This window comes from Aythya fuligula, chromosome 2 (assembly GCF_009819795.1).
Source record: "Aythya fuligula isolate bAytFul2 chromosome 2, bAytFul2.pri, whole genome shotgun sequence".
NCBI classification, from domain to species: domain Eukaryota; kingdom Metazoa; phylum Chordata; class Aves; order Anseriformes; family Anatidae; genus Aythya; species Aythya fuligula.
The window spans coordinates 79,777,668-80,038,800 of record NC_045560.1 but is presented as its reverse complement, the minus strand read 5'-3'; the positions used below and the strand labels follow the sequence as shown (position 1 = coordinate 80,038,800).

General features: G+C 43.0%; 3 protein-coding genes across 3 annotated transcripts; 1 reads left to right on the top strand and 2 right to left on the bottom strand.

Annotated features, from left to right (window-relative positions):
- The first annotated feature begins 21,951 nt into the window (after positions 1-21,951).
- On the top strand, positions 21,952-39,249 carry LOC116485600 (MARVEL domain-containing protein 3-like). Its single transcript, XM_032181092.1, is given in 5 exon segments — positions 21,952-21,966; positions 22,394-22,536; positions 23,506-23,661; positions 26,924-27,093; positions 38,375-39,249. Coding segments are annotated over 5 exon segments (1,191 nt in total). The 3' UTR covers positions 39,082-39,249.
- A 10,451-nt stretch (positions 39,250-49,700) lies between these two features.
- On the bottom strand, positions 49,701-178,378 carry PHLPP1 (PH domain and leucine rich repeat protein phosphatase 1; the record flags this gene model as incomplete). Its single annotated transcript, XM_032182045.1, has 17 exons — positions 49,701-51,772; positions 53,731-53,959; positions 56,201-56,395; positions 57,367-57,471; positions 60,902-61,032; positions 65,307-65,469; positions 66,464-66,664; positions 75,460-75,615; positions 79,227-79,322; positions 80,387-80,447; positions 81,723-81,925; positions 84,098-84,328; positions 84,887-85,033; positions 92,585-92,751; positions 106,255-106,380; positions 108,703-108,899; positions 177,307-178,378. Coding segments are annotated over 17 exons (4,608 nt in total), but the record flags the coding sequence as incomplete, so codon positions are not given.
- A 35,086-nt stretch (positions 178,379-213,464) lies between these two features.
- Positions 213,465-254,521, bottom strand: ZCCHC2 (zinc finger CCHC-type containing 2). Its single transcript, XM_032181820.1, has 14 exons — positions 253,517-254,521; positions 243,491-243,602; positions 239,508-239,584; positions 237,153-237,224; positions 234,074-234,186; positions 232,115-232,209; positions 228,459-228,542; positions 226,666-226,723; positions 223,874-224,009; positions 222,228-222,292; positions 221,247-221,341; positions 218,717-218,845; positions 216,471-217,979; positions 213,465-215,486 (listed from the first exon to the last, which is right to left on the bottom strand). The coding sequence occupies exons 1-14, from the start codon at positions 254,519-254,521 to the stop codon at positions 215,419-215,421; spliced, it is 3,618 nt and encodes a 1,205-aa protein (XP_032037711.1). The 3' UTR covers positions 213,465-215,418.
- Positions 254,522-261,133: the final 6,612 nt, after the last annotated feature.

Genomic DNA, 261,133 nt, shown 5'->3' with positions numbered 1-261,133 from the left:
GTGTGTCAACTGAAATAATTTTTAATAGAAGTGTGAAGTTAAATCTTTGGGGCTTGCAGGAAATCACTGTTCCAATGATTTTCTCAGCAGTAAAACATTTTCACGGCTATTGACACAGAAACATCAGGAGACCTTAAGTGCCTGCTTCGACAGAGCAGAGCTGGAGTCTGAAAACCTGACCTGTGTCCCACTTCAGTGGGCTCGTATCTGCAACTAATCCTGTTTACTTACGGAGCTCCTCCAGGGGTTTGAAACCAATTAAATGTGGTTCTCTAAGTCCCTGAAAGTTGAAAAAGGTTTTAATTTTATTCGGCAAGAAACAGACCTCAGCTGAGTTACAAATTAGCTCTGACTATCCTTGTTTATTAAACTGGACACCAAAATCAAGCTCATTTTCGTAACAAAAAGAAAAAAAAAAAAAAAAAAAAAAAAGAAAGTGAGCTTTATCCTCCTGCCCCTCACCCCCAAAATTATTTCATGGAAACAAATTCCTAAGACTGTCTACAGAAGAAAAGATGACGAAGAAACTCCAACTCCTCTATCTGGACAGAGACTCTCTGACACCTCGGGTCGCACAGGTGCCTACTGTCATTTCAAGTGAAAACAGGGTGGAGGAAGAGGGGAGGGTGAAGTCATCTGCCCCTATTTTAAAAGCAACTCAAGTACAATGAATGCAGACTACTTGATATACAGTTTTATAAACAGACCTGTGTTCTGAGAACAGATGCGTCGATGTGTGTCAGAGCAGGGCTTTTCCATGTGCTCGGAGGGGTCCAGAGCTGCTGAGGAAGCAGAAGAATCTGAGCGTGTCACACGGACTGCTCTGGGTAGTGGAAATCTCCGTCTTCAATCAAGCGCTCCTATTTTTTCTATGAAACTTTTGAAGTCTGGGATTTGTGGGTAAATGGACATCCAGAGAGAGAAAGAAAAGGTTGCAAAGCTCTGAGTAAAACGTACCGTACAATACAGAAGTGCTATAAGGCTGAAAAAAATGCAGTGAATAAACTGTAGATTCAACCTCAAGATTTCAGTTGGATAACTTTGTGGCATTATATGCAAAATAGCTCCATTAACTTGGGAATGTAATATGTTCAATGTTAAGGCTGTAGTTGATGTTGTGTCTTCAAAGCTGCTTTTTTGTTTGTTTGTTTGTTTTTAAGAGTTGTACATCTCAGCATTTTTACTGCTACTTAGTCATGGCACCTACACTTTGTATGAGCAAAGACAGAATGAGCTTACCTTTCAAATTTGAAATTACTTTTAATTTTATAGAAGCATGTAAAGGAAATGTTTCTAAGAACACAAAAATGTGATCTAAACTAGGCTTGATTTAAAAAAGAAAAAGAAAAAGAAAAAAAAAAAAAAACAAAAACAGCATCAAAACAGAAACACCTGCAATGTTTTTAGAGTGCTTCTGTCAGCTGTGAGCGTATACATGCAGGGTTCATATGAAAAACATTCTAAATGGGAGCAACCAAGTATTGCGGATTGAGTGTGGGCTTTGTATTTTTTCGGCTACAAAGCTGAATTTGTTTGAAGCCAATTTCAAAACTGGAATTGGCTGGTATCGAGCTAATGTTTCATTTCACAATCTAGTCTTCGTTTCAATTTGTGCCCATACGCCCATTAAAGTTCATGAACTATTAGACCTCGAATTGTTTCAATATTGTTTATTTTATTAAAGGTTTACATTGTCAAAAGTAATAAAAGAGTAACTATCAATTCCAGTGCTGCTATACTACAAGGATAATTTGAATGGGTTTTATTTTTAATACCTTCCAATGGCAGAAGTTTTTTAAAGCTGCTTTAGAAATAATATGAAGAAGACACATGATACACATTTAGATGAATATTGAGGATTTTGTGTTCTGTTGTGTCTACTCACTGGACTTCCCAGTGTACTAGTTAATACCAGGCAAAAAGAGGAGTCGTGATGACTGTTGATGATTTTATTTTATTAAAGAGCTAACGGAATTTTCCCATCCTGACTGCAGACTAGTACAGTATTGTGGCTGCATTAGCTATAACAGTAGTTGGTAATACATTTATTAAGAAACATAGTAGAAACATTGAATGTATATAAAAGCTTGAACTTCTTTAATAAAATCCTCTCCTCTCACTTACGCATTTCTTTTGCAATAATTCCTGTCTTTCCTATTCTTCATTACACTTTCACATAGATTTTTTTTTTTTTCCACAAAATGCCTTACAGACTTTCATGCTCCAAGACTACACTTCAGTGAAAATCCATCCTCCGTCACTACGCAGACACACATAGCTGGTCACTCCCCGTGTACCTGAGTTGTCAAAGCAAAAGTTAAAAAAGAAGGAGGGACACTTCTGAAGTTGGTTAGGTGTGGAAGATCAGAGGACAACATAGGAAGAGGTCAAGAAATAGAGGGAATCAGAGAGCGCACTGAAATATCTCCCTGGTTAAAGATGACTGTTAAATGGAATTTGTTCATCTTTCATTCTTTCCCTTGACAAAGGATGATACAAAGGCAGAGTAACCGATTACACAGACCCCATGATTATTCTTCACAATAAAGCTTAATTAATTCTGAAGGCAGTCTTTTGCAAAACAGAAAATCCTTAGGAATTTGAGAGAAATACTTGATTTGGCTGTATTTAATTTATTTGTCATTAATTCCTTCTCACTCCATTTATTAAGAAAATAATGAAAGCAAATATTTTGCTTCTGAAAAAATATAACTCTACAATCACCTAAGATCTGTTACAGATCAGTAACTTCGGAACAAATGGAAAAACAAGAAAAAAAATCTGCAAGCATTCTGAAATCAGAGCTGACACAAAGGAAATTTCTCAATAGATCAAGCACTGGATCCAACAAAGGAGGAGTGAGGCTGTGGAGGTAACAGAGAATATACAGATAAGGAAGGGGGCTGGAAGATATGGAGAATGACACTGGTATGTAAGAAAATCTCAAGTTTCAGATGATGCAGGAGTGCACCCAAGGTGGTCTGAAAATAGCTTTTAACTAAACCTGGATACAAATTCATGCACTACAACATGACTATAATTAAGAAAATTTTTCAATCATCTTAAAAAAAAAATTAAAGTATTATAAAATTATCCAAGCATTACAAAACTTCATTGGTTTGCTGTTGTGATTTGAGATTACGCAGTCTGAGTAGGGTTGCACTAATAAAGAGCAATTTTGAAAAAAAAAAAGTTTCTTTGAAAGCAGATGTGCCAAGGAAACATTGATGTGGTACAGTTCAAAGAATATAGACCCAGGACACCTCAGCCTTGCATGCACGTAGTCTCCCTAGCTCAGTCAGTGGGAGTCAGAAATATGTAAGGTCTGCATGCTTTGACCCTGAAGCATGACACTGTGCTTACCTGTGCACCTGCATTCAACTTCACAAACCTAGAAGTCCTATTAATTAAACATGTAGTGAAGTAGCATGTTTAAAGCCTGTCTTTTTTTCCTCTCTCTGTCTTTAAACAAGCTAGCAAAATGATTCATTTGTATTATGAGTTAATGGCTCAGTACTAAACGAAAAATTAAACATCTTTTGATTTATAAGCATAAAAATTCTTTCTCATTGCAAAAGCCCAGCTTTGTTTTTCATTCCTCTCTCTCTTTCAAACCAGGCTACACAAAAAGAAGACAAAAGAGCCAATTTAATCTGTATTTTTTTTAAATCACACTCCTATACTAAGTTAATGCAGCTTCATCACATGATGAAATCTTTCTCACCAAGTTATACAGCATTAAAAAATTCCACACAGAACTATATATTTTTATAATTTAAGTAGCGTATTTTTTTCTTTTTCTTCTGAATATTTGAATTTTAATTATCACCAGCATAAATGTACATAAGCAGATATCGTTTACCCAGTACCTTTGGATGATGTATGTATGGTAATGTAGTTTGTCAGTTTATCATCATTTAATATGATTATGTTGTTCTTTGTCTTTAAAATGTTATAAGAACATGCTGCCATTAAACTTTCCATGTCTGTCTAGTTAATATTGTGAAAAAATAATAAAGCACACTGTGAGTTACTTGTTTTGCATTCGAATTGTTTAGGATTGGTTGATAAGACACTACCCCAACAATTATGAGTGCAATCCTATAAATGAAACATAATGTTTCCTTCTTGATTGTTCTGGTGACATGTTCTGCTTGATATCAATATCTTCAGGCTATGGTGAGACTGTAGAAGCACTATTCACCCATGCTTTTTCTCCAGATCCAAAGTATTTAATGATTTTTGTAAAGCCACAGATCTTAGAACTATGGAAATGCAACCGTCTTTGAGCTTTCTTAAAAAAATAAAAGAAAAAAAAAGAAACTTTCTACACTACATGGTAGCAGACATGCTTTAGGAACACACATACACACAAAACTTACATCTTTGAAGTTTACACAACAGAGAAGCATAAACAATTTTTTTTAAAAAATTATTTATTTATTAATGCTGTGCTGTTTTTCAAGCTAATATTAAAATGTTCAAAAGTTGTGTGTGGTAGCTTGTACGCATAGCAGGTTTGTATTTAACCCAGTGTGCACTGTGCAAGAATGCATTTATAAAATTCATCTTTGAAGGTCTGATGAACTTGCGTCCACAGGCTGCCCATAAGGTCAGGGAAAGAGGTGATATTCCGAATAGCTAAGGCAGGTTCTTGGTCTGCCTGGGCCATCATGATAGAAGATGGGAGAGCTTTCTCCTTGCTTTGACTGTTAGGAGACTGGTTAATCAGGTGCTTAATGTTCCACAGCATAACAACCTCTCACAGCATCCCGTCACACTCACTACAGCATTCAGAGCCGTAGGGTCTGCAAGTCAACACCTCAAGTGAGATTATTTGAAGACTCTTCCTTAGTCTAAGCTTTTCTTTTATCATAGCTCACACTGGCAGGAATCACAGATTTAGCAAGTCTGTCAACTCACATGTCACTTCTCCCAGGTGGGTTCAGTGAGGACAGCAAGCTCCAAATGAGACCTTGGGACAAAATCACTTCTAAATGAGACTTACTTGGAAGAGCATCAGTAGGTATATTCCTTAAACACTATGTAAATTAAGCACTAAAGCCATATATAAGTATCTGTGCTGCTGGCAACTGCAAAGGGTGGCATTTATCTTACATTCAGCAGTTTAATTCTGTTACTGCATTTCTTTCTTCTCTGGATCCCAAAAAAGAGCAGCCAATATCGCATCCATGGGCACAACCCCGAGGAGCTGCATTCTACACTATCTAAAACAAAAACCTCCCCAGAAAGCTGTAAAGAGACATTCCTCAGCATTCCTCAAAGGCCTTTGGGCATCAAAATACACTAATATAGGTCTGATAAACTGCTGCTGTGTGAAATACAATAGACAGGTGTATCAGATACTTCAAGACAGAAAGACTGTCTTTTGACTACCACCCGCTCTACTGTCTCATACATCCAACGTCTTGTAGAAAGTGCAGTGAGAGTCTTCCATTTTTTCACTAGAAATGTTTTTCAACCTAGTAGAAAGAAGCTGGGAAAGCATATCAGCAAGTTTCAGTGGGCTGAGGAAAAAAAAAAAAAAAGTAAAAAGTAAAAAAGTAAAGCATTTTTATTACTGCCAAAGGTTTGTTACTCTTATGATTGGTTTCCAGTAGGTGTTTAGCTATTCTGCTTCTTAAGGGTTCATATTACCTGGCCCTCAACATTGCAGTTGTTACCACACACCTTCTGTCGCTGCACTGCATGTAGAACATAGCTAGATTAGCTTAGGTAATGAGTATTTAACGGCCCCATGAATACACCCAACGTCTGGAGTGAGTTTTGCAACCTAGCATGTGCAGTGTACTGTCATGAATGCACCTGCAGTGAGTGCCTCAAGCTAGCTAGAAGTTTAATGCCTTTCCAGGAAAATTGAGACACACGTGCAAAAACGTCTACCCCTACATCTGCATCCCCAAAGGCAGAGAAGGTGGAGGAAGGGAGCCTGAAGCTTTCTGAAAAAAAAGAAGCCACAGCAGAAAAACACAACTAATAGATTGTGTCCTCTTAGGCCCAGGACTGAACTGCCCAGCAGATGAGGTTGCAAATTCCTTTGTGACTGTCAGGAGGTAAGCAAATCTGCAGTTCTGCAGGTACTGCCATTTTTTCCCTGATTATTCCATGAGACTGAAAGAAGACTGAAAGGACTTGAAGGAAAGTATCCTCTGCACTATTGTATTTCTAGCTAAGGAAGGAAGAAGTGATTAAATTTCTCTAGGAAGGCAAGCCAAGGCAGCAAAAACGGGTAAATTACTTTGGTGACTCCCCTCTTTCTGCCTGGACAGTTGACTCAAATTTTTGTAAAAAGCAGAAAGATTAGCACCCATGATTAAATGCCTACCTTCTTACTGGCACAAAGCACGGTGAGCAGATCAGAAAAGAAGAGGTTGGGATAAAGACAAAATGAATGTTACACCTGATAACTGAGGTGGGTTTTGGCACCCTGGAAATTATACTGGTAGGAGCACCTTTAAAACAAGCTTTGCTGGGCCAGAGAAAGCTCCCTTTTCAAAATACACACAAATGGTTTCAAGCACTGCAAACCTTCACTGACATTTTCAGTGTGCTGCAGTCCCTCTGAAATAGCAGGCTCTCAGCCTGGCAACGCCTGTAGTTCCTGCTATTGTCCCTCTAGCTTATTAAATATTTAATGAGAGATTGCAAATGATACAAAGTGGAATTTATTCCTGTGTGAATGGCCAGATAACAACTGCTTGCCATTTATGTTTCACATCACATCTGACCCTAACAGGCGCTAGCCTTCTGCTCCTAAGTAACATTTTGGTATCAAGAACTGCCTCTGAGGCGGCCATACTGGTACTGGTACTGGTGCAAATTCTTATAAAGCCACAGGTGGCAGAAAACAAAAGCCAGCCAATCTATTTATTGGTTTGTATTTGCACACGTTTCTGAAGAGACGTGTGATCCCATTTCTGTCAAAGCAGCCATAGCTTGTGCAAGATCACTGCATACAGTCAGTCCATTAGTGACCATTGACTGGGGCCACTGGCAAGGTTAACTCATTCACACTGGGGTGGAAACAGCTCTGACAGATCCTTAATCCTTGTCTTTGTTGGGACAATTACATCTGAAATTGTGAAGGAAGAAAATGCTGCCTTCTATTTGCACAAAAAAGTATTGCACAAAAAACTGTGCTATACATTATTGTTGTGGTAGAAATAGCCATCCACTATTAGCAGTTTACACACAAAAATGAGAAATAGCTCACTTGTCAAAAAGCCTCTTGGTTTCTTCTAGGGTTGAGCCCTCCAAGACACTTATGTGACAGCACATGCTTCAAGTAGTCTGAAGCATGCTTAGCAACATTCAAACTGAGCAGCATTTTCTGCACTTTCATCTCTTAAATCTTACATATCTGAAACGCTAATACCATCTTAGAACTACCAGGTAGAGAGGAGGGAGAAAACCATTGACCCTCTGACTCCTGGATAGTTTGGGAAGAAAACAGTGTGAGATCAGAAAGTGAACTGAAGTGCCACATGAGATGCCCCAGTGTTCGACAAGGCAGTTTGGAAATAAATTTTTAGTGTGTTTCTACACACCTCCTTCAAGGCAGTACCACTCCAAAAGGCCGAGATGCATCACAACGCTGTGATCCCACGTGATGTGATCCCACAGCACTGTCAAAGGCAAATCAAAATGACTTTCAAGCCTCTCTTCCCGACCTGCTCCACATCCACTGAGCCACCTTTCCACTGAACAAGGAAGCACCTACCAGCAGGATCCAGCAATGCAAAACATGTCAAAAAACCTGAAACAATAGTTTGGGCAAGCCAGCTTTTGTAGCATAAAGATGCCAGCGTCCTGTAAAATGCCTGGCAGGCAGAGGAGAAGCCACAGTACTGCATTATAATTAACGTACTTGGAAGCTTTTCACCAGGGACCAGGGGCACAGACGTTTTCTGTAATTCTTTCAGCGGAGTCCCATTAAGAGCCTGTGCCGTCTGCTTCGCCGCACAGACGGTGTGGCCTGAAAGGGACTGCTGACTGCTCTGCTCTGTCCTCTTACAAGCCTGCTTGAAGCCAAAGCTGGCAGAAAACCAAGGTGTTCTCTCATGAGACTGTAAATTAATGTTGCTGAAGGAAACTGGCTAGTAGTTCATGTGGTTCTGAGTTTGCTTTCCATCTGGCGTCTAACTCCAAATTCCCTCTGCACCTAGGAATAAAACAGGTGAGGTGTCTGGTCCACTCATCACCCCCTACGCATTACTGATTTTCTTTCATCCAGGTCTTTAAAAAATCCTTGTTCTTGCTACAGTTTTGAAATGTTATAGGGTTGGGTTTTTTTTTGCACTTAAAAAAAACAGCTGTTATTTCTCTATAGGCTTTGCAAACATTCTTCCCATTATGTAATTCATTTACTGCTAGCAGAACGCACAGCTTCCTCCAACACATAGCTCTAAAAGAAGCTGGTAGATTTGACACTTAAAAAATGTGACCATGAGAAAGAAACAGATGTATTTTAAACAAAGGTGCTGACTGATAGCCCCTCCTTGTTCCTCCTCCTCACAGACAGGGTATGTAATAAACCCTTAACTCTAGTTGCTGGCCACCTAAATCAGCGCTGCTTTACATTCTCCCAGTATTTTCGTTAGGGACAGAAAAGCAGTGTTTAACCAAGGACAGATAGGCAGCATTGTTTCCAGTCACATCCAAGTCACAGCTTCCAGATCTGGAATTAGATTTCAGTCCTGGTACGTTGCGGATGCTTCCTTGCTTTCTGCCAAGCTGGAGGGGGAAAGTAAGGCCAGTCCAGAGGTCATGAAAGATATTCAAGAAGCATAAACAGAAAGAAATGACACAGATACCTCCAGCAAGAGGTGAGACAGCATCAGGGGTTCAGATAGGCCCGCACTGCTCTTCTCATCACACAGCTTTCAAAGTGCAATACTAACCCAAGAGCTATTCCCACCGCCAACTCCTGCAAAACTCCCATTGATATCAGCTGGAGCCAGGGAAAGACCTTTTACTGTGTGCACTGGAAGTGGAGCCATTGCTAGCTGCAGAAAGGTTTTAAGCTACAAGAGGTTATTCAACTACCTGAGAAAGACAAAGGCCTTTTTTCAAATATATTTGCTTGTCTTAAGCTCAAATTGACTTAGAGCGGTGGAGAGCTCCATGGCTGGAAAAAAAAATCAGGGAGCAAATCCCTTCCTCTGACAATAAAACAGCTGTCCCCATACAATACACGTAAGCCCCTTTGAAAGGAACACCATGATACAGTCACAAAGGTATTAGGAAAATCGAACGTGACACACAGCTGCAGTGTGTACTGCAAGTGAGCACCACGTGTGCAAACACAAATATGCCCCGGTCTAAGCATTATTAGTTTCTTTGCTTATTTTGCACACTCGACAAGTGACATTTTACCTCAAGTTTTCCCGAGTCTTTTTGGAACACATTTCTTCACACATCTTCAGAATGCCATCAACAAGGGCACAATGAAAAAAGCTCCCTGTTTGCCCTAAAACGTTCAAATTCTATCCTACAAGAGAAATTTTAAAAATAAATTTTAAAAAGGGATCTTTCGAGGTCTCTTCCAGCCCCTACAGTTCTGTGATTCTATGTGATTCTGTGATATATTTTTTTTTGATTTAGTAGCTACACTGGGGAAAATAGGTAGTGAAAAAAAAAAGTCACTTTTGGAAACAGAAGTATACACACCCACACACAAAAAAACCCTTGTCCTTCATTTTCAACTGTATGTCCACTGCTGAACCATCCTTTTCTCTAATTACAGCCGACAATTGCACAGATGTCTCTAGCACAATTTGCTTATAAAGACATATTCATTGCAATGAGATTCATGACAGACTTCACACTTAACAGTTGTCAACATAACTTCATTAATGTGTCTTGAGCATCCATTTGCCCACCCCCTCCCACTTCAAAAACAAAATTAAAACCCGCTTCTCTTCTGTCATCACATCCTCCAACAACTATCACCACTCACTCAAGGGTTGGGAAAATAACTCATTGCTTTTGCCTTAATCTCCATCAACCGATGCTACTTCCAACAAAAGCGGTGTACAAACAAGCTCAGAATCACAAACTCAAGAAGCCGTTTTCATTTCCTGAAGACCATGTATCTTTATCTCGTTGACCCTTCCAGTTAAGTGGTATGATTCACCAATGACTAGCAGCACAAACATTCATTCATGTCTTAAATTCTGTCAAAACATTACAGAATCAGACAGCATGGAGCAGCTACCGTTGTCATTTTAATGATGTGCCCATGACGACTGTAGCTGGAAAAACAAATGTTCTGGTGTTGCATTAGCCCCTCCAATACATAAAGTATTTCCCATAAAAATAAGCCTGCATTTTTTGAAGACAACAGGATGGTAGATGTCAATTACAAAAATTCTCTCTCCTGGTTAGAAGAGAACTTAATGTCCTTGCTTATAAATATCAGGCAATCTTACCTTATGCATACGTGGGGCAGTGGCCCCATATGAAAACTGCAAAAGCAATGGGACGCTAAACAAGAAGAAAATTTGTATTTTTATTTGTCTAAACAGGGTCTGAGCACATAATAGCCTACAGACGGAACCACCTATACAAAAAAAAAAAAAAAAAAAAAAAAGAGTTGTTAACAGATTTCATTTTTCTAGTAAAGTCAAGCATCAGTCAAAACTAATTGTGACTCATTGTTTTATATTAAAATGATCAATTAGACCACCAGTTTGTGTCATCAATGAGAATGACAATCAACCTGCACACACAAACTTTGTCATGAAGATCCATCGACAGCAGTGACCATGGACTTGGTTACAACACTGTTCATTTTTCATACTCTGACAGGAATCGAAACAAAACATTCAACTCCGGTACCTCTTTATGAACCGAGGGAGGGCTACAGCATAGGGCAAGTTCAAGTAGGACTCAGGTCAGGCTGGTGCTGGGTGTCCTCCTTCATTCTCTTCTCCCTATTCATTCATTTAGGGCTTTGGATTTTGCAAGACGTTTGCATCTTTACATCTTAGACAAAGCTAACCATGTTGTGGACTTGTAAAGGTCAAGCCTTCATTGACCTTCAGAGCCAGGAGAGCACTACAACCTCAAGGGAATACAGATGCTAGGAGGTGGGGTACCAGCAGATGGAAATTTCCCTTAGTGCTGGAATTTGGCTTAGGAGGGAGTCCTTTTGAATCCTCCCCCGGTGTCTCACTGTGATTCTTTTCCATCTCTCTCATGGAACATGGCAGGGGAAGGAAATTATGAAGCGGGAAGTTTCCCAAGAAACCTTGGAATAGCTCTCTGGTGGAAGAACAAAAGTATCCACAAAAATTATAAAACCGCTTCTAAAACCGATATATCTGTATCGCAGAAAGTAGATGGTGAATCTTTTTTCATAAATGTAACCTGAATATATGTAGGCAATAAAGTAGGAAAAATTCAAGTTCTGGGAAATGAGGATTTTCTATTATTATACATATTCTACTAAGTAGAAATTCAAGATTTAAAGTTACGCACAAGAGCTTGAGAAAAATGTAGTTATACTGACAAAAGTGATTAGTTTTTAAAGAAGTATTTATTTTGAAAAACAAACAAACAAACAAACAAAAAAACAACACACATCTAAATGCAAAAGGTTAATATAATGTTAACTGCCATACTGATTTCTACCCATATAATCAGCTCAAGGCTGCTGAAGACTTAAATAATGGTGTAGCAATTATTTGATTGCAATTTAATGACAGCTTTAAAATGAAAGGGGAAAAAATTGCTTCTGTATGCCTCATGGAAGCAAAAAATTGTCTTAAAATGTATTTTCCTGAAAGCAAGCTGTAAACTCTCCAGTTTCAAAACAGACAGATGAATCCAATGTAATTTGTCCGGTTTCTAATTATTGCAATAATTCATAATAAAAAGCTGGAGGGGGGAGAATTAGGTGCTAGGGAAAGATGTTTGGGCACATATCAACCCCCAGAATGGATTGAAATCAGATGAAAAAGGGAAAACAGAACTGGTATTAAACTTCTGCCTAGGCTTCACTGGGGCTGTTGTTATAAACTTGGAGTACAGCTGCACTTAATGAGCTTGTGTAAAAGCAGACATCATACAAATGGGAGAAAGTAGGAACCTCATCCAATTAGATAAGAGAATTGGCCAGCAGCCTCCAACGAGCTGAAAAGCTCTTCCAACTTCAGGGATGAGAGCTAATTATAACTCTATTTTTGTGTGTGTGCGATGCTACTAAATTATTAAGAAATATTGTCCTGTCAAAAAACTATGTCATATGCACTGACTTGATTATTGCAGATGGAGCATTTGCCAGAGACAGGGCTGGAAAGTGATTAGCCTTGATAACAACAGGAGGCATTCTGCTGTCAAACTTCAGGGTGCAAATCGCTTCCCAGCTTGAGTTTCTCTCCAAACCATTTCTTTAGTTTATTCGTTCGGGCAGCTGTGTGGGACGGCAAGAATTTCTATTTTTCTTCTTGGTAGTGAGGATGCAAAGAAGACATAATGTACGTAGCTCCAGTAAGTGTGCCTGTTGGAGCAAGGTAGCCTGAGACATATGCTATTGAAACTAGCACACAGACTGGGAGATTTTTTCCAATTCTTTTTTGTTAGCGTACACAATGTGATGGAGAATTGGAAGCGGGATGGGTAGAAAAGTTCTCACTACTGCTTCATAACAACCAGCATCTCGTCTGGAGAGTGGACTCGAGGAAATGGTGATCCTTCCCCTGATACCCCACCACTCCCACTCCTCCTTAACACACCATGCCACAACTATTTAGGGTGTGCAGCTCCTTCAACAACAGCTTTCTTGGCTCCATGGCCAAGCAGGTCCCACAGACACCTCCTGGCAACACCAAGCATCGTGTCAGGCGATTTTCAAGAAAGAAATGATGTTTCATGTAAGCAGAAAGAAACGTGACAGCTGAGCATTAGAGAACAGGCTCAAACTCTGGAACCTGTTGTTTAACTTCACTCATTCATCTGTTGGAATAAGGGTTTGTGAGCACCGCCAACTAATGCCACGTCTGACAGCATAACTCCCTGTTTCTGTGCTTGCTGGCAACCTGTGTAGCCGGTCATCATGGTATAAAGAGCAAGCTGGTTTTCTTCTCAGGACAAGGTGGAGGCACTGGGACTCCCTGAAAGAAGCCAGAAAAACAAAACACACAAAAAAACAGAGCAGACAGAGCACACCAGAAGGCTGAGACTGCTAATAGGACAGCTGTAAACAAGGATGAAAGACTTAAATATGGGATTAAAAAGGGGAGTGGGAATAGTCCAGAAGAGCTGTGTTTGTGTCTAGTCCAGCCATACTTCCTAAACAATACATTTAATTCAATTACCCAACAAGCAAACAAACCAATTAACTTAGATTTATATCATCAGTAAGAAAACAGAGCAAGCGGCATCTCAATAGACTTACAGAAATCTTTTGAACTTTGGATGAAGGCTACCAGTATGGTTCCTAAACCCGATACAGGCAGGAGAGAGGTTTAAGGCTTCTAAACACAGATTCAGCATGTGAATTTAGAAAGACTAAATAAAAGCAGAAGTGCTTTATTAAATAAAAGGCAAATCACCAAGAAATCAGCTTTCAGGGATCAGCTGAACTGCTGCATTGTACTTGCACGGAAAAATTACCCAGCAGCTTTTTCTGAACCAAGAAACACAAATCAGTTTTGCTCAGTGAATGCATGAGCCAAACTCTTCTATTGTGATGGTTTCAATAGAAGCTCAAATAACTTTGACAGCCTGGAGGGGGAAGGGTGTCTCTGACCCAGTTTCTACACTACAGTGTAGTTTGGGTGATGGTGGTACAAGTGTTTACAGCAGAACCTCTTTTCTTTAATTTCCCTCTCCTGCTTGCCCACCATTGCTTTGTTTAAATAATCCACAGCTGTTATCATGTGCTCAAGAATAAGATTAATTGAGCTTAATGATTGCTGGCGACTTCTTATATGCATTCAGCTGGTGATGTCTTCAGCACAGAGGCCCTTTACACAGTGTGAGAGGAAAATCTGTCTTTTTCTTTGGCTTTCTCATTTCATATCCATTCTGAAAGTGGAATTCTCATTTCTTCCAGACATCTTTGCCCAAAACCTCTTAAAACGCTGGGAGAGATTCTGAAGGCCAGAACCTCTTCACCCAATGGAAGCTAAATGATTTTTTTTTTAGGCTCCTGGCCAAGAAGTTTATTGCTACTTCTCACGCCACTGACCCAGGAGATGCAGCCGCTCCTTTTCTGTAGAATGACAAAAGTCTGCAAAGGCAAAAAATGGGACTCCTGAACAATGGGATAAAATGGCTGGAAGGAAGGCTTCATGAACACAGGTGGCCTGAAAACCTGGATTCCCCATGTGCAGACATGTAAGAGCAGTGTTTCCTCCAGGCACCAGGGCAAGGAATGAGACAGATGAACTGGGATGAAAACACTGAAAATCTGAGTAAGAGACACAAAATCCAAATGATACACACTAAAATGATGGGTTCTTTCTACAGTGATGGTTGAAGTACACTTACAATGATTATTTTCTCTTTAAAAAGCCCTCACTGCTAACCACATTCAATGCTGTTTTCAACAGATCTTGAATTATTATGAACCCGTGCTTGTCTGCTTTGATATGTCACAAGCCATCACTAACCTGACAACTCACTGGCAGACTTTCAAGCATTTTCAGAAAATAATTAAAAAAATAAAAAATCAGCCTACCTTCTAGTGCTTCCCCCCACTTCCAGCTCTTAAACCAAACTCTAATTCAGGGGATTGAAAACTGCAGAATCAAAACTAAACCTGAAAGGAACTAAAAAGTTACACCAATAAAAAGAATGGAACAAAAGGGAACAGAGAAGCAGGAACAGTTTTATCTCTGCCCGTAGGCTGCACAGAGGGCAGCTGACATTATACCTCCTGAGGGGCACCCAATCACTCTGCTGTGTAGGCTGGGATCACACCAGGTGACTCGCAGCATGGGTGCACTAATTTGGGGGCTAAAGCATAATCCAGACCCACGAGGCAGAAGGAAGTGAGCCAGCAAAATCTGCTGAGGAGATCCCCATCCAATCCTGTCAGACAGTAGAGCAGCCAAACACGTAAGGAGCTGTTGTCATCGGCCACATGAACTCTCCCCAACTCTCTCTAACTTTACTTGGCTAAGGACTGCTGTTCAGTTTTGGTACACGCTTTTTTAGGGTTAGGGAAACCAGTCACTCTTGCACTAGTCACTTATATTCAGAAGAAAAAAGAAAAGACTAAGACTGGGGAGGAGAAAGCCTGAAGAAAAAAAGCAGCGTACTTTTTATTTTCCATTAAATACATTTGTATTCTCATTCCATTTGAGAAACCAGGTCCCTGTTTACCTTTTCTCATCACTTTTCTTCCTTTATTTTATTTTATTTTATTTTATTCCACTTGGGAAAAAGAGAGAGATTGGAGTATTTCAATCACAAACCCAACCCATTTTGTCTTAAGTCACAAAAGGTTTTTGTTTTTGTTTTCTCAAAAGACGTTTTTTCTAAACATTAAGTAGCATTTGAAAACGCAATTTTGTTAAGAAAATACTAATGGTTAAAACTTTTGACATTTCCATCAATTCCTTCTTCACGAGAATTGCATCACTTTCCTGAAACATGTTAGTATGCTAACTTCAAGGCTGTTTTGTTCACTTGGAAAGAGGCACAAATGTGCTGCCACAGTCTTCCTAGTTGACTTAAGGCTATTTACTTGGCCTCTGTGCTCCTTGAATCTAGCTAAAAAAAATGAGTATTACAGTGACTTGTAACTTATTGAAGCACCCTGGGCATAAAAAACACTCGTTACCAAGAAGCTCTCGCATGCTGTGGAGGAAGAAGGTATAAAGTATAAAATAACCCACAGGAATTAGGCTTTAGAAGGAGGCTGCAGAGGATGATGATTGCTTGATTTAGATTGACTGAACTATGATATGCAAGTGAGCAAAGCAGTGTTATTTCCAGAACAACCAAAGCCTTCACACACTCCTACTGCTGCAAACAGCCCCACAAAACCTCTAATGGATTACAGATAGGCAGGACTTCTGTTTTATATCTCAGCCAGAAGACAAGAATCGTTCTGCTGCTCAAAGGACCGAAAACATGCAGTGGGTCAAACAGACCAAGAGGGAACACAGCCAGTACTATAGAGTCAAGACCTATGGAATAAACACCATCATTTCCAAAGCACTTTAATTTTATCTGCGGTGGAAAAAGCAGGCTCAGCCTTGCTTCGCTAATGGAATATGAAGAGTTTGCTGCCTGGTGCGGTGCGCCTGTGATGTTTAAACACCATTTGTAGCTCCCCTCGTGCAACTCACAACGTTTTCGGAGCGCGGCCTTAGCAAAAACGCTTCCCTGGCAAGAGCTGGTTTAATTTACTTGTTGGTCTTCGAAATCCTGCACGTGGATTCGGGGTGGTTTGCGAGGCAGGCGGTATCCCCAGCGCTCCCAGGACAGGCCCTCGGTGCCGACAGGAGCCCAGCGCCTTCCCTGCAGCAGCTCATCAGCAGTACCAGGTACCAGAGCCGGTGGGAAAAGGGGAAAGCAGAGAAAAAAAAAAAAACAGAAAAGCGAAACAGCCGATTAAGGAGCAAAGAATGGCAGAGGAAACTAAAAATAGTCCCCTCGGCAGTTGTAAAGGAAATTCGTTTGACAGGAGGCTGCTTCTTTTGTCAAGAGTGGTTTGTTATGCAACAGATGATACCAACACCGGCTCCTCTTATCTTCGTTGTCAGTTTAACTGACAAAAAGGAGCTTGGTTTAACATCGCTGGAGCCACAGCGAGCCGAGTCGGAGCATTTGTTTGTTTTCATGCGTGCGCGTGTTTTAAGAGACAGCCCAGGGATTAATACTGGCAAGAAACCGTGGTGCAAGCTCAGTTAAGCAACCCTGCAAAAATCTGAAGAGCACTCGGTCATTATTAAAGGCAATAATTAAGCCCCTGCCCGCTGCTGTTTCTGCTCCCCTGCCTCCCACTCCAACATCCCCAAGAATGGGATCGTGGCGACTTTAGGGCACTATGGAAAACTTAATGCTCACAGGTTCTCCCATGCACGGGCAGCCGTGGACATCCTCGCCTGTACTCTGTTTTTCCCTTCTTGCACAAGACACGCAGAGCTGGAGCACTCTGGGCACAGAAAAAGCAAAATTAAAATGATGAAAGCTGCTTCATTTACTGATAAGATCAGTTTTTCCCCCCATTTTTTCCTGATGCTGAGCATTCAGTAGCATTTACACCTCTCAATATGAAGGGAAGAAGTAGAAAGGAAGAGGCTTTACAAGATCTTAATATCTCCTCTTTTCGAGAAGGGAAATCAAAGAAGAAGAGGGAAAAATGAGGCTTTCAGCAGCTTCCCTGACATCTCCACACAGGAGTGCAGGTGAGCCTGCCTGTTCCCAATTAATGTGCCTCCTGGCATGCCTGCAGGCTTTCAGAAAGCCTGTTGGTCACAGCTGCCAATATCTGCTGGTGAGGAGGCAAGCAAATTGCAGTCGGCTGTCCAAGTTAAACAAGTAAAAGCTAGGACTTTGAAAAACTCAAGGGACGCACGTATGCACACGCACAGGAGGTGGGAGTGAGCCCTTGGATATGATGTAGATGCAAGGAAAAAGAACTCTTAGTAGTCTTATTAGTCTTAACTTCAGGTTGAAAACCTGCAGCGCACGTGCGTGAAATACTATGCGCTTTTTTTGGTAAACTTGCTCGAAATAATTTGTTCCATTCCCCACGCCGTGAAGGAAGAGCTCGGTGACAGGCACACCTGTCATGAGCCGCTCAGGCCACAGGATGCCACTGTTGCATTTCTTTTTTCTGGAGGTCAAAATAAACCGTGACAAACTGTTTGCGTGAACCGGACACCTAAATTTAATGCCTCTCTTCCCCTTTCAATGCACGCATATGTCAGCCGTACAGCCCCAGACAGCCCAGATGTAAACAGCTCCGTTCCACCGCGTTATGTGTTTTGATCACGAACAAAACGTTTGGATACCTTTTAAGGCCAGATTACTGAACCCAGCATCTCTGCGTGTTCATAAATTTTCTATGCACAAGAAGTCTTTCCAATGCCTGCCAGGACTGTTGACTCCAGATAGTTTTGACCGCAAAACAAATATCCAGTGTTGTTGGATTTTATCTGTGTCCAGATGAGAAAAGAAAAACACTAGATGGGAGAGGAGATTAAATGAGAGGGAAGGCAGGCTGCTCGTAATTTCTACCTCTTGTAAAAGAGGCAAGAGCTCCTACCATGTTAATAAAACTTCATAAATATTTTACTAATAGAAACGATCTCACGTAAAAGCCTGGAATGTAATGTGTTCGTGCCAGGAGACAGTGAAGTGAGCTCCCAGATAGCTCCTCTTACCGCAGCTTTGCGTGCTTTACAAGCTGGCACCCTTAATCACAGGCCTGCAGACCTCCGGACAGGTAAAGACAAAGGCACTTCACCAAGGTCCCCAGTGTGACCGCCAGGGCAAGGCAGGTGAAAGAGGTCTGCTCAGGTCCTAAATGTCTTTGGAAAGCAAATTTCAGTCCTGAAATACCTTTACATTGAAGTGGTAAATTATTAAAGAGAACCAAGTACGGGATTGCAGATAGCCTCCGAGATCTGCTCAAACACGAGTTCTCCTAAACTCAGCCCAACACAGATGTAATTCTTGACAAAGGAGGGAGAAATTTCCATGCTAACAGTTTCTCAGATTTCAAAAGCCATTTTGGTTTTGCTTGGCGTTTCCCAAAGGGAAGAATGGCTTCAGCCTCCTACAACGCGGCTTAAGGACAGGGAGAAAGAAAATGAATGATAAGGTTTCAGATACAGCTTGGGTGGCCAGGAACAGCAGAACTCGAGGAAGGGCAGCGTGACAATGACAGCCGTGGGGACGCAGAGCCTTACAGAGGCTGGCGTTGCAGCTCCACACTTCAGGCTGATATAAATGTGAAGGGGCCTGCAGATAACAGCTTTCAGGGATTCAAGGCTTCAACAGAAACATCCTCGCTGCCTTCAGACTGTTTTGGATGCATCCCAGAAGGAGTTTATTCCCCAGCCAGACTCTAGATTCAGTGTGACAAAATCCCACTTTTATGACAATTGTACTGTAAGATCTTGACATCAGCGCTAGGTAATTGCTCGGCAGACTCTGGGAAGGACTCAGCCTACGAAATGAAACAACCAAACCAACAAGTCACCCAACACAGCAATCAAAGAAGCCGAACGATGGTTTCCATTGCTTAAAAAATAAGCACGTAACAGCACAATGCACACTAAGAATGCAATATTTATATAAAACCATGCATATTGTTTGAATTTCTTTTGCTGAAGCAGTGTTTGGTGTTGTGCTGTTTCTTTTTCCCACTAGAACAGAAAAAATTGACCAACACATAACTGCTTTGTTCCAAAACTCAATTTACCTCCCATCCAAAAGACCATGGATTTCAAAATCCCTTTAAGGAAAAAATAAATAAATAAATAAATAAAAAATAAAAAAAAAAAGTGAGAAAGAAAGAAAGAAAGAAAGAAAAGAAAGCCTTCAACCCAAATTCTTTTTTTTTTTTTTTCCTTGTTTGTAACAATAAACAACAGATTTCATGTAAAAACAACACCAAGAGGGTAGAAAAAAAAAGTCCGAAGCTAATTTTAGTCCTGCTGATCTCAGGAGCTTAGTGTTCCCGTCAAATTGAACAGACTCCAGCGGTGCCCTGCCTGTCTGGCTGGAGAAATCTGTCCCTGGAGGTCCAGTTGCGGCACTTTGTACCCTACACCTAGATTGGTTTTTAGAGTATTTTTTTATTATTATTATCCTAGAAGCAAGTATCCAGGACAGCATTGATCCAAGACACAGATGTGACCTATTCAAGTAAATTACCAGGAAAAAATCAAAATGTTTCACACTTCATTTTCTGTAAATTACTCCCTCTGGAGCTCAGCAGCTAGCCAAAATTCAGTCACAAGAGTTATTTCTATTAAAAGGAGAAAATGATGGCACAATCAGGTGTATCTTTGATACAAAACTGTTTCCTTACATACAACAAGGGGGGTATTTTTCCTGAAACAAGTTAAGCTACAAGACCTTTTTCTTTCTTTGATTGTTCTCATCTAAATTCAGTCAGTACCATATCTGATCCTTCCTATCTGATCCTTCCATGAGCTCTTTCTACCTTTTTTTCACCTTAGAGACATATTCGTACTGCTAGCTCTTCTTATTTTTCCCTAACCAGAAGCATTTAACGTGGGTTGTTTCATTGGTTTTTATGTATAAGCAGCTCGACCAAACACTACCTCAATACCTTGTGTTTGCTTTGTGATTTCTCAGGGGAAATCACTTCTGTCACACAGTGGAGATGACTTTAGACACTTTTTAAGTTCTTATCTAGTCTGTCAGCCTAACTGAATTTTATCCATCCTACAATCACATCCCTTCAGCTGCATGCAGTCTTCCATCAGACACAAATGGCAACAGACTAACCCCTTTCAGCCCAGAAAAATAAATGCTTTAACAAAAAAACTGCTTAAACTGTAGAGAGTGGCTGCCAGGATACATCCATGCATCAACCCCCATCCCACACCAAAAAGAAGAAAAAAAAAGTCTGGTTTTAGTCAAGTTTCCCTGCAATTTTTCTTCCTTCCGTCTAGCTTTTTTTCTGCCACCAAAGGAGGATGTTCAGCAGGCCCCCTAAGAAGCATCCACAGTTTGCATGAAATGTGCCTACCTAAAGGGAGTCGTTATTCCTCGTGTCAAGAATGGACATCCTCTGCTGGATGTAAATGAAGAACAGATTTCACAAAGGTTGATCATGTAGATGGAAGAGAACTGAGAATTCATACAGGCACCCTAACCTTCTCCAGCATAAAACCTGGCAAGCTAGCCTGCACTACCTTTAATTAGAAACTTATATTGAGGAGCAGTAAAACACTCCTGCTGTTATATTGTCTTTGCTACCAGAATGACAGCCTCAAACTGAGAGAGTGTATCAACTAACCCATAGGTAGATAGTAGCGTCTTAAACTGCAGCTCCAGGTTAAGGCTTCAGTTACATTAACCACTCACTGCTGCCAAGAGAGGTAGCCCTCTCCCCATATCCCTCCCCCAGTTTTTTCCCTCTGAGACATGCTTTTGCCAAGCTCTTGCTCCAGCACACATTTGATTGAAGCACAAAGCCAATTCAACTCACTAAAACAGCGGAAAGTAAATTGGTTTTGGCTGGAAAGCAAGCTGCATTGGCTTACTATGTGAGCAAGTGAGCACCAGAGTTGGTGCAAGACAAAGAGAAGACAAGCTGTACGGCTGAAACCATGAACAGTAAAAGAGGTCTAGGAGAGGTGGGAATGGTAAATAGCAGAATAAGCTGTTAACACAGCTCAACTGGAGCAGGAAATCAGTCTTACTGTGCTCCAGCAATTTACAAAATGCATGTCTAAGTACTCAGTTCCCATAGATATCCCCTCATTTCAGAGGCAGCAGTTCCTCTGATACCCACAGATTACTCAAAGGGGATGTCACGTTCAGCCCTACACTGTAACAGCTGCACATCTTAAGCCTAAATCCAAGAAGACCTAGCACCCTAAATGTGTTGCTGTATAAATCCTTGGAAATCAAGGGATATTCTGGTCCCAGCTCTGCTTTTAGAGGAGGGGTTCTGCCTTTGCAGGATGGCACCACAAGTCTCGGGAAGCTTTCCAAAGCTCCAGATCAGCCGGGCACTGTGCCACGTTACCAGCACCATCCCACTGTTGAGGCACTTGGAGTTTTTCTGCATGGGACTGCACAATGAGTGACCAGTTCACGGCAGTGCCTGTTCATGGGTCTGCCCAGGCTCTCTGTACGAAATAGCTTCTGAAAAGGTGGTGTGTTTTTTTGAAGCCTTTGGACAAGAAGCATCCCGAAGGGAGCAGCGTACTGTTCCTGTGAGGGAAACATCACAGTGAGGAGACAAAACCCCAGCAGATCCACATGTTGTTCATCAAAGTAAGGCCTTTCAGCAGGGCACCAGGAAAACAGACTGTACGTGTTCAAGTGCTCAATTACCGAAATCCTGCCTTTACACCGGAGGAGAGTCAAGGGGCTACCTCCCTTTTCAAGCTGCCATCTATCGTACTTGCTTTAAAACAGCCTGTTCCTACCCATTTACACCTGGGGACAAATTTCCTCAAAATTTTATTTTGCCTCTGCGCCTCTCGCTGCATGTCTTCAAGCCCTGCACGTAGCTGGAAGCTGACAGAGGGCTGGGATTTTTACTTTATCACTCGTCCGCTTGCACTCCCTCTCAGGGCCCCACTTAGGAGTAGGAGAACGAGGACTTCTTTTTATTAAATTAAAGAGAAGCAGGGCTGTCACACGCCCCGGGACACAGCATTTCTCTCCCCCAAACCCGGGGGGCCCCCACGGGCCGCAGCCCGAGCAGGGCGGGCATGGCGCAGGGCGGGCATGGCGCAGGGCAGCACCTGCGCCAGGGGCCGGGCCGCCGCCGGCCGCCTCCGCCTCCCCGCCGCCGGGGGACGGCCCTGGCCGGGAGCCGGAGCTCGGCGCTGCCCTCAGGTGAGGGGCCGGGGGCAGCGGGGAGAGGTGGCCGGGCTCGGGGCCGGGCTGCCCCCGGGGAAGGATCCCCGCTGCCCCCGGGGGTAGGAGCGGGTGGCGGCCGCCATGCGGAGCGCCCTCTGCCTCAGGAGGGGGAGCGCGGCTTGCAGCGGGGGGGCAGCGGCTCTTCGGCTGTGCGCCGTGAAAATATAATAAATAAAGAGGCTGCCGGCTATAATGGCACCCTGAGGAGGAGGAAGGGAAGGCGGTCAGCGAGGCCTGAGGGCGATCAGTCGAAACCCAATCGACTGGGGTGCTTTTAGGGCAAGGCTGAAGGGCTGCGGTGATGGCAGAGGGTCGCTGAGGGGCTGAGGCTGCACGCTGAGATCTCCTACAGCCAAAGGGTAGAGACACTTCCAGGAGGAAACACCCCTGTAAACAACTAGTATAAAATTACGAAGGATATATCTTTGTGCAAAGTTAGTTTCAGCTTTGCCTGTAGCATGTTTTCCCAAAGGGACACAATGTTTGGTAACACGTCTGTTGACACCGAGGGGTGCCTTCCTCTTGGAAAACTCCAGAATAAAGGTTGGCAGGTTGGGTGGTAGCTATTTGATGTGTTTAATGCTGTATTGGCTTTAAAAACAAACAAAATACGGTAACAAAGTCAAGATCCACACTCTTTGTGGACACCGTGCCTTGTCCTTGCAGCAGAGACATAAGGGTATGAGCAAACCTAATCACCTCAGTGCAAAAACTGTTGAGTATAGAAAAAACACGACTACTTGATCAATAGGGAAATGCAGAGAAAAACATCCTTCTTTACTGAACTTAATTGACGTGCAGTTTAAAGGATTTTACTTCCTTCACTTCTTAAGGAAGTCTCTACCAAGCCTTGAACCAGCATGAAATGGACGTGTTCTGTAAGTGCTGGTCAATGAATAACTGAGTAGAGCTATAAAATGAAACAGTTTCATTTTTCTGGTGCAGGAAGTTATTTCAGAAAGAAAAAAAATACATGTAAGACGAGATGCCTCATGATGGGAGACGATACCAAGAAAAGCAGCGCAGGCACCATGAGGATCATGGATCCGACAGGTATGAGGAAGAGAGAAGAACAAGAAAGCAATACCCATACAATGGAAGGTAGGTTTGACCACCTTAAAGGAACATATCACAGCAGGTCTACGGTGCCTGCCCTCTTTTTTGCTTTTAAAAACATTCATATTAGGGTAGTAAAGAAAGCATTCACTCAGCCTTGAAATCACGAAGCATGAGCATGCTGCTTTAAGAATCAGGAAACTATTTTACTCTGAAATTTTAAGCAATTTTTAATTTTTTATTGAGCTCCAGGGTAACAGCATCCTAAGAGGAGGTAGAAAGGAGGCTTTGTGACACAGGCAGAGCTGTGATTTTCATAGGGTTATCTGGATAAAGCTGGGTCACAAGCAGTTGAAGTGTGGCCACGGGTCTTTGTACAGGTGGTTAAGAAGTTGGTCAGCAGGCAAGAGCAAGTGAAGGCTTGCTAAATACACAGTGTTTAATACAGAACATCACTTGACTGAGACCAGCACAAGCACTTAACCAAATTCTTAGGCTGGTCTAGCTCGGCTATGAACAAGTTCATACTAATCCAAAACAAAATTGATGTAAGTAGTTGCAGTCAATAAATGAGTACTTATTTAAGTGCCCCAGGCGGTTCATAGCACTTGATAGCGGGTCAGCCAACTATCAGTACGATAAACAAACTAATAGAAGGGTTGGAGTGGCAAATAAACTCTCAGGATATTATACTCTTCCTTTCAGCCTGGCTAGCCTACAGCATATTAGAACTTAGCTTAGACGGTTTTTCTTTGAGGGCATGCCAGTGGTTGCTTTGTTGGAGAGAGGTCTGCAGCTGTAAACACCAGCAGCAAATCAGCCAGGGCAGTAAGGTGTTCCTCACATCCGCTTAGCCTCTGGGGGCCTATTTGTAAGGTAAGGCAATTTAAGAAAAAAGGCAAGGAGCAGGGAGGAGATAAATGTAATAAAGATTCTTGAAAAGCTCTAATGCTGAAGTCCTCCCCAACAATACACATTAGCAAGAAAAACAGGATGAGAATAAAAGCAGTAGTGAAATGCACTGTGTGGACTAGAAAGAGTACTTTCAGCTAAATATAAAAAAAAATTGGATGATAATCCTGTTGTATGACGAAAACTAGCTAACGTGCTATGAAAATTTTGAGAGAAATGGGAACAAAAATCAGCCTAAGTGTCATCCTCAGAGGCTGTATGATTGTCCTTAGTAAAAGCAAAGATCAGGAGGGAATATAGTTAAATTATCTTCAACATGTTAGAAGGAGAGCAGCATTTGCCGGGAATATATTAATTAACCCCACTGTGGGGAAAAAAGAAAGGTGTTAGGGGTGTCACATACGGCATCACTGAAGCAACATCTCTGGACTTTTGTTTTTGCCATTACAAATAAATTACTGGATGCAGACTGAAAATTGGTGGAAGGATCGTAAAGGCCAACAGACCTTCACTGTATACAGCATGGAGTAGAGAAAGGGAAGCTGCAGATACAGATCTATAACAGCCACAGAGATCATTCTTAGAGTCAAGCCAAGACTCTGGCGGCCACCAGTCTTCACTGCAACTAATCAAAAAACTTGTGCATTAATCGTTTTGATGGAGTTTGGTATACTGTAACATTTCTCCTGTATACCTCTCAAGAACAACTGATTTTGAAAGAAAATTACAGTACATTGGTGAAGTCTTAGGGTCATTGACCAAAAGACCTCCAGATACCATAACTGAAGAGATGGGAAGAGTTTTGTAGGAGCTGTAATTTGGGTGCCTAATGCACTCCCTTACGAGCCAAGACTTTCTAGCGACAGTATTTCTCTTTCACAGTGCATTTCTGTCTGAAACTCCTGTAGCACGCTTCCTCTCGTTGCCGAGAAGAAAGAGTTGCATTACCCTGAACTGGAAAGTCCTGGAGGGAATCAGGAGCAAAGGTGGCCAGAAGAGGCCCATTATGAGGAAGAAAAAAAACATCTAGAAGAATTTTTTTTTCCAATTGTACTCAGTTACTGAACATTAGGGGAGCTGTTTTTTTATTTTTATTTTTTGTTTTGTTTTTTTGGCATGTAGCAAGATACAATAGAGAGAAGCAGCTGCATCAGAAGTACCAAAGGGATTGCTTTCAAGTTAACTGGAAGTCTTATAAATCACACAGCTTATTTAATTTATGTGACACAGCTGCGCAGGATGCTTTGGTGGTTGCACAAGACACAGGACAAAGGTCAGAAAAATCAGGATTGTTTCAGCCAAATAGAGCTGTTGGCAGCTGCACACGGAGATGTTAGCATTGGTCTTGTTACTGAAGGTCTTAATTAAAATGTAAGATTACAAAGAGCATGATTTAATGTGGATGAATGTGATAATATTTTTGTAAGTTGAATCTGGAATTGGATGAAGATAAACCCAAGTGCTGTGATACTAGGAAACAAAACTACAGTTGAAAATACTGATATGTGGATAAGAAGTTCAAGATAATAATTGAATAGGAAGACATAAAAACAATAATGTGGAATGAAACTTAAAATACCCTGTAATAACAACATCATCCAGCTGTACCTTGAAAAAGGCAAGTTCCAATTCTCCTTCAAATGAGGGGGAACACTGAGATTAGACCAAGCATTTACAAAGTGATTTACAGCCACTGTTTGTTTTAACCTGAGTGTTAACTCAGTTTTAAAAGAGCAAATTGCACTTTTCATACAGAATAATCTAAATCCCACCAACCTTAAACAGCATCAGTCTTGATTTGCAGAGCTGTATGTCATTGCAGCAAGCCAGACAATTCCAATTTGAAGTATACAAATAGAGATGCTAAGCAGAGATCCATGAAATTCATTTATTTTGGCTGATTTTAGATTCTTCTTCACCTGTCATTAGGGAGTTCAGAAAAGAGGGAAAGACATAAACAGGCTAATGTTTTTCCCCAGTTTGAACACCTTCATCTGCTTTTTTAAATTTGAAAATAATTTTAATTTTTATTCTTTGGACTAGCTAAAAATGTTTTTCATGGAAAAATATCTGTTAACTTCATTTTTAAGGGGACAGGAACTCTCCCCTCACACCCTTCTTGCTGCCTTTTGTGAGTAACCCAACCAAGTCAGCCAGTGAGTACAGATCTTTCCAAAATAACAACGCATGATCAAGTGCAAATATCCTTGTGAACATGGATTTATGCAAGTATTTGGGGTATTTGCTTTCAAAAGACACAAGCAAAAAAGATCAGAGCCTTATGAAACAAGTCAGCTGGTTCCACTAACAGGAGCTTCTTCCAGTTTTTAACGTTTTCACATTCACAAGAAAGCGTGATCTAATTACTGTACGTTACCTGTTTACTCCACCGTAGGTCAACAAGAGATGTCCGAGGTGGCCAGCATTCAAGGGCTTCCACTGTTTGCTCAGACTCATACTCTAAAGCTTCAGGAGCATCACAGGAATATTTTGGCCCACCGCCTCAGTATTACCCTCCCAAGGAGACCTTCTCAATGAAGTGTTCAAAGGTATGCACAACAAGAGGTACGTGAGGTTCTTACTACCTGCCGTCTACTCCTCTCCTTCCAAGGGCTGGTCTTGGTTTTGATTTCTGTGTTCAGAAGCACAACAGTGTAAAGCTGAGGGGAATACATAAAATTCTAGGTTAAAATTAATGAATGACATAACTGCAGGTTAGTAACTAGTTTTAGGTATTGAAAAGCAAGATTTACAGAGGTACTTCGCATCCAGAGCACCAGCGTGGGTCATGTGCCTAATTGCCAGTTTGTGCAACAAGAGTTAAGCTTTGGGATTTAGGAATAAAATAGATACTTGCATCCTTAGGCAATTTAAGTATGACTAATGCAGCATCAAAGCTGCAGCATTCTGACACATTCTTCTCAGACTTTTTATCAGCTCTGTATGTAATCCAGTCATCACTGATGCATCTTTATAAAGTCACATAGCATGACACAGAACCATTCTACGGACATGAATCCAACAAAACAGCTCTTTAGAAATACAAGTGTGTTTTTTTTTTTCATACGTAGAAAGTGGCTACAACAAACAGAGAAGCAATCATGAATGTGGGAGGAAATCAGCCTAACTCTTAAGTTAAACTCATTCCCGTAAACTGGAAAAAAAAATTAGCTAAAATACCCACTGCTCCTTTAAAGTTTTCCCTCTTCAGGACAGAAAGCGTTCTCACTTTGTTTTTAAGAAAGACCCACTGCAGTCTAAGTTGAAACATGCAGTTAGTGAAGAAGACTGAAAGGGTTTTTAGATACTAAAGAGACAAATGAAGAGTTTAGTTGTTGCAAGGAAATGAAAACACATAACACAAGATTATTTCTTTGCTCCATGAAGGGAAGTTAAATAACACACTTGATTTACTCTTGATATTTCTCTCTGTGTGAACAATTTTAAGAGTGAGTTGAGCTATTTTCTCTTAAAAATATGTTGTAATTGTTTATTTGTATGCAGTTTGTTTTTTTCAAGGAGTTTTAACTCCAACAGTTAGCAGAGCGTATTTACTGACACAGACCCATAATTATTTTACTCCTGATAAGATTGTGTTGGCAGTTCTACCTGCAGCAATGCTGGATTGTTTTAACTTGTCTGAAAAACCTTAGAAGACTCCATGTGCTATTTTTTCACAGGTTTAGAAAAATGAAATGTCCCATTTAGTTTCCAGTTTCACTGGTTGTTTAGACTTATGGATAGCTTAGTAGGACTTGGGCTTTCCCCCCCTGTTAGCTTCTCATTATTTCAGTGCATTAAACATCATTAACATTTTCAAAATGTCCTAGATTTGCATGCATCAGTTGAAGACGATGATTTCAATCCCACCATCCCCCAGCTATTGCTCAGTATTTTCCAAAAAATTTAGTGTCTGAGCTTGCAGTGGAAGAGGGAAAAGAGATCATCTAGAAAATAAATCCTTTCGTTAATGGTTTTATTTCAATAAATGAAATTTGAGGTTGATAAGATCATGAGAATTTTACCACCCCGTTTAATTTTTGAAAGTACCAAGATTTAGCGGAATTTCCTAGAGTGGTTTTGCAGAATTTTGTATTTCCTTCAGTCAGATAGCAAACATTACAAATGAAAAACGACATGAACTGCAGAATACAAAGTCAGTACATGTGAGGTACAACTTCTTACAGCATTGAAAGTTCTTGGAAATGCTTCTTAACTATCTCTCTTGTGCCAATGTTTTATCAGCACTCTGATGAAATCCCCCTTCCCGATTGCCTTAATTCCAAAATAAATGAGTAGTATCAAGTGAGGCTGAGAAATCAGGTGATCTAGCACAGTCTTTTCCAGCGAAATGTGAATTCTCCGAGCACGCATCTCTCTGCTTTCACTAAATCTATCTTTTCCTTTTTCCCAGAAACTCTACTTAAGTTTTCAGTGCATGTTGATGAGTTTGTCATACCAGCGAGGAATTCTAAACAGCCAGAGCTCTGTGAAGTATTTGCTTCACCTAAGTACTGCCCTCTTTATCCATGCTTTTCACCAGCAATATCCCAAAAATCTAAAGTCAAGTTTCATAAATAGGCTGATTTTTTTCATAGGGATCCTTCTAACACTTGAACTGCAAGCAGCAGCAGAAAAAAATACATTGTTCTCCTATCTTTTATTATTCTCTCCTTCTGTCAATAACCCCCACACTTTTTTTTTTTTTGTTATCCCTTTAACTGCTGTGTGAAAATAAACCCAACATGAATATAATGGAAGGAACAACTGCCAACTGATACTAAACTCATGCGCCATTAGGAACATTTGATACTATCTAAGAAACTTCATACCATTCTGCTCCTTTTTTAATCCTTTCATCCTGAAAACAGAAGGAAAAGATCTGCTAAAAAATTCCGTGAGCAAGACCTCTTCAAAGCTGTTCAGGTCGATACCACATGGGTAGCAGTACTGGGTCGTATAAAGAAGGCATCTACTTACACGTCCTCTCAAACAATATACTAGAGTGCAAATTTAGGAGAAATGTAAGGATTTGGACCAGGAGAGAGCGAGTTGTTCTCTGGAATAGGAACCATTTTGTGAACTGGGTAACTTCTCGCTTCAGTTGTGTGGCAGCACAGAACAAAGATTTCTCCCTTAATTCCATCTGCTTCAAAGCCAGTCATTTCCTCTTTATTTTCTTTTAACAGCTACTAATCCGTGAGAGGATCTTCCCTTTTATCTCACAGGAGCTGGTGTCCTTTAAGAGCTGTTAACTAGAAGCTTCATCATAAACATCTTTTGAAAAATAAGATGTAGTACCACTTGGTTTGCCGTTCTTCATATATCTGGTGATTCTTTCAAACACCTGCCCCTCTACAGAACTTTTGACTCTTCTTTGCTATGCTAGCTTTATTTCTAGCTACCATGTGCTTTATTTCATAGGGTAAGTCACACTTTTGGATCTGCAGATTGTAGGTTCAAAAGACAATAGACACAGAAGTTTGCCACCTTCTGTTTCTGTAGTACACAACAGCTTATAGAATGGTGTCAAGCTGTCTAGGTATTCTTTATAATTACACAGGAATTGGAAATAAACTTCTGATAAAGACAAACCTATCATCAGCTAAGGAACTAACGCTTGGAATAACCATTTTCAACAGCTACGACAACACATGTTGAAAATTACAGAGTTTTTGGCCTGGGGGTACTTAGAGCTGAAGTTATTTTAGGCGATCACATTGAACTTGCTTTCTCAGTAAGCCCAGATAAGATTTCTATAGTTCTATGAAAATTAAGTTAGCAATCATATTTGCTTTGCTTAGAAGGAACAAGAGAAGTTGTTCAAGGCTGGCTGCCACGCTTGTTCCTTCACCTTAGAGAGAGCAAAATCTGAGCCAAAACCAAGAACGAATTGCTGATCTGAAATTGGTCACAGATACTTGGTCACTTGACCTCAAAAATTTTTTGTTATGATTTCATTATGTATATTGGTGTGAAAGAGGTGGAGCAATGCAATTGCAGGATAATGTTTTCTTTAGTTTTGCTTAAATGGTGAAGGTAAACAAGGTTTCTACCATCATCTTTGGTCAGTATCTGACTGAGAAAACGCCTGCATTTTAGCCTTGAATCAAGTTGTACCATGTTAGTCATAACTTGAGTGCTAACTTTTTTTTTTTAGTACTTCAACCCATGTGGCATTTAAGGGAGACAGCATTTAAAATGGATAGAAAAAAGTTTGTGATGGAACAAATATAATCAAATCCCTGTTCTTTCCTGCCATGATTACAGCTTAAAGAGGCGCCACGAACAGTATCAGATTTCTTAAGCATGTTGTAGGCGCTTCCAAACAATCATGTCTTTAGCTTACATTCTAACATCCACAATCATTAAAGCCAATTTCCTCTCAGAAGAAGACAGCATTATGATTTGTAACAACAGAAAAAAGTCTATGACTTCAAACTTAGCCGGGAGGAAATATCAAACTAAATTTATTTGAAGGAGGAAATCGAATTAGGGAATAACAATGACTTTCTCCAAGTTATACTCATGCATTAACAAGCCAGCATTAATTCAAATGTAAACATCTATAAGCTGTTGTTTTCACAAAGCACAGTCTAAGTTCTTCCTGTAGCTACACATGCTGGCAAATACTCGTAGAGTGGAAAAAATAACAAGGTGAAAAGTCACCCTAAGCAGAAGGATCATGCTAGTAGACACTCAGTTAATTTCAACATGTTTCTGTTACAAGAACAGAGCACCAAGTTCCCCTATAGTCTCACTTGTAATTAGGTAGCATGCCCCTTCTTACAAAGTATAGTTAAATACAGTGTGAACAACAGCTGAAATTTGCCATCAAGTTTTTAATCCTGGAATTGTAAAGACAGAGGGCATTAATAGTGTGAATTGGATGGAGCTAAGCAAATGAAGATAGTCCAGATGATTGGAAATGCTTAATTAATATTGCACATGAGCAAGATACGGTGCACAGCAGAGCTGCAGGTAACCTTCCTGTTCTGAAGAGTATTTAATTTTGAGGTAAGCTTGGTTTTGCCACAAAATACAAATAACCACGAGCAATTAGCTCTGTAAATCCGTGAAGGGGAGCTACAGTGGCTGCAGATAACATCTTCTACCTTTAACGAACTGTTGCCCTGTCATGATATGCGACTTCCCTCTGCCCACGTTTTTACATCAATTGTTTTCACCCACCTTTTGGGATTGTGCTAACGGGTGCATTATTGTTTTTAGAGAGGGGAGAACTGCAACTGAGAAGATGGAACTAAGGTAGCAGGGAAAGAAAGCAGGCAAAGCTGGCATTAGCTGTTCAGAATACGTTAGACTCTGCTCCATGGTTCCCTACTGGGAAATCTTAGTTAAGTCTGCACTCTCCCAGTGTAAAATAAGAGTGGTACCATCTTTCTTGCAAGGTCACTGGGTTTGTCTGCCTCTCATCTGACCCAAATTCTAGCAACCAAGAAAAACTGTTGTCTTCAGAAAGCGTCTCTCCAAGCTGATCGATACAGCAGAGCAACTATATTGAACAGTAGCTGTATTTCGTGAGCAAGGGATCACAGCTCACTTCAAGGAGAGAAATACACCCAGGCAGGAATGCTGCTCGCCAGGTATGACAACCCACAAGTTGTGAAGGGAATGAGAAGCTCCGGTTCACAGGCTCCTCCAACCTGCCCTACCTTCAGCCAGATTATGGTTGCTTAAGGAGCGATAACACCCCAATCTTTATTTTATACCTTCTGAAGGCGGCTCAGTTTCAGCTTAAATGAAAGGAGTGGCTACAGAAAGTTGGCATAAGAAACGAGCATTTCATTGTTTTCTGGGCTTTAAAAAAAAAAAGGCATAAAAACCCTGCAAGTTAGTTTCGATACCAAGATTTTGTTTACTACTTGACCGAACAATGGGTACGTTAGGAAGAAAAAAAATGCCATTTTCTGAAATGCAGAACATGAGCTGATTGTGCAGAGACCTACCAGGGACACAAAACATCTAAGGCTTTTTACAGCTATTGTATTTAAATCAGTATTAGTAAGTGCTGGAGTTTAATGCAAGACCTTCTGCTTCCCACCTTTTCCAAAACTGTAGAAGGTGACTCGTGCTGGGTTAACAGGAGAGAAGTTAAAACCATGCTTAGAACTGATGCTTTGAGGAACTGCTGGGACAAAAGCTGTTGTTCCCAGGCAGGGAAAAAAACACTGAAACTGTGCCTCAGTTGCAAGTAAATCAGTGTCATATGGTGGTGGGAAACTCTGTGGGGACAGAGGCTGCTGAAGTAGTTCTGCAAATCAAGTCTGTGAAAATTGGATAGAGCAGGTGGGACAATAGTTCTTCAAGTGAAGACAATACACATTAAAAACAGGGCAATCGTTTGAATTTGAGCATTAATTATTAATATAAGGCTTGTGTGAATCATTAAAAACAAGGCTGATCATCCTTTGGGATTTCCTAGCAGAGTGATTGTCTTTAGTAAAGAGGGACAACTCATTAAAAGGCAGTGGTAGTGCTTCTTTCTAGAGCACATGAATAATTTAATTTTCCCTGTTTGTAACTATTGTGTTCTGAGTTTTGTTTCAGTTTGTTTTTTAATCCACCGAATGTTACCCTAGTAGGGAGATTTTAACATAACTCAGTGAAAGTTAAATCTCACCACTGACTAAAGAACACGGAGAGCTACAGAAATAGTGGTGGTGTGGGGGCTTGGGGAAGGTTTGCTTATTTCTGGCAAAGCTGTGCATTGCCCTGAACTTGCATTAATGAAGTTGGTCTACTTCTCGTTACTCATTTCAGTAAGTCTACATGAGGGAAAGAATACCGTTAGCAAGATACTGTAATACTTTGCATCCAGAATTAACATTTTTGATCTGTCGCGACTGTTTTCTCCTTTTCATTTCCCTTCTTTAGGTCTCCTCCATTGTTTTGCTTCCTCCTCTCTTCTGTCACGTTTTTGTGCCCTTCCAAAAGGGGAACAAAATTCCTTTTCCTTTGACATTTTCTCTCCTTCCCACCCATTGTATTTCTCCTGCCACCGACTCAGTTTAGCCCAGAGGTGACCAAAGCTGCACACTGAGCTGTGTCCTTGCTCTCTGTGGAAAGCAAAACCTGCACTGCCGAGAGAAGTTCAGCATATGAGATCCTTTTCAGGACTGTCTCCAGCTTTTGTAAGTTGCTATATATGGTCAAAATACTTGCCTGCTCCTTTGGAGGGGGGAAAAAGAAATAAAAAAACATTAGCTCTGAAAAGCAGAACGCTCCCCAAACTGGAAGACGAGACAAGTTTTAGTGAGAAAGGCTGGGAGAATTATTGTTACTGCATGTGTTGTAGCCACTAACTGTCTTCCCTTCTCCTCGAGCGACCCCTAATGGGACGTGACACAGGCACCACTTACCTGTGCGGGTTTGCATGTGTTTTTTCCTTGTGCTGCCTGCTCTGGCACATGCACCATGGCACTAGGGGCGAGGTGTCTCAGAGGGACAGACAGACAGCCCTGGGACCACCGATCCCAATGGCACATGGCCTGCGAGGGGAGCAGAGGGAGAGAGCGAGCCAGCAGCCATGCAGAGAGAGAGAGGAACATAAAGCATCTTCGGGATGTTAAATCAACAGGAAGGCATGATACCAGAAGAGTCAGGAGGAAGAGCCCACGTGCGGTCAACAGAGGGAAAAAAAGTGACTGCTGTGCCAAGGCGCAGTGGAGGGAGACGCTGTGAAGGCCTCGTCTATTAGTCAGGCCCTCACGGGGTCAGAGGGAGTTCAAGAGGAACAGCCAGATCTGTCTGTCCTACAGATGGGATTTTGTCAGCTGTGGAAACAGAGGAACAAACAGGAATTGACCGTGTTACTTTGTGGACGCGTGTACGTACCCATGCTGATCGTGGTGCCTGCATGTTGCCACGGTGCCTGGTGAAAAAGACTTGGCAGCTTCCAATACATGAGACTTGAACACGCCGTGGGTTTGCTGGGTACCACACAGTCACACAGTGTCTTTTTGTGGGACAACACATGCAGATTTAACAGCTCGCCTCACCTGAAAAGGAGAGCTGCTGATCCTCCCCTGGTCCTGGCTGTGTTACTTCCCCTGCTAAACTCGTGCCAAGCACAGTTGCTCATCAGATGCTCCGTGAGTCACTTCAAGTTGCTAAAGTTGCAGGAAAAAACAGCAGCACACAAGAAAAGAGTTGAATCGTTTCCTGCTCTTTTAATGTCTTAAAACAGCCCTTGGAAGGGCCTGATACTAGGCCAGAGTTGTTACAGGGCCAGGGAAGAACACGATGACTGGGTAGGACCTGTTAGAGCAAGGTCAGCTGCCTGTGGCTCTGCACCCTTCCAGGCTGCCTGCTTGCTTTGCTGCATGTTTGAGCCCACCCTTTGATATAAAACAAAGCTATTGATCACTACATTGATGCCACGGCAATGGCCAAGCATGCACTTCTCATGGAAGGGGGAGAAAAACAGATAGATAAATGGTATAAACTGAAAGATTGCATTTTGTGGAAGTCACTGTGTTTGTCTCAGCAGGTAGCTTACACAGCAAAGTTACAAAGCAAGTGCAGTAAATTGAAGGTATCATCCATTGCAGATTTGGGTTTTATAGAATGAGTGAAGCAATCCTCTGGAAAGCTCCTGGCAGCATCCACAGCCTTCTGGATTGCATCAGCTCTTCCCACCTTTAGTGTTGAAAAGCAGCGCAGAAAAGTATGGGAAGGGAAATGGAAATCGAGGAACCCAGACTTCAGTCTCATTACTCAATACGGAGAGAGCTCATTCCCAAAGCCAGCTATTTGCTTTGCTAATTCTGATATAAATCAGTAACATTTTAGGTTGATCCCAAGATTTTGAGCTTGAGAAAGGAAGAGGAAAAAAAAAAAAAAAAGAAAAAATAGATCAGCAGCTGCCACTTTGGAAAAGTTTTTGGCAATGTGGTTTCTGCAGCTATAACTAAGATGACTTTGCTAACCAGCCTGTGAAAGTAGGAATGGCAACGTAGACTCCGAAGTGTGGATGTGAACTCGGTCCTTTTTGCCTGCAGAAAAATGCTTTGCATAGATCACTGCTACGATGTGTTAATTGGCATGCCTTGACAGACTTAATACTCAAAATTGAACTGTCCGACTCCTTATTTCTCGAGTCTGTCTGTCCTGTTTATACTAGTACAATAGATTGGGTATCAGCTTTTAACTGTAACAGATTACAGGTGAAGGTTGTATGAAGTTTTTAGGGTGCCTGGACATATGCCTTGAACATAGCAGGGCTTAATATTTCCTTCAAAATCCCGAAGATTGTACAATTGGAGGACCCATTGATTGCCTACTGCTTTCACAAACCCTGCTGGCTGTCATCGGAGACCTTACATTCACAGCTTTGTTCTACACAGTGTTCATCATTTTATGATTTTCTTTAATATCAGAGTTTGTTTGTTTTAAAGTCAACCCAGACATTGCAAATAACTGATGGAGTAGCTGCTAATGAACCTCTCTCCATCGCTTAGTCACTCCAATCAATTCTACAGCAGGCATGTGTGAAAACACCACAGGTACATAGAAAACCTGTCCAACCTGAATGCTGTGCCAAAATAAATTTTCCAGGCGTGCCATTAAAGCATCTACTGCTGCACTTTAAAAATGCAGTAGCCCACGCTGATTGTATTTCTCCTCCCATCACATCACGCCAGTCCTACCATAGTACCAGCAGTTGGCTCAGTAAAGTCAAGGCTTTGTGTGAGTACACAGGAAATTTTCGAGCAATGCCACTGAGGATTGGGGTCAGTTGTTTTTATGCTGTTACAAACGTGGAGCAGCAGGTGAAACAGGAAGAGTCCTATACTAAAATTACTCTTTAAAAATATTTTGAGCAGTCCTAGATAAAGCAGTGACTCTGTACCCATTAAAAACTTCAAGTCTCTTTGCCTTCATTGTTTGAATTTGGTACAAGGAGGCCCAAATCCTGTGTCATTGACCGAGATTTAAATTTCTCTTTACATACAGCTTCACAAATGCTTCCTTAGATGACGAAGCCTCATGAACACATTTAGTTAACAGCATGATTATTGCCGTGCTTCACAGAAATGGTTGTGTGGAGGAAGAGTCAAGGAAAAGTCAAGGAAAAGGCAGGTTTTCATGCAGAAATGGGCATCATCTCTGAAGAAAACATGCGTAGAAGTGCTTGCTTATTTCTTCCTCAGCAATAACACTGTCTTCTCTGCCTGCTCTTCCTATTCATGTTCGGGTATGAAATGTGTGTACACATGCACACATCCACAACCTGAAACATGCTGAGCCTCAGATACTCTGTTCCCAGGTATTACCACTGCTGTCATTGCTCCCCTGTGTGCTAATCAGATGGTTCACAGGGCTGTGATGTGAATGGGCTTCAGCACCTACCAACAGCTGTGTTAGAAGTGAGGGGACCAGTCTGGGGACAGGGGCACTCCTGAAGTAGCCAAAGGCCCTTGTCAAACCTTGTCAGAAGCGCCTTCCAGTGAAAGCAAGCAGCAGCAGCAGCAGCAGCAGGGTATTTGTTGTCTCAGCCCTCTGCAGAGGGACTAAGAAGGGGCTGAACAGGAACATCCAGTGATCCTTCATAGTGGCTGTTGCTGACTTTCTTCGGTTAGAGGCATCTGGCAACACAAGAGAGGATTTTTTTTCAAGCCCACGCAGCCTTGACAGCAATTGAGCCGTTGCTCAAGAGGAGAATGCCATGCTGGTCAGTGTTAGGAGCATAAAATTAACATCTGTATACAAGCCAAGGATCCCACCCCGCTCTAAAGACAAATATAGGACCGCTGCGTGAAGTATCTTACATTCTTGGTTGTCAGACTACGGTGGGCTAAGCCGACTCACTATTCAGTGATTAATTTCAGGAGCAGAGGATGAACACACGTGGTACACTGGGCGTTTTCATTTCCCAAATAGGCAACTCTAGCTATGCTATGCTTCTACATCAGTCACGTTTACTAATCTTAGCCTGACCCCTAGTGAGCTGTCACAGAATAATCAGATTTATCTAAGCCACGCTGCTCTTTCCTGACAGGCAGCTACTACAAAAAGAAGCCATTTATACACTTCTTTTATTTTTGCTTTAAAAAAAAAAAATCTTGATTACCTTTATCAGTAGTATAACCTGAGAAGTCAGCTCAGAAATCATAAGGCTTTCTTCTGAAACCAGGCATGCATAAGAGAACACAAAGTGATATCAAATTTCCACTACTAACCCCAATATATAAGGCATTTTTGTCCCCGTCTCCCACTTTTCTAAACTATCAGGAACTGCTTCTTAATATTTATGAAGAGATTCTGTGAAAGAGAGTGGAAGTTGTGTCTGATTAGACAGTACATTAAAATTAACAAACTTAGGCACAAAATACGTAAGTTAAAGCAGTAAACACATTTTTTAAGGACCTAAATAACTGTACAGATTTTAAGCCATTAGAAGATTCTAGGTTTCTGTCAGCTTTCACCTCAGCATTTTGTTCATGCTGGATATTTCTTGTTCAATGTTTATGCCAAGTACTTACAGGCCAAAATACTATCACCATTCACTTTCCTTGGCAGTAACACAAGCACAGTAAAATTTTTATGGATTTTTCCCCTCCATCCCCATGGAGATCCATTTATCAAGCACACTGACAAATTTAAAAAAATAATAATAATTTGCCCAACTTCTGAAATGTACCCGTGAGAGCTCGCACTACTTTTTTTTTCTCATTATTACTTTTAAAGAAATACCCTTCTGCTGTTGTAGCCAAGAGGACTGTGTCTGTAATAGTGCTGTTTATGGTTTTGGTGTATTTTTATCGCCCCCAGTTTGCTCAGGACGTGATTTTGACATCTGTTCCCCTCTTTCTGCTCCTCACAGGCATCCTGAAGTTCGTGGAAATCACGGTCAACCTCCTGGTGCTGATCTGCGTGGGCGCTGCCCAGGCCTCTGTCGCAGGCTTCACTTCCCTCGGCGGCTTGGGTCTCGGGTCCTTTAACCTGAACTCAGCCTACAGCCCCTTCGAGGGGACGGAGCTGCAGGAGGTGAGAGAGCTGGACATGCAGATCACCCAGATGCGAGCCCCCTGCGTCTACGGCGGGGTGGCCTTCAGCTTAGCAGCGGCAGCGCTTACGCTCGTCTTCCTTGTGGTGGGGGTGAAGCCCATCCACCGCCTCAAACCGGGGCTGCTCGTCGGTGAGTGCGCCTTCAACCTCCTGGCTGCTGCGAGCTACGTGGCCGCCGTCGGCCTCTACTTGCATTTTGTCAGCCAGGTGAACTCCACGGAGAGCTGCAAGAGGCGCGAGCGGCTGTACGCGCGCCGCGGCTATACCTCCATGAGCTGCGTGGTGCAGGGAGGCGACGCGGCCGTCGGCCTCTTCGGCGTTGCCGCTGCCTGCTTGTACCTGGCTAGCTTTGTGGTCTGCATCCTTGCTGTTCGAACTGTCCGGGCCTTCCGGAGCCACGCGGCCAAGGCTCAGTACAGCCCCAGCAGCAGCGATAGAGACAGAAGGAGGAGAAGCGACCACGCAGGCCACAGGGCCCCTGAGAGCTCCCGCAACATCCAGGCTCTTGCCACGTTAGTCTGAAGTCAGCTCTGGAACTGTGCCAAAGAACAGGAGCTTCTGCAAGGGACGGGCGCTGGACTTTGCACGCCTAACAGGCAATGAGTCCAAAGTGCACTGTCCAACAAGGTACTGATGTACGTATCAAATCACCCAATGTAAAAATACTGCTGTAACGTGATGTAATAAAATGGATGCTGAGAGGAAATTCCAACAGGGCTGGACCACATGGTGATCGTACACTCCCTCAGAAACATTGCTGAGATAGCTGCAACTTCAAAACCAGCACCTGGGTCCTGCTCCAGGTCTCTGCTGTTTTGATCTGAGCAGAGATCAGAACCTGAGAGGCAGCACATGTGTCAGCTATCAGTTTAATGAAGGTACCACTTGCTTCTGCAACCATCTCAGGAAGGTTTGGCTGGCTGACCATGAGCAGAACTCAAGTCAGGAGCATGCTGGCTGCCACTGATTTTTCATGGGAATGCTGTAACAACAAAAAATACATGCATCCTTCCAGTATCTAAACATGAAAAGCATGGGTGAGCAGCAGTAATTGTATGGCCCCAGGGTTGAGAAAATAAATTTAAGAGGAGATCTTGTAAGAGTCCTTTGTTTGAGGCAGATGAAATAGGTCACTGGACTTCATAGAGGAGAGAATGAGGAGAAAAAGGCTATTAATGACATAGCTCAGGTTTGTCATCTTGTGGGGAGGGAAGAGGCAATTTTGATTCTAGCTGTGGCCTTTCAGTTTTGTCAGCTCAGAATCGTTGCCCAGAGGAGGGAGGCTCTTTTGAACCACAACAGAGCTTGTTTGTTGCACACTTTATGTACGTATATATATACACACACACACAAACATAACTCAAAGGAGTACGTTTGAGGTAGTATGAGCCTAACAAGAAAATGCGATTACAGTAAGTATTTGGCATTGATGTGATACCATAAACATATCTTTAATAATTTGAACGTAAACAAGCTTCAGAGCAGTACTGTGCTTGTCAGGAGACACGAGTGAAAGCATTTTCAAAACTTGCTGTGACCCACATTAGCAATAGAGGCTTCAGTTTCTAGGTCTTTGCCCAGATCCAGGCCATCGCTGGTAAGCTGTAAGGGGCTGGGCAGAGTGTTACAGGGATGTCTGGCACGCAGCTAGAGCCGCAGCCAACCTCTAGTGGCTCAGGATAATGTTAGGCATTGCCTCAAGCATCCTGTTGGTCCCAGTTGCGTTTGCTCAGCCCCTCACCCAGCTCATTCCCCGCACTCCCCATGCTTCAAATCTCAGGACTCAGTGCTGCAAGTAGTCCAGCCCCGATGCCTCCTTTCAGACAGCAAGAGGTGGGAAGCGAGAAAGCTCCCTGCGACTCTTTCTGACTTCCAGGCCTCCTGCTTGACCAGGCTCAGAGTGCCCCAAGTTCCCAGCTGCATCCATCCTCACCTGAACCCTAATCCCAGCTGTGCTGTCACCTTAGCTGTACTTCTGCCTTTTCTCCCAGTCCTCCCTCCTGTATGTGCACAAACACAGAACGGTAGATTTCTTCATAAAGCAAAGCTGCTACTGTTTGATTTATTATTTTTTTTAACCTGACAAACATTATCCATCCAGCTTTCTGGCCAGAAGTAACAAACCCTTAGTAAAACTCATTTATCCAGGCCTACGGAAAACAAAAGTCCAAATGATTGGGCTTGCTGAACTCTTAAACAAAAGGAAACTGACTTTTAATAGTTAACCTGATTAACAATGACTGTCAGCTCTGGCTGTGCTCCCACTTTCTACAGTAAATTCATTAATGCCACCACGTGATTGCCTCTTTAGCCCAGGGAATCCCCAGTGTCCCAGTTCCCTCCGTTTTTCATGACATTTGCAGGGACTGGTGGCTCCCTTGGATGCAGAACTTGCCTGGGGATGCCTCTCGAGTCTCAGCCCAAATTTCTAGACCCAGTTTGTCCCAGGACACGCAGTCTGTTTTGAGTAGACTTCCTCCACAAAACCCAAAACCTCTATCGTCCCTTGTAGGAAGGGGGTCGCAGCCAGCGCCACTGCAGCAAGCAGCACCTGGTAAGTCACGAACGAGGACGGGGCACTCGGGGCCTCCCAGGTCCCCATGGCAGGAAAGTGCCCCCGACAGAGGGCTGGAGACCTTGGCACCATGAGGAGAGACCACGATGAAATAATGCCACAGAGGGAACAAACACCAGCTCCATTTCCTCCACTCACCTTCACGAAGAGATGTAAGGCAGAGGAAAGTGGAAAATGCCAGAAGCGCTCCTCAGAGGCCGTGTCCTCTGGGGCAGATGAGTGTCCCACCTCCTGCTGCCTCGGCACAGCGACTGCCAGCTGGGATGGGACAAGAAGCCGCATGAGAACGGGTAAATAAAGCAGGGCACGGCGCTCCTGCCAGCCCCATCACTTCTTGTAGCCTTTCCCTTGCATGTATGCAAGGCCTGTGTGAAGCTTCCAGGGTCAGCACTGGGGATAAAATCAGCCCTTCGCTGCTTTGGAGCTGTCCCTGCAGACAAATTTTCCCCGAAGTAGCCGGGCCTTTAGCAATGCAAGGACTGCTCGTGGCCATTGCCCCCGGTCCCTCTGGTTTGAGGGATGTTCAGGGCACGTCCAGCCTGTGGGTTGTGACCACCACCAGCTTCTCACCTCCTACGCTGACAGAAAAAGTCAAACCCACACCTCTCAGAGGCTGCTGTGGGTAAGCAGCATGGCCTCTGCCAACCTAAAAGCCTCGAGAACAGCACCCCTGATACAGTAGGGGGCCTTCTGGCAAGCTGAGCCTATTCAGAAGCATCAGAAAAGAGGATTAAAAGAACTGCTATCCCCACCTCTGGAGGTGCAGCTGGAGAAAAGCCCCCCCGCAGATGGCCACCAGTGCAAGGCGCTGGGCTGAGTTCAGCAGCTCGTTTATCTCAGTTACCTGCCGGCCCCTCTTGGGTTTAAACCATCAATTTGCACCTGTCGCTGGCGTGGGGCAAACAAGCTGCAGTCAGTCCAAGAGCAAAAACTCCAGCTGAGCTCACCAGGCATTCCTCATCCACGGGGGAACCCCCTCCTCGCAGCCTTGGAGAGAAACTCAATCAAAGCACAGAAACATGAAGCCTTTTTTTTGACAAAATGCCTCTCCACGCCCTAGTTCTGAGGGGGAAATGGAGAGCATAAAATATTTGGGATTATTATGTTAAAATAAATAATAATAAAAAAAAAAAACACCACGCCACTGATTCTGCATCCTGCTGCTGCATAAACTGCTGTGAAATTTCCATCGTGGTAGGCTTTTGTCTCTTTGAACACCCATTTTCCTGAATGTCTTCTTTTATGAACTTTTATTTGAATAAAGTTTTTCAATCTGGGGAAAAACTTTTCCAAAACGGAGCAAATTAGCATCCCAAGATGCAGGCTTCTTCTATTTCAGTGCAAAGGTAAAACTGCAGGAGATAGGGCCGGTGGAGGAAGAGCATATTTACTCCTCCAAATACACGTAACCTTTACATTTACCAATTAGTTCAGTCATCTGGAAGCATAAAGCCACCACTGCTCGTGTTAGGGCATTACCTCCTGCTGCTGACCAGCTACACAGAGGAGCAACTTTTGTATCCACCCACAGAAAGGAAATTTTCAGGTATAAACAATGAGTTTTCTTATTTTCTTAATAAGTTTAAGAAAATGTTCCCAGAATATATTAACTTTTATCACGATTCAGCCTTTTTTCCTCTTTCCACCTTTCAGAGTATTTTAAAAAGATCTGATGTGGAGAGAAAACCTAGGAACACAAACAGGTTGCGCGACAGCAGAAACCAAAGGCAAAGCTTAGTTTTAAGAAAACCTGGGATCTCAGTTTATGTGAGAAACTGCTTCAAAGTGATGAGAATACATACGGGGATTAGAGATCCAAAGAGCAGTTTGAATGGAAATTGTTCTTTTGCAATCCATGTGCTTTACTCCCAGTGCAGATTTGTCCTCGTTAAGATTTGCCTTCCTGTAGTTTTCCACCTCAATTCAGATTCACCATAAGTTGAGCTCTAAATACAAAGCAGACCTCCTGTAACTCTGATCTCTCGGTTGCATTTGCAGAACTTGTGCGTCTTCTTTTCTAAGGCCCCAATAAGTTATTAAATGGGACTACAGCCGCATCGTTTATGACAGCCCTGACACCCATCATTACTCACCTCTTTCACAGCATCCACCTCCCAGAAAAGGTGGCATTCGGTACATTACAGCAGCTTAATGCCAGCACAGCATAAAAGTGTCACAGATGCTCGCCATCACCCATCATAAATAAAACATCAGGCTCCGTGCAAGGTCTGCGGATCATCAGTGTGTTTGATGTGATTGGTTTTGGCGTGTGACAGCGCAGAACTGGCAAGTCGCAGGATGCCCTTCGTTGCTACAAATGGGCTATTGATTTCCAGCCACACCATTTGCACCCAGGCCTGCACCTGCTACTGGACTTTGTGAAACTCGCAGGACATGTGGAAAAGCTTAAGTGAGAGAAATGCCATATTACAGGTAATTAGTCTTTGAACAGAATGTAAAAAGGCTCAGGAGACAGGTACACCCAGGAAAGGACCATATGCTTTAAACAGGCTTTGAAAAACCCTGTTATTGTTTGGGTATATTATTTTCAATATTGCAAGAGAAACTGTATAGCAGAGTTGTTCAGACAATTATGCATATATGAAAACCTTGAATTTTTGGCTATCCCATACTATCTTAGAAGTTAAATATGGACAGCTGAAGTGCAGGAGGAAACAATTTAAGAGCTTCCATTGCCTAGCTGTTTATTGAAAATCGGAATTTCATTAGCTGTGAAGACACCGTGTGCGTTGCATATACATTATTCATAGGCTTCCCACTGTACCCAGATTTATAGTACAAAGCTGTGCCTAAATCTATCATCTACCCACCCACACCACTCCTCGCCCACACCGCAGCAGCCCTTATCTGCAAATGCAAAGGACCCATCACAACGACTTCCCAACCCTAAATATTTTGGGGCAGGATCCTCAGCACAGAGCAATGGAAGCCACGTGACAGTAGAAGAGCTGGTGATGGAGAATTAGCTGCCATGTGCAGTCACCATAGGGGTGCACAGCTGAAAGGGTGTTTTTCCTTCCTTCAGAGCACAGAAATAGCTCACCCACGAGACGGCCCCGTGTCCTTGGTAACTTGAATTAGATTCAGCTTCTTACACTGTTGCGGATCAGCCCTGGTGGTCAAGATCAGGCAATTTATTAACCCAAAGACAACAAAGACAATGCTTTCAATTTTTTTTTATTATTATTTTTTTCCTGGATGGTGTGTGCAAGATCACGAATTTCACTTGGGTTGGTGAAAGAGGAGGCTGTGGCCATCATTTTCCTGTTTTCCTGGCCTGTGGTAACGCAAGGGGGAGCCCGTGCAGTTTTCAAGTAATAAAGGCAACAGCAGTACAGGTTTTTCTACCCCAAACGCAAAGGTTTGTTCTCCAATCAAAAAAAAAAAAAAAAAAGAGGCCTGACAGCCATTTCTTACCCTCTTCACAAGGAGACCACTTCTGGTTCATAAAGGGACAGGCCACAGATCTCCAGGAGAGGGAAAGAATAGGGCTAAACTTCTGTCTCATTATTCCCTGTTCTTACCTCATTTGTAGTGCCTTGAAAGAACAAGAGTCTCATGAAAAGATGTTGTTGATACCCGAGTTAACTCTGAGTGGCCTCATGGTCAAACTTTGGCCACCATGAGGGCATCGGATGATCCCTTTACCCTTCATTAAATGACTCTACTAGAGGAGACGTGTCAGCAGGGCTCTGAACCCTGTATTTCAGAGACCTTTGCTTGCATTCAGGAGGAGAGTTTCGGCCCCTGGGGCATGAGCATCCATTTGTTTTCATCTCTGAAAAGAGACATTTTTTGCTCTCCCTCACCATCCAATTTTCAATGCAGAGCACCCCATTATATTTCTGTGTTCAAGTTTTCCAGGATCAAGATAAGCACTGACTGAAACTTTTTTCCCTTTTTCATTGTAATCCTTACAAACGAGAGAAAACATCTCACAAGTCACCGACTTGCACACTTCTGCTTCCTCCGTGGTTCCGTGTCCTAATTTTGAAGCACTCCACAGCATATATTTAATTAGCGCAGCAGCTCCATCTGCTCTGTGAGTCAATGCTGACAGCTTCGCTGTTACAACGCGCGGATGTCTCCCCGTGCAGCTGTGCTCAGTCTGACAGGAGAGGAGAAGGGCCCGCTGTGCTCAGGGCTCGGGACAAACTCCACAGCACGGGGACCGAGACACCACAGGGGAAGGGGGCAGCAATGGTGGGCGCTAGGCCCCAGCCTAGGCCCCAACACTGCTAACTTCAACCACACCCCATAGCCTGAGGTGCAGGCAGCCATGCTCTCCAGTTCCCCTACAGCAGAAAGCCTCAGGGGCTCATAGGATCACAGGATGGTTTGGGTTGGAAGGGAGCTTAAAGATCACCCAGTTCCAACCCCCCTGCCATGGGCAGGGACACCTCCCACCAGCCCAGGCTGCCCACAGCCCCATCCAGCCTGGCCTTGAGCACCTCCAGGGATGGGGCACCCACAGTTTCTCTGGGCATCTGCCTCACCACCCCCATCTTCTCTCGGGTCTCCCTTCTGGGGAGCCCTGCCTGGCACCCACCAGGTCTCTGTCTCATCCCATTTACCACACAACAGCTTCCTCACCACTGCGGTGCCATCAGTGTCCTGACCAGCTCTTGTAATCATCTCCCTCAAGCTCACAGTGTTAAGGTAATATGGAAGAAGAAAGAATGGTGTCCTCCCCATTCAGGTCCTGCCTCAGTCATAACCTAGGGGCCTGGCTTAGCTGACCACGAGAGAAATGCAGAAGAGGCAGGAGGAGGTATCCGAGTCAACAGAAGGTGAATCTCAGCGTTTCAGATTGAGAAAGGAAGGTGCAAAGGATGAACTGTTGAACTCAACAGGAGGGGAAGCACAAACAAAAGACTGGAGAAAGGGAGGGATCAATTATCTAAACCTGTTTTCCCCGCTGAAGTCCTAGATAAGCAGTATACCAATTCTGACCTGGGGCTGCTGTTAATTGAAATAATATTTAGGCTATTTTCCCCCCACACCTTTTGATTGAAATGGCTAGGACAGTTTTACTTGCCCTCAGGCAGCAGATGAACTTTAACTTTTACCTTTCCATAGAAGCATCAGTCTTGTTAGGAAGGGCATTTGGACATTTGCACCATCAGCATGGGACGCAGCTCAACCTCCACCAGAGCGTGGGCAAACCAGAGGAAGGCGGGTTCAGGCAGCACCCCACAGGATCCTCACTGCAAGCATGCGCCAGCATGCAGGTAGCAACTAAATCAGTGAGAAACAAATCAGTTAATCCGGCAATACTGCAATAAATTGGCCCTGAAGCAAGTCAATTCAATTAATGAGGCAGGAGAGTAATGCAGGTTAACCAAGGAAAGCATGAACGCAGACATTTAACAGACACTTTGAAGTCCTGGTTGCAGCTGCCAGCAAAAGATTTTATTTAATTTTTTTTGGCCAACTTCTGGCCATGCAGCTCTCCCTCTAGCCAAAGCTCTGAGAGACATAACTGCAGAGCAGAGCTCAGACCTGCTCAGCTTAAGACTTGAGGGCCTGCTCCTCTTAGAAAAGCTCATCTCTTCATCGACTGCAGGCAAATCAGGCTGACTAGGCTGAAGTTACTGTTTTGTTTACTCCTTTAAATCCCTTTGCTCTGCTAGAAATAATTCATGCCCTGATCTGTAAGCTGGTCACTAAGTTACTCCAACCAACCTACACAAGTGAGCATTTTCAAGCTGGACTTGCAAGGCTGAACCCAAAAGCCACCATCCACGAGCAGTGCTGAGATGCAGGCAGAGAAGCACAGGGTGACCAAGGGACACTGTGTGTGTGTGCTTCTCTGTAACTGCACCTGGAAAGACACCCTCTTACAGGGATGGGTGGATGTTGCTGTTCTCCAGTGTTATTAATGTCAGAATCCAGATTTTGCTTCGTCTTGGCTTATCCACCATTGCCTTGGTGGGGCTAAGTTAAGTGACTCAGGGAATGTGCCTCTCAACACAAGAGAGGCTAACTACTTAAATATAACCAAGGGACAGCTGATTGCCAGGGAGCTTCTTAGAAATAACTTCCAAAGGTGGGTGTGATGCTCCAATAACACTTACCCCTCACCTGGACAGGCTTCCGAAGTGAAAGTTATACCTCAGAAAATGCATACATACAGTTTGCTAGAAAAATGTGTATGAGCTGAAAGCATGACAGCTAGCGATCAGGCTGAGATCATTAGGAAGGAAATGCTTTAAAGGTAGCTTATGGGGCATTGCAGCAGCACCGTGACAGCATCCTGGTAATGAGGGAGATGAGCTACACGGATATTTGGCTCATTCTAAAAGCAATAAGCCACAGGAAGGCAGCAACACTACGGCACTGGTTACCAATGAGGAGGTTGTGCCATGCTCTGAATGCACAAGCAGAATGCCAATGGGTTGCTCATGCACAGCAAAATGCATTATGTAAGAGCACTATGGCAGAAAGCAAGGTAAAAAAAAGCTTTTATGCCACCAAAAAGGCTTGCGTTCAAGCAGCTGAGTTACTCCTCAATCCCATCGTAGCTTCCTATTTGAAGTTATCTTCCAGGAAACAATGTAAATGCGTTCATTTTCTGCCACCAGCTATCTACCTCCTCCTGTTCATGCATTTCTGCTAGTCGCAGATATGGCTATCAGCAAGTTTCAAAGGACATGAAAGGTTGGATTATAAAGGTAGGGTGGCTCTTTTTTTTTTTTTTTCTTCAGTTGAAAGCTTTTCTTTCCTTTTAGTCCCCAACCTTTGCCCCTGCTACAGCTGCCAAATTCTGCGAACAAATCCACGTCTTTTTGAGTCAGATAGTTCCTGGTTGGGCAAAATTGTGTAAAATATACCATGCACTTAATCATAAACTCATGTTTGATAGTAATGCACCAAAATGAAGTCAATGACTTTAGCTTCAGTCCTCCCGAAATAAGAGCATGCTAACGCCCTTTGTGAAAGGACAGAGATGTCCAGAGAAGTCACGAGTTGCAAAAACCATACCTTGCTTTCCAAGTCCCAGTTTAAAGCCAGAACAAAATAACCTTTACCCTTGGTTTAAAAATAAATGCTAACCTTTCTAAAGACGCTCCCAGCCAGTCAACCTACTGATCCAGTTCAGCACGCTATGGGGAGCCCAGGAGGGGAAACAAAAGTCTTTATGAAGCCCATCCATGTTCATATATTCCTCTTCAAACAAGGAAGGGGTACAGCAGGTAGTGAGAAATCTCAGTAACTTCTCTGCAAGGGGACAAACTTTAGCTCACATGACATGATGCCCCAGAAGCACCACAAATTCAGTGTACCAGAGGCATGTTAGTATGAATTAAGACACAGCTGCAGCAAGATTACTCCTCTACTAGCAAGGTGCTACACAGAAAAATTTCCAGCTTGCTCAGGAAACCCTAAACTTGTAATCACTTGCCTAGGCCATGGTGGTGTCCATGCTAATTATCACCTTCAGTCTAAAAAACAACTGAAAAGACCAAAAAAAGCACTTTCCATGGACACCAAGGAAACAGGAATCATTCAATAAAATTAGAAATATAGAAACTGTTACTAAGGAACACCTGAGTTACTTGCAAATAAAACATTTTTTTCCTCTATGTTATTAAATAAGTTTTTAAGAAGGTATTTTGAAGCTCAAACTACAATACAATCTTCTATAGCTCTATAGTAGGCAGTACTATAAGCATTTATCAAACCATGTATTTTTGTGTTTGTTCCTCTGCTGTTATTGTTTCAGAAGAATCTCAGCACCTCCTATCAATGACAATCCTGCTCTGACTTGGCTGTTGCATCCTGGAACAGAGTAAGGACAACTGCCTGTTACCATAGCCTGCTCCCAAAATACAGACCAAATGTTATGAAGGAACAAGACACTGTGGTAATCAGGCATTAATTCAGCTTTTTAGAGACTGACAAGGAAAATGAAGCAATTGGTTGGAAGCAATACTGAGAAAGGGTGTGGGTCCCTTCCCAGAGGAAGGAGCAAAACACACCCTTTTGCTACCAAAGTCAAGCTGCCATCAAGCTCGTGTTCGTTTAACATGTTCAACCACGTCTTAGTTTATGTAGGTAGCTTTGAGTTCACTTTTCCACCTTCTCTTTACCTTTTTCCTCTTCTGTCCAAACCCAATGTTTTTCTCCTCCCTTTTGTTAGCCCACATCACCCCCTCATCATTTCTACCCTCAGCCACTCGGTCCCAGTGGCGGAGTCAGAGCACCGCTCCTCTTCAATCTTCTGGCATTGTCAATACCATGGTGAAGGGCAAATCAATAGTGCTGAATTCATACCAAGAAAGAAAAGAAGTATGTTAATTCCTCGGTGTTTAGCATCTTTCAAAGAGCATTTGACATTTGGAGCAACTATTGGGTGAACTGCTTACTAAAAATTCTAGGAGTACACGTGAGCTTCTGCAGTTACTGTAAAAATGCACACCAGGTTGAAAAAGTTTTTAACACTTTGCAGTTTAAGCAGACTGCAGCACGCTGATGAACCACAGCGAGCTGTTTGAAAGCTGCTGCTCAGCTAGTCAGACAAAAGCAGACACTGTTTGTAAATTTCATATTTATTATAACAAAAATTATGACATGTTCATTTGTGCATTCGGCTTTAATATAACTCTTGGTATGTAAATGTTCTACAGCAAATGAGCTCTATACAATCATGCTGGTTGTGGCAGCAATAAGGAACACAAATAAAACATGTCTGCAAAAGGAAGGAAAGAAAGAGACCAGAGGAAAAAGTGGGTTTCTTTCAATGGCCTATACCACCTAAACTCTAGCTAACTTGTACGCAGTCACTCAGTCCGTTATGTTTAATGACCATGGCCCAAAGAGTTGCTTAAGAAAAAGGTCAGTTTTTCAGGTTGTGTCCTTAATGCCAAGGCTACAAAACATGTAAGCATCACTATACAACACTGAGCTATTTACAGTAGTTTCCCAATCAACTGTTCTCTCAGAGAAAATTAGTGAGTCTCAGTGACTTAAGTCACCTGAAAGAGTAAAGCAACTCCTAGGAGTTAGTCTCCATATTCTACAAATGTCTATCATTTTCAAGACCAAAAAAAGCCTTTTCTCTCAAAGAAATACAGTATTACAATATTACTTAAATCATTTAGCACTGGCTACTGCCCTGCTTTTCAAACAAAACAAACAAGCCATTTTAAAAAATATTACATCATCATCTGTTTCTCAGCAATATATTAAACCTTTTTATTATTTTTATTATTTTTTGTTTTTGTTTTTGTTTTTTGTTTTTACACTTGATATGTTAAGGGAATATTAACTATTTTAAACTTTACTGGTAAAGCGTCTCTAGAAGAAAAGTCCATGAATATTAAACCTAAGAAAACTGAAAAGCCGCAGTTATCTGTAGTGGCAGGATACGGAAGAGGAAGTGTATAAAGGAAAAGGAGAAGGAAAACCCCTGCTGTAGCGTGAGCCCACTGGGTCCCGCACTCAAGTCTCCTTGTTTGTTAGTTGAACTGCGAGCAGTAGAGTGGGTCATAGTGGTGTATCGTAATAGTCTGCCAGGTGGTCCATCTGATACTGCCGCTGCTGCTGCTGCTGCTGTTGCTGCTGCTGCTGCTCCTGGTGCTGTTTCATGATCTCCTTGACCTCTTCTTCGAGCTCTGGGGGGATGATGAACTGGTCGTCCGGATCGGGCTGTGCCGGAGCAGCAAAGTACCCCCCTGTTTTTCTGAGAGGCGCATCCGTTGCGACTTCGATCAAGTTATGGCTCCTCTCCTGTGGCGCCACAGAGCCGTTGCCCCGCCGGCGCCCTATCGTGCCCGTGGCAGAATACTCAGCTTTCCTGGGAAGGCCGGGCTCATCCTCGTTGGCACTGATGACGATACCTTCGTCGCTGGCTTCCGCAGGCACTTGGAGGAGCTGCTTCTCCTTCGCTCGGCTGCAGTGGATGTCCACCTCCACCTCCACGCGGCTGCCGTTGGTGAACACCCCCTCGATGGGCTCCTCGTCGTCGCTGTCAAGGCCGTTGTCGGAGAAGGCGCTGGAGAAAGTGGCGCTGGAGAGCTGGCGCTGGAAGGAGTTGGAGAGGCAGACGGGGTGCAGCATGCAGCGCTGCTCCCCGGGGTAGGCCGGGCTGTTCTCGTTCATGGCTACCTGCGGAGGCTCGTCGGAGGCCGTGGACCCCACCTCGCTGCTCATCTCGGAGGTGGAGATCTCGCTGCTGATCTCGGAGGCCATGCCGCTGCTCGAGGACGGCATCCCGAGAGCATCCGCCGGCCTGTCCTTGATGACCACGTTGACGGACTGGGGGAAGATGCCGGGGCTGGGGGGCGGCACGCCGTTAAGCTCGCAGCAGCAGAAGCTGTCCTCCGTCACGTTGAGCTGCACCACAACGGCGCTGATGCTGTCGTTGCAGCCGTAACTCTGGGCCAAAGTGCAAAGCTTCTTCGCAGCTGCCAGCGCATCAGGCACGTTTCTGACCGCTTCCACTGCCTCGTCCATCGAGAGGCTGTCCCACAGCCCCTTGCTCCCCAGGATGAAGAACTCATCTTGCGGAGTTAAGGTGATGGACTGGACGTGGGGACGCGGCACGACGCTCGGGTGGAGGAAGGTGTACCCCAGGATTCTTGTTGAATCCGTCACACCATTCACTTTGCCATCCTGAAACGAGAGAGGAAGCAAAACTGAAAACAACGCAGACGAAGACACGTGGCACTCACATCTCCTCCGTGTGTTTTACCAGCGTCTGTTCTGCAGTACCCCCAAACACAGCCATTTACAGGTAAGAAAATGGAAAAGAGGTGGCTTGCAAGAAGGTGACAGAGCTGGGATTAGAACACGGCAATGGCTGGTTTCCAGTCTTGCCCTGAGCCTCCTACACCCTACTGATTTGTCATCAGCGTCACCTATCCAGACCAACAAAGCAGAAGCCTGCAACAAAGAAGCATCTATTCTGCTTCTGCAGCTGTGGGAGCCAACTGGACTAATGTTTTACCCATGAGTCAGACTTATCCCTCCTCCACCCACGATATCTGGCTTGATACAGGGCAAAGTCACACGCAGCCCCATTTGATATAGGGGCAGGTCATGCAGTTATGACTCTTCTCTTGCAGCTGCAACAATTGTAGGTTTCATCTTGGCTCATCACTCTGGAAACAAAAGTTCATTTAAAAAAAAAAAAAAGGCTTTAAATGAAGCATGCAAGTCAAATGCAGCAGAGAGCAAGTCTGCATTTCTCAGTCAGCTGCACTGTAGTGAAATGCTTTACATGCCCCAATTACTTACTATGCTTCCACTTAGATATGACATTTCCAAGGGGAGGAGGAGTAATATCTGAAGGGAAAACACCAGTAAAAATGGGCATATTTGAGAAGTAAATCCCCTGCACATCCAAATCCCAGGCTCCTGTCCTGGTTAGATTCTGAGCTGCCAGAATAAGCAGAGCAAGCATCTGAAACAGCAGGTCTGGTTATCTGTCAGCCTGCTGGGGATAGCTGCAGCCTACTAATTGTGTGCTGGAGACCAACAACAAAGGTGAGGATTTATGCTCATTTGGTCCAGCTGATGACAGCAGTGGTTATTATACAGAAAAAAAAAAAAAAAACAACAAAAAAAACACAAAACCACAGAAAAGCAAACCAAGAGTAAAAAAAGCTTCCCCTTTAAAACCACTCAAAAGAAAAAAACCTTGTCGGCTTGTTAACTTCCCCATTAGGAGCCTGACAGAAGTGATAAGCCATCAACATGCATGAAATCAGTGAGTCATCTTAAGAGTCTGTGCAGAAATTTCCCTCTTCCTTTGCAGAACATAACGAGCGTGCCTCAGTGATGCACACCATGTTGGAGTGACTCCCTTCTAGCTTGTCACATTTGAGATTCCAATCACCACCTTCTCCTGGCAAGATTAATAGGCACACGATTTATTACACGCAGACAAACCTCCTCACGGGTGTAGAGCAGTGAGCATTCTGCCCTTTCCTCCCCCATTAAGGGGATACAATATTTATCTGCTCCTATGCATGTGTCACACAAGGCAAAGCACAGCTGACAGCAGTGGCTTTAAGCTTGTAGGAAGGGAGCAAATAGCTTCCTCCTCTCTCGTGGCCCTTCAGCTGAGCAGAGGATGGGTTTTCCTTCGGGGCAGCTGCTCTCTTCACGAGCGGTCTGCCAGAGGACAGCTCTGAGAACACAGGAGCTCAGACAGCAAAGTCATCCTGCCAGGATTAAGAAGTCTCCCAGGAGAAGGACGGCACCGTGAGTGCTCAGCCCTCATCTTCCTGGATTGGAGGGGCTCTTCATGACAGCGCCAACACAGCAGTTACTCCCCACAACAGGAGGAGGGCCTCAGCTTTCCTGTTTCATCACAGCACACTCACAGCTGCTCAGGCTCTGAAGCTAACTAAAATCTAGCTTGGTAATGGGACGGAAAAACAACTTGATTGCACGATATGAATCACCTTGAAAGGAAAAGTGCTACTCTGGAACCCATGCTGGTAACAGCACCTCTCAGAGGTTTCTAATACAGATGTGTCATTTCATATACCACCATGCAAACGTCCTCAAAGGAAGCTGCAGCTTGCAGCAGTCCTCCTTTCACATCAACGTCTGAGTTCTCTAACCTCTGTGATAATGGCCTTATGCTGCTTAATCCTCTTCAGCTCTTCCTCACAACTCATCGCGTAACACCTGGACAAAGACAGAGGTTTCCCATTCCGGCAGAGAACAGTTTGGCACTTCCCCACATTTGCTGAGGTTAACGTGAAGCATCCGCCAGGGTCCATGGGATCGTGTTTTATATGGCAAAGAACAGCAGAGCCTCCAAGTTTTTGTCCAGCTGTTCCAAGTTTCCTGGAATTTAAACAAAACAAGGATTGTTCTTTAATTGAAAAACAAGTGTTAGGGGTACTAAGGAGAAACAACTGCTGTTCTGCAACTGCAAGCACTCAGGGCATTGACTCTGACGGATCACTGGGACAGAAACACACGTCTTCACTGAAGGCTGCAACACGACAGCAACGCTGCAGAGTAATCATGTACAACTCTCAGGCAGTGCGCTATTTACAGCAAGATGCAGATACTCAAATCTACTCAATTTTAGAAAGAAAAATCTCTGCACTTGTACGAGTCACACAGTCAGCGCTCTTTCTCTACATCTTCAAGGAGTCTGATTTAAAGGTCAGCTGGAGGGAAGCAAAGAGGGTTAGAGAAGTATTGAAGGCTATTAAGTGAGTACAGGTAGGGCTTAAAAAGGGGGTCATATTATCCAGACAGAGCTTTGGCTCCTGCAGCTAAATATTTTTTACTATTCCAAATAGTAATTTTAACTCTAGAAATTCCAGTTTTGAGCAAAAATAGGCATTAGAGGTTCATTGTTTTGTGATGCCTTCAGAATAATGCTTTTAAAGTATCAATGACCAAAAAAACCCACAGTAGCTGTTAATTCCACTAAAAGAAGGCAGAGTTTTCATTTATCATGTAAAACGGGTTCTATGAAATATTTAAGTTTGGTGTTTTAGCAGGGGTCACAGCAAAAACAAAAGCAAAAAAATGCATGAAACTGAAGTTCTCAGAATCTTGTCATTAGAAAGTACACTTATTTTGATACTATTCATTTTATTTGTTTAACTTGAAGTGGGACTGTGAAGAAAATTCTGTCATTCCCAGTTTCTTGTTTATCAGGGCCTCTCCCTACAGTAATTAAGGACTAGAGCAACCAGAAAGCTGATTACAGGGGCTACTAAAATTTACATTAAGGCCAGGTATAGCTTGCAAGAAGTTTTCATTCAAAACGGTGTGGAAATAATGCACAACTCAACTTGTACCAAGGCTTCAATATGCTTTTCTGTTTTTTAAAGGCACTTCAAGAATGTCGCACAGTATCTGTAGTAATTCCTCAAGGAATGGTTACATGCAACTAGAATGAGTATTATTTCTGTTTCTCCAAGGGAGTGATTAGCTTATTTTGACTTGAATCTCCCCTCCTACTCCCCTTCAAATGCAGTGTGTTTTTTTCCCAGGAATACCACATCCCTGTGAAAGTCCACAAGTAGTAAAAACCAGCCAACACAGTCAGTACTTTAGATATGTAAATTTATATCATTTTTGATGATTTTAAGTATGTGGCAACCTTCTTCTCAGCTACTAGTCTAACCAAGGCACTAAGTAATTATGGGAAATAGGCTTTTTTTTTTTTTTCCTCTTGTGTGTGTAAGGTTCAATACCATCCTAATGCTTCTCTTTCCCAGTAACAGAGTTGGAATATTTTCCTTTCCAAAGCTGCAGCCATTGAACGACTCGTGATCCTACTTTCAACTTTATCTATTTCCTTCATCTCTGAGCTGCTTATTTGCTTTCTCCTTCGTTTCCCTGACCTCTGTTCGCTTTCGTTCAGTTCCCTTCATACTCCTTCCTCACTCAGTGTCTCCCCAGGCACAATTTCTTGTTCTGTCAAGAACAGCACGCATAGACACAGATCTCCAAACCACCACACATAGCTGCTATTACACTTACAGCTATTGTATCACAATCTCTTTGGATGAGTCTTGCACAAATAGTATTCTAAGGTCAAAGGAATGACATGAAACAGACATTTTTCAGGAAGCCAGAATATGTATTTTTAAACATTTGCGTGGCCTTAAATAACCTGAATTGGCACAGAAAAAAAAAACAAAAAACAGCAAGGATCAGCCCAGGCTTTGCAGGGAATAGTAATAAGGGAAGTTTAGAAGATGATCAAGAAATTTACACTGCTGTCTTGGCTACTGCAAATTCTGAGTCATAAGACTTAAAGAAGATACCAGATAAGAGTGAAACCACTCAGACAAAAACATTCAGTGATTTTGAGTACATTTTTGTTTGTTTGTTTAGATAGGTGGGAAAGGATTGGGATTTTTCTTCTCACAGCTGAAAGCAACAGAGGGCAATTTTCACAGAGCAAACAATAAAAGAATAGGCAATTGCCAGATACCAAGGCTTGCCCCCTCCACTCCCATTTTTGAAGCAAGAAAAGAGCAAGTGCCCAACCTGAAAGCAGACTGCCCAGGAAGCATACACGAGGTTAAAAAAAAACACTTCAGATCCAAGACTCACCTCTGCATAACGATGAACGTGTTGATCATGTATTCCTCTTCATTTTTTGTCTTCTGTAGCTCTTCTGCCAAGATGTCACTCATGGTGCACTGCAGCAGATAGGGCACCTCCACATTGCGGTCACCGTCGAACACGCCATAAAGCGCCTCCCTGTTGTCGCAGAAGTTATTGGCCGAGAGTGCTGCCACGCACAGCCTGGTAAGGGCAAGCAGGAGAACATCAAGATTGTTATCCAGTAGTGACTTCTCATATTATTGAGGGAAAAAAAAACAACAGGTGCAGCCTGGTCTGAGAGCCAGTTTTAACCAACTCTGTTCAAAGGTCTTCAAAAATGCTTTCTGAGCTGTGGAGAAGAGTCAGGCCCACCCAGCAGTGTAAAACGTGGAGAGAATCGTGCTGGAAATTCAAGCCAAGCCCTAAGGAATCTTCCTCCTTTTTCAGTGTGTGAACAAATCTATTTGTAGAGAAAGGGGAACAAGCTTAGGGGTGAAAAGTACGCCCATAACAACAGCAGCTGAGGGGCACTTGCCCCTCCAAGAGCCATCTTTACGATTGAACGTGCTGATGACCAAAGCTGAGTTAAATTACTTAACAGTAAGCAAAAGTTTGCTGGCACTTGCTAGGGAAACCTAGGTAGCCGAGGATTTCTGAAGAGGTATTTAGGGAACAAAGAAAGATTCATCACATTGCCAGCAGCACAGAGACTAGCAGACTCTTGGTACATTATTTGTCAAGTGCTGCCTTAGTCACAGAAGCTCCCCATACTATGAATATTCAGAGTTTTGGCCATTCTGCCTCTTCCTTTAGTATCTCCGCTTTGCTTGGTAAACATCCTTTAGCTGAAGATAAAGAAGCTTTGCAAAGAGGAAAATGCTTTTAAACACTCGGATCTTTTGCAAGCACTGGAGGCTCGCACAGACAAAATGTGTCGGTTACACTTGTATCTTAGCAACATTCCTAACAAAGAAAAAAGTTGAGAGCCAGGCAGGGGCCCAGTATACAAATATAGAGTCATGGCATGGCCTCTGCCTTTGTGAGGCCCAAAACCTCCCCAAACTTTCACTGGAAAAAAAAAAAAAAAAAAAAAAAAGGATTTCTTTGTATCAGCATAGAGGCGCACTCTGCTGCTAGGATGCTTGTATAATGAAACCAACGCCAGGTCTTACTTGTTCTTAACTCCTGATGCTTCTGTGTAACCATGACTCCACACTGCTGGAGCTCCTGAAGCATCACCAGCCGAGGGCTGGTCGATCTTGAAACAACGGATATTGCTGTAAGGAGAAACCAAAAGGGAAAGGTGCACGGGATTAACGTATGGACATGATCCAGCATAAAACGTAGAGATAGAAAAGAGAGAAGCTTTTTTCTTCCTTCCAGTTCTTTAGCAACACATTCAAAAGCAGGACACCCAAAGTGGTTTACTTTTATGTGCCTGTACACAAAGAACAAAAAAGCAATAAATAACAGCCTCTATGAGGGTGTCAGCTGCACTCTTTTGCTTACCCAGCTTTTCTTCTCCCTTCCCTCACCCCTGAGCTATTTATTTCCACCCTGGCCCAGGGGGAATACAAGGCAAATTTGTCACCGACTTGATGGAAGCCGGTATGGGGAGTGATTTTCTAACATCTCCCTCCCACCCATGTTAGGAATAAGTCTCTGGGCTCTTTTCTTTATACTCAAATGAAACCTACTGCATGAGCCACACCAAATTAAAAAAAAAAAGTCTTCAGAAACAGCAACATGTAGTAACAGACTTCCAAGAAAATGCCCACGAGTCAGACACCAGCCCTGTCCTGGGGCTGCTCGGACTTGCAAGAGCAGGCCTGCAGTCCAGGCAGCGAGCGCAGCCCTTCTGCAATTTTGCAGTCCAGTTTTTGCCGAGGCCCTTGATCCTCTACCCTCCAATTTACTACCAACGTAGCCTTTAGCCTGAATTTCAAATATCTCACACGGCACAGCAAAGACTTAAAAAGGGACCAACCCTATCTGTTTATGTGCTTCTCTTCTCTCCCCGCCAGAGCAGGGCTATGATGACCTCCCCTGCGCTCCCCTCCGCTCTCTTCCAAAGGCAGTGAAAGCAAGCTCCCCACACGCTGCAGGAACTTCAAAGGCACCCAAACCTTTCATGAACCGAATGAATCATAAAAGGACACGGGCAGAAAGGTCTAACTGCTCACTCCAAGGATTCATTTTTCCTCCGTGCAACCCCCCACCTGACCTGAACACACCATCAAGTCTTTTCCGCATTTCACAGCTTTCCTCAGACAACCTGAAGAACTGTCACATCCAGACTGATTTCTTTTCATGCTAATAGTCAGGATGTACCTCAGCGAGGGCACATTACAAACAAACAAATTACATAAATCATGCTGGAAACGTTGGTGTTTCAAGCCCTTGGATTTGCAGCCCTCTGTGAGACAAATATAAAGACGACACCTCACCAAGAGCATTACAAAAGAAGTCTGAATCAAACTGGAAACCTGGATCTGTTCTCAAGCAGCAGAGGTTTTAAATTTGTCATGCAAAATCCTGCAAACACAAGCAAAGACACTTTCTTCACAGGCTTCTTGTACAAGGCGTTTATCCTCCAGGGCAAAGGAATTTGGATCAAAAGGGTTTTTTCTGTTTCTTTTTTAACTGGGTTGACTGACCCCTTGTTCCTGGGCAGGTCAAGGACCCGGAGATGTCTCAACACTTCCCAGCAGTGGTGAATAAAGCTACCTCAACACATCGCCTTCAGCTTCCTCAGTGGTACAGTTACACTACTAGACCAAGCACCCAGAAACATGATATCCAGCAGCACATCCTATAAAAGGAAGATGGGCTAGGGCTTCCGTACTGCATGGGTTACTTTCCTCCTCATTTATGATGTTATAATGGAACCAGATGCTCTTTCCTAAAAAAAATCACAGTAGCTAGCAACCCCAGATTTTCCTTTTCTCATTATAATTGCTACTGAAATTCTTACACCCTATAAATCACTTGGCAACATCCTCGTCAGCATGCAAGCCTCCCGTAAGACCTCCACAGATATGAAAAAAGCAAGCATGCATGACAGGACTCTTCTCAGCAGAACAGAGGCTACATATTAACCTACTACCTGCTTAAATCCTGCCAGGGCACAGATGGAGAGCTGCCTTTCACACGCAGGAGGAAGATATAAAAAGCACCAAGTGCACAAGTATTTTTGTGCCTGCCACAAAGGGAAATGTAAGGAGCATCTCCTTCCTCACAGTCAGTTGTGGCAGCACACTGTGGAAGTCACCGTAGTGTATCAGTAGAGACAACCACTAAGAAGTCCTGAAGGACACCTGATACGTCTGAACGTAAAGTTTTCCCTTGTAAAGAGAATTTACAAGGATGAGAATAGACCTGAAATTGTACAAGTACAATGGTGTGAGGTTTTTTTTTTTTTAAAATAAGAAGAAAGTTTTCTGTGAAATGTTAGTGCAAATACAGTGTGCCACTGGGCCACACTATTCTTCTACTACTTATCACTTAAATTTGTACAATACTCCTATGAGACATGAAGCCTGAATATTGAATGGGCAAGAGATTAGTTTGCCTGCCTTGTCTGCTGGTCATACACAGGAAAAGCGGATCTTTTTTCACTTTAAGCTCAGGTGCCACTCAGTTAGTTTTGATTTTATATATATAAGACACACGCTACAAATCAGAGCAGCATTACACACTGCTTCTTCAGGAAGGAGACACACAATCAGCAGCTCTTAAAAAAAGACAAACACCCCTCTTGATTTTTTTTCCTCCTCGTATGCTGTGAAACAGACTCTTGCTTTTTATCTGTAAAAACTCATTATTCCCATTTCCATTTAAATTTTATAATATCCATTGATTCAAGCTAAAAGCAAACTCATGCCAAGATTCCCTTGCTGTCACAACAGATGAGATTTAATACTTCAGTGCTGGATCTTAACCATTTAGAGGCAAACCACATGAAGCAACTGCTCAGCCCTTCGAAGGATGTCAGCCCTTCTTGGAATCATTCAGTATTTAAGCATCAAAGGGACTCAGAATGAAACTCAGAGCTGGTGCAGTTCTCTCCAGGAAACAAGAAAGGCTTAAGGCAGCACCTCTATCCACAGATTATCTGTTTTACAGCAGCAATATCACAAGACACTACAGGAGGCAGCAGAAGACGCTTGGTGCATTTCAGTTACGGATGGCACTTGAGCCATGGAGCACGAAAACAAACAGGACAAAACCTTCAGGACAGGTTTTAATAAGGCAAAAAAAAAAAAAAAAAAAGGACAAAAGCAGAGAGAGGTTTGATGGATAACAAAAAATGTTATGTGAAGAGGTAAGTAACAAGGATCATAGTGAATGAAATTCACAGATGAACGTAAGAAAAATTTCACGGATGAACGTAAGAAAAAAAATTAATAAGCAGCTATTGGCATCTCAACAGTGGAACATTTTGGTTGAATCTAATGTCAGCGGTAAAAAGAAGATCCAACTGGCCCAACAGACCCCTTCAGGAGTCACAGCTGAAAGCAACCGCACTGAAGTAGGTTAGTCATGCTCTTAATGAGGCTGAGTATTAATTTCTGAACTACAGTCTTATTGTTTGATCCACTGTCAACAAGGAGTCACGTGTCTTAAGGAAAACTACACTTGTGTATATTGTCACATATTAATGACAGGAGTCGTTCTGCACCCCCTCTACTCTGTAAGTTAACTTACTTCAGCAGCTCCAGGGTTTTGTGATCCAAGGCTAATCTGGGATTTCCAGTCAGGTCCAGCTCTTGCAGTTTTGGAGGCAGGTTTTCAGGCAATGTGATTTCACTCAGCTCGTTGCAGCTTAGATCCACGCACTGCAAAAAGAAAGCAACTAAATAAGCAAGAGAATTCAGATGTCATTAAGATCAAACTGTGATTAAATGCAGCAATGCACGTTTCATGAATAAGGGAGCCTGCAGCCAAGACCTAAAATTACTCATTTAAGTAAGTGGTTCTTCACTGGCATTAAGCCTTCTTCACAGATGTCTGGGACACCTAGAAATATGTTCATCCCATTTCCATTTCTAGCCAGGTGTAATCATGCTGTAAAACCAGAAAGGTTTGTCTGCTCTTTGCAGACAGAAAGATGGTCACTATTTTCATTAACAAATAAAGTATTAAAGGAAAAAAGTTACTAATGAAAACAGTTGCCAGCTTTTTAACAGATAAAGGAAACAGAAAAATGAGGCTAGGGATTCTAAGACACTATCAGAGCAGTCCCTCCTCTGAAGTCCATATCAACACCGTAAGTACGAACACACTCAGGAATTTGATGCTTACTGAGGGGTATCAAAAATAAGCACTTATGAATGCATAGGGCAGGGAGGAGTAGAAGGAGGAAAAGGAAAGAAATATCAGAGCAGTCTTCAACATGGTTTTAATCTGTATCATCTTAGAAGGATTCATATTTAAATCTGAATTAAAATAAGTAAAAAAAAAAAAAACTAAAGCCGAAGTATTTCAGAAAAAAATGCGATATTAAACCAGCAGAAAAACATGCTGGCTACCCTCCAGCTAAGCACAAATTAGCTAGAGTGCCCTAGAATGCCCTAGAGTGACAAAATCCCAAGCCAAACATAGTTAAAGCTGCATATCCGGACGAAAGTCAGTACACAAAACCATGGCATTTTAGAACAGAACCAACTCTTCAAACCCTAGTAGAGGACCACAGGTGTATCACATACCAAAAACAGTAAAAAAAAGAACATGCGCCGCTTGATATTTAACTGAGGACAGAAGAAACATCCACACCCTTCAGAAAGGAGTTCCTTATTTTCAGCCTTAGGGTAGGTTGAGGAAGGGAGAACAACTTCCCTAGCTGCATGTTTTGACCAATACGTGATTTCCATTGATACAAGCAAGAGACTTTCATTTTTCTATGTGTATTCCAAGATAACGGGTCCTGAGCTGGAGGAAGACATACGATAACCTGGTAAAATTTGGAAAAGAAAAATCTAACGCTTGATTAGATATATGCAATGCAGATAACGACCGCATCTTGAACCCCGAAGTTGTCTGCTACGGAGGCCTCATTATCTAGGAAGAACAAACTGCTGACATTACCTAAGCCTGATAAAGAAATCAGAATTTAAATCCATCATACAAACTAAACAGTAGACAGCTTAACAGAAGACTTCTGCCAGCGAGTTTTTTTTCTCCTGCACTACTGCTTGCTGCTTCCACAGCGGCGGTAATTACTTCTCAGATTAACGAAGCCAGCAGCAGGTCTTGCTGGGTTCAACACCCCAGTGCCACTGCAAATTTGTTGGAAGAGAACGCTGGAATAAGGAGCACCAAAATCAGTGAAATCGTCTCATTGCTCTCAGGAGATGCCCGATATGCTGAAGGCAGCAACAGTCTAGAGCAGATCCCTTGGTACCAGGGAATAGTTTATTCATCAGATCAGGGTTTCTCAGATTTCATTTGTGCTGCTTGAAGAATAGGTTAGCAGGGACTTTCTGCATATCTATGTTAAATTTAGTCCTTATTCTACTCCCCAGGCAAGCAGGAAAACCTATTTCCTAACCGGTCCTGATTTCCTTGTGCGTCATTTTAATGTAAGCTGGCTAGCCCCACCCGGGCAGCACCAGAAGAACAAATGCAACTGCACACAGGACACAGCCCAGGTGCTGGCCATAATTTAATATTCAGCACTTGCTCACACTGCATTTATGGCGTTGCAACTGTCCTGGCCGTAGCTGACAGAGGCTTGAGCTATCTTCAGCTGAGACTGGAGGTGGGCATAACAAAACTCACCTAACTAGCAGAGAAACTATCAAACACTGAGAGCTTCCTCCTTGAGATGCTACTGCTGCCAGATCTTCCTGGTTCACTTCGTACCCTCAACCATCTTTTAACAGACAAGAAGGTACACAAACTGGTAGCCTCTTCAAAATTCAATTTTAGGGAAAAAAATAAAAATGTTTTATCAAGTTATCTCAGGGATATTTGCTGGGCTTTTTAATGCACGGAACACCACAGAACTTCTGTAGCCTTAGCAGTAGTGTGTAAAATCAGCTTAGAGAACTGTTTCACTGAAATGACCTTGTGTTTGGAAACCCTGAAGTTACTCTAAGTACAAAAGCATCATCTCTTATATTAGCTTTCCCCCTGAAATTATTTCAGACAACATCATAACTGTTCCAGTACTGCTGACTCAAAAAATGTAATGTGTCAGCCTCTCAGGCTAATTAAATACAAAGCAGAGCAGCTATTACCTCAGGTAACAGTTTACTAAGAAGTTTAGAGTATGTGAATGCCACCTCAATTAAGATTAATGATTAAGTATGACAATCATTAACATGAGACTATGCAACTCTGCGCTTTGCTACAAGCAAGCTTCTTCACCAAACTACCAAACCCCTAACTCAAGCTCCAGTTTCTTACCTTGCTTTGGCACATTTTGAATGTTTTTAAACATCCAAAGAGGATCTCCAGTCATGCTTAGTAATGCATACAGCCGGGCTGCACAAGCTCCAAGCCCTGACCCAGAGAAATCTCCAAGAGGCCAGAAGCAGCCCTGTGCCCACCAAGGCTACGGCACAGGGATCTGGCAGCGGTACGAACTCCTAAGTTTCACCTAAGTCCAAACCAGACGTGGGTACTGACGAGGCATTTTCTATCCACAAAGGTGGAGTCCTAGAGCACTACACTCTCTGGTGAAGGCATGCACACTATTTCTCTAGTTGCAAAACAGTTGATGACATCCACGCCTCTTTATTTCGCTAGAAAGAACTAAATAACTGTAGGAACTAAATAACTTAGGAAGAGTAAAACAGCAGGTCTTCCATGAACATTTTTCTGCTAAGCTTTGTAGCAGAGAGACACTCTGAATACTGCTACTTCTTAAAAACATTCAACTATCCCCAAGATGTGAGAACAAAAAGGAGAAAGATGGTTATTCCTTATCACATGTTTACATTATCCTCCTTTTTTTGGTTAAAAATGCCCTCATATTTTAAAGAAATGTTTACTGTGCAGAGCCTCACTCCCCCACCCCAATTCTTCCTCTAAGAAGAAAAGCTTTACTTCTAATCGATTCTAAATGGCCCTCAGTTTCCTCTGGCCATTGTTCTGAAGAGGGAGGAGTATTCAAAAAGCCACAAGTTTGTTTGAGATTTCCTGGCCTGAACCACAAAGCTCATCTTTACGTGTACTCACTGTCCAAAAAAAGTATTCCTCCTGCTGCTCTGCATGACCCCAGACACTGCAGCACAGAGACCAGTCTGGGAACTTAGCCTTTTGACTCTGCAGAGTGTGCAAAGGACACACAAGCTGCTTTGATCCCGTGAATAGGTAATCAGTTCTCAAACTCAGGGAATGAAAGATAGATTTTTTTCGATTCCACCACAAGATTCGTACGCTATGAGTTAACCAGCTCCCAGCTCCAAGCAGTGGAAATGGCATGCAACCAGAAATATTCTGCGTTGTGGCCAGGAGGGACACAAACTTGACGTACAGAAGGTAAGCAGTATTGCTCTCGGCATGGTCAAGCAAAGAACGTGTCTCACAAAAAAGAACTGTCAGGAACAGCCCAGAATTATTTCTGGTAACACACCCGAAATGGATTAAGCGTTCCTCCAGTTGTGCAAAATATGACTGCAATTAGGAAAACTGAAGTAGCTTGCCTAACTGCTCAAATCCTGCGCTCCTGGAATTTATCTCTGTCCCCAAGGCCTATCCTATTTTGCAGCTTCAGCAGTTTTTAAACACGTGCTAAAAACAAAGTCCATTCCTACGGAATTAACCAACTGCCGAGGCAGCAAGAGTTAATTGTATATAGCTCTTGGCAAATGTTTAAGTCGTATCATAAGAGACTGCCACAGGAAGACAATTAACACTTATTTGGCAAAGAAAATGGGATGTGGTGAAGGTGAGTGTAAAATCAGATTTTGAGGACCTTCCTCCCTTCCACTATGAGGCAGCACAGGGGCGAGTGCTTTACCCACGACCTCAGGCAAAAAAGCAGCTGTCAGTGCCCACGATTTTTGAGAATATACCATCCTGCAGCAATGACTGACCCGAGGGGAGAACAGAATTGGAAAAGCACGCACTACTTTGCGTCTTTCACAGCACATTCATGTCTTACCTTTATTTCAGAAAGCTGCATGACTTCTGGGAAGACTTCGATGCAGTTGGAATGAGCAATGACAGTGTGCATGCGCCTACAGTTCATGATGGTTGTTGGAATGGCTTTCAGTTTGTTCCCACTAATATCAATTTCCTCCAACTCTTCCAGCTTGGCCATTTTACTACAAGAGTTTGAGAATTTTGCTGTTAATATGCATACATGTTTCATTTTGAAATGGTGTTAAGAGCAGTCACTTTCATGATTTTAAGAAAATACAGTGGCAGACTTTGGCCCTTGTTCACAGCAGTGCCTGCCACCTCTCCTCCCATCAGATGCTGACAGCTGTGGAACCCAGATCTGTGCTGCTTCTGCCAATTTTTGTTAATTCTACTTTCAAAGTGACTTATTTTGCTTACATTCTTTCTGCTTACCAGCTCGCTTTCACTCTTTCCTCCTTTCTTCCAACCCTACCTTTCCACTTCATCCCAGATTTTCCCCTCCACCTTCTGGCACCCTGCTCAGCCCCACTGCCTTATTCACCTCCCTCCCCCTCTCCATCTCTCCTTGCCACCGAAGCCCAGTTGCTCGGAACATCCCACAAGGACAGAGATGTCTCTTCCTTTATTTATTGGCATCTCCTTTCCAAGGTTGTACCCCATCAGCTTTACAGCACATCTTACACTTGAAAGATTTCTGATTAAACCAGAGTGAATTGAAAGTACAGTAGTTCATCTAAATTGCTGCCAAGGGAGAATCTCCTTCGGGAGCGAGAGGATTTTTTTCCTGGTGTTGCTTTGTCCACTGCCAAAGGACATTTTCAGATTGTTATGCTTACAAATCTCCTGCAAGGAGAAGCCCATCAGGTGCAAGCAAGGTGACCAAACTGGGAAAAACAGATCTCTTTGACTGACTTCAGAAGCATACTGCAGCCATGCTGAATTCATCAACTTGAAACAAATTCCCAGTGCAATCAGAAGGCACCAACAAACACTGTGCAACGCAGGGGGGGGGTTAGCAACGTGCAACAGGGCAGAGCAGATGCATCCACCCACTGCAGTATCACTACATTCAAAATACAACCTGCGCCGCCAGATTTCTGGGCAACTTAGCTCTCAGTGTGAAGATATCTCACGTTGCCCACTGGTGGGCCAGTGGCAGTAACACCAGTTACTTACCTTGCAGGGAAGCTCTGTAGGCGATTGTAGGCCATGTGCAGGATTTTGAGGTGTGGATGGCCCGTTAGCAAGGGTACACATTTATCTGTGAGGTTGTTATTGGTCAGATACAACTCCTGTAAGATGCTATGGGTCTCTTCAGAAAGCGTGGCTGGAGGAAGCATTTCCAGTTTGTTGGCAGAGGCATTAAGAAACCTCAGGCTGCAAAGAAACGTTGCATAAGGGAGTTCAGTGAAACATCCTGCAGGTTGTCTCAAAGTATAAATAAAATTTCTATTTATAAGATAGTTAAAATAAAGATCAAAAGCAGCAAGTGCACAATGATGGACAGAAAGAGCAGAAGTCTAGTATTATACAAGCAACATTTCTGGTCCCATTTTTAAGTTAACCCATTTCTATGAACATAACAGCAGCAAAATAAGTATGTCAAAATGCCTCTGTCCTTTTATAAAAACCTCATACTGCTGATGTTACTACACAAGTACGTACAGCTAACAGCAATAGCAAACCACATCATTTCCATATTTGTTCCACGTAAAAATGAATTCTGAACTCATTATCAGTGAAGCATGAGAGCATAACTGCCCTTCGAATGACTAAAAAAAGTCACTGGTAAAAAAAAAAAAAAAAAAGCCATTTTTTCAGTATTTTAAATACTGGCTAGGATACAGAGAGTTTTTGTTTGTTTGTTTTAACCTGAAGGCCTGAAAACATCTACAAAATACGAAGAAGTTCTCTGTGAATATTTGGACAACTGAAGACATACCATTCACGCACAAAAAAACACAGCCGGGGACCCAAGCAGTAATTTACCTCTTATGTTTGAAAGAGAAACAGAGCCAATGTTCAATTAAATTAAAGAAGTTAGATGCTTGCTGATCTATGCAGCAAGCAAGCCAGCTCTCTCTATAGATCCGGAGTGTCCTTCCCCTAGCAGAAGCCCTTGTCAATATTTTCTGCAACTCCACTACAAGCAGCAAGGACCGAAGACGCATAGAAATGAAGTTACTCTTTCTCCCTCAGAGGCTCCTTGCCAGGGTGGGAGCAGGACCTGCTGAAGAAGAGGCACTGCCCACTCTGGCCAGTGACATTCTGCACACAGACAATTCCCGACTCATGTTCCTTTAGGGAGTTTTGTGACTGCAGAACTTGTGGGAAGGTGCATACTGTTAGCATCTCCACAGCTAGAATTCACACAGGCAATCCCAAAGAAACGGAAGAATAAGGCCATTTAGCCTTTAGTAACCAACTCTGGCATGACCAGGTCTTTTCAAGAGAATTAAGACCTCTCTTCCTCCCTCCCCGTTGCAGAGAAGGCTGCCTTAGAGAACTTGTGATACAGAAGTAAATGTGTGGCTGCCAGCCTGCAGTGAGCACGTTGAAATCAGGCTGCACTGCTCCTACCAGCTAACAGCAAAACAGTCACAGCTGCCTTTGAGACACAGGACTCAGAAATGAGCTGGCTGGAACCCGTAAGGCCAGCGACCAGGACACAAAAGGTATGTGCGTCCTTGTCATCGATCTGAAGAGAAAGTGATAAAATATTGATGGCTCTTCCCCCGCCTCGCCTCAGTGCACGGGAATTCACGCTGACCTTTCAGGTCTGCTAATGAATGAGATGGATTTGCATGAGTTGCAGCTGGTTGCAACTTGCTCGGCAGCAAATAAGGGTCAGGCATGCCACAGGGAAGTCACGTGGGACGTCAAAGGATTTAAAAATATTTCCATTAGAAGCAAAAACCTCTCAGCGCTGCACAGAACTGAAACTAGGTTAGCTGCTCTACGCAGACCGAGGAGTCCACTACGGAGACACAGTTTAATCCTGAGGCTCATTCATTATTCACAGGGGTGGTGGAACTCCAGAGGAGGAGGGGAGGAGAGGGAGGATTAACAGAGAAGGGAATAAGCATTTGAAAGGGTTTTTAACATTATTTACTTATTCTAAAAGGAGGCTGCTCAGTTTTGCCCTCTAGGTATAAACTAAAAATATATTAAGCTCTTTCAAAGTTGGATTATTAAACCGAAGCATACCACATCAACAGTTCCTGTGCTTAATTACACACCAGCAAGCACACCTATTGCTAAAATATAGACAATTATTACTTGGGCAACTTCATTCTAATATCCACGACAATCCCTCTCTCTCCACAAAAAGGCACTTTCATTAACATTAAAGCCACGACGGTGCCTTTTGTACTGCTCGCAGTAGAAAATGGTCATCTTCAGCTCAGTCTGGAAAGGTTAAAGTAATAAAAAGGCTTAAGGCTGCAGGGAAGAGTGCCCTTTCCCAGGAATATGACAGGGACGAGGAGGTAACAGCAAAACACCAAAACACACAACCAGAAAAACCTCAAGCAAAGGCATCTTCCACTTGAAAAGGAATCTGTATTTTCCTTATGCTCCTGTAGGATGCAGCAGAATAAATTGCAGTGGTTCACAGGTACCTTCCTTTAATTACCAGACGGAGCCTAACGGATAACCTATAGAGCATCCTATGGCTATGAGGTTCCTAATGCACAGAAGAATTTAGGTTTGCTCAAATACAGCTATCCCAAAACACAGCTGAAATCTTCAAGGAAGCGCACGTTGTTCTGATGATGCTGGAATTGATATGATCTACTATAGAGAAGTCACCCTAAATTCAAAAGAAAAATTAATCAAGAAGCGTTCCGTTTCTAATAGGTTTTCAACATTGGTAGAATACAACGAGAAATCTCAAGCTGTTCCTTCACTGGCACTGAAAGTGGTTGAAATTTGCGTATTCCTGCCAAAAACAGGTTTTGAACGCACGTTTTCCAATGGGGAAAGCAGAGAGGAGAGTTGTTGCCCTGTATCCTTCCACCTCCCCACCTTTTGCCAGGTCTTCCAGAGAGTGATATGACAACACTGGAAATAAATCCCCAGCCTCCTGACCTACTGTTTAGTGCCTTGGTGTTCGCAGTGCTTACGTGGCTAGCAACATCTTGCCAGCAGCCTAGAATGAGCACCCTGTGGTAGCGGGGTCTTTCACCCTCACCACACCTAGCAAACACCTCCACGTGCACACTCACAGCCACGCAGCACTCAGATTCAGGGTAGTCACGTAGCAATCTCCATCTGTAGCTTAATTCTCAAAAGATAGCTGATACCATGAGAAAAAGAGTATGCTGCTTATTTACATGTTCCTTCTGACCAGCTGTTACATTAAAATGGTAAAAACACATTCTCCAAAGATCCTTTTTTCAAAATATTCTCTGGATTAAAGGAGAGACACCGCTCTTTGGGCACAGGACAGAACGAACTAGCAGATTGCTGCTGCATAAAGCTTTGTTGATTCTGTGCTAGATTCTTCTGTCCAAAAAATGTATACTTGTCCATCAGTTTTTCCCTCTGATTTAACACAGAAGTCCTCCACCGGGTTATTTCCACTCCCCTGTTCCTTCATCCTCACGCACTGTGCCAGCCACCAGCTCAGAAGGCACATCTTCCAAATGCCCTCTGGAGGAGAGGAAATTTACTTGGGCACAATTGTTGCCATCTCTCTTGTGCATGGACCTGAACTGATTCATGTTCCTTGAAGATATCCCACTCGTACTGCTTATCAGATGGAAGCAGAACGTCAAGTATTAAAGCTCAGTCCCAAATTAATTGTTTCCCCTTCCAATTCCACCCACACACTACACCACAAGCTCATGAACAAAGTACAGCATCACTACAAAATCCTGAATTCAGCAGCCCGCGCACATAGCAGAGTATAATGCAGCGAGGGGAGCGTGAATTAACAAGTACTAGAAGAGTGTCAGGGATTAAGAAAGAAAGAAAAGCATTGGCAGGAGGATGCCAGAATTCGTCAGCATTGACAAGGTGCAAATTCTCCTCTGGAGTAATAATATAAACATTGAACTCTGGCTGGAGTAAGTCACCTTCAGTTTTATGGGGTATTAAAGTAAAATCCCTTGCTAGACTCAACTTCTGCAAGAGAAAATAAAGACTGTCCCAAAGAATACACCAGAATCAAGGGCATGGATCTAATTCAACAGAACAGACCTAATATGCATGCAGCATTCACATGCCTTCCCTATTTAAATCCAGAGGGCTCTGAACTGAGTTTGAACTTCCAAAAGCAGGGGAAGAAAATCTATGGGAAGCTGCAAAAGGTTCAAAATCTTTTTTTTTTTTTTTTTTCTTCCCTTCAACATAGAAGTCTACCTCCAGCACACACACAGGCTAAACTGTTAGGTGTCACTAAAATTGCATCTCCCAATTCCTCAGCATCTTCTGAGGTAGCTTGGCAAACTTGGCTTGCCATAAAGACACAGCCACCACAGGAATAATTTAAGTACTCCAAAATGCTTACGAATGTTCAACATTAGTAAGAGCAGCACAGAAAACTATCCAGCGACAAAGCAGCAGCAAGTCAAAACCACTGAGCTTAGCTTGGAAGTATTGATAAATGTTGGAAAGAATGCTGCAGCTGTAAAATAAAATACGCGGAGAAATCAAGATCTCCAGTTTGGCCTGTGCCCTAAGATCTCCATCAGCACCGAGCAATCAAAACAGAAAATTTCTTCTTCAGTCCCTTCTGCAGAGACATGCCCTCAATTTCTCATCACCTAATCCTGAAATAATTTACGACTGCAGTAGCAAGTGTGTGAGAGGAAGAAACCTTTCACATTGGTGTGCCTGGGGGAAAAAATGACCAAGGAAGTTTTTTGCAAACTGATGCAAAGAACTTCTGCTCCCTTAAAAAAAAAAAAAAAAAAGGACATAAAAACTCCAGTGAATCCCCTTCCTGTTGATGAACTGCCAAAAACGCAAGCCAACTATGTTTGAGTGCTTTTGCCACCTCAGCTCTTACTTTCTAACCTATCTTCAGCTGTTTCATTAACCGAGACATCCCCAGTTTCTAAGGTATCTGTTTGCAAACCCTGACCTACCAACCACGAAACAACTGCAGGTAAGCACTTCTGCAACCAAAGTACGTGCGTCAAACACTCCCTGCATTCATTTGAATTTGTTTCCTCTCTCACTCCTGTTGTATCCACGATATGTATGAGTCCTTGCATAAGAAGGCAGCAGCCACAGTGGGTGGAAATGGCAAATATCAAACAAGTTTAACTGGGTCACCTTCCAGAACTCCAGCAAAAAAATAAAAATAAATCAGATCAAAACCACCACCACCAACAAAATCAAAACAGGTAAGAACAGCTGAACAAAGCTGAAAACAAGAATGGTGCAGAAAAGAGCCTAGAGGACGGGCTCTGAACAGCTGACACTGGCTTAGCCTCCACTCTAGCCACTGCCGGACACCACAAACCAACAGAAAGCTCAAGATTTAATCGAGGCAGATCACAGTTAGACCTTCACCATATAACAGCTTTAAATAATCCAGGGGCTCTTTTAAAGGTCTGCCTACAGCTACAACATCCACAGACACTGGAAAGGAAGTTTAGGCAACAGGCAAACCCTTGACCTTCATCACTGTCTCTCCACTTTTAGACCCACCTGACCCACTGCCACTGTTTTTCTACTAAACTCAGCGAATTTAAACTCTTAAATGCCTGCCCATCTGATCCAAAGGACATTTCGTAGAACTGCTTTCATGGCCTTACACTGTTAGTTTTGCTGCAAGCTGGTCGAGGAAAGCAGCAAAAAGGCTGTACGAGAACTGGACAGAGCGGGAAAGGCATCTGCCAACACAACAAATGAAGCAGCGAGTAGAAACAAAAGGCTGTGGGGTTGCAGGTGTGCAAAAAAAAATAAATAAAAATAAAAGAGAAAGATTAAGGACTCTGCTTGGGAGTTTTTCCCATCAGCTATAACACTCGCATGAGTTCTCTATTTTCGCAGCATCTGGTAATGAAAAATGAACAGATTATCTGGCTGTCTCGGTGGCGCTCGTCTTGCCAAGAAAATCCCCACCCAACAAGAGAAATCCTTGCTAACATGATCAAGATGTGCATACTTTCAGCAGAATAAACAGAACCAAGTTCAGTCTTGGTCAGAGCAATGTTTCACAGAAAGTCCTCCGTTTCTTCTCAAATAACAGTTTAAAGCAGAAGAAAAATAAAAAAAAGAGACAAAATAACCATAAATTATACTCTTCATCAGAAAATCCATCTTTTTAATTGGTTTTGAAGGGTTAAAGAGAGCAAAACTGATGTCCATACATTTTATGAAGAGAACGGAGAGGTTTTTCAGTTTTTGTTGTTGTTTTGGTGAAAGTGATACTCCCTCCATGCGCACCAATGCCCTGGTTTCCCTGCCTTTCTCGGGTCTTCTGGATGTCAAAGCTCACCAGTGTTTGTGCTGGCATTTGCCCAACGCGCTTCAGAGACACATAGTCAAATATTCAGGACTGAGAAGGAGAAAGCGCTTATAATTCACAACGTGAGACTTCATATTGAGACAAGATATCATCTGCTAACTGCATAGACTTGAGTACCTTCCCCCCAGAATAAACCCATCTTTTCATGTCGCAGAAGATAAGTCACTTTGTGGAGAGATAAGGGCTCTGTAAAGTGATTTGTCCAACGTTACACACAGGGAACCCAATTCCCTTGACACGTCTGGCAGCACAGATTGTGCTTCCCAGGGGATGCTTTGAGAAGAGAAACATCTCACCTTTTCTGAAAAACGAACAGAACCCCTAAACACCTTTCCCTGGTCCAGACCTTTAGCTGCTGACAGAAGCAAACATCTAAAAGCAAAGTGAAGAGAAAGATGTTTGCTACAGGAAATTTCAAGCGTAAAACCCTTCCATCGGGGGCTGCTATTTTCCTTCACAGGTATCACTTCTGCAGCAGGAATAGGAGCAGCAGCATGGACAAACCATTTTTAAGTCAAGTCTTCTAAAGCAGTAACGGGGTAGGCAACATGGGAAAGCCCCGCAAGCTCACTGCTTCTGTCATCATCACAAACGAGGGAGGCTGCAGTGGTGATGAAATCCCAGAATGGGTAAGCTGTGCTCACCTCCTGCTCTGTTAATACCTGTAGAGAAGTTTAAACACATTCCCTGTGCTGCTTGGAAGCTGCGTCACCTCAAAGCTATAGACGGAAAAAGTCTCCAAGTCGGAAGCAGCCACTGAATATGCTATTCAAAGCAGGTTTAGGTTCTACCTCTTCTCAGCCAACATTTTGCCAGCTTCTGAAAGTCTAGCCCCAATTCTAGTTTTAGCCTGTGCTTGTTCATTTTGGCATCATGAAAAAAGGAAGGGGGGAAAAAAAAGCTGTCTACAGTTCTGTAGCTCAGTTTAAAAAGGTGAGTTGCAGCCCAAGAATTTTTACCCAGATTCTCTGCCAGGATTGCACTAATCTGCATTCAAGACCTACAACTTGTAAATAAATTTACTGAAGTATTGCTCGCCTTGTTTTCTCAGATGCCAGTAGCTTTCTGAATCTTACTTAAAGGTTTCTTTCCTCTCCAAGTTGACAGGAATTTCAACTTGGGACCTGTAAATAGGATTATTTTAAATTGACCTAATTTTGCAGCCTTCATGAAAAAACTTCTACAAGGTTTGACATCTGAAGTTCATGCAACATCTAATGGGGATGACTTTCTCAAACTCTTGTACAAGACAATTACAGCTGCTGCTGTTAAACATCTTTCCCATATGATTTTCATTGCATTTAAACAGAAACATAACTGGTGATTGCAATTATTACAGCAGCAGCATTGCTACATTTGATCGTTTTGATTGCATTTTTATGTAAAGTCCCAACTGCAACAGTAATTAATATCAGAACAACTTTGCTGATCATCATTTTTCTTTCAAAGGTGGTACCCTACCAACAGCTGAATGCGGACAGGTATGCAATAGCTTAAAATAAAATAAAAATTTAAGTACAAAAATTACTTTAAAGTTTCTTTAAAGCAAATCAAGACTGAAATGCCATACTGGGATAAACCTAAACCTTGTCCTAATAAAGTCCATCCTTTAGAAGACAATTTTTCAACTAAAAGGTAATTTCCTTCTTATTCTTTGAACAAGACAGTTCCAAAACCAAGTTTACATAGAAAGCATCTCAACCAACCTAATTCCGCAGCTCTGATGCCCTGAATCTCAGGAAGTATAAACAGAGGTTCACAGCAGTATGAACAGTATAAAAGGAGGAGTTTTGCACTATTCTTAACTAGGTGATGATCTGTGACAGATCACCAGTCCTTCTTCACCTCTCAAGAAACCTAGGGGCTGTGTGTTCCCTTTGTCACAGTTAAGATTAGAAATAAAACCCCACAGCAGAAAAATCTCACTGCCTGTTAAGTTACACATGGGTTAAAATATTCAGAAATCCCACAACACTTTGTTGAAGTGCAGAGGTGCAAGGAACACTGACATCAAGCGTGGCAAGCCCATCCGCCACCCCAGCGATGCTATGAATCCCTGGTATTTTAATCACAGTCACTTTACAGGATATGTTTAGATCAAGGAAGAAAGATTATGAAGACTTTGAGACTAAAGGAACAGCGGTATAAAAATAAGAAGCCAAAAATCAGATCAAGCGGTGACACCAGCTAAATTAGCGACAAACATTTGAAAGGCATAAGAAATTCACAAAGCAAGGACACAGGAATAACTGAGTTATTCTGACAGCCTTATGCACAGATTTTGTTTTGTTTGGCAGGTATAAATAAGTTCTAGCCTATGACTGAAGGAGGGGGGGGAAGCTTTCACACTTCTTCAAGCAAACCTAAGGAATATATATTTAAAGAAACTGCCACTAACTCATCTCAGTGTATGTAGTAGAAAATAGCATGCGCTTCACTTTACAGCTCGATTTCAAGAAGTAGGTGTACAGCAGGAGCTTGGTGGGGAAAAAAAAGTAACCATATAAGGCAACAAAGCCAGAATAAAAAGAATCTGTGTTTTGGTGAGTTGGGCAGACATCTGTTCTTATCACCCAAGGTTTGACAACTTTCAAATCAGGGGAACCTCACATTACCCCTTCAACTAGGAAATAAAGCACAAAGCAAGGTTTCTCTCACACAAGTTGAAAACAAATTCCTTTACATTTACCTGTCTGCTTTCAAAAGCAGGTTAGATGGCAGTTCCAGGAGCTGGTTGTGTTGCACATCCAGAACCTCCACTTGTGTTCGTTCAAGCCGATCTGGTAGCCTTCCTAACAAGTTGTGTCCCGCCAGCAGCTTGCGCAAGCTACTATTGTAAAACAACCTGAGAGAAAGAAAACACACCAAAAATAATAAAAATCTCAGCTGAAGATTTGCCTTGGGAATTTAAGTGTGCTATCACAGTTCATTACCAGCAAGTGATTCAGCCAACTGATTAGCAGACCGGTATTAGTTACGCACGGATCTGAGAACATCTTCCCACTCTCCACCAACTTCTTAAAAAGGTTGCTCAGAGACAGGGAAGGAGACTTAAGGATGATTAAGGAGGGAAAGTAGCGAGAAAGGTCTATCTTATTGCAGTGCATAAGACGTGAATATTGAAACACGCCTATGAAGTAGGTAATTACTAACGATGGCTGCAGAAATGGCGCTTATGGGATCCCTCAAGATAGCTGAAGAACTTAAGAAGTGTGGGTGAAAGCACCAGTCACCCCACAAACTTCACTGTACTTTATTCATCAGGTGCTGATTCAATCCAGTGCAATTCCCCACCCCCCATTTTCCTTTTCCCTTAATACCAGACTAGCATAAAGCCTCCTTTCCAGTTCTACAGTGAATGAAATTTATCTAATCGGCTTTCCTTTCTTGAGCTTTTACAAATGATAGATGACCCACGGTCCCATCCCCCTGCTCCATTTCTGCAGGAGGTGGGGATATAGTGGGAGAGATCGAAGAAAAGAGCAATACAGGGAGAAAGGAAAGAATGGCTATTTTAATCAAATACTAAAGCTAAATTTTGCTGTACAAAGAACTCAGTAAGGAGTTTAAAAATCCGCACTCAATGACCTCAAAAAAGGAACAAGTCTTTATTTTGAAGAGAAAGCCCTTTCAATAAATTACAAAAAAAAAAAAGCTCTTTCTTCATCTGCCACCCGTCTTACATTCTTGCTACTGTACCATTTAATCCGGCGAGCCTGTGCATATTGCTGACCAGTTTCAATCAAAGATTTTCAAATTACTCAGCATTAATGCAAAAAAAAATCTCCTTCCCTTTGTTACAATGAACTATATACACATAAAGAACCCCCCCCTTCCCTACACTACATCAGGGGTCATTAGATTACTGTGCCAAAATAATCAATGGAGTATGCTGACTATTTTCCCCTTGACAGATAGAGTCATACTCTGTATCTGTGTGCCAGCACTAACAGTTATCTCAGTTGGCTCGATCATCTGCACTAAGACCATGGAGACAGGTCAACAGCCAGCCATATCATTTCAGAAGACTCAACACAGGGTAAAAAGATTTATCATCCAGTGATAAGCATATCTATTGCATGTTTGGCATTTGACCATTTTTTGTTTCTTTCTGCATTTACTTGAAAATCCCTATGGGTTTGCCTTTCTATTCTACTTACTTTCCTCATCAAGACTGGCCAGTGTCATCAAACCAAACATTAAAGGAAAAAAGAAGAGTTTGATGAGAACACCTCCAAAAAAAAAATATCACATTTAGTGATTTCACATTGTTTTCAAGTTACACAAGCACCAGAGGAACTGGGCTCCCTGAAGAAACCTTGAACCACCAGCGTTCAACCAAGCAAGCTCCTGATGAGCCTGGGACACTTGGTTCTCCTGCTGGGTAGGGAACCAGGACACCAGGACTGCTCTTCCCTATGGGCAGCTTTCCCACTTGCCTGACTCCCACTGGAAGCTTTGATGGCATCAAAATTTCTAAGGGCAGGCATGCCGCCTAGCATCAGCATCTTGGGAGAAAACATGACTTAGTGAAAACACTCAACCAATTCCTTCAGTAAGGAACTGTTTGAAAAACAAAGCACCATGTTGCATACCAATAGATCTGTTCAAAAATGGACAAAAAAGAAACAAAAACACATACAAACATCTGCTCATTGGTGGCAGCAAGGTCATTTTGGCAACCTTTAATTGAAGGATTTACGTTTTCTTTGGGGAATTCTCTGGCAATGTCAGTTTTATGGTAATGAGTTTACTCTGCATAGCTGAGACTTAAGTACCCTTTTTGTTGTTTTTCAGTACTTTTAAAGCAGAAATGGCTGCATTACAGTCCAACAGTGTACATTGTTACCATTTTCTTTGATGAAAATATTAGTACACAGTCCTTTATCTGAAAGTGCTTCAACTTTCAGGCTTCAAGGCTGCTTTTCTGTTTAAGAAGCAAATACAAACAGCCTCAGCTGTAGTCTGTTTAGATTAGATGCAACCTTCAGCCTTCCAGGATACTGCTGGTCAAGGCTTGAACACTTAGTGGTTCAGGTTGCAAGCACTCTCCTAGGAAAGTGCTGTTCATTTACTTGACGGATTTTCAGAGTGGTATTCTATACAGAAGTAGAAGCAAGAAACAGTGCACGAGTCCACTTACTGGGCACTTTTTTTTTTTTTTTTTTTTAAATATACTTACTGTAAGCCTGAGCCATTTGCATTTGAATCCAGACCCAAGTTTTTCTGAAGATTAATGGATGTTCAAAGCCTGTGTTTTGAACCGGGCCCTAAAACTGAGCTGACTTATTAGGAGCTAAGCTATCTAGACACATACTACAAAGAAGAGCTTTCAAAGATAAGCTGTTTCCTGAGGTTAACGATAAGATGGCAGGAGAGACAAGTGGGATGTTGACTGTACCTAATTTCAAGCTAATCATTAATCTCCCAAAGATATCCGGTATGCCTTGATATTCCTTGCTGTTATGAAGTGCAAATGAAAGGCAAATGAACTTTGGCTCCCCCCACTTCTGAGTAGGTGCAAGTTTCATTTTGTGTGGAAAAAACAGAGGGATTAATAGTCTGCATGTTAAACAGTTAACTTGCTCAGTAAGTCTCCTCACATCCTGTTCTGCCCATATTTCTGATATCTATTCTCTTCCCATCTCCAATACTAAATTTCCAGACCCAGACAAAACTATTCTTTTTGGTTTCTGATGCTCTTCTGTTCTCTATAGCTTTGGAAGGAAAATATTTAATAGCTCATCATTATAGCAGCTGTCCACAATTTTCAATAGCTCTGTACATAAAAATTAAAAATTATAAATTAAAAATTCACTTAAAAATTCTCAATACCACCACCTGACTGGTATTTGGACTGGGTCTCTCTAGACAGAAGTTCCCAACAGCCCTTCACGATTTAAACCCAACTATTTTCCTTCCTACTCACTTGCTATCCTACTACTTTATCAATTTAAAGTTCAGACTCCTGGAAGGGAGATCATCCTTGTAGTAAAGGCAATTGCTCTACTTGCAAAAGCTTACTTGCTTTATGCAGCTTTACTTTCTCCTCTCAAACCTTTTTCTTATTTGAAACTCAAATGAAGCTTATGAGGCAGAGAATCTAGGCACCGCTGAAATAGAAATAAGTCACAGCTCCTGGATCCCTAAACTGTCGTGCAAAGTTATGGTTGTAAATATTTAATATTCAGTGTTAAAAATGAAGGGCTTTCCTCCTTGAACAGCTTCAAAATTTCCAACCTGAGTTCAAAGGCACTGATTTCTTTGCATAAAAGGAAAAGAAGAAAGGCTGGATGGAAGCTTGCGGTATGATGACACCCCACAAGGTAAAAATAAAATCAAAACAGAAGATAAAACAGGCCTGGCAATCACTGGAACAAGCTAAACACTGAATCAGCAATTATTTCTGAATTGCTTATCCTGCTCCAAATCTTGCAACGGGTCTGCAAGACTCACCGGGCAGGCAGCTCATGTATCCGATTGTGGCCAACATCCAACACTTCCAGTTTTCTGCTGTCACATACCCACTCAGGTAGGCTTTCCAGGCGATTTCTATGAATACAGAACACGGGAGGTTTACTAAGCCATAATCCAGATGTAAAGTTAGCATATGCAGATACAAACCTGGGCATCAAATCATGATCAGGCACTTCCCCAATTCCAAGTGCGCCTAGAAGCTAAAGACACCCCATCCATTTAGTTACAATGCCATCAAAGCACAGAAATGGTTTTGTGATCAACACCACACATTCTGCTCCATTTTCATGTATAACTACATGGAGAACACAGCTTTACAAAGTGCACTTAAAACAATTTGCACTTATTTAGTCACACCTGTGTGGCACATTTAGGTGCACAGTAAGAGTAACTCATGGTTAATGAAACTTTGAAGCTGATGGCCACTAACCCAGGTTAACTCAGTAATTGCTACAATCACCTTGAACAGTTAAGAGTGCTTTAAGCAGGCTTTTTAATGAATGAAATTACACCACTACAATGTGCAGATGAGTAATTCCTTACTTAAGAGAGACATTAAGCACACATATAAAATGCTTTCCCCAAAAAAAGCCACAAATTAAAACAGCTCCTTCTGCATTTCTTTCCTTACCCTACCTCCCTTTTGAAGCTGAGATTTTTGGATACATTCAAATGGCAACTGCAGACATCCCTGCGACAGCCAGGGCTGTGGACAACGATGAGCTGCAGGAGCTGCACAACTGGAGAGCAGACTAACAGACTGTCACCTACACTGGGACTGATACAGAAGTCCAAAAAGGAACTTCTCTACATGTCTCATATTGGTGCACGGTTGAATAATCCTGCATTGGCTGTATAAGACAGGAAATCTTTAAAAGAGGACAATTATTTTCCCGTAACTGTAAAGGCACATAATGCTTTTAATGCTAAAAATAAAAATAAATAAAAATAAATGAAAAGGAAACAAGGAAGAGCTGGCCAGGAGGAAAAAGCCCAAGGACTGACTTTGAGAATCAGCACTCTCATGCATCAAGGTCCATTTCCTGCTTCCACTTCCACTCAGTAAAACACAGTGAGCCTTCTTATTCCATAAACTTCATTATGTTTAAAAAAAAATAAAAATAGTAAACGACTCTTACCTAGAAATATCCATATAAGCCAAGTAATTAGGAACTGGATACACATCAAGGTGAGCAAGTTCTAGGGGGTGAAAAATAAACACGTAATGATAAAGCTTTTCAATTTTGCTGTTCTGTACAAAGTATTTCAAGCAGCTAACACCTATAGATTTCTGAGTCAGTCACTAAACTAAAAGAGCTTCTCAAGATTTGGGCCTTTTTTTCCTCTTTATTATATCCGAGTATGCTAGCTGCATCAGGTTGTACTTGCTGTGACAGACACTACATAACTGAACAGAAAAGAGAAAATGGAGAATTAAAATTCACAGCAGATTTTTATTTCTCCATTTTTGTCCCAGAGGTGTAACTTCATCTCTGTCACCCTACTTCATCTTCTTTAGCCAGAACAGGCAGTACTCTGCTTTTTTCAGCGGGTCACCAATAGTACAGACAAAGAAGGAAGATTAAAACACGGTGGCTGAGGGTGCAAAGAAGAGTGCCTTGGTCTTCCTGCCGGCTATCCGACCAAACAAGCTGTTGCTTGCTAGGTCCAGACCAACTTGGGTTCTCAGCTCACATTGCACAGCACATGCTCAGATTATGTTCACTTTTCTTAGCTACAAAGATCCTGGCATGAATACTTAATGAAGGCATGGGCCTGGATATCGTTAGGATGACAGCCTTTTAAAGACAGCGCAGACTGTTCAGCAAATTCACAGCTCTCTGAGCTTGTGTTTTGTTTATTCCATGCCAAACTACTCCAAACAATAAAAATGGTGGTGAAAACTGAGTATTTTAAGTAACAGCAGCTTCTACAGACAGATTAAACAAATCCTATTAATGGAACACAGGACTTATTCAACTGGAAAAGGCCACGTAATTTTTATTATACAATGCAAATGAAGTTACTCGTTATAGAATTTGTAGCTTTCTGGCCAGAGTGAGTACCTAAAAGTAGTAGCAAAAATATAAAGTTTTCATTTGTCTCAAGAACGGACACTTGTTCAAACTATAAGTCCAGAGAGAAGCAATAAATTCCTTATTACCCTTGGTAAAGCAACGTATTAATATAGCCCAAAAAAGACAACTTCAAGACCCCTCCCCTCCCTGCTGACAAAGAGGGGAATTTCGGTCCAAATTTTAAGATCTCACAGTTTTGAGAGCTCCAAATCAGTAGCATAGTGTTATTCAAAAGTCATGATACACCATACGTAAAGCTTTTATCCTGGAGTCGTGTCAAGCGCCTCCTGACTCCTCTCAATTACTTGCATTGTACTCCGTAAGCATCCCACTGAGAACCAGTTACAGAAACCCAGAAATCGTCTGACAAAGACAGCTGCCCTGGAAACACACTTACCATTCGAGGAAGCATACAGGGCTTTAAGAAAATATCCGCTGATTTTGAGAGTTACCAGTTGATTCCGTTCACAGTGTAACACTTCAACGTTGTTAAAAACTGTCGCATCCAGCTCTCCAAGTTTGTTGTCTCTGAGATCCAGTTGGGTCACATGGTGCAGGAAGTCTGTTTCAGCAGCCTCCAATCTCCTAATTGAATTTAATCTTGCAGACAAAAAGGGAGATTAAATGTAGCTACACGACAGGACCCTGCTGACAAACTAATGCTCACTGTACAATCGGTTGCATTGGATTAAACTAGGTTCTGATCAAGTTTGATTGTACATATTTTTCTCTACATCAAACGATTTTTAAAAGCAAAATGGATCGGTTCTGTTGTTTTATCCATTATGACAAGGAAATGATGACACTGAGTTCCTTTCTAAACTACCTTGAAAAACATTGATAAAAAGCTCTGCAAGAAGGTAAGTATTTTTATTGTGTCTGTAAAAATAAAAGATGATCTGGCTGTTACTTGTGCCTGACAGTATGGAAAAGAAAATAAAACTGCAGGTGTATCATGAGCGCCAGCTGGAAAGGTCTGGTAGACATAAGAAATCTGCAAATATTGGTGTCTCCTGTCTTATTGAAAGGCCAAACTGAGATTTATGAGTTCCCATACTTGCCTCTTGCCTCACCATATTCCATGGTGAGCAGATTCAGAGACCTGAAAAAGGGGGTTGAAAGAAAAAGCAAAAACCCAAGACGAGGGCATCAGAGAACAGGTTTTATCACAGCTTCACTGCAGTGCATTAAAGCTGCCAATAGTCAGCAATTTCTGGGGAAGTTACAAGCGAAACAGCACTATTTGTAACAGCAATATTTGAGATGGCCGAGCACTTCAAAGAGTTCAGTTTCAAATTCTCAGATCTGACCAGAACACTAAAAATCAGTCTGTCAGCTTCTGTTGGCCCATTATGCCTCCCTAGTGAGGATGAGGGCACCTACCTAAGGTTTTGCTGTTGCTCATTCTTTCACAAGTTGTCCTCTGCATAACAGCTTTATATTTTTCAAAGTAACTACATTTTTCCATCAGAATAAATCAGGGAATTTGCCCCCTCCGCCATCACAGGCTTTTTTTTTCTGCTTGCAATTTACAAGGCAGTGCTTACTTCTGATTTCACTAAAGCAAAGCACTTCACAGTACAGCAAGTACAGTTTACAAACATATTTGACATGAAATAGCCAGGGCAGCTTTACAAAGAACTAATGCTCACTGCTTGGTGCAGAAAGGATGCGGCAGACAATGAAAGGGCTCTATAAACTGCACAGCTGGAACTGAAGGCAATCTCAACCACAGCATCTCTACTCTAAGGCCAAAAGCTAACATTATTGAAACCCCGATCGGTACTGCTTACATTAACTAAAAGCTGAACCACTGAAATAGCTGGTGTAGATTTCAAGATTCCCTTTGCTTTCTACAACCTTCAGACCCCACACAAATGGGAAGCAGAAGATCTTTGAAAAAAGCACCAACACCACAATGCCATCAAAAAAAAAAAAAAAAGCTAAAACTGTATGGGCGCTGTCTCTGTCTTTTAACATACAAACTCACAGACACGTTTTAACCCCACCAAATGCACTTAAGAATTCATTAATCTATCTCAGCCATTTTCTTAACCAGCACATACTTACGCTGGCCTTTCCTTGAATCCAAAGTCTAACAGCTACGCAACAGTACGGTACACTAAGTTTTAGGTTCAACAGCTTAATTTAACTGAACAGGTCCAAAATTCATTATTATTTGGACCTCAGGGTCCAGGCTGAGCCTCACTTAGCTAAATGCTGAATCTGGTTTGTCCAAGGACAGTAAGAAGAAAGAATCTCCATGGACCAGAGCCATTTGCAATAAGGATCTCTTGACAATCAGCTGAAAGCATCGGTAAAATACTAATTGTGGACTAGGCTTTGTAACATACGAGGGAACATTAAACCATCTATTATTGTCCTCTCAATTTACCTTTCCATCATCCTACACATCTGTAATATTTCAAATAGAAGCTTTTGGGGTCAGGGACTATCATTTATATTATGCTAATAGGGCACCAACTAAAAATGCAGGAGTCACCGGTGTCCCAGGCTGTTTCATTTGAACTCTTGGTGTAAATATTAATCTCCTGCAAAACTCATTTTCCTAGCCATCCCTTCCCCTACATGCTACCTCTTCCTCAAAGAAGACTATGAAGTCTCTGCAAGTACTGTGAGTTAACAGCACAGTCCACGGTTCAATGGATTAACACAATGGATTCATACACAGGGGATATTATGACACAGGAGAAATTGTTTCAACACCAATGATTTAGGTTCACTTATTCTGCCCCATTTTCAAATACCTACCTTAGGTCCACGTGTTTAATATGAGGCATCCTTTTTAATGCTTGTAAGTTGAGGGTATCCACACAGTTTCCTGACATGCAGAGCTTATCCATGGCAGTCAGCTTCTCTAACACTCCTGGAATGTCAGTGAATTCATTGAAGGACAGACTCACGTAGCTGAGCTGATGCATATGCTCCAATTCATCAGGAAGGGACTGGAGAAAGTTACCATCGAGCAAAAATGTCTGCAAGCTATTACAGGCAGGGGAGGGAAAGGGAGAACGAAGGAAGTGAGTGACCTGTTAAATCCCATTTCCTTCCTATAAACACACAAACCTGCTGTGGTTACAGTGAAATAAAATATACAAAAAGGCAGAAGAAATAAAAACAAAAGGAATACCTGCTTTAACATCTGCTACAGAAAATACTGAGCAATTAAAAGCCTTGGTAACTACGAAACGCAGGCCACACTAGTAGGAACATCACATCTTCAAACAGCTCCACCCACAACTGTGGCTTGTGTGATGACTGAAGCACATAATCGAGGATGTTTAAACATTCTCTTCACCATGAAAGGTGACCCTTGTGTCAAATACTGGGGACTGGAAGAGCTTCCAGACACAAAGGGTGTGCCTTCCTCTCTACCTGCAGCTCACAACTGCTGCAATACAGATCTACAAGACAGTTTGCTGTGACACAACCCAGTTAAGTTTAAATTGCTTTTCACAGCAAGATTACATACAGAGTCATGAAAGTGTTGGTTGCCTTTATTATCAGGCAGTGTATGTTAAATTTTAAGAAAGTACTTGCTTGTGCATCTCGCCTACAGCTGCTGGAACACTTCTAAGGGCATTGCAGGACACGTTGAGTTCAGTCAGGGTTGGGATGCTGCAGACTGCCAGTGGGAAGTCTCCTAAATTATTATTGGAGAGGTTAAGGCTCTTCAGCTTAGTGAATCTACAGAGAAATAAGAAAAAAGAGAAAAAGTGGAGCATAAGACATACCAGGTTGCCTTGCGATAATTAATACAAGGTAAGTTTGGTTACTTAAATAAAAATAACGTGCATTTTTAGTTTATGTACTCAGAACAAGCATGGAAACTTCTAGACACTCAAGTTCAACACCACTTGCAAGAGTTCACTCATGTGAAGCTGGCATGGGAGAAACAGGACCTCCTGAACTAAATATCTACAAGTAACACAGAACAGACCTTGTCATCCATACGATGTATGTCATTTCTGAAGAGGTCCCCGTACTGAAACACGGCTGTATCTCTGAACACATTCCTTGCTGCTAAGACCACCCTAGTAACACTGGTTACAAGGTGCAGGAACTTCTCAACCAATTTGAACAGTACATCTTTGTGGTCCAGTTCAGCTCCATTTGTGCAAATGGATACAGCCTTTCAACCAAAAATGTCATCAGAATAGGTTGGTTTGAACAGAACTGGAAAGTGTACTGAATTAAAGCAATATTTAGCAAGACTTCTATAGCAAACGAGGCAAATTCTTAGGGTTTTCATTAGGTACTATTCGCTGGGATGTCACACTAATTCCAAAATGCTGTCTTCAACGTGTCTCAGAACTCTTAAAATCCTCTTGATTTATCTAGTCAGCCAAAGAAATAGCCTGCATGTGCTTGCTTTATTAGAAATGACCAAAAAGGCTGTTTGAACAAAAAAAAAATCCCACATACGAGAAGAGGACAATCCAATTAGCCAGCCTGCGTGTTCAGCAACGCTATTATGGTTGCCTAACAACCACTGGAGGTATGCCTAAAGGCAAGTAAATGGATGAATGAAGAGATCTGTGTTGGGTTCCGATAGATGGGAGGAAGTTTATTCTCTGGCACGATTTATGCCAGGACATTTTATTTAGACTTAATTTTCCCTTCATTAACTCTCAAGTCCTTTATTTCTGCAAGCAGGCTTTTATGTAACACAGTAATGGAAGCAAAGCTGCACCTATGGACATTTTCATTTCATGAAAGTGATCTCTGACAGTAGGTGCCAATGCATTGCCCAACGTATTCTCACCTCAAAGCACTTTGCTCTCCCCCAGCCAGGAAACAAGGACAGAAAATGCATGAAGTCTTGAACAGGTTACGAAGTTTTAACACAAGAAGACTCTTAAAAAACCCTCCCCAGCTCTTTCAATTAACTGGTACACAACCTTCAGTATCGGCCAGATCAAACTCATGCCACTGAATAAAACTCAACATGGAAATGTTAATTATTGCCTTTGGATCTCGTATCAATGGGATTTAACCCCATAGTACAGACTGTAAATACATTTAATATTTACAAAGCCTTCCAACAAGCATGGGAATGCTGTGCTCTCTATTGCTATTTTGGTGCGAAGATGGGAGAAGAAAATAAGGAAAAATCACGGCCAGTTATCACAGCTTTTGAACAAGCTGTGCTATGCTGGAGGCAGAAGTTTGGAACAGAGTTAGACGGAAACTAAATGAAATCCTGCAATCAAATTACTGCTGCAGGGAAAAAAAGGCTACTGTGCAGAAACAATGACTAATGCATCACTAGAGGGAGAACTATAAAATAAAAAAAAGGAGGCTAGGGTAAGCCAGCTAATGTTAATGAGGGGTACCAGTCTGAAAAAGAAAAGAAAGAAAAAGAAACATCTTGAATAAAATACCTTCCTATTCCTCTATTTTAGAGAAGGGGCTTAAAAATCCTGAACCTAGAACTAAAACTGACAATACTGCATCTATCTTGAAGACAATTGTAGAGTTCGGCCAAAGATGCATCACTGCTTTGAAACCTGGGGTGATCCTGTGGTGGGACAGCTGTCCCACAGCTTCCTCAAAGTCAAGCACAAGTCCAGGATGAGTGCTCCAAGCAGGAGAAGCGAGGGCCTAGAGAAATGACGTTTCCAATGAGAATTTCTCAGTAGTCAAGTCAGAGCAAGAAGTAGTGGTGAACACGAGGTCAAAAATAAGTAAAAGCTGCTGGAGAAGCCGCAAAATGCAAACATTCCAGCTTTCAAGTCAACCATGAAAAAAAGAATTAACTGATTTAGTAACCAGCACCGAGGCTACAGGCTTTACTCGTGCCACTCTGGAGTCTCATGAACAGTTCGTTGCTTTTGCTCACTAAACAAGTGAAAACCACAAGCTACTAGAAGACTCCAAATACAGTCTCAAGATAAAATTACCGAAGATCAAGCTGTTACATAGAGGAAAAAGGATTTGGGGTGGGGAGATAGGAAGGGAGGAGGCTAAAAAGAATTGTTTACATCAAGAAATTCCAATGCAGTGTCAGCTTCAGGATTTTCTGCATTCTTGTGGAAAATTATCTTATGTCAAAGGGAAAAAAATATTTGTCTGTGTATTATATCTTGACTACCCTAGTGTATGTTTTAACAAGTGTTTATTCAGGGTCTTTTGTGAGTTAATTTGTATGTTAAACTTTTAGTTTATCTGATTACTAAGGACGTGAACCAGACTGGTCAACTGATCTACGTAACGTGTAAGGGAGGATGCGCAGTACTACCAGTACTGGATATTCACTGAAAAGGCACATATAATGCTTCTGTCAAATAATCCACAGAGGTGACTTACTGTTAAATAATATTTAAAGAAAATCCGAAAGGCAGACACTTAAACTTGGTTGATATGAAGCAGCTAATTTAAGACAACTGGTAGGAAAGACATTTTCTTCCCACTCTGCAAACACGTTCACTTGCAAGATGTTAAAGGCACATTTCTTCTCATGGAGCAGCGTCAATTACAAAACTATTCCAAGCAGAACAGGCAGGTACGTGCCCGAAGTTAAAATCTTTAGTCTGCCTCTCACCTCTGGTCACTCACCCACACCACAAACGGGACAGTGCAGTCCCGTTATGGAGCACTGCCATGCCACGTATTAAAACTCTGAATTGTTTATAGCGCTGCTTCCATCGGGATAGATTTACAGTCAGTAGCACCAGGAGCACTTGTAGCATGGATATAAATACAAGAAAAGTGTTTTACAGGCTCCAGCTTTCTCTTGCTGCTGAGTTTGCAAAAAAGAGTTCTATTTTAAGGCAAATTGTTACACGTCAACCCTTTCCTTTAAACATGCAACATGACTGAATGCTAATTGCCATAATTGAGCCCCAAAATGCTCACTAACTTAATCCTGAAGCTGCCACTTCAGGAGTGGCTTTAGTTTGACGTATGCAAAACGAGGAGAGGGACTAATGCATGGCTCAATAAGGAGCTCAGCCAAAGGAAAGCAATTGCCTTCCCCATCCTATCTCCAGTATGTGGGGCGTGGTGGCAATTGAACACCATTTCAAGCAGCAGCAGCGCTGTCCCCCAGCTCCAGCATCGCTTACGAGCAAAACTATCACCCTCACTTGCCCAGCAGCACCCTGGGAAGCATTGGCACTGACCTACGAGTTTCCACCTTCATAAATGCCACATCATTAACCCAGCTGGCTATTCTGTAACCCCAGTTTCATGCCCTAAATGCGATAATCCCAAGCAGCACTTCACTGCACTTTAAGACCAAGCAACTGGCAGGCTGGAGACATTCTTCCCTCCTCCTCAACCTCCAGGGTCGAGCTAGGATTTACTTGCATCCCACCCTGACTTACGATAAGCCTAGCTGCTGGGTTCACACCAGTCAGGTCGCTGATACTGCTCCAGCCTCGCTGGCTGGGAACACGAATGTTCCCCGAGCGATGACTGCATCTCAAAGCACCTATTTACTGCACTCTAAGTTTGTAAGGAGAGCGTGGGGATGCCTAAGTTATGGGTTTTCAGATTACAAGCAGCTATCTTATGGTTGGAAGTAGCAAGGAATTTCAGAAACACATCGATACCTCTAAGTTGTCTAGCCTCCTCATACCCTATGGAAGCTACTTCAAATTACTGCCACCAGCCCAGAAGAATCCCAACTGAGATGCCAAAGAATACAGCTGATTTCTAAAGGGGCTCTAGGAAAGAAAAGATAGCAATTGATCTTGAGATAAAAACCCATATAATCACTGTTAATAATTAACAGGCATAATCAGAATGACTACTTGTTATTCGGATAAAATTGGCAAGCATCATTTTGTTATTGTTAAAGCAAACTTTTTGGTTTATTACATCCCCCCCTTTTTCTTCATTTTTCTTTTTTTAAATCATTGCTGAAGTCTGTGATAGGCTTACAAGGAAACAGTACTCTTGATGTGGACAGTTTTTTCCAACAGTGACTGAAACGATCATGTATAAAATGGGCCTAGCCCACTGAAACAGAACAACAGTAAATAAGGACTACAGTTTATTAATTTGCTTCAAACCTAGAGTGATAGTACTCTGCAAAATTACTAATCCTGAATTCTTGTTTACATTTCAGAAAAGGAGATGTGAAGTTTCACTGTAGATAAGGGAACAAAGTTTGGAAACGGTGTACACAACTCTCAACTTCACCGTTAAAAATATATCAACCAATATAAAAAAGTGTAACCAACTAAGTTTTTGACAACTTAAAACAGAACGTCTTCAGTTGTTCCACCTGTAGCATACAGTGGCTCAAACCCCAAGGGGTTTAAGACAAACTCTGACTGCTGGGATATTATCACAGAATATGTCATTAACTTCTAGTAAGTCACCAGCTGGGGAATCTTTCAACTAAGACCCCCTCTCCTCCCCCCAGAATCACCATTGCTTTCCTTTTAAAAAAGCTACAGTAAGGGAGAACAAGGACCAAAATTTGCTGTGCTGTTCTTCAAACACATAGATTTTCAGAAATATGCATTTTCCCTGGTAAGAAAAAAAAATACAGATGCTGTATATACTTTCCAGCATTCAGACAGTTCAGCACAGAAATTCACAGCATCTCCCTACTACAACCAAGCTGCTTCCGAGAGCCTGCTCAGTGGGCTGCTGCAAAGCTGGTATTTTCTTCTTTGACTTGCCTTTTGTTTTGACATTTAGCATCCCTGCACATCTACTAAATTACCACCTGAAGTGATTTATTAAGAGGAACAGCTAGCACCGAGAGCTGGTTATAGCAAGACAAGTTTTCCTAGGCTGCCTTGCCAACCAGATTCTATTAAAAATTGTACCAGGAAGGCTAGGTATACGAAATGCCAATACATTTTGTTCACAACATCTAAGCACATGGATATTTCTAGAGCCTTAAATACTTCTGGGCTTGATTCATTGGTGCTGTGCCCTGTGTGTGGCTGCAATTAAAACTGACAGCTTTGTATAAAAGCCAACAGTACCAGATCAGAACAGCAGAGATTTTACAGTTGCTTTGCAGTGGTTTGAAAGAACAAGAGTAAAGAAAAATGATTTTTGGTTTATCCAGTCTACTTTTACCTCATAAAACCTCTGAAGCTTTGAAAATTACATTGTTAAATTAGAGGAAAAAGGGGAAAACGATGTCAGACAACTAGCAAGCCGTGTTTCCATGAATGATTGACTTTCCCTTGTTTTGTACATGCTTTCACTATTAGGACTCTCTAATAATTTCAAAGGCAGTGCTTGCAAGATATTTGTGGTTTTACTCACTGATTTAAAGTAGACTTATAGCAGTAGCCAAGCTGGCTCAAAGCTTTTATTTGCAGCACAAGGGAAAACTCAACTTTTTCCACCCCAAAGAGGAGAAGCCAGGATTGCATTTCTTAAGACAGAAAAGAGCATGGCTAGGGAGAACGCTCCAGAGCCAGGTCTGAGCTTTTGCTGTTGTTAGGAGGCAAAAGACAACTGATGGGGCACTGAAAGAACTGGAAAAATGTTTTTAGCGTTCAGCAGGAGCTACCATCTTACAAAATCCTTTCCACTTGCAGAGCAATGGGAACAGCAGCAGCAGCTTCCAGCTCTTCCAGCTACTTACTTCCTGGGTAAGTAGCTTCCAAACTTATTTCCTGCCACCTGTGCTGGATGAAGATAAGGCTGGAGAACATCAGCAGTGGTAAAAAGAAGGTCAGAGACAAGGGGTAGGAGCTCACGAGGCACTGCAATACTGCCAGTTATCCTTCCTAATCACTCAGACCTTTGCTCCAGAAGTTCATGGATCTTCCAGTGCCTTCTTGGCAAGGTCAAAGCAGTGGAGTTAGAACAGACTATCAGTCACTGACAGAATAGAAACAGTTATTTAAAAAAAAAATAAATGAGGCTTATCTGTTTCATGCTACCTGTTTTGCTACTTCTTCAGATTTTCCTTATGCATATTCGCAGAAAACAGGAGAGTTTTTTTTGGTAAACCGAACTCCTTCACGCTTTCACATTTAGGCCCACGTTAGTGATGAAAATTTTAATAATTTATTAATGCTTTCAGCAAGACCTATCTGCTGTTCCTACAATTGCAGCACCAAGAGAATATTAAACAAAGAACATCACCCACTGTGTTATTTATAAATGCTTTTGAATCCCAGACAGAATTAGCTGTATGTACATGGACAAAAATAGTTAAGTATCTCCTGTACACTTTCTAATACTTAAAAAAGGAAAGTGATAAAAATTAAAGTAAAAATATTCATTAATTGTCTGTGCTCATCATCTGACTTCTGCTAAAATTCTACTTGATATTTGGAGATCTACACCAATATTCACAGAACATTTAATCCAGTATTCCTCTCCAGACTGTTCATAAACTCTTGGAAGCACTGCCTGCTTTGTTTGTAAAGCAGACCTGCTGGGTTCATTCATCTTCCATTATGCCAAATTTTTGTTTTTCTAGAAGAAAATTGGAATTATATAAAATACAACAGCCCACATAATTCATCTTGCATTTTTTGGTTCTTTTTCTAAGATGAAGGGATGTAGAAACGTGGTTGAAAACATTTCATTTGAACAGGACTATGCACAAATACAATCCGGAGGTACTCTGCAATTCAGTTACTACTGAAATTAAAATCACAGGCTTATATTTACTATGGAAACATTAATCTTCCAGCATACAGAAAGACTGCTGATTTCACGATTCTGGGACATGCACATTAAATCACTCAGACCACTAGTAGGGCTGCTGTCCATCCGTTTCTTATTCTTGATGAGCTGCAATGGACAGAACACCTGGAAGGTCACAGTTACTAGGAAAAGATGAGGTTTGAACAGAGAAGAGAGATGACAGAAATCTGGCTTAAATTGTTAAATCAGGGCTTTCTTTGCTTGAGAGAAAAACTCTGAAATGAATTTGCACACAGCGCTGTCCCTACCTAGAATGCTGCTGATGGGCAGCTCAGCAGCTCATTCTCTCACATGAGTAACTGATTGAAGGATTACAGCCTAGCCTCAGCAGGTAGGTGTAAAGCAACGCATTCTGAAAACTCCATTTTAGATCAAAAATAGTTTTCATAGAAAAGAAAAGCATGGAGTTTCATATGAAAGCTGGTCTGTTTCTAGCCAGCACACAGCTAACCGATTTCTGAAGCGTCACAGTCTGTCCATTCCTCCCCAAGAAAAGTTACTCTTTTTTTTAAACCAGTATCACTTTAGGAAAGTTCCTGCAGACCAGTGGTTACTTGGCTCCAAGGGCAGAGGAAGACCAGTAGAACCAGCAGACCTTACCTTTGCAATTCATTAAGCGCTCTACTTGTAGATGGGCTAGGGTTTAGCCTCAGGAAGTTCTGCTTTAAATTGAGATGAGTGAGGTCTTGGCTATAAAACAGGTTGGCAGGCAGTTGCTCCAGGCTGCAGCATGAAAGATCCACTGAGCTTATGCGCTGTGATGCAACCTGGAAGTCAAGAGGTACACATACGTTAATACTGTAATAAATCAAGAGCATTTCCTTCAGCCCTACTAGCATGAGATAAACTGTTTTTAACCACAGCACAAGTTGGTGTCAGCATATGCAGCTAAGTCAACCCTGTTTACACCACTTGTAGAAGTTAACCCACAATCTTGTTCCAACTCAGTGCTAAAACCAGGAGCACAGATAGCCCGCAGGGGGAAAGCGCAAAGGTTTGTCAAACTAATATGCAAAATGAATTCATTTTCATCTATGAAAGTTATGCGATACTCTGTGACCAGAAAAATAGGTAAGAGATTTGACATGAACTTCAGTTTAGTCCTTTGGTTAGCAAGTAACAGCAGCAAAAATGTAAGTGCACAAGTCCTCTATATCGTGGTATGGTTGGTCAGTATATCGAGGCAAAAGGTGAGCAGAGGTAAGGGGATAGCAGTCATCCACCTATCTCAGCATTACACGTCAGGAAAAAAACAAAAAATTCGTCACATTTACATCTTACTGGGAAAACAGTATCTGACCAGAAGCAAAGCACTGGGTGCTCTGTTCTTCTCACTGAATTAGAAAACTGGCCAAGGGTAACTGATAAAAATGTGGTAACAAAACTGAGATTTGGGAGCTTACCACTCCTCCAGAAAGGAGGAGACAGAAGTCTGCAGATGCCAAAGAAATCATACTACCTAGCACTACCAAAGGGCTAGCGTCATTCCACAGAGACCTACAGGTAGCAAATTCAAACCGAAACTCTGCACCTTACCAAATCTCCAAGATATGACTGAGTGAACTACAACCTGCCACTTTATTTATTTAAAAAAAAAAAAAAACAACAACACTGCCATTGAGAATTGTTACTTGTATTTTCTGTCCAATTCTATTAAGCAAACCCTTTCAAAGTCTTGGGAGTCACGGAGTTACCTCCATCAGGAAGTACAAAATGCAGTACAGTGAGGATGGTGGGCAAGGAGGAGCGATCAAGTGCTAGAAGAGTAAGACACGCTTTTAAAGCAGACCTGGCTTAGATCAAAGGAGAGAAAGCAAACAAGTTCACTGCCATCGTAGACTTGTGGGGCTGCACAACCAGTGCTCACGCAGTGACGTGTTCTGTAGGCTGCTCGCTGCAAGAGAAGCAATCATTTTTGCCACTGGCACTTTGATTGGCCTCGCATGCTATGATTCTGGAAGTACAAACACCACATCTAAGGGACAAGAAAGAAAAACAAACAAGAAATCCTCCAACAAAGCCCAGTGGCAGTTTGTAAGAGCCTCTGAACTCCAGTGAAGGAGATATCATCTAATATTCTGGGCAGAGATATAGCCTTTTCCATGAAGGACCCTGAACACAGAAACAGATCATTTTTTTTTGCTGGCATAAGTGAAGTAGCTTGCCACTGAAAGGAAGGCCAAGGACTTTTTTCTTCTTTTTTTTTTTTTTTTTTTCCTCTCTAATGCAAGCTACACAGACCTCAGGATAAGTGGGCTCTATTACAAACACGCGGCCATAAGCTTCAAGAGGAACAGACGGTGCCGTGTTTTTCTCTGATGTGACCGCTAACAATCCAGCCCTCCCACATCCATTAAAATGCTTCAATTTCTTTTACTCAATTAGCTCAGTCCTTTTGTCACCCTAGCTACTATTTTTCTTCCTCCTATAGTATTAGGCAGAAATTATTCACGGGCTATTCTCAGCCGTCATCTCGGAAAGTTAGGTGTTCGGTCTATTTACGGCGCCAGAACCTGCCCAGCAGGGCACGCTTCTCCTCACGCCGAAAACAACTGATGAAAAAGCACTGACACCCATTAGATGAAAAAGGAGAAGGTGTAATTTCAGGTGCAATGTTTACACGTCCTGTTGCTTCAACTGCTTGTTTGGAATGCAGCGGGAACAGTAATAAGCAACCCAGCAGTGCTCAGCAAGGCCTGTCGCTCGAAAATGTTTAACATACCCAAACTGGTATCTCCAAGTGAGCCAACAAACCCAAATTCTGCTGTGGTCTCCAAAAAAGAATGCAAGTTCTTTTGTTAAAGCCTTCCACCTCTGGGGGAAAAAAAGCTGGTACAAGTAATATTGTTTTTACAAGTTATAGCTCCTGTTTGTGTGTGTAGTTTTATTTTTGTTGGTTTTGTTTTTAAAAGCGATCAGCTTGTTATACAAAGGATCTCATTAATCATAAAACTGATACATACTCCACGATGGCTCAACCACAGGTAACTGTGAAAGTTAAATATGTTTTAAAAGGAGTTAGTTCTGAAATCGACTGTAATTTCATTGCAGTCTTTTTTGTTACTTAGGCAGTATGCTGGGAATTAACTGCTGAATCATTACAAGGAACAGTCGTATGAACAAATACAGTTATTCTCATAGGCACGGATAAAGTCTTTACCCTTCTCATTGCTCAGTACTGCTCTGTAACAAATTCCTAGAGAACAGAGGAAAGAGATGAAAAACAAAGAAGAGCGGCAAAGAAAAACAATGAAGGGATATTTCAATCTTGCTTTTCAACCGACTTAAATGCAGCCTGTGCACGCATTTGCTATCGTTTACTAAGAGCACATGTGTTTGTTTGCTATGGTTTATTGCAAAGCATTCTCCTACAACATAGTAGAGTGTATAATAAAGCACTGGGTTTCTTCAGCTCACTGTGGGGAATCACTGCAGAGAAACGCTGATAATAGGTAAGAAATCTCTGGCTAGAATACCCCTCGCAGTCAAAGAATAAAGAGCATCCTCAGGAAGGGACATTATCTGCAGCACGTAGGCTTTCTACTAGAAGAAAGAAAAACGAGACATTCCACTGTAAATAAATAAAGCAATTCAAAAATTGGGCTGAGTTCAACAGGCCTGTGCTCTAACAAAAATACTGGAGTCGGTGTGGTAGCAAGATGTGAGAGAAGTGCTTTCTGGATAGATGTGGAGCAAATGCCAAGCTCTCATTATGGTGTGTTAGGTGTTTTATTCTTAATTTTTTCCCGAAGAAAAGCGTAACTGCTTTATACACTTGATGTGTGTGTACACATACAGGCACAAAAATAACTAACACCAACACAAGAAGCACAGTTCATGGCTCCCCCAAGCAGGGTGAAGCCACTGTCCAGACCAATCCCTCCGGAATGTCTTCTAAACACATCCAAACCTGAATACATCCTTGACAGGAGCAAACATGTGGCTCTTCTCTGTTTCCTGAATCTGATTTTTAACCACTCTACAGTCAATCATTTCATTGAGAGTTCTCCCATTTTAATACTAGAGTAGCAGTAACGTGGTATGGCCAAGCGCAACCTCAGTTGTGCAGCCCTGCCCTACAGTCTTTAAAGTCCTTTTTTGGGTCTCCACGTGAGTCCAGCACACTGAAATAGTTACAAGTAAGTGCTATAAACCTATAGTACCTGTATGACAGGTATCTACACACTGCAGCTATCACAAAAACCTGCTGTCACGATTGTACGTGTTCTCCAGCAGCGCTGAGGTGCAGCTTTATTCTGCAAACACCACTGCAAGTAGTGATGCTGGAGAACTCTGCCCCCTGCACGTGTCCTGCTGCTGCCCATTTGAGGTCTGCACAAGTGGATAAGAACTGGGAGCCTCCCAGGTACAAAACCTAATTTTTAACCACCTTATTTGTGTCACAATGGTGCTTCCAAGTACGAACAACAATTCATGCATGCCAACAGTATCTTAAAGGAAAAAGGTTTCATCAAGGTATTTTTTTTTAAAAATGTGAGCTATTTTAGAATCGATGAAAATGTAGCATAGGTTTGCTGTGACTCTTTAGCAGCTGGCAATAAAAACACAGAAAAATATTTGTATTAACCAATTTTCTCGTTTCTTCTGGCTACACAGGGCTAAAAAACTGCTTTGCTTTGTCCAACAGAATAATACTACCTCTGTCACTGAGCTACGCAACACGTCTTATTACAGCCTTTGTTTTAAAGCCTTGGCTTTATTACAAAAATGATCTGTCGCTGACAATGGATGTCAGCAATGGCTGCAGCTGAACCCAGCTGTATGGACAAACACAAGCCTTGTTTACACAAGCCCATCTTTCTGGTGTGACCTGTGGTGCGAATTTAAACCGATGTAATTATGTCTTTTTCCTGTTTACCCTCAGCCCATTCCCTACAGCTCTATTCAGATAAGAAATTACTATTTAGGACTTCAGCAGAAGACAATTAAAATAACTAAACAGCCCACACTGTAAAGGCAGCCAAATTCTCAGTCTGTTTGAACTGAGCTGATGATGTTAAATTACACCTGCTATAGACATGCTAATACAGAAGCAGTATAATTCTTCTCCTCCAGGATTTGTTTTTAAACAGCTTGATAAGTGTCACATCCCACCAACACATGCACAAGGCTTAACTAAACAGTGGTACGTGCACTTGAAGTGTCTAAACTAGCCACTTAGAGCACACAAGTTCTCCTCAAAACCGACCTTGCTTCCAATCTTAATCCTACTCCCTGCTCAAGTGCCACAGCCCCACGGGTCCGACTGCACAGCGAGGGAACAGATCCGTGCCCTGCTGCACCCTCAAGAGCCAAGGGAGCACGCAGACTGGTGAACAAACTGATGCCAAAAACCTTAACGAGGAAGGGGGGGAGAATAAAAAGGTTTCCTGTTGCTTCCAGGCCTTATACTTCCATTTTTAAAAGACTACTTTGAAAATCGAGGCAGTCCAAAGGGTGAGAAGATCACAGCTTCTCTTGCCCTCTCCTTTCTGTTTTCTTTCAGACATCAAACTAGATGCGTATCGACTCAAGCTAAGGGACTTGGAAAGAGAAAACAGAGCTCAGCAGAAGCCTGAGAACCCCTCAGTCATTCACAGGGCCAATAGGTGATGGCATGGCTAAGAGCAGTAGCTGCTTCCCGAGATCTACAGCCCGAAATCTCTGAACTCCTCATGCTGACGAGACTCAGGGACACAAACGTTGCTCTGCTCATCCCTGCTCTCCTCTCCCTACCTCTAAATAAAGATGCAGGCAGCATGCAGAAACAGCTTGCTTTGACTTTTGGATGTTACACACAGCCGCAGGAACTCAAATGAAGGCAGTAGTAACAAGCCTGAGTGTGTGTGGAAGCAGAAGCTGCATTCCTTTATCCTGCAGGATACAGGCCCAGAAAAAAAATAAAAATCTTAGATGTGGAAGTCAATGACCCTGGTTAAGTATCAAAATCTTAAAGTGAGAATTTGTCAGAAAGATGACATTAGCCACCTGTCATTTCAGTATGTTTGGAAGCGTCTGAAGTCATTTATTCCAGAGCAGGAGTGGTTTTTTGCTCCCTCACGAGGAAAACTGCTCTTCTTCGAGAGACCCTAATGCTGCACAGGCAGCAATATCGACACCACTGCCTTGGTGGTAAGTCACCCCAAGATGTTCACGCCGATAAGACCCCTGCAAGGACAAGGCTTAAGATGCAACTTGCAGTTAAGGGACAGTAATTAGCTGTAGCATTAAGCTTCTTATAATTCAGGCATGTGAATCTCCATTTGGTGGAGCATGGAGCAAGGACTATTAACATCCTTAAAACGGCTTGTCTCAAAGCAATCTGTTACTCATCAGAAATGTTGAAAAAAACAACAAACAGGTCATTCTCTCAAAAACTGAGAAATACCTCCTTTTCTCCACATAACTTGTGCTAGATTAAAGTTTTAGCTATACAAACAGCTGTACAGACAGTAAGCAGGTTTTGCGATGAGCAGCTCTCCAGCAAAGGTTTTCTTCCACTGTTTGCTTCAGATTTCAGACTCTCCAGTGGGACCATCAGCACTTACCACAGGTCTTCACTTGCCTGCATCTCCCCTGTCCCACAAGGACAGGGCTTTTTTGTTTGCCTTTGGTGGTTTGCTGTTGGGTTTTGTTTAAGTGTGCCATTATGCTAGGCCGCCATTTTCTGACGTAGGTTCTCCTACATAGCTGCAAACGCTATCATATGGATTAATTCCACAATAAGATAAACTGTTCTCGTGCCATTGTTTCATGGCAAGTTTTCAAGGCCTTCTGACCCTAGTATTTTGTAATACAAACAAAGAATATAGCTCTATCTGGCCCGGGGCCTAAAACTCGTCTGCAGCACTCATTCCCTCTTCTCTGCGGAGACCTTCCTCCTTCTCCCTGAGCTATGTAAGCCACCCAAAGAGACCAAACATCCTTAAAATTAGTTTTTGCTGGTAATGCCTCTCCTTTCTTCCCCCTCCCTGCTAGACTTTGGTTGGAAAGGCTCTCAGTGCTCATTCAATTTCAAGACCAACTGAGTTATCACCTGGTATGTAAGGAAGCATTGTGCAGGATGCCAGTCCCTGCAGCCTCCCCCAGCCTCATGGGATCGGCTCAGCACAGACATTTTGCTCTTAATGAAGCTCCAGGGAACTAAGTTACATTCCCCTGCTCACTCCCACCTCCTACCACAAGAGGCTACTGAAAATAATTTGGGATCATCCTGAAATGAACATACCTTTAACGGTAGCAACTGCAACACCTGGTGGAGCTGCTAGCAGCTGTAAGCCATGGTTAAACTTCCCTGCATTTATGCAGGAACTGCACAAATTCAGCTTCAATATCAGAACCTGATTTAGAGGCTTCAAAGGACATTACTTGAATGATATTTCCATATGTGTGGGTGAAACCTAGTTTTCCATTCTCACTCGTGGCTGCAAAACTTCAATAGCTACCCTTAACGGCAGGCAACAAGTCCAAAACAAGGACCACAGACTCTGAATTTCAGCACGAAAAAGAAAAAGTGAAGCTACAACTTGACTAGAACTGAAGTGAAGAGAAAACCTTGGTCACTAGTTACACTGCTTTGGAGTCAGCTGAATAACTTTAATGCGGACAACTATCCAGCAGAGACAGAGTACAAAGCTTCCCCCCTGAATTATTAGAGGAGATGCTACAATGAACAGAAGTTACCTTCCAAAACACAACTGACCTCTAACAACAGAAGGCACAAAAGGATAGGTTTTGCAGGGAAAGAGGAAGAGGAATACTTTCAAGCGTTATACTCAAAAGAGAAACCAAACTGGCCTCAAGTTTGCATTGCCTCATCTGCTTTCAGGCTTGAGTTGACCAGAAGCCACCTAGAGCAAGAACACCCAGAATATCACTGCAAAGCAAAGGTCACAAATATTGAAGATTTCACACATACACAAAAAAAAGGAAGTCAAATTCCACACAGAAACCAGAGGTTTGTTTATGATAGAGTAGCTGTAATCACTGCTAAAAGGAAGCTGTGGTTTTATTTTTAGGGATCTATTTTTAGAGAAGGCATTATCTCAATATTGTCATTTTATGGTATTACAGGGGAAAAAATGGTTTCCTTCTTGCAAACAGAGTCATTACATTTCCTACAAGTAGGGAACAACAAAATGAAACAACAAAACCCACTACCCACAGCAAAAAATGAGAAAAAACTCTGATGTGAATAAAAAAATCCCTAAATTGAATGAACAGTTACAAACATGTTACTAATGCTACTTAGTCTAACAAATTTGAAGAAACCTAGACAGTTGTTCTTAAAACAAGCCTTCTGCAGAGCCTTGGATTTTGATGAAAGGCTATTTCCAGCCTGGGTCACTGATGAGGGCATTATGCTACGCTCAGTCTTAGGTCACAGGGGTAGAAAGACTTGTTTTCAAGCCTCCAAGCACTTCTAGCATCAGAAGCCAGCTACAGCAGTCACCCTTTCAGTGACTAGCCCATCCCTCAGCTCTAACCCATCCCCAGCATGCACGTGAACATAGTAACCCCGGATCATGATGGTATACTCAAACACATGGAGCAAGAGAAAGTTATTAAAAAAAAAAAAAGTCAGAAAGGAGTAACAAAAATAGTGTTTGTTGCATACAACAGTTCTCTGTAGAGTTTCCCATATATATACACACATCTATATTTAGACGCGTATATTCAGAGCTGTTTCTGAACAGTGTTAGAAATGCCTGTCCTTAATACCTCCAGAGAAAATTGAGGTTTGGTAATAAAAATCCCTCCAATGATGGATTTTGTAAGGATGGTACAGCTCATTAGAGTATCCAGGAACATATGGAACAGGTCATTCACAGTGGGCAAGCCAGAGAAGGTACAACTTCGGGCTAATTTAAACATGAGACTACTGGCTTCAAGTCTGTATGGGCTGAAGGCCATATGTTGTATTAAAAAGCTCTGCAAAGTATGTTTTCCACCCTAAAGCTGGAATCTACACTTCAGTCTTTCTGCTGGTTGACGATGCCTACACGAACAAATCATCTGTTAGTATCTGTCAGTATCTGAAATAAAGATGGTGCTATGTGCACAAGCAGATGTTGGTTATTAAATATCACTAATTAACGAGCAGAATCCCCTGCACTGGAGGAAAAAGCAGTCCCACAACTGACTACCTTCCACTACTCCAAAGGTGGATGAAGGTACATCTCTCAGTAGCACTCAATTGCTGCTCACTGCATTTCCTCAGCACCATGCCTGTAAAACACTCGCACAAGCCAATCATTTTGATCTCCTATTTTGGAAATACATTTGCAGAACTGCAGCCAGGCTCAGAGTTATTCTTTATGGTCTATAGAATTTCTCGTTTATGTAATATTGTCTACAGCACCAAGATTGTATGTAGTCAGAACTCAAACCATTTTTCCTCAGCGGAAATAAAATCGTATTACTGGAGTAATAGATCAGTTTTGCCTTCTTCGCATAGCTCAGACTTGCACTGAAGAACGTACTCTCCTATCATGAAGCTGTTGCACTGAAAAAATACCTAGAATAATGAGCAAGGCAGCTGGTCAGAGCAGGACAACTTTAGAGATAAAAATGATAAAAGTTCATTCTGTACTACTATTCCAGATAAGTTCCAACAACAAGTTCAAGAAAGATGGATACAACTGCTACAGGGGCTCCTTCACTACTTATTTGTATAGGATAAATTGTAATTTGTTTGCTTTCTGCCCGTTTCACAGCACAAACGAATTTATGAACAGTGTGTTCTGCACTGACATGAAAAAAAAAAAAGAGACCAATATGGCAGCGTGCCCTTCTCCCTTGAATTTGCTATTCTTAGAACTTTTTAAACATGGCGTACACTGACATCATCATTTACTCTATCCTTTTTAACAGCAGGCTTTGATCATCTGGGACAGCACAGACATTTCCACTGCAGACTCGAAGACAAAGGTGACTGAAACAGAGAAGGGAAAACACAAAGGCACAGAGGAGAAAACTCATAAATTTGAATCTTTATTAATCAAGGATCGCTTTGGACATTCATAATTTTTTTAACAGCCTTTTTTTTTTTTTGTGTGTGTGTGTAGGTACAAATCTGCCCTGGCATCTAAGCCACACACAGCAGCTTATTCTCCACTAAATACATGGTCACTACAGCAGCTGTTTTACAATTCTGCCTGAGAAGAGCTCAGTAAAGGACCAGTAAAGTGGCGTGTGCCTGTACATCTTGATCTACCTGTATTTCATCTGGCCTTGCATAGGCAGCTTACGTGAAGCAGTCGTGCATTATTTAGTCCTCGTCTCTCATCACCTCTCCTCCTCTACTTGCCCCACCGAGCAGAGCACTACAGCAGGAAATAATTGTTGCAAGAAGCTGTCAACGCGCTTCCTGGTCTCCCAGAGCTGAGGTGGGGTTAGTTCTGCACAGTCAGCTAACCCATCTCGATGTGCACAGGGGTGCTCACTGTTTCCAGGAAAAGAAAATCCTGTACTACGTCTCCACTTAAGCTATGCAATACCACATTTCTGAGACAGATGTTGATGTCCCCTTTTAATTGTATGCCTTGGAACGTGGAGGACTGATAATCCTTTTTCCACTAGCTATACAACCCATGTCATTAGTCATGTAGTAGTCAACTCTTACACAGCAATTTCACATATTGAAAAACTTTAAACTTCGTGTCCAACAGCAGGAGCACGTCACCACACCACAAATACAAGCCTTGTGACAGCAAGTTCCACCATTCAATTACACTTCACCCAGGAAAAAGCTTTCTTCTACTACAATAAGGGTGTAGATTCTTTCTTTTGTTCCATCATCCACCTTCAACAATTTTGGAAGTAGCAAATGAGGAAAGCCCTCATCATGTATTCTTCACTGTTAATGCACATTCTTCTTTTGTCCTTCTGCAGTTTACATTCAAGTAGTAAACAGTGGCAGATCAGAATCACTCTGCAAGTAATTGTGCGAGTTCCAGCACCATCATGCCAACTTTATGCAGAAAAAGAAGTTCTTTAAAGCCATGAAGACGTCCCTTTCTTCCCCTCCACTCCCCCCTGCGGTTGCATAAGCTCATTTTTCAACATTTGGCAACAGAATGAACATATTAGATCACAAAGGACCAAATTTGTTGTTGTTGTTTTCCTTTTGAGCTTCCTTAATTAGCACTCCAGTATTTGGAAATTAAAAGGAAAGAAAATGCACTGTGGTACAGAAAACTATCAATATTAACGAACAAGCCACATCTCCAGCTTTTAAAAATATTCCGTTTGAGGATAAATCAGCATATCTAAAAGTGACCTATTTGGAGTAAGTATGCCACCAAGTTCGATATTTAGGTCATTATTTGTGCAATAGTTTTAGTCAGTCCTGAAAACAAGAGTTCTGTTCACCTCAAGACAAGTACTCATATAAGAACCTAGCAAAAAAGCTATTCACAAGCCCCATCCAAAAATCTACTGGGGCAATCCATCAGATATATCTTTGCTAAGACTTATTTGACTGTTAGAATGAATCAGACTATACACGAGTGATGTTCATTTCTAATTAAACTAAGCCCAAGTCTCTGCAAACACAAATTCAGATCTTTTCTAGCATACATTTATTTATTGTAGAAGTGATGTGTTAAGAATTGTCTCATTCTGGAACACTCCTAAAAAATCAACACTGCCAATATTCTGTGGGGAGAAAGACTGCAGAGCAAGCATTCTTTGCAAAATCTCCTTTTAAGATTAAGCTTGTTATTTAAAAGTCGAAATAACATCATCTGACTCTTTTGAGGTATATAAAATACACTTTTTTTCATAGTTAAAAATTGAATCGAGAAGTTTTAATGAAACATTTTACCCATTATTGCCTTCTGTATTAAAATTCATATCAAAGCTTTAATTACACTTGTATCAGAAACCTCAGCTTTCAGCAGCATGTGTCAATCAGGAGCATGAAAGACTGCAGAAAAAGCTATCAATGAGCGTAACTAAGTTAACATCAGTGCCAGTTTCAAGACAAATGCCACTAAATATCAACTATGTTTAAAATATGCTCGTAGATATGATTCATAGAAGTGCAAGTGTTGCATACAGAACCACAACTAACCAAGAACCCATATCATGTAACCAAGCCAACTAGAAACTGGAAGTTGGGGAAGCACCCATTTCCATTCCCAAGTTTACTGCCCTTTAGACATACAACACTTTACACAGTGTTTTCTTGCTTAGAAAGAACATTTCAATTTCGCTGAACTCAAGTAGCTTCCCATTCACCACACTCAAAGCAGACTAGCTTATATAAATGTCTTCCCCCCCCACCCCCGCATGAGAACTCTAGCTTGCCTCAATTACAGAACTGAAAATGAGCCTTCCTCATTTGTACATGAAAATCAGGAATGATTTACCTTAAAACCAAAAATTCAGACATGGACAGATAGCATCAGCTGCAAGAAGTGTGAGTTACTTTGCAGCATTAGTAGTTTCTCTGTTTCTATTCTTTAGAAACTGTTACAGCACAGTGCTTCCCACACAACTGCCTTGCATACAATCATGCTCATGTCTGTCTTTCAGTCTAAGGATAGAAAACCCAAACATTTAAAAAAGCAACTTGAAGTGGCAACATACAGTCTCAAAATCCACCAATCTCACTTTTTGGGGTTGGAGGAGGGGTGAGCTGGGGACAATTAAGCCTCATTTTTTCCTTGCAGCATGTCTTACCAACAAGTAGTGCAAGTTTCCTCAGTTCTGAGGGTCTAAAAAGACACTTTAAACTATGTCTTTCCTTTCTACTCTTACATAAGAAAAACAGGAGGATCTCATGAGTGCATGGGGATATGTTCTCATGCTGGCTACCTTCCCAATGCTGTTAGTCATTTGGGTGAACCAGAGAGAAAGAGAGAAGCACAGCATGGCACAGAATAAGCTTATGCTGCCAGTAATTCAGAGGGACTTTCTGGCCATTTATCTCTACTTCTGAAGTTCATTGTTTTACACTGTTTTTCTCACTCATTAGATTTGCCTTTCATTTATCTAATGTCAAAGCCTCTGGAGATGAAAGGACACTACTCTCCCAGGCAGAGCCACAAAGCTGCAAGAACTCAAGAATCTGGCAGACCATACCTCAGTGGCTCATAAAACACACACTGGGGATTTTTACCTTGAGCCTTAACAGACCCGAGTAGGGATGCCAAAACTGAGTCTTTAAGAAGAATTTAAAACTTAGTAGAGAAAACACAAAGGACATTTTAAATGATGCATGTGTTGGGAGGTGCAGTAGTTATCGCTCAAAGGAAGTCTGACATAATAACCAAACCTCTTAAAAAATAAAATAAAAAACATGCAACCCAGCTGTACCGGTGGCAGTAGGCTGGATAATGCATTATTGCGAACTAAAAGAGACAGAACAGCTCTAGTGTGCCATAAATATCTTTGAGTAGTACTATATAAAAACAAGTCGCTTTAACGTAGCAAAGAACATGAACAGCCCTGTCAAGTAGAAACTAATGGACAGTTTAGGCACCAGAGTGCTGACAACACAACAGAAGAACTTGTGTGGTAAAAATCAAAAATCAGTCGGTCAAGATACACGAATTACTTAAGGGAGGATTTATCCAGAAGTGGCAGGGATTAAGAGATAAACCAGATAACTGCAAAAACAGCCTTTCAACAACATATAAGAGAACTGAAAAGTCAGATGAAATAATGCAGGACGTAAATTCCAGTAAAAAGGTGCTCGAAACATGGTATGAAGCTTACTAATTAATCCCTTCCTAAACTGAAATTTATAATAGCTGACATGCTTGCTTATAAAAACAAATAATTATACAACTAAAGAGTGATTCAGCAACATTTACCAAGTAAGGAAACAACCCCTTAATTCTAGCAACATAGGCTTTGGGTTCTGTGTAGGGAGCTAATTAAAAAAGATCTGACACAATTTTAGGTTTTAACAACACAGCCTTTTAAATTCTAATTTTGACAGTTATATTTGTCACCAGTTCTGTTCTAATGATCTCACTCCATCCATCCAGCTGGATTAAGATGACAAAAGGGAGAAGGTTTAACACAGAACTTTGCTTACACAACCTCAGAACACAGAAGCTTCAGTATAAATGAAAAAAATCACCTCGCTATTGTCTGTTATCAAGAACTCCCAAATTGAGCCTCTTTGTGCACTACTAACAGCAGCAGCATTAGTTCCTAATAATGTGAACCCGGAAGAGGGACTATGTTGTGGCACAGAGGACAGAACTGGGGGTAACACTGCCAACATCCCATTCAGGAATTAATATTCTTCTTACCTTTGATGCTTGTCGAAGCCATCGCAAGTATTCAGTGAAGTTATCAAAACAAATGTAGTAGGTCTGGCTTTGAGGTCCAGAGGAGCTAAATGCTAAACAGTGCTGGTGCTTTTTCACTTCTTCCACCTACAATAAAGGCATAAAAACTGTTAGCAAAAAAAGAATCTAGAACCTCTCTACAGACGTCCTCAGGGAAAAGATAAAATGTGTCTAAGAGGAGCTCTTCAAGTAGAATTGTACTAACTCCCTCTAGTACTCAGCTAGGTCTTGACTGCCAGACATCCATGAAACCTACACAAGCAAGACGTAAGAACAACAAGAACCCTTAAAAGCTTGCTCATCTCCATTTTCCAGAATAAACTTCTAAAGATAAGAACACGTCTGACAAAAGTTCCTAGCCACATGACTTAATCTCATGTCATACAAACAAAAGGTATGCAAAAACTGGAGGTGCTGCAGTCAGATAAATCTGGCAACAATTCAAGTTTGAACGGAAAGTTGATGGTGATATTGAAATAAAGTAAGTTGCTGCTATTTTCAGTATTTAAGGTTTCTCTGGGGGTTGTTTCCTTGTAACTTCATTTTTTTTCCCCAGGTATTTACAACCTTCTTCTGGGTAGCTATCTTCAGCATGCAAGATATAAAGAATCCATCAAAGGAAAACACCAGGAACAACTACATTTTAAAAGACTGAGCACCATAAAAGGTTTCCTAGGGAAACACATCTCGGGCTGTCTTTAATACAACCTAAAGGAGCACAATTTATACTCGTTATTAAAAACAGGCTTAACAAAATGCTTTTCTTACACCCCAATTAATTCTTTGGCATTTCTCAACTTGCTAAAAACACCCCAGAATACATCATTCTGATACCATACACGCGCAGTCCCACACAACTTATGGTCTCAATGTCTCAGCACTGCATTCTGGAAAGCCTTTCAAACCAGGAAGTGCAGTGTATTTATGGGGTTGAGGAAGAATATTTTTTGAGTGATGATTTAAAAAAACACTTAATTCTGTGCCAAGCATCCTCCACCCAAGCTTTGTCAGCAGAAGCCCTTAGTACATTTTTTTCTCAGCTTGGTTCTCCTTTTCTTTTAAAATTTGCTGTCAAATTTCAGCTTAACAGCCTTCATGCCAATGTGAGGCGTTTCTGTGAAAAATAGCTTATAAATTTTAAGTAAAGCAATTTTAAAAAAGTTTTTTTTTTTTTTTTTTTTTTTTAATTAAGTAAAATCTTGTTCCTCATAAGGAGAAAGTTAACAGGGACCCTCTCAAGTGTGCTGCAGCCAGGAATACAATTCACCATCAGAGTTCACACACTACTACTAAAAGAGAGGAAAGTGTCTATCCTGGACGTGCTAAAGTAGAGAGTCAAAGAATCGTTAAAGCGTATAGGAAAAAACTCCTAGAAATTACTACTTTCCACACTACTAGTGCAGAATATTAATGCATCAACTCCAGTCTGCATATATTACCAAGCTTTTTCCTCTCCTAATAATTCTTAAGAATCAAACTTATCAGCATGCAGAGTAAAACAGCAGTATTTCAGGTGTAAATTCATCCCCAGACTAATGGTTCACTTCCCATTACCTTGGCTAATCAAGCCAGTAATAGTGTTCTGAAACACTATTTAGGCTGAAATAGTAATGGTGTAAATCTTACTGTCTTATTAAAGTTCCACAGACCAATGAGCAGTTGAGGATGGAAGGGACTGCTGGAGGCCATTTGGTCCAAAACCCCTGCACAAGCAAGGCCACCTAGAGCCAGTGTGGACCACATCCACACGGTTTTTGAAGTGAAAATTTCACCAAGTGGAAAAAAAAAGTTGCCTTGTGTTCTGACACAATTTCTTCTGTTTCAGAATTCGTCAGAAAAATATCTAGTTTCAGCTTTTTGCAATTAGAAACGTTTCTTGCTGTTAGCTTACATTAGATCACTACTACTCTTACAGTCCCCTTCCAACCAAAACAAGAACACACCACAAACAAGAACAATCCACCAAACAAATAAAATATCAAACCAAGCTGATATTCAAAGTAAGACCATCCCCTTACTGTTTACTTTTGAGAACAGAGTAACAAAGCATGGATAAAAACTGGATGAAGAGGCATGGTACGTTTCATACACAATACAGATGTGTGTATCCTTTGATTGTGTGCCATTATGCATATAAAATGCTAATTATGAATATAAAACACTGAACACAAAAGGAAACTGAATGTGTTTCCCCTCACTTTTCCTTAGTATTTCAATCCAAACATTGTAAATCATTAAGTATGAATCTGACTGCAATCAAAAGTCATTTATATACTCTGATTATCTCTTTAACAGAAACAAGATTTGGGAAGGTTAGAAATCATCATAATTAAATGTGATATTCTCCATGTAAACAGGCAGGGATTAAGTATGCAAATATATAAAATAAAAGTAAAAATCAAATCTTACTTTTCCACCAATTAAAGGGAGGACATGCATCTTTCCAGTCTGGCTTTCTTTTACCGATGAGACAATTAGGCATGTTCCACAAAGGATAGCTTGACGTCTTGTCCATCTGTTGACTGGCAAATGTATTTTCCCTTTTCGAACATTGTACATTCCTGAGAGCTGAATCCGTTCGGAGCTGCCAGTGCTGTGGGGCTTTCCTGAAATGGAAACAAAAGCATCCACTTAATCTCAGAAAATCGTTGCCTCTCTCACTCAAGCCATCCTGAGACTTTATCAATAAATTCTTAAGGCATGGGTCACACTGAGACAAATGAAACACAGGTTCAGAACCGTGCAAGCAGGTAATGGAGTATCAGCTTTAGTACGGGTATCTTTCACGGGTAGAAGTATATGACCAGTTGCTACCACAGAGCAGGTGACTGCCTTGCAGTACATGAAATAATCCACAATAGTCACAGAAGTACCCATCAGTGGTACCAGCCTTCTGTCCCGGACCTGGAATCATTCACCCTCAAGAGTAAGAAACCATGGTTACTGCTGAGTTCAAAGCTCAAAACCGCAAAAGGAGGAGGCACTGCGTGCTCACTCACACCTCTGCACTTCCATTTCTCTTCCTGCCATCCTTAAGGTCGCGATTTGAATAGCTTCAGTAGCTGCCCAAAGAATACAGTTCCTGCTCCCTTTCCAGCCCACCCTGTTCGGTCCAAACCCCAGAGCAGAGGCAGTACCCAATGTAAGCCACAATGTGAACAGATGAAATCTCTCAAAGACCCTGCTTCAGACTGAGTAGAGCTTCAGAAACAGCGAAGTACTTCTGCCCGTATTACAATGAATTCACTATAACGCAGATTATTAGCAAGACTAACAATTACACCAAATTTGTTAAACGATTGTTCATCTCTAAGTGGCTCAGATTCTACTAATCTATTAATAATATTCTGCTCTACAGAAACCGTCATTAACGAGGGCAACACAAAGACAAGCACCTCTCTCGTCTTTGTTCTGACAGGAACGAGCCCTGAACAACCCAGCCCAGAACCAATTCATCCAAATATACTAACAGAGACAAAAAGCAATCATGCTCAAGTTAAACCAGTCGAGATTTCTGCATGAACACCAGTGCTAGGGAAACTCTGGAAGGGAGTTCCCCTGGATGAAGGAGCAAAGGCTACGATAACTTCAGGTAGCTTCCTCATCACGAGGCAAGACAAATCATTCATTTTCCTACACTAATATTTAAACAAATTTCTTCAGCAGTCAATGAACTAGTAACTGGTTGGGTCCCCAGAAAAGCAGGGAGCTGATCCCATTTTCTAACCCCAATATTTCACAACAATTTGTCTCAATCCTTCAGGTGCAGATGGACGACACCTACCACGCGGCCTGCCCACCGTAGTTCTCTCGCCCTCGCGTACCCCGCGCCAACTCTTGCCCTTATCTTTAAAAGCAGCCTTCCTGAATCTTCCTGCCAGATTAATGAGCCAAGACTTGGCATAGTTAGCCTCAAGCCTTGCTCTGCTCTAATAAACACTAGCATTGAGGCTACCAATGCCTGCCAGTTTGGATCTGCAGGAACGTTACTGCTGCTTGAGGCTAAGAGACAAACTTCAGCGCTCACAGGGTATTGGCAAAAATAGGTGCCCCAAGAAAGCAGGAATTTCACTGCCAAACAAATTCATATCCAACAACAGAAGCTGCAGATAAACACTCCTCTCATGCCCAGCAGAACAGAAGGAATAGAGAATACCCGTTCCTTACACAGCCACAGGACTGATAGGGAACACGAGTGAGTGGAATAGAGCAGCTCAGCCTTAATGAAACACAGGAGCCCTATCAAACTCTGTACGTGGAATAGGAAAAGTGTGGTTGCTGAAGTAGCTGATTATTTATCTAGTCTGTGCAGAACAATGGACTTCATACCACAAAGCATTGATTAAACAATCAGACAAAAACCCACACAATCGAATCTCTGTAATGGAGTAAAATGTGCCTGGTATGTATATAAAGTATGGTTGTATATTAAACAGCTATCTCCCAGGTTATCTCCCAGGGCCTGTTTCTGGCTACCTGCTCCCTAACTTCCTTGGAAAAGCACAACCCGTTGCTGACGAAAATCTTTAGGATGGCAAAGCGCAATTCTCCCTCATAAATTTAGCTAAATTAGTTCATTTAGCAATGTGTATTTTATTACAGCCAAACGCAACCTCACCCACCTAGGGAGAAACAGTAATTCACACTTAATAGGGGCAGACCTAGGTCCTGGAAAATACCAACCCTCAGAAGTTCTTTGGGATTATGGTGGATAACAAAGAGCGTGAGATCCCACTGTAGCGCTGCAGCCAAGAGCCTTGGCATGAAATGTGAAAACATTCAGAAGCAATAGAGAATTAATGTTACCCTGCATGATGTACTGGCAGAATGACTGCTGCAATACCATACCAGGCACCCGCACTTCACAGCGAGTGCAGAAAAATGAGCAAATCTTCACAAAAGCTAGAGGAAAGTAGTCAGGAACCTAAAAGACCTGCTTCCTCGGACCAGACTAAACAATTCACTTTCCTGGACTAGCTCCATGAAGTTAGGTACAGCTGGACCTGTAAAACTACCCAGTAATCTCTAAATGGAAGTTCTTCAAACTTCAGGTAAATTCACAGAGGTCATAAATTGCAAGCCACAGTAAGAATTAGCATCATTAGTAAATGTGTACTAGAAAAACAAGAACAGAGCTGTCACTTTAAATCTTCATGCTAGGTATGAACTGTACTTTCTCTCAAGCCTCAGATTTGATGGAAAAATTACCAGGGTAAAATTCTTCAGCTATTCCTGCAGAATTTTTTTATTATTATTATTTAAAAACAAAACAAACAAAAAAAACCTTCAAATTGCAAGGATTTAAGGCACTTTTTCCAAGCAAGTACTGCCCCTTGCTACATGAAAGCTAAAAGATTCCCGATGAGAACATACAAAACTAAAATATTGAGCTTACTTTATAAAAGCAAAAGGTTTCTCTTCCTATTCTTCTCTATACCACTACAAAACTTGCTAAGTCTACATTTAACATTGGATCACATTGTTGCCTAACACACAATCTGCTCACATATCAGTTTTCTTCCTGTTAAAGGGTTGTAATTGAGATTTTATAGTATCAAAATATTTTATCATGGAAAAAAAAAAAAAAGCCTACAAAAACTGACAACTTATTTCAATTGTAATTAAAGGTCCCTAAACCCACTAAAGCATTGCATATTATTCAGAGCAAAGGCTGTTTGACAAGAAGCTACCTTGTCTACCGAAAGCTTCCCTAAACAGAATGCAGTGTTAAAGAGATCAGAAATTTGGTGACAGAAAACCATAAAGGCAAGCAAAGCTGAAACGACACTAAGTTAGGAAGCTACTGCCACAACAGGAGAGAGATGTGACTTGAGAAGTATGCAGAGTGATCCTAATACTCACTGCTCCTCACTTCACTAAGGAGAGCAACCAGTGGCAGTCTCATGCTGCCCCACAGCACAGCTCCTGCAAGAAAGTGCATCACTGACACTGAGGGAGCAGGAAGAAAAAGAAGAGTAAACATTCCCTACGTATTTTACAACCCAGAAAATAATCAAAGGAAAAGGCATCAGCAATTGGTACAAATGACCTTTTCCTTGAACATTTACAAGGGATGGGACCATCAGAATTTCATCTGAATGCCTTCAGACAAAGGACTGAAGAGCACAAGTTATGCCATAACTGGAGTGCCACCGCCAAAAATCAATTACCGAAGTAACCTACCAGTGCTGATGAAAATACTGTTTTCAGTAAAAGGATCAGCAGTTCTGAAATTACCTTCCTCAATCTGTCTCGCAGACCTCCCACTTGAGATTCAGAAGATAGTGAGGTTCATATTCAGATTTTTCTTCAGTTTTAACTATACCCAGAGGGAGCAGATAAGTTTTCAGTGCGGCCTGTGATATTGCATTGGAGCTGACAGTTGTGCAGATAAAAAAGGTAACGATGATCCTTTGTGACTTGAAACACAAATTCAAACCCTGCCAAAAACTTGAAGATAATTATTCTTGCCTCGATCAGAGTGGAGGCAAATATGCCAGAACATCTAGAAGACTTGCATACCAGAAAATGTTTTTCAAATGCTAAGCTCAACCAGAACAGTTCAAGTGTTTTAGCAAGAAACCATAAAAAGATTGTTTTTCATTCTTGTCAGGACTCCAAGACTACAGCAACTCCTAAGCACACCCACAACAGGACTTTTGTTCTGCACAAGGCATTAGAGGAGATGCCTCAAGGAATTACGAACAGACCACTCATTTGGCTATCTTGACATTCATGGTTGAATTCCTCTCGGTTTTAGTTTGTCCAAAGTCCTGGAGGGAAGCTAGTAGTATTTAGAACAAGGACAGAAAAAAGCAAGGAGTTTGACTGAAACGGCAGGACTGCTGTCTAGAACCACGAGCCATTCACAGGAAGCACGTATGGGACACCAGCCGCCCTCCCGTGATCTTACAACACCAAGTCCTTGCCACGAGCAGCGTGAGGAAGCTACGGGTGCGTAACATACTGGACGCCTGCCTAGTGCAAAGCCTTCAAACCCACTAATGCCCACACCCACTTGCTTTGGATGCTGGAGTAAAGCTCTTCATCCTAGCAATGGAAGGCATATGGAATACATTACCATCAGAAGTTATAAAATACCAGCTCATTATGGGACATAAGTATCTGGAAGAGAAAGCTCTCTTGAAGCTATACGGCTGATTAAGTTGCAAGTACTTATTATTCCACCCTGTTTGAAAAGTATAGCCAATAAAGTCTGCCTCTAAAGAACTATTTAAGACATTACCAAAATAAGAGCGGGGAGAAGTGTTGACATAAGGAACGTGTTCACTTCTGTGCAGTGGGTTTTATTTTAATTGCTAATACTGGCCTGACAGAACGACAGCTAACAGCTCTGGGGCCGTGACTGGAGGGACCGCCCTCAGGCATGAACGGCAGCGCCTCTGGTTGTTCAACAGCAACCATGTCCGAGCCCAAGGCATTTCACGAGTGACCCAAGGACTTGGTCTGAGCACCTAATCTGGGGATGTCCTTTTTCAGCTACAGATGGGTGAGCGACAGAGGTCGTCGCTCTCATCTGCACACTGCCAGGCCCTTGGCCCGAGGCCAGCGTTGTATCAACCCTACCGCATCAGCTGCTCGCCGTAAGCTGCCCCTAAGCCCTTTTCAAGCAAACCCGGGTGCTTTCATTTCTTGTTTCCCTCTGACCAAGAGGCCGCGGGGACAGCTCAGGGCAAGCAGCTCAGCGTGGAGAGGAGAGGAACAGCATGCGGGGGCCAGGCCCGCAACATGGCCGCTGCTGCCAGAGAGGAGATCTAATTAAGCCCACCTACGGCTTTCACCAAGCGGTTTCAGAAATAAGATAACTTCCCACACGGACGCTTTATGAACATCAGGACTCGTGCACGCTGGAGATGAGGAAAAAGCTGAAGATCAGCAGTCAGATTGAAGAGAAAAGCTGGCTTGTTTCCTGGCCAAGCTGTCAAAAATCATCAGAGCAGGCGGGTGCCTTGGTCCCTAGCGGCAGCAGCACCTCAGGCATGCCTCTGATGGGAAATGGGGGAGACACAACATCATGGTCAGGTAGCCAATGCACTCATCCTGATGAGCTATAAGCACAAATTGGCCCCCATTAACACACTGAAAGACCTCAGGTGTCTTCATCCACCTTTGTGAGACCCGAACAGGAAGAGTTGGTGCCGAGCCCTTACTACCAGATCCTGATGCACAGTTCTGCTTTTGCCCAAAACCTTTCACTGAGCACAGAGAATGCTATAGCTTGCAGTGGTTTTGAAGCTTTTCAGTCATTTAAGGCTCCTTCCCCCTGCTCTGAAGTCAAAATAAGCACAGCACAGATGACTTCAGGCAAGGCCCCAACGCAACGAGATGTGTAAAAATAAAGCAGCAAGTTGGACTGAAAAAGGGAGGAGAGCAAAGGAAGCACACAAACATGAGTAAAAAAAATCCTGAAACTACTGCACTGCTGTCATTTTTATTTCAACCTTATGAAGAAAGAAAGCCTACTTACAGTTGTATGTGCTTATTAGAAGTGTTTTTCCTTGGTGAAGGTACCACACATGATTTAAGAACAAAGGTACAAAATTAGCAAGTTTTACATCTAACTAAGACCGAAGATTCATCTAGCACTCTCTACCAGCAATCAACAGAGGATGTTTTTGAAAAGATAACAGACCAATATATAAAGAAAAATTTTACATAACAAACCATTCCGAAAAGGTGGACTTCCATTTTTGCACTCCAATCTGCTTAGACTCTTATGAATTCCTACAAGAGTTAACACGCAGCTGTTGACTCATTCTGTATTGCTCCTTGGAACAGAGACTCGGATACCATCGTGTTGTTTTTATGGGCACGTAACTATTACCATAGATGCCGTTCATTACACTCATTTTACTGCTCTTTGTATTAGTAGGGAGCTGGAGGAAGCTCCGAAGTGGTTGTGTTTCTTTTAGAAATTAGCAGTTCAAGTTGTCACACCTGAAGACACAGCAATTGAATTTTATTGAACTGCCTTAACTCAGCTTTTTCTTCAAACAAACATTCGCTATGAGACAAAACAGAGTAAAAGACAGACAAGCCTCCAGTTTTTGTGAAGCATATTCCCACTTTCCAGGAAAATCATCCTTAAGGAGAGGCATCATCTCTATGACATGAGGCAATAAAACAGTTACTAGTTTTATAGCAATAATCTTGCCTTCCTTTTAAATTAAACACTCTCTGGAGGAAAGGTTTGTATGAATTTCATAATGCAGAAAATATCCCTCTTCTTTCCCCACCGAGAGTTCAATTTTTGTTCATTCGATCATTCCCTGCATCTTGTTCTTACAAGACTCACCACCTCCACACAAGGGGCCTGAAAACACGGCATCAACACTTGGAAAGATACTGCAGGCAAAATTTAACAGCATTTCTATCAGGTGTTGCATATTTATCAGTGGAAAATGGTTGCACTAGTGTCAAAAGCTAAACATCAAATTGCATAAGCCAAACTCTTTGGAAGAAAAAACAAAAAAGAACAGTGAATCAGCAGAACTCACTTAAGATTCATGGTTAAACTTGCACAGTTTCTGTGCTGGGACAACTTAATAAAGGCAACAGGCTATAAAGTAGGAGGTGCAATAGTGAATAGGATGCTGCTTGCAATTCAAAGCAAGCAATCATGGTGGAAGTTCATCTGGATTACTGCTTAGAGGCAGCAGGCCCCAAGTATTGGGCTCCAACTGTTAGTTACCATAACAAGTGAACTGCAGATCTAGCTGCTCCAATGTATTTTGAGAACTCATATCAGCTAAGGATAGCACGTGTAAGCAAAACCCAAAAAACACATCCCAAAAACGTATTTGTAACTCACACGTCCTTTATCTCTTCCTCCCATTTTTTCCTACAGAGCACTCTTCTGGTTGAAAAATGGGTCCTTCACATTCAAACTCGCAGCCCAAAGCACTTGCAACTCCTCACTTAGAAATTTAAGCAAGTTACACGAAGACAGGCAGAACTGTTTGAGAAAAATAAGTGTTCTTGATATCCTCACTTTCACCTGCATAAGAAACTCAGCGGTGTGCAAGTTGAATTCTACTGTTATGCCCAAATATTTGTTTGAAGAAAGCTCCTAAAGGGGAGAAGAGGCTCCTAACCTTCAGCAGTAAAACTCAGTATCAACTCCTTTCGGAAACAACCATAACCCCACCTCTGCAGGAAAAAATAATTGCAGTATCACGAGGAAAAGGAATCATCAAGAGAAAAAATAAGTCATCTTCTTTCTCTTGTACTTTAACAGGATTATAAGAAGTTACAGTATTAGTCTTGAAGCTTCCTGTACCATCTAAAACAACTTTCTCACCTTGAGCTTCAGATTCACTTAAGGAAGATGCTGAAGAAGTTCCTTACTGAGATCTACCAAATTTCCTTGCTTAAAAGTAAATTTTAAACAGAGTACGTCTAATATTGAGAAGACGGTATGCCATTATCTGATCACATCTCAAATATATTTCGTAAGAATATTTTAGTGGCATTTCACACTCTCTCTTACTAAGATGGAAATCCAACTTTGAACCATTTTACCATTATATGCACTAAAATTAACGAAGTGAAAATTGAAGAGATAAGGTGAGAAAGTTATGCTTTACAAATATGCCAGTCGTGCTACAACTTGCAAAAGAGCACATACACCTTCAGCAGGATAGGACCCAATGATCGCTCAACTGATCTTTCTTTCCCCTTTCTCCCCCAGCTCAGTCACCACAAAGCACAGCTGAACAGAAAGCTGGAAATGCATATTTATTTTTGTGAAGTCATGCAAAATTGACTTCTACTTATCACACTCCCAACACACAATAAAGCCACAAGCACAGTAAAATCCCTGGCATCCCGAAGGATATTTATCCCATCTAATGCAATTGCTGTACTGGCAAAAGCTCTGAGCTAACCAACTGTTTTAGGCAAAGCTGGAGTCTTGGTGGAATTCAAGAACAAAATTGCTCGGATGACTCCACTGAAGTTAACAGCAGCTTTCAGGTTTTATCAGCGTTAGATGCTCAACATGAAGTGCAGCAATGTAAGCTCAAAATAACTACTTGAACACACACTCCTCTGAGAAGGAACAATGACAGCCCCTGGCAGAAGTTCATCTGTATGCCTTAATACTATGACAGAAAGAAAGAAATCTGTGCTCTTTAGCAGCAAAACTCCCCATGATCCTGTACCTACCTGCCGCGTCCTGAGGCTGGAAGGCATCAATAGTTAAATGTTTAAAAAACAAAACAAATTCGGAGGAACAAACACTTTGTGCACACTAGATCAAGAAATGTTTCATATGAACTTCATGTATAACACAAATGCTTTCTGCCAACGTATTGTAGACTAAAAATGTCATCCACCTCAAAATCATTAAACCATTTTTGTGCATTAAATGTATTCAGGTTGTAAGTACAGCAATTTTTCTCTTTGCTTTTTCATCAGAAGGAACCAAATCTGGTATTCTACAACGTATCTAAAAGCATATGGTAATCTACATTCCCATACAGGTAAAACATTTTAAGTATGACGTTTCCTACAATAGACTACTGTACTAGCGTTATTGTGTAGATCAAAATCTAAATGTAAGTTTTATTACAGGACCCAGCTGATAAGCAGCTCATGTCAAAACAATTCTGCACAGTGTTACAAAGCTATTACTCGCATGGCTCAATTAGGTCTAGCACAAAAATCACAATTTTGACATGCAACAAGACTTAAAGATGTTACACGCTGCCTGGTAAAGCCCCTTCAAAATTTAGGGCTGCAAAGAGAAGGTCAGAAGACTGGATTTAAAGTTGTTAACATCTACAAGCATTACCTAATAAATCAAAAAAATGAAACAAGTAGATTAAAAGAGTGACTACTTCAAGTTACAGAAAGAAAAAAAAACAAAACCCAGTAAAAACAGCATGAGCACATTAATCAGAGAGAGTATCTGTCAGTGTTAAAAACTAAACATTTCAAATTCAGCCTCACTAACACAGGATTCCCATGCTATGACCAGGAGGAATTCTGGCTGGGCAATGACCCTATCGACCGATCTTGTTCTAACCTATATTGTTTTATCCCATAAGCCAGTCTGCTCAACTTGCTGTATAAACTTAGTTGGCACATTTTGTATCTACACCTTGGCTTCTCCCCATATAACAGTAGCCAATATTTGTGCGCGCATGCACGCATTTTTTTGTAGTATGTTTTTAAAAACTTTTTTTTTTTTTTTAATTAGCACATTTAAGAGCCTTTTCGGTTGGCAGCTTTAATTTCAGTAAATGGGATGGAGCACACCTTCAGCCAAAAGCAGGACCTGCAGCAAGGCGCGTATATCCCCCTTCCCTCCTACGACTGACTCCACAGCTAGAGATGGCTCCTACTAGGGGCTGTACCAGCCCCTCCTTTCCACTTAACCACAAGAGCAGCTTCAAAGAATCGTGCAAGAAGTCTAGATGATGGAAATGCTGAGAGAGGATCAACAGATACCCTCAGAAAGCTTCACAACCTTGATTTCTGCCTGCTCAGAGCTGAAAAGGTGTTTTTCTTGATGAAGAACCTGCACCTGTTGATTCTCTCCCAATCAATTTGTCAATTCAAGTGTTTGTTTTTAATTTACACAAAAAAAGATTGGATTATGTCAACATACATTAAATTTCTATGTAAATGTATGAAAATATGGACCAATAAAAGGCACCTTAAATAAAAGCCCTGCACTTCAGTGCACATTTCTGAGGAAAGGAAAAAAAAAAAAAAAAAGAAAGGAGAGCTGATTTTCTAAAGCACTAAAACAAGGAAACAGTGGGGAGTGGAAGAAACATGAAAGGGAACATTTTTCTCAATGCCTTTCTACCCTTGGAAACAGAGGCAGAAAGATTTATCACATGCCCACAGATATCAGGTTTGACACTTTCTTCTCTTTTCTTCCACAGAGACTAGAAGTAACTGGATAGCATATGGGAATTGTCTAGGAGTGCACGTCATACGTTTTTATTACAAAAGGCAGGAAAAAAAAACAGAAGAGATTAGCTTTTTCCATTCCTTCTTGAAATTAAAATCAACTATCACACATCTGAGTCATCCCAAACCCATCACTTTTCTGTCCACAGCACTCCAAGGGTCTGTGAAAGGACAATCACAAGTGCTACCTAATAAGGCTGACTACACAGGGATTCTTGTTTCATGTTACACCCCTCTGTTAAAAAAAAAGAAAAAAAAAAGTTGAAAATTTCCACACTCACAGCAAGAGAAGAAAAAGCCTGTGCCTGGGTCTAGTTTTACAATTCTGATTTAGAGCTCCTGAAGCCACTTTTAAGTCAGGAAGTTACCTAAGATAAATCACAGCAAGTTCAAAATACCGCTTTGACAGGAAAGTGAGTGTGCTAAAAACAACCCCAGGAACTTAAAAAGTCAGAGCATGACTTTAACTCTGGCTCATGGTAATTTTAGGCAGCAATCCCGAAGTGCTTCCCATAAGTACTCTGCACAACACTTGCAGGATCAATTTGAAGCTGGGGCCACTTGTCTAAGCTTCCTCCTCTCGGTGAAAACGCCATCACCCACGAGTATGAAGTGTCCATTGACATACCTGAGAAACCCATCCTGCATGTTGAGCACCTTCTTCACTGGCATTTGAATCCGAGACTTTTCAACACCAAGAGCAGACCAGCTGGACAACGTTCAGCATGATACAGAGCACAAGTCAGGCTGTTTGTGCATATTGATTGCGGGCAGACCGTAATATTTCATTTTTCTGTCTCAGAAATGAATGCTTTCTGTACCAGTGGAAAAAATATTGTGGCTGAAGAGACACTGTACTTAAATTGTTTACCCAAAAAGCAGAGCAACTTGAACTCTTCCAACCCCCATCCATGCCTAATATTGGCATCTAACCACCACCCACTCCTCACTTCCCAAAAAATTCCCCCCCCCAAAAAAAGTACAGCATTTTAAGTTCAACATATTTTAATCTTATTAAATCTGTATTGAAGCCTCCACCCTGTAATCAAGGAAAAAAAACCTAAAATATGCAAGATCTTATTTAAGCAGGCTCTCTATTTTGATCCACCCACTCTGACAGCCCGATTGTCTTCTTAGTGTTTGGGTTCTTACAAAGTAACAGATTATATCGCATTTATTTTTCTGATAGTCGTATTTCATAAGTTACTTCGATGTAGGGGAATGCAAATGGCCCGGATTTTACAGACGTCCTAATGGCCATGGATCAGAATCCTCTGCTGTAGCACTGGATACGGCGATACAATATAAAGGCATCCTTTAAAGATCACTGCTAGAGCTGATCCCTCTAAAACATGTATGAAGATCATTGTCAGGAAAAAAAAAAAAAAAAACACACAGGAAAAGTTCACGAGGCCATCTCATTCACAGACATACGCAGGATGAAGTTTTAAAAGCATTTGGACATATCTGGAAAATAATCCAAAATACTATCTTTTTGATTTCTCTGCCTAGTCCCTCTCTTTTGAGGCAGAGCTGAGACTCCTGAAGAGGTCAAGGATATATTATGCTAGCGAGCTGTTTTTTTTTTATTATTATTAATTTAAATCCTATGGATTGTCAGTGCTTTACTTTCATTTATAATACTAGAGAAACAAAAAATCTGTTCAGCGAAATTTATTATTGGGGCAAAACAATCATTAAAATTGATTGCAACTGAACTATTTACTTTGCACAAGGGAATTGGTACAAAATGCCAAGCATGTTGCCAATCTCTAAATTGATGCTAATCTATTTTACTTCAGATCAGTAATAACATCTTGATAATTTATTTATTTATTTATTTAAATGTAAGGTGTTGCCAGCTGAACTGAGTTAATAGATGACCTAATTGATTTTCAGGTACCTAAGGTAGCAAAAGATTTCCTGGAGCTGTTCACATTTGGCTATGGAAAGGAGACTTGAGCTGAAACATGACAAAATTATTCAATTGAATGCTTTTACTAGAAATATTACGAGACTAAAAAAGCAATCAGATTTGTTTTTCCTGCATTTCATCGTTATTCTGGATACGCACAAATGTAAAAATGAAGGATATGTGCTTGAAAGCAGCTCCCCCTCAATCTTAAGCAAAAACGAGCAAGAGAAAAACAGATCATTCACGCTGGCTAGCATACTACATGCGAAGGCATACACGGACAGAGGTTGCACACCAAGAAAGGACACTGCAAGAAGAGGAATCACACAAAACTTCTTTTACCAGCAGCAGCTGAACTTCAGCCTGCTCCTCCACTCTTACGAGGAGGCTGATGAAGCTCACAGCACGGACACAGGGAACCCGGTAAGTCCCCAGAGCAGCCCCATTACTCTGCCCACACAAGAAGCTCACAAGGATCAATTGGTGCTGGCAAACACATCTCACGGCACTGGGAGCGGTTCAAGTTTGCTAAATCCCCCCCCAGCTCCCTGCCAGTGCCAGTTCCCCAAAGAAAATGGGGAACAGCTGCTCAGGCAGCTACTGCTGCCCAAATAACCAAATCTGTTCTCTGTTATAACTGGGCTGGGAGCAGCTGCTGTCATCTTCACGTGCACTTGTCTGTGCCTGCGTGGGGAGAAGGATGAGGCCCCAACAGCATGCTTTCTCTGCTTCAAGGAGGGGGTTCGTGATGCTGCCACCAGCTGAAGCATCTTCTATGAGAAGCTGGGGAGCCCCATGCTCAGTGACACAAGAAAAAGGCAACTATGAACATGAACTCTTGCTTTCAACTTCAAGGGACACCAGCTTTGGCTTTTCTGTCCAATCCAGATGACAAAAGGCTTAAAAACATCCATGCACCACTGGAAGGTCTGCAAAGATCTAGCAGGAAATACAGCAGGAGGGAGAGCTGCCCCTCCACGGAAGAAGGGCGAAACACTTCCCGATTGCCCCAGTTTGTCTTGCTCAAATTCTGACTCACAAATCTGAGTTTCTGTCCTGGCCTCCTGCTGGTTTTTGAAGCAAAGCAAGCCAATGACCTGGAATGTAATTAAGGGAAAGGAACTGTGTAGTGTACCTCATCCAATTTGCATTTTGCATACTAAATCATAGCATAAAAAGCTGTTTAGACATACTTCGTCTTGCTGCTCCACTGAACTATTTGTCATGAGAATTGCTAAGATAGTGGGAAAATCCACGAGGTGAGTTTAAAAACATTTTGGTTCACATTTACTTTAATTATTTTTCTTTTTTTCCCTATAAAAGCAGACACTTGTCTTGACTGTTTTCAAATAGAGAGGCTTTGAGCGAGCACTGTAACTGAAATTACCCATTTATACAACTCAGCACTTGAACAAAAATCTTTCGCACAAGTTTCTTAGCCTCTGTTCTCAGGGAGAATGAAACCTTCTTCCTATCATTATGGTTAGTTAATACTTTTATTTTCCTCCCATAAACACTTTCACTGTTCCTCTGTCTCAGGTTTTGTTAGCTACAGGGACGATTTCACTCTTGTCTCCAGAAGCTGACTACAGCAGTCACTCGTGGTTTTTCCAAGGATGAAATGCACCAACCCAAGTCCTGTTAGTAAAGCTTATCACAAAGCCCAGGATCACCATTACTTAACATGGCCGAGGTTGTTTTCCTGAAGCTACTGCAAAATTATGAAAAATGATGCAAAACACGTTATGAATATTAGGCCACTGCTCAGTCAGGAACCTAGAGTGCTGTAATTGTCATCACAAGACAAAAAGGAAGCAGAAATATTCAGCAAAGCTTTGGAAAAAGTGCTAACATCTGTAAGATACCTCTGAACAGATACAGCTAGTATATTTTAACACTGGAAAGCACACCACAAGCCAACCAGAACTTGCTAAGGAGATAAAACCAACCACTTCTCCAAAAAAGTGGGCATTGTCTGAACTTTTGACTTAGATTTCACTTAGACTTGGAGATTTCAGCTCCAGGGAGGTGATGAGTTAGAAGCTGTCATGAGGTTTTGTCTGACTGAATCATGAGGCAGTTAGAGTCCAAGGACTTCAGAGTTTCAAAACCATCTGACCATCTTTGGAAAGCAAACTCATCGATCCGCCAGCACCTGATCATTAGAGCAAACAACTAGCTTTTACTGGATTAACTTCTTTGCTTCTTAATCAAGCCGCTTTATTCTTCTTCCAGGTCTAAACTGAAAGAGATATTGGTCTTCTCAACTCAATTTGAAACAGCCCAATTTACATAACTTAGTCATTTTAAAATAAGAACATAGACCACTTCTACTCAAAAAAAAAACCCCACCTATATATTTTTTTGTTTAATCCCAGAAGCAGTTACTTCGTAACAGGCACGAAGGTACTCCTTTCCCAAGGCTCCTGAAGCTAATGCAAAAAAGGCATTCTGAATCCATAGGTGGTATCAAGTTTTCACCACAGAGGATTCAATGCATGGAAAATAAATTCTCAGGTTCCCTTGCTAAAGTTTGCTTGTGGAGAGCATGGCAATGATCTGAACGCACTGTGCTAGGCCTCAGGATACTGGATTGAAATGCAAACTTCTATCCCCAGCTTTTCTTGCCTTCTAGATTTTATACTTTATTCATCATTTCAGGAAAAAAGAAATCCACAGTCAAAATGGCTTTTAAAACTTTCTACACAAGCTGCAAGTAGAGCAGCTGTGTTCATCCAACTCTCATCAGAAGAAAACCTGTTTGGGAGCAAAGGAAATAAAGTTCAACTCACAGTCAGACTTTCTTCAAAATCTATTTGCAAACTTAATAGTCCTAACTAGGAACTGTCACAGTGATAACCTCAGCACAGTAGCTGAGGATTACTCTTACGTTTCCTGGAAATAGTTGCAACAGATAGTTTCCCCATGACTAAGTATCTTCCCAGAGATGGATCAGAGTCGTAACTCTTTCATAAAGGAAGTCTGCTGAAAGATAAAAATGTTACAAGCAGCAGTTTTAAGGACAGATTTGGCCAAAAGATTGCAATAATGGAAAAAAGTGAATTCTGGGAGTGTCCTTTCAAAGCACAGGACTCCTTATCAAGCCACCTTCAGCTTTACCTACACAACTCTGACGCAAATAATATTCTTGTTGAGTACAGCCAAATCCACAATATTTGGTGCTCTCTCCTAACTTTCTCCTTATGCTTAAAAAGAGTAATGCTCCAAGAAAACAAAATGGAAACAAAAACACTTAAGATTATTTCTCCTACACGTATCACTGATAGATAAGAGATGCTACCAAGTACAGGACTTACATAGCTTCTTGCTGCAGATGTACCCCTGGCAAAAGTAAAATAAGGGACATACCAGACAGGAAAAATTGGGAACGCTGCAGGCTCCTTTGCTGCTGCATGCTTCCACCTAACCAGGAAAAATCAGCCCCCATCCAGTATGTTGTCTTGTTACGAGGCTTCAGTTTCAAGAGGAATAAAAAGCACCAGGACCACTCTTACTGACAAGAGAAAACTTCAGTTCATTAAAATTCTGTAGGTATGACTGATGCCCATACTTCTGTGCTACGTTAACTGGTTTATTGTCTCCTCTACTGAGTCAGCCAGCACTCAGAGCACATCAGAAGTGACATGTTACAGTAGACACACGAACAGCACTACACCAATCCGTGGAAGAAAAAGTGGATTCAGTCTAAGCATTACTCAGTCTTTTATGTTACGTATTCTACTAAAGGAGTAGCACCAGGAGTACAGACACAAAAGGTTAAAAAAAGGCTGAATTCACAAAACAGAAAAATACCCAGCCACTGGGTTCCACAGCATGGGACTAACACAGATGTTCCTAGAGCCTGTGAAAAAGCAAGCGCACTAAAACTTAGGGCTTTTAATTTATTGTTTCTTTATTAGCTTAAGGGTAAATTATCACAAACCTAAATAATTTCAGGTGAAAGGTGCCAAACTTTCTCTATGTGGCCATTAGCAGTTTTATCTATCCCCAAATACACCTCCTGCATCACCATGCATCCCCTGTGCTATCCTCCCTCTCTTCTGTATCCACAGATGATCATCCAAATAGCATTTTCCAGCCTGCAATTATAATCAACTTCGGATGATTTCCCCCCCAGTTGTTTTTTTTTTTTTTTTTTTTTTTTTAATTATTTTTTAATGCATTGCCCCAAGACTTGACATCCCACTGCCATGAAACAAAAATAGTACTCTTTTGAAGAGAGCCCAGCCACTTGTTCTGATAAAAGAGATTATCATCCCAACACAAAGGTTGTTGTTTCTAACCGAGTTACTCAAGCATCCTGCAATAAGCCATTCAGGAGTTCATCGTTACTTGTCCAAATAGATTAGTCATATTAGTGCTGAAGCAATGGCATTATGTAAAAGGCTGCTTCTCTCTGATGTGCTTCATTAGTTCCAAATCATATTCACAAAATACAACACGCTACTTCAGCATGTCTGTGGCAATCTGCTAAAAACAATTTATTTTACCACTGTCCATGATATACGAACATATGGGTGGCCAAAGCATAGCCCACGGGTGCCAGGCTGATACAAATGCCTGCTCCTTTAGAGCACGAAAGGTGCAGAGCCCACGGAAACCAGGAGTTGCAGTTCTCACCACTTGTCCTCAGTTTTCGTGGTTCTGCACAGAGGGGTATAGCCCACAGACAGGCAGAGGCAGCAACAATGTGCTGCTCCATTTTCTAGAAATTGTGGGTCATTTATATCTGCTGATGAAACTGAGCAATTCTCCAGTGGACTGAATTTAGATATTTATTCAACCTGACAGAATCAAGCTATTTAACAATGGGAGGAGAGCAGGGATAAAATAATGGGACTAGGATGTTATTAAGTAGAGAAGAGGTAGAACAAATACTGACATACCCCATTGTCCGTCTCAAACACACATTATTGAAGTCAGCCTTTGGAAACCAGGACAAGTGACGTGAATCATGAAAAAGGGCTTTCAAATATATACTGTCTGGTCTTTTGTTTGGATTTGAAGAAAGCAAGCAGCTTCCCTTAGCTGGCAAGTACATTCTCAGAGCTCTTCTGTTAAGAAGCATTTCAATTTACCTATTCGAGATGGAAAGTTTTCCACAAAAAACAAGCAACAAGTTAGCCTCTGGACTTGTTTCCTGTGAGAAACCAAACAGGTTATGATGTGCAGTCAGTACGTCGCAGTATGTAGGCCACACAATGTTTTCCCAACAAGTCTTTAAATTAAAATGTGGTATTGCTTATAGGGTGACAGTGCCATATTTGGGATCCTAACCCTGGGTCCCATCGCTCAGTATATATATTACACCATAAGCAAACTGTCTCTGTGGTTGGTTCCCCACCTGATATATGAAGAGGAAAACCTGCTCTTGCAACCAGTTAAGAAAATGTCTGGCTGCGGGCCAAACCACGCTGCCAAATGTAACCGAGTCATTCCTGTCCTTGCCCATTTGTGAAGCAAACAGTATTTTTGAAGTCACTAAGATTTCTGATTCATAATCCTGTGAACCTACCTGTCACGAGCTGTGTGGCAGCCTCGCTGCCAATGCCTCCTGACCTGCCAGCCCTGCACGCTGGCTCACTCACGCTGCTCCCCAAGGAGACTCAAAGACTACTTGTGCCCCAAGCCCGGCCTAAACCCCCTTACCTGCCTACATGCATTTTTCAACACCGTTTATCACTTTAAGAGTTTCTCATACATGTACTGATGCATACTGTGGCACAAAGGCTTCGAAGTTATCACGTCGGTTTGTACCTGAGGAGGAACACATGCTGTTTATCAGAAAACTCCCTCAAGCCTACTGCACAGGCATCATCCCCGTCAAGGCCGTGATACTTTTTTGGTCGATGCAATAAAATACACACAGGACTCAGCACTGCCAGTAAAGACTTGCTTTCCCTAACAAATCCCTGCTGACTCCAAAGGAGTTCCTCTCATGTGCCAGTGCTCAAGAATGAAATTCCTCCCACTTCAGTTTTTTACCAGAGAAAGCAAATGCTGTTCAGAAGGTAAGGCTAGCAAACAGTTAACATTAAATGACATTTTGGAACAAAGGAGTGCTCTTCCAGGGGGCTCAGGTCAGCCCCTTGAAGCACTAAGCACTGCTCCCACCATTATTACCCACACAACAGGACTAGAGCTGCCTACGTGTGCAAGTCAAGACCTCTAAAACCTTTGAAGTAAGGTTCTACCCCCACTAACTCTACGCAACATCCCAGGGGTTCTCTTTAAAAAGAACCAAACCTATAAGACACAAGACATGCAGTTTCAGGAATCCCCTTCCTGTGATACTAAAAACCAAAAATAAGGCTCTATATTCAGTGTTTATTCTTTCTTTTTAGGATTAAGAATTTGGGAAGAAAACACTTAGCATCAGAAGTTGGTGGACGGTGATTCAAGACTAGATGACTTATTTTGTTTCGTAACTTGAAGAAGTTTTTGATGCTTCCATTAAAGCACGAGACTCTCCAGTTTAAATGCAGCCTCTGTCAATTCAGTAACTTCAGCCAGGATGTCACAAATAAAGCAAAAAAAAAAAAAAAAAAAACCAACCTACTCCAAAGCCCCAAAACACACTATTTTACTGTATTTTTAATTAGTAAAAGAGACAGACATACACCAGACAAGCATCTCAAATAGCGACTCTCTGAGCAGCCTGGCCTATTTCTGGCTTGCTCCTCCTTTTGGTACGCTCTATTCTCGTAAGCGCGTGAAACTATTTTCCACATGCCTCAGGACACAGCCCAGCACCTGGAATACAAACGCTGCGTCAGATCACGTGGTGCCAAGACAAAAGTAGTAATATTGCACCAGAATTAAATCACAGTGCAATAGACCTTTCATAAACATGATCTCTTCCTCCTGTTTGCTTTTTCTGTTTTCTTGGCATTAACAGGAATTCCCAGGATCTGCCACCTTGGTGTAACTTTCCATGCCCTTGTTAGGGCTCGATGATGCTATAGGTAGATCTATTATAAGAACATTGCTTCAGATTTACAAGCGCTGGTCAAGTTTCTCCGTACATGGTTTACACGAGCTTTGTTTTGCTTCTAAACCCCATATCCCTCAGTACAGCCCAAGTTTTGCTGCTTGAGATCGTGCTGCCACTGTCCCACAGATCACCAGGAGGGCACAAAGCCCTTAAGCATGAAGGAGACAGCAATCCGCCACCATGTGCAACAGGAGATGCATGCCACGATGAGAGAAGTGGCACTCACAACAGGTAACAACACCCACATGATTTCAGCTACCAGAAAAGCATACGGATCAAGACCTATTTGTAGACTCTACCCTGTGTGGCATACTGATGCGTTATCTTGTTCCTCAAGCATATGGAAGTAGATATTAAACTGCTACAAGAAGGTGAGAAAATGAGAAGTCACCTGCTTTGAAATAAAGTTCTCCTCAAGATTGATTGCCTACGTTTTTTTGCAAAATCTACACAAAAAGAATTAAACAGAGCCAGAAGGCCTAAAGTCATGTTGCACATACTTATTTTTTGACCAAGAATCACTAGGAACAGCTCCTACATCTTACTTGCACACTTCCTTTTCAACTTGCTCTAGAAATACCATTTAAAGACAGAAGCATTGAATCAAACAACTCCATGCTTAGATGAAAGATGCCTTTACTTCAGACCAGACTCCACAGTACACCTTGTGGTTTTGAGGAACAGAGAGTAAATCTGTCACTTAGAGACAGATAAGCCTGTCTTCTGAAGGGCCCTGACACTGACAAACTTCAGCAGCTAAGAACACAGCTCAGATAAGATTTCTCTTCCAAAGTATGGTACCTCAAAGATGTGCATGAAATTTGAGCATGAAATATGCTTGCAACAGCACCTCAAAGTGGCTGTATTACAGAGGAAAAAACTTTTCTGTACCAAAAACAGCCTATATGTAGCTCTCTCTTACGCCTGAGTTTAGGAATCGTGTAAGAGCATGGTCTCAACATTTGGAGCATGTTATTTTATTAAGAATTAGGAAAATAAAGCTATTTTAATTCCAACTCAAAAATAGATTTATTCAGTAAAACACAAGAAAACAAAGAATCACCTGCAAGTTTACGTGCTCCAATACCTTTACCTATAGTTTCCTGGAGGTAAAGTTCCTCTGTAACATCCGCAAACCATCATTTTGTCCCTAAGTACCTACATGCTGTTAAGCCAGAAAAGCAGTAGCAAGTCACAGCCCTAACTGAAAATTCCTATTACTATGCTGGCAACTTCAAAACGGTGATCAACTTCACCACCTTAACAGGGAAAAAAGACAAAAGCTGCTGATGTTCAGTATTTTCAGAGCCAACTCAATTGGCTTCAGCAAACTGGTCACAACAAAAATAGCTGATCCCCTCTGCAGCAGAGGAAGATGAGTTAGAAGCAGAGAAGTGACAACGTGACTCCCACACTTGAGTTAACATCTCCTGCAGCCAGAGCCAACGAGAATAGGAAGGCATACAATCCTTATTTACACCCCACCTGAACGCTACAAATCAGGAAACAGACTACACTGAAGCAAATACAATAAAAATTTTGCCAAGCTTGGGTTGCTGCTGTCCATCTACCTTGACTTTGGAATCCTCCCTCAATGACTCAGGTATTTCCTACCAGCTACAGCTTAACTTGAACATCGGGCTTGATGTCAAAGGGAAAGAATACAGCTTTCACAGATGGAAAAAGGCAGATTGTTTTCACATGACCTAAAATCCCGCAAGTCCCATAGCCTGTTGTTTCCTTTCTAGAGCCTAAAATCCCACAGAAAAACTCCATGACCAGAGGACATCTTGAAGATATTTCATCTCATAGATTTTTAAGGCTTTGTTATTAAAGCACCATTAATTGTTGATTAAATTAACATTATTATAAATATATAATCATATATATTGACACATTTATATGTATATATTGCAATATGATATATATATTATGTTAAAATATATTTATGTTAATATATAGTTTATATTATGCAAAATATATATTGCTGTAAATTAACAATTAAATGGCATCGGCATTACTCGGAGGCATACATCAGGAATAACAGTACCAGTGAGACATGCTTCATGTACAAGGTGAGAAAGTTGATATATTTATGAACAAGTATCAAAGTCTCAGGAGATTTAACAAGGGTTAGCCAAATCACAAGGGAGGAGAAGAAAAAATATATATATACACTTTTCCTGAATTTTAGTTCATCAGTGGCTTCAGAACGATGGGTAAAATAACTGCAATGCCGTGTTCTTTGTCTAAAGGAAAAAAAATTTCTGCCTTGTCACATGAATTGCAAACCTAACAAAAATACAGTAAATGGCTACAGGATAAAGAAGTAAACTATAAATAAGACATTTATTACTCCAAATGCCAAGCAAAAAAAAAAAAAGTCATGCCAACAGATAGCATTAAGCAGTTGCTCTCCTTTGGTACTTGCAACTGCTAAACATTTTCAAGTCTCTCAAAAAAATACAAAGTACTACTTTTGGCACTCTGCACGGGCCTTGGGTTTGCCCATTTAATTTCCAAGGGCTGATCAACTTTACTCAAGTCTCACTTCTAGTTAGAACCAAAATAAATCCTAAACGCTTAGGATTTATAGCGACAGTTCTCTACACCCATATAACAGCTTGCAGGGTGAGCAACAATACCATCTCCCTTGAACTGAAAGTCATTTTCACTAAGGGAGGGAGGGAAGGAATTAAAAAAAAAAAACCTCTGTGTCTGATAATGAATTACTAATTTAGCAGCCTTTTTTTTTTTTTTTTTAAACAGTACAGTCATCCTAATTCATCTTCCTATATAAGGAAGAAGTTATTTTAGAATTGACATGCTCTTAACACTTCTGACAACTATTTTTTTGAAGCAGTCAACTAATATTTTAAGTAGTTTCACTTTAATGCAACGTATAGGAAAGCCACTCTTCTTCTGCTAGCAGGGATGAGCATTTGGTATGTTCAGCTTCAGCTATAGCAGACAGAACAGAAAATATGCCAGCAACTCAATACTTTTAATATTCAAAGAAAGAACTATGTTTATGCTGTTGCATGTATTTGGTAGTCTGGGTTGTTCTATCCTTGCTACAGGGCTGTTTTGTCAACAACAATGAAGCATTACATTAATCTTCTAGTAGTATTTTAACAGTCAAACATGCAAGCTAGGTCTCTGTAGAGCATCATCAACAATGTTAACATGAGTTTTGGAAATTGCCGCAGTCACTTGTCTTTATGCCCAGGCAAACAGTCACGTGGGCTCTGCAGAGAGGTGACTTGGTGTCTGGCACTCTCTTCCACGCAAGCACTTCTGTTTCACCACAGGGTTGCCATCTCCCAGACTCACCTCTGAAACACTTGCCCCATCCCTTCCTGTCCCAAAGGACTGCAAGCAGTAGTTTCACTCCCTACTACGTACAACCATCTTATGTTGCACACTGCCCATGCACCCTGAATACATGTGCAAGCACTCCTTTTATGTTCCTCCTCAGACCATGGTTTCTTTTAACACACCTTGTGCCCACTTCAGCAATACAATTGTCTTAAGGTATTCTCATCCCTTCCACTCCCATTTCTGCAGTTTATTTCTACCGTGTTCCTTTCCCTGACATCCAGTCACAACAGCACTCATTTGTGGGAATGTGCTGTTGGCCAGACCACGCAATCACCCTGCTGTAAAACAGCATTTTCTATTGAAAATTTTCAATAGAATCCTTTAAAATCCAACACTTTGCTCATCTCCTTCCCACCTTGTAATGTCCATGCTTGAAGTTAGCAGGTAACTTCTCCCACATGTAAAAATTCAGATACAAAGCAACAGGTCATGTGGTAAACATACGAACAGACTACTTTTGAGCTAAACCCCCAAACAAACCATAATTGCCACACAAGGACTTTCATTCCACCCTTCCCACTGTACAAAATTATAACGTTAAAATCAGGCTGCTGAAGTGATGGTAATGTGCGGTTTTGAGTGGCAACGCTAGGAAAAGATGCAGGAGAGGCTTAACTGGGCATGCAGCAGGAAAAAAACAGGGCGAGAAATTCTATAGGTACGTGCTATTAGTCACACATCCACATGTCAGCATCCAAAGCTGCTTTCCACCATTGAAATAAAATCAGAAAGATCTGGGAACAAGCTCACACAAAAGGTAAAGAGTAACAACCAGTTGAATGCAGAATACCCAAACCACGTGGGCTACATCTGAATCTCTCCCATGGCAAAACACTGCCTAGGACATGTATAAAGCACACACTGATCTCCAAACTACAGCTAGGGAAACTCCCAAGCACTTCCACAGAAGACACTTGAGATTAAGATGACTCATCTATACAAGAGGATCACAAAACCTAAGCGACGCAGTGTCTCAAAAAGGAAGAAATCAGCCACAGTTCTTCATTACCCTGTAGGCTGCATTTATTTGAGAAAACTTGTTCAAAAAGATGTTTGCCTATGAAACACAGCATCACTGAACGCACGGGCATGAAACCGGCCTGGTGCACTGCAGGCCTCAGCTCCAGCACTGCTTCCCTCCTCGGCCTCTGGATCCCTCTCCCCAGATTGCCACCTCCCCAGCCAATATGCTGCCCCACAGCTTGCCCATTAAAGCATCTGTCAACGCATGCTCTGAGGTAAAAAGGTTGCTGAGCCGAGGCCTCTGCGATGAAAACAGTGATATACAGAGTTGCACCACATGGAAGTGCCGAAAGGAGCCCATGGCCTGCTTTGCCAGTGCTCGGAGGGCTCCCTGCCCAGAGGCTTAGTGCCCTGATGAGTGCTGGGCCTGAGCTGTGTTAATTGACTAGCAAAAAAAACAACAACAGCTATGTAAGTCACTGAAAAGCAAGGCTGTGAAACTTCAACGTAACAGTTCACTGTCTTCAACAGGTAGCTCAGGGTAGCTGGACACCCACTTGGCCCCCTCAGGCAAGTATGAGATGTTTAAACTTCAGTTTATATTCTCAGATACTTCAGAAACTTCGTATTTTCGTATTGTCGATGTAAAAATGATATCAAGGGCAAAGTACTGTCCACGTAAGAATGATATAAAGGGCAGAGTTGCAGATACACACCCACCACAGCAAAGTGCATCCTGACGTGGGTACTTTTATGGTCCTATAAACAGACACATTGCATCCCACGTGCAGGGCCATGGGTGGCACCTCCACGCTGCCTTACACATTGGTTTCTGTTCTAGATTTGCTTCAAGCTGGCTTTCGTTTTGAGTATCTTGCAAAGAGTTTAGAGCTCACTGGTCTCAGTTCAGAAATTGATACGGTAGAAAAGCAGCTGATTTCATGTACCAGCCCCCAAAATGGCTGATACCTTGCACTATAGTATCAGTGTTGGTTTCTTTGTTTGTTCTTGTCTTTTTGTTTTTATTTAAGTCACTTAGAAGCAAACTGTACAGTCTGCAATTGTGTTTAGCTACCTACCATCGGTTCTAGCTCCAGGCTCCACAAAAGAATAGTGGCAAGTTTGTTACACGTGCTTGAGTGCCCTCTGCACAGTCTGAAGATGCATTAAGCCAGAAAAAGTGAAGGGGGCGGGGGAAGGGTGTGATACTGTCTGTCCTTTGATAAGGGAAGAAGAAAGTCTAAAAAACACAGCAAAAATACTAAATTCCTTATTGTTCTTGTAGCCTCAAAACGGTTTTTCTTAATATCAACTGAGTGGCTAGGTGGTAAGAGTTGTCATGGAAATTAAGCACTGATGATACCTTGATGACTTCCTCCACTGGTATACTCACCTTACTTTATTCACTGTTCTGGGTGAATCAGTTTACAGAAGCTTTATAAAGAGATGCCTGTCGTGGTTCCGCTCGAGTGGGCAGCCGAGCTCCACCACAGCCGCTCTCTCACTCCCCCTCCTCAAAGAGGAACAGGGAGAAAATATGTGAAAAGGGCTCAAGGGTTGAGATAAGGACGAGAAAATCACTCAGTAATTATTGTAACGGGCAAAACAGACTCAGCATAAGGAGATAGTAAGATTTATTGCCTATTACTAACAAGCGAGAGAAGTGAGAAAACAAAGGAAAAAGCAAACCAAAAGCACCTTCCCCCCCATCCACCCTCTTCCACCTCCTCCCCCCAGAGCGGCGCAGGTGCCTTGAAATCCAACCAAAGGATTGGATAATTTCGTTGTCAAATTGCTGGGATTATGAGAAAAAGCTACCAATGAATTCAGATAAAATTCTGAAATGCCCAACCCAACGACATGGTGTCTAACAAAAATTTAACGCCAATATCAAGAGAAAAGCTAGGCTTTCATTTATTCTAGCAAGGCTCAAGCATGTAACTCCCTTCCCCCAAGAGTCAAAATTCTTAAAATATCACTTCTCAATTTGCAATTTGTTGTTTGTGCCCCTAGGCTGCTCACTCTCAAACCGCTTTCCAGCTTTAGAATTAATTTGAAAAGCCAGATGGAACAGCCACAGCTCCCTAGTGGTATATCCCATTCTTAGGGAAGTTTGGGGGCTTAATTTCTTATTGTAATTTAGCCTAGTACAAGCAGAACAACATAGCAGACTGCTTTACTGTCACACTCACTCTTGGGCCAATTATGCTCCTGTAACTCCTCCTTCCAAGGGGCTCAGGCTTATCTACAGGAAGCAGGCTGAAGAAGAGCAGAAAAACTGTACCAGGATTAGTGTTTTCTCTGCCAGAGGCTTGGGTACCCGTAACACGCAGAAGGCCGACAGCAATGACTTCGAGGCTCTTTCTACCCTGCAGCAAAACTGCCTGAGCAGAGCCACAGCACGCTCCTATGCTGCGAGATGGAGCTGAACCTGAATTGGTACTCCCACTGCAGACATCTCCAAAATGCATACATCTCCAAAAACCCTCTTATCTGACTAGACGTTTGTTTGCTACCCACATGCCTTGCCCTGCCTTCCCCCCCTCAACCTAAGGTACAAGCATGAGAAATAAAAGGAAGCCACAGCACTCTGAGATTCATTGCTTTTTAATTAAGACCCTCTGCCTATCCTTGGCGCTGCTGCCTATAGCACGTTTTGGACAACTGCAAGGGGACTTTTTTTGAAATTGCCTCTTTCCTTCTATAGACCAACCAGGTACTTCTCAGTCATTTCACAGCTGGAGATATTTAATTATCTCATTGTACTTACACTAAAATCGTTCCACAAGGTAACTTTAAAACTGGACTCAATTCCTCTTTAGAGACTAACTCATCACCCTTGCTCTCCAACACTAGTGAAATCTGTCCTGAAACCTCACTCTTTCCCACTAGTTTTTGGATGACAGTAAGCCTAGGACACAGAAAAATTATGTCAAACCAAGAGCAGAGCGTGGCAGAACTTCGAGAAGGCTCCCTGTGTATTGTTTGCCTCATTTCTCAAGCACACAATTCAAACAAGGAACGTCAGTCACATTCAAGGTAGCTTGCACAAACCAATTTCAAACACTGATTTGAATGCACCCAGTAGTGTAATATCCATCATTTCCCATTCTTGGGGAAATTAAGGGTCAGAAGGATATGTGGTGGGTATTTTGTCATCTCTCAGATACTGCATATTATATCATTACTATTACTGAAGGCAGACCTTGAAATCCTTAGTTTGAGGCTTCCTCATCCTTGATTCACAATCATCTTCTCACCCCGAGGATTATAAAAGCTCAAACTTCACCTCCCATCCCAATTATTCACCTTGGGACCTCGCCACCCAAGCAGGTGCATGCTATATTTGCATAAAGACAGAGAAGCTACTACAAACCCACAGAAAAGCAAATGACACTAGCTATTCTGGGTACTCTGTACAGCTACCTCTTTGGTTAAATAAAATAGACTTAGGCTGTCCAGTGCATTCAGAGCAGGCAGGCTGTGTTCCTCTCAGTTCACAGCACCTGCACTGTCAGTGAGTGATGCTGTATTAACTAGATATATTGCAAATTACAGATGATAAATATTAGCATCGCTCCGAATAAATAAGTTAAATAAGAAAATTACCTTAAGACATTTCAGCAGCGATTAGGTAACATTTTAATGACTCATCTTATTATGGTAAACCACAGGAGACCAGTGTTCCATCATTAGCAAGGCAATAATGATTCACAGCCACCACAAGAGGGACAGTTGTGATTCAGACGTAGCCCGCTTAAAGAAGAGATGCTCCAGGGAAGTCTCCGCGTCCTACAGAAGACAGGCACGGATGGTTCACTGGTGGTACAACAGAGCTAGGCGGGGATGCAGACAGCAGGGAGAACTCAATTTTGTCATCCTTACACACATCACGTTGGTCTACCTCCACCAGTTAATGTTTGTGCTTTAGGAATGTCCTAGTCACAAAGAAACCACTTATAAAACGAGCAGAGGAGAAGACATTTATTTTTTTTTTTGAATTTCAGAGAGTAAGGAAATGGAGAAAGGGTTGCAGGGGATCCACAGGAATAAGCAATTGCTTTTAATCACACCAGGAAACGCACAAGAACAACTTGTAAGTAGTATAATCACTGCCTCTGCTTCTCATAAAGGATTAGTTTTTCTAATTACCGCAAATATTTTTATTGCCACAATGCGCACTGAAGAGTAAACAAAGCCGGGAGACAGCTCTCACTGTCCGGAGGACAGAAGGAACACATCTCACAGCACAGGCATTTCAGGCCATAAAGAAGTCGCTGGCCCCATGAGTTAGTCCAACCCTCGCTTCCCTTCCTCCTGTTGCGACGGAAGACCACGGCTTGGCTCTTCACCACAGCAGCGATTTCTCCCCAGCTCCTTCCATCAAGCTGACAGCAACATTACTCTCACCCCTCCCTCCTGCTCCCCTGCAATTTGCCTTCACCTCTTTCCATTAAGTCAATCCAGACTTAATCAAGACCAGGAAGCAGAGCAGCTGGGAAACGCATACGCCTGCCCCACTGCATTACTACTCTGCTTGTTTACGCCTGCTCCAACCACCTTGTTTTTGTCTTGTCTATACAAAACGTCTATACAAAGATCTCAAGGGCAGGAATTAATATTTTGCACAACGACTAACATGATGGGAACCCAATTCCAATTACTCAAAAGTACCTCTGCAGCATACGTTATTAAATGTCAGCTTGCTTATGTACCGATTTTGTTGCTATTAACACAAAAGCAACATTCCTGACTGGTTATTGAAAACGCCAACTTGCACTGTAAAGCTTTGAGAAAAGACTTCTCTCCTCCAAGTCTTAGATTAATCCCCTTGCTCTAAAGATTCTTCCATCTCTCCCCAATTTTTACAGCTATTCTTTATTTCAATGCTATTGAATTAGACGAAATTAAAGAAAGCATCAGGAAAGCTCTGAGTCACTGGAGGAAAGCCATGATTTTACCCAAGTGAACCAGGTATTGAAGGCTTTCGAGGCTGAAATCAATAGCCTCCGTGCATACTGCTTTGGGAGATGGTAAAAATAAGCACGTTCACACCACATCAACATGTTTTTAATCAAAATGGATTCAAAATATCAGTATTTCTAGAGGGATAAATTTACAGGAATAGTCAAAAAAAGATAATTCTGAGGGGAGTCCAGCTAAAGGGAGAGATGTGGTGCCTACAGAGGGTTGAGGTAATGAATGAAGGGGGAGGAAACAAACAAAAAAGGTGATTTTTTTAGGGGTAAGTTTACCAGTACAGCTAAAAAAATATAATTCTGCAAAAAGTAACAGATCCTGGCTTCCAGAAAACCCTTAAAAGATCTAGAAGAAGTTCAGATCTTTTTGCCTAATGAAGGATGGCCAGCCATCAGCCCATAAACAAGTTGCTTTTAAGTTTGTCAATTCAAAAAGACCTGGACTTCCACCCAGCTGTGGAAAAACTAGCACAGAACATACTTGCAGTAGCAAACCTCAGGGACACACGGAGGTCATGACAACAGGTCAGACATGCAGGGCTCTCACATCCCTGTATAACAATTTTGGCCACCCGAGTCTGGCTTGTTTTCCCACCTGAATCAGAACAGCTCTGTGCTGCTAGGTCAAAGGGGCTGACTTTATCCTTGAGAATATAAATAGACAATACAAATAGGATTAAAAGTGTTGTATTACTGGTGCAACTGCTACTGAAATACTACAGCCAGTTCTGGAATCCACAGCTCATAGACTGAAATGAGATCTGATTCATGAAAAGATGCAGAAGCAAGAAGACTGAAGATGTACCTTTAACTTAAATTCAGTATGTTTGTCTTATTTAAGTCCATTAAAAGGTAAAAGGGACTATTTAGTCTTCAAGTTTTCTCCATGGTGGATGAAAAATTCAAGAACTCGCTTCAAGTTCAGCAAATATGTACCAATATAAAATAACAGAAGTTGAAACTATGCATATTTAGACTACACAACAAAACAAAATACTTGCTTTTTAATAACAAAATTACTGAAAGTCCCTTCATTAATCTCACAGAGGACAGAGGTGGATTTCTCCACATATACAAGCACTGTAATTTTGAGTGGATATTAGAAACTTTTCTAAAAGAAAAAAAGTCTTTAAAAGAAAAACATCATTTAAATGTGTACTACAGCTGGACTAGCTGGACTAGATCATTGTAAATTCTTTCTAGCTTATAGTTGATCACTTGTTGTTGCAGTGTCAAGACAAAGAACCTTGCTTATCAGCAGGGAGCTGAAAAGATGTGAAGTCACGTCAATGCAAATGCAGTATTGAAGTCCAGGCACTCTGCAGATCCTCAAAGGCTGGGCTGCCAAGAAAACATCTCAACCTAAAAGTCATTACCAAGCAAAGCAACAATTTAGGTTGTTACAATGATTTTTAACACACGCTAAAAAGATTTACTGTATGGAGACGTGCATTTTCCCAGGTACACAATGCCTAACACCCTAAACACATCCATTTGGCTCTAACAACTTTATTCGCAAAGCACATCTGGATTACCATACCTCTGAATGCTTACTTTCAGGAACCTACACCATTGCAAACTGTGATGGCAACAGTACCCAGATACCCCTTAAAATAACTGAAAGGAAACAATCCAGGAGGTCACTCTGAAATTTGGGAACAAGCTGTGGTATCTGCCCTACCTGCATGGCTGATTATGATTTTGCACTTCAATTCACCCTCCCCCCCCATCAGATTTGAACTTAATACTCCACTTAAATAAAAAGCTGATACCACAACTTCTAGTATTTCCCCTTTCATTTTTGGGAATGAAAATCTTTTTGGACAAGATAACACACACAGGTATGTTGTTAGCATTTAGAAGACTTAATCTCCTTATCAACCTTCTTATCTAAGCAGCATCCAGCACCATTTCTGTTTCTTGTTCCAGCAAGCAGAAGATAGCAGTAGCCCCTCTGCTTTCATATCACATTGGCCTGATGCAAGAAAGAACCCAGCACCTTCCAGTTATCAGCAAAGCATTTTTTCCCCTTTATTTCCTGAGTGAAGGACACTGTGGAAAAGCAGGGTCTCACAAGCTTCGTTTTCTGAGAACCCAGAGCAGAAAATGAAAAACAGAATTAGCAACCAGAGAACAAGAGCAGAAAAACCAGGTAACCCATACGATTTACAACTAGTACCAAAACTGCCGTAGGACTCATGGAACATTCCAGGTAAAATTTAATTCAAAGTAAGTACATTGCCTTCCATTTCTGTAACAGAATTTACATTCCTTCTCTCTTCCTCAGTGCTTTTCTATCAAGTGTGTTTTCGGTTAAGAACATGCAAGAATGCCAGGAGCCTAAAAGAAACCCCAAACAGCTCGAGGCAAGTCTCATACCTTTCCATTTGGTTTTGTGAAGCCAAGAAACAATACTCCCTGCCACAGAGACTAAGCTCCACTGAGCCACTAGTTTTCTTTACATAGATGGCCCGTTTTACAAGAACTGCTGTGATCGTGTACAAAATGACAACAGGGTTTTGGAGGCTGCAGTTTCTATAGTCAGAATCCCATAGAGTTAAGTAACTTTACATAATTGCAAACCAGCTCAGAACCCTTCTGATCTCTTCAGCAAAGAAAAAAAAAAAAACAACAACACACACTAGCAAGAAATTTTAGATATTTCACTACTCTTACCACATTGCTGATGCCTCCTCTGTTCCCAACAGTTCTCATCTAAGCCATCTGCTTCGAGTGTTTCTGTGCGTTTATTTCTCTTTGTAACACCTTGGAATCCTAGTCATAGCACTGGAACCCACTAGGCTAGGTGATATCTAAATATGGGCAGAAAACTTACACCACAAATGGAAAAAAACACACAAGGCCCTTGTACACACACAGCGCAAGCCTGTCCCAAACAGCTTACTTCTCCCCTGCGGCCACCCCTTCCCCAGAAGGCCTCCTGTGAAGAACATGACAAACTTGGATCATTGTGGACGTCAGAACCATCACATTGTCAGACAACAAATCTAGTTGGTACTTACTATTTTTACATCCCCTGACTTCAGTCACACACTGAACGCATTCTGAGAAACCCATAGCAGCGGGGAAGCAAACACACCATTTCACACTTCTCATCCACTACGTTACGTTAGAGAGCTGCCCACCTTTCTCAGAAAACAAGGCCTCTTCCCAGCAACTACAACTTTCTGAAGTTGTTGATGATGAGATCTTGGAACAAGTCAGTTGTCATTTTTAGGATGTGGAAGTTGGTTTGAGATTAGAAATACACCACAAACCTGGTGTGGCCTACCATCTGCCCTCAGTCATGCTTCCTGAGGACAGTTCTGAAAACATTCAACTTCTGGTCAGAGCAGTGTGATGAAGATCATCAAAGCAGCAGTCAGAAGTTGTTCTTAGAGCAACTCTCTCGATATCAAAGAAGAAAAGTTTCCTACTACCTAGATGTCTGGCAGACTTGGTATACGCAGAAACAGCACGGCTCTCACTACGCGCTGCATGTTGCATACAGTTCCTTCCTCTCACAGGGATCATAGCTGTCATCTCCTGTTCTTCAGCTTTAAGTGCTGCTCAATGAGAGACCACCACAAACTTTGCTAAGTATCAACAGAAGCCACTAGACTTGTAAATAATGCCATGAACACTCAAATTAAAATCACACGCCATGCTGAGTAGTAGTTAACACATGGAGGCTGCATTGCCAGGCCTTCAAAACCCTTAGAAATATCAGCTAAAACTTAATGCAAGCACATGAGGGAGAAACTGGAAAAGAAAGGATGCACGGATAAATTGTTCCACTCTGCCTCTAAAAGAGCATTCACACCACTAAAGGAGGGAGCTTACCCGTGTACGGCACTAACTTCAGAAAAGGGAGGTCTTACTCTGGAAATGTGACAAAATTATTTTATCTCCTTCCAGATAGCAGCCTCCACCTTATTTACTCTCCCCAGATGCACCGAACAGTTACTTTCTCCAACACCACATTAACTCTCACATGCTTGCAGTTACCACCACGAGACAAGCATCATCATCCTCCTCCTGCAGATGGTTAAGATGAGAGACAGCCTTGCCTTAGGCCACAGTGAGTCAGCAGTAGATGTAGGTTCTCATCTCTCGTTTCTCAGCTCCTTCCTTCAGACAGCAAAGTTTTCCTACTCCCACTGTCTTAAGAATTGATATTTTAACTTGCTAGAGTGCATCCAATTAAGAAGAAAGATCTGGAAAGCAGGAAACAAACAAGTGTCCATCTGCAAAAACAAATAATTTACAAAAGTGGTTCGAGTGAATTGATAAGTGCCTTAATGGAAAGTAAGGACATAACAGAATTCATTCCTATGCAATTAACTACAAAACCACTCTCTTGTCTGCAGTCCCAGCCTCAGCTGTCATTGCATCTCTAACCTGTTTTACAAATAAAGTATCAGCTCCACAAGCTATCCCCTTGACAGTACAGGCCTGATCTGTGCCCAGAGCCTCTATACTACCTACAGGAGGTGGACAACGACGGAACACACACACCAAAGCCAAAAATTAGTATTAGTTTTCCTTTTAGTTTTCCAAGTGCTGACTGCAACAGTAGTATTTTTAGTGCCACTTATATAATAACTGGAAGAAACCTGAGCATTTCAGCACTCCATGACAGCAAGTTTCTTTCTGGTGACAATTTAACGTGCAAGTCTGTATATGTAGTTCTTGCGCCTCTGTAATTCCTCTGCAATGGAGAAACAGGGGACTAAAAAACAAAGTGGCAAAGGCTCCCTCTAAACAAACACCGAACATCTCAAATGAAGGTTTTGTTGTCTTTTTAAGATGTAAAATATGCTATTATCGAGAAGAGACTTTCAGCCCTTCAAAGATAGCACTCCAATTCACTCTTCCCAACACACATTCAGACGGCAATTGTTTTGCATATGACTGGGTTGACAAGGCTTGCAGCACTGATGTAGCTCTGAACCTTTTACCAGCTGGTTTACAGCTTTGATGTGGCTCAGACTATAGGAGCTTCCCTGACAGAGTGCAACAATGATGTGTCTGCTGACAGAAATAGCAGGAGGCCGTCCCTTCAGCTGCAGACTTTGGCTGGTCCATTTTAAACTAGTCTCCGTGGTTGGCTTTCCTCATCAGCATTAGACTCTTCTGTTGGCAGCGGGCAAAAAAAAAAAAATGCTTAAAAGCGATATTATGCACAATATTTAAAGCGCTGCAGACTGGACTTCTTCCCTCTTTAAATTACAAAGTTGAAAATAAGTACCAACTGTTTTCGTTGTCCCTAAAATAAGAGGAGAAAAGCCTGTCAAGCAAAACGCTGCAGCTTGGGACAAACAACAAGCTAAATATTTACAGTTGGTTTTGAAGTGTGTGTGGCCCTTGTGCTACGGGAATCACGTACATTTAGTGCAACTGGAGGAAGGGGGGAGAGGTGGCAAGAATTTTCATGCTTATGTCCGTTCCCTTTCATCTTTCCTGTCTGCTCTCTTCCATACCCTTCGTAGCAGCTTTCCTGCTTTTTAGAGTCCCAGCTGCTACGAGAGAAGCGCCAGAAGTTACCCTAAATCTTGTCAACCTTTGTTTTCCCCATCTGCTCTCAGTACAACGTTGTGTGCGTTAAAAAGCAATGATCACCTTAAACAGAGATCAGGGTTTCAACTCCTGCTACTTCTCAAACAGACATTTGCTGTTTGCAGCAGATGAAGTCAAATGATGCCCGTTTAAACGCAAGCAGGCCATACAAGTCAGCTGCGTTACCTCAATCCCAGCTTGCCTTTATATACAGTCTATAAAGGTTTTCTTCAGCTAAAATCTGCATTACGAGACACGGCAGGCATACCAGTCACAAGTTCCCAGAGGGGTGAAAGCATTTTTAAGGAGCTTGTTTCTTCTCCTTCAGCTCTGCCATGCCCATACATGTGCTCTCGCCCGTGACAGGAGTGCAAACACACATGGGCACAGAGACACATCTCCTCCTATTTGCCAAAAAAACGTCCTGGCCCCGCACAGAAAGCCAGTAACAGGGGCAGTGCTCCCCAGACTGCTAAATACCACTCGTACTTACTTCATGTTGTGCCTTTAGACGCCGTGTGACCACTCCAGGTCTGCCTGCCACGTGCCAGCAGCCCGTGTAATGATTATGAAAATCTTTAAGAGCAAGTAGGTGACATTCAGACCAAAGCCTCTTACAAAAGGGCTGCAGAAGGTTTCCTACTAAGTGATTTCATGACTTACATGAAAAAAATTTGTCACCCAATCAAGCAATCCAGATGGATTACCAGAGGACAGAAGCCTCTATTAAAAGTTAATATTAGAAGTGTCAGCTAGAGACCCACTGCTGAATAATTCATAGCAAGAAAAGGTCTCTCCCACCTCTCCTCACCTGCTTCGAGCAATCCTTTGTCAAGATGAAACAGCCAGTTCCAGCAACCGATGCCAGGGCTGAATACAGAATGAAGAGGGATATAGAAAATAAAAATAAAATGAAAGGAGGAGAGAGAAGCTTCGTTGCATAAGGCCTATGTACTCTCCATGGCTGGAAGCAGGGGAAGCTGTTTTTAGCCACTGTGTCTGAGAATTGACTTGTAGAAATGAAGACTAGCAAACTGCAGCCTTTCACTCCCACAGTGCTCCTCTGCCCTACAAAACAAGGTCAAAGTTTTAGAAATGAGGACCTAAGGTACTTTTTTGGACAAAAGCAGAGTTTGCTTGGAGCTAAAAGCAAGCTCCAGAGTGGTCATATTTTCAACATTTCTTCCATCTGTGACTAAGTAAAGTATACTTGCCATTCCTCTTCCGCTTTACAATTACATCCACCTATTCAAGCCACATTTTCAGGCCTAAAAAGGTTATGCTATCAACTCCCCAAGCCTGGTCAGCTCACTGTATTTCTTCATTTTCAGTGTTAGCAGCCTTCCCAGTAAGTAACAGATGATAAACCACGAAATGGCTTAAGAATTTGCCCAATATTGGCTTAGTTATCTTTGCAAATTCTATAAAATCTGGTCTTCATATGATGTCATAACAAAAGCTGGAGCTACTATTTGACACAGGAAAAAAAAATGATCTAGCAACAGGGAGAAAATTAGGAGGAGCTCACACAGTTTTTCTACACTCCCTGCTGAAGATTTTGCTGAGACTCATCCAAGTTTCTCTCACCCCGCTCATAAAATACGATCTTTAGGACTCTCTGCATAGCAGTCAATGCGTCATTGTTGGCAAAACTTCATCTTGTACGAGAGAAACCACTATCCCAGCAGCTTGCAGTACTAAAGAGTTCTTTAAGAACATTCAGACAGGGCTTTGCAATTAAATTTAAAAACCTGTCATCAGTCTTTGTAAGCCTAAATAGGAAAGGTACCAATTACTAGAACTCCCCATTATTCTGTACGCTGCTAACCGAGCACGAGCACGCACTGCAAAAATTCCAGTCGACATCAAATACGATTCTTTTCATACCGAAGAGCTGCAGAGAAGCTGAAAGGAGTGATTTTCCCTGCATACCTCTCTTTTCCATGATTTCATGACTCAATTTCTCAAAGCAATCCCATTCAATTTTCTAAATTGTACAAGCTACCTCTGAAAAGAAACCACACAATTATTTAACAAAAACAGAACCACGTAATCTGCTCATTTTGTGTGCCAGGGAGCGCGCAGTTACATTCAGAAGTCGAATCCGCTCACTCTGCGGTTAATACGCTAGTATTTTTACAGGTTTGTGTATAAAGAAAATTACTTCTGGAAGCTCCACTGAGTACCACACAATAAATAAAACAGAAAAGTGACCCATCACCTTCCGCAGGACCGCCTGTCTTATAGAGGGCTGGAATCAACTGCTCTGGGCTCAAATTATTAAATTTGTTTGAAACATTTGACATAGCAAGACAATTCCTCCCCTTCCCCTAAGATCTCAAGTCACTTCCACAGGCTAAAAGCTCAAGAGGAGATTTTAAAAATGTATTTCAATTGTAATAAATATAACTATATAAATATAGTTTCAATTCGAAACTCCAGCAGCAATACAAACCCAAGAATACTCTAAATGAAATAGCCTGACTTAAGGGAAAAAAATCTTTTTTGACATTTATTTAGCTGAAGCCTACACTGACTTTTTTATTTTGTGGTACAGAAAACTAGGCTTAAATTCCAGTCTTCTGATTATAAGTACCAGGGGAACCTCTCTCACAATAAGCATGTATCAAGCTCCCTCGTTTTGTAAGACTGCATTAAGTATTTGGCCAGAAATCACACAGGGACTCCTCCTGTTTTAGGCTGGAGCATCCATTACTCACTCCACGGAGCCCAACAGCTACAACAGGAGGAAGAGTTTGTCACTCGGACACATTGTTTGAAGCCTCCTAGTAGTGCAAGTCATTTCCTAACCCCCAAATATGCATCTCAGTTAATGAGATTCCAATATGGGCAAGGCACAGTACTGCGGACTTTTCATCCAAGGAAGCTGATTATGCCTCAAAGCCTTTGCTGAACACTCAAGTGAAGATGAAAAAACAGGGAGAGAATATACACATTTTGGAAACGAAGATCTACAACTGACAAACAGTCTTGCAATGGAGCACCAGCCATCGAAACATAATGCATGTCAAAAACACCTCTAATTCAGAGGCAAGACCAAGATGGCTTCTAGTCACCTATTGTACACAAAGCAAACTTGTAACCCCTCAATATTGCCTTTGAACAGTTTAAAAAAGAAAAAGAGGATATCCTTGTTTTCACTTCTTGCATCGTATACCAAAGCAGCACTTTTTATATCCTGTACGTAGTCGGAGAAATCCTTTTAGTGTCTCAGGGGGCCAGAAGCTCGATGTTTCACACAGCTGCTATCTTCCAAGAACGCAGTTTCCAAGCTACATTTATTCCAAGTATGCACACAGTATGATTTTTAGTTCCTTGAAGAATGAGAGAAATCTGAAGTTTTTCACTGAACGAGTAAGATGCATACTGCCCAACAAATTTTTTTTATTTCCCCAGAACACAGAAGCGCTAAGCTGTTAACGCTCGTCCTCTCACCATACATACATATGCTTCCATGGGAGCAAATTTTAATTCCCTTGAAGTTATTTAAACATTTTTCTTGAGGTTTTCTAAAAATAATTCAGCACTGAGCAGACACTGTATGGAAATTTTACACCCAAACAGTTTGACCGTCTTACCAGCAACTGCATCAGTCTGTCTTGTAATAGCACGCTGTCCAAGAAATAAATGCCAGATCTCTAACATTTTTGGCTGTGTCGTATAAGCCATATAAACAGAAATGTTTTCCTCATTTAATTGCTTCAGAGACCCCTGAGTTGTGTTTTTTTTTCTTCGTCTTTTGTTGCAGAGGATGTAAATCCAGACATCATAGTCTATGTTTATTAAGAAGCCTTCTTTATTACTTTTTCCCTCCTTCTCTTCAACTTACAGAATGAAATCAGTCAAAACTCAAGAAAGTACTTATGAATCAGATGCCCTAGAGAGGATCAGCCCTTAATTGCCAAAAATAAAAGTAGAAACATCTTCTGAGAGAGCAAATGTAGCTCAGGAACACTGTTACCAGTATGGACATCTCACCGTTAACATGGAATGCTAAAAAAAATATATATATATATATAATATAAAATACCACACACAAACAACCCACCCACCACCACAAACCTCTTTTAACTCTGAGTTACATGCTAGGTTGCCAAAGCCTGCAATAACTACGATAAAAACCTAAGCACTAAGGTCAAATGCCTCCAGCAACAAAGCAATGCTTTAGAATAAGATCCGCAGCTCATCTCGACCATCCCAGACTGGTGAGCAAGAGGCAGATTACTTAAGGCTGCCAGCTGCAGAGTGTGAAGCCCTCTCTCAATTAGATGAGCGCTTGGACACTGAAGTCTAGAGGAGCTGAGAGAAAAAAAGAAAAAAGTTCTAACGTTTCTTAGCAAGCTACACATTATCTTTTGGGAGGCACGATGAAATATTCATTTTTGGTCTGTGCAAGGCATCCATTGTGCCATGTGCATGCCCATTAGTTCTTGCACAGATAACAGCTAAGAAAACAGAACACTGGGATGGAGAAACCCAAATTCCCAGCTATTAAATTGCTTTTGTGAATGCTGCCAAGAGCCATTTCCCTCCTCCCCTCGTACCACACTCAATACCTTTTTCAGCTGAAAGTACAAATGAATGCCTAAGATTTAAGACGAATGCACGCACCCAACACCTTGACTGCTTCTGGGAAGAGAGGTCTGTCACGCTGTTTCACAGAGGTGCTGAAGATATTCTGGCTAGCAACATCCATCGAAGATAATAAGCTCGAGGTCTTGATGCTCACGTCAACTGTCCTGATGCAGAACTCTTGCAAGATCACATCTCATGCCTTAAGAGCAGCAAAAGGCTGTCCTGTGCCCGTCTATCATAGAGTACTCTAGGCTTCCTGCAACTCCAGATGAAACCACACATCGATGTGGAAGACACAGAGACAGAATCACGCAGACAAGAGCATTTGCTCAGGTCTAGGCCACAGCAGAAGTTACAAGATAGTTTTCTTATTGGCACATTACATATAGCTTGTGAGCCACCACACTCCAAAAAATAACAAAACACAAGCTTCCTTGATTACACCAAGGTCTCTGCTAGACTAATCGAGCAGAGCGGAGCAGAACAAACCTGGATCACACTGCTCTGCATGAAGTGACAACACTAGCTCCCTCCACAGCCTGGATGGTGTCACCCAGGAAGAGCATGGAAAAGAAAGCAGAAATCGGCTTACTTTTGAGGACTCGAGTGTCCTCCTTTCCCCTGGTAATTACAGAACACAGCAGCCATTCATCCTGGAGAGCAGAGTACAATAGCTGGCTGTTGTCATCAGTGTTACAATCTAGCATTTATCTAGGCCTATCACAAGCAGAGCAGTGCAGAAACGCTTAAGGAAGAACTCGAAGTACTATTTGCTGTAAGAAATCACAGCCAAGAAAACAACTACCAGGACTGAGGCTCTGTCCACAACTCACAATTTAACCACCTGGGAATCTATTTATTGGGCCTATATTTATCCAAACCTCATCTAAGAGGCAATGGACTTAGCTGGCCAGAGGATGGGCAGCAGAAAAACATTTAAATCACTGTAAATTTACTGCTGGTAAGGAAAGCCTGTGTCTGACCGAGGAGAGGCACGGGCTTGGTGAAGGGCACCCAGACACTTCTGCCATTAGAAATGAACTCAGAAGCCCAGAACCAAAAGAAACAGAGGAGCTCGTTGTCATTTCCCCAAGCCTTGCCTTCCGCTGGGGTACCTCACCAGGTCCTCTGCAGTGAAGTTCAATCTCAGATTTAGAAAGCAGCATGTTACCTTCCCACCCGAGGGGTTCACACTCTCAGTGTCGGTGCACCCCAAAGCAGCACCAACTGAGATTTTCCTAAATGACAGATTTCCACACGTTAGTACAAATTCTCCCAAAGTCCGTGCTGTTTCACAAGCACCTCCGGGTTTAGCTATGCTCGAGTTCAAACAGAGCCAACTGTGACCTGACATCGCCAGACAGAATTTCAGAAGGCAGACTGATCTTTTAAGAGAGCACATAACATTTTAAAGGACCAAAACAGTGCTAGGTAAACCAGCCTGAGCTGCCAGACCCCTCAAGACTTGCCTGCCTCAGCATCTGTGAAGGAGAGCAGTCCAACACTGAGGTACTGCATGGGAAACAAAAAACCAGCACCTATCCCACACTACAAGGATTCATGTCCCATCTTCAGAGGATGACAAACTACAGGATTTCAGAAACACCCCTGGGTAACCTCCCACATAGACAATAAGAAACTCAAATAATATCGAGAAATACTTCATCCCTCTCCTCTGGTACAGAAATACACGTAACATTAGTAAGCATTTTTCTAGACCTACTCTGCTCCAAATGATGAGACTAACTCTTCCACTGAATTCACTGGTGTAAATATATTTACGTCTTTTTTTTTTTTTAATATATAATATTGCACATTTACTAAAGCCATCAGCTGAATACAGGTATCTGTTTGGACTCCTGCAGAGCAGCACCACGTATTTTTCCAGACGGGCACACTGGTTTGAACATGCAATTACAAGCTCGACTGTAACAATGCAAACAGACCAAACCAGCACTGTTCAAGTCATTCGTGTTCAGCTTTGAAAGTTTGACCCCTGAAGCCAGAATTACATTCACAGAAGAGAAGCCATTTTTCCTACATAGTCAGAAATATAAACAGCTTAAAGCAAGCTTACAAGTCCTGAAAAATCAAAACCCGAGTACCCTTATCCAAGGGTAATTTCTTTATCTCTAAAGTTTCAGCTCCAGCACAGAAGTTTTATTTCCCTTCCCAACACTTATACTTCCTATTAGCCTACTGTATCAGCTGCACCCCTAACAGACACTTATTCCATTTGCATCACCAAATATATATATATATATTTTTAAATAAAGCTAGATTTCCCCAATTATAGCTTCCTTCTCCCCAAGGAGGGTCCCAGGATCTTGCATCTCTTTGCTCACAGCTTTCTGCCAGGGAATGGTCACAGCTTCAGGAGGCAATTGTCTGTGCTTTGGTTCTTCCCATGAAGAAACACACCCAGAGCCAAAGCACCTGCAGCTACAGCTCTTCCTAAGCCCTTCTGCAATACAGGTACAATTTCCATCCTGCACTTTTAGCTAGCACAAGCTACTATTTGCAGCAGCATACACATATAGATCTTAGGTCAAAGTCCACTCTCTATACCCTTTATTGTAGGTCCAAAACAAGCTACTTTTCTATTTGCCAATAATCCAGCTCCAGAGCTTTTATGGGAGAACTCTGACTCCATACTAAATCTGTGCAAGGGTTATCTCCTCAGTGAACCCAAACACTGGTCAAATTAGATGCCCAAGAGAAGAGCTCTGCTGTTCTGGAGCCAGTTCGCAGATAACAAAATAAACCTTAAATAAAAAAGCATCCAAGAAGCTGACGCTGCACTCACAACCTGACTCTGTTCTAGGTCTAGATGAGGGTCTGTACAAAGTGGATGGTGTTTGGTGTAGTTTAAGCAAACCCTTTTGTTGCGTCTCCCATGGCACCTTCAATTAGCTTCAATTAGTTTCAGCAGACAGAACCAACAGCCACACCAGGAGGAAAAAAAAAAAAAAAAAAAAGCACTGTGGAAATGGACAGCTCTGCTTGAAAGATACATAAACCTCTTTTGTTAGATATATGTTTTAAATATATTTAAACTGTGAAGAAAAAGAAGAAAGAGCTCCTGCTTTTCAGTCCAGACCCCCAAAAGCAGAAAGGTCCCAAAACAGATGCATTAAAAAAAAAAAAATCCCTACACAGCACTCTTGACTGACTGCATACCCAGAGATAAAATTAAGCATCTTAAAAAGGGCACAGATAAAAAGTTTCCATGTTACATTTTAAATTGACAGCTGCGTCTTATCAGGACAGCTAAAACAGAACAGATACCACTTCAGATCCTTCTCCTCCCTGTTTGTATTAATTCCCGCAGAAAAAAACTCTAACGTATTAAGCAGCAGGAGTAAGAGAAGTCATGGCATCATTTGCTGGACAGAGGCCAGGATCTCATATATCCACTCAAGCTTGCATCTCTGGAGACACTGTTTGTTCCTACCATAATTGAGTTATGTTCTGTGCAATGAGAAGGTGAATCAATTACGTTCACCACTAAACAGACAAGCTTAAGTATTCTCTCAAGAGCTGAAGATTTGTGCAATGACACCTCCAAATTACTGCCTTTGTTTTTCTCCCCCTCCCTCTTTTTTAAAAATAAGTAGATAAATAAGGGACGCTGATTCAATTCTCTTCCTGGAAATTCCTGAGCTCACAAACCAAGAACATCCACGTGTTAACCCATTAGGGTCAGTCCCATTAGGGACTCCCTACCTCAAGTCCACAGTAGGCAGCATCAGACAAAACTGACATCGAAGCTTTTGCTAAGACTGAGCAGCAAGCAAGGAGCAAACAGTCGTCATCTCAGATATTACTTCAGAGCCCACATCAAATGCAATATTTTTGTGCAGCGTTACTGCTGCAGGTTCCATAGCAATTCACAGAATTTTAGGGGTTAGCGTTCCTTGTTTGCAGTAAAATTGTCTCACTGCTTGGGAGCATAGCAACAAATTGAACCAAACCCCTGCAGCAAGGCATCAGGGGGCTCTCCTCAGGTATTATTCCACTGCACTTCTTCAAATGGGACACCCGGGTTACAATAACTGGTAAAATAAACAAAAGAGCCAGATTAGACAGATTTCTGAGAGTTTTCAAGTGTTTTTTGAAAAAAAAAAAAAAATAGACTGAATTCACCTATATTTAGATTAAACATCATTAATATCATATCTAATAAATCAAACAATCCAGTACCATCTCTATTGCAATGAATATGCATTTTCTTTGAACTGCTCATCTTATTTATCTAATTACCACAGCTCACACAGGGGACTATGCTGTTCATGCTACCTAAGAGGAATCTTAGAGGAAACCTAGCCCTGCTAAAGATTTGCTAACCCTTTATTAAGGGTTGTACAAGCTATTCCAAAGAATAAACCAAACATTTGTAAATGAAAACCAAGGGTAGCTACTTGGAAGGAAACAGATTCTTTTTTTTTTCTTTTCTATATTTGCAGTCCGCATAGATCTCCTCTCCGTTTCTGCTAGGGGTCCTTTTCCCGGAATTGGAAGTCATCAAAATAAATGCTAATTCCCCAATAATCTTAAGAATTAAAAGTATCTAACCAGGGTCATCTAGAGTAGCTAAACTTCAGTTTCACAAGATGCAGTACTTACTCTGAGGACAGAAAGTTACTTGTCTAGGTTCCCCCGTTGAACCTTCTGCTATTTAAACCTACGTCCTGGGTATATTTTTGAGTAGTAGAAATGGAGAACAAGGGCTCTACAGGAGATGCTGGTGAACTTCAATATATAAATGACTCACAGCATTCCTCTCAAGTCTCCTACTCCAATAAAACAGCTACAGAATAAGAGAAGACCTACTATACCTGTGCTGGAGAACAAGCCCTGCAGTTCTGCAGCAGGTTACTGCTGCAAAAACAGCAGACTGAAACCCAAATGCCTCTGCAAGCTTTGTCATTGTTGCACAAACCTATTTCAGCTCTCTTTGAGATACTTGCTCTTTAACTCTGAAATAGTTAATTTCTTCCTGAGGCAGAACACCATGTTCTAAAAATACCAAGAAATGAATCCACTGACATAGACAGTTTTGCTTAAAACAGCTTGAAAGAAATTTTGCACATTCAAACACATACAGCCTAACTTGGACAGAAAAATATATTTTCATGCAGAAATGCTAATGAATCTCAACTTTTAATTCACGAGAGACTTCATTTCCAGATCACCAGTACAAACATTAGTAACACAGCAAAGAGATTTCTCTCTCTAATACGCAGCTTCCACATTCTCAGTTGAGTTTTATTTTTTAATGTTAGATAGTGTTTACATGTACAAAGCAGGTTAGAAGCCCCACCACTAGTCAGTACGACTGAGACCTTTAAGGACACCTCATACCTAGATTCTTTTGATCTAGCATCCTGTCTTCCCTCAGCTCCTCAGATACAAGCCATTTTCTTTCCTCTTGCTTTCTATTCTTGGAAGAGTCTCAAAACGGTCTGTCCAATTCTGCTTCCAGCTCTTCTGGCATTATATTCAGCCAGCTTCCATGTACACACACGATTCATTTGTGAGGAGTCAATTGAAAAGTAAGTCTACTTTCCCAAACCCAAGTTATCATGCCCATCTGCTGCTTCTTTCCCTTTGCAGGATCCCTTCTGTATAATCTTTGATTACAACAATTTTCTTCAACACTAGAGCTTCTTGTACAGACTCTGTACAGTAAACTCATCCCTTCAGCTAGCTGCATCCACCACTCGTATTGATTAGTTTCCTCCCCCTTAAAATAATATATATATATATATTGAACAGCAATTTAGAATCTAGTTGGAGGTATTTCTGAGTTTGGAGGTATTTCATAAAGCCCTCGAGATCAGCAAGAAAGAGCAAAGAGAGCCAGCTAACTCGTAATAGAACAAGCACACAAGTCTGATGCTAATAGTGACGGAGCATCGGAGTAACCTCTGTTCTAAAACTAAAGGCAGAGTTGGCCTAGGAAGCAAAGCAGAACTAGTTCAAGAGAACAAGTAAGCTCCTAAAGACTCATAAAGACTTCTGTTTTTCCAGTCTTGCTTTCTTGCAGAACACCACTCTCCCTATTACAAAGAACCTCTCCATGGACACATTTCTCCAGCCATTGTCTAGAGCATCCAGGTTAATGAGAAACTCTTCCAGAAGGAAGCATTTTCTCTCTGCCTGACTTGAAAAGAAAGGCAAAGAATACTCTGCATGATCATACATAAATTCTGGTGCTTTAAGTGCTTGACTCACCACAAAGCTTATGACAGGCAAAGGAGAAAGAAAGTGAAAAAGAACCTAGAAAGCACTTCCAGCTTCGCTGAACCAGTTTGATGCCACACATAATCTGAATGCTCCAGCCTGTCATTGCTTCATCTCTCCCAAGTTAAACCCATTCTCTTCTGCATCAGCCTGAGACAGCCAGACCTTCACCTCTGACCCCAAGGGAAGTGACTCTATCCGTAGACAAGGTATTTGTCTATGTCACCAAACCTATTATCCTCCACAAATATAGTAGCCACACAGATCAAAAAAGGTTAAAAACTAAACAAACCATGGTATAAGCCACAAGAAATAATAATGCCTATACAAGTATTCTTAAATAAATAAATAAACAAACTTTGTCCTACTTTTTCTAAAGAGCTCTAGGTTCCCTCACAGTAAGTGTAACACCCAGAGTAACCCTAGCTCCTAAGGCATTACACTAAGGCAGCTGAAGATATTAAAATCAGGTAAGTTTGTATTTTTGTTCCTCCATAAGCATGTATATGAACAAATTTTAAAAATACAGTGGCAGGGTGCGGCACCACCCCCCTCTATTACTAAGTTTCATGAGAAAGTTGAGAAGCTCACCCTCCTATCACAGTTGTGGTACATTTTAATGTAATGGCTTCAGGTGTTGTAGAGGAGACCAAAGCCAGGCTGGTGATACCAACCCAGCAGAGAGCGTTTTGCCCTCACAACACTCAAGTGCTAAGGCATTTTGTATGCTGCCTTCTTCCTCCCTCAACCATTCAAAATAAAAAGACTGAACAAAGTCTTCAAAAGCTAATCAAGATCAATGGGTTAAAAAAAAAATAAATGCTGTTACACAAGAGGCAAACTACACTGGGGGACAGGGGAAAGGAGTAAGCAAAACATGGAATTAGTTACCAATTACTTCCTGTAGGTAGGGCAAAAAGAAACACAAGTGAACTACTAAACGTATCTAGCACATCTACAACAGTAGTGAGAATTTAGAATGGAAATACTCCACAAGTAAATCTGATATTCAGATGCTTCCAATGGTGTTTCTTCAAAGAGGGGCGGGCATCAGAAATGCTTGCAAAAGAACTCAGATATAAAAAGTGATGTCCCAGACTGGGTCACTGCAGGGATGCTTCAGTACACGTGTGGCTATCATTCACCAGCGTGATTCACTGAAGAAGAGCTGGCAGCAATCAACAGCAACCGTGGTTGTGGTGACCACCAAACACTTGAGTTCAAGATCCTGAGGGATCTTCAGGACAGCAGGCTGACTTATTCCAGAACCCAGCCACGGGAGGCAGAGGAGCTCAGGAAAGTCAGCAGGGCTTTAACAGCTGCACCCCCACGCACAAGCACAGTCCATCCCGATGCTCAGGAGGAGGAGACTTGTTTAAGCAAGGAAGTCCTAACAAAGCTCCAAAGGAAGAATTTTGAAGCACTGCCCAGAGAAGGAATATCCACGTGTTTTCTGGGAACGAATAACCATGTGCAGTGATACAGATTGGCCAAGGAGCAAGTCTGCTGAAAAGGAGCTAGGGACCTTAGCAGACAAACCGAATGAGATTTGGCATCCTGGTAGCCAAGACAGCCAACAACATCCTGCCCTGCATTAACAGGACTGCAGCCAGCAGAGACAAGGGATCAGATGCCTGTAACCAGGGATGGTTAGGTGCAACTGGAATACTACATCCAGTTTGCAGCCCACCAGTAAAGACTGTGGGCTGAAAATTAAAATAAAGGAGAGAGAGTTCAGCAGAGGGCCACCATGAAGGTCATGAGCATTTGCCCTGTGATGGCAGGCTGAGGAAGCTGGGCTTGCTCAGCCTAGAGAACAAGCAGCCCACTTGTCTCCAAGGCAGGCTAATTCTGAAGATCCCATTACAAGACCTGGCTGAGAAACTTTGAGACCAACATAATCCTAACAAACGTTCACTTACATCAGAGTCAAACCACGTTTATCACTTACATTTCAGCGCAGCTCACAGTTCAGAGGTGGCTGAAACTACATGGTATTAGATGGGGTGGAATCCCCAGGCATTTCAGTTTAGATCAAATCCTCCTCAGGCTCCATTCTTCTAGCACCTAATGTAACCCCCACCCCAATTGTGTATTTCTTTCTCAACTACTGAAGCGTTCCTTTCCTCTGATAGTCACCTACGCTCAAGGAAGAGGGCCCAGAAGTAGCACTACGTGTAGTACTTCTGCAAGGATCAGTATGCTTGTGCCTTTTCCCCTGTTGTACATAAACACCTTAACCGGTACTTTTTTTAGGAGAGTGTTTGCTTCCAGACTTCCCAAGTGAGCTTATAACAGAGACAAAGGGGACATGAACAAAGGGGACAAAAGGACATGACGTGACACCTTCCCCCCATCTGCACATCAACAAAACTGCTGCAAAAGGAGCTTATTTTATACAGCAATGCCACTTTGTAAATGGTCAGCTTGCACAAAGTGATGAAATTTAAACCTCAGCAAGATAATACTTCCCAAGATAAGGGTGTTTTAATCCCTCAGAAAGACAAAAACCACACAAAACTACACAAAACACCACCACAAATCATAAATATCAGAAATATCACCCAAACCATTTACTGGTAAATCTGCACCTTTCTCCAGTTGGACCTTACAGAGCCATGAAAGTCAACCTTATATTTGTCCTGGAGATCTACAGACAACCTCCTAGAAGTCGAACGCTACACCATGTGTGTTTATAGGGAAACAACAGCATATCCTAGGTGAAATATCAAATTCCAGAAGATTTAATAGAGACAAATTATCTTCCTACAGAACAGCCATCTACCAGCTGCTCTTTCTTTTTCAGCAAGGCAAGCCAGAAAAACCTTTATTTTCCCTGAGGAAAAAACCCTACAAAGCAAAAGGACTTCTTCAAAACATGGCCACCCGCACAGCAAAGACAAAGTGAAAAATGAGGTACCAACAGCAGAGTAAAACACTTAATCAGTCTCCTAATATATCCATTTCTCCTACCTTTGAGTCTTTTCTATCAAGCTCTAGATCCAGATAACACCAGCAGATATGTAAACACGATACTACCACTACGTTGTAAATTACCCTACAGCAGTTCTCTAATCTGCACCAAGAGTGCTAGTTTGGAGAAGCATAGGGTAGGATGGTTTGTTTTGTTTATGCCTGGAGCTTAAGTCTTTAAAAATTATGCAAGTAAGGGCATCCAGGCTTAGCCTTCAATTTTTGTTCTTAAAAGTGTAGTCTTCCTTATTTAAAATTCCTCCATGCCACTAGTTCATTTTTAATTGATATTTAAGAATTTTGGAAGTGTCTTCTTAAGCTGTAGCATATACTACATTCTGTAGTAAGAAAGCCTTCTACAGAGTTGAGTACGTTTCAAAATGCTAATCAGACACCTAGCAAAACTTCTGTGCAAGGTGACAACACAGCACCTGGAAGGAGAAGGAAAAGTTCAACTTTCTCCTTGATTAGATTTGTTTATTTTAGAAAGAGGAAGACACTCCTTTACCCAATATACAAATGCAGTTCCCTCTGTGTCAGGGAGGAAGGAAGCCTCACGTACAGCTTTTGCACACATTTTATGATTCCTATACCAAAAAAAAAAAAAAAAAAAGCCTAGTTAACACAGGTGCCTCAAACTTAAGGCAACAAAAACTTGATGAACAATCAGCTTTGTCCCTTGTATCTCAACAGGAGCTAGCCACAGAACTGCATGCAATTCATTTTTTCAGCATCCAGACAGTAAAATCAAAGGTGAAAGAATCTGTAGTTGGAAGTTTCTGCTCTTAGGGCAAAAATCACATAATAATAATAATAATATAGAATAGATGCACGGGTTCAATACATTACTAACTACAGCCTGTAACGCATTGGTTGGACAGTTTACAGCTGTAGACATAGAAGGACACTCACTCAAAGATAACAAATATTTACACGTTTATTTTCAAGAAGTAGTAAGTTAGAACCTATGAGAATTCAGCAACTGCTAGAAATAGAGGCAAACTCATTTATACTTCAAAAAATACGGTTTTAAGATATTTTAAGAACAAGATGTCACATCAGTACCATCAGTGCATTTGCAGTCCCAGAACAACGCACATTATACAGAACATTTAAAAAAAAAAAGTACACACAGAAGAGGGCACTGAAACCACCAATCCTTGCTCAGCTACGCAGATGTCCACAGGCACAGGTAATGGCACTGACATCTTATTTTAGGATTTCTCTGTAGCCCTCAAGTAGCAATACTGCAAAACGGAGATGAAGGGAAGCACTGCCTGCTGAACACTACACATTTGACTCTCTAAAATGTGCTTTTCAGGCTCAGTGTTTACAGAAACTAGGATGTAAGAACTTCAAGACTCCAAGGCTTGAGTGCTGTCTTCAGGTTGAGAGCCTGTAAGAAGCAACCCTACAAGCAGTGTGCCCCAGTGAGCAGTGTCAGACCCATGCCAACACAAGCTCAACTGCACCAACCTCAATAAGAGGCAACACCTCTAGGTGACTCCAGCGCACAGCCATATTACTGCAACTAAAGGAATAAAGGAAAAAGGGGGGGAAAAAAAGACTCCTCGATGCAAAATTCTGGTATCAGCCATAACAAAGACCAACCGATCTTGGAAAAAGTACCTCATATTGAGCCACAATGAGGAAGAAAAAAAAGCCTGTGGTAGAAGAGCCCAGAATTGTTACCTACCCACCACAGCAAACAGCAAGCAAGCACTGCCACATCCACCCACTCAAAGAGCCTTCTTCCAGAAGGCTTCTCCTGCTCCTGCCTATTTCTGTGGGCTGAAGAATCTCATTAGTGTTCATTATGTCTTTCAAGTCACAGCCCAATACGCAGAAGACAGCGTCCAGTTTGTTTTCACGGCTATCCAGAGGAGTTGAACAAAAAAGCCCCACCTCAAACCAGGCCTTAGGAAAGCCGCTGCTTCACGAGGTCTTCTAGAAGTGCGACGGCAGCGTCTTCACGACAGAACCCCCTTGGAAAGGAAACAGATTTCATTCTCATTCAGCACAGAGCAACCCTTTGGCACTCGCGGGTCAGATTTCCCTGAAGCTGTGCAAACACTGACAGGCTCCCCAGGGCCTCCAAGAGCAGCGGGTCAGCACAGTACATAAGAACTCTTCAGAAATGAAAAAAAAATAACAAAATAATCAAGAACCCTTCCCTTGATGGAAAAAACAAGCCACTTAAAAAAAAAAAAAAAGGATGATCTGTTCTTCTAGTTAATTAAAAATGAGTGATTCTTAACAGGCGATACAGCAATCAAGACAGCCGAGCAGTGGCTGAGCAACTGCACGACTTCCCCCCCAGGAAGTCCTGTATTTGCTTTCAGACTACTTCGCATCCCCCTGGGTCTGCCCCAAAAACCACTACAACAGGAACATAGTTGCCTAGGACTGGTTTTTTCTTCTGCAGTAGAAAGAACACACAGCCAAAAAAAACCGTGGTAGAACTCCAACAATCACAAATATGTAATCTCAGTAATCTAGATAATTGCCTCTGAGCTTGAAAGCAACACTCTGAAGTCTGATTAAGGTTTAAAGTGTACAAAAATTAGAACAACACACTTTATCGGTATTGTTTACCCAGCTTGTTACAAAAGCTTGGCAAAATAAAGCTTTAAGATAAAGATGTTAGAACAAGACTTATTTTCTTTCTCCTGAATTAGGGTCTTGGACCAATTTCCGCCTTTCTAAACCTTCCCCCTCCTCCATTCTTAAAATTTGTAATTTTTAAAACTCTACACTTTCTACATTTCTACCATTCTACATTTAAATTCTACTTTTAAAATTTTACATTTCCTAAACTTTCCAGCAGTTCTTCCAGCAATAACGCGATTTCTGAGCGAATCGGAAGAGTCATATGAGTTCTCATAACTAACCTCACGCTGACTTAGCGGCTAGCAGGAGGCTAAGAGTTTTATTAACAGAAGCAATTGATGGCCACTGAAGTTTCAGATCATTTCGTTCAGCAATCTGTTAATTCAAGCCATTAACAAGTTCCAGCACCAGGGGCACCTCAAAAGTCTGCATCAATGCAGCATAAATGCAGCTCGGGACCGAGGCTGGTTAAAAAGGAAGGATGTCCGACTTCTTCAGGCAACCATGCCCAACCCATTTTGTCAGAAGGCTTCCTCAGAGGACAGGTGAATGGCTCTTGCTTGCAGCACTGCCCACCCGCGAGCTGCAGGGACCAAAAGGCAGCCACTTTGAGACAGTGTCACAGCACACTGAGGGGCGAAAATCCTTGTGCTAGACAATGACAAACTGCATACACATCAGGTGAGAAGCTTCAGTGCTCGAGCACTCTGGGGACAAAGGATTTTGATGCTTATATTTGCAGCAGTCAAAGTTGAATGGTGTGTGTAGCCTGGAGAGACAGCACTTTCATCGCTATCATGCCTTACCAATATGCCATCTGGAATCCACTTGCTTGTGGCTGCAACTGCTCGCTCAAGCCATCCTGTTCTCTCTTTCGTACGCAGCCTTCGGAAAACAGTATCTTGTCACCTCACTTTCTCTACTACTCAATTGTTTGAGAAGATGACTGTACCATTTTTGTTTTGGAAGAATGTTTGCTTTTAGAGATGAAATAAAGAAAGGCAACAGAAAAAAAGCAATTCACCATTTCCCACCGCGGTTTTAAGGTCAGAACTGTGAAAGAAATGCATGTCCTAGAACAGCGTTATTCACAATTTTCAGCAATTGAGGCAGGAGGGAGGACCAGAAACCACAAATTTTGCCATCTAGCCCAAAGCTTTCCTACATACTTCCTAACCTCAAGATAGTTAAGCAAAGCATAACTTAATAAAAATAAATAAAAGCAGACAATATGGTCCATCCCCTGGAGCTGCCTACATGATTTTTTCCACAAAAATAAGTAGAACAGAAGAAGGAACGGTACTATTGTATCACTAAGATTATACAGTTTAATTTTATCCTGCATGGACTTGATAATCCTAGAACAATTTAGAGTCCCAGCTAGATCAGTGTCTACCATACTCATTAGTCACAAAGGATACCAAACCTGAAGACGAGTTAAAGGAATATATGCTTGCAATACTGTACTTTCCAACGAGGGTGGAAGTATAAATATTAAAAAGTTTTCTTGAAAGATGCTATGCAAGTTGTCAAACTTGCACAGAAGTTGAAGAAACGAAGGAAGCTTGCCAGATGCTAGAACATAAGAGCATAGCCTCCAGCTGACTGTCCTGACTTGCACCACCCCAACCACGTAATGGTTTGCACATTATGCTCTTGCAAAGGACAGGGCAACGTTGACGTTAAAAGTAAAACAGCAATGGCAGATAACCATTATCACCATAATAAAAGCGTGTCTAAGAGTTAGCTAAGTTAAACAGGACCAGAGGGAAATTCCAAAGCCTAATTTTATCCTCTTAAGTATCTAGATACATAGACATGTTTGCAGAAATATTTTCCATTCACATGATGGCTACAGCATTAATTACTCTCTTACAACATTCTGCTCAACATAAGCACACTGGCAAGCTTAATCTCACAAAGGCATATGTTTAAGCAGAGCAAATCCTACACCACTGATGGGGAGGAGACAAGTGAAAGTGCTTTCATTAAAAACCAAGACATCTTTATGCATAAAGCTCATCCCCACAGCAAGTCTGTGACTCCTAGTCACCTCTCTAAGGGGTGCCTAGCCCCGGGTTAGGAACAGTAGGATCCTACGAAGACTGGTATTTACAGGTGGTTGTGCACCTTGCAGCAAATGCTCACTTACATAAGCCAGAAGCTAAACAAAAAAAAACAACTTGGCATTACAAGAGATCGGGTAACTTTTGAGCATCCATCAACTCACAGCTCATAGCTAGGCGGAGCCCGAGTATAATTTCAAGTGTTCTAACATCCTATTTTGTAATAGCAGTCATTAACTCACCATGACATACTGTAATAATAATAAAAAAATATTAAGAGAATTAGACTTTCAGCGTAGTCCAGCTCTCTTCTTACTCACAATAGTCATAGGCTTTCCAAGACAGCTACCTTCCTTTCAATATTGTGTGTTCTGGAAGCAGAAACAAGCTAATTTTAAAGCATTCAAGTTTCTTTCTTTTCTCTATTTCTCCATTGTCCACATTGCTCCAACATCAACCCACAATCTACTCTCATTTTCAAGTGATGCCAACTCACTTCTTGGGCTGCCTGGCAACAACAGTTTTATTTAACTTGCAAACCTTCCCTCAGTCGACATACTCCCTTCCTCCACTACTCAAGAATGTGTGGAATAGCTGGTGCTATTTATCTTTGTTTTGCTAAAGACTTTCACAAGTTGCTAAAAAAAAAAAAAAAAAAACACCAAAAATCAACCTTGAAGCAAGCGTGTACTTCCATATATTTTTAAGCCTTGTTATGAAATTGGGTTCACAAAGTATGTGCCTCTCAAAGTATGTGCAATGGCCTTCTAAACTCTTAATAGAACATATAAAATATAATTACATGGAGAGATAAACAGAAGGCTTTATGTATTATATACATACACATATATGTAAAAAGCCAAGCTGTCACAGTTTAAAATGCTAAATTTAAAATAGCTTAAAATGGTAAACATAGAAAACTGCCACCAATATTGAGCACCATTGCTTGTAATAAAAAGCAGAAATCAGAACTCAAGAGTTCTAAATTAAAGGGGGGAAAAAAAGCAATGAAGAGACTCTCCAGTGACAGTAATTTCACACTCCTTGTTTCCTTGTTTTTGCTAGAACAATCCTGAAAACTTGGCATCACTTTCATACACTTGCACGTGTGGTAATGCGTGCCATGATCCACAAGTAGATGTTCTTAACAGACTGAGATTCTAGAAACAACAGTACCATAAGAAACTGTTTAATTCATGACAACTTATCTCAGAAAGAAGATTTCAGACAGATCTCAAAAATATGCAGCTAGAAAATGGAAAGAGAAAAGGTCAAAAAGAGCCCAAAGTACTTATTGTGGACAAACAGAACTATACCAGAACCTAAGAGACATGCTTTCTCGTACAGAAATCACAAAGGAGAGGAACACAGCCTAAACACCCATTTCGGTTTTCAGGAGAACAGAAAGTTGTAGGTCAGCATCACAGTGGCAAAATAAGTCTCCTAGCAGGGGGAGTCATTAAGTCCTATGCCTGCCAGGATCCCCGTAAAGGCAGAATGTTATGAAGGGATTACATTGCCTTAGGGTAATCCAAGTTAAAAACCTTTTTTGCTAAGAGTATAGTGGTTGGCAAGTTTTATACCCCAGAACAGAAAGGTGCACTTCAGCACATCCTAAGAGACAAACTTTGGGTTCCCCACCTCCAATTCAGCTTCCAGCAGGAACACGGTAAATACAGCTTGCCTTGTATGCATTAAAGGGTTTCCAGCTGAGGACCTTCCTGCTCATTCACAGCTACACAGTGCTGTATACCAACTTTGCTGCCAAGCACCTCTCTTTCAAGTGTGGAAAGAGGATCCAGGCACAGAACTTTACAAGCAAGCACCGAATCTGAAGAGTCTGTACTACCATAATTATGCTTGTTCTGGTGAAAATGCAACCTGCTTGCAGATTATCTGCTGTATTTACCTACCTGCATACTTCCCAAGACCTGTCAGTTTCATCAGCAGAAAACCTACACCAAAAAGTCACTTTCCTTTCAGCTATGTACTTTACACATGTCAATTACGTCTATCGCTGTGGTATCTGGTTATAAAGATTAGATACCACAGATTAGAGATGTGGGACAGTTCCTGGGAAGTGAAGTGAATGCTTAAGCTTGCAAATGATTTTCTGCTTCCTGTTTGCTTGCTTTGATTTTTTTCATTGCTTTCTGTTTTACCTTTTCCTCTCTCTCTCTCTCTGGCTTTCCTTTGGACAAGGGAAAGGTAATATTCCACCAGCTCTGCTCTCACCGGGCAGCAAATACACTTCCTCACCCTCTCCTCAAGGGAGGATTAGTAGCCGTCTGCAAGAGAACACGAACATATTGGCTAGAGCATTAAGGCTCCAGCAGAGAAAGAATTATTTAACTTGAGCAAGCGTAAGCAGCCAGCTAGCACATGCCAGAGTAACGTTTTCCTCATCAAACCTCGTACTTCAGAATATATTAGATTACGTGTGCTAACAGAAAAGTACTGGTCTATCCCTGTTCAGACAAATCCTAACATACCAAAGCATTCAGCTATCTTGGGGCTGTGGACTGTGAACTTCTCATGATTCTTTGCTCTTTCTCAAGAGCTGCCAAGTGTATAAACTGTTCCCATTATTTACTCACAGATTAACAGTTGGTAAATTGGTCCCAGGGAATCACTGAAGAATTTTCCTTATAACCATTTCCCTTGCTTTAAGAAAAAAAAAAAAAAAAAGTAAAAAAAAAAAAAAAGCCAAGCACACAACGCCTCCCACCCACCCCCCACCCCCAGTCCTGAATGAATGTGAGAACTTCCTGCACTCAGAACAGCATGAATAGACCTGGCAAGTAGTCAGGGAGATAGTACAGGCCCATGAATGCTCTGAATTCAGCTTCTGTGCTGCCGCTAAATTAAAGGAATTCAGGAGCCTCACAAAGGCCTGGTTATTTAATTATATTATAAAATAAAAGGCTGAATCCATTAGATGGCAGGCGAAAGGAACCCCTTCCCAAGTGGCTGCGCGGAGCTCGCAGCCCCGCTGCCTGGGCCCGGCCTTCTCCCTCTCCTCAGGGTGAGCCTCCACCGGGCCCTGCAACCAGAGGAGATGGGGATGGTGTCGGAGCACTGTCCTACCTGCCGAGACCAGATTGCTGACAAGCCAGGCTTCCTTATCATGTCCATGTGTCACCTCTGCTCTTCCTTTACTGGGAAACTCACGACATTTCCGGGCAAAGCTACATCGGCACTGTACCTTCAGCCCCTGACTAGATTTAAGCTGCAGCATTCAACAGATCCTCGTTTTGCTTCAGCAAAAAATTAAAGCACACACATTATAACAGGAACAACTACCCCAACAGTGAGATGCTACAACCCCTACTTCTTTCCAACCATGAAAATGGGAGTACTTGTCATCTTCCCCGCCTTAGTAACTAGAGAGGAACGAATCCACTCTGCAATTTGCTTTAAAAATGACTGGAGAACAAAATCAAGGCAGCTTCCCTTACTGAGGGCTCTGCTTCTCACCAAATCTCTCAACAGGCTCCTCAGTGGAAGAGTCATGGACAAACCCGATGATGATGAAGGGACCGCATCACCTCTCCTATGAGCAGACATGAAAGAGCTGGGGTTGTTCAGCCTGGAGGAGAGGATGCTCGGGATGTGGGTGACTGAGCACTGGTACAGGTTTCCCAAAGAGGTTGTGGAGTCTCCTCCTTGGAGGTATTCAAATGCTGCTGGACGTGGTCCTGGGCAACCTGCTGTAATTGGCCTTGCTTGAGCAGGGGGCTGGAGCAGATGACCTCCAGAGGTCCTTTCCAACCTCCAGCCATTCTCTGACTCTGTGATACACATGCAGGAAAATGAGGATGAGACAGGCTGAGAACAGCACATGCAGGCACAGATTAGAGTGACCCAGAGCACAGTGTACTTGTTCTCAAGGTTCAGCAAACCTTGCTTATGATTCAGGAACGCAGCCTGTTACCTGACATCTCTACTGATAACCGCACCTGGCCCTCATGCCTTACCAGAAAGATGCCAGCCATCCACCGACTCACACCAACTGGAAGTGCTCAGACTGGTGGCCATCATGATACTGCTTAATGGGACTAACTAGCTATGACCATGCTTCTCATAACCTAGCAAGAAAGAGAAGCAAACAGATATTCACATTCAAAGCAAGAAAGCCAGGCATGCTTGTCTGTGAACAGACACTCACTGGGGTGTATTCCTCTGAGTGTGAGCTGCCAGAAGGACCAGAGTAACTCCAGTGCTGAGAAGCAAATGCTCAAGAGAGCCCAACAAGCCAAAACAGGACATTTACATGTAAGACAAGGTCTGCATAATCTTTCATTAGGGAAATAGCATGGTATCATTATTTCCATGCTACTGAGGACGATTACACGACCATATTCAGACATTTCTGCTACAAAAAGATTAGTGGGCACTAACTTCATGCCACACCATTTGCTTTGGCATGGGCAGCATCTACATCAGGTAAGGAGGTTAGACAATCTCCAACCATCTTTGAATGCCTACGCGTTTTGCTGCACAGCAGTATAGCCATGTCTACAGAGGAAGGCTGGAAGGATTTTCAAACTAGTATATGCTCTACATGTTTAGAAAAATCAGGGAATATGAGCTACAAAAGAGCTCAGCAAAAGCGCCAGCAACAACACACAGAGCGCCAAGACACAGTGGCCAAAGGACCCATGGAAGACAGTCTCCAGTAACATCTCTGATTAAGGCCTGTCAATATGAGAAGACTTGAAGGCACAATACCATGTCTGGAAAGGTTCACATTCACCACCTCTTTAAGCGTGATATGCTTAAGAACCCTGCAGAACGAAGACAACGTATAGGCATAAGGACAGGCACCCCTATTGAAATTACAGCTGTTTTTGCATTTAGTGTCAAGTACACATATGCAATCTCCTCCTGGACAGACGTCTGCAGTTCCCAGAACCTGCTTACCAGGAATCCATCTTTTCGCAGGGTTACAAGAGGAGACTAGACTTGCTCTGTAGCATATTCCTCAGCAGCACCTTCCCTCACAATTCAGAAAGGACAGCGATTGCTAACTGCATTTTTTAACTTGACCTGTTGAATGTACTCAGCTTAGCTGGTGACAGCAAGTAGGAAAGCATTGCCAAATGTTCAGACTCCTCCCTGGTTGTTGTACACATTCCTAAAGAGTATAAGCATTTCTGAAGTGCTGTATGTGATACCACTGTTTACAAGTCAGTCTGATGTTAAGAATTCAATACGCCCAGTTTTAGGTTCAAAAATTTTAACAGCATGAATTCTTCTACTATCAGCCACAATTCTTACTACGCGTGATTAAGCTTCTTTCTTTCTTTCTAACCACTTTACAAGTTCTTCCTATAGAAAAGCACTTTGAGAACAATATGCAGGCTACAACCTTTGCCTCAAAATCCTGTATTTGCAAGAGATGCACTGCTGATGTGCAAAGAACATACATTTGACACATTTTTTTTTATATTTGAAATTTTCCACATGGTTATTTCTGTAATAAAAGGTGAAATATAACAAACTCCTTTAAATGTCTGTTCTATCTACTGCATCACTGCCAGATCCTACACTGTTAACACACAGACACGGCAATTTTGTTGTAGCTATGTACCGTGACTTTCGGGAGAAAATTTTACTTGTTTTGGCAGCCCCACATTACCTACACTATAATGAACGCTCCTCTCCACAATAACTTAGTGGCACTGTTTCTTACATAGACTCACAGAAGCATGAGAAAAGGAAAAAAAAAAGTCATACTGATAAGTGGGTATTGCAGAGAAACCTCCTAAAATCTTTAACAAGAACTAAAAGTTTTCTTGTACAAAATTAAGAAGTTGGTAAATGCAACCAAGAATGCCCTAAAACTTCCTGCAGAAAAAGAGCTAAGTTGCTAAAAGTATCCCTAACATGGTGCAATATATGCTATATGCCATGAGTTCAAAAATATGCCTCCTATTAATGCCAAACTGAAGAAGCAAGAGGTGCTGGAACTGCTCACACTCCAGTGGAGCATTACACAAAGAATCACAACACACACAGTGTCGCAAATTAAATACATATAATATATACCCCAGGCTCTAGTAGACCATTTTCTCTGGACACTTATTTTGGCACTGACAAAAGGGACATAACTTAGTCCACTGCAGACTACAAAGCCTCTTAATCTTTTTGCTACGATATCTAGCAATACTGATCTGCATATTTGCGCTCTAGGTTTTATTTACGAAGGAAAAAGCTGGAACCTGATAAATAAACAAGGATCTTTTATCGCATGGATTCAGAAAACAAACATCCCGAAAGATATTTCTTACAAGAGACATTCCCAAGATGGAATCTGCAAATCAAAAGAAAGTAAAATAATGTAATGTAGTCTTCGTGTATTAGCAGGAATTAAAGTTGTCACTTGATTAAGAAGATTAAAGAGACATGAACCAAGCAGTCCTTAGTGCTATAGTCTAATCTCAAGTGGAATGAATATACTTATACAGATGATTCCATTGTTCTTGAAGCTATGAAATGGAAAAACTTTCTGTATTTAATAGTCTGAAACGTATCACATTAATCTTCAGTTGATTCACACGGAAGATAGAGACTATGGATTCTATTTTGGTTGATACAGACAGGAGACATGATTTTCATGCCACCAAAAGAAAAGAGATAAGACACGTCCACAGCCACTTCACAGCGTTTGGACACTTCAAAGAGTTCAGATTCCCATTTTCAGCCAGTCCTTTCTTTTATTAGCTACAACACCCAAGAGGGAAGAAAAAAAAAAAAAGTTGGCTACTTGCTCGGAAAGGATATAAGCTCTGGTCTACTTTTAATCTTTAAATTTTAATCGACACAACCATACTCTGAGCTCTACGCTTTCACCAAGCCACTATATTAGAAATCCTTAACTCTGTGACTGTAACAGGAAAAGAAAATCCCTGTCATATAATTACAGCAGTCTCCTGATGGTATTTCGGAAAACATTAAGTTGCACCTCCCGCACTTATGATTAACTTTACTTTTAGAAACATCCCATTTGCAACTTGCAAATTATTGTGCTTTTGTGTCTGTAACCTTGTGGTATTGGTATAAGAAGAAACCAAAGCCTCCTATCCTATTCAATTCAGTACATTATACCTGCGAGCCTTCTTCCAGGAGTTTCACACTTCATTCATAACAGGTTTTGTCATCCCATTTTGTATTATACCAGGCAAGCTTTATAGCATGAAAGCCAAATATATGTAGATGCAGTAAGCCAATAATGACACACAATATTAGGCTGTCTCAGATATAATTAAGTTTCATAAATAAAATGACTGCTCACTGAGACTGTTGTCCCCTAGAGGTCTGTTTGTCCTAGTAAGTAATACACAATAGAAGGAAAAATATGTTCCTCCATCATTTACAATTTGAGGCAATAAGCATCATAAAACATCCGATGATCAGCAGTCACTTGTAGATCGGACCAACCATCTGACAAACGAGCAGGCTGCACGTGCAGTTCAGTTTGCTGCTTGCAGGACTCTCCTCACAAAGCCGGTGCTACTGCCCATTATCTGCTTTTAAAAGGCTAGAGAAGATCAGACAGGAGGAGAAGGCAGGCATTTGAGACAACAAAATGCCATTGCATAGCATTCTGATGAGGAAACTTGCTGTCTAGTTAGAAACTTACTCGTTTCAAGGTAGCTCTAAAACCGAGGAGAGCTCCTTACAGACCATCCTACGGCTTATACGAAAGCAAAATCATTGCTAGTAGGAACTTCAAGCTTTTCTATACCGTTTGTTTTAGAGCAAATAACAGGCTGAACTGGGCATAGTTATTGTTTAAAGAAGCATGCAGCTTTTTGAAAGGAAAGGACTCGGTTTTATGCTCATCAGCCGAAGGTGCCTGAATCGCAGGTTTTGTTCTCCTCTAAAGCTGCTTCAGAAATTCTCTCCTCGCCAGAGCACACATTCAGAAAAGGAGTGGCCTGCTACTTATCTTAATTGCAGGTCTTACTATCTTTCTCTTTGGGCACAAAGATTCAAAAATTGAACAAACAGGAAGAGAACCGGCATTCAGATTACATAATTAGGTTTATGTAAATTGCACCTACAGCCCAGGCTCCTGAACTTCAAAGGCATTCCAGCTCCTCATTACTCCCTTGGAGCAAGGCCCATTGTTTTGTTTTTATTTAAATAAGCTGGCACGGCACCCCCAGTGCTCGCAGATGAGAGCAACCGGTTAATGCAGCGATTACGGTGTTTCTGAGAATTACGAACACAACTGGGCGGCTACTGAAGGTGGTTTGAAGATCCCTGTTGCCACTGGACAAGGCAACGAGCAGGTAATGGCCTATGAAGTTCAAAGGGCCGAACGTAGCTTTGGCCCAGGAAAAATTTGAGTTAAACTTTAAAAGACTCCTCCACTCTAGTTGGATGTTTGCGCCTACGTCTCTTACACAACTTCATTTCGTTTTCCTTCTCAGGAATGAGCTAGATGAGACTGGACAGAAAAATCCCCTGAAACTTAGTATTTTAAATCAATATGTAAATGGTTATTCCTAACTGTCAAACCCAGGAACACACAGTTAGTTCAGCAATGAGTATTTTGAGCGTCCGTCCAACTAAGCCAAAGCCAGCTGGAAGAAATTTTACTTCCCCATCAACAGAAAAAGCTTCAAAGACGCTATGCAATGTTGTGAAATTAAATGACTCTTCACTCCAGGAGGTCTTTCTTCTCGATTTAACAGTTGTCATTGGTAAACAAAACGTTCTTCAAAGAATAATGTTTGCCCCCTAAATAAGGGGTGTAGAGGGGAACAACAACAACAACAGAAAAACGGCGCAAGAGATTCTGCAACATTCCCATTCTTCCACATACTTGAACCACAACCACAAGAGCAGAAAATCTCAGCAGTAAAACTAAAAGGGGCAGGTCTGCCCAGCTAGCTAGCTAAATAAGGAAGCAAGAAGAAGCCAGATTGTGGCAACCAGCATAGAAAACTGGACTATCGACCTACATCGCTAAGGGATTCTGCGTGACAGCGGCAGGGGTATGGAAGGACACACCATGCCCGTGCTATCCTAGAGAAGAGACCCCAAACTATGATCACTGCCAAACACACCAAAGCGGGTGTGACAACCCAAACACTACAGAATATTGTTTTGACTATTAATTTTGCCCACCTGAAATCCCGATTGGTATTTCGACTGGACACAAAAGCACCCACATATGTCTCTCCATGCTGTTCGGACAGCTGCTGCATTTCAAGAGGCAAGTGATGCATATCATAAAAAGGCGATGCTTTGCATGCAACATTTTATCACTTAACAGACACAGAAAGGTAAATAAGGAGTCAATTAAAATACACCATAAATAAAAAGATTTAAATCTGAAATTATCTAACACCTAAGATGGCTTCAGTGCTTCGCAGCAACTAATTGGAAGACATTCAACAAGAATGTCAGTAGTTACTTTGGGAAAATTCTGTGTTAAGATAGCATAATTGGTCAAATGCCAGCCCAACTGGGAAAAATATTCTGCAGCAAATAACTTATTTTATTATGAGAAATATTAAAAAAAAAAAAATCTCTCCAAAAAGGTAGTGCTACAGCTGGCACAACAGAAAACCTATCTGAAGGGCAAAAATTACACACAGAATAAAAGCAGGGGGACTGTTGAGTGAAGCAGAAAGCTAAAAATCTAGAATTTTCACAAGAACATTTTCTGACAGGATTTGCAGTGCTTAACTACCTCAGATCTATACACAATTCAGTCATTACCATGCAGCTGGAATTTCAACTTCAGTTTCCAATCTCACTCATGAGTATCATAAGGAAGAGGTTGTTGATTATTTTTAAATGAGGATGTTGTGTCCCTGTGAAGCTTCTTAAATATCTTGTAAAAACCTAAGTGTTTCAGAACTCCTGTCTTAAAGCCAAATCTAGGGGAAAAAAAAAATACTTTCACTCTTGAGTTTAAATCTTTTTAGCTTTTTACAAGGGTTGGTTGCATTTCTCTCAAACATCTTTGAGAAGGAAAAAATAAGCCGGAATTACACAGCCAAGATAGTGATGCTTACAAAACAAACTTCAGTATTTCCGCCCCTTTTACTTTGGTTGGCTTACCCATACAAACTGTGACTGACTCTAAGCATCAAAGTCCATCCATTTGAATCCACAGAAATGCAAAAAAATAAAAATAAAAACAAAACAGACCTCACCAAAAAACCCTCAGAGGTAAATGCAACATTCAGTGCTCTGGGTCTAAGAATAAAATGATCAGCAAGCTATTTCAGACATACAGCTTCCCATAGTGCAAATCCCCTTCTGAGTAAAAGTTCTAAAATGAAGCAATAAAATTATGTTAAGGGAAGCTGAAAACAGACATGTGCAGAGATTTTACCATCTCACCTAAAATGCCAGTGGGCCACATCCCACAAGCAGTGAAAAAATGAAACGCTGAAGACATTAAAGCATCTTTGCATTTACTGTCCAAGGCAAGTAGAAAGCTGCAGGTCATTTTTGCATTTGTTTTGCCTTTTTCGTGTCTAAAAATTGGCACGCTAGTAACTTAAACAGTTAATTCAAAATGGGAATCCCTTAAACCCAGCGGAAAATACAGCTGTTAGCATCCAAGGCACGGGTTCCCTCCAAATCAAATGGAGGAGTAACAGGGAGCACTCTAGGATTTCTCCCTAAGCTTCTGTGCTGTGAAATTGCATGTGCACATCCTCTTCTAACTGGCCTTCTCAGGCATGTTTCATACCTCCTCCTCTTCCAGAGGACCACCAGGATAACAAAGAAATCTCTCTTCACATGGTTTTATTAAACCACAAACTAATTTTCAGTAGTTAAGAAGCACACACCAGTTTCTAACATTCTTTCAAATTAGCGGTTGCTTTTTTTTTGTTGTTTTGTTTTGTTTTGCACTATTCAGTAGTACCTTCCAAGAACCACGTAGCGCTTTAGATGCATAGCAGTCTGCCAGTGTCCTAACAGAACAGATGGACGTTTTTAATTGCACAAAGGCTTTTAGGTATATCAACAGTGCCACGATCCAGAGGATGTTTATGTACAGTTTCAGAAAGAAAAAAAAAAAAAGGAAATAGCTGGTGAGATAGAGGGATAGCATCAAAGTACATAAAAAGGATGGAGAAAAAAAAAATGGGAAAGGAGAATGCTGCACTCCATGCTGCAGCGGTGAGGAAACACAGCTCCTCTGTGCACGGGTTTAGGCACCATATATTTAGTACATATAGTAACTTATGTACATGACACCGAAATCTCCCTTGCTGGTACTTCACAAGTACTTCAGTTATGGATGCTAGCCAGGAGCACGAGAGAATGTAAAAGCCGCAAGACCCATTGTGCTTAACAGGTGCTACATACCAAGGCTCAGCTGCCGGTCCCACCAGCATTCCAGCTTGATCTGCTGGGCTCCTCCTGTGCGGGAGGACAGCCCCGGAGCCCCAGGGAATCGCCTGCCTTCCAGAGACCCCCTTCCAGCTGGGCTCGGTGAGCACAAGGCTGTCGCTGCCCACGGGCAGGTGGAGCAAGCCCAGCACCGCGGCCATTTCACGCTTCCCTAGAAAACAGGGCTTGGAAATGCCCCCAGTTTGGCCACGCCAAACCTGCTCGGATTCGACGTCGTTGAAATGAGATGAAAACTTCCCAAAATGGTTAGTTTTTGGTATTGCTTCCCCTTGCAGGAGATGCAAGCACATAAATGATTACAGGGTAAACAGAGCGTATAGACAAGTCACACAGGGAAGAAAGTCAGGATCATGGCAGCCCCAGGCAGAGGTTATTTTTCCTTTCAGTTTCGGCCAGTTCACACAGCAACGCCTCACCTTTCCAATCACAGCTGTAGGAACAGATACCCAGTCACAATAAGGAGAGCTATTTTTTCGCATTAAATGGGATGCTGGATCTCAGAACTGCGTTGGGGCTCCAAAGGCAGAAGCTTCTCTGCAGCACAGCTGTTGTCCTACCCCAAGTTAAAAAAAAACACGTCTGTCTTTGGCACGTTTCCCTCCCTTGAACATCAGTCATCTTGAAGCGAGTTTACCAACGTATTAAATAGCTGAACCGAGTTATTCACCAAGCAGAGCAGCGAACGGCTGGTGATTCAATAGATGTCACCTTCCAGAGCCCAGCACCGCCTGGCCTACAGCTCTCACTCACCCTTATGCATCCAAAACCCTGTCTCCATCCATACAGCTGGAAGCCTTCACGTGACCCCAATCACCAAGCATGCTTTTAAAAAAGTTGTAGACCACCACAGATGATCCTGCTGGTAGGCCTTCCCACCCTTACGGGCGGGGCAGACCAACATTTTCTGTAGCCAGCTCTAATACAGATCTGGATGGCTTTCTCCTCACAGCTTGAGGAGAGCAAGAAGCATCTCTTCCGAGGGAGAACCCGACAGCCAGTTGCAAAAGTAACGCCCCTAATTACGTCTGGTGTTTCTTAGTACTCTGCCCATAGGCAAGCTCCTCCTGCAAAGCGATATGCTTGATGACAGCAGCAGGTGCAGCAGCCCTATGTCACACCAAAGAGCGGACGATTTAATGACGGCCAAATGCCAGAATCACAAACAACATCACCTTGAGGTCGTACAACAAAAAAGCCTCAAACATCCATTGTCCTGTAGCAGCCTTCAAGTCCAAGATCAAATCGCTGGTGCGGCTCGCCACGTAAACGCTGCGGAGCACAGCACTGAATAGGATTCCCCGCTCGCTTCTCACCTGAAGTCCCAAAACAAGCGAGCAGTCCCGCAGTTTTCAAGTGACTAGATTGGTGCATCGGGCTGTTTTTCCTTCGACACGCAAATCATAGAGAAGGCAAGGCCACGGGGAGAAGTTACGTTTTACAAGAATTATTTTTACAGAGCAATAAGGAATACTATAACTTGTTTTCGAGAGGCCTTCTGGATCACAGCCACCCTTATGGTTTTAGGAATAGTTTAGTAAGTCTGACCTAATCGGTCTCCCAGCTACAATATCACGGCTGTAATTGCATTATGGATTCCTACACCGTTCCATAACCAGCAAAGCAGTATCTCAGCAGAAAGCTATTTAACCATATCCTTTGAAATAGAGATGAAGCATTGCAAACTTTGAGGACAGTATCTCTTCTTCAGACAGATTTCAACAGAGGGAGAAGTTGACAGGCACAATTAGCCACTAATGCCCAGTTCTGCTCCAACTGATGTTAGAGGGAGCAGAATCAGATCCCAAAATCCGTGAGGAATGTTTCAGCAACAGCATCATCTCCGAGCAAGGCTCAGTCAAGAGACTTGAAGAACTCAACCTCATGCTTGGAGTAAGAAAAGCAGGGGAGATACCAAAATAAATACACGCTAACCGCGTTTTGAAGCGAGTCAAAACAGCATACAAGAAGGACTCTTACATTCCTAGTGTCACATTTTATTTTCTGGGCCGTTTAAATTTGGAATGCTGCATTTAAGGAACAGGCATTTCATTTACAGAGTGTTTGTGAACAGCTAAACATTAGGAAAGCTATTTTGTCACAGTGAAAACCCTGATGCTCTGCAGTTCTCCTACTTATTTTTTTCCTAAAATGCCTTTTTATTTTATTTTTTTTTTTAAACAGATGACACAACTAGAAAAATCACCAATATGCAGTAATCACTGAAATCATTGGCTGCATCGCGTTACCCTGTTTGGAATTGTTAACATTATGTTTCAGTACTGAAATCTTCCAGTTTTAGAACTGTCTCTCCCCAGAAAAAGAAAAGCCCAGAAGTCACCAACATGCTCTCTCCTCTCCCCACTTCAAGGGGATTAGACACAAGAATTCTTTTTAGAAGCAGCGCAATAAATCCAGCCTAGGTTTATGCCATTTTACTTCGGTACAAGGCCAGAATCACCAAATCCTGCTGAGACAGCCTGCAGGAAATTACAGGGATAGAGATGCTAGTTGTTCTCTATCCATTGGGACAAGCCCGTCTGCTTAAACCAATGAAGTCCGGGGCAAACAGGAAATCACTGCTCTAAAGCATTCCTTAGGGTATTCCTGGAGGATCATTTATCAAAAAGGTACTTCTCCTAACCAAAACACCCCGACTTTGGGGCCAAAACACACTCCCCTTTCCAAGTCTAATTTGATGTGCATTCTTTAAGTCTTCCTCCTTCCCTCCCTTTCATCATCCAGTAGGAAAAAAAAAAAAAATATTACAATAAGGAAGCCGAGAAGTTGCCAAGACAGTTACAGAAAATCAGTATGATGACACGTCAATAGTATTTTCTTAGCTCTTTTTGGCTGGCCTGGTACACTGGATGCTAGAACCACTCTGCTACAAGCACCTGATCACAGGTGTTTTAGATGTTGATCACAGATCCCCCCAAAGAGATAAAGATTTTGAAAAAAACACTGCACTTTTGAAGTGCAGAGACACACTGCTTAGGACATGAAATTGCGTAACAAATTTGCATTCATTTAATTGTATGTGTGTTTATAGATTTACATTTCTATTTAGAAGGCTTGTACAAGGAAGTCCCGAACGCATGAACTATGCTAGCAGTCAAGTTGAGACACTAAAACAAGACAGTCGGAACAGCTGCATTGAGCAGAGAGAATTAATCACTTAATGCATAAGGGCTACATGCGAACAGGCTTAGCTATATAGAAGGCTTAGCAATGTTTTCTGATTGTGTTTTCTTCAGCATGCACCCCGTTGGGGTCTCCCCATTCTGAAACGTGCCCGTGCATTCCCACCGGGCTGTGGGCATGGAAATGATGGGAGCAGCATTCCTTCCAACACCACCTGCTGAACTCCACCCTCACCGGCACGGCCAAAGCCGCACGCAGACCACCCTGATTAAAAAAAAAATGATTTTTATCTCCTTGCTGACCCCAGCATATCTAACCACCTCCTGTCGTTTCCTTGCCAGAGCACCGCTTGTGCTGGGGGCATTAACACAGCTCACCTAGAAAACTGAAGGAAGGAGGGACTGACCGCTCGCCGTCACTCCCACATGCTGCTCTGAACAACAAGGGGCACTCACCCCGAGTATCGCTCTCCCTCCCGGCCTGCCATTACCAGCTCTGTTTTACATGCAGAGGAATTCACTAGAGGGAGGAATCTCGGTATTTTTAGCATGAAAGCGCTGAATTCTCACGGTTCAGCGGAGTACCACTCTGCTCAGCCAGCCCTGCGAGGGAATGTCACTCGCTGCTTTAGCTTTACCAGCGGGACCTGATCTTTGGGCACTGCCTTTACCTATTCCAGAGGTGAACTCGCTGGGCTTTTGAACACTTTGCTGGGCATTCAACACCCTCCCCTCTTTGGAGGGCCGGATGGGATGGTTAAAACCCGAGGCGCTCCAGGATGACAATAGGTATTTTCACCAAGCAATCCAGCCGACAGGGAAGATATTTTTACAGCCCTACAGAACGGCAGCGTTGCGTCACGGCAACGTGGGAGCTAACTTTTCCCACCCAAGGCTCCCCACCTCCCGTACCCGAAGTGGCCTCGGTGAGGCCGCGTTTGCGAGGCTCTTGCCTTTTATGCTCAGGCTCTTGACAGCCCAGCCCGTTCCCACAAGCTTACAGCCTCCATCGCAAACAGCGAGCGGCGAAACCCAAAGCGGGAGGCTGAGCAGAGAGGGCTGCGCTTGCAGGATGGAGCTGCAAGGAGCTGCCAGGAGCTCCTTCCCCCAAGCAGCCCAGCTCAGGGGCGATGCAGTTTAAGGCAGGCAGGGCTGCGAAGCGCTCAGACCCTACAATCCCTGAACCCCAGGGCGGCACCTGCAGCCCCCCCGTGCCCCGAGGGCGCTGTCTCACCGGCGTAGAAGCGGATGAGGCAGCCGGTCTCCGCGTCCATGCCCTCCTCCTGCACCCGCCACAGGTCCCGGTAGCCCAGCTGGCAGAGGTAGTCGTTCTGGAGCTGCAGCGGCTTCTCGTGGGCCTCCAGCCGCCGGCTGGTCTCCCCGTGCAGCTGCACGTACAGGGCGGGCGGCCCCGGCTCCCGGCCGGCGGCGGCGGCCTTGGCTTCGCCCCCCGGAGCTCCCCCGGCCCCCGGCGGCTCCCCCGGCCCCGGGGGGCTCCGCGCCGGCCCCGCCGCCTCCCCCTGGCCGTCGGGGGCCGCCGGCTCGGCTTCCAGCTCCTCCGAGGAGGAGGACGAGCCGCCTCCGCCGCCGCTGCTGTAGGGGTCCAGGCGGTCGGAGACGCTGTCGGCGCTGGGGCTGAAGCTCTCCGTGTCGGAGCCGGCCGGCCCCAGCTCGCCCAGCAGCGCCGGGCAGGACAGCGGCGGCCCCGCCAGGTAGAGCTGTGCGGGCGGCTCGCTGCTCCCGGCGGCGCTGCCGGCCCCACGGCGGCTCCTCGGCCTCTCCGCGGCCGCTTCGGGCGGGGGTCCCTGCGGGGGAGCAGCAGCAGGAGGAAGAGCAGGAGGAGGAGGAGGAGGAGGAGGAGGAGGGGGAGGAGGAGGAGGCGTCGCAGCGCCCGGCTTGCCCAGCACCCGCAGCACGCCGCCGCCGCCGCGGTGCCCCAGCTGCTGCAGGCGGGCGGCCACCTGCTCGGCCGTGGTGTCCAGCGTGCAGAGCACGGGGCGCAGGTAGCAGGCGGCGTGGCGCTCGTAGACGTGCAGGCAGCCCCGCCGCACGTCCCGCCGCACCCAGTCCCGCTCCGGGGGCTGCAGCGGCTGCAGCTGCCGGGGGGGCTTGGGCAGCAGCAGCAGCGCCTTCCTCTCCAGGCTGCGGGTCCCCGCCGGGGACGGCGAGGAGGAGGAGGAGGCGGAGAGGTTCCTCTTCAGCCTCCCCCGCCGCAGCAGCAGCGAGTTGGCGGCGCCGGGGGTCGCCAGCGCGGCGGGGGGCGCCGAGCCGCTGCCTCCCCCTCCTCCTCCTCCTCCTCCTCCTCCTCCTCCTCCACCGCCGGCCGCTCTCCTCCTCCTCGGGCCGCCGCTCTCCGCCCGGCTGCCGCTGCCCGGCGGGCTCCTGCCGGGCTCTGCGCCCGCGGCTGGCTGCTCCATCGGCTGCTGGAAGGGAGCAGGGGGGGAAGGAAGAGCAGGGCAGGGCAGGGCAGGGCAGGAGGGGGCGCAGGGCTCAGGGCGGGCAGCGCAGCTCCGCGCAGGGGCCCCCGCGCCGCCCGCCTCAGCCCCAGCCCCGCTCCCCGCCCGGCGCCGCCGCCATTAGGGAGGGGAGGAGGAGACAGGGAGGGAGGGAGAAGGAGGGGGAGGGCGCCTCATGAATATTAACCGGGCCGCTGCGGGGCTGGGAAATGGAGGCCGGGAGAGGGGGACTACAAGTCCCGGCAGCGCCTGCTGTGAGGGGGCGACCTGTGAGGGGGGAGCGCTGCCCGCCCGCCCCGCGGTTTAAACGTTAATGGTGGCGGTGCCCTGCCCTCCACCGCCGTGTTGCTGAGGCGTTACCGGCGGGTTTCGCCAGGGAACTAACGTTGGCTAACGGTCGCGATGCTGTCGCGACATGGCGCGCTGTGCCTGTCACCGGCCGTGCCCCCTCGGCTCGGTCAGGCGAGCACCGAGCCTGGGCGATTTCCCCTCACAGATGGGGACGCGAGGGGGTGTAAAAATGCGCTGCACGGGGGGCGTTTGTGCATTAAATACACACACACACACAGGGAACTGCTTCGTGAGAAGGTCCACAGAGAAAAAGTCCCAGCACCGCTAGCCTGTCACTGTGTTTCATTGCTAAAACTACTGAAAATACGCGTTTCAGACCCTAAAACTACTGAAAATACTTCCTAAAGATTGTTCAGGAGCAGCGACCAGATACCAACACTGCCCCTCCTCCCCCCATCCGATTTTAAATTAGTTACTGAAAAGATAAATTACAATCAGATAGGAGAGTTTTCATACCACAAGGACATAACACTATCTATTTGGAGAATTCTCTTGTGCTCCTGAGGGCGTTTTAGCTGAGTAATGTAGGTTGGACAGGGCTGTGACTGCTTGAGATCGTTCCCTCTTAATACATTTTGTAAAATCGCAGCGAAACGCCGTGCCAGATACTCATCGGAGATGCTCTGGGCTGCGGTAGGGTGGGAGTTCTGGGCAATTAACCGGTTGCACCAATGTTAGGGGAGATAAATCTTCATCACTGAGCACCCCGAGACAAACTCTCAGTGTCAGTGAAGCAGCACTTATAGTTCTGTTTATTTTATTTATTTATTTTAGTGTATATACATAAATGAACCAGAACCGTAATAAAACAAAAGTTTATGTCTCCCAATAAAATGCTCCTCCAGACTTGCACATTGTTTTTTTTTATACCTCATACAGGCAGGTGAAACACGCCGCAGAAAACAGAGGAGTTCCCCGGGGAACTCGCGATGGAAACGTGTGCCTGCCTTGTATAAGGTTTGTAACAATGACGCTGTCGTTTTACCTTTGTATGGAAACCACCTCCTTTTGGAACGGAACAATCAGCAAATTAATTACATTCTGACTGTGCGGTTTGCTGGCCCGTATCTGGATTTGCAGTAACCAGCAGGAACATCGCTGGAATTCCTTCTGGGCGAGAGACCCAGGACCAGATCCAGAGCATGCACTGAGAGAAGATGACGGCAACGCTTGGCCATTAAAGGCTTAAACCGGTGCCCAAAACCTCCCCTAACAGTAGCAGCACACAGTAAAAGTGCAGCATTGAGTGTATTGCAGCCTGATTCTGTCTACTTTGTGCATTCCCTTTTAATTATTTCTCCTGATTCACACCACCCTCATGCCACCTACTTCACAAAGGTTACTCCAGGTCTCCTGATTTAGATGCATGAGAGAAATACTTTATGTGCAAACACACACAGACACACTCGGAAGAGGGAGTTGGTAAGCTCGAGAGGCATTATTGTTAGCAGTAATACTTGAAATAAAATACAGTTTCTAGAAAACAGCTTGCTACCCTTGAAAGCAGTCTTTCCTTGGAGGGAGGCAGGGAGAGAGGAGCTGTGCTCCAATTGTTCAGGCATCTGACTGTTCGTGCACACACACAGAAAAATCCGAACCAGAGATGATCAGATATTTCTTAGGAATGTGAAGTGGGAAGGTAAGTCCCCTGGGGCACCAAATTTTCTCCCTTGTGACTGGAGATACCACATCCTATAGCGCTGCATGCTACTGAGGGCTCCCGAAACAGCTGAGCATCGACTGGAAGTCAGTGAGCCGAGTGGATTTGTCCTCAGCTCTCAATGGAGCAGCACTGCCCTTGTGGTCAGGAACTTTCTCCCAGTTTTCAGTCTACATTTACAGCTGGGTGGTCTACACCCCTGTGTTCACACGCCAGCAGTGCCCTTTGACTCCAATCCATTTTTTTTTATTTTTTTTTTTTCACTCCTGAGTGTTTACCCCCAGCGTACTTCTAGGCAGCAGCCGTATCCCTGAGCAGTCTTCATGCTCTCCCGGCTAGACCAAACAAGCCCTTCTCGTCTCCTGTGGCACATGGAGCAAGAACACGGAGTTAAGGCCGTTCCAGGAGCCTCGGAGGGGTGAGCTGCCCCCCGCGTCCAGGCGGAGAGCAGCCGCACCGTGCCGCGAGCTGGCGAGGGACTGGGCTGACCTCGCTCCTCCTGCTGCTAGGCTGACTTACCGCTGCCGGGGGGCCTCAGTAATGAAGGGCTTTATGCAATTACATAATAAATAAATAAATAAATAAATAAATAAATAAATAAAAATAACACAACCAAGTAGAGCAGCACTGAAGTCCCCAGGGTGGAAAATTGCTGGATTTATCACCGCTCTGTGAAATTTGCTCGGGGGCAGGAGGCTGCGGTGAGGCTCCCAGCACGCTGGAAGCCCTGCGTTGTGCCGTGAGGAGAAAAGGCATCACGTTGTGGCTCTTTGCACTTTCCTGAATATGCAGGCAGTGATTTCTGTGAAGACCCGGCATCCCCAGACGTCGGTGGTACGAAGCCAGGTTGCTTTTGCTTTACGCAGGGAAGTGCACCTGAAGTCTGTAATTATACGCACGTTCAGATTGAACTCTCAGGCTTATGAGAAAACGATGCTATTCCCCGTTTCCCAGTAACTGATGGATGCTTTTTAACTCTCCTGGAATTGTGAATTTTTGCTGTGGATTAACTGCTGCCACGAGGCGTGGGAATGGAGCTTATGAAATTCGTTTTTGTCGTGAGGAAGCGGAAGGGTGAAATACACATCTTCCTTTTCCAGAGTTTGATTGATGGCAGCTATTTGGAAGAACGGTAAAATGAAACAGGAGAGCTTGCAATCTGCAGTTTTCCGACCGGAGTCTGGCAATCTTGAAGAAGAGTGATCTGATTATAGGAGCTTTCAACAACAAAAATAAATAAATAAATAAGGGAATAAAAAGTAATTTATCACAGATTACTGTAAATGATTCCATACCACAACTCTTTATCCCGAATGAACAAATTACACGCTCCCACAGTGGCAGGAAAGTGCCAGAAGGCCTTGAGACCCCCAAGGTGGGCAGTGTTACACACCCAGTTACCAGAGAGCGAGAGACCCCTGGGCAACAGAGCAGGCCAAAGAGCAGCCCAAGTCCTTGCGGGTGCTGGAGCTGCTGAGGTGCTGCTGGCCACAGCTCCACCTCGAGCAGCTAGCACAGCTACAGCTTTGCCAGGAACTCTATTCAAAGAGAATTTTTAAATGGTACCAAATCTGCAATGATTACCCAGCTTGGTTTTTGTTTTTAAAGATACCATTTCAAAATAGTATGCCCTCATTAAGCAGGAATTACTTACTCCCCAGTCCTCGACTACAGAAAATTTGACTGACAAGTCAGTTCTGGATGAAAAGCTGATGAGCACTGAGAAATGCTAATGTGGGACAAATTGTATTTATGCTTTGTCTGTTATAACTCACCATCAGTGGTGCCGTTGGATGTTGATCCGTGTTTTCAGAGGGTATGAATCACCTTAGTGATTCCTGTTAACGTGTGAAGGTGGGGAGGGAGTTTAGGAAAAAGGAATTTAATGCCCTTTAACCCTGCAACATGTTAGGGATCTTATTCAGCTCTCTTGTTTAGTAGTCTGTTTTTTTCTAGTAAGGGAGATTTCCCCCACAGATGAGGAAGCACGAGAATGATGTCAGTGTCAGAACACTGAAGCAAAAGACAAAACATTTGCCACCATAAAAATAATTCAAAGAGCAGGAGAAGGATGAGCAAAGGGATTTCTTCAAATTTAACAGTGTAATCATATCCTTCTTCATAAAGAGAAATTGAATGTCTTTGTACGGAAGCTCTTCTGAAAATAATGCCTAATATTATCAGTAATGATGATTTCCAGCCTTTAAAATGCTAGGTGTGCACCTGTGTCCCTCATCCATCCGTGGGCTTGTCACAACTGGAGGAACAAATTGGGGATGAAGATAACAAGGCACTGAAAATGCAGGCTGATCGCCGCTCCAGCTGTGAGCTTAAGCGCAACAACGTCTGCGTGTTCTGGGCTGGTTGTGTTCCTCCTGGGGAGCAGGGCCGTCGGCGTAGCAGGGCACTGGAGGCAGTGCTTATTCAAGGAAACTCTTATAAATGTGCTTTTAGACTGAGCGTAAAATTAAGAACCGTTCTTGAACGGAGAAGTTTCCATTAATTGATGCCTGAAATAGAATTGGGCTGTAAATTATCTAACAGGTCGTGCCGGTGTTTATGTATTCGGGAACACATTCGGAGTTGCATTGCCTGGAAGGTTATTTGTACTTACAGCCCCCTAAAAATGTTCAGCAAGGGCCGAGCTGTATTTCTAATTCCAAAACCACTTCCAGCAAGGTAGTTTCAATGCTGCTAAATGCTCTTCAGCTGTGCACCTCAAAGCACTGTGCAGAAGTGGGTAAGTAAGTGTGATTATTTCCATGTTACGGAGAGAGGAGAAAAGAGGCAAGTACCTCCCCAGTTGCCCGCCAAGCCTCCATCAAGGCAATGGGCAGAACTTGGGTCCCCGCATCCTGCACGTGGAGCCTGGGGCTGTGAATCACAGAACCATGGAACAGCTCCGGTTGGAAAGGACCTTAAAGGTCCCCCGGTTCCAGCCCCCTGCCATGGGCAGGGACACCTCCCACCAGACCAGGCTGCCCAAGGCCCCATCCAGCCTGACCTTGAGCACTTCCAGGGATGGGGCACCCACAGCTTCTCTGGGCAGCCTGTGCCAGGGCCTTACCACCCTCTGAGTGAAGTTCAGGTTTTCCAACACAGCCACCAGCAGCGTGGTGCCGAGATCCTCTGATGACACAACCGCTTTCCATTGCAACCTACACAGGCTGCGGTACGTCAGCGTTGCAGCTAAACAGCGTGGAAGTGCAGCTTCATTAGCGAATTTTGGAGTCTCTTCTCCAGCACAAACTTCTCCTTCCCGGCACGTATGAAGAAGGCAATTTACAGAAGTAAACACCAGCTTCCCCGTCGCTGTTGAAGGTAACGAGCAGCTGACGCTGAGCTGGCTGTACAGCTGAAAGCCACGCGCCGAGAAAACAGATTTGAGAAGGAGAAACACCGGCTTCATTACCAGGATGGATTACAGGTCGATGGTATATGTCTAGTGTCGTATTACATCCTATATTGAAATTAAAGAAATGTTTTACAGGTTTTGTTTTTAATTTGTGTTGGTATTAATTGCAAAGCCAGACCTTGTAATTGCTGAGTGGACTCAGTAACCGCCACACACTAATCCTCTTACTGCGTCTTTGGCTCTTCTCTTTTCAGCTGTCTGTTTTGTTTGTTTTTCAAAAGGAAAAGGGCTTCATTTTCTCTTGGATATTAATGCGCCGAAAGATTCCCTTCCAGAACTGCAGAAATCCTGCCTTGTAATTATTTCTTTTTATCTTTCATGTTCACATGGCTTCTTCAACCCGTTTTGTTCCCAAACCCTACAACTCCTGGAGGTATTCATCACTATTGATAGAGGTGGATTAATGCGGATTCATTAAGCTGTAACCAACGCAGTGACTTGGAGGCAGTGTTTTTTACATAATACAGGGCCCTAAATAGCACGCCTGGCACATTTGAAGTGACCCAGGAGATCCGAATGCTTTCGGTATCAGTTCTTCACGAGGTTAGTCATCTCTCATTAATTCACTGGTGAGTGTCTCAGCCGAGCGCGGCGGTGCCTGGTGGTAAAAGGCCGTACGTGAGGGCCTTTCACGCAAGGCTGAGCATGTGCTCCTGCTGTACAGCAGGTTTGGCAACAGGGTGGGCTGAGAGAGTTCGTGCCCCTACTCGCTCCCATTTGCCCGTTCTGCGTGGTGTGCTGCTCGCACCAGCGTGCCGGTGCGACCCCGGGGCTGCCCCGTCAGCCGGGTGATGGAAATGCTCTGCATGAACGTGAATTATGCCTGAAGAACCTCAGGTATTGCTTCGGCACGGTAAGAATCTATCACATAAATACGTGCTATTTAGCTGTGAATGAATAAGCACCGGCTTGAGAATGGTGTAGTGGAAGATAAACTTTCAAAATAGGTATTGCTGGTGATTTATACCGGTACAGAATGCTATCAGCAGCTGCATCTACAGTAATTTACTGGTAGTATAAGCAAAGATGCACCTTACGCCCTTTGAGGGAACTATTTAACTTTATTACTTGAACACGAAAGGTGAATCTTAGTAAAAGTAAATATAGTAAACATAATCTCCAAGGAGATTAAAAAATATACCCTTACACAATTAAAATACTGGCGGGATCAACCCAGCAGTTAGTACCAAAACAGCCACTTCATTTGTGGCTACACAGCCGTAGGTCTGTGCACAAAAATAAGAATGCTCTTAGCAATACACTGGGACAGCCTGAACGAGCCCAGTATTCATGGATGAGTCTAAACAAAGCCTTCAGGGAAATGAGGCCATCACCTAGCCTGTAGGCTCCTCAAGGAATGACCCCAGTTGCTCTAAGTCCCTGCTCCATGCTCTCTGTCAGCCTGCAGAGAAGCTGGCCTGGTACCGGCAGGGAGCAAGGTCATAGGGAGAGGGTGAAATCTGCATTGTTAGCACTGCAGGTGTTGGCCAAGGCACAGCAAACTGCAGCCACAGGTATTTATTTGGCAGCCTAACTGTTACAGAGGCAGCATCGTCCTGCTTTCAGCTTTCTAAAGGTGTCCTCTGTTGTTCTGCGAGTGCCAAGAACAGAGCTATATGCCCTGTGTGGTTGCTCTGGCCAGAACAAGGATATCCCAAGTTCTGCAAAGGAACGTGAATTCTCCTTGCTAGAGTGGAATAAGGTCTCATTTTTTCCAAGCTTTTGAGTGCCCGGGTGCTGTCATCAGTCGCATGCTCTTCCAGGGTACTCAGGACCCATGACCTACCTGTTACACACACCAAGACAGCTTTGAGGTTAAAATATTCATTGACCTCCTGAGACAACAGGTGATGAACTTGTAAAAACCTGTCAATGGCCCCAGCTCGGTGGGGAAATGCCATGCTTTGAAAGTCAGCTAGAGTTTTAGGAACATTGCTTCTGCCGACAGATACTGATAAGCTGTTTTCATAACACTATCATAAACTTCATGGAGGTTTTCTCCATGCAGTTGTTCTGTGTTGTAGCAAATAAGACGCAGCCACGGAGCTCCTCTCCCCAGCATCTGCAGACGGGCTGCTGGCAGCACTCCTGTTGGTAATGATGTAGCACAGCTGGCCTGCCCGGGTTTCTGTGTGATAGCCGAGTATTTTGTGCCACACCACTCCTGGCTGCCCCTTTATACGTTCTCCATATTAGATACCACAGTGTACAAGGAGCTTTCCGTGGATTCTTGGGTGACTGGCAGAAAACCATTTGCCACATCTCTCCCCAACACGGTGGCACTGCTTGCACGAAGTGTCACCAGACTCCTAGCGCATGATGCTTTGTCTTTACGTGCTTTAGCCAGGGCTCTGCTGCCTCAGCACCCTCAGGTGTGCCTCCTCTTCGTCACTTACTCTGAGAAGAAAAGCGTTGCTGCTTCTTGCCCGAGCCAGATGCTTTTGGAGAGGTGTAGCTCTCCAAAACCAGCAGCCAGGCTCAGGACATCTCTGTCCTCGGAGCCATGGAGCAGGTTTCAAAGGAAGCGGTCACACTGAGCCAACGTGACCATGGAGTGATGGAGGCCACACAGGAGCAGCTGTGGAGAACGAACAAAGCCACTTAGTTTGGAAAGCCTCCACGTGAAACTTGCAGCGAACACATTTATCACAGCAGAGTGGTAGGTGGGCAGAGCCAGGATGCTCTGAGAGGGCTGCACGCCTTTCCTGTAACGTCCCCACGCAGCCCTGCCTTGAGGAGAGGCATCAAGAAGGTTGGATGGGAAGAGACCTCTGGAGGTCATCCTTCTTCGAGCAGGGCGAGTGCCAAAGTGAGATCACATCGCCCGGGGCCTCGTCGTGCACAGAACGCAAGGCAGGCAGGCAAGACTTCACAGGCTGAAATTAGCAGCCTGACTCACAGGAGTGCGCGGGGAACTGGTTGCCAGTGAGATGGCTGCTGAGCGAGTGTAGCAGCAGATTGACAAATCCATAACCGACGGCTCCGTTTTTGAGAGCGCTGAGCAGCAGAAAGCCTTTGTAAGATTTCCAACCTACGTTCTCTCAGGAACAGACAAGTCGCCAGAGAGGACTAAACTACGGGTCCTGCTGCAAAGCAACTACGACCCCGCGCCCTGAGGAACGAGGCAAGGAGCACGGGGGCAGGCAGCATGGGGCAACCAGCCCTAGAAACCTTCTCCCAAAACTGCAGTGGCAGGATGCTGGCTTCTCCCCAGAAGCCGAAGAGTGTAAATCCCTTCCAGAGCCCGTGTTTATTTCCAGGCGTGTATGACCGGCCCTCCTTTGCGCCCTGCTAAGCTTCTGGTTGCGACGGTGCTCGGGAGGAAGGAATTCTGCGGGCTAACTGCACGTTGTGCAAAAATTTATTTCCTTTTTTTTATCACTTTTAAACGCCTCCTTTTTCAACATAATTGAACGTTCCCTCGTGTTTATACAGCGCAAGGGAAAACCGGTGGCGTGTATTTATGAGGGCATTTGCTGGACAGAGGCTGGGACTGGCTTCCCACAGCTTCAAGCCAGGGGAAATCACAACGGAGAAGAATAAGCAAATCAAGGGTTCCGTTTAATCAAACCCAACAGTAATTTGCAACAAAAGGAAAATCTTATCCTTGAGCAATTTTGCAGGAAAATTGGACCTTATATCTCACCAAAGATTTTTTCTATTTTTGTTTCCTATTTTTCATCCAGGAGCGATTTAATACAATTTCTCGCTATAAAGAAAAACCAAGCAAACACCCTCGACACTAACCCTTTGTTCCAGCTGCAAAACATACACAAAAACACCCCCTTATTAAAGGGGCTAATTAAGTACGTGATCCTTTTATTCTTCTCATAAAAGCTGCTGGAAAGCAACCCGAGCAACGTCCTTATTACAGCGGTGCTGGGAAAGTTGCTTCCTTGGCAGGGGCAGGGCGCTTGCAATGGCAAAATGGTTCTGTCTCCAAATTCCCTGATGTGCTGGGGTCGTGGCGTGTGTTTACACTCCGCTTTACCAGGAAATAACAACGCGGGCAGAAGTGTTTATTTTTGGTGTCACTACATTTCAGCAGATGTTACAGGCTCAATTATCCTGGTGCTTCAGCTGTAACATTGCATTACTCTCTAAGCTCCATTTATTTGGCTGAAACTGTTTTTTGTGGGAAGACACTGCCTTCTGGAAGCTGGAGCTTCAAGCACGGGAGAGCTTGACAGATACCGTCGGTAAGCAAATTTATCTTTTCGGATTGATTTTGCAGCCTCGCCACAAATCATGTTCGACATACAGCTGAACAAAACGCGCTTCTGAACGTGGAGGATAAAACATCTGTCTGTTCTAGACTATCTAGTGCCTTAACACGGGCTCATTAGTCAAAAAGAGTGATTGCCGTTGCTCAAATCCTCTACGTTTTAGTCAGTGCCACGCTCCTGCGAGGTGGGGAAATTCTTGCCTTCAGCATCCTCACAGTAAGTCGGGAAACAGAGCGAGGCATCCCGCGGCTCCTGAGTCACAGCACCACAATCACCCCCTCCCCGGGGAGCTGTGGCAGGTGATTTCAAGAAACGGGGCTCGCTCGACTCATTCCTGCTTCCTGCCTTTGCCAAGTCTTTCAGCACACCGCTGTCACCGCTCATTTACTGCGACGCCTTGCACCGGAGCGACTGGTGAAAGAGGGCCGTGTGGTTGTAATTTAAAGATTTTTCCCTCTGCAATAGCATCAGTGTTTTACACGCTTTGCGAGGAGCACATGGAATTCAGGACGCACAAATGAAGTTGAAAATAACTGAAAATAATGAGCTGAGCAAATAAAACTGGCGCAGAAATTGGCCAAGCAAGATAGATCAGATACTTCAAGAACGGAATCAAGTCATTTTCTTTTAAAATACTCCTCACACAAATACTTTTCTCTCTCTCGTAACATGTCTGCCATGTCTCCTGCTTTATGAACACACTTGATTAAGAAGCAGGAGCTTTCGTTATACTGCACTGCAATCTATATATAGCAAGACATGGCAGCTTTGTGCTATTTCTCATCAGAAATTCAGTGGGGCTACAAGGAGAGGGGACTCGTTAAAGTTTTATTATTTTAGTAGCAGCGCTCTCCAGAGACAACAGTAATAAATTCCCTGTACTGCGACTGTCTAAACAGATTATCCAACAATTATGTATTAATTATTAATCATCCAGTGACTCAGAAGCCACCCCGTGGCTCTCTGCTGCAGGAATCCTACGGCTTTTGCAACCTAATGATATGATTTCCCCAACTGCAATGTTGCAACGCTAAACTATACGGGAGGTTAATAGGAGAGGGAGTGATAAAGTCACATGAACGTCTAAGGTTGCACCTTGACTTGCTGGCAGCAGGCTGTTGTCCTGGTTTCAGTTAGCACAGAATTAATTTTCTTCCTAGTAGCTGGTGGAATGCTGTGTTTTGGCTTAGAATGAGAAGAGTGCTGATAACACCCCGATGCTTTAATTGTTGCAGAGCAGTGCTTATACTAAGCCAAGGACATCTCAGCCTTTGCTCTGTCCTGCCAACGGGCAGGCTGGGGGGTGCAGTAAGAGCTGGGAGGGGACAGACCCAGGACAGGTGACCCAAACTAGCCAAAGGGGTATTCCATACCATCTGACGTCATGCTAAACAATATATAGGGGTGGCTAGCCGGGGGGAGGGGGCCGGACTGCTCGGGGTTAGGCTGGGCATCGGTCAGCGGGTGGTGAGCAATTGCATTGTGCATCACTTGTTTGTACATACTATTATTACTTTCGTATTATCACCATTGTATCATCATTATTATTATTATTATTATTATTTTCCTGTCTTATTAAACTGTCTTTATCTCAACTCACGGGCTTCACTTTCCATTTCTCTCCCCCGTCCCAGAGAGGGAGGGGGGAGGGTGAGCGAACGGCTGCGTGGTGTTTAGCTGCCAGCCGGGTTAAACCACGACAGTCTTTTTGGCGCCCAACGTGGGGCACGAAAGGTTGAGATAACGGCAGATCTGACCAGAGTGTGTTAAACTAAAATTGGTATAAGTATTAGACCTGCTTAATAGTCACTTGTCATAATGCTGATTGCTTTAATCTCAACTGTGCTGCGCCTGTTTTCCAAATTGAGTATTATAGCACGTTATTTTCCGTATGTGCTCTCTGTCATGTTGTTTATCCTCTCCGGGCCCTGGTTTCAGACCATTATGGTACTGTGTGTTGTATCAGTGGCTTATGAGATGATGAAATATCTGGCCATGACTCTAACCTGGTATTTGTACTCAGTAACATCTTCGATTCTATACTTTGGAAACTGTATTTTGGAAACTATTAGCAATTGTATCTGTTGCCTTTTTTCATTAGGGAGTCAATCTGTGGAGGGGAAAGGGGAAGATAATTTTTCTTACTTGATCACTCTCCCTTTCTCCTTCACCACCCCTGTACCCTCCTTGATCACTCTCCCTTCCTCCTTCACCACCCTCTTATCCTCCGAGTTTATTACAATAGCTCTCCAAGATATTGAATATCCTTGGGATACTCAGACCAGCATAGTCCTGTTGTTCTGCCTCCTGAATGCACTTCAGGTTCTGCTTAAAGTTAAACAACTACTTAGGAAGCTCATCCGGAGATCTGCCCGGAGGCAGTATAGTTGTGGGTGGCAGGGAGTATGGGAGGATATGGGCAGGCATCTAGACCAGTTGGCACCCCCAGTGTTTTGGAAATTCACCCCTGAACAAGTGCAAAATCCTCAAAAACTGGCAGAATGCTTGAATAAAAGGTGTCGCGATTCGGGAAGTTCCAAAGTAACACAAATCATTGTAACATGCTGGGGCCTGGCTTACGCCTATCGAGCTGCCATGGATACTGCTATCAACTTAGTGACAGACCCTGCGGCCACTCCAAGTCCCGTGACAGATCCAACGGCCACTGTGACCCCTACGGTGGACTCTGCAGCCGCTCCAGTCCCAGCTTCTGCAGATGCTCCAGTCCCAGCTTCTGCAGATGCTCCAGTCCCAGCTCCTGCAGCCACTCCAGTCCCAGCTCCTGCAGCCGCTCCAGTCCCAGCTCCTGCAGCCGCTCCAGTCCCAGTTCCTGAAGCCGCCCCAGTCCCAGCTCCTGAAGCCGCCCCAGTCCCAGTTCCTGCAGTCGCTCCAGTTCCAGCTCCGGCCGCTACTCCAGTCCCAGTTCCTGCAACTGCTCCAGTCCCAGCTCCTGAAGCTGCTCCAGCTCCAGCTCCTGAAGCCGCTCCAGCTCCAGCTCCTGCAGCTGCTCCAGTCCCAGTTCCTGCAGTCGCTCCAGTTCCAGCTCCGGCCGCTACTCCAGTCCCAGTTCCTGCAACTGCTCCAGTCCCAGCTCCTGAAGTCGCTCCAGCTCCAGCTCCTGAAGCCGCTCCAGCTCCAGCTCCTACTGCTGCTCCAGTCCCAGCTCCTGCAACTGCTCCAGCTCCAACTCCAGCTCCTGTAGCCGCTACAGCTCCGGTTCCTGCAACTGCTCCAGCTCCTGTAGCCGCTCCAGCTCCTGTGGCCGTGTCAGAGAAACGTGTCAGCTTCTGCAGATGCTCCAGTCCCAGCTCCTGCAGCCACTCCAGTCCCAGCTCCTGCAGCCGCTCCAGTCCCAGCTCCTGCAGCCGCTCCAGTCCCAGTTCCTGAAGCCGCCCCAGTCCCAGCTCCTGAAGCCGCCCCAGTCCCAGTTCCTGCAGTCGCTCCAGTTCCAGCTCCGGCCGCTACTCCAGTCCCAGTTCCTGCAACTGCTCCAGTCCCAGCTCCTGAAGCTGCTCCAGCTCCAGCTCCTGAAGCCGCTCCAGCTCCAGCTCCTGCAGCTGCTCCAGTCCCAGTTCCTGCAGTCGCTCCAGTTCCAGCTCCGGCCGCTACTCCAGTCCCAGTTCCTGCAACTGCTCCAGTCCCAGCTCCTGAAGTCGCTCCAGCTCCAGCTCCTGAAGCCGCTCCAGCTCCAGCTCCTACTGCTGCTCCAGTCCCAGCTCCTGCAACTGCTCCAGCTCCAACTCCAGCTCCTGTAGCCGCTACAGCTCCGGTTCCTGCAACTGCTCCAGCTCCTGTAGCCGCTCCAGCTCCTGTGGCCGTGTCAGAGAAACGAGCTGTAGCAGTGCAAGTTGACCCTGCAGAGGGCATTCCAACCCCTGTGGCAGACCCTGTAACAAAGTCAGAGAAACGAGCAGTAGCAGTGCAAGCTGCCCCTGTAGAGAAGGTGAAAATATGGTATAGAAATTCAAGTCGTTTAGAACGCAGAGAGTCTTCTGCCAATCCAGGTAAGGCTTCTGCCAAAACTAAGTATAGAGATGACGAAGATGATGACGACGCTGGGCCGTCAAGGATTCAGGAGGAGGAAGATGAGGATGCCGAAAGAGCAACAGTAACTACCCGAAGCCTAAACGAGCGCGAGCTACGAGACGTGCGAAAAGATTTTGGTCGCTGTATAGGTGAGCAGCTTGTCACCTGGCTGCTCCGGTGCTGGGACTCTGGAGCCAATTGTGTGGATTTAGACGGCAGGGAAGCCAAGCGGCTGGGATCCCTTGCTCGAGACGCCGGCATTGACAAAGCAATTGCAGATGGAGCACGACCCACCAGCCTCTGGAGGCGTCTCCTCTCAGCTGTGAGGGAAAGGTATCCCTTCAAGGAAGATATTTTATGTCTACCAGGCAAGTGGACCACTATGGAGAAGGGAATCCAGTACCTGAGGGAATTAGCCGTACGGGAAGTGATTTATGAGGATCCAGACCTCAAACAAACATCCACAGATCCAGATGAAGTCAAGTGTACACGACCCATGTGGCGGAAGTTTGTACGGAGTGCACCATCATCATATGCCAGCTCATTGGCAATAATGGCCTGGAAAGAGGATGAGGAACCCACAGTGGGTGAAGCGGCTAAACAACTTCGGCAGTACGAAGAAAGTCTCTCCTCTTCCTTACAGGCCTGCGTCTCAGCTGTGGAGAAACTTTCTGAAAAGGTTCACCAACTTGAAGAGAATCTATTGTCCTCCCCACCTGAACCAACCAGTGCCCACCGACCAAAGGAGAACACTTGGGAGAAACTTTCTGAAAAGGTTCACCAACTTGAAGAGAGATTATTCTCCTTCGCACCTGTACAAAGCAGTGTCTCAGCTGTCAGAGGTAGGCGTTCACCCACACAAGGAAGACGATATGGTGGGTACTCACCCCGTGCCACCCTGTGGTTTTACTTACGAGACCATGGAGAGGACATGAGAAAGTGGGATGGAAAATCTACCGCGACCCTAGAGGCACGGGTACGTGAGTTGCAAAAGAAAACAATCAGGAAAAAGGGATTCTCCGAAAAGTTTGCTGCTCCAACTTCCAGCAGACAGTCCTTCAAACACAGAAACGAGGAAGATTCTGACCAGGATTAGGGGGGCCCTGCCTCCAGCCAGGGGGAGGAAAGGGACAATCGAGTTTATTGGACTGTGTGGATTCGATGGCCTGGCACATCACGCGCACAGAAGTATAAGGCTTTAGTAGACACCGGTGCACAATGTACTATAATGCCATCGAGCTATAAAGGACCAGAGCCCATCTATATTTGTGGAGTGACAGGGGGATCTCAGCAGTTGACTGTATTGGAGGCTGAAGTGAGTCTGACTGGGAATGAGTGGGAAAAGCACCGCATTGTGACTGGTCCGGATGCTCCATGTATCCTTGGCATAGACTATCTTAGAAGAGGATACTGCAAGGACCCAAAAGGGTTCCGGTGGGCTTTTGGTATTGCTGCCTTAGAGACAGAGGGCATTAAACAATTATCTACCTTGCCTGGTCTCTCAGAGGACCCTTCTGTTGTGGGGTTGCTGAGGGTCGAAGAACAGCAAGTGCCAATTGCTACCACAACTGTGCACCGGCGGCAATATCGCACCAACCGAGACTCCCTGATTCCCATCCATAAGCTAATTCGTCAATTGGAGAGCCAAGGAGTGATCAGCAAGACTCATTCACCTTTCAATAGTCCCATATGGCCAGTGCGAAAGTCTAATGGCGAGTGGAGACTAACAGTGGACTATCGCGGCCTGAACGAAGTCACGCCACCACTGAGTGCTGCAGTGCCGGACATGCTGGAACTTCAGTATGAACTTGAATCGAAGGCAGCCAAGTGGTACGCCACAATTGATATCGCTAATGCATTTTTCTCCATCCCTCTAGCAGCAGAGTGCAGGCCACAATTTGCCTTCACTTGGAGGGGAGTCCAATATACCTGGAATAGGCTGCCCCAGGGGTGGAAACACAGCCCTACCATTTGCCATGGGCTGATCCAGTCTGCACTAGAGCAGGGGGAAGCTCCTGAACACCTGCAGTACATCGATGACATTATTGTGTGGGGTGACACAGCAGAGGAAGTTTTCGAGAAAGGGAAGAAAATAGTCCAAATCCTTCTGAAAGCCGGTTTTGCCATAAAAGAAAATAAAGTCAAAGGACCTGCACGGGAGATCCAGTTTTTAGGAATAAAATGGCAAGATGGACGTCGTCAAATCCCAATGGATGTGATCAACAAAATAACAGCTATGTCTCCACCAACTAACAAAAAAGAAACACAGACTTTCCTAGGTGTTGTGGGGTTTTGGAGAATGCACATCCCAAATTACAGTCTGATTGTAAACCCACTCTACCAAGTAACTCGTAAGAAGAATGAGTTTGAATGGGGCCCTGAACAACGACAAGCCTTTGAACAAATCAAGCAGGAAATAGTCCATGCAGTAGCCCTTGGGCCAGTTCGAACAGGACCAGATGTAAAGAATGTGCTCTACACTGCAGCCGGGGAGAACGGCCCCACCTGGAGCCTCTGGCAGAAAGAACCTGGGGAAACTCGAGGTCGGCCTCTGGGGTTTTGGAGTCGGGGATACAGAGGATCTGAGGCCCGCTATACTCCAACTGAAAAGGAGATATTGGCAGCATATGAAGGAGTTCGATCTGCTTCGGAGGTGGTCGGTACTGAAGCGCAGCTCCTCCTAGCACCCCGATTACCGGTACTAGGCTGGATGTTCAAGGGAAGGGTCCCCTCTACGCATCATGCAACTGATGCTACATGGAGCAAGTGGGTTGCACTGATTACTCAGCGGGCTCGAATAGGAAACCCCAGTCGCCCAGGAATATTGGAAGTGATCATGGACTGGCCAGAAGGCAAATACTTTGGGATATCATCAGAGGAGGAGGTGGGTCGTGCTGAAGAAGCCCCACTGTACAACCAGTTGCCAGAGAATGAAAAGAAATATGCCCTGTTCACTGATGGGTCCTGTCGTATTGTGGGGAAGCATCGGAGATGGAAGGCTGCTGTATGGAGTCCTACGCGACGAGTTGCAGAAGCTGCTGAGGGAGAAGGTGAATCGAGTCAGTTTGCAGAAGTGAAAGCCATTCAGCTGGCTTTAGACATTGCTGAACGAGAAAAATGGCCAGTTCTCTATCTCTACACCGATTCATGGATGGTAGCAAATGCCCTGTGGGGATGGTTACAGCAATGGAAGCAAAACAACTGGCAGCGTAGGGGCAAACCTATCTGGGCTGCTGCATTGTGGCAAGATATTGCTGCTCGGGTAGAGAACCTGGCTGTGAAAGTACGCCACGTAGATGCTCATGTGCCCAAGAATCGGGCTACTGAAGAACATCAAAACAACCAGCAGGTGGATCAGGCTGCTAAGATTGAAGTAGCTCAGGTGGACCTGGATTGGCAGCATAAAGGTGAATTATTTATAGCCCGATGGGCCCATGACACCTCAGGCCATCAAGGTAGAGATGCAACATACAGATGGGCTCGTGATCGAGGGGTGGACTTGACCATGGACGCTATAGCACAGGTTATTCATGACTGTGAAACATGTGCTGCAATCAAGCAAGCCAAACGGTCAAAGCCTCTTTGGTATGGAGGACGATGGCTGAAATATAAATATGGAGAGGCCTGGCAGATTGATTACATCACACTCCCTCAAACTCGCAATGGCAAGCGCCACGTACTTACAATGGTGGAAGCAACCACCAGATGGCTGGAAACATACCCTGTGCCTCATGCCACCACCCAGAACACTATCCTGGGCCTTGAAAAGCAAGTCCTATGGCGACATGGCACCCCAGAAAGAATAGAATCAGACAATGGGACTCACTTCCGAAACAACCTTATAGACACTTGGGCCAAAGAACATGGTATTGAATGGGTGTATCACATCCCCTATCATGCACCAGCCTCCGGGAAAGTTGAACGATACAATGGCCTGTTAAAGACTACCTTGAAAGCAATGGGCGCTGGGACGTTCAAAAACTGGGATACGCATTTGGCAAAGGCCACCTGGTTAGTCAATACTAGGGGATCTACCAACCGAGCTGGACCTGCCCAATCAAACCTGTTACGTACTGTAGATGGGGATAAAGTTCCTGTAGTGCATGTAAAAAATATGCTGGGTAAAACAGTCTGGGCTACTCCTGCCTCAGGAAAAGGCAAACCTATTCGTGGAATTGTTTTCGCTCAGGGACCTGGATATACTTGGTGGGTAATGCAAAAGAACGGAGAGGTCCGGTGTGTACCTCAAGGAGATTTAATACTGGGTGAGAATAGCCCATGAACTGAATTGCACCATGTTAAATAGTATATTATACTGTATATTATCACTACCATGATTACTATAGGTGACTAATTAGAATGTATGGAAAAGAGTGTAACCTGAGCATGACATAAATGGTATGGAATAAGGGGTGGATAGATGTCCTGGTTTCAGTTAGCACAGAATTAATTTTCTTCCTAGTAGCTGGTGGAATGCTGTGTTTTGGCTTAGAATGAGAAGAGTGCTGATAACACCCCGATGCTTTAATTGTTGCAGAGCAGTGCTTATACTAAGCCAAGGACATCTCAGCCTTTGCTCTGTCCTGCCAACGGGCAGGCTGGGGGGTGCAGTAAGAGCTGGGAGGGGACAGACCCAGGACAGGTGACCCAAACTAGCCAAAGGGGTATTCCATACCATCTGACGTCATGCTAAACAATATATAGGGGTGGCTAGCCGGGGGGAGGGGGCCGGACTGCTCGGGGTTAGGCTGGGCATCGGTCAGCGGGTGGTGAGCAATTGCATTGTGCATCACTTGTTTGTACATACTATTATTACTTTCGTATTATCACCATTGTATCATCATTATTATTATTATTATTATTATTTTCCTGTCTTATTAAACTGTCTTTATCTCAACTCACGGGCTTCACTTTCCATTTCTCTCCCCCGTCCCAGAGAGGGAGGGGGGAGGGTGAGCGAACGGCTGCGTGGTGTTTAGCTGCCAGCCGGGTTAAACCACGACAGCTGTGAAAAAGTAACCCAGGCAAATTCAGCAGGGAAATACTGAAAGCTAGTTAGCTTGCAGATTAGCACTGGGAATTGAAATGGGGGATGAATGTGTTTTAAAGGGTCTGGAGGGAAATACCTCCAAATAAGCAAGTAGGTAAGAACGCCTTTTTCTCGCCTGTTTCCTCAGAGCACCTTTTCCAAGCCAGTGTTTAAGTGGCAGGACTGAGAGCTGTAAGTCGCATTATCTATGCGCACCCTTGGCTGCACATGTTTGCCGCGCAGGAAAACAAGATTGATTTCTCCTCCTTACGCGCGTTCATAACGTCTGTGCAAATGAATGTAGGGCACATCCTGGCAAGATCAATATTTATGCAGCCTAGTTTGGTAAGAGCAAGGGAGTTTCTTCAGAGCAGCGGGGGACCTTGTCGTTCGTTTTCCTGCGGTTTCCTCTTTTTCCCCCTTTTAATCAGCAGCGAGCACTGAGCAGGATGCAGGCGAACTGCGTGGAAAAGGAGCAATAATGCAGGGACAGCCCTGGGCCATCTGACACACGGAGATGCCCCATGGATGCGCAGCCAAATGCGGAGCCTGAGAGCCCTGATTTGGGAGCCACTGCCTCCGAGGAGGGTGAGGATCAGGCCCACAGCAGGTTGGCAGAAGAGCAGCAATTAGTTATCCTAATTAAACGCAATGATGGAACATCAAATGCTGTGGTTTATTTCCTGCTCTAAAGGTTCATGTCTTTTGTGTGTGCGTTCCCCGCATTGCTTGTCACAGCTGACCTTGTGCATTTATTTTGTGTGACAAACAGAGGTACGTATAAGTCAAAAGGCAGAAAGGAAACAAAACAAGCCAGCCTTCCTGCAGCGTGCCAGACTTGAGGTTTAAGAGCATCCTCCCCACCTCTCCTTGTTCTTGCACCCGGGAGGTGCAGCTTTGCCGATCCACCAGCAGAAGGTGGCTGATGTTACCTTTACTCTTCTTTCTGTGCCATTTATCAGAAGCCTTTTTTTACCCTGACTTGAACGAAGCCAGAGGCCTTCAAGTGCACTGTTGCAGAGGTTCCCACGTAGCTGTGTGTGTCTTTAAAAATAAACTGGAGTTCCAGATCAGTAATTTCACCGTGTCCATGCCCTCTGATTCACTGTGTCAGTTTAAGTCTCTAATAAAACACATTTTACAGATATAAAATGCATACCCAGCAAGCATTATTTTTTTCCAAGGGGGGGCTCCGCCACGATTCAAACACTAAGCCACAGGTTTTTAACGAGCCTTCATTCCTCTGGCCGTGCCACTGAAATGCAGCAGGAGCACACGCAACGCACTGAATGCCTCTGCTGTAAATAGTTCAATTTTTTCCTGAGTAAATAGGTAGGCAATAAGAACCCTGTCACTTTTATGTTGACAAAGCATCTTAGTTACTAAGTAACTAGAGAGATGTTTCCCCTCTGCTTGACGTAATTATAAAATGCCTTTCAATTAGCTTTCCTTCTTACGGGGGCCCACAGCCCCTCACCACCAGGCTCGGATACCTGAAGCTGCCTTCCAAGTGCCCAATGGCCAGCAGTGCACCTATGGTATTTTCCCCGTGACTAACCTGAAATGTCCTCGCTGCCCCAGGGGCAGAGACGAGGGCAATTCCCTTCCTCCCTCCGCTCGCCTCCTCCAAGCAGCATGAACCCCGTGCCCTTGCTCTTGCCTTGTAGGTCATGCTCCCAGCTTGGCATCTGCACCGCGTCCAGCCCAGGCACGTGCCCAAAACCACCCTCCAGCGTGACCTCCAGGTGCAGCGCAGAGGGAACGGGCTCCTGCCCGTGGCTTGTGAGCTGCAGCCCTGCCTGTGTGCCCCGGCACGGCATTTTGCCTTTGTCTCAGAAAGGCGCTCAGCGCACAAGCCGGGGCCCGGCCTTGCTGTCTGCCTGTCTCCCCGGCTTCTTCTTCACCCCCCCGGCTTACAGTCAGCCTCCCTTGTCCTCCAGCAAGTCTCACAGACAGCTGCTGGTGGCTCAGATTTTGTTAGCCAGGTCTGCAGGCATCCAGCTTTGAAGAACAGCTGCCAACGTGCAAACAGCCAACGCCTGCCCAAACTCCTTCCCTGTCCCTTCTGTGCAAAGGGGAAAAGACTTATCGCTGCCCGTGGAAGACCTGCTTTCCCCTTTTACTTCGGGCTAAACGTATCAATGGAGTTAAACATTTATCGGCCCTTGCGCAAGCAGGGACAGAGACCTGACTGAAAGCCAAACGCTTCCAAAAAGAAGCCAGCTCATGTTGACAAGAAGATGCAGCGCTCCGAGGAAATGAAGATGAGCGCGATTGCAAAACCGGGATGCCTGAGCTTGCAAATTACTTGTAACAGCTCCAGAAATTACCTGTCTGGTGCTGTTGTTTTACCTTTTGCCTACCACTGGGTATGCATCTAAACTCATTAGAGCGCGGTATCGAGACACCTAATTTGTTTGCAGCTAGTTATTGGCCATTATAATAACAATGGCATGATGCATGCGAAAGCACGCCAGCGTTTTGGTGGCCGCGTGCGGGCGCGCCGGCTGGCTGCAGCATCGCCCGCCGAGAGCCCCGTTGCAAAACACTTGCCGGGCTCATCAGGGGCAATTTGAGGGGCAGAGCGGGGAGCATGAGGCCACACGCAAACACGCCCGCTGTATGCTTGCTTCCTCCTTCATTGCGGATGAGCAGCGCCCAGGCATTTTTCTTCCCATCCGGACTGGGTTTGAGAACAACAAAATGAGGGGGAGTGGAGATTACAACAGGCAGGTCTTTACCTCCTTCCCCCAGCGCTGTGTGCATCCAGCAAGCGCTGTCCAAAATCAATTTTCTAGCCTCCCCCCATCGCCACACGTACTATTAAATAGCTTATTTTGTAGCAGGAGCAATTTTTCCCCCCTCCCAGCTGAGCGCTTCCCTCAGATATCAGCGCAGAGAGTTATTGCTGCAGTTTGGCCAGAACCCTCACACCCAGACGGTGCACGGGGATAACAAAGGCCGTGAATCAGCTCAAAAAAAAAAAAAAAAAAAGAAAAATAGGATGAAAAGGAAAACAAGAACTGTATCACTGGCTGAACCTCAAGTGCTAATGGGAATTTGGCCTGCATGAGGCAGATTGCAGATTTGGACTAGTACAGTGTAAATCCTGGTAACATCCTCCTCTGGCATTTGGTGCTGCTTCTAAAAAAAAAATTCTCAGGCTCTGCAAAGGGTTTTTGCAAGGTTTTTAAGAAAAGCAATATATATATATAAACATATATGCAAGGAAGTGAAAATAATTCAAAGCTTTTACAAAAATATGCAGAAAACCATTTCCTTTAACCAGCTTTACCGAGTACAGACAGCTTCTGATTGAGGGGCATAAACTCCATAAACTCTTTTTTGCAATAGAAACACTTCTGCTGATGATTTATTGCTCCCTGGGCTTGTCATGAAACACGGAACAAGTGTCAGTAGTGTGCCCTGTGAACACAAAAATACCGTGGATAACATCTTAAATCACAAGATTTTGCCTTTCAAATGTTCCCCATTGCAGCGAGCCCTGTGTTTACCAAGAAACAAAAGCTATAAAGAGAACAGGTTTTGTTTGGTACAGTAATATATCTAGAACAATTATTTTGTGGTTATGGAAAAACCCTTGCTGTTTTCCTTGTACGTCTTGAGAAAAAATTCTTTCTCTCCAAGACGTTTCATGAAAAGCTCGGGCTGCCCCACAAAACCACGCTGCAGGGCTTAATTCAGTAATGGAGATCCGATGTAAAACGCAAGGGCTGCAGGCGAGAGGCGAAGCCTCACGAGGCCGTGCAAGCCCTCTCTCGGGACGGAGGACGACTCCCGACTTCAGCTTCTGTTGCAGTAACGCGCCGAGTCCTGACACGCCGTGTAGGTTCATATTCATTAATAAGAGCTGCTCGGGTTTCATGCTACAGCCCCAGGGGCAAGCAAACCTCACATCACAGCGGCAGGCTTTGCCGTCCTCACGGCCGTCACCTCCTTAGCAGGGCATTTGCTGGCCAATTCCCTAAATCGGTGGCGGAAGGGTCTACCCAGGAGTGTGGTCTTTTCCTTGGCCTTTTTTCCCACCCGAGCCCAGCTCCAGGCTGTCCCTGATCTATTTTTCCCCACCAGTGCTGCCTTGCAGGGGTACGGCAGCTTCTGCTCTCCCCCCACAAGCAACAACCAAAGTGCTGCAGGGCATTTACAGACCCAGATGCACCCAACGTGCCTCAGGGAAGCCAGCTTTGATGGGATTGCATACCCTGGCTGTTCAAGGGGGGAAATGTAGGCTTCACCATGAGCACGTGGAGAAGTTTGCTTCAGCATGGTGCGAGCACTGCCTGATGCACCCTGCAGGGGCCTCGCTGCTGCGGTTTTACTTTCCTCCCTGTCCCTCACAAGATGGCACCTCCACCAAAGGCTGTCAGGTTCCTCACATTTTTTACCACAGCAAGCACCAAGTATTAGTTAAGAAGTGTTCCCTGGACTATGACAAGCACATTCATCTTGATGTAGAAGAAATTAAAATGCTTTTGTCCCTGTCGGGACAGTTTTGGTGGTGTGCGTGTGTGTAGCGTACAAAGTTTCTCGCGGCTAGGCCGCGCTTCGTCACCTGAAATCAGTTTGTCAGAGTTCCTTGATCTCCAGCACAGGATCCAGCAGTTGTGCAACTCCGGAAAAACCTTCCCTTGCCCCATATTATTTGGTGTCTCCTCTTGCTGAAATACAACCGTGCAATCCAAGCTGTGCTGCGAGCACCAGCCTATTTGTACATCACACACACCTCTCCCTGCCTGTCTGTGTACAGATGTACATACCAAACACTGCCTGCCTGTTGGGGCAAACAGTGAGCAACCCTCTTCTCTCCGCAGAGTGAAAAGCATCAGGAAAACGAGGTCAGGAGCTGAAGGTGGTCCCTGAGCACCTTGATTTGTATTTGAACCACCAGCGTGGAGGCTATTTCACAAATAGAAACGATGGCCAGCCCTTGCCCCAAACACACGTTCAGCTCCACACATTCCTTGCCCAAAATGAATCTTTCAAAAGAAATTATGAATCATCACACGGCAATTCAACTCTGTATAATGTCCCCTAGTCAACAGAGTGCATCATTTTACAAACATGTATGGACCGGCCCTCATCTCAGAGCTCTTGCAACACCTACGAGATGAGCAGATAGCAAGTGAGAGAGAGAGAATGGAGCAAATGGACCTTCCTGAGGTGTTTAAGCTCTTACTCCCACTGAAACCAGAAGGAAGAAGTCAGCCTGGAAGATCTGGCTTACATGAAACCAGAGATGGCCACACAACAGGCTGCATTGTGGTGGAGAAGACAGTAACCCTAAAGTCTCCCGAGTCCCAGCCTTCTGCTGTTTATTCCTAGCTTTATGCCAGAATGCTTGATCTTCCAGAAGCTTCTGCTAAGATTTCTGCATTTGTTTCAAGTTTAAAAATGAAACTTAATTCCCTACGGGGAAGCCTATATTGCCTTTTTTTTTTTTTTTCCTCCCCACTGCCACAGAGGAGATGAAATATGATTTATTTATTTATTTTATATCCTTCATTGATTTTTTTCCTGGGTTTGTGAAGGGTTCACAATTGAGAGTGATGGTTCTTCCGGGTATGACTATCCATTTTAAGTGCCTTATTTTGCATTAAAGCGTTGGAGGACAGGCTGCAATAAGAACAGTACGGACAGATATGCCCGAGGGCTTATTCCTGCCCTACAGCCCCCCACCAGCTTCACTTAAAAATGAGCTTTCGACACAATTTGGTTAGAGCAGCACAGAGGGCTGTGCGGAGCTTGCAGGCATTTTACCCAAGCATGGTGTGGTTCGGGGAGCAGAGACCTCAGGATGATTGCGCTCTGTGGGTGGTGGAGGGAAGGAGTTGCTTCCTTTTGGACCTGCTGTCCCACCCTAGATTGCGATTGCCCAATTTGCCTTCTTGACACCACGAGGCTGGGCTCTGCCCCAGCTTGTGGATACTGAGCCACTGCGTGAGCCACAGGCATCTTCTGGGCACCAAACCCTGGGGACTGGCAGGGCTCCCACCAACACCAGCTGGCACTGAGGAACATGCTCATGACTGTGCCTCCCCCCAGATAAAAGGCAGTCATATTTTGACTGCCACAGAAAGGAGACCCAGGAGCTGGGTTCAAGCGTGAACCTTGACCACTTGCATAACCAGAGCGTGAGTCATCTGATGACCCTGCAAGCCACATCTGCTGGAGATGTGTGTTGGTTTCCAAGCCACCTCCTGGCTCTTGGTCGTGACTCTTTCAGTAACCTTGCTCTTGGAAATGGTTAGAGCACGTAAACGGTAACAGCAAAGGGAAAAAGATGAATGTAACCAAAAGAAAAGATGCTGCACAAAGAGTGTATCCGACAGCTTCAACCTAAACACATGCTGTCTGGTCACCTGCAGCAAACTGAAAATGGGGTCTTATCATGGGAGATGTTTGACAACTGCGACTACAGCTGTAGTTACCTGAGCTACAGATATATGTGCAAATAAAAAATAAAGCCAGGTGTGCCTATAAATAAAATACAGAGTCTCAGAATAGCTGAGGTTGAAAGAGCCTGTCTGATCTCAACCAACAGCCAGCTTCAATGTCAGGGCAAGGCTTCAATGAGAGCTTGGACAACGGGCAGCCACTCTGGGCTAATAGGCTAATAGTTTGTGTGATTTGGCTATATTCTTACTGATGGTAATAAATTTGAGAGGTTTTGCTTTTCCTATTTAAATATCATAGAATATCCTGAGTTGGAAGGGACCCACAAGGATGACCGAGTCCAACTCTTGGCACTGCACAAATATGCTGTTGACTAATGTCAGGCCTACGATACTTAGAAGAAACCTTCATCTGGCCCTATATGGCTACTCCCATCTTGTCTGGTTTCTAATACTGAGAGCAACAAGGCTCTGAAACAGCCTCTTACCAAGAGAAGGACAAAATCCAGCCTAATTGCCTCTATAAAGGAGCTATGGTAGTCTATAAAATAAGTTTGTAATGGGAGGTGAGTGATGACAGAAGTTGTAGCCTCTGACCCAGGAAGGCTCTTTAGACCCTGTAAATGTTTCCCTTTGAATAGCTTGACAGCAAAGACTTTTACCCTTGACAAAACTGCATTTGCAGCTCATCCTCCTGTGCCACCAGGGTTTGCACACTCATGGTTCAAACCTGGGCTGGGCTTGGAATCAAACGCTGGAGGCGGGTGCAGCCCTCAAGGTCTTCCAGGACAGCCCTGGATATATGGGATGTCTTAGAGCTGAACTGCACCTTGGCAAAGCTGCTTAGTATTCATCCTTTGGGGCCAATTGCTGGCTATCATACAGAGTGAGAGTGATTCATGAGGAAGAAAAGGCAACTTCTGAAAAATAGTGTTGTGGGTTTTTTTTTTTCTGTTTTCCAAGGAAGCCTAGAAGGCAGAGTGACAAGATGTATGAAGAGACCATTTATGCAGACAGGCAGCATGGCCTATTTAAGAGGCAAGTGAAAGAGCAATTATTCCAGACTTCCATTCTGATGTTAAGCAAAAATAAGAAATGTCAGGATTTGGCGAAAGGACCACACACAGTCAGGGAAGCAGCACTGGCAGCAGGGAGGTTACGCTCGCAAATGGACCCTGAATGGGAAGCAATGAAAGCTCAATCTCCTGCTCGCAACACCATCAGGCCGGCATGTCCAGGAGCAATCAACACAAGCAAACGCGCTGCAACACTTCTGTGAGGCAGACTGGCAGCAATACAGAAGTTAAGCCAATTACTGCTGCATTTGATTCCCCCTTCAGGAAAGTTGTGCATGGTGAGGGCCAGCTCTGTCCTGGATTTCTGCGTGGCCAAGGTCACGCAGCTGAGGCGGCACGTGGGACCAAGCACATGGTGGAGTTGTCTGTAGCACAACCCCTGAGCTCCTCAGGAGAAATTCTGGAAGAAATCTTATTTCTGTCACCAAAAGGAGCATTCTGTGGTCCGTGCTCTGGAGAAGGAGGGATGGGTGCAGCGGGTGACACCAGACGTGCTGGCACTGCCCAGCACCCTGTCAGGAAGCGCCTCAGCATGGCAGGGTGACCCAGCCCCACGCTCCACCCCTTCAGGTGCCACAGGCCGCACTCCTGGCCTTCCTCTGACAGAGGGGATTTGTGTTCTTTAACTCACTCCTGGTATCTAACTCAGGGGCTCTCATCCCAACTTTCCCTCCCCGATGTTTCCCCGTGACTACACGCTGCGGCATCACCCCACCACAGCCAAGCTGCACCCTCCCAGGCATCCCCAGCACGTCTCGTTTAGGGACACAGACATAGCCCCGGGCTTCTAACACATCTTCTGCGTTTCCCTCAAAGCAAACATCTTTGGTGGACAACATCATTTATGCCTTCCTTCCGCCTCACACCTCTGTTTACAATCAACACAACAGGGGACAAAAGTATCTCTGTGTCTCACAGAGATGGAATTAATTACACAGCGGATTCCTAAGTGCCCAGATAATTTCATTTTTAGGACCACTCGATGTGCTGTGGCTGCAACCTTGAGGCATTATTCGAAAACTTAGAAGGAGAAAAGCCCCACATCACAAGCGCTCCTAGAGGAGCACAGAGCACCACAAGTTTCCACAGAAGGAGGCACGTGGCTGTGGGCACCCTCCTCACGATGGGCACTTGGTCATTTTGCCCACATGAAGGATGCGTGAGGGGCCTGGTAAGGAATTACCGTGATGAGCCCAGCTCAGGACATCCCACAGACTGTGTTTGGTGTGTGTACAGAGGTCACTTGGACACAGCAGTGGTGGGGATGGGAGGTCCCCGAGCGAAACAGGGGCTGGGACAGGGCAGGAGATGGCTGTGGTCACCGACACGTTCCTGCCTCACTAAGCTCCTAAGGAGCTGCTGAGCCGAGCAACGGGAGCTGCAAGGGCTACACAAGCAAAAGCCATGGGGCATCTTGAAGACTGGGTGGGGAAGGAGCAACCTGAGATGCTGTTCATCTGTGTACATTCATCTGAAAGCCTTTTACTGCTCTTCTGTTTACAGCTAGCACTTCAGCATGAGGATGTGAAATATCAGAATACAGAAGAAATCCTCTCAGCCTTTCTTCTAATATAAATATATGTTTTAATATCAGAAAGGAAGCCTGTCAAGCTATGAAAGATGTGCCTGTTTAACCCCCAAGCTGTGCCAGAAGAGATTTCTACCCCAGCTCACGTGTGAGCATCATGTTTCCCACTGGTTGTAATGCAGTCAAAGTCAGCCTCTTTGGCCTCTGGGGCAGCAGTAGCATCTTCAACACACCACGTCTCCATCTCACATTGTGCTCGTTTACAGGTCAGTCATCTTTCTCTCACCCATCTTTAGCAACCTAGCTGGAAACTTCCAGCACCGGAGTTTCCTCTGAAATCCTGCTACAGGCAGACACCACATCTATGCTCCCTTTTGATGCCTCCTGCCCCAGGCTGGACCTAATCTTCCCACCACAGCTGATGGTCAGCCTGCGTGAGAAGGCAAGGCCAACCTCTGGGCGTTCTACAGAAAATAAATCCAGGGAGCGAACTTGTCCCGAACCACGTTGCCTGAACTTCTGAAGCTTCTAGAGCCAAAACATGACATCATCCTCACACAGTCAAATAAACAACGTACAATAAAAATGCATAAGTGAAAAGACAGCTCTGGGAAATGACTTACAGCCAGGCTAACCGCGAAATCCAACAGCAGCAGATCCAGAAACGGGGATTTGGAGGTTGACCCCATTGCCCACCCCTACAAGCGGGCAGGTAGAAGAAGAAACATGGGAGATGGAAGGGTTTGAGACTAAAGATGAGAAGATAAGACCCCACATAGGCAGCACTATGGAACTGGAGATGAAGGGGTAAATGACCTTGTCTTTCTTGTGGCTAATTCTGCCCACCTGAAACCAAGTTGCTTACTCCAGGTGCTATCCATACACCCCACCCGTGAGCACCTGGACAAAGCTGTTATGCTCTTAACAGATAAAACAAAGGGCAGGCAAAGTCCTGGATTGAGAACAAGCACCCTGTAGGCTGGAGACATCTCAGCCAATAAAAAAAACCTCACTCAAAACACATTTGCATTACCATTCGTAAGCCAGTGCCACAGAATCATTGCCACTCTTTGTCTCAAAGAGGGGAAAATGACATTTCAGACCCCATGTGGTCTAAAATGCACCATCAAATGAGTTTTCAGCTGAGGCGATGGTATCTGTAAATTAGAGAAATGTATTTTGCCTTCTCTGATATGGCAATGGCAGTCTGCAGCAAAATCTGCCCTCTTTCACCCGTCCCTGCTGCCTCGGGCTCACTATGTAATACCTTATTTTAATAGGTCTCAAATGAGCAGCGAAATACATAACCGCACAGTTTAATGGCTTCCACACTGCTGCAAAAATACTTACATAAAAGCATGGCTGGAAAGCCCTGTTTACATCAGGGGAGAGGCACAGCCAGTGAAATCAGCGCTGTGTTAAAATTTTGGCTTTGCATTTGTTGCATGACTGAAGTTAGTTCAAGAGTGTCTGGGACAGAATGTGGGCCTGAACCAGCTATAAATAAACAATATGTAGTGACCCTAATGGCCACATTTTAGACTTTTTTTTTTTTTTTTCGTCTCTTCTTTCCTCTCCTCAGCTGCATGTTGCTCCTTGTTTAGGTTTTGCTGCAATTATCGAGCATCCTTCTGCCGACTGGGTGACCTCCATCCCTTCTCCTTGCCACCCCATCCTTCAGCCCACAGCTGACAAGAGCCCACAGGACGCGAACCATTACCTGCAGGGAGGTTCATCCACCACAGCACACATGGGATGAAGAGGTGAGCTTCAGGAGGTGCTGAAGGCTCACTGAGGAGCTGCAGGAGGGAGCCCAGAGTGCTGTCCCCAGCAGATCTGGCCCCACCAACAGCCCCAGACGAGGTTGGTCGGGCCCAGGCAGGAGCAGGAACGATGCAGGGGGCACCTGCATCACTCAGCCAGGACTAGGCATAGGGGTGAGATGGGGCTGCTTGCCATGGGCAGGACCAGGCCGTTAAGGCCAATTAGTGCTCTCTGTTTCCAGCTGTTCATTTTTTCCCAAGCTTTGGCTTGTATTTTTTTGTTGTTGTCCTTCACTGGAACCGCTGGCGCTCTGCACGGAGGGTTTGTGAAGCACAGCTCCCCACCTGGGGATAGCACAAACAGCTGCTGTGACTCCCCCACCATCTCTCCCTTCCCTCCATCCTTTAAACTCTCGCATTTCCTTGTATCAAAGGCATGGCCAGCTGTACAAATAAAATCCTGGCACAGATAAAACAATTGCCGCACAATATGCAAACACCTAAGCAAAGCAAAGCAGCATAATGTACAGCTTGAGGAAGAGCATTGGAAACAAAATTAATTTTGCTGAAGAACTGAGGGCATTTCCCAGCTTTCAAGTGGCAACAGGAGGAGCCTGGTGTTCGCCTCCATCAAAGACAGATAGAGACTGAACGAGCTCACTAACAAAAGGGAAGCAAGCATATGGAATATGTTACCCGCATCGGTCATGGAAATCAGGAGCTTTAAAGGGTTCAGAAGGAAACTAGATACATTGCTAAACATAGAAACTTTGAAAAATGTGGGGTGGCTGACAATGCCTGGCAATGCAGGGAGAGGCCTCTGTCAGCCTTCCCTTGCACCTGAGTAAGTGAAATATTCTGGATATGAAAGTAGGCTCAAACTGGCCAGGAAAAGTGTGCTGGAGATCTGAAGGATGAAACTTTAAGGCTTCAGTCAAAGGGTTGTGAAAAACAGGGCCCAGAGAACTGGTGAAACTTTCTAGGTACTCACACTCTGGCTGTCTACGCAATTGGTATTGTCAAGTGGGCTCGACCCACTCTGTCCTAATCCTCATTGTACTTGCTTCCAAGAAGACCACGTTGCACAGGTTACCTTATTTTGGGTTAGCAAGTTTTCAGCACTGTTGTCTGGGAGTTTTGCATACCATTGATTAAAGCATTTCAAACGGCCCTCTATTATGTACATGTTTCCAGTAGGCGTGTAGAAGAAATGCTAAGAGGAAAATCAGGGCATGAGAAAGATGGGAAAAAAAAAAAAAAAAAAAAAAAAAAGCTAGCACATTAATGAAAATGGAAAACACATCAAAGGAAAACACCATAAAGGGTGCGTTAGCTAGCTGACAACTCTGGGTAGCCTTAAGAATGGTGAAGGGCACAGTATTTTAAATGTATTATTACAGTCTATTCTGTTATTATGCAGTCCGCGTAAATTAGCCCTATGTAGGTTGCAGGAAGCTCCAATTTCCCCTGTTACGTGTGTGAGATGGTCAGCTGCTCTATGATTAAGTGCAGAAGTCATTTGTGTCTGTACCAAAGAGATGCAATCACTTCTTCGTTCTTTGCCACAAACTGGATCTGAGCTGAGGTAAGAGATCTGGTGAAATCACCTCATCTCAAGCACACCCCGATGCCCGCTGGTATTCTCTTGCTGTTGCTTTCCCCTCCCCTCCTCACACATTACCGATCTTTTCGTGCAACATTTTTATTTCATAACACTTGCTTGACAGAGACCAAGGTTTCCTGGTCTGCACGCTCAGTTTGAAATACCTGGAATTCATTTCAACATGCACCTCAGAGCTGACCTGGCCTTTAAGGAGCAACTAAAGTCTCGTGTCAAGTTCCCATCCAGAAGTCTTGCCACTGCTAAGATGTCCACTCACGAGCTGGGGAATGCACGTATCCTGTAAAAAAAAAAACTTTAAAAAAGGGGGAATAAGGTGTTTTGACAGCAAAAAAAATTTTGTTTTACTGACTACTCTATTTAGACACCTCATGAGTTTCAAAACTTCATTTCAGTTAAACAATAAAAAATCCAAAGCTCTTGAAAGTGCCATTAACTTTCAACCTATCAGTGGTGTAAAATACGACTATTATGATGTAAACATAATATTTTGTTATGTAAAATACTATTGTTTTCTTCCTAAGAAGTCCCTACCGAGTATTTTAAAACTAAACTTAGAGCAGCAATCCCCATTTTTCATCAATCACACCAATCAGCATCTTTTGACTTAATTCTTAACTCTATATCAGTGATCAACATCCTCTATCTCTATAAAACAATATACATTAGTAATCAATAAAAAACTGTGATTTAAAATCAAACAGGAGAGTTGTAAAATGAATGTACTAATGGTATTTTCCTTGGCATGATGTTAAGGTACAGTTATTCTATCAGTTTGCCAACAATTTCTTTCAGCCTATACTTTCCTAAATCATTTTATTGACCCGTTCATACAACAGCGACCCTTTACACTAGTCAGGAAGCAGGTATCAGTCTCAGAAAGTATGGCTTTATGATGTTCCATCTCTTGGGCAGCATGCTCCTGAGCATGAGACACTCCAGACAAGTATATAATTTGAAATTAAATACTGTATTGTGGATCTTCAGACTGTGTATGGAAGAGATAAATGAGATTAATTATCCTGAAAGACAGCCAGACTCCCTCAGGAATTATTCTAGTTTGCAAACAAGCTACATGGACTTAAAAAGATTTCAGTGAAGATACAGCTTTCACACTTGGCTGCAATTCTCCGGGTTTTCAATACCGTCTATGAGACCTGGTCTATTTTAGCTCTAGGTAGATAACGCTTCAGACATGCTTTCAGCATGCTTATTTTGTTGAGACAACAATGACTATGTGCTTCGTGCTAGAAAACACATGAACATGAGACAACCCTACGGAAAGTGATGTAACAAAAATCACAAGTCAAGGAAATCCCCAGAATAAGCTTACTTTCATGGCTCAAAGATGTTAAAACCGAGCGAATCTGAAGCATCTTACATGGTGTCTGAGAAGCGCAAGCACATTCAGCTGGTGGAGTTGTGCTGCCACCTATTGTGAAGATGAACTCAAGAGATTCGCTTCGTTTCACCAGGACAGCACATCTGCAAGACGTACCGCCTCTCCCTCATCAAAAATACTTTCTTCCTAAATATCCGCTACTGATCATCGCTGGAGACAGGATGCAGGCACAGGTGAACTTTCGGTCAGACCAAATATAGCTGCTCAGAGGTTTTGACCTCTAGCCTACTCCGATATTCAGTTTGAAGACCAAGGACCTGGCCTGTCTGCAGCTGTTAGCTCAGAGCTGGGATCAGAGCTGGAGCTCTGCTCCTTTGCCCTGAGCAGCGACCGAGACACACAACAGCTAAGCACGGAGGTACCGCTCTCTCCCTGCAGCGACACTTTGACATTTGCTTTTCCCTTCTCCCTTAAAAGACGACCAGAGCCTGTTGCTTAGTGCTGGGAGCCTGTCCACGTCACCAAGCCCTAGCCCGAGTCCACAGGACAGTAACCTCAGTGCGATTCCCACTAAGCGATTCTCCTTTCAACAAGCTCACGGAGCGAAGACACAAGGTCCAAACCAGACAGCATCTGCCTACAGCACCAGAAGACCCCAGCAGTAGGGTTTGGGCTCCCAGGGTTTATACAACAAAAGGCGGCCTGACTAGGTGCTTCAGCACCTCTTCCTCCTCGCGAGCACAAGCGTGGCACACGACCTCTATGCGTGCTGTGCCAAATTCTGTGTGTACCGTGCCCATTTCTAGCACCCATAATTATCAATTGCCGCTTCCACTTCTCCATGGTTCAATTAACGTGGCACTGGTCTCGTTCTGCAGCTCGCAGTACGCGTTTTTGCACCTTTTGCTGTTCCATCTGCCTCGGCGTGATGCATACGGCCTCTTTTCCCGAACAAGAGCTCCTTCACCCCCTCAATGGTACCAGCCAAGTCAAGACCGAGGCATTAGGTCATCACCCTAATGTCACTTCGCTGGGAAAACTAGGTCATCTGTTCGCTCATAAGCCAGCTATGTGCACCGACGCACTCGCTCCCTGATCCTCGTCTCGCCAGGCTTGTCCGTGCCCCGCTCATTGTTCATTTTTCCACCCAGCTTTGGGGACAAACGCCACGCTTTTTGCAAGCCCTGCAAACTGGGAGCAACGCAGAACCCGCGAGTCGCTCCTGGACAGCCTGAAGAGCAGCTAGGGCCAGCTGCTTCGGGGCACTCAGCTGCTCCCAAGCCACCGAATGGCAGAATCCCTGCAGCTGTAGCTAAACCTGACTGCCAGGGTGAGAGCAGGGGGGGCAGAGAGGACAGCTGGGTGAGAGCATGGTCAGGAGCAGAGTAACGAGGCATTTCATACTGCCTGCAGTGCCAGAGGGCAAGCATTTTTAGATGCTTGGGTTGATAGGTGTGCCCGGGTCTGTTAGTCAGGATTGCTCGGTGCCATTCGGGCACAGGGAGCACCAGCACCTCTGATGGCACGGTAAGCAGCAGATCCCTTTTTCACAGCTGTATGGGTAACTCACAGATTCCTCGGACATGAGCACGCGCTCCAGGGAGGGATATGAGATCCATAATGATGCTTGCATGATACCTCCTTAAAATACCTGCTATTATGCAAGTTGCCCAAGGAAAAAAGGTTGGGTTGGTGGGCAACTTTGAGCCTTCTCATGTCGGTTGGCTTCTCATGAAGTAGGTTGCGCCGGGTAGTAAGCTGGGATAAAGATCTGAGACAGTCTGTGGCCCTCAGCGCGGCAGATAAGCTGCTGCTAAGCACTAGGAATTAGAAGCCCTGGCTGCAGAGTAGAGGGAAGGGAAGGTGACAGAGTAATTATTACCCTCCTCTTTTTCAGTACTACTTGAGCACAGTCAGGTGTTACACTCCTATCACACTGCTCCGCTGCAATCTACACATCCATGAGCTGCTTCTCTAGCCCCCAAACTCCTGCTGTCCTTCTGTCTATTTTAGCAGATGGAAGAAAGCCCTCGCTTTCCAGTTAGTCATGACCAGCAAACACGCTATGTCGAGGAGTACAGGGGACTCAAGTTGCACTGCAGCCCAAAAAGTATGTGTAAACTGGGTTTCACCCCAACCCCAGGAACCACCAGAATAAAACACAGGCTTAACTGCTCTGAAGGAGCCCGGGTCAAAGCCCTGGGTCTATCACGGAAGGCCATCCTCCTTCTCCCACGAGATCTGTCTGCCGTAGAGGAGCTGACAGCAAGAGACAGTATCCTGGCTGCAGTGACAAGACTGATCTTACCTGAAGTCAAATACCCTCAGTTTCATCTTAAAAGTGACAGATTCCAACCAAAACAGGAGCTTGCCAAAACCTTCCACGTTCCCATCCTCTACCCAGAGGCAAAGTACCACTTTCATTTAATTTTTCTCAGCGATAAAGGACAGTACTTGAACACGGGTACTTTTTTTTTTTCTTTTTTTATTGCTGTTAAGTCAAGGAAAAAGGTTGCATAAAATCCAATCTCTTCTAGAAATATAAGTGACCTTTCCAGTACATTTCAAATATCAAAGTATATGGTAAACATACAAATAAAGAGAAGGTAACATACCTCCTATTTACAGTACAGTATTTTAAATCATAAAATAAGTTCCATAAAGTACAACTGGCAGGTAATTCACAATACAAGTCCATTGGTGGTTTAACACCCTCACTTCAACTCAAACGCAGTTCATTCATTTCAAGTGGTCCAAAAATACCCAGATCAAATAAAAATTTTAATCAAAATAATTTTCATTTACTACTTAAACTTTTTTTTTTTTTTTTTAAATTAAAGCTTTCATCTACCTCCCTCCCCGTTCCCCCCCTCCAAGAAAAAAGTTTCAAAATGTACACTGGTGCTATAAATATAAATGCTACCTATGAAGAAATGTAGTAATCAAGCTTTTTTTTTTTTCTTCAAGTTTTTTGTTGTTGTTGTTGTTTGTTTGTTTAGCAATTTATTAGACGGCTGAACCAAAGATTGACTTTATTTCATTCATCCCTCTACCGGACACCGGGCCTTAGTTTAAGAAAAAAGATTTCTGCCATGAACTGTGAGGAATGCCAAACCCTATGGATATACAGTGGTAGTTGTTCATCGGTGTTGAATGCAGCAGTCAAAAAATACACTCATCTTCCAGATAACCTCAGTGCACTTTAGGAAATCAAATATTACCTGGAAGCAATTTAGTACGTATATTGGCTTTTAAAAATAAAATAAAAAATACAGCAGCATTAAACTTACTTACTCATGATACTGACATGATTAATACCATCTTAACACTCATTTCAGTCTTTCACATTATACCGTAATTACGCATAGTGGTAAATTGTTATAAAATAGTGACTTTGCTATTTGGTAGACAGGTTCTAATACTAATACCTGACTATTTTGTAGAAAACCATAGCTTTTGTTCAGTTTGAAATAAAACATTTACATTCTAAGTACAATGCAACACTAATAGTTTAGGAAAAAAATATTCAATCAAGTAATGTTCATTCTGTGTTGACACGATGTAGAATAGCTTTAAAAAAGGAAAAAATGCTGTCAACTTTCATTACAAATGCAAACACACTGAGTACAACATTCATACCATTTTTTTCACCTTTTTTTTTTTTTTCTTTTTGCTGAACATACAGGCTAAAAAGCTACAATGGAAGAAAAATCTGTCAATTTAAGCTTGTTCATTTTTAAAAATCTGTTCAAGTCCACACAGTTTCAGCCACTCCTGCTCTATGTATTTTCATTATTTGGGACTCTCAAGAGCTGTGTATATGTATTTTTAGCAGATATAGCACACACAGTGTGGTGTGTTCCTTTGGATTCTCCTAATAGGACGTTTGAACATCTCCCCTCGATTCATGAGCATCAATTTAGAGTACGGGCAGGGTCTGTATGAACTGCTAAACACTCATGCAAGTCCAACGAATCCACGTGGACAGACAGGGAAAAGAAAATAAAACAGCAGCATAAAGAGGACAGGGAGTGGGAGGGGGAGAAGATTGTGGTGGGGAACATGACCAAGCTTCTTCTTTCACCATATGGCTGCTCCACCAGTGATGTCAGAGGTCAGAGGACTTTTTTTTTTTTTTAAATGCAGTAAACATTGCACATGTCTCAAGTCTTCAGTGCAAAAGCATGGTTCGAATGCTCTTTTTGATTGTTTGGCTGGGCGTGTGAATTACATGCATTACGCAAGCCTTTTGTAGAACCAGGAGGAGACCAGGGACTCAGCTTTCTTCTTTTGTACGGAACAGAGGTGCAAAAGCAATGAAAAAATTCCAAAAGAATATAAAACCGGGAATGTCCCAAAACACAAGACCAACCCCCCCTCCCACACACACCTTCCCCCGATTTCCCAAGCTTCAGTTTAAGTAGGCAATGTTTACTTGTTTCAGTCTGCAGAATCCAAGGTATCATTGGAAGGGGGAGGGGGAGGTGCGTATCTCAGTCTGTAAGTGCCTAAAACAGGAAAGAGAACTACTAAGTCACTGCTCACAATTAAAATGGATTACAAAACCACTACAAGGTATCAAAATGGACATGCTCTTCAAAAGGCACTATCATCCTCCAGTGCTTTCAAAGTAGGTCCCAAGATTTTATACCATTTTCTTTCAACTGCTCGCTAAAAATGTCAGTTTTTTAAAAACCACAGACAGCAGATAGAGGACCCTACCACTGTTGGAAAAAAAAGCAGAGAAAAGAAGACCCCACCAAGGCTCGTCTTTCCTGTGCCAGTCCAAGGCCAAGAACCAGGAGCAGTGCACGTTCCGTGAGAACGCTGCCTTTTCTCCACTGTTTTGAAGGGAGAAAGAAACGGCACCCAAGACTGAAGCCTTTGATTTTTAGTTCCAATTGGTTTCTGCCTTTTTGCCGCAACTTGTCTGAAAAGTTGAAGCACATTTCATTTGTGTATTTCACGATGGGGCACAGAGGATGGCTGGTTGTGCAAAGGCAAGCTTTACAAAAGTTAAATTATCAAATGGCCACTTTGCTTTTTTCGAGTTCTCCTAAGTTTTACGGATTCACGTTCACATTATAGACAGTAATGGATATTTTCTACACTTTTTGCCAATGAATTCTCTCCAAAAAACACTGAACAGGAATGGAAAAATTGGAACAACATGCAAATCTCAACCTAATGCCAAAAACAAACCAGTGAAAGGAATGACAAGTTAGAACAGATACAGTTCGAGCTCCCAGCTCTGAATCGTGCCCATTTTCAGCTTGGCGCTGCGAATCCCATTCCCTTGCTCTGTTCTACAAAAATTTCAGGCAGAGATAAGATGCTTTGCGGTTTTAGAGCAGGTCACTAATGCACAACCATTTACACAAAACATACACACGCACGCACACCTTTCTGCAAGACCAGAAACAGCACATTCAGGAAGGTAAAGAGAAACCGCTAAACTCAAAAGCAAGTCCGCTGGGAGTTATCATGATTACCTTGTTGACTGGCCTCCATGGATGACTGCTTACAGTCCTGCGCATAGTGTCCACTTACACCACAATTGTAACATGAAACGTTCCCGTTCTTCTTGGGCCCCGACCCATTTGTGTTGGCAACTACGTTAGGTGCTGGATAGACGGGATAGAACCTCCCAAATCCTGCCATCTGCTGCATACCATAGTTGGCCTGGCTCCCCATGACCGGGTCATGCATGAGCCCGTTTGCATACGGAGACTGAGGCAGGAAGAAAGGAAGTTGTGTTCCATTGCTTTGATGTGCTTGGTTGAGGTAGCTGCCATTGCAAAGTGACGGCAGAGTGAAGAAAGATGGAACTCTGTAGACTTGTCCATGAAGTGGGTTATGATAAAAATAGCTATTAATCTGAAGGCTTCCGTTGGTCCCACAGCTACACCTACGTCCACAGGAACCGCAGGGACCCGATCCCAACTGCTGCGGAGGTAACATTGTCCCGTTAGTGTTATTGTTTCCAACAGCGTTGATGTAGGACGTGCTGTCGCTCTGTGCAGTGCTGTGTGTCAGAGCAGGGCTCGGGCTGGGGGCAGGGCCTGGCGTGTGGGTGGGTATGGCGGGAGGAACGGTGGACTGCACCTGGCCGACGCCTAGCCCAGCGGACTGAGGTGGCGAGGAAGTGGCTACAGTGCTCAGCACGTTTGTATTCTGGGTGGGCAGCACGCTGGGAGCGTGGGGACTGCCTGGCAAAGCGTACGAAGCTGGTGGAGGTGGCGCTGCTGCCGTGGAGAGACCAGCTGCTGGAAGAACTACCTTCAGATTGGTAGGCTGAGGGATCGCTCCTGGGTTTCCCTCAATGTGAGGCACCATTTGATTCAGTCCTACCACCTGGGACGCAGGTTTCGCGATGGGATCTGTCGTAGGAACTGGGGATCCTGGGAAACTACCTGGGTTGTGGACTGGGATAAAGGCAGTATTTGGTGATCCGATACTTAAGTTTCCTGTCGGCTGCTGCGGTCCATTAACTGTGCAACTTTCTGTCGATCCCTGTGGAGAGGGCATTTTCAATCTGTGTATTGCCAAATGCAAAGCAGGGCTGCCAGGCTGGACAGAGTGCGGAAGGAAAGTGGATGGGACTGGCAAAGGGGAAGCCATCAGCTCAAGGCGTTTCTCGGGTTCGCCAGAAGTCCCTGGGCCCATTCCGCCAGGAGGTGAATTCGCAGACTCTCTCACCGGTGAGACAGCAACGGGCGTGGTCACGAGCATCCCCATCGCTTTGCCGTCTGCAGAGATGGGCGGCGGGACAACTGCTTCGGGCTTTTGGGCAGCGCTGTGCATCACACAGTGTAAGGCAGGCATAAAGGAAATGTGTTGGAACTTCGCGTTCAGGGGATCTTCCGGAAGGCTCCCGTTCTCGTTATTGACTGCAGAGATCTGAGCGGATGGTTTGTTCATGTTCGATGAACTGACAGCACTGTAGCCTGTAAACCTGGTTGCGTTTTGATTCCCAGAGTCCTCAGAATTGCTATCCGTATCTGCGGAGAAAACAGCATTTGTCAGAGTCGGAAGAACGCATGTGAAACTACACTAACTCTCACCCTGGACTCATTCACCCACATAAAACTACGTTTGCTGACACAAACGATAGTCGCATCTTCCTGAATTAGAACAACTTTGAGACTACTTTCATTCATCCGCATCAGGGTAGGTCAATCTCAATCACTTGCCTATACCAAACTGCCTAACAAGCTACCGTGTCTTTGACTTGTGAGTATCTGCAAATGGGAACGGTGGTACACAGACTACATTAAGAATTTGCATCTACCTAGAAAGATATTAACACAGTTTACTCAAATTTGGAAGGAGTGGCAAATTCAACAGTCATTAAAGACAAAGAGAAGAACCTCTCAGAAATGATGGGCATGCTTTGCTGTAAAACAAGTCAATTTTACGCTAAACATTAAACGTTTTTTCCATATACTGTGCTGCTGAACTTAATCAAGAGACCTACACCACAGAAGTCTGAAAATATGGATATCATGTACCACATACATGAACGTAGCAATCTGAAACAACAGTATGCAAACAGTCATGCTATTTGCTAGAAGCCTTCAAACCATCCAGCCACAAAACTCACAGAACAAGACGTTATCTGTGGCGAGTTCACAAATAAGAGCAGCTAATAAAACTGAGAATTCAATTAAAATTAAGAAACAAGAAAGAGATTAGTCAAGGAATAGAGAAGTTCATGCACACTCTCCGCAAATCCAACCTCTGTCTTTTTCTTCTTCACTATCAAAGCTTTCCCTCCCATCATGTCGTGGACTAGAAGGAGAACTGTAACTTTCAGATGATGTTTCTCCACATGTATCATGACCAGATCCAGCGTCCAAATTCAGATCTAAAAATAAAAATTGGCATTTTTATTTTTAATCTTAGTATATTGAAGTGAGATTATTTTGGTTTGCTGACATCAGGCTAGTCCAGAGTTTTGTTTGTTATACGGTGTTCCTACTTAATTACATCTCTCCCTTCTACTTCTAACGTTTTAACTCCGTGCATCAAGGGCTAGTCTTGTCCCGAAATTTCTGATGACTGAATCCTTCACGTTAAAAAAGGTGACACTGAAAATTCACATTTATGCAGAATAATCAAAAGAATAACCCTTCAAAAGTTTTGTGATGCTTACAAGAAGTGTACTGTAATAATAATTTCCTCTGCATGGCAGCAGTCAATTGTTTCCATTCAAATAGGTGAAATACTCCTTGGTCGTACCAACAAAGGCAGAAAGCTAACTCAGCAGGTACAGCCCAAACAATACACCTTGTTCAAGAACTGGCTTTAAGCCAACTGTATCAACAAAATCTGTTTAAGGAAAAAGAGGTGAACTACAGATGTGTAAAATTGCTTTCTAAATTCTGAAAGGTATCGTGTGAAACTCATTTGCTGGAAATCGGATTTCAGGGTGGGTTTGGATCCTATTAGTGAAGCCAACTCTAAGCCAGAATGCTCCGGCTTTCAGGTTCACCATGACTTTTTGACTCTTCAGCCTGACGTTTTGACTCTTGAAACCATTTTCCCGGTTAGAGAAAACCTATACTGAAATCTATACTTGGTAAAATTATTACATATTCTAAACCCTTGTTAAAATATCATGTGAAGTGGAAGTGTCAATCTCACAATGCTGACAACAGTTCAAAAAGTCCAAAGCACTTATAAAAGATCAAGTCTTCTAAATTGCAAGTGTAACTAAATGAGGACTCAAAAGCTAAAAACAGGGAATGAAATATGGAAGAAAATATGATGCAGTTAAGAGCTACTGACTCAAAAGAGGACATTTCAAACCACACTTTCAGATATAACGCTAGGGAGATTCAGACAGCAACGTGATTCTTTTCTTCTTGTAGACTGCTCTCCCAAGAGTATTATCAGATGACATTTTGCTGTTTGTACACAAACAGGCAGAAAGCTCATCCTTGAAGACTGAATTGCTTCTAAACTCTGCGGGCTGCAGTTTCTTCTTGGAGCGGCCTTAACTAGCCATCTCCATCAAGGAAGCAGTTTCACATCTGTGGGTTAGTGCGCAGTGGGTGAACACAAAGCACTCCTTTTTAGCATTGCACTGTGTCACACAAAATTGCACAACCTCTGAAAGTTATCAGCAGTTCATAAACACTCAGTGTGTTTTGCATGACAACAAGAGCAGTAAGCAATCAGACACATATACAAAAAGCTGTCCTGTAGATTATTTTTTCTACTTGTACAGCTCTTACCTATAACCTTTTACAAGCATATTGTTTTTGCTAACTGTGAACAGTGAATTCTTAAAAGTTTCTGCCAGATTTTAGAAGATAACAAAAATTGCCCGTAAAGCACATGACACTAATTCAGCAATGGGATCTACCTGGAACTCTCAAAGGTAAGAAGTGAGGAGAAGAAAGAATGAAAACTTGTTCAAGACTGTACCCCAAGGGGAAGCACAAGCAAGACAAGGCACTTTGAAAGAGTGCTTTCAACACTCAGGCCAATTGGGTGGTATAGAAAAAGGCAAATTCTTTTTCATCCTTTTGTTGGGAAAATTAACATGAGAAAGACACGGATGCAACTGATATTAGGAGGCTGGAAAACATCAAGACATCAAAGCCAATAGGTAACATAGCCCTTCAGAAATAGATAATAAAAACCTGAAGGCTCAACATACTAAAACAAAATTATATTTGTGTTGCTCAGCACTGACTGATGTATACAAATTCTGGCCCAGACGCTAGATTTTGCTGGATTACCTAAATTTGAAAACCCTGTTAGGGCAGCGCACACAGTTCTGTGCTGGAGCTCAGCAGTCACCTGGTTTATGCACTACAATTCACCAAAGGTTCACACCAGTGGGTTTTTCTAACAGGTTCCACAAGTGCCCCACAGCACTAGCAATCCATGAAACTAGTGAGCTGCAAAGGCAATGCTAATGGCAAGATGCTGGACCTCCACACACTCAGACTGCTGAATTTCATACAGCCTAACTCTGTTTCTGCAACTACCACTCTACCTAAGGCAATTTACGAAGACTTTCCTAGAATGTTTCCAGTTTTGCACAAAAGGATACATACCCTAAGCAATGTTATACAAAATACTGTGTCTAGCACATTTTATCCAGCGAGTCAAAGCACAGACTGGACAGCCAACATGCTGACTTGCACTGAAATAAACTTCAAATTTGTGATTTCCTCTTCACTGCAGAACAATGAATAAATAGGCAAAACTAGAAATTCTGTTTCTTACAAACAGCTTAGGAGAAACCATCTTACCTTTTGCTGTCCCTGTACGTATGTGCTGTGATGCTGCAACTCTAACTCCATTAGTCCTGTTATTCAACCGGCAGTCAGTTTTCTTTGCTTTCTCCCTGTGTAAATAATTTTCATGTTTTTGTTTTTGTTTTTTTTTTCCCTTCCCAAACGCATGAGCACAGATAACCAACCATGTATGAAGACAGAATGCCACTGTAAACAAAAGCAGTAAGTCCAGGCCACAAATGTGTATTTAACAACAAATGTAGATAATGCACTAATAGCCTTTATTTATTTGTTTAATATACTAGTAATTAAACTGCCAAGAGTGTTACTAAACTCTGAATAAAGATCTAAAAGAAAACACACGAGTTTTTTTTTTTAAAAAAAAAAAAAAAAAAGTCGCAGCTGATTCTGCAGCCTTTCCTGAAAGCTAACGAATGTAATGAAGCCATACCCCAGACTAGGGCAAAAGCATCTGATTACGGAGTAATAAAATGACAAGAAGTCAAGTTGAAACCTTATTAGATAAGGTTATAAATTTTTTCACTTCCTTACAGTGGAGGATTGTGTAGCCCACAGGAAGTTCTGAAGCCCTCTGATTCACAAGTTATCTTCAATAAAACATTTCAGCAAGTTACCACCCCCTGTCTGTCCTTACTTGATCCTCGCCATTTTCAGGACGGCTTTTCAATTTTTAACTTTAACATAAATATAAAGGAAAGAAAAGGTAATTCTGTATCACTCAACCTGCTTCTGCTCCTTAGTCTGTTTGCTAAATGTCAACTGACAATTTTAGGAAAGAAATGCATACAACTACATTCTATTTATCACATTATTTCTTTTGAAAAGATAAAAGGTTTTTATATAGCCTAGTCTCACAATATGCCAGCTCTTGTTCCACAATAGTAAAACAAAGCACCTAACTGACTGTACGCTCTGTTTATCGGAGTGAATGCACCCCACATTGTTCCTGGATTACTGGTTACATTGGAAACCTACTTTTCCAGCTGTGGCTTTCCCTTCTTCTTGCTTACTGCAGACAGACTTCGTTTTTCCCCTGTATGCTAAACAGAACATACAAGAATGAGGGTCATAAAAGATAATTTGTATCATAAAAACAAACAAAAAACCTCTTAGACTTAAAAGATCTACGAGCTCACAACTAGTGTTGCTCACAGATGCTACAGCCATACAAACAACTATCTGTACAGTGCGGTCAGACCTTCAGCATCATCCATATCATCTTGCGATTATGCTATTATTAGCAAAGGACACAGCAAATTACTACTTCCAAATACTCAGGAGATATCAATCAAATTATTGCTATCAGCAAGTCTTTCCAGTTGAGGAGAAAACCCAACACTTTTCATCAAATACTCCCCAACAACTCCTTCCTCGAAAAGAAGTCATCTCATCAGAGTTAATCATAAGGCTTAAGGGGCTACAGAACTTCTGATTTAAGTGGAACTATGATTGGGAGGGGGAGAAGAGTACATGTGGCAAATTATTTTTACATTGCAAGCTATGTTTACATCTTGACAAAACAGGTACCTGGCCTTGATTGCTGCTAAACTGAACTCTGTAAAATACCACCTAGGAGCATATTAGAAAAAACACAACATCTGCATTTTTCTGTAAGTATATACTAGCTGCTAGTGATATCTCATATTTGGCAAAGCAGTAAAAACTGTGACAACTCAAAAATAGTCTCTGCCTACGTTGTATTTGGAAATCTTTTAAATGGGAAGTAGCTTTTCCTGCTTCGGTATATCAATTTTGTCTTGCCTCAAGCTCACGTACTTCAAGCTTTGATGCAGTCTACCATTTCTGCTTTGAAAACAAATCTCAATTCATTACCATAGTTTGTGAAATAAGGAAACTTTGGCTTGCCATTCCCCACATAATAATCAATAGCCAAATTCTACATGTGGAATGAAATCAATATTAAGCAATTCTAATATTCAAGGTTTTTCAGATGAAAAAGTGAGCAACCTCCCTTCCCTCAATTTCAGTACATTAATTTACTTATGAGTAATTATTCTTCTTGACCACACTCATACCAAAATTGACCACTGGAGACAAAAAAAATAAATAAATAAAAATCTCACACAACGTGTATATATGCATCCAGCTATTAACTTTTTCATTGAAGATTAATTCTTAAGTTACTTAGATAATGGAAGTAAGATAGATGGGGGTACATCTAATCTGTACTCCCTGCTGCACCATTCTTATAGTTTACTTATTAATACCATGTTGAGTTTGTTGCTTGCAACAACACAAATTCCTTAGGCCTTCTGAAATTCTCCCTGATGTTACAGAGAATTGTAACTTATTGTACAACACACTACAATAACAGGAAATTCCTGCTAAGAAATTAAGACCTTTCTGATTGCACACATCCTATGGGGATGTTTTAGCTATAAATTCAAAACAAAATACTTAAACTTCAACAGAGTGATAAGTGTGAAAATTATGAGGGGTTTTCTAATCAAGGTAGGTCACCTGCAACTTGAACATGAGCAGTCATTGCTACAATTTTAGCAGTGTTCTTCATCTTTCAAATCTAAATATAATCATGTGTAGAGGACAGTTTCCTCATTTCAGAGTTTCAGAATACTGCTTTAAATGTAAAAACAACACACCTGGTCAAGTAGGTTTGTACAGTGCTCTGGGTGCTGCTGGGCAATACAGCTTTTTCTTCTCCAGTCCATTACCCCATTTTGCTCAGAGTGCTGTATGTTAAGGCTATCCAGTGAAGAACATTTTGCACTACTAGTGCTGCTGCAAGGAAAAAAGCAAAAGCTGTGCCAATATGAACAAACTTGTGAGCTTTTCCTACCAACATCCGCATTTTAGCATTGTGCTGGGAAACAGGTATTTTGCTTTCAGAAGACTCTAGAAATTCAAGACATTTTAAAGACAAGTTACAGGAATTCTTGCACACTAAAGTTATTGTAATGATCTGAACATAAATGGAGTTTCTTTTGAAAGTCTACTATACTTTGACACAAAATTCTGAAAAATAACATTTGGAGAAAACAGTACTTGAGAGAACAGCTTTCATGGATATTTCTGCACGCAGTCTTTTTGCTCACTGATGTCATACAAGATGTGGGGAAACTTTCCAGAAAGAAATGTATTCTGAATTCATTCTCTTTCTTCCTTATGATTAATGACAAAATCTGTAATTACTATTTCAGAATTCATAACACATATAAGAAAAGGAGCGCATGGCTACTTACAAATCATGCTGCAGCTGTGTTTATTTGAATTTCAAACCAGTACTCTTGTTTCATATTTTAACCTTGAAGGTTACTAGATTTGAGTAGTGGGAAATGGGAGTTGCATTTGGCATTTTCTGTGGGCCTTATAATGCCTTCCACTGAAGCTTCTCTTAGCAGTTGCTAGTCAGTGGCAACTTTTAACTAGGTCTGAGAGCACTTGTCAATGAAGACTGCTGGAGAAACAGTCATGGGTCTCACAAGGTCAGTAGGGCACATGGATCTATAACCTTCTCATCTACCATTCAAAAACGTGTCCTACTATTCACTGGATGCAAAAAATAAGGGGATAAAAAAGAATTAATACTTTGAAATTCTTATAAAAATACTCATGCTGAAAATTGAAAGTACCTTTTAATTCAGGGCTTTTGTCAAGGCACATGAAAATTACTGTAATATGAGATGTTAATCAGTTCCCATGATGGCAGAAATCTAGCTCACTCCAAAGCAGAAGACATGCTGACGTTCCAGCAGCTACTTACCAAACACCTCTGGAAGTAAGTGCTCAAACTACTTTAAAAGACATGCAATAGAATATTTAAAAACAAAACAAAAAATCTCAGACAAATGGTGAGAACCCAAGGCAGTCCCTAAGCAGAGACATGAGTCCATAATTGTAGAGATCTAAGCAAGGTCACTTTAGAAACTTCTGCCAAATAGGATTAAGTGAAGCTGCTGCTAAATTTGTTGTCATTTTGTATAAGCTGTAATACTGGCAAATATTTATTTCAGATGTTCAACCTCATTCCTCCAAGCAAACGTCTGGACCTTTTCAAGAGTAATGCTGCCATACTTAAATAACAACAGAAAACAGACAGATGTAATGTATAAATTTTCCCAAAATGTACCAATGCTGTCTGAGATGAACCACTATTTACTCTAGAAAATTTTGTATACATTTAAAAGAGGAAAGTATCATTCAATGCCATTTCTTTAGAGCCTATAAATAGCAGGCATAGGTTTTAAGGAGAGTCTCAACGTGAACACAGGAGGATTAACAGACCTTCAGTAATCAAGTGGTAAACACATTTTCCCCTCCTGAGAAGAAAATAACAGCTAGCAAAAAGAATTTCTATGGTGAAGATTTTTGGAAAGATCTGTCCCAGTTCATCAAGTTGCTTCTAAAAACCCACTTTAAAGAGAGATCCTAAACAACAGTCAGTTCTAGTATACTTTATTATACAAGAAATAAGAAAAAAAGAAGACTAATTCTTTTGGATTGATAACTGTATGTTAATAAGCTTGGATTGAGCTCTTATGACTTCATAGTAGTTTTCTAACCACGGGTATAATCAAAGATTTTGTTAAGATGCCATTCTCGTCTTGGACAAATTTAAGTTGAGAGTAACATAGGAGGGTTAAATACAAAAAGAATCCAAATCACTAAGTTGTCCAATCGGTAATTTCACAAGAATTTTGTTGGTTAAGATTCACAGAACTTTGACAAACAGTTTTGCACTATGGTTATTTGTTAATTACTGTAATTTCAAGTAAATCTTTTCCCTGAGATAAATATATCTTACAGATAACGTAACAGTTAAACACAGAACAAAACTGCAAACCACAACAAAAACTCTATCCATTTTTTCTGTTAATATAGCTAAAATATTGCACAACTATGTGCAAACGTCTCCAAAGATTCTGGTTAAGATACAGTAACAAGTGAATGGATTTAAATAAGCAAGATATACAAGCTTTAGCTGCTAAAGAAGGGAAAGAATGGGCTACCTTCTCCTCTAAGACCATCTTTGAAACTATTGAAGAAAAGCTGAGAATCAGCAGCACTGGAAATTTCCATATATGCATGTGTGCATGCACAAGAGAAAAAAATATAAAATACAAATTGATATTACCCAGATTATAAACAAAATCAAAATATCAACTTAAACAGAAGACGTACAAAATTTATGAAAGAAGAGAGTTCCAAATGACTTACACCCTACAGATTCAGAAACATAATCTTCTATAGTGTTTTCAGTAGAGTTTTAATACAGAACTTGTCCACGTTACATAGACCTTTCTAATACATATTAAGTTAATCAAAGAAACAACCAACCAAACAAGCTTTAATCTAGAAGGAAAAATATGCTACCAAAGCACTAATAAATGAAGTTCAGAAATGTAGCACGGGCACATTACATCCTGGTACCTACTTGGCAACAGGACTTTTTCCGTTATGTTTCTTGTGGACTGTTGTGTGTTGCATTACATCTGGAAAAAAAAAAAAAAAAAAAAAAGAAAGCAAAAAGCATGATTCCAACAGCAATTATTTTCTCTTTTAGATCAATCCAGAGAATTCATCTTTCTATCACTACCCGACACTTAGTGGAAGACATCTCCATTAAATATACTAGACTTAATTTAAAGTGGTGAAATTAACAGATGTTGCATAAAGGACAGATCAGTTTGTACAGACAGTAGAATCAAGACGCTTTATCTTCAATTTCACAAAAGAATAAAACAGAATAATAGGAACTATAACAACCCCAAGTTTGCTCACCTCTAGATTTAGTCATAAGGACTAAATGTGTGACTGAGTATTGTCCAGTATGAAAGGGATGAAAAGAAGAAAGTGAATTAAGTCAGAAAAGTACAGTATTCTGTGATTTTTTTTTGGCTACTAAAATGAATCTCAAAATCCCATGTCATTGACGAGTTCTGAATAGTGAATGAAGATAAGTCTTACACAGAAGTATTGCATTCTGACCATCATAAATTTCACTGGGCAAGTAAAGCTTTACAAATAACATGAGACACAAAAAGAGATACCGCCTCAAACAAGAAACAAGAACCTTAGATTCATGGTCTGCCCCTTTCTTTAAAACAATGGTTGAACTTTAACAAAAACAAGTTTTTTTCAATTGCAACTAGCCTTCTTGGTAGCCATCACAGTGCCTGAACTCCTGTCAATGCAACACAGAAGTGCAAATAATGACTTGAAAAAAATTCTTCCATTTTAAAACTTCTGGTAACACCTTAGTAAAATGGCACACAAGGTGTTCTGCATTGCATTTGTAGCTTCATCAGTTGAACAAATTCCTTTTAAGGACAATAAATAAAACTACTTGAGCTATTTTTGAATATACTGTAAATTTACTTGGTGTATTCTGAACTATACAGAAGAACATAATAAAACAATTTTAAATAAGAAAAGTCTGTCTGAACTGCATGTGTGGATTACTGATTGCACATAAGATCAACTACAAGCTTATTAGTTATTAGCGTGTAAGAGGATAAGAGCGGTGCCTTTCTGTGAAAGCTAGTGCATCTGTCCATGTGCACCTACCAGCCCCATTTCTCAGCCTTTCCACCTACCAGAAACTTCTACCTGTTCATTACTCAAAGCAACGTGAAACTGGCTTGACATTCGTTACAGAATGAAATTACTGACCAGCCACTGGACTGCTGCTTCTACTTACGAACTGTTTTCTGAGGTATTTGGAAAACATAAGCTTTCAGACTGTAATCAATATTCACTACAGTCCCAAACAGGTAAAATCCTTATTAAAGCAGCATAAGTTAAGAGGAAAAACTTCAACATCCTTTCTGTGTAAAACTAAAACCTAGACAAATTTGACACATTTATGGCAAAACAAACTGCTGTATTCAACTTGTAACCCAAATAATTGAAGAATAGGTAAAGACATGAAAAGCTGCAAACAAACTTGGCTCAAGTAAATTGTGGAGTATTTCTTCCTCTTTGCTCAACACAGCCATGAACTTCTGCCTCCAAGCTGTCTATGAACAATCCCACTTTTTGGATTATATAGAAACCCTCTAAGGAAACTGTAGGATGCATACACAGATTCTGCATTTATATAGCACATTTCATCCAAATCTCTCAGCTTTGTACCAAACCAATAAAGAAATTGGTCAACTGCATGATTTCCAGAACTGAGTGTGGCAAATTTTCTCAGAGAAGAACCACCTTTAAGTACACAACTACCTTCCTCCTGACTTGAAGCTTCTGAACTGTCCTCCTTGAAGTGTTCTGGTGCTTTAACCGTCTTCAAAGAGGGTTGTAAGTTACCTGCAGAGAATAAAGTTCACGTAGTAACTTTATAGATCTTGAACAACTAAACAGTTCCTGAGTGCTTGCACTAAACTGGAAGCTAGGGAAATGGAAGACTGAACTTTCTGGTTTGCATGTGGCAATAATTTGAACATCATCTCCTTCAAAGCAGGCCATCTCCAAGAAGAGAGGCTCTATGGAGATGCTTTTATTTTGAAGAAAAATGTGTGCAAAATACTTTTAAAACTACGGTGACATTTCAAAAGCTTTGGATTGTGATTATATGATGAATATTTCCATCATATTGCATATCAGATTTTCATAAATAATATTTTCTGTTTCAGCAGGAAATAGCAGGAGACCAGCTACAGTTACTAAAATTATTATGCAATGAGTTACACTCCACTGTTAAATTGTTCACCTGCCAAAGGAGACTTAATTTGGGCTGAAGTCATCTAGTGTCCTTAACACAGTCTTGATGCATCATTTTTGCCTTGTTATGCCAGATGAGGTAACAAAAAGTGGCAATAATATTTACAGTTTTGTTGCAAAAATACCAGTGCCCCACTCTGAAAGAGAACTAAGTTCAGCAATGAATTGAACTCTAGGAGTCAACTCTTTTCCTCTCAAAAAATTCCAAGTTAGTGCAGGTAACAGCATCTGAAAGCTGCTTTTCAGGATCTTGAAGTATTGATGGGAAGATCTTCCTGAGTATTGTTTGCATTGAACATACTAAACCCCAAGAGACGTGTTCTAATGAAGTCTACAGGGATGAAAAACTTACCCCAGCCTGAAGAGGTGTCTAAAATAACTGATGTTATGAACCAGGAGGGAGCTAATTGATTCCCTCCTTAACGGAACCGTGACAGCATGGATAATGACGCTTACTGGACATATTATTCGGTGTGAGATCTCAACTATTACTTAAGGTATAAAGATCCTCCACTGAATTGACAATTTATTTCCACAAAGGTTTTACTAATATCATACCTATAGCATTTAAGTACTTCAGAGAGTATTTCTGTATTTCTGTGAATGGACATTTTATCCCCAGATCTTAAAAATGACTGAAGACCAATGTAAGCCACAGTCAGTTTCTCTAATTCATTCTGCACGTTTGATTTAAGAAAAATCTCATCCCAGTTCTCAAACACATGCTTCTTCCCTCTCCCCCAGCATTGCCACTATATTCAAAATATGCCACTGTGGCCTAAATTGCAATTGTAAATACTTAGGAGGATTTCAGTATTCCCAAACACGAAATTTAGAAAAACACAGTGGCCAGCAATAAAAACTTTGAAAAAATAATATATATATATTTTTTTTTTTAAAAAAAAGAACTCGATGAGTACTTCTGTCTTAGCACAGCACATAATAGTCTGCAGTACAGTAAATGTGATGGTGAACCACCCCAGAGAAGTTACCCGGCCTCCTTTATCAACAGATAAACAACTACACGTAAATTCAGCATGCTATTTGTCTTCATCAAAGCTTTCCTTAATATCCATCTCAATGTCAGGGCCCTGACCCACACCAGTGGGCTTTACAGCCTCTTCTGCCCTGCCAAGGGCCACACCTGCCTGTGTTCGAGACCAGCTCTGGTACAGGGCAGTTTTGCAATCTTGGCTGAGACTGGTGGGAAAGAGCTGGAGATGCCTCATGCAGGGCCTCCATCCTTGGGCTCAGGAGCCACATGCCAGCTCAGGTCTTTGCCCGGGCTATGCTGCAGCCCTGCCTGGGCCTGGCCACGTCTCACCGATCCTGTTCGTAACCCTGACCTACTGACTTCTCTGCCCTGACCTCAGACGCGACTCACTGCTACCGACTTCACTGGTAATCACCAGACTCTTGCCTGTCCCTGAGCCTAATCTTCCTCACAGCGAGTTAAGCCCATTAGAAGTTTTCTCTCCTCTCTGCTGAACAATGAAGTTCCTCATCCTTTCTACCCGTCATGCATTTTAGATCTGACAAAGCCTCATGACCTTTCATGTAGCCTATATGCACATATATACACATGTATACACTTCTTTTGTTTTGTGTTTTATTACAAACTATCTCCCATTTATGATCGCACTATAATCTGTAAGGCATTGTCCTGCAGAGTTAAGGTCTTAATCTACCAACAACCCTGCAGATCATTTCTGTCCTGCACGCCTGCAGTTGAGTCTATTAGGACGGGACCTAGCACTGGTTCTTTTTCAGTGCATTTCTACAATTTGTGAGGATCATTTTAAATTATAATAATGTACAGCAACATACTGACAACTTTTTCCCACCTAGATGTAGCCTATAGACTGACACATGCACATCCTATGCCGTGTGTCCATCGTTAATGTGAATCTTTCTGGGCCTTGGAACTTCCTTCCTCCCCATGCAGCTCTTCATTACAAGACAGTTGTCAGACTTTTTCACAGCAATAAATTCCAGCCAATTTCACAATCGTCCTGGACCTCATTAGTTTAGCTTATATACGAAACTGACACATAAGAATGTCCTAACCGTTACTAAAAAAAAATAGGTTCAAAACCACAAAATAACATCTGCAGCTTCTCCCATAAATCACAAGGCCTTATCTGATCACAGAAAGAACACATTTGATACACCACATGTATCATCTCGGATTTGTGTTAGCTGTCATCCTCTCATTTTCTTTCGAGTGCTCACAAGCAGTCTGTTCAAAAACTGACTTACTCCTTACTAAGATCTTCTGCAACTTCTGAGGCTACAGTCTCACAGTCAGTACCTAAACTGCCATGGTATATAACATGCACTGAAGGAAGAAAAGATTCAATAGAAACAAAGAGCACGTCTTAAGACAGCCATACAGAGAAGCTAAGCTTGGGTCACACAATTTATAGTGCACAAGTGCCAGGTCCACCAAGGAAATACCAGCAATGCAAATGCTCTGAACAAGATTCTGTATGATCTGAAGTCAGGGCCATCCCATTATTTACATGCTACGTACCCAAACCAAATCTTAGTTTAAATATCAAGACAAACACCATCTACAAAAGAAACCAAATAAATAACATGCAATTTTTTGGGATCAGTGCAGAAGGCTTTTTGTTCCCATGTTGACAACAGTCTCATCATTCATTTTCACAGGATTCATAAAAAAGATGGCAGTAGCTTTAATAAAAAAGCATGCTTTTTAAAAAGCTTGCTTTTCCTTTGAAGTCTTGAAGCTTTAAATAAGTTTTTAAATGGCCAAAAATATATGGCTGCATTTCTATTCAATACGACTTGTCCTACTGCTGAAGTGGTAATGAGGTCAGGGGATTTGGGCCCGTTTTGATATTTCTTATAAAGTCCCAAACTGTTGCACATGCTCAATTTATTTTTACCTATTTTAACAGTATGATGGTACAAAGAAGAAAGAAAAGAAAAACAAGCTGGTGCTTCACAGCACAACCCCACTGTCAAAAGCATATGTCTGCTGAAACAACTATTCATTAGCAGTGAGTTCAAGTAAGACCAGTAGAATACAATGTAACATGAATATGTAATTAAAAAACATAATTAGGCATGACAGGAAGAATCACTTTTTATAGACTTTTTGTTACATAGAACAGTATTAAGATATTTCTTACTGTGAGTGTGCAAAGATTCTGATGAAATTGATTGGAAGAAGTTGTATACTCTCTGATTCTGCAGAAAAGCTTGTGATGTATTTGAAAATAGCTGCCTGAAATTTAAGTGAAATTTTGTTAAATTGTAAGTAATATTTCTTAGGAAAAACAGAAAAGTACCATTTAAGAGCAAATTAGGTAGTTCTTAAAAAGACTAAACACTTTAACTTGCAAACTTGCACACTGAGCATACAGAAGATTAAAGGCTACTTCAGAGCTTTGTTGTTCAGATCTAGTGTTCAGTCCTAGTTGGAGTACCGCCAGTAAAAGAAATCGGTATTATGGATTTTTTAAAATTAAAAATATATGTACTTTTGAGCCACACTGTAACATTATCAGAGAGGAGCTTGGACAGATTCAAAAAAGCACTGAACCTTAAGTTTTAACTTTTTTCCTCAACTTTTTTTTCCAAAAAAATGCACCTGCTTTTTAAAAACACTTTTTGATTCAATACAAAGTTGAATTCGCCTATAAAGACAGTGTCTGAATTTCATAATTATCTCAAAGAGCTGAGGGTGGGATTCTCAAAATTGCCCAGCACTGTTCTGAGTCTGTTCCCAAGGGCTCAGTGACTTCCTATAGCTTCAGACAAGAAAATAGTCCAAGAATAAATATTTTAAGTCCCACAACAGATTTCCAGTTTTTGCTTGCCAGCACTGCCAGTTCTACTTCTTTTTTTTGGAGGGGGTAAAGGCAATAAAAAAAATTTTGGCCAACCAAGCATGTACTAAAGACACCTAAATACACATTTCTGCTTAACTGACACTGTAAGAAAAAATTTTTTACACAGTAATGTTATTGTCAAGATTATTCACATGGTAATTTAGCATAGTCACAGCTCCATTTAGTAATTACGACTCCATACTATAACATGGCTGGATATATTTAAATGATATCCTCAAACAATCTGTTGAGTTTGTAATTATTCTGCAGTTAGGCTTTACACCCTTTCTGTATTACAGATACTAACCAATATTTTAAAACAGGGTATTAGTCAAAACTGATCTAGCTTTTACCTTGAAAATCAAGCCAATAAAAGACAAATAATGGTACAGAGCAAAATAAAAGAAAATTGGGAAGGAGAGGGGAAGGGGAAGGTTAAGGCATGCAGCAGCTCTGTATCTTCTGTAGCTGAGCTATTGAGACAAAACCCTGAGACAGAAGAAGCTTGGACTCAAGTATCTGCGGTATTCAGAGCAGGAGCTTGACAAGCAGTGCCTGATTACTTCAGCAAGTGTCTCAAGATTCACTTGGCCTAACCTGGTTAAAAGTTTTAAGTTACTTTGAATAAGGTTGAACAACCCCGACAGAAAAGAACAAACCTAACTAACAAGGTACTTATAGCAAATAAAAAGAACAAGGGAGGCATACTCAAATTCGTACTGCTTTTCTGAGTTACAGGATTTAACCAAAATGGCCTACAGCTCAGCAAGCACTCTCATAACTAGCTAACAGGTTATGAGGTATTTGCCCTTTTCTTACAGATGCATGAATTGCATTTCATTTTATAGATATGCTTCATTATTACTGTTTATTCTTTTCCAAATTCTGTTCGGTGTCACTCTGTTGTGATTCAGAATCAGAAAATAGCACTTTGAGTTACTTTTTCATTTTTCTAAATATGTCTTTGTATAATGAAGACAAGGCCCTCCCTCCCTAAAGTACCAATCATTGCTATGCTACATTGCCCTGCACTAATACTTTCTTAATTGGATGATTACTCCTTAATAAGTCCGCACCATTGAAGTTTGAAAGTAGATTCTCATTTTCAAGACAAAATATGTATTTCATCACTGCCTTCCCATCTTCTTCATAAATTGCATTAACACAGCAGAATTTCCCCTGTCCCCAGCAGTCATCTAGTTTGATTGCAACCCCTTTTCAGATAACGCGTTTCAGGTTATTTGCTAGAATTCTCACCTGATTATGGGCTCAAGATCAGCATGCCTTCGCTCTTCCCTCTTCTGAAAACCCTGATTTAGTGCTCTTAAAATAGTCTTGTCAAACGCTTCAGAAGACAATTCCTTTGGAAGCTGAGAAAAAGGTTAAAAATGGCAATTACTCATTTCTCATCTTAAGATTATCTTTGTTCATCATCAGTCTTTATACCTTTTGTTATCTATGGGAAACTCTACTGTTCCAGCTTGAATAAAGTAATTTGCAGATGAAGTACAACAAATCATCATAATTTAATTTTGGTAGAGAAACACTTTGCTGTAAATTCTCCTATTAAGTCTAGGTGTATGAAGCTCTAAAGCTCTCTTTAAAAGAAGATGTAGATTCAGAAATTCACTGATGTTCTTTCTTAGAATAATTTACATCTTTTTCCAATTTCTTTCTTTAAACCTTTCACACAAAGAAAGTAGGTCTGAAAATAACAATAACAAAAAATACCAGGGAGGATGCCGAGCACTGTACTCACTATCATTATTTCACTAGATTAAATTATTTCAAAGAAAGAGTAGAAATGACCATTTAAAGATACATAATGCACTGGGTTTCAGCAGGCAATACCAAGATCACTCAATAGCAAGTCCTTCTCTAGTTGCTATTAACACCAAAGCTTCTCATGAAAATTCATTCAATTTCCAATGCCAGTATCACAAAGTGAGGCCTTCTGATGTTCCAGTTCAGAACATAAAATTCTTGCTACTAAGGAGCTGTCAATTTTAAATGACAAGTTTTCTCTGGAACAAAATTTTCTCACATTTATAACTTCCAAAATGATATGCTATAGTAAATGAAAGCTCATGAAATTAGTTAATTTATTTAGAAAAAACAGTAATATATATTTTTAATTTTGGTACAGTTAAAAGAAAACAGCCACAGCAGAAATGCTTCCTCCTAAACTTAAAAGCTATTGCTGATCTGATTTACATCTACCATCAGTTTCAATCAACAGCACTAAGCAACTTACACTACAGCGGCATCTTCCTCTCGTGTATCTGGAACATGCCCAATCCAGAGTGCCAGCTGGATATACCATGCTGCTAGTGGCATAACAGCAAAGCACTAAGTAATTCTTTCACTGATTGAAGTGCTACTAATAAACATACGCTATTTCTAATGTAGATAATTGCTTGGTAACATGCAAAAATAGGAACTTCTGGAATTCAGATTGACAGATACTGTTAGTATTAGTACAATGCTGTAGCACCTGAAGTGCATTAGATTTGAAAACAGAAAAAAATGCTTCTGAACAGAAAGTAACTTTTCTGAACACTTTGGCTTTAATATGTGTTACTGAATACCTCTGACTGAAGAATTTGTCAGTATTAAACAAATGGTTTGCTCATGCCACTGCAAAAGCATGGGGAAGTGCAAACTTCCTGCCACAATGTTTTGTATATAATTTTGCCTCAAGAAACAGCCACAACTTTTTTTCCTTTAAAGCTTTTATTAAAAGGGATTCAATTCCTTTTGTAGCTTAAGATTGAGAGTCGTACAAACCCAAGTGAAGGTGCTTACTATCTTAACTCCAGGTAATTAGACAGTCTTGTTACCACAAGCATGTTAGTCCTTCCACATATGTGGGCAATTTCCTAAATGCAAGTAACTTCTTACGCTTGTCACCCCAGAGAAGGTGCTCTTCAAATCTAAGGAAAAGTTACCCCATTTGCTACCTTAGCTTTTCTCATCAATGCTGCTGCTCTGCAACAAGTTTTATAAAGTTATCTTACTCCTGCCACCCACAAACTCGTCATTTCCTATCAAGTATTTTGCCCATTCCTTCCTGTCCTAGGAAACAGAGCGTACTACTTAGCAATGCTATGCAGATTGGAAATGGGAATAACAGAAAACTAGAATGCAAGGATGGATGAACTTGATGCCTGACTCCTATTACTCCCCCTTGCAGCAAGTAGGTACTAGAGGGCCCATTTCAGAAGCTGGTGTGCTTCTTTACTTTGCAGGTAGGAGAACATGAGGCATGCAGTTCAGCACTCATCCCACGAGCTGCAGAGGATCTCATACGACAACCCTGCTTTTAAGGTTCTCTTCACAAATAGAGGAATTTTGTGGACACACCGTCTACAACTAGATATTCCACCCATAATTCAGACCCTCACGAATCAAGCGCTGGGAACTCTCAGAACTAGATACTCCAACTGGATTACAGCAGCAGCACATACTCCCCTTCATTTTTACAACACTAGAAAACACCATATTGACAACAAACAGCGAACGATACTGTGGCCTTTATACAGTAACAAGCGCTCCACTTGCAATTAACATCGCAGTAAGAGCTTCAGATGCTACTGAAACATGCCTAAAACAGAGCTCTCCTTAGTACAGGAGAGGAGTGTGCAGTGAGGAGTTTAACTATAGAATTTCCCAGAATAGACCAGAATTTCCCAGAATTCTCCAAATATTAGGCACTGACAATGAAACACACAGTTCAAGGTCATCACACTCTGGGGATCCACATGCTGTCTCTGCACGCTAATACATTCCCTGCTTTGGGAGGAGGGAGAGGGGCTTAGAGAATATCTACTTTTTGTAAACATACACATGCACAAGTAAGCAGTTTATAGTTTCTCAAGTTTAACTCCTTCTGACAGTAAATATGCCTGCCTTTGTTCTGCTGAAGAATACAACAGTAAAATTAAAAGCTGTTATGCTCGTGGACCTGCATCATTAATTAAAATCAAAAAATATATATTCTTAAGGTTATTCTAATGGGGTACAAATTAGCAGTGCTTGCCCCTATATATTAATTCTGTGGGTATATTGTACAGTCAATTTTAAGGCAGTTCAGTTAAATCTGCCAGACAAGTTTGAGTCATTTGAAACTCGTCAAACATTCCACTGAACTTTTTCATCTGTCAAGTTGCTCCACCACAATAAACATAATTTAAATGGTTAATAAAATTCTGTAGTAAAAATGCCAGTAGCCTGCTTTTGCTTTTGCAATTACATCCCAGAAATCACTGACCTCCTAAACTACATCTGAAGTTATAAATCTGATGTGTAAACACTACTTTTGTATTTCAATACATACTTTTAGCAGGAATTCCTGAAGCTCCTGGTGTGTTTTTGTTACACATGTTACCGAAAGATCGGACCAGGTTACCTGAATAATGAAAGAGAAGAGAATGAGTAAAGTTTCTTTCTTCCAAAGATCATACCAGTTGGTCAACTTTAACATTTTCTTAACTCTTATATTGAGATCATCAGACTTAATACTAGCAGCTAAGTTAATACCAGGCAAAACAGAGATAACAGTGTACCTTTCAGAGATGTACACTAATTTTGAGTGCACATCTTGAGATCATTTTAATGTTATTTGTGGCTAAAAGCAGTATGAACAAATTCAGGTCAATGCAATCAAGTCCCTGAAGATTACTTAGTGACTCCAAAAGAAGCCAGGCAGAAGGCTGTGTAATTAGAGGATTCTATCAAACGGTTGTCATTAACTTCAGAAAACAGAGCAAAGGACTGTAGGTCAGATATACTGGATTTAGTTCTTGCTGCCATTAGTCAATAAATAAACGAACAAAAATCTTTCTGCTTCTCTTGCATATAAAATAATTTTATCCGCCTCAGGTTTGATTCTTATATGGTCATACTGAACTTCTTGTAGGATACAGTTCATAAAAAATATTGCAAGTTACTAACGAAGTTACTCAAGAATAAGACAGCATATTGGTATACGCTTCTATCAAATTTTCAGTAGCTTATTGTTCTGACACAACATGCAAGCATTAAAACAGCACCTTCACGTGCATATTTTGAGGAAAAAGCAGCTTGGTTAGATGAGTGCTGCCTGCCTTTTAGCCAACCTCTGTGCTTAGGATTCCCATTACATGCATGGGAAGATTCTGTGTAATGGGAGCAGACAAGGCAATTATAAACATTAATTTACTCCAAAGAGCAGACAGGAAAATGTCAACCACCAACTGCCTTCATCTTAGTCCCCTAAAATGCCAGCTACTGTTGGTGACCTCGGTTGGGAAGCCATGACTGTAAATTGCTGTTAAAACTTTAAGAAGCAGTGTCTGGGCAAGCATAAAATGATCCACCGTGAAGAACACAGTATATACCTGCACAGATGAGGAGAGGAAACTCTTTTCTAAAAGAACTGAGGTGGAGTTGATTCAAGATTACTCAAATACTTCCCAGAATATCTCCAAACATTCCCCCTTTAACAAAGAAATTCAAAACCACTGTCAAATCCGTCTACATGCTGAATTTCTAAAGTAGTTTTGTGATTTTAAATATTAATAGTCCATATGGGCATTCTATACAAACCTCCAATTTCTACTACTGTATTTTACCTAGTACCTAGTTCACAGACCATTTGGCCAAAATATCAATGACAAGGTTGAAATACTTGGGCAAGATAATTTAAGAACTGAAGGCTAAATCCTATATTAATGTCCTCAGCAAAAGAAGAGGGTTTTTTGTTGTTGTTGTTATTGTGTTTGGGTTTTTTTGCTAGTTGTTTTTTTTCCGTCCAAATTCCAGCTTCAGACACGTCCAACATCAAACCTCTTTTTACCTCTTCAAAGAGCTCCCATGACCCACATCAAATGACCAGTTACACGAGTTCTAATGTGTGATCTGCAGCATTCTTTTGTTTGGGGAAAAATGCTACGACCAAATCTGGTAGGCCAGATCTGCATCTACTGACCAAATGACTAACGTTAGTCAATCATTGCTAAGAAAATTATGACTTTGACTCAACCAGAATATCACTACCAACAGCCTCAGCAGCGATTATTTAAACACCTACAGCCTTTAATAGCAGACTTCAATACTGAAAGCTTCTTTTCCAAAATAGTATGAAGTACTGTTTCAGTTTTGTTTAAAATTCACTCGGAATTGTTTGATATGTTGCCTCTGGTTATTATTATATATGAAGACTATAGTAGGAAGGCCTTCAAATTTATTAGCATCTTTTTAGTTTGTGCTGGTTTTTTTTTTCCATTTACTGAAAAAGCCACGAAAGCCACAAAAAAACAGTTTTGTCACTCATAAATGATACCTAAAATGAATGTATGACTCCAAGTAATACGTAGCTGCAGACAAGAACTGTACTTCTTTGTCACTCGAGCAAACAATCAGCTAGTTTTAGAATTCTTTGCAACGCTTACTCCAAAACAGCATAAGCCAAGTTTACTGAAGTAATGTCACACACAACTATTGCTGGTGTTTTAGACTTTCCCATCTTATGCCCACAATTACTAAAAAAAAAAAAAAACAAAAACAGAAAACTGCTCTGCACACCGAATCCAAAAGAATTACAGGATAATTCCATGAATCTCTGGAGAGCCTCATGTAGTTAAAAATGGTCTTCTGTACCTCTACAATAGGTATCAGGAAGATACCAACATTCCAGGGGTTATTTGCTTACTTTGAATGTGTACTCCAAATGTTTGTCAGCCCTTTTTCTTGGTACTCCTTTCAGGGTTATCTTCTCAATGTGCACAGCTGAAAGAAAAACAGTTTACTGTACATACTAAAATTAGTTTGAAAACGTACCTACTTACCTAGCCACTCTGAGAATTGCCATACATTATTTACTGACTCACAAGACCCAGCTCCTCCTCAGATGCGATTTTACCATAACAAACTGCAGGGGGCAGGTGGAACCTTGTTCTCTACAAAGTGTTTCTCAGACCTGACCACAACCCTTTCACTGCAGATGACAGGAAATCCGTGCATTAACCAAGAGGTTACTTGAACCTAAAGTCACGTAAATACATCATTAACCACTATGAGTGAAAAGGCAATGAAAAGAAGTCAAGTTCCATCTTTATTCCAAGTAACGAGTGCTGAAAAAGAACAGTGACTTTGCCTTCTACATCTGTTTCTGAAACATCAAGTAGTAGTGAGAGCAAACTGAATTACACGTTTCTGAAAGGCACTTCGGTGGAAGAAACACTTGGGGAAGGCCTAAAGGAGTCAGAAGTGAGCATCAGCAAACTGAAAATCACAGAATCACAGAATGGTTTGGGTTGGAAGGGACTTTAAAGACCATCTAATTCCAACCACCCTGCCATGGGCAGGGACTCCTCCCACCACACCAGCCTGCCCAAAGCCCCATCCAGCCTGGCCTTGAACACCTCCAGGAATGGGGCATCCACAGCTCCTCTGGGCAGCCTGTGCCAGGGCCTCACCACGCTCTTTGTAAAGAATTTATTTGTAATATCTAATTTAAATCTACCCTAGTTTAGTTTAAAGCCATTAGTCCTTGTGCTATCAGTACATCCCCTGGCAAAAAATCCCCTCCCCAGCTCTCCTGAGCCCCCTTTAGGTACTGCCAGGCTGCTGTAAGGTCTCCCAGAAGCCTTCTTGTCTCTTGGCTAAACCCCAAGTTCCTCAGCCTGTCTTTGTAGGAGAGGTGCTCCAGCCCTCTGAGCATCCTCATGGCCCTCTTCTGGACTCCCTCTATTACATCCACGTCCTTTTGTGCTGGGGCCCCAGAGCTGATAATCCCCTCCCTTGCCCTGCTGGCGACACTGCTTTTGGTGCAGCGAAGGATAGAGGCTTTCTGGGCTGCAAGCGCACATTGCCAAATGAAGAGCAGAAGCAGAAGGCTACTACGATCATACCACGCAGAGTATCATTAGATTGAACTAAAAAGGAAGAAGGGTACTTTAAAGGACATACTGCTTAAACATTCCTTCCCCACAGTCTGCTTTGTTCAGGAGTAGGCAAGCTCCGGCTGTGACATAGCAGCAGCTATGTATGGCCTTCAGGATCCAAAGATACTCTTCAGAGCACAAAATATTATTCAGGTAATACTGTATATAAAGATCCTCGTATAGCTGAGATGGGCTTTACACTTTTCCTGCTATGCTGTTCTAAGAGTTCAACAGAATTTTGTTCCCTTACAAGCGTAATCATAACACGTAAAAATTTCTGTTCAAAACCAGCTCTGCCAATTCTGCACCGTTAATGCTTCCTTTCAGTGCTTTTGAAGCTCTTTTTGGAGGGTGTGTATTACCAGGTAACATTTTCCTTTCGATTCTTAATTGCCTTTTTTTTTTTTTTTAAACAGGGGATATATTGGGAACTACTCATACCAATTAAAATTATCAACTTCCTACAAGTATCTGTTACAAAGCTTATCATTGGAAGTTAACTAATTGCCATTTCGTCCAACTTCAACACTTTGAACAAATTCTGTTAGAGTTACAATCAAAGTATCATCCCCATCTGAACATGCCAGTCCCAGGAAAACTAAGTGTTAGCAATCTAATAAATCTAAAAATCAGAATAATAAACACATATCCAAGCCTAGTGATAGTATTCAGCTCCCGATTCTCTTGGGAAGAGTGACAAATGCTGGGATGGAATGGTGTACATTGGCTGTAACCCTTCACCTACCCTTTACCTGGGAGTTACAAGAACTGGACAACCAGTTCATTTTCATCAATTACTGAAGACTAATTATTGCAAAATCAAAGAAATCTGAGACAAGCTAAGGATGCCAAATCATAACATACATCTATATACCATGGAAAACTGATTTTTTACCTCTCTGGTATAGATAAAAGCACTGTTAGAAAAAGGGCTATGGCCTAACATTAGTTTTAGTGCACTAAAATTCCTTAACAGCCAATGTTAAAATCAATACCATCAGCTGGACTGATATTCAGAAGTTAATTAAAAAGTTGATTCCCAGGACTGGAACTGAGAATAATGTTTTAAGTTCCATTATATTGCTATACACATATATTTAATTATGGAAACTAATCAGCATCATTAACATTCACATGTAGACAACATTTTTTCTAACTAGACTGTGTTTATTTTAAACTATTGAGTGTTATCAATGCTAAATATATTTGTCTTCCAATACCAAGAAATTTTATTACACAGTGTAGTACCTTCAACTTCCTTAACTTCTTTTGCTGCTGTTAAATGCTCAATTTTAATAAGTTATGCACAACAGATAACTACTGCTTAATGCCTTACAACCTTAGTTTCACAGATTCAATAGCCTACTTTAAAACCCTGTTTCCACAATCACATTTTAAATACTCTAAACAGCGAGACCAAGAAATGTTTAAACATGCAAGCTAACAAGGTGCATTGCAGCTCTAAATCCCTTCTGAATGCAACACACATTCAAGACGATTAAGTCAAACGTCGGTGATACTGTTTCCATTTTATTTTAAGTATCAATTGAGATTTCTAAAAGAATCAAAATCAACAAAGCTGAGAATGAAAAAAGTTTTACTGTCAGTGCTATTTCTAACACAGTTTGGAGATTACTGTAGCACGGGCCCTCTGTCATAATTCTAATATAACAAACATCACAAAATTATTCTGATACTTCCCTGTAGTTTCTAAAATACAATACAAATACTGAGAAATATTTAAGCACTGTGCTAGACTCATTTATTCATCTTTGCTTTGCTTCTGTTATTTAATTCAAGAATGTCACTGATGAGTCTCCCATTTCTGTTCCTAATTTGTGCATGCGAACACTTTGTTCTTAAAACTCTGTAAAAGGTTTTCAAATACGTCTGTTGTCTGTAATCTCCCATAATCTGTTTTTTTTTTATTATTTTGTAAGGAATTAAAACTTGCAAATTGCCTGCCTTCAAAGTGTAATTAAATCTCCACAATATAGACAAAAGGATATTTATCAGGACAAAAGAATAGCAATGGTTTTCCCGGATTGCTAGCTCTTCACTAACCAGAAGATAGTGTAAGCTTATTTTGAGTAGACAAGTGATCTGCTAATCTTGTTGGAGAATAAAGAGTAAGAAGAAATCTGTTTTCAATAATGCTCATTTCTTCAAACTGTTCTGGCAACTGTACAAACGAGTTCTGTTTGTGCTCTGAAGTCTTATCCTTATTCTCCTCAGTAGATCCAAAATACAACTTACTTCTATATGGAAAGCCTACCACTTCTCTGAACTACCACTTCTATAAAACCTCCTTTCTTTCTTCCTCCTTTTTTTTTTTTTTTTTTTAAGGCTAATCAAATACAACTAAATTGGTTAGCAAAAGCTATTCATGGCTTCACAGTACGCTTAAATTTGTTTCAAAAAATTAAACAACACTAATACAGTGGCATTAAGTTTTTTTGCCTTCTTCCAAATGCCATAGCACTTTTTTTTCAGGAGAACACCCATTTGCAATCTGTTTTCATGCATGCAGTCACAAGCATTTAGCAGCTAACAAGGATGACAACCTGCCATAATACAGATAAGACTGAGTAGGCAGCAGAGAAGCTATTATACCTACCCGCCATTGCAGTTTCTCATTCAGATGAGCAGCAAGAAAGAAGTAAGATTTCCTGCAACTCCCAGGTGAGTTTAGCCTTAAGAAAAAACACCTCACAACACTTCTGAAAAGAAACTTCAGAATAATACATACCTTCTCGCTGAGGTCTATGGGAAGCCATCGGTAGTCCATCATGAGGTGCTGTGGTTCGTTCTAGCAAACTGGTCTCATTACTTGACATGCAGTCATTATGGGAAAAGTCATTCTAAATTGAGAAGGAAAGAAAAAGGAAGCTTATTAATATAATGCATACAATCTCAATGTGCTCGTAACAGCAGAAGATACCCCCAAAACAGTTATTTTGTATTCTACAGGAAAAAATACAAATAAAAAATGAGGCTCCCGAGAGGAGTCAAAATGATCACTAGCAATTTCAATTTTTACATTTTTTCCGTCAACTACCACCTCCACAGTAACACTGACTTTATTTTAAAAGCAGCATGATGTGGGGGACAGCTCATGTGCCTTCAGTATATCTCACAGTGGACAATTCAAGATCAGTAACTCAGAACTTCCATGCTAATTTATTATTAGTATGAACTCTTTCGGTTACCACCCTGTGAAGTAATCTACTCACAGCTCTGCAAACGTATTCTCCCCAGTTACATTCATGTAACTGTTATCTTCAGCCTGCCACCTCTTCTGCATAGGAAATCATGAATAACTGTATGGACAGTCTATAGGGACATAGGATCCTAACAACCAAATCTGTGCACCTCCAGCTAACCAGACATTCAGAACACAACTGGTTGCCATCTGCACCCTCTCCTCCACAGAGAAAAGGACTCAGAGCTCATCTCCCTCCGCATTTGCATGCAGACTTCAAAATGGTATGCCAAGAATTTCTACTCCTTTAATACAACGCGTAAGGAGGGACAGTACAGCAAGCCATACCGCTCAGATAACACGGATGGATCTCTCAGAGTAAAAGGACAAACAGGGATACAATGATAACCTAGTAGAAAAGTTTTAGATGAGCATGAACTACAAGTGTTGGTGTTTTTTTTGTTTTAATGGTAACATGAACCTGTATAATTTTTCCCAAATTGAGATAAAACGTTAATGTAACTGTTTACATGCCCTTCAATGACCAGGTCTTGTTATAAACCAAACCAGCTAACCAACATAAAGCTCAGAAATATTGTAAACCCTCCAGCTGACCAATGTAATTCTACATTTCAAGGAAAGACACAAAATGAGACCTCAAGAAAGCCATGCATGTAGAACTAGGAAATATCAGAAGTTACTACCGAGTTTCTAGATTTATCTATTAAGTGAGACATCTGGTTTTGCCTGTAGCATGTAGTGTAACATATGAGCTTAGTATATGCATGCAAGTACCATCAATATGCGAATATCTTGACCTCTGTGGCATGGTGGAGGGGTGTAGGAGGCAGTGGCAGCACACTGAGGGAGAGGAGGTTCTCTGTTTCACACACATCAATGAAATACCATTTGTTTGGTTGTTTTTTTACTGAGTACTGGATGCTAGAACAGAAGTTAGTTTTCTCAGGAAAGGTTTCAAAAGAAGGAAGTTAGATGGGGGCATTCACTGCACCCTGAATCTTAGCAGAATGTCTTAAAACAAATGAAGTTTCTGGGAGAAATGGACACTTCTTGTAGATGTGTACTAAACGTTCAAAGTTCATTCCTCTCATTCAGGATGAAGAGCATTACTCCATTACAGACCTTCATAAGAGAAAGATAGAGGGAAAAGAGACATCTTCAGACAGTATTCTTACCCTTTTTAAATACAGGAAGCATAAGATTTTTGAAAATAAGTACCAGAATGTGAAAGAATATATATATTTTTTTTTTCCTGAAGGACTCTTGACGGGACAAACCAGCTGTCAGGACAGATCTGAGACAAAAAGCAGGCCAGAACGAGGAAGCACAGGCACCGAAACACATCAAAATTCCCTTACAGAATGAACTTCTCAAGATTTTGCAGATGGCCCAACTATTGCTTGCTTCATTTTACTAAACCAGCTTTACAGCATCTGTGGCTTGGGTACGAACTGAGGCAACTCCTAACAAAACACACAACTCTTTTAGGGCCCAGGTAATCACGCTGCCATCAAGCCTGCCCTGGGCGTGCTGTTAATCCAGCTCTCATCAGCCTCATCCACAGCGGTACCAAATCAGCAACTGAACATTTAACGTGCCCTTTGGATTGCACTACAAATGGTCAGATGAATTGAAAGACATTTCAGCTGTTTCATCCGAAGCAGTCTGTGGTTTGTGTTCTGCACTGAATGTCAGTAATTTCAGGTTTCAGAGCAATCTGCCTTAACATACAGAGCACTTGTTGTTTCCTCGAGATAAAACTCACACCAGTCCCTAGTCACTCAGTTGATCTCAGCAAACTTCTTTGCTGACCAAAACATCACTTCATGCTTTAAATGCCTAATAAATTATGAGCATAATGTCAGACCTGGAACAAGAAAGGAAAATAGCTGCGTTATGAGTGAGATTGCATTTTAACAGCTCTAAGCCAATTTGCAAACTTATTTTACTAAACAGAAATTCACAAGCATGCCCTGGAGAGAGCCACTTTAAGATCTCTTCAAGACTTCCAACGATACCATTTCACCAGGCATTTCATAACAGCCAAGGACAGAGCCAGAAGCAAGCATTTCAGTTTTTAAGTGTTAACTCCTGGTCATGCGTTATTGGCAGAACTGCTGGCATTTGGGAATTAAATTTACCCTGTTAAAACAGTGATTCATTTAAGACTGTCTATGCAAAGCATCACCACTGTGATTAAGCAGCTGTGTCCAGACTACCTAAGTTAACAAGCTCAGCAAACGTTTTACAATGAGTGAATGTCTTCCTGTAGAGATGATCAGTGTTAATTATCTAAGGTCCTTCCTTAAACTACATCCACATGCTTTGCCAAAAGCAGCTTTGATACCATCCACATCGCATGCAGAAGACAACAGACTTTTGGATGAACTTTGACAGTGGATATTAACTTTGCTCCACTTTCAGGTGGCGTTTTCCACCTTTGACATCATGATTGTAAGAGCTGAAGGCAGCGCTCCACCCACTTTACATTGCAGTATATTATGTGGTTCAAGCTTTTATTTAAACAAGCCCTGACACTGATAATTTTATAAATTATTGTAACTGCAAATAGATCATAATTCAATCAAAAAATCCTTCACCTGGCAAGTTAAACCAGTAGCATGTACTAGATGTATTCGGTGAGTGACAGCTTTCACAGCACACACTGGAATACAGGAGGCAGACAGTAGGCTATCTAGGGCAGTCATAGCTTTACCTTGCAGCTTACAGTCTGCAAACATTGTTTCTGTGCCAGCTACAGATCAGATCCTGTGCTTAAGCTGCATTACATCTCTTCGTTGGCTACTGTGAGAGCTCTACATCAAGCACCTGCAAGGAAATAAGAGACGAGTGCCACTGCCAGAGGGGCCTGCGAGTGACTGGAAGGTCCAGGCAGTCCGGAGGGCCAACAAATGTTGAATGGCTGCTACCTGGTGCGAGTCACACCACAGCCACGAGCCCTGTAACACTGCCCATGCTGCTCAGGAGTTCCTGTCACTGGTCAGTAAGTTCAGTGCTAGTTGTGCTCCTCATTTCCTCTTGTACAGGGCTTACTGGCAAGGCCGTGGTAGCAGGGGGGCTGCAGGGGTGGCCTGTGAGGAGCTGAGAACCTGCTCCGTGTTAGGTAAGAGCCAGCTCCAGAAGGATCTGCCACTGGCCAATGCCCAATGCTGTTCACGCCTCCATGGTAACATATTTAAGAAAGGAGAAAAAATGCTGTGCAGCAGCTGTGAGAAAGAGGAGTGAGAAAAACATGAGCACCAGCCCTGCAGCCCCCCAGGTGAGTGCAGCAGGAGGGCAGGAGGTGCTCCAGGCAGGCAGGCAGCAGCAGTTCCCCTGCGGGTGCAGGGAGAGGCCCCCGGTGGAGCAGGCTGTCCCCCTGCAGCCCATGGGTCCCCCATGGAGCAGATCTCCACGCTGCAGCCCCCCCGTGGGTGGAGGAGCCCCCTGTGGAGCAGGTGGATGTGGCCTGGAAGAGGCTGCGGCCCATGGAGAGCCCCCGCAGGAGCAGGCCCCGGGCCGGAGCTGCAGCCCATGCAGAGGAGCCCCCGCAGGAGCAGAGGCCGGGTGTGAGGAGGAAGGAGCGGCAGAGACGAAGCGTTATGGACTGACCACAACCCCCATTCCCCATCCCCCTGTGCTGCTCTGTGGGAAAAGGGTCAAAGAGTCAAGCCTGAAGTTGAGCCTGGGATGAAGGAGGTGGTGGAGCGAAGGTGCTTTTCATTTTGTGGATTGTTTTTTTTTTGGTTGCTTTTAGTTCTCAGTGCCTTCCTGTTATCAGCTGGCAATACACCCAACTGATCTTCCCCAAGCTGAGTCCATTTTGGCCATGATGGTAATTTGTGAGCCATCTCCCAGTCCTTATCAGAACCCAGAAGTTTTTTCATCCAAATTTCTCTCCCCCTCTGCCTTGCTGAGGAGGGGCATAGAGAGTGGTTTGAGGGGCACTTGGTGACCAGCAAGGTTACCCCACCACACCTGCCGATGAGTAAAATGGATTCACACAACCCATGCAAGCCTAAGATGAATTCCTGCGAAGGCTTTTATCACTGCAAGGCTTTCGCATGCGAGGACTCTGTGTGGCTGGTGGTGCTGCTGATTAAACACAGTGAAGCAAGTAACGTGGGTGGCCCCAAACGAGTTGCCAAATAATTGATCTGATAATCTCACAGATCTTGGTGACGGGCTAGGGCCTCAGCTAGTCTACAAGCGGCGAATGTCCACATGTCCACGCTCTGCCTTCTATTAGCGCAGACCGCTGCTGAGAAAGCGTGGTGCTGGCACTCGTTTGGCAATCTGTAATGAAACCTGTTACTGGATCACCTACTAATCATCAAGACTGATGCACAGAAGTCTTCTGATGTTTGCGTTGCCCTTTCATAGAAGAGCTATTCATGCAGCGGCTCTGATGAGCACCACCAAGGGAAACCTGCTCGCAGCAGTTGGATGGCTTGATTAGTCCTACCCACCCAAAAAGGAAAGCTTGTTTTCCTGCAAGGTTCCAGTCAATGCGCTGCTAGGGACAGGCTGTGCAGATGTAAAGCAGCGCAGCTTATTCATCCGGGTCCACGTGGGAATTGGCAAACAAAACCAGATGCCAACTAACAAACGTTGAAGAAAGCATCTTGGAAGAATCAAACTCGTGACCGCACTTTCTCAACTGCAGCATCTGTACCTTAGAGAAACGTGCGTAGCATCAGAATAACAATCTTTACTAGATTAGGGCCTCGCAGAACACCCCGAGTTGGAAGATCTGGTGCCAGTTACGGGACTAAAGCCATGATCTGCTCAACACAATCCTTCCAGGCTGCCACCCTCAGCGCTTCACAGCTATGCAGCAGATGCATGGCCACGTAGCCACAGTGGCACAAGGGCCGTAGCACCTCTTCAGAAACAAGTCAGCTGAAACTCCACACGTACACCTATCTCTATCTGCACTCTACCGCTTCATTCTTGCTGTAGTTTGGATGTAGGGATAGAGCATTTATGCGACTGTATATTTTAAAGGAAATCCAGCATGTGCATTTAATACCAGTGCAAAAATACAGGGCGGCAGCAGACCCAATTCTTCCAGATCTGCTAATGTTGACAAGTCTTGATGCAACAGATCATTGCAAAAAAAAAGCAAAACCACTACTGCCTTGAACAAGCTGCTTGCCAAAGGCAAGGTCGAGACTGAAGGCAGCTGCCCAACTGACACTGCTAAGTTACACTTCAGTTTGCCAGCTTTCCACCACGCAAACTGCACTGATGCAGAATCAAGTTCCAGAAGAATAATGCTTATCCTACTTCTAATCACAGGCTGGAAGAAGCCTTCATGAAGTTCAGCAAGGGCAGCTGTGAAGTCCTGCAGCCTGGGGAGAAACGAGCAGGCTGAGGGGGGCGATACCCTGACAGGACAAGGGGGAATGGTTTTAAATTCATAAGAAAATTGAGATTAGATATAAAGAAGAAATTATTCACTCAGAGGGTGGTGAGGCACCAGAACAGGTTGCCCAGAGGAGCTGTGGATGCCCCATCCCTGGAAGTGCTCAAGGCCAGGCTCTTTAAACTCATGTTTAGAGAAACTATTTTAAGAGCTCACCTGTAAGAGGCAGCAATAAAGCATGGTGAGACAGACAAAACTTCTCAGAAGTCACTGGTTGATTCAGGTTCTTGAAGTCTCATCTGAATCAGAATTTTTACCTGGATTTAAAGCCCAGTTTAACCTAGCTAGCCTGTCACGAAACAGAGATCTTGAAGCTAAAGCCAGTAATGCAGCAGTTTAGATATTACTGCATCTCCAGTCAGTTGCTCATCCCACAGCTTTGTGTAGCTTCAGTACTAAGAAGAAAATTACTTGAACGTGCTAGTTCAGACTGATACACAGGAGTTATTCTTGCAGCCACCTAGGGTGACAGAAAGATTTAAAAAAAATATTTGCCCCGTAAGAATAGTTCAAGCACAGTTAGCTCTGAGAGGAGACGCTGCCTTCACGGCCACTGCTCACTACTGACAGAGAATAGTACATCTAAGAAGCATGGTTTATAAGTTTTCTTTTGTGCACGTTGTTCAAGTTCTGAACTGAATTTGCCATTTGAAGTCTGCCATTTTCTTATCTCGTTCTTAAGACACTTCCCCAGGGCATCAAATCCCCTTTCATCATTAAATGTATTTTTACCTTCTTCTACCAAAAAGGACAAGATGAAGAGGCCAAGGAAAGGCAACAAGCTCACAAAGGAGTGTGATCTCCAGCCAGATCTCTGAGCTTGTCCTCTGCAAGCTTCAGTCTCTTCAAGTGTAAATGATTAAGACCTGGAAGATACTACAAAAATTTACCAAATCCTGGAGGAAACGTAGGCATTTAGTATTAACTGCAGTTAATACAGAATCAACAGCAATGTCTTCTGAATTGCTATGGCTAGACACTGATGTCAGTGAGAAAATGAAGTGACAAACTTAAGTGGTGATAAACCTACAGACTTCCTGTGGAAGACTAGAGATCAAGCTACAGACCTTCTGTGGAAGAGTGTGCTTCCGCAGATACAGCCATCTTACTGCTGCTGTCTGCGTCCTGTCTTCAGAAAGAACAGGGAACCCAGAGTACCCCAAGCCCAGGGAGATCCTGCTGTCGACAGGTAAGTGGGTGACACTGGAAACCCAACCACAGCTTAACAGCAGCAAGGTAGGTGCAAGCATTAGGAAGCCATGGGTACACGTGCAATGCCCCCAGTGCTTATTTGAGACAACAAAGGAAAAATTGACATGGAGATCAGGGGGAGGCTGATGGAGGCTGGCATAAATGGCCTGGGCAAGGCTGTAATCTTAATACCTCAAAATTAGAGCTGAACGATGAGTAAAGCAACTAAAAGCCATATAAGTTTTCCATCTGTGGTTTCCTGGAGCATTAGCATGTACATTTGAACAGAGGTCTTTCATTTTAGGATCTGTTTTTATCTATCCATGACTTACTTCCCAGAAGACTTCCAGTAACGCTTCTGGACATCCCCAACTCCTGTTTCAAGTCAGAGAAATTTCTGCTCAGAGACGAGGATGTTACAGTCACTGAGACAGAATACTTTGTATCTCAATACGCAAAACATGTAAAACTCCAGTAGTTTGCTGGACTGGACCATCCACAATTTAAAAGATTCTTGCCAACAATAAAATGTCATCTTTATCCTTCTGTCTCTTATTCAACGCAGACTGAAGGCACATCTTCCCTGATACTGTGATGCTTACAGGGGTATTTGAGTACAGTGCAGCTTCAAAACGGGATCATGTTTTTCTTCTCTTAGAGCTCTTCGGATCTAAAATTAAGTTCAGTGACTTGCAGCAGCACAAGGTACTAGAAGATCAATCATGAAAGCACTCTTCTAATTTGTGGACAAAATCTATAAATCTATAAATAGAAGCCTACTAAACAAAATACTTTGTAAACAGAAACTTTCCCTTCGTTTTTAAGTAGGGACTTCTTGTGTGAAGAACCCTCACGCCAGGTGCCTGTAGAACTACCCAGCAAGCCACTATCTGCAGGAGACGGCCTATTTCAATAGAACCTGAGCTCTATTTCCACCAGGTACGCCTGATTAAACGCTCCCGTGCATAACGCAACCTCATTTATGGTGTGTGTGCGTGCTCAGAGCTCCTACACCCAACGCCAAGCCCCCCTCACACACACACACACACTCGCACCCCCTCCCCGTGGGGCCGGGCCGGCTCCCGCCCCGCGGGCACGTGACGCCGCGCGCAGGCCGCGCCGCCGCCATCTTGCAGGGGGCGGGCAGCGGCGGGCCCGCAGCGCCGCCGGGGGGGCGCCATGATGGGGGCCGGGATGGGGACGGGGACGGGGACGGGGATGGGGGGGGGGGCACCCCACGGGACCCCAAACCCGGCCCCGGGGGGCAGCCCGTGGGTCCCGCAGCGCCCCGCCAGCTCCCCACGAGAGGCTCTGCGCTATTCGCAACTGCACAAGAGATAATAATTTAAAAAATAATAATAATAAATAAAAAAAAGCGGAGCCCTGCGCGGGCTAGGCAGGATGTGACAGGCGTGTCCAGCCCAGCTGTTTGGGATCTCGGCGTGCTCTGCAGAAGAAACCCCCGCGACCTGGACACTGCTCCACGCGCCACGGACACGCAGCTCGGGTCGGGGCAGGGAGCAGGTTCCCAGCTACCAGCACCTCAGACCCAGCCAGAGCCTTGCCGCTTCCTGCAACCCCATCGTCCCCCCCCCTGCAGGGGCTCGCAGGACTCATTTCGGGAGAGCTAGACTTGGCGCAGCTCGGCGAGCCAAAATAAACACTTTTTGGACCTGTGCTGTGAATTCGGTATGAGTTCAGCACCGTCACATCCACCCACTGGCTTATGACCTGCCAAACGCGCTTTGGCCTTAAAATGGTACGAGTGTGTACTTGGCGTGTCTGAAGCCTTAAAAATCCCTGTCTCCTCTCAGTAGTCCTCAAAAGCACATCCTGTCTCTACCAAGCAAAAAAAAGGGCTATTCCTTTACTATTCCCTTCCTGCGAGTGGAAGAACTGGACAGCACCTAAAGTAGATTAAAAAAAATAATAGCAACTGTTTGTACCTTTTTCTGCTCAGTCCCCTATGAAAATCTCAGGTGTTGGTTTTAACAGCCCCTCTGCATTGCAAGTGCCTATCTTCCAGCCCTTTCTTCCTCTTTGCACGAGAGGCCATCTATAGACCAAAAACTGCAGAGCTCCGAGGCGATGACTTGGTTGCATAAATATGGGGCAGATTTTGTGTCAAGCAAACATTTGCCAGAGATGGCCGGGAGGGGGGAAAACCCACGTTTAGATATCGCTGCTGCACGTGAGAAGGCTTCAGTGCCACTCGCGGAGAGCCCTTGCGCTGTGACAGCCACCCTCCAGCAACAAGTGGCACATCTGCTTTCAAGATGTGCTTTGCTGCTCCCTGACAGCCACCCAGACATCCAGCTCCTCTCTGAACACAAGTTGCAGCTGTGACATTTTAATTTGCTCATTTAGAAAATGATTACCACCCCTTCCCAGAGGCCTTCAACCACCTCACCCAACGCGGCTTTTGAGAGCCAGCCTCGCGGCCGCTGACCCTGGGCTGCAGCCCTGATCCTTGCCCAGTCTCATTTTCTGGGGGGAGAGAGCAAGCTCCGGGTAAAAATCATCCCAACACCTTGCATTGTTTGGAGCCCCTGGGGGACGCTCTGTGGGGCCGTATGGTTTCCATTTGGCGTTATGATTATTTGTACGAGTTTAGCCAAGCTGCTGCTTGGACTCCTGCATCGTGCAACTTCTCCAGCGTGCGAGGCGGCCGCTCGGGCTTTAGGGGCACTCCGCATCCTACGCTCTAGCAACACCAGCAGAAAGCATGGCTGGCCAGAAAAAAAGAAGCCCCCCCCCCCACACTACTACGTCATATGGGGCTGTATTACGTCACAGCCCCACATTCGCAGCAGGCACTGTGAGAAAGGGGCTCTGGGTGCCCTCTGCCCACTTCATGGGGGTGAGGGGCTGAGCTCCTAAAAAAAAAAAAAAACACGGGGAGGGGGTGAGGAAGGAGGGGGACACGCCGTTACCTGGGCTCGGGGGCGGCCGAAGCCCTCCTCGTCGCGGTCCCCGCACAGGGCCCTCCGCAGGCGCTCCAGGTGCTCCCGCAGGGTGACCCGCTGGTGGAAGGAGAAGGCCGGGTGCAGCGAGGCCATGGTGAAGAGCAGCAGCAGCTCCTCCTGCGCACCGAAACCCAGGCCCTGCGCGGCGGGGAGGGCAGCCTGGCCGTTCTCCCCGGCGCCCTCCATCACCACCACCACGTTGTCGTCTTCCTCCTCCTCCTCCTCCTCGTCCTCCTCCACCGCCACCTCCTCGGCCGCCTCCTCGTCGGCGGCGCCGGGCGGGGGCCGCCTGGCCGGGCAGCTCTGCAGGATGGAGTCCACCTGGGGCAGCAGGCGGTGCAGGCGGCCGGCGGCCTCGCGGTTCTCGGAGCCCAGCAGGGCCAGGTAGACGATGAGCTTGGAGCGCACGGCCGGGTCGCGGAAGTCGCCCAGCTGCCCGGGGTCGCTCAGCCCGTTGGCCTTGGCCTCCGAGTCGCGCAGGCAGTGGTAGTCCTTGCGGGCCAGGTCCTCCAGGCACGAGCCGAGGAAGCGCAGCTCCAGCGGGTTGCACAGGTCCAGCAGCCCCACCATGAACTCCAGCCGCTGCGCCGAGCCCAGCACCAGCCCGAACCACTCGTACACCGTCTCCTTGTCGGTGCGGGCCGCCGCCGAGCCGGGACCGAGGGCGGCAGCGCTCGGCGTGGCGGCGGCCGAGGGGGGGGTGGGGGTGCGGGGGGGAGGCGGCGGCGGCGGCGGGCCGGGCCCGGGCCCCGTGCCGGTCCCCAAGCCGTGCAGCTGGCTCGGCCTGTCCGGCCCGCACCCCCTCCCCGCCGCGGCTCCCCCGCGGGCCGGCGGCCGGGGCAGCTGCTGCAGCTGGAGGTGACAGTCCAGGGCCGCGCCGGGCTCCTTCAGACCCAGCCCCGCCGCCGCCTCTTCCGCCGCCGCCGCTGCCTTGTGGCTCGTCTGCTTGAGGGGCAGCTTCATCTTCAGCATCCTCGGCCGCGGGCGGCCGCCAGCGTCCCGCGGGGCCCGGCTGCGGGGCTGGGCGCGGAGGGGAAGAAGGGGAGGGAGGAGAGGAGAGGGGAGGGGAAGGGAGGGGAGGGGAGGGATGGCGGCGCTCAGGCGGAGCCGCCGCTCATCGCCGCCGCGGCCCTGCCGCGCGCTCCGCTGCGTGCCGGGAAACGGGGGGGGCGCAGGCAGGCAGGGAGGAGGGCGGCGGCTCCCGCAGCGCCCCCCCGGCCGCCTCCTCCTCCTCCTCCTCCTCCTCCTGCTGCCCCTATGGGCGCTGGCGACGTCAGCGCGCTCGCGACCGTTGGGCGTGGCGACCGTTGTGGCCGTTAGGGCGGTTGTGGCGGTTGGCCGCCGGGCTGTGTGGCGGCGCTGCCTCAGGGGTGCCCGAGGGGTGGGCGCTGTGAGGGGGCTCCCCCTGCCCCGCGCCGTGCCCGTAATCACACGACCAAGCAGCCCCAGCAGCCCCGCTGCTCGCTCCGGCTCCCACACGTCTACACGAAGGCATAAAAACCGAATCCCCAAACCCATCCCATCGTGGTGAAGGACAAAATGTGGTCTACTAACTACAGTCAGCGTCCCTAAACGGCTTACAGCAGCACAGCACGAAGGGTCGCGGCTAGCCGCCCCTTATCTGTCTGTCCGGGAGCTGACTGTGCTGCCATGAAAGAGCCTGTTTATGAAAAACCGAGTAAATGTCGTGCGGATTGTGATAATCTCGCATGCATCGCTCAGATTTGACGCAGAGCTTCAGTGTACTCTTCAGTGGTGGTTACAGACTAAACCATATCCTGATTTCTAACATATATACTCCATGAATACATATACATTTTATTAAAAATAAACTTCTAGGTAGTATATGTTAGGTTTATCCTTTCCCAGTGGCTGCTTTGTCCTCTTCTAGTAACACAGACAGACTTGAACCCGAACTCTCCTCTTTCATCCCCTTCACAGCCCGTTGTCGCTGCCCTCACGGCCTCCTCCAAGGCTTGTGACAGCAGGAATGTAGCAGCGAGTGGGAAATTGCTCTACCTTTTTCTCCCAGATTGTTAGCAGTTCTTCATCAGTCCTAGGACCAGGAAGGTGAAGAGTAGGTGTAAGAGGTCTCATAAACCCATTTATTCTTCCATTTCATCTTCCTACACAGTTCACTGGTCAGGGCCTGGCTGGACTGATGAATCACTCCAAATCCTTACAGTTAACAGAACAGTTATCACAATATCCCAGCATAATATTTTCTTACCATTATGAAGTAATAATTCTTGTCACGGTTTTTGTTCTGTTTTGTTTTTCCAGATAAAATCAACCATGACTATCGCAGCAGATATACCAAGCTGAAATCATGGATTTGCTGAAACATGACCGGAGGCTTCTGCTTTGAACAGCTGTATGGTCTGAATAGAATTTGCAGCAACAGAATTAAAATTGTATGGGTGTTAGAAATAACATTTCTCATATTTTAACAATGTGTGATTTGAATAAAATGTGACATAGTTCCAAACAGATAACACCACGGAGAGGGGAAAATGAATTTAATTTTGGTGGGAGGGAAGAAAGGAGATGAGAGAAAGTCCACTGAGCCATTCCTGAGTCCACAAAAGTAAGAAAAATTGCACACGTGCGAGGGTAATGGTTGAAAGTACACTCCCCAAGTCCAGAAAATACTTGAGCATGTGCCTACATCCATCCCAGTGTGATAGTTCCCAAGCCGATGCTAAGTGCCACAACTAAGCTTAAGAACCTGATTAACTCAGCCCCTTTGTATCTCCGCTTTTCTAATGGTTTAAACTAATAACTGAGGAAAACAAATTTGAAATATAGGGGGAAAAAAAAAATAATGATGGTGTGAGAAGGCAAGAAGAAGACAAAGGTACTCCAAATGGGCTTAAAAGTATTTCAGTAGCTCAGGGAGTTGGCAGCAAGAAGAAACAAGACAGTGTGGAACGAGAACTGAAACTCTGAATATCCAGAGGAAATGAAAGTGAAACTCAGGGCTGGGAATGGAAGAAGAAAGCAGCAGGGCAATGCATGAACACTGCTGTGATACGCTGCCCTTGAGATGTCCTAATCTGATTTTCTTAGCAGCATGTTAGAGGAGATGGGAGAAAGAACTGTGACTTCTGTGTGATGCATGCCACAGACTCGTAGGGAAACAAGGGCAAATCAGTCAAAGCAGCTACACGCCAGCTGGTTATCGTGCGGTACATACGGAGGGAATAGCCTAACTAGAGCAGCAAGTAAAGATCCTCCATAAAGGTTTGGAGCAGTTTTGCTCACTCATGATTTGCCATTTATCTTAAGAGAGTTGGTGTTTTTTTTTGAGTAGCTTACCTTTTGTTTTTGTTACCTTTTGTGAAACAGGTGAACATTACCTTTCAGTCAGGACTCTCTGGAAGAAAAAAGTCTTGAGAACACGACAATTTGAAATTCACTGAAAATAAAACCTGACAAATCAATATGTCACTACATTAAAAAAAAATCTTATTGTTTTAATGGTTTTTGAATATTTGAGCTCATTTATTCTTTCCTTTGTCCTCCTCTTTTTCAGGATGAACTGAACAAGTTTATATTCCTCTGTGCAGGTGGGGTCTAGTGGCTTGGAGTAAGGCAGCCTGATGGCATGTGGAAAGGTTAGGGTGTCACAATATCACCTCTGAGGTTGGATCTCTCAGTCAAAAAACAAGTCCACTGATCCAATGGCAGCATTTACTTAGCCATCTTCCCAAACACATAATTTGTAGCCTGGTTATATTTTCAATAATGGAAAGATGCATTTAAGTGCTTGTTTTAATACTGATTTTAAAAATCTGATATCATAACTTCCTCTTTAAGTAAATTAAAAATGGTATTGGCAGGAAGTCTTTATCATTTAAGATTAGATGTGATGGATGGATCATTTCGTGGTACATTATTAGACAGTTCTGAAAGCTAAAGCTACGTTTAAAGAATGATATTTTTCAATATGTACGTGCGGAATGAAGACATGCACTTTTCGGACCTAATGTAACTAGTGACATTCAGAAGATGACCCACAGTCCTAATTTCATTTGCACCCTGCACAGGAATAAATATACTGTTTTAAACGCAGTTTAAGTAGTTTACACGTGGCTTTGGATTTAAAGTTACTGGAAAATAAATTCAGTGTAGGCTGAGGGTGTGTCCCCGGGATTAACATCATTATGAAAGCCCATTTCTAAAGTCAAAGTTGTTGGTTATTCATTTGCAAAGGTCACCTGTCCCAGGACTCTGTGGCAAGCTGGCCAATAAAGGCAACGTTACGAAACACGGTTGCAAATTTCAGTTCACCGTTCAAGGGAAGCTGAACTGAGGCCGCAACCCTTTGTTTTACGTAACTGTCAAAGGTGAATTTTTACTATTTTCAGCTGGATGCAGATGAGAAATGTACGAAAGACTGAAACATTACCAAGCTGCTAAGATTTCAGCTGGTACGCAGAGTGGGCTGCCTACCTGCACGGGGGTTCCAACCCGTGGTACACATGGCAGTCTGTATTGGTTTGGTCTGCTCTGCGTAAAATAGTAAATAACAGTTAACAAGAGAGTTTAGGGAGAGCAAAGAATATACCGGCACTGGGATACTCACTTATGCACAGAAAGCTACTGCCTGATCTAGGTGAGAAATCGCTCTGGGGAGAACAGAGTGATGGGATTTCCAAAAGCATCCAGCTTTGGGCTTTCAGACATTGCAGAGAGGCCAGTGACCGCAGGGAATTTCAGGTGAACCATTGCTGTGGGCTTTCACAACGAGCCCGTGGACGTGTGCGTACAGGCAATCTGTGTGCACAGTTCTGCCAACACCGGGGTTTTGCTGTCTTGGGAAGTCCTGCCTAAGTTAGGCCACTGGGCACCAGGCCATTCGAGTACATGCCCAAATCAGCCCCTGTTCTAGTTAGCAGTGAGGTACATGCTTAAGTGTAGGGCAGTGAAACTTAAACACCTACACACAGAAGAAAAGACCTAGGCCACCTTAAACGTCTGATTAAAGTTAATTGAAATCTGTTCTTAAACGAGGGCCTGCAGGAGGAATGTAGGTGTGGCTCCGGCACGCCAGAGCCCAAGCACCAGGCCTGCCTGGAGTTAGTCATGTACGTGATAATTGTGTATGCAACGAGCACCCGGGAATCAAACTCTCTGGAGAGATTTATTGGCTGGATTGTTTCATCATCTCTGCATTTATGCCAGCGGGAGAAGAACGAAATCCCGCTCAGACCGTGTGTGCCAAACGTCCTTCAGAATAAATACGGACTCAGAGGTGCTTGGCGAAGAAGCTTTACATCCTGACCTTTAAAATGTGCAGTCACAGTTCAGGAGACCAAGCGATGCCAGCGTGAGCTGCAGAAGAGTCATGAGTCACTTGTGAAATCTCTGCTGCACAGAAGGAACACGTTATCCCTTCACTCTGCTGGTAGTGCCAGTCTCTTGCTGTCTTAAGAGACCCATCTGCTGCTGCCCAAATTAGACACACAGCTCTCGCCGTCACCATGCAAAGCAGTCGGTGCTCACAGCGTGGCATTCTCCCTAGCCTGAGCCTCGCTTAGCATCTTACCTACAGCAAGGGAAACCCCCTCCTGCCAGGCGTGGCTTATGTCCCATGCACGGCCTCAAGAGAGGAAGGGCTGCTGCGCAGCTGCCAGAGCTGATTTCTCAGCACTGGGACTCTGCAGGTCTTTGCCAGCAAGCCCGGCTGTAGGACAAAAGGAGAGAGCTTCCTTTGGGGCAGAAGTTGCCATCATGAGCCGATGGGTGAGATGGGGGTCTGGTGAAGAACTGAGCACCTCAGCTGCACGGTTCACGGCATTACCTGAGGAATTTGCTACTACTCATTTGTCTTCAGCTCTGCACACTTTGGCTGGCTCACGGCACACAACAGTGCTGTTGGGAAAAAAAAGCTCAAGCTTCAGCTGACCTCAGCGTGCCACTGCTGCTTGTTTGAGTCCCCAGCGTATGCCTTAGCCTGGAAATAATGCAGGAATGCTTACCAGAACAGATGTTACACTGCCATTCAGTTATTTTAGAGTAGGTTGTGAAAATATGTAAATCCAGAGAAAAAAAAAAACCTTCACTTTCTCAATGCACGTCTCCTGCAATGTATGCATAGATGTTGAGATGCTCTTAGTTCAAATGACCAGTCCTTGAAAGCTTCGATAATTGCCCTTCTGGGATGTCCAGTGCTTCGTTCAGGTGTGGAACCCTGCTCCTAAAGTGGGACTTCTCCATTTGGCAACCCTCTCGAAAATAGAGCAAGCAATTGGAAATCTCTTGATGGGTAGGTGTTTCAGACTGGAGATGTTTCTCATTTTCTGCTTCTGAAGAATGAGTAGGTTGCACTGAAATAGTGACATCTGTGGGAGATTTTAAAGTCTGATATATATTTATTAGGACTTCATGGCACATAAGTGGGATGGCTTACAATCTGTGATATTTGAGGAAAAACATCACAGAAATCATTCTGGGAAACAAAAAAAAAAAAAAAAAAAAAAAAAAAAGAGTAATTCAATTAATCAATAGAGTCAATACCTCCTAAGAAAATATCTACAATATCTAGAAAATATCTACAGCATCTCTGGGCACTGAGCATCAGCGTGGCTCCTTGGAGCTACGAAGTGCAGCCCATGGGAAGACGGATGTGTCACCAGCGCTGCCCTCAGCTCAGCCAGTCTCCAGCCTTACTTGTAGCTTGACCTTGCACTTAAAAGTGGTAACGCTTGCACTTTGCTTAGCAGACAGACATTTCATGTGGTTGAAGCCCAAAGCATCATTCATTAATCTTTTTTTTTTTTTTGTCCTCAGTTACAGGCTGTCCTTAATAATTGAAGACAAGTGAAGGGTCACAAAATTACCCCGTTTCACCCTGCCTCCATGTCACCCCTACCTCTGGGGATGTTTTTAACAGGATATAATTATCATCCATAGTCATCTACTACCTCTTGAAAATAATAGGCTAGTCATGCCTAGCTTTCTCTAGCATGTATTGAACAAGCAATCAGAATTTCAAAGAGGAATACCCTTTCTTTCTCAGGAATCTGGAAAATATTTCAGGCTCTGAAAAAAAGGAAGCTTCATGTCCCTTCCCCAGAGGTCCCAAGATTGCCTGCTGCAAGGAAAGACATCATCTGTAGAAACCAGGCTGCCTAAAGGACAACATGGATAACATCTGGAGTGTTTCCAAGATGGGCAGCGATGCTGTATCCAGAGCTGGCCGGCTCAGGACTCGTGCAGACTAGTGTGTTTGCCCGAGGTCCCCGTTCACAGGCTTCATTTTCTTCTGCCATCCACCTGAAACATCTGCTTACCATCTGCGGTAAACTCATCCTGCCACGAATGAGCCTTCCTCTGTATTTGTGCAGCAGCCAAGGCATTGATCGAGGCCTCTAGAAAGTAATATAATATATAATAAAATACGTAATTAAGAAATCCTGTCTTAGTCAGGGACACGTTTTGCTTTTTATATCTTTAATATTCCTGGTGTACTTTGAGACACTAAATGAATAACAAACTTTAATACTTTGAGTTTGCCTAAAGATGATAAAAAAGCCCTGACGATAGAAGGCTTAAAATGGAAAACGTTGTGAACATGCA

Coding starts and splice junctions, on each gene's coding strand:
- ZCCHC2 (XM_032181820.1), bottom strand. CDS start 254,521: ATGCTGAAGATGAAGCTGCCCCTCAAGCAGACGAGCCACAAGGCAGCG. Junction 222,293..223,873: donor GTACAAACCTACTTGACCAG/GTGTGTTGTTTT, acceptor TGTTCTGTTTAG/CATACAGGGGAAAAACGAAG. Junction 221,342..222,227: donor GGAAAGCCACAGCTGGAAAA/GTAGGTTTCCAA, acceptor TTATTTACACAG/GGAGAAAGCAAAGAAAACTG.